This window comes from Neovison vison, chromosome 2 (assembly GCF_020171115.1).
Source record: "Neovison vison isolate M4711 chromosome 2, ASM_NN_V1, whole genome shotgun sequence".
NCBI lineage: Eukaryota > Metazoa > Chordata > Mammalia > Carnivora > Mustelidae > Neogale > Neogale vison.
Window position 1 is genome coordinate 35,912,277 of NC_058092.1, and position 229,643 is coordinate 36,141,919.

The 229,643-nt window shown below is 41.7% G+C and overlaps 6 protein-coding genes and 2 pseudogenes across 10 annotated transcripts; 4 read left to right on the forward strand and 4 right to left on the reverse strand.

Annotated features, from left to right (window-relative positions):
• The first annotated feature begins 940 nt into the window (after positions 1-940).
• AKR1A1 (aldo-keto reductase family 1 member A1) lies at positions 941-13,555 on the forward strand. Its single transcript, XM_044238117.1, has 9 exons — positions 941-1,191; positions 7,839-7,928; positions 9,696-9,815; positions 9,976-10,127; positions 10,761-10,956; positions 12,053-12,252; positions 12,496-12,568; positions 12,709-12,795; positions 13,395-13,555. Exons 2-9 carry the CDS (start codon positions 7,845-7,847, stop codon positions 13,458-13,460), a joined length of 978 nt encoding a protein of 325 aa, XP_044094052.1. The 5' UTR covers positions 941-1,191; positions 7,839-7,844; the 3' UTR covers positions 13,461-13,555.
• Positions 13,556-26,597: 13,042 nt separating this feature from the next.
• Positions 26,598-71,039, forward strand: LOC122899907 (nuclear autoantigenic sperm protein). 2 transcript variants are annotated; one of them, XM_044238118.1, is made up of 15 exons: positions 26,598-26,771; positions 50,762-50,812; positions 53,469-53,579; positions 57,203-57,283; positions 58,392-58,501; positions 59,198-60,211; positions 65,229-65,308; positions 65,941-66,026; positions 66,143-66,216; positions 67,541-67,729; positions 67,847-68,013; positions 68,681-68,737; positions 68,828-68,905; positions 69,567-69,695; positions 70,171-71,039. In XM_044238118.1, exons 1-15 carry the CDS (start codon positions 26,713-26,715, stop codon positions 70,249-70,251), a joined length of 2,367 nt encoding a protein of 788 aa, XP_044094053.1. In that variant the 5' UTR covers positions 26,598-26,712; the 3' UTR covers positions 70,252-71,039. The 2 variants fall into 2 exon arrangements, with proteins under 2 accessions (XP_044094053.1, XP_044094054.1); XM_044238119.1 differs by lacking the exon at positions 59,198-60,211 and having other exon boundaries at positions 26,599-26,771.
• Positions 71,040-72,083: 1,044 nt separating this feature from the next.
• CCDC17 (coiled-coil domain containing 17) lies at positions 72,084-75,770 on the reverse strand. Its single transcript, XM_044238120.1, has 13 exons — positions 75,615-75,770; positions 75,428-75,535; positions 75,128-75,323; positions 74,867-75,029; positions 74,550-74,633; positions 74,341-74,459; positions 73,982-74,098; positions 73,601-73,746; positions 73,397-73,494; positions 73,007-73,210; positions 72,639-72,849; positions 72,455-72,565; positions 72,084-72,225 (listed from the first exon to the last, which is right to left on the reverse strand). Exons 1-13 carry the CDS (start codon positions 75,735-75,737, stop codon positions 72,121-72,123), a joined length of 1,785 nt encoding a protein of 594 aa, XP_044094055.1. The 5' UTR covers positions 75,738-75,770; the 3' UTR covers positions 72,084-72,120.
• A 2,077-nt stretch (positions 75,771-77,847) lies between these two features.
• Positions 77,848-133,437, reverse strand: GPBP1L1 (GC-rich promoter binding protein 1 like 1). 3 transcript variants are annotated; one of them, XM_044238122.1, is made up of 12 exons: positions 133,358-133,437; positions 109,558-110,572; positions 108,873-108,987; positions 105,545-105,674; positions 104,910-105,196; positions 95,356-95,428; positions 93,907-94,100; positions 84,080-84,220; positions 83,019-83,177; positions 82,194-82,318; positions 79,993-80,095; positions 77,848-78,918 (listed from the first exon to the last, which is right to left on the reverse strand). In XM_044238122.1, exons 3-12 carry the CDS (start codon positions 108,930-108,932, stop codon positions 78,766-78,768), a joined length of 1,425 nt encoding a protein of 474 aa, XP_044094057.1. In that variant the 5' UTR covers positions 108,933-108,987; positions 109,558-110,572; positions 133,358-133,437; the 3' UTR covers positions 77,848-78,765. The 3 variants fall into 3 exon arrangements, with proteins under 3 accessions (XP_044094057.1, XP_044094056.1, XP_044094058.1); XM_044238121.1 differs by lacking the exon at positions 133,358-133,437 and adding an exon at positions 132,728-132,862; XM_044238123.1 differs by lacking the exons at positions 84,080-84,220; positions 133,358-133,437 and adding an exon at positions 132,728-132,862.
• LOC122899911 lies at positions 87,513-89,035 on the reverse strand (annotated as a pseudogene).
• A 765-nt stretch (positions 133,438-134,202) lies between the features above and the next one.
• On the forward strand, positions 134,203-142,342 carry TMEM69 (transmembrane protein 69). The gene is made up of 3 exons (XM_044238126.1): positions 134,203-134,754; positions 137,296-137,436; positions 140,791-142,342. Exons 1-3 carry the CDS (start codon positions 134,713-134,715, stop codon positions 141,496-141,498), a joined length of 891 nt encoding a protein of 296 aa, XP_044094061.1. The 5' UTR covers positions 134,203-134,712; the 3' UTR covers positions 141,499-142,342.
• On the forward strand, positions 135,840-135,968 carry LOC122901421 (annotated as a pseudogene).
• Positions 142,343-144,215: 1,873 nt separating the features above from the next.
• LOC122899912 (intracisternal A particle-promoted polypeptide) lies at positions 144,216-187,326 on the reverse strand. 2 transcript variants are annotated; one of them, XM_044238125.1, is made up of 9 exons: positions 187,151-187,326; positions 184,025-184,363; positions 181,211-181,642; positions 172,303-172,458; positions 171,102-171,269; positions 165,330-165,467; positions 164,415-164,537; positions 161,349-161,569; positions 144,216-146,339 (listed from the first exon to the last, which is right to left on the reverse strand). In XM_044238125.1, the coding sequence occupies exons 2-9, from the start codon at positions 184,314-184,316 to the stop codon at positions 146,115-146,117; spliced, it is 1,755 nt and encodes a 584-aa protein (XP_044094060.1). In that variant the 5' UTR covers positions 184,317-184,363; positions 187,151-187,326; the 3' UTR covers positions 144,216-146,114. The 2 variants fall into 2 exon arrangements, with proteins under 2 accessions (XP_044094060.1, XP_044094059.1); XM_044238124.1 differs by having other exon boundaries at positions 172,285-172,458.
• Between the last annotated feature and the right edge of the window lie 42,317 nt (positions 187,327-229,643).

Genomic DNA, 229,643 nt, shown 5'->3' on the forward strand with positions numbered 1-229,643 from the left:
AAAGGCAAGAGCTACTCAGAGTGGAAAACACATATAATGCAAGACACCTCTCAGTCCAAACAGCACAGGGTATTTCAAACATAAAATCTGTAACTTAATAGCTGTGTGACTTTGGGCAAGCTGTTTTACCTGGCTGAGTCTATCTAACCTGTAAAATGCAACAGGAATATCTCCCTCACAGGCGGCTTCCAGTGTGCCGGTAACGTATGTTATCTTCACCTGGATAACAGTTACATTGGGGGAAAAAAAAAACCACAAAAACGCAGAGCTGTACGTTTAATATTTGTGCATTTTTCTCTATTTATGCTCTAAAAGGCTTACAAACAATTTAAAAAGAACATTGCCTTTACAATGGGTTTGTTGTACAAAGGGCTGTTGTGAAGATTCAATAAAAACATGTTTATAAAGTCTAGCACAGTACTGACACATTAATGCGCAGCCAGGGTCCACAGTCCAGACACAGGGACCACGACCTTCCTGCCTCTTGGAGCCCAGGGGCCCGAGGTCTTCCTTGGTACAACTTTTACGCTGCGGCTAGTCTCCCAGCCTGCTTGCTTGACTAAATAACGGGGCCAGTTCAGGTATACGCTGGAAACCCGGCCAACCCAACTCTGTGGGAGAGGAGAGCAAGCTGGTTCCGCGAATCCGCAAACAGAGGAGACACCCGCTGCACCTGCAACGTGTCACCCCGGAGCCTCCCCCGCCGCTGGGGGAAGGATCCCCAGCAGCCTAGAGCGACGTTGCCACGGCGCGCGGTGCACTGTGGGCCAGCAAAGGTACCGCCTCCCCAGCCGCTGAAGCTCCCCACGTGGCCGGCAGCTGACGCTTCACCCGGCGCCGAGTCCTCCAAACCTGCGCAGTGAAGTGTGTCTAAACAGCCAATCCGACTACTAGCAGCCGGAGGAGGAGATGGTGCAGGCTCGCAGCTCTGGCTTCCGCCCTCCCGCTTTTCACGGGGGTCAGGGGTGGGGTCCACCGCTGCGCGTGATGCTGAAAGCCCGGCCCTCTCCCCTCCACCGGGTGGAGCTTCCTCTCTACCGCCAGGCTCAAGCCGGGTCCCTGCCTTCACCATTAGGCCAATTTTCCTTGCAGCACACCGGTTCCAGAAGCTGAGACCTCTTGGGTTGTTGGCAGGACGCAGAACGGAGCAGAGATCACACCGTTTTGTTCACGCTCTGTGCTCCAGCCGAGGTGAGTTTCTCCTGCTGCAGCCCCCAACTCCTCTTCCCTGCCCCGGAATAGACCAGAGAGCGGGGTCTCTGGAGAAAGTCTGACTCGGTTTCGGATGTGAACTCTGTGTGATCTTGGAAAATTCCTCAGTTTCTCTGGATCTCAGTTTTCAGACCGATGAAGTGAGTTTCTACGTCGGAACTGTAGTGAGGATTAAGTAAAATAAAGTTTTTAAAGCGCTCGGCAAGTTTAGTTGGCCTCTTCTTTTTGTTTGCTTACCACCATGATTTTTCAGGAACTCTGGCCTTTCTGTGGGAGGGTAGACTTAGCTTACTTAGGCACCTTCCTTGGGTTTGGGGAAGTTAGGGCATAGTTTTTCTGTTGCCTCAGACCTCTGTTACAGGGAGACCGGATGGAATCTGAACTGTCATCAGATGGAATTACTATTAACTAACTCTTCCCTTCAGCTTACCTATACTCAGACTGCAAGACCCTCTAAAAGAGTCTCGATGTTTCTGATCAAGCCTGTTACCTTCCCCAAGATCTCAGTTTTCTTATTTGTACAGGAGCAATCCCAGTATCATCCTGTATGAAGCAACTGGTTTTTGTTTTGTTTTTCTGAAAATGGTAAAGTGCTTTGATATTTTCTGGAGATGATTCTTTCTAGGTTACCCAAGAAGGAAAGAAAGAAGGTGATGAAGGCAGGACTTCTTCAAATGTATCCCCCTACCTAAGCTGTCACGCTCTCTCCGCTTTGCCATTGTGTGTGTGTTTAGTGTGTTTGTGTGTGTGTGTGTGTGGGTGGGCTCACGTGTGAGTTTTTTTTTTTTTTAAAGATTTTATTTATTTATTTGAGAGAGAGAGAGACAGTGAGAGAGAGCACGAGCAAGGAGAAGGTCAGAGAGCGAAGCAGACTCCCCATGGAGCTGGGAGCCTGATGCGGGACTCGATCCCGGGACTCCAGGATCACGCCCCGAGCCGAAGGCAGTCGTCCAACCAACTGAGCCACCCAGGCGTCCCTCACGTGTGAGTTTCTATGTGTATCCATGGGGCAGGCACTCCAGGAGTGAGGGGCTCAAAAAGATGATATGCTCTGACCTGAAGGAGTACCCTGGTTTGTGAGGGAAAGCAGTATAAACCAACAACGGCATCTCTAGCGCACAGCTATGGGTGCATGAGAGCAGCAAGTGTCCGCTGAAGGGTGAGCTGCCCCTAGCCAGGCCAGGCTGGGACTTTGGGAAGCAAAGTGCTCTGGGACTCAAGTAAGTGGTGGCTGGTTCTGCAAAGTCTGAAATCTGGAGTTCGCAATGAAGAGGTGGAAAAATGAGGAAGGTGGGAGCCAGGTTAAGACAGGTATTACTAAGGAATGTAGACTTGATCCTGAAGGTTGGCAAGGACTGTTGGAAGAGTTTGAGCCTTGGGGTCACATGGTCAGTTAGTGAATGGATTGTGGGGAGAGTGGCCACACTGGAAGCAGAGAAATGGGTGGTTCAGAGCAGTAGCGGTCAGTGGAGGTTGATATGGATGGGCTGGAGAAAGACTTAAGAAATAGGTATTTTGGGCGCCTGGGTGGCTCAGTGGGTTGGGCCGCTGCCTTCGGCTCAGGTCATGATCTCAGGGTCCTGGGATCGAGTCCCGCGTCGGGCTCTCTGCTCAGCAGGGAGCCTGCTTCCCTTCCTCTCTCTCTCTGCCTGCCTCTCCATCTACTTGTGATTTCTCTCTGTCAAATAAATAAATAAAATCTTTAAAAAAAAAAAAAAAAGAAATAGGTATTTTAAAATTCTTTTCACATACATCAAGAAGTACATGAAGTGTTCTGGAAGTCTTAGGTTTGACGATACAGTCCAGAGCAGACTATACCTTTTAAAAAAATATTTACCAATATTAACAGGATTTTTAACCCAGCCAGATAGACTAAATCTTGGCCACAGTTACATATTTAAAGTGGTTTTCCGGGGCGCCTGGGTGGCTCAGTGGTTTAAGCCTCTGCCTTCGGCTCAGCTCAGGTCATGATCTCAGAGTCCTGGGATCAAGCCCTGCATCGGGCTCTCTGCTCAGCGGGGAGCCTGCTTCCCCCTCTCTCTCTGCCTGCCTTCTGCCTACTTGTGATCTCTCTCTGTCTATCAAATAAATAAATAAATAAATAATTTTTTAAAAAGATTTTATTTATTTGACAGAAAGAGATCACAAGTAGGCAGAGAGAGAGGAGGAAACCGGCTCCCTGCCGAGCAGAGAGCCCGATGTGGGACTCGATCCCAGGATCCTGAGATCATGACCTGAGCCAAAGGCAGCAGCTTAACCCACTGAGCCACCCAGGCGCCCAATAAATAAAAAATCTTTAAAGTGGTTTTCCGTGCTAGTTTCTTAGGAGTACAGATAAGGATATATGATCCTACCCATCATCTGTCAAAACCATAATCTGATAGATAATACCATTATCTATTTGGCAGAAATGCCACATGAACTGAAAAACATCATTTATTTATTTATTTTAAATATTTTATTTATTTATTTGACAGAGGGAGATCACAAGTAGGCAGAGAAGCAGGCAGAGAGAGAGGAGGAAGCAGGCTCCCCACCGAGCAGGGAGCCCCATGCGGGGCTCGATCCCAGGACTCTGGGATCACGACCTGAGCCGAAGGCAGAGGCTTAACCCGCTAAGCCACCCAGGCGCCCCGAAAAACATTATTTAAATGGCTTTTCAAGACCCCACAGATTACACCACAAGCATGTTTGCTTTAACAAGTTGTTATCCAGGGCCTTGAGTCCCTGGTAAGAGAGTATACAGAAGAGCATGGGTCAGGCATTGTGCAAAGTGCTTTAGATACAGCATCTCTTTAAAATGAGGGAAGGGTGCTGATTCAAACTTTGGTGTGTGCAACCCCAGGCCTTGAACTGTATTGTGCTTTGCTGCTGTATTTGACAAGTAGAATTTTGGACATGCTGAGTCTTACATACCTATAGGACATACTGGTGGAGATGTCCAGAGGGAGTTGAATATCCAGAACTGGGGTGGGCAGAATCAGTGCTTAATGTGGTAATAGAAGACATGAGCTTAACTAGGGAGTGGGAAGAGGACTGGGGATGGAACTCTACCGACATGTATGGGAAGTAGAAGAAAGGCCCGTGCAGCCAGAGAACACTCATGTACACACTGCTTCCTCTGTTTTTTTTTTTTTTTTTTTTAAAAGATTTATTTATTTATTTATTTATTTGAGAGAGAGAGACAGTGAGAGAGAGCATGAGCGAGGAGAAGGTCAGAGAGCGAAGCAGACTCCCCATGGAGCTGGGAGCCTGACGTGGGACTCGATCCCAGGACTCCAGGATCACGCCCTGAGCCGAAGGCAGTCGTCCAACCAACTGCGCCACCCAGGCGTCCCCACACTGCTTCCTCTTTTTCCTGTGTTTTCGAGTCCTTGCATCCAGGCAGGAGCTATAGAGCCCTCCTCTAGAAGGGAAGATAACCCCAGAAAGAAGGAACATACGTGTAGGTGCTGACTTGGGAATAATAAAACCTGAATCCCCCCGTTTGTTTGGTTTTTTTTAATTTTTAATTTTTTTTTAAAGATTTTTTAAATTTTTTATTTATTTGTCATAGAGAGAGAAGTGAGAGCAAGCACAGGCAGACAGAGTGGCAGGCAGAGGCAGAGGGAGAAGCAGGCTCCCTGCCAAGCAAGGAGCCCGATGTGGGACTCGATCCCAGGACGCTGGGATCATGACCTGAGCCGAAGGCAGCTGCTTAACCAACTGAGCCACCCAGGCGTCCCTAATTTTTAATTTTTTTTAAAGATTTTATTTATTTGACAGAGAGATCACAAGTAGGCAGAGAGGCAGGCAGAGAGAGAGGGGGAAGCAGGCTCCCCGCTGAGCAGAGAGCCTGATGCGGGGCTCCATCCCAGGACCCCGAGATCATGACCTGAGCCAAAGGCAAAGGCTTAACCCACTGAGCCACCCAGCCCCCTCCTTTTTTAAAGAATGTGGAGCTTGAACTTGCAACCCCAAGAGCAAGAATTGCATGCTCTACCGAGTGAGCCAGCTAGGTGCCCCTAAAACCTGAGTCCTTATACCTCCCCTCCCCCCACACAGCCAGGTTTTCTCGTTCATGGGTAAAACCTCTCCCAAGTTAACACGAGGGTTTCTGAGTGCTGCCAGAGGCCAAGCCAGGCAGTTCCTTACAACTTCAGAGCCTGTTCAGGAAGGAGAGGGCTGGAATGCCAATGTGTGAGGCAGAAAATGAGGAGGAAGTCAAGAGCTGGCAGAGTCTGACTTGTTCCTCAGAGAAAAACATTTGTTCTCTCCTGCGGTCCCTCCATTCTCCCCTTTGGAGCTCTTGTTCTTTGAAGCTCTTCATTAGGTGTTCCTTCTATGAGCCCTGCTCCCCCATGCCTCAGCCATTTGGGTTTTCAGTTTCACCATCAAAAGAAGGGAAGAAGCAAGCATCAGGTTTCTTCCTTTTTGCCTCAGACCAGGCTTTTGTTCAGGCTTTCAGCCTTAAGTCCATGTGTAATTTCAGAGTTCTCCAATGTTTGCTGGGAAATCTGGGAGAGGCCAACAGGTCCCCTATTGGGGAACAAGCCCAGGAAACCAGCCACAGACCCTGGGGGCAGCTGGCAGGCCAGTTCCTCCTGTGAAGTCCAGACATGCTTGCCTGATCCCTTGGGAAGTTTGTGTCCCCGGGAAGTTTGGTAACAGCATTGCCTTCAGTGATCTGTGGTTTGCTACTCAGACTGAACATTTTTGCTTTTGTTCTAGCAGAAAAAGGCGGTCTCCATAACCAGGTTATGCTAGGCTATAAAATTCTTCCAGGGTCGGAAATATTAGGAATGACAATTTTGATATGTCAGCTATACTTACAACTTATCTTATTTCCTGTTCTACCATAATATTTTCAGGACTTGGAAACAAAGGTTATATTTATTAAGTTATTGCTGGCAATGAAATCAATCCCAAGGGAGTGATATCTCTAGTACTGATGAGCTCAAGGGAAAAGGTTATTTCTACCTTATTGGCTCTTAGGGCGAGCATTCTTTCTCTTTTCTCTTTTGCTTAGATAATTCCTGTTCATCAAGGCTTGACTTGGGCACCTTGCTGGCTTAGTTGGTAGAGCATGCAACTTTTTTGGGGGGGGAGCAGGTGTGAGAGAGGGAGAGAGAAAATTTTTTCCTTTTTTAATTTTATTTTAGTTTTTTAGATTGGGGGTTTGGGGCAGAGGGAGAGAGAGAATCTTAAGTCCCCACACCCAGTGCAGAGCCGGATCTCACAACCCTGAGATCATGACCTGAGCTGAAATCAAGAGTTGGACACTTTAACTGACAGCCATCCAGGCATCCCGAGTGTGAAACTTGATTGTGGGGTTGTGAGTTTGAGCCCCACATTGGGTATAGAGATTACTTAAAAATAAAACCTTAAAAAAAAAAAAAAAAAAGGCTCAGATAGTATCTCCAGGAAGCCATTCTTGCAGGGTTGCTCTTTTCTTGTAGCCCTTGTACAGATTGTGGTCCTGTCTTACATATTGTGCTGAAACCGACTGTCCTCATCACACCAGCCCGTAAACTCCAAAATGGCAGGGACTGTATTTGAATATGTGTGTCTCTTAGGCCTAGCACAAGGCCCGGAACATTCGGAACATTCGTCATATTCGTCATTTGCTGACTGAATGAGTCTTCTTGGGCCATTTGGAGACTTCTGATCTTCAGAGCTCTCCAAAGAGGGTTGCTTCAGTAATCCACCTGTTTTGTTCAGTTGGAAATTTTCTTGTGTCTGTAACTTACTGCTTTCTGCTGTGTCTAATTCCCCTTCCTGGAAAGCCTTCTCCCCTTGGCTCTTGGGAAAGCCCAACTTACTCTTAAAAGCCAATGTCAACATTTCCTGGTCCTTGCCTTAACAAAAGTCATTTGCTTTTCTGTAGCATGCTGTGATATGTGCCGTGAGGCACAGAACATAAATATTACGACTGTCTGTGTTGACCTGCCCTTTTCTTGCCTTTATCCATTGGTTCCTCCTTGGATCCTTCGCTCTGCCACTTCTCAACTGTTGATTTGGGGGCAAATAACTTCATCTTTCTCTCTCTCTCTCTTTTTAAATTTAACTTCACCTCTCTTGAGTTTTTTGTTTTGTTTTGTTTTGTTTTTCATCTAAAAAATGGTCTGCTTACTGTTAAAGAGCCCACTCAGGCCTACCTGCATGGAAATCAGACCTCTCTGTCAGGGACTAGGAGCATCTGTAGTTTCTGATAGCCTCTTGGGACTGTTCATTTCATCCTCAGAGAAGGGACCTGTCCTGAGTCCTGTCTGTCACCTGGTCTCACTCAGACTAATAATGGCTTTAGCCAGTTTTGCCCCAGCCCGAGACGTTATGTAGTCAAGGCTGGGTACTTCAGGGAGTCACTCACCTTGGTCTCGTGGTATCAGAAGTCTCTAACACAGGCCTTTAGCCTGGCAGAAGGAAGGGCACCCAGGCCGGTGGTCTGGTTAATGTTTGTCCAGAAGCTCCTGGCCTTAGTTGGTTCGGGCTACCCTGTCTTAGCTGCCCTCTGCTCACAAACAACTGTGTTGTTTGTTCTGTCCCCTCTTGCTCCCTTTACCACCCGTGTTTTATAGGAATCTTGACCAGTGAGGATAAAGCAGCAACACTGACCCCACTCCATTCTCTTCCCATCTGTGTTTCAGGGGGCAATGGCGACTTCGTGTGTCCTCCTGCATACTGGGCAGAAGATGCCCCTGATTGGACTGGGCACCTGGAAGAGCGATCCTGGCCAGGTGAGAGAAGGAGGAAGGAGAGGAGGGCTTCTTCTACCTCTGCTAGGGAAAAGGCAGAATTTGGGAGAGGGTCACTGAATTTTCTGTAGCTGCCCCATTGCTATACTCCATTTCATGTAGTATCAGATAAGCCTGCAGGGCAGTGGGAAGAGACAAGGGAAGAAGAGACCAGCAGTGAGCCCTTGGCTTCCTGAGGTGATTCAGAGGAAGGGCTGAGGGGCCCAGAAGGGCCAAGGGAATAGGGAGGAACCCTTTCCCTGATTGGATCTGCACTGAGTGCTGTGGCAGACGTGGGACCTCCCTGTGCCTGGCCCTGTGCTGCCCCCTAATACGGCACTTAATACTCTGTGCTGTTCTCCTTCTCCCTCTCTCACACGGGGCTCCTTAAGGGCGGGACTACTCCCCAGTGCTCAGTCCAAAGGTAGGCACATGGCAGGTGTCGAGGTTTGAAGAATAGCTATGTCAGCTGCTCAGATCAAGGGTTAGCAAACTTTTTCTTAAAGAACCAGATGCTTAATAATTTAAATTTTGCTGGACAAGTGGCAAAATGGGAGCGATTATGTATTTATGTAACCATTTAAAGACGTAAAAATCGTTCATAGGTGGAAAAAAAAAAGGGCAGCTGCTAGCTGAACTTTAATAAACCCTGATACAGACTCTTCCAGCTTAGGGAGTGTGGGAATAGAGACCTGCTTTCCTAGGGTTGTCATAACTAGAGATGCAGCTCCCTCCTGGGGTGGGGCATCTTCCCAGGGCTGCTTCCTTGTTCTTTGGAAATTTGAGTCAGAGTTTAGAGAAGTTTAGGGATTAAGTTTGAGAGGGAAGCTGGCAGGGAGAATATAACCTCTTCTCTCTGGGATTTAGGCTGGTATTTGTGGTGTGCTCTGCCTCTTTTCCCTTTGCTTTCCTTCCTCCCTGGAGCCAGGGTCTTTATGCCCTAGGCAGACACTGACATGGCCTAGGGCAAGTCCAGGAGCTAGGAAAGGGCAGAGGGTGGCGATCAGAACTGGGCAGCCAAGATGGGGGTGGGGGTATGGAATAAGGGAAGTCCATGAGGGGATGAAGGGAGAGCTGAGGAGAGTACATCTGGATAGTAAGAGCTGTACCTAGGTGGGGATCATAAATGGCAAGGCCCTGGCACCCTTGGTTCTGCTTCTGATGCCAGGTGTCTAGTCTGTTTTCTAGCAGATTGACTGACCTGTCCTACTTCTGTCTGCTTTCTTCTCTCCTGACAGAGGGCTCTGGGCCTAGCTTCCATCTCACTTTTCTGACTGCCTTAAATTTTTCCCTCTCTCAGAGTTCTTCTGCTTCACTGAACTCCCAGAGCTCAGTTGGCCTACAGGGCTCCATAAGGGTGTCTCCGTGTGTCCTTAGCCTGCAAATTATTTACCTGTGTATCTTGTTTCTCTAACCAGCTCCTCAGGTCTAGAGAACCAGTCTCTATGACTTATACTTCAGTTCCCTGTCAATGTATCCGTCCATCTTCTGAGCATCTAACTGGGAGTACAATGTTAGTTTTCCTGGGCCACACTGAGATTGCTTGGGTAGGAGGAAATCTTGGGGGTTATTGGGTTGGCACAAAAGGTTTAGAGTCTCTGAAGAGGCTTCTGGTCCCTAGACTAGAACCATCTTTCATCTTCTCACCCCTACTTTCTGATGACTGCAGTGATATATTCCTGCCCCTCCCCCTCCTCCAGCAGTGTGCCTCAGGAGGGCAGTTTCTGGCCTAGGCCAACAGCTGAAATCTCTGCTTCTCTCATCTGGCAGGTGAAAGCAGCTATTAAATACGCCCTGAGTGTAGGCTACCGCCACATTGACTGTGCTGCTATCTACGGCAATGAGACCGAGATCGGGGAGGCCCTGAAGGAGAATGTGGGACCTGGCAAGGTGAGGATAGGGGCTACAGAGGGCTGGGGTGAGAAGGCTGGATACCTGGCTGGAGGGATCTGGCAGCATCTTCCTTCTAAGTCCTCTCTCACAGAGGTGAGGGTGGGTGAGACTGGGTGCCTGTGGCTCCTGTCACTGTGGGCCCTGTCCCGTGGACCAGGCGGTGCCGAGAGAGGAGCTGTTTGTGACTTCGAAGCTGTGGAACACTAAACACCACCCTGAGGATGTGGAGCCTGCCCTCCGGAAGACGCTGGCTGACCTCCAGCTAGAGTATTTGGACCTGTACCTGATGCACTGGCCTTACGCATTTGAGTGAGCCTTGCCAGGGTCTTCATCCGGGCAGTCGGGTGTTGGGGGAGTTGTGTTAGTGACCTGTAAGGCACAGTAGCAGAGCAGGAGGGGATCACGCCTCAGCCCACCACGGGAACCCAACCTTCTGTGTTATTGTGTTATTGTTTAGCTACAGAAAAGGAGCGTAACCTCCCATCGTGGCTATCCCAGGGGTACGTGAGTGGTCCCTGCTGCTCCCTTTGTTCATGCCAGAAACTGCTAGCTTCTGCTGAGCTAATAAGCCTGGGGTTGCAGTGGAGAATCCGCTCCAGCAGAGGCTGTGAAAGGAGCCTCACTGTCAGCTCTGTGCTGTCCTAGAAGACGGTTGCCAGAGCCTGCAAGGAGGAGGAGGAAGAAGGAATTCAGAAAGACTTCTCAGAGGAGAGGAGAGGAGATACAGTCTGGGTCTAGAAAAAAGAGGAGAGGGAATGGGCATTCTATAGAGAGTAAATGCCTGGGTCATGACCTGAATGGACGAAAAACCACGCTTGTTTCTTATTCTTGGCGTTTGGCCCTTTCTGGGTTTAGTATGAGGACACAGAGTAGACTGGATGGTCAGGTAAGGCAGAAGCCTTGCATTTGTGCCCACTTGTTGGGGGGCTGTCTTTCACCTAGGCGGGGAGACAACCCTTTCCCTAAGAATGCCGATGGGACTATCCGCTATGATTCTACCCACTACAAGGAGACCTGGAAGGCTCTGGAGGCACTGGTGGCTAAGGGGCTGGTACGGGCACTGGGCCTATCCAACTTCAGCAGTCGACAGATCGATGATGTGCTTAGTGTGGCCTCTGTGCGCCCAGCTGTCCTGCAGGTGAGCATAGCAGATCAGATCTCTTGGTTTTGGGGGGGGGGTGTGTGAACAAAAACATGAGTGAGCAGATGATGGGTCTCCTCATGGAGATGGTTAACAAGTTTTCAGAAGTGTTGCTGTAGAAATTCTGTACATAGAGTAGGGCATTGGGGCACCTGGGTGGCTCAGTCCATTAAGCGTCTGTGTTCAGCTCAGGTCATGATCCCAAAGTCCTGGGATTAAGTCCTGCATCGGGTTCCTTTCGAGCAGGGAGTGCTGCTCTCTCTCTCAAATAAATAAATAAAATCTTGAAAAGGAAGGGAGGTAGGTAGATAAGTAGATAGATAGATAGATACTGAGTTAACTACACTGGAATTAGAAAAGGGCTAGGGGCGCCTGGGTGGCTCAGTGAGTTAAGCGGCTGTCTTTAGCTCAGGTCATGATCTCAGGGTCCTGGCATCAAGTCCTGCATCAGGCTCCTTGCTCAGCAGGGAGTCTGCTTCCACCTCTCCTTCTGCCTGCTGCTCTGCCTACTTGTGCTCTCTCTTTGTCTCTCTAATAAATAAAATCTTAAAGAAAGGGGGGGGTGCCAAGAAGTCTTTTTGATTTGGGGCGTCTGGGTGGCTCAGTGGGTAAAATTCTGCCTTCGGCTCATGATCTCAGGTCCTGGGACCGAGCCCCACATCGGGCTCTCTGCTCAGCTGGGAGCCTGCTACCAACCCCCACCCCACCCCCGCCTGCCTCTCTGCCTACTTGTGCTCTCTCTCTCAAATAAATAAATAAAATCTTTCAAAGAAAAAAAAGTCTTTTTGATTCAAGCACAGTGGAAATAAATGTGAATAATATACATATAAAGGGTAAGGTTATGTCAGGAAGAACAAGTAGTATGTATTGGTTTATATCAAATACAAGAATATTAGAAAGCTGAAAATAAAGACAGACATTGAAGTGTGGTAAGAGAATGAAATGGACGGTGGAAGATGGAGAATGGGAAAAGTGGGCCAAGCGAAAGTGGGGCGGTCAGCAGTGCAAGATGGGCAGAGATGGTGCACCCCTGGGTGGGACCCTGCAAGCTGGGCGGGGTCAGCCTGTAGTGGTGGATTTTTTCTTGTTTTAGGTGGAATGTCACCCATACTTGGCTCAGAAGGAGCTGATTGCCCACTGCCAAGCACGCGGCCTGGAGGTGACTGCTTATAGCCCCCTGGGCTCCTCTGATCGAGCTTGGCGTGATCCTGATGAACCGGTCCTACTTGAGGAGCCAGTCGTCCTGGCCCTGGCTGAAAAGTATGGCCGGTCTCCAGCTCAGATCCTGCTCAGGTGCGGGCAGTGTTGGGGAAAGGAGGTGGGTGAGGGCCCCTGGGTCGGGAGGCCAGGGTTGAGGCCTTGTCCTGAATGAAGCTGCTAATGCTGCCATGTAATTGGGGGGAAACTAACCTGAGGCATGTCCCCTATTCCCCTGTGGCTCAGGGACTCCAGGGTTTTTGAGAAGGCTGTGTGGTGAGGAGACAGTGCTTTTGAGGACTGACTCCTCTTCCTCATGCGCTTCAATCCCCACCTTAGGTGGCAGGTGCAGCGGAAAGTGATCTGCATTCCCAAGAGCATCACCCCTTCACGTATCCTCCAGAACATTCAGGTACTTGGTGGTGGGTTGTGTCGTCTTTAACCCATGGTGCACAGTCTGGCTCTGATTCTGCCTGGCAAGAAGGCAGCGTTCTGGAATATCAACTTCTGCACTCAAAACTGGCTTTTCTGACCCCAACTTCCCATCCCCAGGTGTTTGACTTTACGTTTAGCCCGGAGGAGATGAAGCAGCTAGATGCCCTGAATAAAAATTGGCGATACATTGTGCCCATGCTCACAGTGAGTATATATCAGCTGTCAGAGTTAGGGAATGTAAGATTTGGGGAGGAATTCTGGCCCCAGTCTGGCCTCAGCCTTGGTGGTCAGAGAAGAGGTTGTTTGTAGGATTGCTGTCCTGGACACAGCGGGCTCCTTTTTATTAAGCTTGGCGAAATAGGATGGTTTGGGGTAAAGCATTATAGCCTGTGAGCCCCAGTCCTGCCTCAATATCTTGTGATTTAGAACAAGTTATTTCACTTTTACAAGCCTGTTTTTTGTCTATAAAATGATCCCAGTTCCTGCCACCATAGCAAGTTCTCAGTAAATGGTATAAATGAGAGGAACCTAGAAGGCCTTCTTAACCTTGGTAGAGGGATTGAGTTTGGGTTGAAGCCTGTTACAGATAAGACCTTAAGCTCTTACGCTCAGGGGCAGGTATATACGAGGCTGTGGTTTGCTGGAGTGCTGTCGACACTGGCATTCTCTGAGGCTCAGGTCCTGCACTACCATCTGGCATAGTGCTCTGTACAGGTGGTGATCAGAAAGATTCAGGGAAAGATGCTAGGTCTTTGGAATGCGAGCTCCTGCTAATAGAGCCATCTGTCTGTCTCTCTTTCCAGGTGGATGGAAAGAAGGTCCCGAGAGATGCAGGGCACCCTTTGTACCCCTTTAATGATCCATACTGAGACCCCCACTTCCTGGTTTCCTTCCCAGCTCTCCAGCTACAAGGTCCTCCCACATGCAGAAAGGAATTAATAAAGCTATTGGAGCATCCACACTATTTGCTTGTCTTACTTGTCTGGTCAGACCTGAGATGGAAATTATTTCCTTTAGGAATGCTGGAATGAGGGACGATGGATGCCACCTGCCCCAACTCAGACTTCCTTTCTTTTTTGTTTCTGGAGAAACGGATGTGTGGCTGAATGCCATTTCTAGTTTCTTGAATTAGGTACCTTGAGGGAGTAGCGCCTTCTAGTGGCAGCTCTCAGTGCTACATGCTGTCCCAGGTTTCTGAAGGTGCGAGATCAAGGTAGTAAGAGTCCTGTGGTTTCCTGGCATTTCTGGGACTGGGTCTTCAGTTCCCACCCAACCTCAGCCCCTTGTTCAGCACCTACTTTTAGGACTAGGAAGAGCCAAAAGCGAAAACTTCTGAACTATTCAGAAGTTCAGGAGTCCCAGGTTGCAAAATCAGGAAAGGTGGCTGTGGATAGAAGCGTTCTCTCAGACACTTAAGTCAGTGTGTGTAGGCTAGCTGAAGGAGGTAGAGTGAGTCTGAAAACTTGTCACTCTGCACCTATCTTAAGGTCCTATCTTAGGTATTTTCTAGTCTGGCCAAAGGCCACTGAGGTTTTAGGAGGGTTTTTGAAAAATTCTTCTGAACCTAAGTCACACAAAACTAATTTTAGATTTCCAGTGGCACCATTGCTCTTTTTTTTTTTTTTTAAAGATTTTATTGATTTATTTGACAGAGAGAGAGAGATCACAAGTAGGCAGAGAGGCAGGCAGAGAGAGAGAGGGAAGCAAGCTCCCTGCTGAGCAGAGAGCCCGACGTGGGGCTCAATCCCAGGACCCTGGGACCATGACCTGAGCCAAAGGCAGAGGCTTTAACCCACTGAGCCACCCAGGTGCCCCCACCATTGCTCTTCATTCAAGTATTTATTGGGTACTTACTTGTGAGTTAGACACGATGCCGCACCCAGGAGACCAAGACACACAGGTCCCTAGTTTAATGGAGCAGACAGACTTTAATTGCATAATTTGCTTAATTACACGTGGAAGAAGTGCTATGAAAAGCTCAGAGTGAGGAGTGTACTGATTTAATCAGCTGAGATATGAAGGATGAATAGGGATTAATTAGTTAAAAGAGGTGAGTGGGAGTAGTCTTCCATGCAAATTAGATAGGTTATGGGGAAAGCCTTGAAACTGGAAGAAGGTGTTGGAAAAACCTAAAAAAGTCCTCTGTGATAGAAACTGAAAGTGAGTGGGGGTAGAATGGCATGAAATAATGCTGAAATTGGGTAGGGAATGGTGATGGAGAGAACAGGAAACAGTTAAGATTTTGCTTTTATTCTGAATATAGCAGGAAGTCAAGGAAGAGTTTAGAGCAAGATTAACTTCGTTTGATTAGTGTCTCAGCAATACAGCACTGGTGCTGTGGAGAGGATGGATCACATGGATTAAGAAGTAGATGGAGGAAAAAAAAAAAAAGTAGGCGGAGGGGGCACCTGGGTGGCTCAGTGGGTTAAAGCCTCTGCCTTAGGCTCATGTCATGATCCCAGAGACCTGGGATCGAGTCCCACATAGGGCTCTCTGCTCGGCAGGGAGCCTGCTTCCTCCTCTCTCTGCCTGCCTCTCTGCCTACCTGTGATCTCTGTCTGTCAAATAAATAAATAAAATCTTTTTTTTTTTTAAGATTTTATTTGTTTATTTGACAGACAGAGATCACAAGTAGACAGAGAGGCAGGCAGAGTGAGAGAGAGGAGAAAGCAGGCTCCCCGCCGAGCAGAGAGCCCGATGTGGGACTCGATCCCAGGACCCTAAGATCATGACCTGAGCCGAAGGCAGCGGCTTAACCCACTGAGCCACCCAGGTGCCCAATAAATAAAATCTTAAAAAAATAAAGTAGATGGGGGTGCCTGGGTGGCTCAGTGGGTTAAGCCTCTGCCTTCAGCTCAGGTCATGATCCCAGGGTCCTGGGATCGAGCCCCGCATCCGGCTCTCTTCTCTGCAGGGAGCCTGCTTCCCCTCCACCCACCACCTGCCTTTCTGCCTACTTGTGATCTCTCTGTCAAATAAATAAATAAAATCTTTAAAAAAAAAGAAAGTAGATGGAGGGAAGCATGCTGGAAGTTAGTCTTTTTCTCTGGTCCTTTCTATCTGGAACAACCCACCACTTAGCCCACTGTGTGGTTAACACCAATTACTGAAATGATGAGTTTAGCTGTCACTTTGTCTTTGACATCTTCCTTGACCTCGTGGCTTGCTATACAATTCCATAGTTCCTTGACATACTTGATCTAAGTTTCTACAGTTATGAGGTAGTTTAAATACGTATTACTTTGCTAGGCCTGCTGTAACAGTACGACAGAATGGGTGACTTAAACAACAGAAACTTGTTTCTCACACTTAAGGAAGCTACAAGTCTAAGGTCAAGGTATCAGCAGGATTGTTTCCTTCTGAAGGTCATGAGGGAGGGATTTGTTCCAAGCCTTTCTCCTTGGCTTATAGGCTATCTTCTGTGCCTTTATATTCTCTTCTCTATGTATGTCCAAATTTCTTCTTTTTTGGGGGGGGCACTGGAAAAAATAACTTTACTATTCTTATTATAAAGGTTGGGTCCTTCTAGGATGAAGGAGGGAATTCTGTTGGGAGAAGAGGCCCCTACTTACTTGCTGGTGATGAGCAGGTTCTATAGGACCATGATGGCCAAGTCCCCACACAGGAACATCTTGGAGATGTAGCAGTCCTTGTTGACCAGCTTGGAATTTTTGCCCTTGCCACTTTTCGAGATCTCAGTCACATTTCTTTCTCATTCTCCAGCACCAGCTTATAGTATCAGTCTCCTAATAGCCACGTTCTAAGGTACTGGGAGTTAGGACTTAAGTATATAAATTTGGAGAGGACATGATTCAGCCCATATCAGGAAGCAGAAGGTATCATAACATAAAATTATTCACTAATAAACTGCTTAAAAATTATTCTTGACTCACATTTCACCTGGCTTAACTTTAGCACTGCTCTATTGACTTCTTTGTCTAATCACTGGGTAACCCAGCACACATCCATGGCAAAGTGAAGTTGCAAGTTTTTTTTTTTTTTTTAAGTTGCAAGTCTTGTAGGGGGTGTATTACTTGAAAGTGATGTTGGAGAACTTCATACAACATAACTGAAGCCATTGAAAAATGAGATCTGCTCCTTGATATGAGGAAGTGGAGATGCAATGTGGGGGATTTGGCGGGTAGGAAAAGAATAAATGAAACAAGATAGGACCAGGAGGGAGACAAACCATAAGAGACTCTTAATCTCACAAAACAAACTGAGGGTTGCTGGGGGAAGGTGGGGTAGGAAGAGGGTGGTGGGGTTATGGACATTGGGGAGGGTATGTGCTATGGTGAGTGCTGTGAAGTGTGTAAACCTGGTGATTCACAAACCTGTACCCCTGGGGCTAATAATATATGTTAATTAAAAAAAAGAAAAATGAGGGGTGCCTGGTTGGCTCAGTGGGTTAAAGCCTCTGCCTTTGGCTCAGGTCATGATCCCAGGGTCCTGGGATCGAGCCCCACATCGGGCTCTCTCCTCAGTGGGGAGCCTGCTTCTCCCTCTCTCTCTGCCTGCTTCTCTGCCTACTTGTGATCTCTGTCTGTCAAATTAATAAATAAAATCTTTTAAAAAAAATGAGATCTGATAGTTAACCAAAAAAGAAAAAGATAAGGATACTAGCCTTCAAGAGGATGTTTGGAGCCCAAAGCAGGACTTGAACTCATAACCCTGAGATCACTACTGGGGCCAAAACCAAGGGCAAATTACTTAACTGGCTGTGCCACCCAGGTGCGTCAGGGATATCCCCCTTTATTTTTTTTTTTAAGATTTTATTTATTTATTTGACAGACAGAGATCACAGGTAGACAGAGAGGCAGGTAGAGAGCAGGGAGCCTGATGCAGGGCTCAATCCCAGCACCCTGGGATCACAATTTGAGCTGAAGGCAGAGGCTTTAACCCACTGAGCCACCCAGGCACCCCAGGGATATCCCTTTTTAACTGACTTTACAGTTGAATAGTTTGTGTTGACAAGAATGCAAACAACACTTTGAGCTATGATCATGAGGTCAAGAGCCACTTGATTATGTCAGAGCAAAAATGAGTTGATACCATTTGTGAAGATCCAGGGTTTCTCTTTTTGCATTGAAACTTTAGTATTCCAGAGACAATAACATGACTTGTTCTGGCATTGAAAAGGAGGCAAAAATGGGGGGCCTGTTTGGCTCAGTAGGTAGAGCATGCAGCTCTTGATCTCAGGCTCATGAGTTCAATCCCATGTGGGGTATAGAGCTTACTGGGGGAAAAAAGAAAAGGGAGAAAAGTGATATGTGTTGGTTCTAGGTGAAAGCTTTTAGAACAAGTATGAGTTTGAGGGCACCTGGGTGCCTTAGTTGGTTAAACATCCGACTCGATTTTGGCTCAGGTCATGATCTCAGGCTGGGGGGATGGAGCTCCTTTATCGGGCTCCGTGCTGAGCACAGAGTGCTTGTCCTTCTCTCTTCCCCTACTCTTACTCTCTCTCAAATAAGTAAATAGATAAATAAAATTAAAAAAAAAAAAGAGCAAGTGTGTGTTCCAACACATTCTCTCTTTCCTTCTGAAACAGTGACAAGCAATGGGCACTGTTCCATCAGTTTGAGGTCAAGTAAGGATGACATAGAGCAGAGCCTCCAGCTGACCTGAAATAGATGATGAGTGGAAACAATCTTAATGTATGAAGCCATTTAAATTTTAGAGTTACTTGTAATTGCAGTAAAACTTACCCCATCATAATTAGCACAGTTAGCTAATATTTTATTTAGGATCTATACAATAACATTCATAAGTGAAAGGGGCTTGTGATTTCATTTTTCATATTTTCTTATTTTGTAATCAAGATTACGTTAGCTCTTTTTTTTGTTTGTTTTCTTCCCCCTATATACAAATGTATGTGTTTGACCCATCATCTTTAATTGGAGGTCTTTCTTAAATCTTGTTAATAAAAATCAAGACTCTATTACTAGTATAGAAAAGTTTTTTGGGGGGCGCCTGGGTGGCTCAGTGGGTTAAAGCCTCTACCTTTAGCTCAGGTCATGATCTCAGGGTTCTGGGATCGAGCCCCGCATCGGGCTCTCTGCTCCGCAGGGAGCCTGCTTCCCCTTCTCTCTCTGCCTGCCTCTCTGCCTTCTTGTGATCTCTGTCTGTCAAATAAATAAATAAAATCTTAAAAAAAAATTTTTTTGGTTTTTATATCTGGAAATATTTATTGAAAATGTGTTCATCCCACCTATAAAACCATCTGGGCATTTTGGGGGGAATGGTGGGAGGTCTTTGACTACGATTTTTAGTATTCTATTATTTCTTGGTCTATTTAAGATCTCTTTCTTCTTGTGCCAATTTTGGCACTTCATGTTTTTCTAGAACCACTCCATTATGCCCCAGGTGCCCCGTGTTTACTGATAAAATTTTTTAAAAGCTAGAATTCAGGGGCGCCTGAGTGGCTCAGTGGGTTAAAGCCTCTGCTTTCTGCTCAGGTCATGATCCCAGGGTCTTGGGATTGAACCCCGCATAGGCCTCTCTGCTCAGCAGAGAGCCTGCTTCCCTTCCTTTCTCTCTGCCTGCCACTGCCTACTTGTGATCTCTCTCTGTCAAATAAATAAAATCTTAAAAAAAAAAAAGCTAGAATTCACATAAATGCAGCTTTATATCCCATGAATTTTGACATATAACACATTCATTATCACTTAATTCTAAGTATTTAATTTGCTTCATGATTTTTTTTAACCCAAGGGATGGATATTTGCACTGTTATTTATACTATATACAGTTGACCCTTGAATAATGTAGAAGTTAGAGGCACTGATTCCTCTTCCCTCCTACCCCCTCCACAAAACCCCACATAATAGCTTATTGACTATACCAAAACTAAATAGCCTACTGTGAACTAGAAATCTTATCGATAACTAGTTAATTAACCTGTATTTTTTATGTTATACGCATTACATGCTGTATTCTTACAATAGAGTAAACTAGAGAGAAGAAAATGTTATTAAGAAAACCATAAGGAGGGGTGCCTGGGTGGCTCAGTGGGTTAAAGCCTCTGCCTTCAGCTCAGGTCATGATCTCAGGGTCCTGGGATGGAACCCCAGAGCCTGCTTCCCCCCTCTCTCTCTGCCTGCCTCTCTGCCTACTTGTGATCTCTCTCTCTGTGTCAAATAAATAAAATCTTAAAAAAAAGAAAAGAAAAGAAAACCAAAAGTAAAGGGGCGCCTGGGTGGCTCAGTGGGTTAAAGCCTCTGCCTGTGGCTGGGGTCCTGATCTCAGGGTCTTGGGATTGACTCCCACATTAAGCCCCACATCGGGCTCTCTCTGCTTGGCAGGGAGCCTGCTTCCCCCTCTCTCTCTGCCTGCCTCTCTGTCTACTTGTGATCTCTCTCTGTCAAATAAATAAATAAAATCTTTATAAAAGGGGTGCCTGAGTGGCTCAGTTGGTTAAGCTACCGCCTTTAGCTCAGGTCATGAGCCTGGCAACCCACGATCGAGTCCCGCATCAGGCTCCCAGCTTTGCGGGGAGTCTGCTTCTCCCTCTCACCTCCTCCCCATTTCATGCTCTCTCTCATTCTCTCAAATAAATAAATAAAATCTTAAAAAAAAATCTTAAAAAGAAAAGAAAAGAAAAGAAAACCATAGGGAAGGACGCTGGGTGGCTCAGTTGTTAAGCACCTGCCTTTGGCTGTGGTTGTGGGATTGAGTCCCACCTCATACCTGCTTGGCAGGAAGCGGGCTTCTCTCATTCCCCCTGCTTGTATTCCCTCTTTTGCTGTCTCTCTCTGTCAAATAAATAAATAAATAAAACTAATCTTTAAAAAAGAAAAAAGAAAACCTTAAGGAAGAGAAAATACATTTACAGTGCTACACTGTAAAAAATCCACGTATAAGTAGACCCACGCAATTCAAACCCATGTTTTTGTTCAAGGGTCAATTGTATAAATGTCAATTTACAATGCAATAAAGCTTAGTGGTTGGAGAAGATAGTCTGTAAAATAATAATAATGACGATTCTTTAGAATTTATTGAGACTTTCTTCGTGGCCTAAAATACGGACCATTTTTGTAAATGATCTATAATGTTTGAATATAATGTGTATTTGCTGTTTTGAGTATAAAATTTTTTTAAAAGATTTTATTTATTTATTTGACAGCGAGAGAGAGTCAGAGAGCATGAGCACAAGTAGGGGGAGAAGCAGGCAAAGGGAGAAGGAGAAGAAGGCTCCCCACTGAGAAAGGAGCTGGATGAAGGGCTTGATCCCAGGAGCTGAAGGAAGATGCTTAACCTACGGAGCCACCTGGGCACCCCGAGTATAGATTTTTTTCGTATAGATTTCTATATATATTTAGTCACCTGAGTGTATTAAGAGTATTAGTCATGGGGCACCTGGGTGGCTCAGTGGTTTAAAGCCTCTGCTTTTGGCTCAAGTCATGGTCCCAGGGTCCTGGGATCGAGCCCGCATGGGGCTCTCTGCTCAGCAGGAAGCCTGCTTCCTCCTCTCTCTGCCTGCCTCTCTGCCTACTTGTGATCTATCTGTCAAATAAATAAATAAAATCTTAAAAAAAAAAAGATTATTAGTCATGTTTCAACTTTTTCTGAGTGACATTTGAACACAATTTTCTATTTATTTTTTCAAAGATTTATTTATTTGAGAGAGAAAGAGAGAGGGAAAGAGAGAGTATGAGCAGGGGAAGAGTGGGGAGGGGCATAGGGAGAGGGAGAAGAGGACTCCTGGCTGAGCAGGAAGCCTGACTTGGGGCTTGATCCCAGGACCCTGAGATCATGAATTGAGCAGAAGGCAGATGCTTAACCAGCTGAACCACTCAGGTGCCTCTCAACTATAATTATTGATTTATCTCTATTTATTTTGCAATTCTAGCAGTTGTTGCTTGATATGTGATAATATACCTAAGAAGTTTATTTCTGTCTTATATAACATTTTAAGAATAAGTAACTCAGAGGTGGTATGGTGGCTCCATGATGCTAGGAACCTAGGTTTGTCCTCTATTACTGCTTTGTCATTCCCGGGGCATTGCCCTGATTAACATGGTCTAAGATGGCTCACCACCAAATCTTGTGAAAGACAAGCCCCTTCCCTTTAATGTGTCTCTCTGGAAGCTGCACACATTTTTCTGTTCACTTTCCATTGACCAAGATGTCATCATGTGAATACTACCTCCATGAGACAGTGATTATTTTAGTTTTTATTCTCAGAGCCTTGCACTGAGAATTAAATAAATACATATACCGGGCGCAGGCGCAAGCCCCGCTTCTGAGCGGCGAGCGGGGCGTGTTGGGACGGCCCGGCTGTGCCCCGTTGTCGCACGCCTTGTCGCATGCCTTGTCGCACGCCGGGACGTCTCTCTGTTGAAGTGCCTACTTCGTCAGCTGACAAGATACTGTTACAGGAAAGTTCTCAAGTTCTAACCATTGTTGTTCACTAACAAAAGTTCTTGTTCTAAAAGCAATAAACTACTTTCCGTGGGAAAAAAAAATAAATACATGAATTAAAATCAGGGTTCTGTTACTACTATAAAAAAAGGGAAAATGCATATGGAGAGACAACTATCACAGGGTCTCAAGATTTTGTATGTAATCATTTAATCCCTTTCTTTTCAATATCCTTCTACTCTCAACTTTCACTCAGTTTTTGTTTTATCCTCTCTGGAAAAATAGACTTCTAATCTTCTATTGCTTTGGGGGAGTAGTTTTAGAGAGTCTAACTGCTTCTTTTTTTTTTTTTTTTTAAAGATTTTATTTATTTATTTGACAGACAGAGATCACAAGCAGGCAGACAGACAGGCAGGCAGAGAGAGGGAGAGGAGGAAGCAGGCTCCCTGCAGAGCAGAAAGCCCGATGCGGGACTCGATCCAAGGACCCCGAGATCATGAACTGAGCCAAAGGCAGCGGCTCAACCCACTGAGCCACCCAGGCGCCCAGTCTAACTGCTTCTTAAAACTCCAACATAACCCTCCCCCTTTTTTTTTTTAAAGATTTTATTTTATTTATTTGAGAGAGAGAGACAGTGAGAGAGAGAATGAGCAAGGAGAAGGTCAGAGAGCGAAGCAGACTCCCCATGGAGCTGGGAGCCTGATGTGGGACTCGATCCCGGGACTCCAGGATCACGCCCTGAGCCGGAGGCAGTCGTCCAACCAACTGAGCCACCCAGGCGTAACCCCCCTTTTTCAGCCTTATCTTCATCTTCTATTCCTAGAGGTACCTGCTGCAACCAATTCCTGAGCATTCATGGTTTCTCTATTGTCAATTTGTTTGCTTCTTGGCTTTTTCCCCATTGGGACCCTCCTTTCTTAGTTGCTAGGTCAATTACTACTTGTCCATCCCTTTTCCAGCTTTTAAAATTTTATTGCTGTTGCTTCCTCTCCCATTCTCTTTGATCTTGTTTTACCTTAAAAACAAGGAAGGAAACAAACAACAAATAAAAGAATTTCCTTTATTGTTATGTAGACAGCTTCAACAGGGAATGGAGGTAAATGTAAGTATTCAGGGTGCCTGGGTGACTCAGTGGGTTAAGCCGCTGCCTTCAGCTCAGGTCATGATCTCAGGGTCCTGGGATTGAGTCCTGCTCGGCAGGGAGCCTGCTTCCCTCTCTCTCTCTGCCTGCCTCTCTGCTTACTTGTGATCTTTGTCTGTCAAGTAAATAAATAAAAGCTTTTAAAAAAATGTAAGTATTCAGCCCAACATTTATAAAATGGAAGTCTTCTCTAAATTTTGTTCAATATAAGATTCCTGCTCCCCGCCGACCCTCCCATAAAGTCCCATTACCTTCATTACTTAGTATGATATATTGGTTCTTTCTTTCTTTATTTTCAAAGATTTTATTTATTTATTTGACAGAGATCACAAGTAGGCAGAGAGGCAGGCAGAGAGAGAGAGGAGGAAACAGGCTCCCTGCTGAGCAGAGAGCCTGATGCAGGGCTGGATCCCAGGACCCTGGAACCATGACCCAAGCTGAAGGCAGAGGCTTTAACCCACTGAGCCGCCCAGGCGCCCCTATTGGTTCTTATTTTAAATAGATATATTCTTTTTTTTTTATTATTTATTTTATTTTTTTTAAATAGATATATTCTGAATGAAATTTCTTCCAGTTCTAATTATGATTATACTATGATTGCTCTATTCATGTAGTCATTCAACCAAAAATTCACATTGGACACTAGTAATAGTCATCCACTATTATATGCGTTGAGGATTTAGCTGTAAACAAAACAGAATAAGTCACATGGAACCTATACTTAGAACTGGGCGAGAGCTAAAACAAGACAAAACAAAACAAAACAAAAACCAAGTAAATAACTTCAGAGTTTGATGAGCACAATCGAATAAATAAACAAGAGGAAGCTAATTTTGATTGAATGGCCTGGGAAGGCCTTTTTTTTGGTGGGGGGGAGTAACATTTAAGATGAGGCCTAAAGGATGAATAAGAGCTAATCATTTCAAACTATTGGGAAAAGAGCTTTCCAGGCAGTCAGGTAGCAAGTACAAAGGCCCCTGCATATGAGAAAGGGTTTGGGCATTCTGAGGAACAGAAAGATCAACATAGTAGGATGATGGTAAAGGGAGGGGAGCAGTATGAGATTAATTTGGAGAGGTGGATTGGAGCCAAATCATGTAGGGCCTTTCTGTTAGAGGAGGAGGGGGAGGGGCAGAGGGAGAGAGAATTTTTTTTTTTAAGATTTTTATTTTCTTATCTGATGGGAGGAGGGGCAGAGGGAGAGCACGGAAAATCCCAAGCTGACTCCGCACTGATTGCAGAGCCCCACAGGGAGCTCTATCTGATACCCCTGAGATCATGACCTGAGCCAAAATCAAGAGTCAGGATGCTCATCCAACTGACCTACAAAGGCACAGCTTAATATCTATTTATTCTATTTTAAGATTTTATTTATTTATTTGACAAAGACCAGAGAGGGAGAGCATAAGCAGGGGGAGCAGAAGAGAAAGGGGCAGGCTCCCTACTGAGGGGGAGCTCTCCTCCAGGCTTGATCCCCGGATCCCAGAATCACAAGCCCAGCCAAAGGCAGATGCCTAACCACTGAGACACTAGGTGCTCCTAATATCTATTTTATTTTATTTTTATTTTAAGATTTTATTTATTTGAGAGAGTATATGCATGAGTGGGGTGGAGGGGGCTGGAAAGGGGCAGAGGGACAGGGAGAAGCAGGCTTCCGGCTGAGCAGGGTGTCCTATTTCAGGCTTAATCCCACGACCCTGGATCATGACCCAAACTGAAGGCAGACACTTAACAGACTAAGATACCCAGGTGCCCCCTAATATCTATTTTGAACTTGATTTTTTGTACAGGAACTTTGAGTTCCTCAAAGCCAGAGTGCATGTGTTTTGTCCTTGAAGCCTAGTGCAAAGCCTTTCATATCATAGTTGCTCTGTGAATATTAGTTTAACATATGAGTGGATCACACAAGGCACTAGACTGGATTTCTCTGGCCCTCGCTCTGCCTGCAAGGACTCTGAAGAGATCTCCCCCTCCCCACAACCCTCCAGTCAATCCCTCCAGTCACCGTGTTCTCAGACAGTTATAGCCATTTAATGACTGCTTCACTTGAGCAAGGTACAGTGCTGATTGTTGAAACAAGCATTTCCTCTAACTCTCACAATATCCTTGATGGGTGAATACTAATATTGTCCTCATTTTACATCAATTTTTTAAAAAAAATTTTTATTTATTTATTTGACAGAGAGAGATCACAAGTAGGCAGAGAGTTGGGGAAGCAGGCTTCCTATTGAGCAGAGAGCCGGATGTGGGGCTGGATCCCAGGAGCCTAGGATCATGATCTGAGCCGAAGGCAGAGCCACCCAGGCGCCCCAATTTTAAAAGATTACATGATTTGGCTGAGGTCACCCAGCTAATAATGGGAACCCCAGGTCTGTTTGCTACCAGAGAATTGGTATTTCCAAGTCCAGCTCTATGCCCCCCAGATTTCAAGTTGTCTGACACTTTACATACTGGAGGTAGATTTCTTTGTAGGGAAGTCTTTCCCAGGGTATCAAACCTGGACAGAAATAAAATCCCCGTTGATCACTGTAGGGAAGGCCAGGCTGGAAGGTGATGGATGATACTCCAGGTGTGAGAAAGTGCAGCCACTCCAGCCAGTCATCCTCCACTCTGCCAGTTGCAGGAAATGAGGCACTCTGCTTTCCATAGCCGACTTGTCTTCCAACTTTCTGAACAAGTTACACCTTCCTGAATCTTGGTTTCTATTTCTACCAAATGGGGCTGATAATCCAGATCTCACAAATAGCGTTGATAATATTAAATAAAACCGCCAACAGTTTTAAAGTGTCTAAGCACGGTACTCCGGCACACAGGGGAAAACGACAAACGGTAGCTCTGAATGGAGGAAAAGAGCTGGGAGCACTAAACCAGCGGGATCTGGAGTCTGGGTAGGGCCTAAGAGGATGGCGTCAGCGGATTGGGCCAGCCGAAGGGGGCGGGCCCAGAGGGGAGGAGCCAGCGTCCCGCCGCACTACTGACTTTGAATCAAGCGCCGTAAGTTTCGGCGGTAGCCAATCCTAGGATAGCATTTTCTTGCGTCAACTGTTGCTGAGGCTCAGAGCCACAAGTCTCTCACCGAAATCAGTTCTAGCCGTTGCTGCTGTACCCGTGCTCGGTTCTTACGTGTCTATCCGTTAGGACTGAGAGGACGGGTAGAAAGTTTTGGTCATCTCCCTGAAAATCAGGGCAGGAAAGAGATCCTCGGCTACACGGTCCAAACATGCAGAGCAGCACCAGCTTCCCCTTATGTGCAAGCCGCTGGCCGACGCCCAGTCAGGAGTTGTAGTACCAAGATTCCAGTTCTTATGCAACTTTTAGAGAAGCAGGAAGTTGCTTTTTGGGGGGAAAGCGGGTCAGGGAGGGAAGGTACCCCGCAGATAGAGACGGCGAGAGCGAGAGTGTCCTTGGACTGGACTGTGGAAGTCCTGGCCCTTTAAACTGATGGGGGAGGATCCGGAAGTGGATGGGCGGGGCAAAGGGCTCTGGTTTATAAAGGGGCCCAGCCGCGCGGGGTCTCCAATCTGCCATTTTCTGTCCCTGAATAGGTCTCTGGCGTCCCAAATTCCCTGTTTTCCTCACAGACTCTATTCCGCCCGTTGGTCCACCACCTCAGGGGAACGATGGCCGCAGAGTCCACAGCCACTGCCGCCATCGCTGCGGAGCTGGTTTCCGCCGACAAGTAAGCGGGACCGTGGAGAGGTTGAGGCACTGGCCAGTCCACGGGGAGGGGGTGGTGGACTGGGGCTCCCCGGGAGGGACGGACCCGTGAGAGGAAGGACTTGCTTCCCACCGAGCAGCCGTCGCAGTTCGGGGAGGCCCGGGCTGTAGAAACCCACCCTTTGCAGAGAATCTCGCGCATTAGCAGTAACACTAGTTGGCTGGCGCCCCCTGCCCCGCTTTTCGCGGCCGCCATCTTGCCGGGGGCAGCGGCGGCTGCTCCATCGTCTGCCCCTCTCCTTCCTCCCCCGGCCCGGGGCTATCGGGGAGGAGGCGGGGCCACAGGGCTCCTGTCTGTCTTCTTTATGTCTGTGCTGTCCCCGCACTCCTGGCTCGCGCATCCAGTAGTGTCCCTAAACAACCCGGGAAAATAACTAACAGATTTGGCGCCAAAAAAAAAAAAAAAAAAAAAACCACCAAAAAAACCACCCCACGGGGGGGGAAAAAACCACCCTTGCACGAGGTGGAAGGCTGGCCTGGTGGGCTCGGGAGGGGGCGGGGTCTTCAGGGGGCGGGGCCACGCGCGCTAGGGTTAGCTTTCCTCCGCTGGCTGGGGAGCAGGGGGCGGGGTCCTGAGGAGGCGGGAAAACTCCATTGTTTGGGGCTGTGCGGTTCGCCCAGATTATCCAACTTCCGCGGTGTGGCGTGGTGAAGCTTGTTTGCTACCGTCTCCTCGCCCATCTCCTGCCCCCCTCCTCTCAGCTATCATCGTTCTTAGGCCTCTGGTGGAGAGCATAGTGACTCTTTAGGCCTAGGGAGTGCTGGCGAGAAACTTGGCTGCTTCGGTGGGATGCTTTGCGTCCCACCTAGATACTAGGTGGGACGCAAAGCATCTTCACCTAGCGCTGCGTGGAACTCCTTACTTCAGTCAGTGTTTGGTTGCTGGGTGAATGGGCGGTTGTATGCACGAAATGTATTAGGTGGTCTGGGTAGAAACGATTGCCTTGAAAGCGTTACAGTGTTTGTCAGACAAGGTATTTCTTGAACAGTGAAAGGGGACACTCGGTTAATTAGAGGAAGCAAGTGCCGTTTCCATCTGGTGGGTCTAAATTCCCAATCATCCCTTGATTTTAAGAGCCTGGTTTTATTTTTTCCCTTACACACCTTAGAAGTTCGCTTCTTCCACTATAGAGAGGTTGCTGTGAGGTTTTATTAGTTTATAGACTTAGACTCTGATGGTGTTGGTACATTCCAAGTTACTAGAGATTTACTTATCTCTACGCTGCCTACCACTTGGTTCGTTTTCCTTCACGTTTAGCAGTGGTCAAACTACCCTCAGGATCACGTGGGAACTTAGAGAAAATACAATTTTAGTTTCAAGCTCCGTTTTTGGCTTCCTCATTCATTGGTTTGATAGGACAGGAGTAGCTTTTGCTTTGTGAGTCATGTGGTATCCCCCCCCCCCCGGCTTTTTTTAAAACAAGGAACTCCTTACTTGAGACTGATGCTCAGGAGACCATTTTATGGTGTGCTGGACAACTCTAGCAGTCGTTCCATTTAGAGATCCTTGCCCTCTCAGCCCTTAAAAGTATTAAGGGTTTGGTTTGGTTTTGAGATAAAATTATGCAGCCAGTATGAATTGCAGATATTCAGATGTTACCTGTGTATAGCTAAAGTTAAGTTAGTGGTGAGCTAGTCTCCAGCTTCCTGGCAGGTCATACACTGAGAAAGTACTCATATGCCTCCAGAAGGGAAAATAAACTATTAAGTTCCAGCCATGAGTTGCAAACTAAAATCTACCAATTGTGTGTATTAAGTGCTTTTTTGAATATTTTTACTTGATCCACATGAGTTTGCTGTGAAGTAGTTAACTTCCTTTTATAGGTAAGAAGAATCAAGATTAGAGTGGTGAAATAATTTCCCAAGTCATAAGTGGCACAGTCTGGGTTAAACCCCAGCATTTAATTTTTATAATTTCATTACCCATGAAAAAGCTTACTTTGAGAGTAAATTACATGAAAACCTAATTAGCTAGTCTGAGGGAATGGTAAAGATGGCATTTCTCATTTTAAATTTAATTCTAGTTAATATGTAAAATGAATTAAAATGAATCTCAAGTAAGTTAATGGGGTATTCAGAGGTAAAGCGTCTAAAATGACTTCTTGGGGCGTCCGGGTGGCTGAGTTCTCAATCGTCTGCCTTGGCTCAGGTCATGATCTCAGGGTCCTGGGATTGAGCCCCGCATGGGGCTCCCTGCTCAGCGGGAGGCCTGCTTCTCCCTCTCCCACTCTCTCTGCTTGTATTCCCTCTTTCGCTGTCTCTCTGTCAAATAAATAAATAAACAAATAAATAAAGTTGGGGAAGGAGAAGACTTTTTTAGGGGCACCTGGGTGGCTCAGTTAATTAGGCATCTGCCTTCGGCTCAGGCCATGGTCCTGGTGTCCTGGGATTGAGTCACTCATAAGGCTGCCCTTTCTGTGGAGAGCCTGTTTCTCACTTTCCCTCTGCCTGTGCTCACTCACTCACGTGCTCTCTCAAATAAGTAAAATCTTAAAAGAAAAGAGAAAATAAATGGCTTGTTTAGGGCACCTGGGTGGCTCAGTCAGTTAAGTATCTGCCTTGAGCACACTTGATGATCCTAGATTCTTGGGGTCAGGTCCATCATCCAGCTCCCTGCTCAATGGGGAGTCTGCCTCTGCCTCTCCGGCTGCTCCTCTCCGGCTGCCCCTCTCCCACTGCTCATGTGTGCACAGTCTCTCAAATAAAATCTTACTATTAGTATTTTCTTTTACAGTTTTTTAAAAAGACATCTTTTTAAAATATATTTTTATTTATTTATTTATTTTTAAAAAAAGATTTTATTTTATTTATTTATTTCTCAGACAGAGATCACAAGCAGGCAGAGAGGCCGGCAGAGAGAGAGAGAGGGAAGCAGGCAGAGAGCCTAATGTGGGGCTTGATCCCAGGACCCTGAGATCACGACCTGAGCCGAAGGCAGAGGCTTTAACCCACTGAGCCACCCAGGCACCCCCAAGACCTCTTTTTTTAAAAGATTTTATTTGACAGACAGCGAGAGAGGGAACACAAGCAGGGGGAGTGGTAGAGGGAGAAGTAAGCTTCCTGCTGAGTAGGGAGCCGGATGCGGGGCTCAACCCCAGGATCCCTGGGATCATGACCTGAGCCGAAGGCAGAGGCTTTAACCCACTGAGCCACCGAGACGCCCCTAGCTCAGTAATCTTTAAGTTCTGGGTTTGTCATTTCTATTTCCACAAGTGGTTTGTTTCCTCTGTGTTGGTGTATAGAGGTTATGTCAGTGCTTAGTATTTTGGTGTTTAAAATAAGATTAGAGAACGTCTTGTGAGTTAGCGCCATGGATTTTTTTTTTTTTTTTAAGATTTTATTTATTTATTTGACAGAGATCACAGGCAGAGAGGCAGGCAGAGAGAGAGGAGGAAGCAGGCTCCCTGCTGAGCAGAGAGCCTGATGCAGGGCTTGATCCTAGGACCCTGAAATCATGACCTGAGCCAAAGGCAGAGGCTTAACCCACTGAACCACCCAGGCGCCCCTGCTCCATGGATTTATGATGAATTAATGTTGTAATTATTTGTTTGAAAGATTTAGTTAGAATACCTGAGTACCTATTTTTCAGTGGGGTGGAGAAGTAAAGATAGGTATTCCAGCTCAGATGTGTAAGTGGGAGAAGAGTCCCTCTGGTGGATCTGGGGGGGAAAGCAATAAAAAAACTATTAGATTGTTTTAGTTGAATTGTTATTTGGTAATGTCAGGGTGCTTTTTTGAGGTCAGAATGAAAAATAAGTGGACTAAATGTTGAAATTATTTCTCAATAAGAGGAGTATGACCTTGTACTTTTTTATTTAGTTGAGAGAGAGTGCACCCACGAGTGGGGAGGAGGGGTAGAGGGAGAAGGAGTGGGAGAAGCAGACTCTGCTGAGTGGACCCCCACAAGGGGCTCCATCCATGAACATGGATATCAGGACCTGAGCTGAAGTCAGATAATTAACTGACTGAGCCACCCAGGCACTCCTGACCTTGTACTCTTAAGACAATTAATTCATCATCATATCCCATTAACCTTGGTAATGCTAATTATATACATGTCCAAGAGCATTCTTCACTACCACTTTAAAGAATGAGGTCCACTCAATTTAAGAAGCAAAACAATTGGACACAGAGAAGGACAAATCAAAACACAGACTCTTAACTATAGAGAACAAGCTAATGGTTACCAGGGGGAAGGTGGGTGGGTTGATGGGTGAAATAGATGAAGAGGATTAAAGGTGCAGTTATCGTGGGCACCTGGCTGGCTCAGTTATAGACCTTGGGACTCTTGGTCTTGGGGTTGTGAGTTCAAACCCCATGCTGGGCCTGGAGCCAACTTAAAAAAAGTACATTTACCATGATGAGGACTAATCTATGTATAGAATTGTTGAGTCAGGGTGCCTGGGTGGCTCATTGAGTCAGGGTGCCTGGGTGGCTCATTCATTAAGTGTCTGCCTTCAGCTCAGGTCATGATCCCAGGGTCCTGGGATGGAACCCCTCATTGGTGGGAAGCCTGCTTCTCCCTCTCCCACTCCCTCTGCTTGTGTTCCCTCTCTCACTGTGTCTCACTCTGTCAAGTAAATAAATAAAATCTTAAAAAAAAAAAAAAGAATTGTTGAATCGCTATTACACACTTGAAACTAATACAACATAGATACATATTAACTAGAATTAAATTTAAAATTTATTTTTATTATTATTATTATTTTTTAGAATTAAGATTTTTAAAAATAAATAAAATATGGGCACCTGGGTAGCTTGGTCAGTTGAGTGTCTGATTCTCGGTTTTGGCTCAGGTCATGATCTCCGGTTCATGAGATGAGCACTGCATGGGGTTCTGTACTAGTGGGGAGTCTGCTTATGTCTTTCTCTCCTGCCTCTCCCCCTGCTGGCATGTCCTCTTTCTCTCTCTGTCTCAGTCTCTTTGTCTCTCTCTTCAATAAATAAATCTTTTTTTTTTTTTTAAGATTTTTTTTCCATTTATTTGACAGAGAGAGAGAGAGAGATCACAAGTAGGCAGAGCAGCAGGCAGAGAAAGAAGGGGAAGTGGGTGCAGAGAGCCTTCTTGGTAGGGCTCGAACCCAGGACCCCAAGCTCATGACCTAAGCCGAAGGTAGATGCTTAACCTACTGAGCCACTTAGGCGCCCCTTCAATAAATAAATCTTAAAAAAAAAAAAGTAAATAAAATTTTAAATGAGGTCCACCCTAAAGACTACACACCCAAAAAGCTGTTAGAACTAATGAATGAATTCTGCAGTTTTGTTTGTTTAAGGTTTTATTTTTTATATAATCTCTACGTGCAACATTGGGCTGGAATGGAAGACCCTGAGGTCAAGAGTTGTATCCTCTAGTCACTGAGCCAGCCAGGTTCCTTACAAAGTTTTAAGTTACTAAAACTTTGCATTTTGGGGAAGGTACCTGGCTCAGTCAGTGGAGCATGTGACTATTGATCTCAGGGTTGAGTTTGAGACCCATGTTGGGTGTATAGATTACTTAAAAATCTTAAAATCAGTTTTTTTTTTTTTATTTTTATTTTTTTAAAGATTTTTATTTATTTATTTGACAGAGAGAGATCACAAGCAGGCATAGAAGCAGGCAGAGAGAGAGAGAGAGAGGAGGAAGCAGGCTCCCTGCCGAGCAGAGAGCCCGATGCGGGACTTGATCCCAGGACCCTGAGATCATGACCTGAGCCGAAGGCAGCGGCTTAACCCACTGAGCCACCCAGGTGCCCGAAATCAGTTCTGTTTTTATACAAGAATAACATTCTGAGAAGGAAACGATGCCATTTAAAATAGAATCAAAGAGTTGTATACTAGGTATAAGCCCAACCAAGGAGTGAAAAACTTCTACAAACTTTTTAAAGACTTATTTGAGAGATAGTTTGAGCCTGGGTGCATGAGAGTAGGGGGAGGGACAGAGGAAGAGAATCCTCAAGCAGACTACCACCAAGCATGGAGCCCAACACAGGGCTCCATCTCATAACCCATGAAATTGTGACCTGAGCCAAAACCAAGAGTCAGAGGCCCAACTGACTGAGCCACTTATGCGCCCCTTGAACGGACTTTTGTAGTAAAAACTATAAAACATGGCTGAAAAATTCAAGAAGATACAAATAAATGGAAAGACTTGCCCTGTTTTGGGTTGGAATGCTTAATATTAAGGTGTCCTGGAGTGCTTGGATGGCTCAGTTGTTTGGGTGTCTGACTCTTGGTTTCTCAGCTCAGGTGATAGTCTCCGGGTACTGAGATTGAACCCTGCATCTGGCTATGCTCTCAGCAAGGAGTTGCCTTGAGAGTCTCCCCCTCTCCTTCCACCCCTCCCCTTGCACAAGCACACTCTAGATCTATCTATATGACAGAGAAGTACAAGCAGGCAGAGGGAGAGGGAGAAGTAGGCTCCCCATGGTGCAGGGAGTCTGATGCAGGATTCTGATCCCAGGACCCTGGGGTCATGAACTGAGTCACCCAGGTGTCTTCCCTCTTTTAAAAGATTTTATTTATTTACAAATTTATTGTTTATATAAATAAAAATCTTTAAAAAATGTTCATATTTATAGATTCCACACAATCTATATCAAAATTTCAATGGTATTTTTGCAGATACAGTAGTTTCATCCTACAATTTATAAGGAATCTCAAGGGATCCCAAAAAGCCATAGCAGTTTTTAAAAAAGAGCAGAGTTGGAGAGCCCACTTCTGATCTCACAACATTACAAAGCTACAATAATGAGAGCTGTGGTAACTGACATAAAGACAGACAAATAGACCAATGAACAGAATAGAAAGTCCTGAAATAAATCCTCACGTAGGGTCAAATGATCTTTGACAAAGATGCCAAGACCACTTTATGAGGAAAGAATAGTCTCTTCAACAAATGGTGTTGGGAAAACTGGATGTGCTGATGCGGAAGAATGAAGTTGGACCCTTATCTTACACCATATACGAAACTGGGCTGAAAATGGATTAAACACCTAAATGTAAGGCCTGAAACCAAAATTCCTGAGGGAAAGCTTAGATAAAAGCTCTGTGATATTGGACTTGGTCTTGGATAGGGTACCAAAAGCACAGACAACAAAAGAAAAATAGACAAGTTTATGACTACATAAAACTTTTAAAAACTTTCATTTTTAAAGGTATATTTATTGAGAGAGTGTGGTGGTGGGGGGTGGAGAGCGGCAGATGGAGAGAGAGATTCTGAAGTAGACTGCCTGCTGAGTGGGGAGTCTGTTGAGGGTCTCAGTCTGGGACCCCAAGATCATGACCTGAGTCAGCCACTCAACAGACTGAGTCACCCACATGCTCCAGAAGTTAGGTCTTAATTATTCAAAAGTATTTAATTGATTGTAATTAATTGATTGCTTTTTAAATTTGATATTTAAAAAAATTTTTTTTTAAGATTTTATTTATTTAACAGAGAGGACTAGTGAGCACTGGCCTGGGAAGTGGCAGGGAGAGGGAGAAGCAGACTCCTTGCTGAGCAGGAAGCCAGATGCGGGGCTTAATCCCAGAATCCTGGGATCAAGACCTGAGCAAAAGGCAGATGCTCAACCAACTCAGCTACCCAGGCACCCCCTAGTTTGTTTGTTTGTTTGTTTGTTTTAAGAATAATTATTTAAAAGTATGAGGCAAGTCATTAAATTAAATTAAATTAATTTTTTTAAAAGATTTTATTTATTTGAAAGACAGAGAAGGAACACAGGGGGAGTAGGAGGGAGAAACAGGCTTTCTGCTGAGCCTGGAGCCTGATGTGGGGCTTGATCTGGGATCATGACCTGAGTCGAAGGCAGATGGTTAACAACTGAGCCACCCCAAGTGCCCCAAGTCATTAAATTTAAAACAAAAATTATCTTTTTTTCAGTACATTTTGTTGAAGTAGAACACACTACAAAAAGTCCACAAATGGAAAACGTATAGCTAAGTGAGATTTCACAAGGGAAAATTTGAAACATAATGCTATGGGGGCGCTTGGATAGCTCAGTGGGTTAAAGCCTCTGCCTTTGGCTCAGGTCAGGATCCCAGGGCCCTTGAATCAAGTCCCGAATCCGGCTCTCTGCTCAGCGGGGAGCCTGCTTCCTGATTGTGCCCCCCACCCCACCTCTCTGCCTACTTGTGATCTCTGTCAAATAAAATCTTAGAAAAAAAACACAACAAACCCACTATGGAACCTGACCCCTCCCCCCCAATCAAATTCCTCCTTTCAAAGGTAGCTCTTCTGACTTCCAACATAATAGGTTAGTTTTGTCAGTTTTTGAACTTTATAAATTGAATTATGCACTGTGTAGTGATATCTAGTTGCTTATACTCAACATTATGAGAATCATACACATTACATACTCTTTTAGTGATTTCTTTGTGCTATATAGTGCTCCACTGTATGAATATACTGTACTTTTTATCCATTCTATCAGGTGGACATTGAGTTTATATTTATTTGTAAGGGTAAATTAAAACTTAGTAGGGAGGATGATAAATGATAAATATAATTAGGTACCTGGAAAACTATTATGTTTCTGGTTGACACTGTGGGCCTTGGTTTCCTGTTCCTTCCTTCCTTTCTTTCTTTTTTTTTTTTTTTTAAGACTTTTATTTATTTGACAGAGAAATCACAAGTAGGCAGAGAGAGAGAGGGAAGCAGGCTCCTGGCTGAGCAGAGGGCCCCATGTGGGGCTTGATCCCAAGATCCTGAGATCGTGACCTAGGCCTAAGGCAGAGGCCCAACCCACTGAGCTACTGGGGATTCTGGTTTCCTGTTTCTTGTGGTGGTGGTAGTAGAGGAGATTCTACAAGTTAATGAAGACTTTTTTTTTTTTAAGATTTTATTTATTTGACAGATCAGAGGTAGGCAGAGAGGCAGGCAGAGAGAGAGGAGGAAGCAGGCTCCCTGCTGAGCGACCCAGGCGCCCCAAGACTTTTTTTTTTTTACGCTTTTATTCATTTGACAGAGAAGAGTGGAGCACAGCAAGGGGAGCTGCACGCAGAGGTGGAGGGAAAGGGAGAAGCAGACTCCCGGCTGATCAGGGATCCCGAAGCCCGGCTTAGTCCCAGGCTCCTGGGATCATGACCTGAGCATAAGGCAGACCTTTAACAGACTGAGCCACCCAGGTGTCCCTGGTCATTTTTTTTTTTTTAAAGATTTTATTTATTTATTTGAGAGAGAGAAATCACAAGTAGATGGAGAGGCAGGCAGAGAGAGAGGGAAGCAGGCTCCCCGCCGAGCAGAGAGCCCGATGCGGGCCTCGATCCCAGGACCCTGAGATCATGACCTGAGCCGAAGGCAGCAGCTTAACCCACTGAGCCACCCAGGCGCCCTCCCTGGTCATTCTTTAAGGAGAATTTTGTGAAGCACTTTTCTTGTCTCCCAGGTCATAAGTGTATTTCCTCTATATTTACTGAACATTTATTTTGGTTACTAGAGGTACCACATTTAAGGAGACAGAGGAGGTCCCTTTTCTCAGATGAAGCTTCCATTACTTGGTATAGACTATAAATACGTAGATTAGAGAATGTTAGTGATAAAATAATGTACAGATGCTTATCTTAATTTACCCATTTTTAAGGTGATAGTAACTGGATGATTAATTTAGTTTGCATGGTCAAGGATTCACTCCATGATATGTGAGTGACAAGGGACCAGCTATATGAAGATTCTATCTAGCATGGAAACTTTATTCATAGAAATAAAGATAACAGAAAATAGGGGTACACATGCAGACAGGTTGGTAGTTTTGGTGTGGTGAAAGAAGGCCTGGGACGCCTGGGTGGCGCAGTTGGTTAAACGACTGCCTCCGGCTCAGGGCGTGATCCTGGAGTCCCGGGATCGAGTCCCACATCGGGCTCCCAGCTCCATGGGGAGTCTGCTTCGCTCTCTGACCTTCTCCTCGCTCATTCTCTCTCTCACTGTCTCTCTCTCTCAAATAAATTAAAAAAAAAAAAAAAAGAAGGCCTAATTGTTTCTGTTCCATGAAGCGTGAAGCAAGGTCTGGTTAGAAGTAAGGGAGAGGACTGTAGTAGGTGTAGGAGATTTGAAGAAGAAATAGTCACTTTGGAGAGATTGAAAAAATATTCATGAAGAAAAAATTCTACAGGATGTGTGGTAGGATTGCCAGTGTTGTCCTTATGTTTGTGGCAAGAATTTAAAGTGAGGGTGCCTGGGGTGGCTCAGCCTCTGCCTTCAGCTCAGGTCATGATCCCAGGGTCTTGGGATTGAGCCCCGCATTGGGCTCTCTGCTCAGCAGGGAGCCTGCTTCCCTTCCTCTCTCTCTCTGCCTGCCTCTCTGCCTACTTGTGATCTCTGTCAAATAAATAAACAAAACCTTAAAAAAAAAATTCCTCATATCAGGGAGATGATAAAACATTAGGATTTTTAAGAATGGGATATAATTGACAGTTTCAGGGTACAATATAATGATCCAATATTTGTATATACTGTTAAATGATAGCAACAATAAGTCTAGATATGACTTTTTTTTTCCAGTTTAAACTAGGTCTTACAAAGTGGACAGTGTGTTTATTTTTTTTTATTTTTTTTTTTTTTAAAGATTTTATTTATTTATTTGTCAGAGAGAGATCACAAGTAGGCAGAGAGGCAGGCAGAGAGAGAGAGGAGGAAGCAGGCTCCCTGCTGAGCAGAGAGCCTGATGCGGGACTCGATCCCAGGACCCTGAGATCATGACCTGAGCCGAAGGCAGCGGCTTAATCCACTGAGCCACCCAGGCGCCCTGGACAGTGTGTTTAAAAGATTCCTGCTTAGGGGGCGCCTGGGTGGCTCAGTGGGTTAAGCCGCTGCCTTCCGCTCAGGTCATGATCTCAGGGTCCTGGGATCGAGTCCCGCATCGGGCTCTCTGCTCGGCAGGGAGCCTGCTTCCCTCTCTCTCTCTCTCTCTCTGCCTGCCTCTCAGTCTACTTGTGATTTCTCTCTGTCAAATAAAAAAAAATAAAATCTTTAAAAAAAAAAAAAAAGATTCCTGCTTAGAAATGGTGAATTGAAGATAATAATGCAAGCATAAACAAATAGCAGGAAAATAGCAGAATTGACACTTCCATTTATAGGTTGTATTCCTAGCTTTGTTAGACACATCAGGTAGTTAAAAACAATGGCTGTCAGTAGTAAACCCACTAGCAGATAACTGAAAATAAAAAATTTGTAAAAGATAATTTTTTTTTTTTTTAAGTAAGCTCTGTGCCCAGCATGGGGCCTGAACTCACCACCAGGAGAGTAGGAGCTGAGCCAGCCAGATGCCCTAAGATAAAAGTTGATATTTTAACAGTGAGAAAGTAACTGCTTTTCAAAAGAAACACGCAGTGGAGAAAACTTTTTAAAAACCAGTTATTTAGAAATGTTTCCATATATGATTTTATTTTATTTTTAAAGATTTTATTTATTTGACAGATCACAAGTAGGCAGAGAGGCAGGCAGAAAGAGAGGGGGAGAAGCAGGCTCCCTGCTGAGCAGAGAGCCCGATGTGGGGCTCAATCCTAGGACCCTGAGATCATGACCTGAGCTGAAGGCAGAGGGTTAGCCCACTGAGCCACCTAGGCGCCCCTCATATGTGATTTTATTGCTAAAATATTTATGTTAATAACTTTGGGAATGCTTGTTTTCCTTTTGAAATCTTTAAAAACTTGATTCAGTTTTCAGTTTGTACTAAAAAGAAATGTGAAGCTGGCCAGCAAACTACATGCACAGAAATGTTCACATCAGTTGTCATAATTGCCAAAAACTAGAAATGAGCCAAATGTTCATTAAAGTTGAAAAAAACAGATTAAAAAATAAAAGAATGTTTTCCATGTGCCCTCGTTTACCATGGTCAGTGCTTCTTATTGACATAGATCCAAATTTCTACCTGGTATAACTTTCTTTGTGCTTGGATTTCCTTTTTTCTTTCCCCTTATTTTTTTTTTTTTAAGAATTTATTTAACAGAGCACAAACAGGGAAGAAGGGGGAACAGCAGGCAGAGGGAGAAGCAGGGTCCCTACTGAGCAGGAAGTCTGGGATCATGACCTGAGTTTAAGTCAGACACTTAACAGACATAAGTGTCTCTTTTCTGCCTAGATTTCCTTTAACATTTTTTCTCATAATTGTGCATGGGTGGTAAGTCCTCTCTTTTGTATGAAAGAGGAGGTTTTATTTATTTATTTGTTTTTTAAAAGAATTTACTTATTTGACAGAGAAAGATCACAATTAGGCAGAGAGGCAGGCAGAGAGAGAGAGAGAGAGGAGGAAGCAGGCTCCCTGTGCCGTGGGGCTTGATCCCAGGACCCCGAGATCATGACCTGAGCCGAAGGCAGAGGCTTTAACCCACTGAGTCACCCAGGCGCCCCCATTCTTATATTTTTTACTATGATTATATAAGTATCATTTTCTTTTGCCTGATTTTATATCTTATTTCTTTTATTTTTTAAAGTAGGATTCATGCCCACCATGGGACTTGAACTCACCACCCTGAGATCAAGTCAGATCCTCTACTGACTGAGCCAGCCAGGCACCTCTGTGGTTGTTCCTCTGTCTCTGGTTTTTAGAACTTGACAAATACTTCAGTGTGTTTTTCATGTTTCTTTTGCTTGGGGTTTGTTGGTTTTTGGGTCTGTGGATTTATATTTCTCCTCAAAATTGGCAAGTTTTCTGCCATTGTTCATTTAAAAAAAATTTATTGTTGGGTGCCTGGGTGGCTCAGTCGGTTAAGCATCGGACTCTTGATTTCAGCTCAGGTCATGATCTCAGGTTTGTGAGATCGAGCCTGGCATTAGGCTCTGTGCTGAGCATGGAGTCTGAGATTCTCTCCTCCCTCTGGCCCTCCTACTCATGCTCTTTATCCGTCTTTCAAATAAATATTAAAATTTATTGTTTATTGTTTTTATGGTATTTGTTTTGTATTTGCCATCATTTCTCTTTTTAAAAGGTTTATATATTTGAGAGATAGTGAAAGAGAGCAAGAGCATGGGCAGGCAGGGAGAGAGAGAGAGGCATGGACTCCATGCTGAGCAGGGAGCCCGATGGCATGGTTCATTCCCAGGACCTTGGGATCATGACCTCAGCTGAAGGCAGACACTTAAGAGACTGATGGACTGAGCCACCCAGGTGCCCAAATTTTTTTTTTTTTTTAAGAGTTTATTTACTTATTTGAGAGAGAAGAGGAGGGAGCATGTGAGCACAAGTGGGGGGGGCAGTGAGGGAGAGAAGCAGACTCCCCACTGAGCAGGAGCCCAGTTTGGGGCCAGATCCCAGGACTTTGGGACCACAACTCGATCCCAGACACTTAAGCAGCTGAGCCACCCTGGTGCCTCTGCCATCATTTCTTTATTTTTTTATTTTTTAAAGATTTTATTTATTTTTTGACAGACAGAGATCACAAGTAGGCAGAGAGGCAGGCAGAGAGAGAGAGAGAGGAGGAAGCAGGCTCCCCGCTGAACAGAGAGCCCGATGTGGGACTCGATCCCGGGACCCCGAGATCATGACCTGAGCTGAAGGCAGCGGCTCAACCCACTGAGCCACCCAGGCGCCCCCATGCCATCATTTCTTTAATTAAACATTTTCTCTATTCCTTTAAATATTTTCTTTCCCCCCTATCCTTTCAGGGACCCCAGTCCACATGTATGTTAGTCTCCTTAGTGTTTAATAGTCATGAAGTTCTGTTTTTAAAAAATTTATTTTAGAGGTGCCTGGGTAGCTCAAGTCTGTAGGCATCTTCGGCTCAGGTCATGGTCCCAGAGTCCTGGGATTGAGCCCAGCATTGGGCTCCCTGCTTGGTGGGGAGCCTGCTTCTCCCTCTCCCTCTGCCTGCCGCTCTGCCTACTTGTGCTATCTCTGTCAAATAAATAAATAAACTTTTTAAAGAAATACTTTTTTTTTTTTTTTAAGATTTTATTTATTTATTTGAGAGAGAGCGAGACAGTGAGACTGCATGAGAGGGGAGGTCAGAGGAAGAAGCATTCTCCCCATGGAGCCAGAAGCCCCATGTGGGACTCCATCCCAGGACTCCAGGACCACGAACCAAGCCGCAGGCAGTTGCCCAACCAACTGAGCTACCCAGGCGCCCCCAAAAATACTTATTTTAGAGAGACAGGAGGGAAAGGACAGGGGGAGAGGGAGAACCTCAAGTAGACTCCACACTGAGTGTGGAGCCCGCTGTGGAGCTCAGTCTCACGACCCTGAGATCCCAACCTGAGTGGAAGTTAGGAGTCGGTTGCATTACTAACTGAGCCACCCACACACCCTGAAATTCAGACTTTTTTAAAAGTCTTTCTGTTTTCATTTTGGATAGTTTCCACTGCTGGCTTTATAAATTTCTAGTGATTGTCTTCTTCAAGTCTGATTGATCCTGTCAAGTGTATTTTTGTCTCCAGAAGTGTGATTTGAATCTTTACTTTTTAAAAAAATACCTTCTATTTTTCTCATACTCCTGCTTCTCTTTACATTCTTGAACATGTGGAGTACATTAAAAATGATTGTCTTAATATCATTGTCTGTCATCTGTGCCTTCCTGGGTGTATGTTTCTATTGATTACCTTTTTTCCCCACTATGGATTTTAATTCCCTGTTTCCTTGTCTGCCTGATCATTTTTTACTTACATAACTTATCAGACATTGTGAGGTTTGTTGCTGAGTGTTTTTTTTTTTTAATTCCTTTAAATATATTTTGATGTTGGGATGCAGTTACTTGGAAATAATTCAGTCCTGGGGGCGCCTGGGTGGCTCAGTGGGTTAAGGGCTCTGCCTTTGGCTCAGGTCATGGTCCCAGAGTCCTGGGATCGAGCCCCGCATTGGGCTTTCTTCTCTGCAGGGAGCCTGCTTCCCCCTCTCTCTCTGCCTGCCTCTCTGCCTACTTGTGATCTCTGTCTGTCGAATAAATAAATAAAATCTTTTTAAAAAAAGGATAATTCAGTCCTGGTGAGGATTGCTTTAAAGTTTTGTTAGGCAGGCCTGGAACTTAATTTTGTTACTAAATGGTATTTGCCTCATGTGGTACAGGTATTTCTACCCTGGCTTTTGGGAACATGAGTTATTCTAGACACTGTGTGATCTCTGAAGATTGTTTCATCTTTTCTAGTAACTCTTACCTAGGCCTCAATAGTTTTCTTATGTAGAAGGTGATCAGTAGTTAGCCAAGGACTGGAGGGAACCTTCTGTGGGTATCTGGAGCTTGCTGTCTTTTCTCCATTCTGTTCTGTAAATTCTAGCTACCTAGGCCTCTCCAAACCCCAGGCTCTCTCTCTTTTTTTTTTTTTTTTTTAAGATTTTATTTATTTATTTGACAGAGAGAGAGAGAGATCACAAGTCCGCAGAGAGGCAGGCAGAGAGAGAGGGAAGCAGGCTCCCGCTGAGCAGAGAGCCCGATGCAGGGCTCGATCCCAGAACCCTGGGATCACGACCTGAGCCGAAGGCAGAGGCTTTAACCCACTGAGCCACCCAGGTGCCCCAACCCCAGACTCTTATCTCAGTTCTGTGAAACAGACTCTTTTTGGGTTCCTCTGTACTGGTTACAAAATTCTCTAAGCAGTAAGTTGGGGACACTTAAACGGGGCTTATCTCATTTGTTTCCCTTTTCTCAGATAGATCAATGTCCTGTGTTACTAGCTGTTCAGTGTTTGAAAACTGGTGTTTCGTGTTCTTGGCCAGTTTTTTTTTTAGTTGTTTGAGGTGGGAGGGTGAATCTGGTACCTGTTAACTTCTGTCATGGCTTAAGTGAAATTTATATAGTATTGCTCCTCACCCCTCATCCATGTGGAGTATAAAACATTTTTGTGTTTTTGTTGCCACTGGAGTGCCTCAGTGTTTGTAGCATGTATATACAGCATTCATGTGTGTGGTTTTAGGGCTTATATTCTATTTAGACGTCTGTTACTACCACATTGCATGGTCCGTGGACTAGTATTGGTGGTAGACCAATACTGGTTTGTGAACTGTTTGTTACTGGTCTACAAAGAGATAAGAATAAAAATTTGGAGTAAGCATTATTTAATAAACTTTCATGGGGCACCTGGGTGTCTCAGTGGGTTAAGCCTTTGCCTTTGGCTCAGGTCATGATTTCGGGGTCCTGGGATCGAGCCCCCTGATCTGGGTCTCTGGTCATTGGGGAACCTGCTTCCCCTCTCTCTCTCTGCCTGCCTCTGCCTACTTGTGATCTCTGTCTGTCCAAAAAAAAAAAAAATCATCTGATGGGGTGCCTGACTGGCTCCATTGGTTGAGCATGTAACTCTTGATCTTAGGGGTTACGAGTTTGAGCCCCATGTTGGGTGTAGGGATTACTTAAAAAAAAAAAAAAAAAAAGCAAGGAGCAAATGATTGGTGGGGAAGAAAAAAAAGGGCACCTGGTTGGCTCAGTTGGTTAAGCAACTGCCTTCGCCTCAGGTCACGATGGCGTGGTTCTGGGATTGAGCCCTTGCTTCTCCCTCTCCCTTTGCCATTCCCCCTGCTTATGTGCTCTTGTTCTCTCTTTCAAATATATACATAAGATCTTTTTTTAAAAAATCAACTAAACTATTGTACGCTGGAAATAAAAAATCTGATCCTTCAATCATAGGTAATTTGAGAAACTTGTGTTAAATCTGACCAAAATAACCCCTTAGTGAAGCTATGTGAACATAACCGGCTATGCCTGAAAGTGTAGATAAGGATCCAAGGCCATCATTCTAGGTTTCTGTAAAGGTTATCTACTTTCTTACCTGCAAGCTAGAAGTATTGCCTTTTAAACTGTGCTTCATCCCTGTGGCTCTAGCTATGAGGTCTCTGGCTTATTTTCAACCCAGTTTTTTCCGCATTCCCCAGGGCTTTTCATCAGACTTGCTGACCAATATAATATTCACAAAAGAATTAGGAGTTGGAAGCAAAGATTTTGGATTCTGCTGAAAGTAAATGACAACTTAAAAAAGTTTTTTTGTCTTTAAACCATGTCCTAAGAATTAGACTCCAATACAGTTAATCCTCACCTGTCATTTAATCTCTCCTGCCTTTCTCTGTGCTTCTAAACAAACTGTTCCCTCTGCTTTTTTTTTTTTTTTCAGGTTTTTTTTCTTTAAGATTTTATTTATTTATTTGATAGGCAGAGATCACAAGTAGGCAGAAAGGCAGGCAGAGAGAGAGGAGGAAGCAGGCTCCCCGCTGAGCAGAGAGCCCGATGTGGGGTTCCGTTCCAGAACCCTGGGATCATGACCTGAGCCGAAGGCAGAGGCTTTAACCCACTGAGCCACCCAGGCACCCCTAAGTTTGTTTATTATTTATTTATTTATTTATTTGACACAGAGAGAGATCACAAGTAGGCAGAGAGGCAGGCAGAGAGAGAGGGGAGGAAGCAGGCTCCCCGCTGAGCAGAGAGCCCGATGCGGGGACTCAATCCCAGGACCCTGAGATCATGACCTGAGCCGAAGGCAGCGGCTTAACCCACTGAGACACCCAGGTGCCCCCTAAGTTTATTTTCTTAAGTGATCTCTACTCTCAAGGTGGGGCTTGAACTCATGAGCCCTGAGATCAAGAGTCCCTTGCTCTACAGACTGAGGCAGCCAGATGCCCACCCCCGTCCCCTCTACTTTTTTAACTGTTTGGTTGGAGACTGTCTCCAGTGTGCACAGTAGGTACTAAAATTAAAATGTCTATTAGATTTAAATATTGAATTGAATTAGCTATTTTTTTTAGAGAATTTTATTTATTTGTCAGAGCACAAGCAGGGGGAGCAGCAGGCAGAGCAGGCAGAGGGAGAAGCAGGCTTCCTGCTGAATGAGGAGCCGGATGTGTGACTCCATCCCAGGACCCCAGGACCCTGGGACCCCTGGGATCATGACCCATGCATCCCAGGAATAAGCTATTTTTTCATTGATCATTTGTTTTCGTCCATATTGCATGTGTTACTCAGCTCTCTTCATAAATTTGTTATAGCTTAATCAACTGAGCACCCAGGTGCCCCTAAATTTGTTAAGAGCTAAACAAGAAGAAAGTCCAGCTGTAGGAAACTAATAGACTCCATTTTTTTTAACCAGATTATTTATTTTATTATTATTTTTATTATTTTTTAAAGATTTTTATTTATTTATTGGTTAGAGACAGAGAGAGAGAGCGAGAGCGAGCATGCACAGGCAGACAAAGAGGCAGGCAGAGGCAGAGGGAGAAGCAGGCTCCCTGCCGAGCAAGGAGTGCGATGCGGGACTCGATCCCAGGACCCCAGGACCACGACCCGAGCCGAAGGCAGCTGTTCAACCAACTGAGCCACCCAGGCATCCCTAACCAGATCATTTAAAAAAACTAACATACAATGTATTATTTGTTCCAGGGGTACAGGTCTGTGATTCATCAGCCTTACACAATTCACTGCTCACCATAGCACATACCCTCCCCAGTGTCCATCACCCAGCCACCCCATCCCTCCCATCCCCCTCCACTCCAGCAACCCTCAGTTTGTTTCCTGAGTTTGTCTCTTATGGTTTGTCTCCCTCTCTGGTTTTGTAATAAATTCCATTCTGTTTGTGTTGTTTTTAACCTTTTGGAGAGTTTTCAATAATTGTCTACTTAGGGGAGCCCTTCTTTCTTCTATAGCTTCTATTCTCATACTTCTAGTTTTCTTGCAGTATGTATTCCAATTCTGAGTAATACTAGGAAGGTTGCCTCTTTTCCCAGTGTACTTTTCTCCATTTCACCAGTTTTGTTTCTTTAAGTAGGCTTTGTGCCCATTGTGGAGCCCATTGCAGAGCTTGAACTCAAAACCCTGAGATCCAGACCTGAGCTGAAATTAAGAGTCAGACACTTAACTAGCTAGGCCACTCAGGTGCCCCTCTCCATTTCATTAGTTAACAGCATTCTCAGCTTCTCAGCTTTCATTTGAGATCTGGCGTGCTTTAGGGGTACATTTTTAAATGATATATGTTCTTATCTGGGTAATACTTTTGTGATATATGTTAAAAGTGATGATAGGGCAGATAAAAATCCCAGGGATTGATTGATTGATTGATTGATTGATTTGTCAGAGAGAGAGAGAGCACGAGCAGGCAGAATGGCAGGCAAAGGCAGCGAGAGAAGCTGGCTCCCCGATGAGTAAGAAGCCCAACTCGGACTTGATCCCAAGAACCTGGATCTGAGCTGAGGGCAGCAGCTTAACTGATTAAGCCATCCCAAGGATTTTTTTTTAATTAACATATTTGTTTCAGGGGTACAGGTGTGTGATTCATCAGTCTTACACAATTCACAACGCTCACCATAGCACATACCTTCCCCAGTGTCCATTGCCGAGCCACCACATCCCTCCGACCCCCTTCCACTCCAGCAACCATCAGTTTGTTTCCTGAGATTGAGTCTCTTATGGTTTGTCTCCCTCTCTGGTTTTGTCTTGTTTCATTTTCCCCTCCCTTCCCCTATGGTCCTCTGTCTTGTTTCTCAAATTCCTCATATCAGTGAGATCATATGATATTTGTCTCTCTCTGATTAAGGATTTTTTTTTAAAGATTTTATTTATTTGCCAGAGATCACAACTAGGGAGAGAGGCAGGCAGAGAGAGAGGGGAAAGCAGGCTCCCTGCTGAGCAGAGAGCCCGATGCAGGCCTTGATCCCAGGACCCTGGGACCCAAGCCGAAGGCAGAGGCTTTAACCCACTGAGCCACCCAGACACTCTGATTAAGGTGTTTTTTTTTTTTTTTTTAAGATTTTACTTACTCATTTGAGAGAGAGTGAGAGGACAAGTGTGAGGCAGAGGGAGAAGCAGACTCCTTGCCAAACAGAGAGCCCCACTGGGTCTCTATTTGAGGACCGTGAGATAATGACCTGAGAGGGAGACAGAGGGAGAGGAAGAAGCAGACTCCCCGCCGAGCGTAGAGCCCCCCAAAACGCCAAGGATTTAAATGAATACTAAGTGCATGGGATCAGTCTATAAAATTCCCAAATAGTAACTGAAATCAACCATGTTGTCTAAACTTGTCTAAAACCTACAGTATAACTGTATTATAAAGAAGTAGCAAATACAAATGTATTGTAAATTTTTCTTATTTACCAGTTTTTTTTTTAAGATTTATTTTTATTTTTATTTATTTATTTGACAGAGAGAAATCACAAGTAGATGGAGAGGCAGGCAGAGAGAGAGAGGGAAGCAGGCTCCCTGCTAAGCAGAGAGCCCGATGCGGGACTCGATCCCAGGACCCTGAGATCATGACCTGAGCTGAAGGCAGCGGCTTAACCCACTGAGCCACCCAGGGGCCTTATTTACCAGTTTTTAAATATTTTTAGAAAAGATGTATTTTAGAGAGGGTGCCACTGGTGGGAGGGACAAAGGCAGAGAGAGAGAGAGCGCGAGAGAATCAGAAGCAGACTCCCTGATGAGCCTGGAGCCTGATTGACCCTGAGATCATGACCCTAGCCAAAATCAAGAGGCCGTTGCTCAACTGACTGAGCCACCCAGGCACCCCTATTTTTTTGTTTTTTTTACAGATTTTATTTATTTGACAGAGATTACAAGTAGGCAGAGAGGCAGGCAGAAAACGAGAAAAGGAAGCAGGGTCCCCGCTGAGCAGAGAGCCCGATGTGGGGCTCAATCCCAAGACCCTGGGATCCTGACCTGAGCCGAAGGCAGAGGCTTTAACCCACTGAGCTACCCAGGCGCCCCCAGGCACCCCTATTTACCAATTTTCAAAATAGTGCAGCGGTTTCCTATCATTCTCCAAAGATAATGAGTTCTTTGTTTTTGTTTATATCATTGAGAACTCATTGATTTAAATATATTTGAAGTTTTCAGTCTATTGTAGCTATTATTTTTGTTGATGCTCAAATTAACACTTTTTAAAAAATTTTATTTATTGGAGAGAGAGAGAGAGAGAGAACACACAGGCAGGGGGAGAGGGAGAAGCAGACTCCCTGTTGAGCTGGGAGCCTGACATGGGGCTTGATCCCAGGACCTGGAGATTGTGATCCGAGCTGTAGGCAGATGCCCAACCATCTGAGCCATCCAGGCACCCCTTAATTGACACTTCTTTTGATTAGTGGGATTTTATTTAGGCTGTCTCTTGAGTGTGCTTTGGTAATGTTTTTGTACATTATTATGAAACATGTTAAATTTATAGAAAAGTTGCAAAAAAGGATACAAATATTCTGCCTTTTCCTGGATTCCTTCTATTTGATTTATAATTCTTTTTTTTTTTTTTGATTTATAATTCTATTTGAATGACAATAAGTATATATGTTTCTAAGTCATATTAGATAGTCCTTGCTTTCTTTTTTTTTTTTTTTTTAAAGATTTTATTTATTTATTTGACAGAGAGAGATCACAAGTAGGCAGAGAGGCAGGCAGAGAGAAAGGAAGGGAAGCAGGCTCACTGCTGAACAGAGAGCCCAATGCGGGACTCGATCCCAGGACCCTGAGATCATGACCTGAGCCAAAGGCAGCGGCCCAACCCACTGAGCCACCCAGGCGCCCCTAGTCCTTGCTTTCTGACATGAAAGCCAAACTCTCCTTTGTACTTCCCCTGCCCAAGCTTAGGATCTATTATTTTTCAATGGAGTCTTGGTTCCTTTAAGTTAGAGATGGATTTTTGGTGCCCCCTAGGTATTCAGGGGTAGGGTACTCATTGCGGCTGATTTAGTCAGTATTTCTAGGTGTTTTCAGTAAACACAACTATGAAAATTTTTTTTTTAAGTTTTTTTTTTTTTTTTTTTTTTTTTTTTTTTTTTTAATTTGAGAGAGAGAGAGAGAGAGAAAGCACAGCCAGGGGAGGGGCAGAGAAATGGACACCCTGCTGAGCAGGGAGCCCAGTATGGGATTCAGTCCCAGGATTCTGGGATCCCGACCTGAGCCAAAGGCAGACGCTTAACCGACTTGAACCACCTAGGTGCCCTTGAAATGTTTTAAAGATATTTATTAAAACTTCATGGGGGCGCTTGGGTGGCTCAGTGGGTTAAAGCCTCTGCCTTCGGCTCACGTCATGATCCCAGTGTCCTGGGATCGAGCCCCACATCGGGCTCTCTACTCTGCAGGGAGCCTGCTTTCTCCTCTTGCTCTCTCTCTGCCTGCCTCTCTGCCTACTTGTGATCTCTGTCTGTCAAATAAATAAATAAAATCTTTAAAACAAAAACAAAAACACTTTTCATGGGTTGCCTGGGTGGCTCAGATGGTGAAGCGTCTGCCTTTGGCTCAGGTCATGATTCCAGGGTCCTAGGATCGAGCCCCTCATCAGGCTCCATCTCAACAGGAAGCCTGCTTCTCCCTCTCCCACTCCCCCTGCTTGTGTTCCTCTCTCACCGTGTCTCTCTTTTGTCAAATAAATAATTAAAATCTTTTTAAAAAACCCCACTTCTTAGGCGCCTGGGTGGCTCAGTGGGTTAAGCCGCTGCCTTCGGCTCAGGTCATGATCTCGGGGTCCTGGGATCGAGTCCCACATCGGGCTCTCTGCTCAGCAGGGAGCCTGCTTCCCTCTATCTCCCTCTCTGCCTGCCTCTCCATCTGCTTGTGATCTCTCTCTATCAAATAAATAAATAAAATCTTTAAAAAAAAAACAAAACCCACTTCTTGGGGCGCCTGGGTGGCTCAGTGGGTTAAGCCGCTGCCTTCGGCTTAGGTCATGATCTCAGGGTCCTGCTATGGAGACCCGCATCGGGCTCTCTGCTCAGCAGGGAGCCTGCTTCCTCCTCTCTCTCTGCCTACTTGTGATCTCTCTCTGTCAAATAAATAAATAAAATCTTTAAAAAAAAATAAAATCTTAAAAAAAACCCCACTTTAAAAAAAACCTTTTTTTAACGATTTTTGAAGATTTTATTTATTTATTTGATAGAGAGATCACAAGTAGGCAGAGAGGAGGGCCCGATGTGGGGCTCAATCCCAGGACCCTGAGATCATGATCTGAGCTGAAGGCAGAGGCTTAACCCACTGAACCACCCAGATGCCCCCCTCACCCCAAAACTTCAAAACTGAATGTTCTTGGAAGTTTTTCTTTTTTAAAAAGATTTTATTTATTTACTTATTTGACAGACAGAGATCACAAGTAGACAGAGAGGCAGGCAGAGAGAGGAAGGGAAGCAGGCTCCCTGCTGAGCAGAGAGCACGATGCGGGGCTCCATCCGAGGACCCTGGTATTGTGACCTGAGCCAAAGGCAGAGGCTTTAACCCACTGAGCCACCCAGACGCCCCTCTTTTTTTCTTTAAGAACAAATATTATTTTTATAAGTCAGAGGATGACAATTATATGATCTCTCTGATATGAGGAATTTGAGAGGCAGGGTGGGAGGTCATGGGGGGTAGGGAGGGAAAAAATGAAACAGGGTGGGATTAGGAGGGAGACAAACCATAAGAGACTCTTTTTTTTTTTTTTTAAGATTTTATTTATTTATTTGACAGTGAGAGATCACAAGTAGGCAGAGAGGCAGGCAGAGAGAGAGAGAGGAGGAAGCAGGCTCCCCGCTGAGCAGAGAGCCCGATGCGGGACTCAATCCCACGACCCTGAGATCATGACCTGAGCCGAAGGCAGCGGCTGAACCCACTGAGCCACCCAGGCGCCCCAAGACTCTTAATCTCATGAAATAAACTGAGGGTTGCTGGGAGGTGGGAGAGGGTGGCTGGGTTATGGACACTGGGGAGGGTATGTGCTATGGTGAGTGCTGTGAAATGTGTAAGCCTGATGATTCACAGACCTGTATCCCTGGGGCAAATAATGCATTATATGTTAATTAAAAAAAGAGAAACGTTATTTTTAATGAGTTTAATGGAATGTGAGGTTTTTAAGGAATGCACATGCTGCATTATAACATACCTCACTCTTTTCCACCTGATCATAAACTCAAAACTAGGATGTAACCGTCTTGTTCACTGTACTATGTATCTTTTGCCTAACAAATAGGCATTTAACAGATATTTGAATGAATGAAGATAACATTTGATTATGTAGGTAAATCAGTATTTTTAAGATCTTAGGGGTTTATATTTTTCTTTATTTAATTCCCAGGCTTAAAATAGCCTTCGTTTTAATTTTTTCCCCTTAATTTTTCATTACAGGATTGAAGAAGATGCTCCTGCTCCTTCTACCTCTGCAAATAAAGTTGAGAGGTAAGATTATTTACAGAGTACAGTTAGATTTTTTTTAAACTTTTTTTTTTTTAAAGATTTATTTATTTATTTGACAGAAATCACAAGGAGGCAGAGAGGCAGGCAGAGAGAGAGGAGGAAGCAGGCTCCCCGCTGAGCAGAGAGCCCGATGTGGGGCTCCATCCCAGGACTCTGGGATCATGACCTGAGCCAAAGGCAGAGGCTTTAACCCACTGAGCCACCCAGGCTTCCCCAGAGTACAGTTAGATTTATGTCTGGAACATAAACTAAGAACTGTATAATTTAAGGGCAATATTACTTTTATTTATTAAAGATCTTATTTGTTTGATAGAGCACAAACAGGGAAGCAGTGGGCAGATGGGAGGAGGAAGCAGACTCCTTGCTGAGCAGGGAGCCTGATGTGGGTCTTGATCCCAGGATCCTGGGATCATGACTTGAGCCAAAGCCAGACACTTGACTAACTTGAGCCACCCAGGTACTCCAAAGGGCAGTATTATTTTTAATAGATAACAGTTAAGACTGAATATTAAGATACTTGTATGTAATTTAAAGTGTGGAATCCTGATAATGATGTCTTTAGGTTTTTCACATTTGATTAAAATACTAGACTTGAAAGTTAGTTCTGCTCCTTACTTATTACATGCCTGGCATATGCTAACCTCTTCTTTCTTTGAATACTTCTACTGACTTCGATCTCTATTTTAGAAGGTTGCCACTTTCAATTTTATGTTATTCTAGTTAAAAAGTTTTAAATTTTATATTGGGCCCACATCTACTTCTACATAAACTTCCTTGTCTTGATATGACTGTGGTTCTTAACCAGAGGTAAGCTTAATAGCTTGGTTGTCCAAACTATTTGGATGCTTATTCAAAAGGTAGATTTATGGGTTGCGTCCCTAGAGATTTTATTTGTTAAGCTTAAGATAGAATTCAGGCTTGTGTGTTTTTAAAAAAAAACTTCCTGATAATTCCTAAGTTCACTTAGGTTGACAATCACTGTTTTTATTTTTATTTTTAAAAAAAGATTTTATTTATTTGACAGAGATCACAAGTAGGCAGAGAGGCAGGCAGAGAGAGAGAGAGAGAGAGGAGGAAGCAGGCTCCCTGCCGAGCAGAGAGCCCTATGTGGGGCTCGATCCCAGGACCCTGAGATCATGACCTGAGCCGAAGGCAGAGGCTTTAATCCACTGAGTCACCCAAGCGCCCCTATGGTTTTCAATCTTACATTTAGAAAGTCTATAATCCAGGAATGCCTGGGTGGCTTAGTTGGTTAAGCGTGTCTTCGGCTCAGGTCACAATCCCAGGGTCCTGGGATGGAGGCCTGTATTGAGCTCCTTTCTCCGTGGGGAGCCTGCTTCACCCTCTCCCTCCTGGATCCCCCTGCTTCCTTGCTTGTGCTCTCTTCCTCCTTTCTCTCTCTCTCTGACAAACACAGAAACATAAATAAATATTAAAGTCTGTAATTCGTTTGAAGTTAATTTTTGTATGTGCCGTGATAATAAGGTTGAGGTTTACTTTTTTGCAAGTGGATATCCAGTTATTCCTGCACCAGTTGTTCAGGAGATCATTCTTTCTCCATTGAATTGTCTTGGTACCTTTGTCAAAATTTCAAGTGGTCATATGTGTGGATCTGTTTTTGTACTCTGTTCCATTTCATCTATTTGTGTTTATGTCAGTTCCACATTGTCTTGATATTGAGATCACTGTCTTTGCTGTCTACCTAAATGTTTCTTTTTTTTTTCCCTTTTTTTTTTTTTAAAGGTTTTATTTATTTATTTGACAGAGAGAAATCACAAGTAGACAGAGAGGCAGGCAGAGAGAGAGAGAGGGAAGCAGGCTCCCTGCTGAGCAGAGAGCCCGATGCGGGACTCGATCCCAGGACTCTGAGATCATGACCTGAGCCGAAGGCAGCGGCTTAACCCACTGAGCCACCCAGGCGCCCCTTTTTCCCTTTTTTTTAAAGACTTTATTTATTTATTTGATAGGGATCACAAGTAGGCAGAAAGGCAGGCAGAGAGAGAGAAGCAGGCCCCCCGCCGAGCAGAGAGCCCGATGTGGGGCTCGATCCCAGGACTCTGGGATCATGACCTGAGCTGAAGGCAGAGGATTTAACCCATTGAGCCACCCAGGCGCCCCTACGTAAATGTTTCTTGATGTATTTTTCTCAGAAGCATTACAACTTGCTGTGTGTAATATATGGTTCTTTCATGATTTTTTTTCTTTTGTTACTTAGCAGATATTTATAGTAGCATACGATATAAGCTCTTGAATGTTGCTTTACGATTTCTTTTGCTTTTATAGTGATAAAGTGAGTTGGCTAAGCCTGCTGGAGAGAGTGTGCTCAAAGGTTTAAAGAATGGGCGCCTGGGTGGCTCAGTGGGTTAAGCCGATGCCTTCGGCTCAGGTCATGATCTCAGGGTCCTGGGATCGAGTCCCGCATCGGGCTCTGTGCTTGGAAGGGAGCCTGCTTCCTCCTCTCTCTCTGCCTGCCTCTCTGCCTACTTGTGATCTCTCTCTGTCAAATAAATAAATAAAATCTTTAAAAAAAAAAAAAAAGGTTTAAAGAAGTTAAAGTACAATGGTTTAAATGTAACAGGTATTCAGAATATGTTGATTTTAAGAAGTATTTGACATTTGAAATAATTTTTTCTTGCAGTCTGGATGTGGATAATGAAGCTAAGAAACTGTTGGGTTTAGGACAGAAACATCTGGTGATGGGGGATATTCCAGCAGCTGTCAATGCATTCCAGGAAGCAGCTAGTCTTTTGTAAGTACTGTGTTTTGCTAGGTTGTGCTATATTGTGTTTGTTAAAAGGTTGTCTTATGGTGGGGGCGGAGTTTTAAAAAATTTGATATTTTTCATGTACATGTGTATTTCTGTCACTAACAATAAGGCTTGAATATCACTGAGCAATCTCTTTCATTTTTTTCCCTGAATAAGGTAGTTTGTTTCCCAGTCACCATTAATTGGAGTTACCAACTATCTTACTTTGTTCTGGGACTTATTTTAGTAGCCCTACGCCCAGCGTGGAGCCCAGCATGGGGCTCAAACTCACAACCAGGAGATCAAGACCTGACCTGAGATCAGTGGTTGTACGCTTGACTGACTGAGCACCCAGGTGCCCAGGTGCCCCTGTTCTGGAACTTTTCTAATTTTAACACTGGAAGCTCTATGTCTGGGGAAACTCCTCAAAGTCCCAAGCAAGCCAAGATGGTTGACCACCCTAGCACTAATGCTGACTGTTAGCACATCTTTTTTTTTTAAGATTTTTATTTATTTATTTGACAGAGATCACAAGTAGGCAAAGAGGCAGGCAGAAGAAGAGGGAGAAGCAGGCTCTCCACTGAGCAGGGAGCCTGATGGGGGACTCGATCCTGGGATCATGACCTGAGCTGAAGGTAGCTGCTTAAGTGACTGAACCACCCAGGTGCCCCTGAAGAAATCCCTTTGATAAGAAATGCTTATTAGTGGGCGCCTGGGTGGCTCAGTGGGTTAAGCATCTGCCTTCAGCTCAGGTCATGGTCCCAGGGTTCTGAGATCGAGCCCCACATTGGGCTCTCTGCTCTGCGGGAAGCCTGCTTCCTCCTCTCTCTCTGCCTGCCTCTCTGCCTACTTGTGATCTCTGTCTGTTAAATAAATAAATAAATAATCTTTAAAAAAGAAATGCTTATTAGTAAAACTAGATTTCAGGTTAACCATGATTAAAAGCCTCTAGCTTCTTCATTCCTTATTCAGTCAGTCAGGGTCCTGTCAATTCTTTCCCAACATGTAGAATAGAATCTTATTCCTGGATGTCTGCGTTAATCTCGTTTAATTCCTGAGCTCTGGCTTCTTAGTTTGTCATCATCTGGGCCAGAGGAACTGAGGCTTTGATATCCTGTGGTATGTTATGAGTAGGATTTGATCTGATGCTAAGTTGGTATTTTTATAATAAAAACGTATGATTAATTTACAGTGTAAACTGCTGAAATTGAAGTTTTAAAAAATAAGCACAAGTAAACATAATTCTTAGCTTATTTGCATACCAGATAATCTAGAGATCAGTATTTTCACTCCTGCCTTTAAGGATATTTAGGGGGAAAATTTGACATGCAGTATTCTAATCTAGTAGATTATACTTTTTTTTTTTTTAAAGACTTTTTTAATTTAACAGACAGAGATCACAAGTAGCCAGAGAAGCAGGCAGAGAGAGGAGGAAGCAGGCTCCCCCACTGAGCAGAGAGCCTGATGCGGTGCTCCTTTCCAGGACCCCGGGATCATGACCTGAGCTGAAGGCAGAGGCTTTAACCTACTGAGCCACTCAGACGTCCCCCCCCAGTAGATTATACTTAAACATGACCCTCATAATACTTTGTGATTAGTTTCTCTAGTTATTCTCACTAGACTGTAAGGGCCATTAGGTGGCCTGACTTTTTTTTTTTTTTTTAAGATTTTATTTATTTGAGAGAGAATTAGAGAGAAAAGCATGAGAAGTGGTAGGGTCTGTGAGAGAAGCAGACTCCCTGCTGAGTGGGGAGCCCGATGCGGGACTCGATCCCGGGACTCTAGGATCATGACCCGAGCTGGAGGCAGTCGCCCAACCAGCTGAGCCACACAGGTGTCCCTGACTTTGAGTGACTTCTGCTAGTCCTTCCTTCATGAAAACTAGTCTCCTTACTCTATGTAAAGTACCTCCTCCTTTTCATTTATCACACTTGTGATTTGTTTTCCTTCCCCTCTTCCCTGTCTAGGTATTAATAGCTAAAACTTACGTATAGTGCTATTTATATTTCAAAGCGTTGTTTTAAATACTTTTATAGGCATTATTAAATCAATTCTTAGATCTTTGAACAGTTCTCAACATTTCTGTTTATAGATGAGAAAACTAAGGCACTGAGTCTAAGGTTTCTACAGCTAGTTAAGGTCTAGAGGTGGGATTTGAACCCAGGCAATCTGACTCCAGAGAATAAGCTCCTATCTCTAATAACATGATGTCTTTCCATATACCTTATTCATTCTTTAAGGCCCTGCCAAAAGTCCTTTAACTGTTCATTCTGTCCCATACTGACACTTAGCTTTTTTTTTTCTTTTTTTAAAAGATATATTTATTTGAGAGAGAGAGAGACAGTGAGAGAGGGAACACAAGCAGGGGAAGTGGGAGAGAGAAGCAGGCTTCCCGCCAAGCAGGGAGCCTGTTGCTGGGAGCACGACAGGGGGAGCAGCAGGCCGAGGAGGCAGAGGGAGAGGCAGAGCCCCTGCTGAGCAGGGAGCCTCATGTAGGGTGATCCTGGGATGCAGGGATCATGACCTGAGCCAAAGGCGGCAGAGGCTTCATGACTGAGCCACCCATGTGTCCTGACACTCATCTTATAGCAAGAGAAATACCTATTAATGTAGTTTGGCTCTCAGATTATATATTATAACTGCAGCAAATTGATGTCACTTGAAACATATATGTAGAGAGAAAGACCAGGCAATATATTAATTTCGTACATGTGTGGATGCACACACGCACTTTTTTTTTAAAGTCGGCTTCGTGTTCAGCTTGGAGCCCAATGTGGCGCTATGTTTGCTTGTTCATTTTTTTAAAAGGTTTTATTTATTGACTGAGAGCATTCAAGTGTAGGCAGAGCCGTAGGGAGAGGGGAGGCAGGCTCCTGCTGAGCAGAGAGCTGGGTGTGGGGCTCCATTCCATCCTCCATGACCCCTGGGATCATGACCTGAGCCATAGGCAGCCACCTAGGTGCCCCTTGTTTTTATTTATTTATTTATTTATTTATTTATTTATTTGAGAGAGAGAGAACACGAGTGGGAGGAGGGGCAGAGGGAGAGGACAAGCAGATTTCCTGCTTAGGGCAGAACCTGATATAGGGCTCAATCCCAGGACCCTGAGATCATGACCTGAGCTGAAGGCAGATGACTCAGCCAACCAGGTACCCCACGCAGTATGGGGCTTTGAACTGATGGCCCTGAGATGAAGACCTGAGCTGAGATCAAGAATTGGAACCTTGGGGCGCCTGGGTGGCTCAGTGGGTTAAGCCGCTGCCTTCGGCTCAGGTCATGATCTCAGGGTCCTAGGATAGAGCCCTGCATCGGGCTCTCTGCTCAGCAGGGAGCCTGCGTCCTCCTCTCTCTCTGCCTGTCTCTCTGCCTACTTGTGATCTCTCTCTGTCAAATAAATAAAATCTTTAAAAAAAAAAAAAAAGAATTGGAACCTTAAGTCACCCACGCGCCCCATACATTGTTTTTTAACATCCCTTTGAATTTGACTTGAAAGGAAGAGGAGGGGGGAGTATTGGTTTCCTAAAATGATGTCACTGAAGAAATGTCATTTTTTAATTTCCAGAACTAGAAATAAGTATTTTAAACTAGGTGTCAGTTCAGATCTTAGATATTTGTTCTCTTTGTAGAGGTAAGAAGTATGGAGAGACAGCTAATGAGTGTGGAGAAGCCTTCTTTTTCTATGGGAAATCACTTCTGGAGTTGGCAAGGTATGTTTTTCAAGCCACAGGTTTTTTGTTTTTTGTTTTTTGGTTAAAGATTATTTATTTGAGAAAGAGTGAGTGGAGGAGGGTTGGTGGAGGAGGGTTGGTGGAGGGAGAGGAGGAGAGTCCTTAGGCAGACACTCCCCATTGAGGTTGGAGCCCATTGTGGGGCTCCATCTCACAACCCTGAGATCAAGCCTGAGCTGAAATCAGTGTCTGCCGTGTAACTGACTGATGTTTTGTATCACGTTATGGTCTATTTGAAAACTTAAGTTTCTTTGTTTGTCAAGGTTATTTACTAGCTTTGGGATTTCATATGAGCTGGGTGAGACTGGTTTTACTAAGAAAGGGGTTTAGAAAGCACATGATGGAAGTTTTGGAAGGCACTTGATACAGAGTAAACTTAGGCTTGGGTTTTGACTTTTGGGGGCTTTAGAAGCAGAGATCTTTTCTGTTAGTGAATAATCATAATTTAATTTTGGACCATAAAGTCCAGTATAGAGAGAGAACATTAAAAGCACTCTAAGCACAAAACAGTCATCCTAAATAAGGACTGAATGAAGGATAATTTGAAAACACTATTATATGAAAATGTCTCATAAATAAAACCAGTAGTCCTCCCTACTAGAAAGTTGTTGCCTATTTTCCACTGGAGTTTATGAACCAGAATAAAATATATTAAGGGTATACAAACTAGCAAATGTTATATGGTTCATTTAATCTCAGTTCTGGTAAGTTTTCTAATTTTGTAGGTCATCCTGATTGGTCACAAGTCTTGCCAGAATGTTTTAAAGCAAACTAAGAAATAGGGGTAGATGTGAAGTTTGGGAGATATTTTGGCCCTATGGTAAAGCAAATACATATTATTGATCTTGTTCTTTTGACAAGTCATTGGTGCTTTTTGGGTGGTGGGATGAAGGGTATGCTTTTTTCTTTCTTGCAGTGCTTTTACTGCCTTAATTATATTAGTTTTGATCACTGCCTTTCTTCCATGAATAAAGTTTGTATTCTCTACACTTGATTGCTTTTCTGTTTCTTTTATAATTTCTGTCTTAGAAAACCTGTTAGGTTCTAACCATCATAGCTTTAGTGCTTTCTCCTTTTGTTCTTCTAGAATGGAGAATGGTGTGTTGGGAAATGCCCTAGAAGGTGTGCATGTGGAAGAGGAGGAAGGAGAAAAAACAGAAGACGAATCTCTGGTAGAAAATAATGATAACATAGATGGTATGTGGAGTTGCATGTGATGTTCAGGAGATGCGACGTATATTTCTTGTGTACAAGTGATGGGACTAGGGCTCTCCCTGTCCTGGATGGTCTCTCCTAAGTTGCCTGGGGTGATACCTGCATCTGGTGGAGACTACAGTGGAGACAGCCAATTACTGAAACTGACAGGATTTTATAAAAGGAAAAGTTAATTTCCCCAATAAATGTGGTTATTTAAATTGATATTTTAAATACATAACAACCTTAAATAATTTTAGATGCAAATTTTTAAAAGTCTGCAGCTCAGTTATTTTAACAGCAGTGCTTTTGGAGTCTTTTTACATTTTTTGTATCTAAGAAAATTAAATTTAAATTCTAAATGGAGTTTGGCTGTTAGTTTTACATATTAGATGGAGGTTTATAATGTTTGGAGGAGAGCATAAAGCTTGGCATCTCTTAACCTAACTGATATTCAGAATGCTCAAGTAAAACAGTATCTCATTTAAGGAGCTTGGGTTTCTTTTGCTGTAAGTTGCTCTGCTATCTGGGACTTTTCCCTTTGCTTTTTCTCAAGGGGGCAGATAATTTTTAGGCCATCTGCTAAAATTTAAGCCAGGCTGTTTGAGGGTTTAAAGGGAATGTATTTTTAGTTTCCATTTATGCCTTAATCACTAAATTCGAAGACATGTTTATGCTTCATGTTCTTTAACCATGTAGAGGAAGCAAGGGAAGAGTTGAGAGAACAGGTTTATGACGCCATGGGAGAAAAAGAAGAAGCAAAAAAACCAGAAGACCAGTCTCTGGTAAAGCCTGAAATTGATAAAGAGCAGGAGACTGAAATGGAGAAGGGTGGAAGAGAAGACATGGATATAAGTGAGCCTGCAGAGGAACTACGGGAAAAAGTTGAATCCACTCCAGATCAGTTAACTGAAACCACTGAGGCAAAAGAAATAGCAGCACCAGAAGGACTGAATGAAGCCAAGGTCACTTCTGGGAAGCCAGAACAGGAAGTACCAGATGCTGGGGAAGGAAAATCAGTTTGTGGAACTGACATCCAAGAAGAATCCAGAGAAAAAGGAGATCAAGAGAAGCAGGGAGAAGTAATTGTGAGCATAGAGGAGAAGCCAAAAGAAGCCTCAGGAGAGCAACCTGTTACGACTCTTGAAAAGCAGGGTACTGCAGTGGAGGCAGAAGCAGAGCCTATAGATTCAGCAGTAAAGCCAGTGGATGTGGGTGGGGAAGAGCCAAAGGAACAGGTAGCTGCCTCTGAAAATGAGCCAGGAAAGGGTGTGCTTGAGCAGCTGGTAGGGCAAGAAGTGCCTCCTACTGGAGAGTCGCCAGAGGTGACAGTAGAGGCTGCAGAGGCCTCAGCTGCAGAAGCTGGGTCCGAAGTGTCTGAGAAGCCTGGGCAGGAGGCCACAGTTCTCCCTAAGGATGGTTCAGTCAATGGACTGTCAGCTGCAGGAGGTGAGACTCCTGTTGAACAACAGACTAATGCAGAAGGACTGACTGAAAGAAAAGATGGCTCAGGACTAGAGGAGAAGGTCAGGGCAGAGTTGGTTCCTAGCCAGGAGGAGACCAAGCTGCCCATAGAAGAGTCTGAGGCAGCTGGAGATGGGGTTGAGACCAAGGTAGCCGGGGGGGCTACTGAGAAGTCCCCTGAAGACAAAGTTAAGATAGCTGCTAATGAAGAAACACAAGACAGAGAAGAACAGATGAAAGAGGGTGAAGGTAACCGGGATATGCAAGAGCTGCAGTGGGTGGAGTACATTTCTGGATTTGACTCACTAATCATGGGTAAAAGTCAGCCTTCCATTCAGGATTTTCCGTCTGCCTTTGGATTAGGAAAGGGCTAAATGAAAGTGGGGGAAGTTTAAGAAGATTGTGATAAGTTGAGCAAGTTAAATCAAAAGCAAGTCTTCAGCTGGCTTATAAACTAACGCTTTTTACTAACTGCAAAATAGGGCTTCTCTGTGGTTTCTGAGACTTGGCTAGCTATCAGTAACTCGTACCATACTAGCCAATAGAGGTGGATGGGGGCTGGTGGGGGAGGTAGGGAAACAGTGGGCCAGGCTGGCAGAGAATGCTGAATGGATGTTCACTTGCATGCCTCTGGATTATTTAATATACTGTTCACATGGTTCCTCTTCTCTGCTTTAGGAAGCAGGATTAGAGCAGTAGAATCCAGTGAATTGGTACACTTAAGCAGGCATGCCATTTAAATGAACCATAGTGAAAGAATTCTGGTGACCCTCTTCTACTTTTAGTCTTCAGGAAGTGTTTTGAGGCTTATTTACATTAGTTTTAAATTAGCCCCCTCCAAAAGATAACAAAAAATCTTAACTATTAGCCCTCTTGCTGCTTTCCCCCCATTTCATGCTCGCTTGGCTGCTAAACTGAAGTTTTTGTTACTTAGAACATTAAAGTGTGGATGCTTTGCATAGTATTATTGGTCTAATTTTGGTTCAATTCCATCAAGATGTATAAGCCTCTAATTAGCAATTACATAATTGGCACGTCTGACTTGAGTTGTACTGTAATTTGAGGATTCTGCTGTCTGTAAGGCTCATCTAATGTTGGTATTAATAACCACAGGTATATTCCAGTTAATGGTTACCACTTCGTGTAATTGACAGACTAAGGGTTCTGTTTAGTTTTAGATTTTCAAAGACCCACTATCAGTATTTGCAGCTCATTCTGGTAAACTACATTCTACCTATGTGCATGTCGTTGCACTCCAGCCAGCACAGGCATGGTAACCAGAAGTGAACTGGTTAAATGGTAGCACCATTGGGCTGCTTGTTGGGTTTTAGGAGTTCTTTATGGAAAAAGCACAGAACTGAATTCTTTAATTTTTAAAAAACTACCATGTCTTAATCTTTAATGATAGTGATTAAAGATAAAAAGTTCTGCTGGCTATTATAAGTTGGACTTTGAATAACAAGCTACAGTAGAGAGGGCCTAGTTCTCCAGTTCAAAAACTATTCAACTGGATCATAAGCAGCATTGTTATAGCTCTCCCACGTACATTATTTTTTATTCTAAAATACTACGTAGTAGGTAGTATTACTCCACTTACAGTCATGAGGAAATAGAGGCTTAGGGGGTTATTACTTGTTCAGGGTCAAACACCATAAGTCATAGTACTAGACTCGGACCAAATCTGATATGAATGTAAGTTCTTCCCAAGCCTACCTCACAGTGAGGAAGGTGACTTTATATCTCCTCCCTTAACCCACCTTTTATCAGTAACTTTCTGGTCACTACTGATTGATTGATTGACTGACTGACTTATTTATTTGAGAGAGAGTGAGTGAGGCCGGGAGAAACTAGCAGCCTCTGCTCAGCACAGAGCCTGACGAGGGGCTTGATCTCATGACCCTGGGATCACAACCTGAGCTGAAATCAAGTCAGACTCTTAAACTGCGCCACCCAGGCGCCCCTCTGGTCACTGTTTTTAAAGTACTTATAAAAGCCTAGGGGTGGGGCACTTGGGTGGTTCAGTTGGTTGGGCAACTGCCTTTCGACTCAGGTCATGATTCTGGAGTCCCAGGATCGAGTCCCACATCAGACACCCTGCTTGGGGAGTCTGCTTCTCCCTCTGACCTCTCCCTTCTCATGGTCTCTCTCTCTCAAATAAATAAATAAAATCTTTAAAAAAAAAAAAAAAAAAGCCCTAGGGATCATCAGTTGCAATTTTTTTAGTTATGTGCCATGGGTACCATGCTACTCAAAAGAAGGTACAGTTTTCCATATTTTACAAATGAAGAAATGGCAGAAAGACCTTAAGTAATTTGCCAATAAGGGGAGGGCTGAGGTAACCCAGACCTCTGGTTCTAAGGCCTAAACTTTCACTCTCTGTGCTCTATTCCTCTCTATGTGGCAGCATTAGCCTGCAAAGCGTATTACATTTGGTTTTCTCTCTCTCTCCTTTTAAAAAAAATTTTTTTTTTTTTTTAAAGATTTTATTTGTTTGACAGAGATCACAAGTAGACAGAGAAGCAGGCAGAGAGAGAGAGAGAGGGAAGCAGGCTCCCTGCTGAGCAGAGAGCCCGATGCGGGACTCGATCCCAGGACCCTGAGATCACAACCTGAGCCGAAGGCAGCGGCTTGACCCACTGAGCCACCCAGGCGCCCCCCCAAAATCTTATTTTTTAAAAAAGATTTTATTTGACAGAGAGGGAATGTAAGCAGGGGGAGAGGGAGATGTAGGCTTCCTGTTGAGCAGGCTTGATCCCAGGAGCCCGGGATCATGACCTGAGCTGAAAGTAGACGCTTACCGACTGAGCCATCCAGGCACGCCTCAATTTTATTTTTAAGAACTCTACACCCAATGCAGGGCTCAAACCCACAATCCCGAGATCAAGAGTCACATGTTCGGGGCACCTGGGTGGCTCAATCTGGGTTAAGCCTCTGCCTTCAGCTCAGGTCATGATCTCAGGGTCCTGGGATCAAGCCTCACATTGGGCTCTCTGGTCGGCGGGGAGCGGGCTTCCCCCTCTCTCTGCCTGCCTCTCTGACTACTTGTGATCTCTTTGTCAAATAAATAAATAAAAAGAAAGTCACATGCTCTACTGACTCAGCCAGTCAGGCACCCCAGAGGTTTTCTCTTACAACACCAGTGCTCTAACCCCTGAGCTATGGAGCCGAGGTTTTCTCTTAAAATCCCATTTCCTACCATCTCTTAGGCCATCCATAGCCCTAATAAAGATAAGTGGTCTGATTGGTAAGTGAACAGAGTTTTTAAATTGTAGGCACAGAGCTTGGCCATGCTTAGACAGACTATACTGGTCAGTCTGTAGTGTTTACCTGACTTAACCCTGTTACGTGCTAGAATACCCAGAGAATCAGCAGAGATTATCTTTTTTTCTTTAGGAGGAGTTTTTCTTCTTTGTGCTATTCTATGCCCTTAACTTTTGAATAGGCAACAAATCAGAGAAATGATATAAAACTGTTCCCCTTTTTCCAAAGAATGGTAATAGGCATGATACAAAGAAGATTCCATTTTCAAAGAAGCTTGGAAAGTATTTTAAAAGATCACTGCACACAGGATATCAGGGCATTCCCATTAATACCTGGGTATAGGTTACTAGGTTGGAAGGTGTTTTAAAGTAATGGCTTCCTCATTAACTTCACTTTTTCTTCACCCTTCCATGAAGGTAGTACAGATTTCTCAAGGGAAACCAGTATTTTCCTCAGATTATCATAAGAATTTTAATTTAAAAATTTGATTTAATAAAACTCAGGTTTTATGGCAAATTAGATGTTACCTGGCATTCTGGTATGCGTAGGAACAGATACCAGATAATTTAAGAATACAGAATAACAATACATGTTTTGTCAATTTTTCCTACAATCAGGAAGGTAAAATGTTTGTTTCATAGATTCACCCGTCTTGAGAATTCTTGAGAATGGGCCTCATTGTCAAAGTTAATAAACCAGCAATTAGTCTGACAGAGTACTAAGTATACAGATAACTTGGAAATTTGGGTACAGAGAGATACTTGTGTATGATGGTGGGTATTTATTTCAGAAGCACTAAATTACATGATTAACGGGAAAAGTGAGTCATTTGATAAAAACCGTTTGCTATAGAGGTCTAATTAACTTCTAACTGATTCTTAGAGGATTTTCTTTTCTTTCTTTTTTTTTTTAAAGTAATGTCTACACAGCAGCTTGGGGCTAGAACTTGCAACACTGAGATGAAGAATTGTGTGCTCCACCAACCGAGCCAGCCAGGCGCCCTTCTTACAGGACTTTAGATTGTCTTAACTCATTTTATAATGTTTAGGAATTTTCTGTCCCTGTGCCTATTCTAAAGCAGTATTGCTGAATATAAACGTCTTAGATTGACTTAATGGCTCTGAGGCCCAATTGCATATTTATGTTCCCATAATAGCTTGTCAGGAGACAGTATTTGAGCTCTTTTGCTTGTGTTAAAAATGTTTAATGAAAGATGGCAGAGGTGGGCACAGTGTACCCAATTCAAGAATTGTTACATGTCCCTAAAAGCCCATTTTAAATTACATGACGTTCTAAACTTTTAACTGGTGCATAGAGCTATTTGTTAGCAGCCTGTCCTTAATGGCAGTTGACTTGTGAACGTATGTCAGTATGGTGAAATAGAGTGTCAGTATGGCTGCAGATTTTAACAATTGGTCATGGTACTGCTCACTCAATTCTGTACATGCTAGAGCTGGCTGGAGTCTGTGGCATGCTCATTGGTGAGAGTTGGTAAGGACTATGCTTTTCTCTCCACAGCTGTGTTGTGGGAAAGCTAGTCTCTTGAGCATTCTTGCTCTGAACGGACTGGGGTAATTGAACTTATTGTACTTTCTCAGCGTGTTAGTGTTATATAACAAATGGCTGCTTAAAGACACCAGGAACACTGAGTTCTCCAACTGCTTCTGGCTAAGTAGATTGGAGCTTCTAGCAAATAAAATACTACAGTAGCTGATCGGTCTTGATCTGAATGATCCAGATTGACTTTTCTTAGAAGAGAAACGGCCTTCTGATCACTGAAGCTGTAAACCACAGACACATTGTAAGATTATATAATCTAAATCTAGGTTACACTTGAAATAGACTGTAATTATTGGCTTAATATTTATATTGCTCAAATATTAACTGACGGCATCTGGCCTGTTCTACCTCAGAATATAGGTTGACAGGCATTTATTGGGATCTTTGACTAGTTAGAAGGAAGATATCCTTAGTATTCTCAGTACTGAGGAATTTTTGCTTGCAGAAACTGAAGGCTCAGAAGAGGAGGATAAAGAAAATGACAAGGCTGAAGAAACGCCAAATGAATCACTTCTTGAAAATAAGGTAAATTATTATTTGTTCAGTATCATCATCTGCTTTCTTATTGTAGGACTGTAGCTTACTAGGGTAGGCATGATTATCATGGTCATTTCTTGGTTAGGGACTGGGGACTCCCTATTCATGCCTAGAATACACAGATCCATTTAATCCGAGGATGTTAGAATGGGACCCACCATGTCACTGTTAGATTTCTATCACTGACATAAGGTGATGACTTGGGATAGGAGGATTATAGGGACCCATTCTGTAGATTTTAGGGAGGAAGTCCAAATTTTAAGAGTCTTTCTTTCTTTCTTTTTTTTTTTTTAAGATTTTATTTATTTGACAGAAGGAGATCACAAGTAGGCAGAGCGGCAGACAGAGAGAGATGAGGAAGCAGGTTCCCCACTGAGCAGAGAGCCCGATGTGGGCCTCTATCCCAGGACCCTAGGATCATGACCTGAGCCGAAGGCAGAGGCTTTAACCCACTGAGCTACCCAGGTGCCCCAGAGGAAGTCCAAATTTTAAGTCATATATCACGTGGTGGTTTTTTTTTTTTTTTAAGCTGTGTTATATTATACATTTAGATTTGTGATCTGAAGATGTGCCTTTCTTATACTTCTGCCTAATATCAATGATTTGGATATACTTTTTAGTCTCCTCAAGAAAATGAAGAGGAGGAGATCGGGAATCTAGAGCTTGCCTGGGATATGTTGGATTTAGCAAAGATAATTTTTAAAAGGTAACACTTTTTGATGTTTCTAGGCTCAGGTTGGGAGTTTGGACCTTGGAAGTAGAGTATCGGTTAGGTTTGGACAAACGCTATTAAGGTTTCTGATCATCTTTTCCTTCTTTCAGGCAAGAAACAAAGGAAGCTCAGCTGTATGCTGCACAGGCCCATCTTAAACTTGGAGAAGTTAGTGTTGAATCTGGTAATAACATTTTCCATTCTACTCTTTAATGTGTGTCTTTCCCCACCAGGTCTTCCTCTAATTCCTTAAAATTCTGCTTGATCGATTTTCAGTGGTGGGCAGTTGGCTTTAAAAAAAGATTTACTGGGGGGTGCCTGGGTGGCTCAGTGGGTTAAAGCCTCTGCCTTCGGCTCAGGTCATGATCCCAGGGTCCTGGGATCGAGCCCCACTGCCAGGCTCCCTGCTCAGCAGGGAGCCTGCTTCCCTTCCTCTCTCTCTCTGCCTGTGATCTCTGTCAAATAAATAAATAAAATCTTTTTAAAATAAATAAAGATTTACTGGGGCGCCTGGGTGGCTCAGTAGGTTAAGCCTCTGCCTTCTTCTCTGGTCATGATCTCTCTGCTCAGCGGGGAGCCTACTTCCCTTCCTCTCTCTCTCTGCCTGTGATCTCTGTCAAATAAATAAATAAAATCTTTTTAAAATAAATAAAGATTTACTGGGGCGCCTGGGTGGCTCAGTAGGTTAAGCCTCTGCCTTCTTCTCTGGTCATGATCTCTCTGCTCAGCGGGGAGCCTACTTCCCTTCCTCTCTCTCTGCCTGTCTCTCTGCCCACTGTCTGTCAAATAAATAAAATCTTAAAAAATAAAAAAAGATTTATTAGATAAATAATAATTATTATTTTAAATTAACTTTATTTATTATAAAGCATGAGTAGGGGTAGTAGGGGCTGAGGGAGAGGGAGAAGCAGGCTCTCTGCTGAACAAGGAGTGTGATGTGGAGCTCTGTCCCGGGACTCTGAGATCATGACCTGAGCTGAAGGCAGATGCTTAACTGACTGAGCCACCCCAGCACCCCAGCAGTTGGCTTTAAAAGGAGAGTGGGTTTGGGTTCCTATAGTTCCTACAATAGTAAAGAATTTCTTCTGAAATTTCTTCAGTAGGGATTCCCCACAATCCGCACCCCCCCGCCCTGCACCCCTCTCCCCCTCGCCATTAGGTACTTGTATAGTTCAGCATCCTGGAGAGGCTACAAAGAAAATGTAAATTAAAACAGGAGAGCAGGGCACCTCGGTGGCTCAGTCATTAAGTGGCTGCCTTTGGCTCAGGTCATGGTACCAGAGTCCTGGGATCGAGCCCCACATCCGGCTCCCTGCTAGGCAGGAAGCCTGCTTCTCCCTCTCCTGCTTCCCTTGCTTGTCTTCGCTCTCTTGGTATGTCTCTGTCAAATAAAATCTTTAAAAAATAAAAACAAAACAGGAGAGCATTCCTATAGAGTGGTCTGGAATTTAGAAGTATTATATATTAAGTGCTGTCCATTTGCTTGCTGTTCTTTTTCCCTTCATTAGAGAATTATGTCCAAGCTGTGGAGGAGTTCCAGGCTTGCTTAAACCTGCAGGAGCAGTACCTGGAAGCCCATGATCGGCTCCTTGCAGAGACCCACTACCAGCTGGGCTTGGCCTATGGGTACAACTCTCAGTATGACGAGGCAGTGGCACAGTTCAGCAAATCTATTGAAGTCATTGAGAAAAGAATGGGTGAGTGAGCATCAGCTACTTGACGATAAGCTTGACTGGCTCCAGTTCGACAGTATTAGAACAAAATGGATCCTTTGGTGGTAACCGTTACTGATCACTTCAGCCTGTTCTTTGTAGCTGTACTAAGTGAGCAGATGAAGGAGGCTGAAGGATCATCTACTGAATATGAGAAGGAAATTGAGGAGCTGAAGGAACTGCTACCTGAAATTAGAGAGAAGATAGAAGATGCAAAGGAGTCCCAGCGTAGTGGGAATGTAGCTGAATTGGCTCTGAAAGCAACTCTGGTTGGTTTGGTTTCTTTTAAAGTTTGATAATAGCATGTTTGATACTGTTGGAAGGCATCATGGTATTGTGTTCTAGTAGTCTAGGAACCGTGATACGGTTTCCAGGGAGTTGGTGGTTAGAAGGAATGTGAGAATTTATCTAGTTTCCCTATCAAGTAGTATAATGCTTAAGAGAATACACTCTGGAGCCAGACTGGGTTTAAGTTCTGTATCTGCTACTTGTTACGTGTGACCATGGGCATGTTACTTAATGTTTCTTTGCCTTAGTGGACTCATCTGTAAAACAGGGATAGTATTTGTATGTTAAAATACTTCTGACAGTACACATGGTATTTGCTTAACAAATATAAGCTATTACTATCCCCTCTGAGAACTCCTCTGTATAGATAGCAAGATACTGAGCGACTGCTGGAATGTCAGGGAGCTTTCTACGCCACAGGTGATATGATATGGATGGGTTAATTTAATATTTACACTGTGCCTAAGTCCCCGGTTTGGGGGTGGCAGGTGCAGGTAGAGGGGGTGGATGATACTGCTGGTATGTGGAGGCCTACTAGTACTTGAGGTCTTGGTCAGCTGTTTGGATGGTGGGCACCTGTTGTAGGTGTGTAGGTGACCTGGTATGTTCTGTCTTGGGACCCACTTGGGTCTGTCACCTCCCGAACAGGTGGAGAGCTCTACTTCAGGTTTCACTCCTAGTGGAGGAGGCACTTCAGTCTCCATGGTGAGTATTCAGGAGATTTTTGTCACTTAGTATTAGGCCTGTGTGTGTCCTGCGTAGTCATACATTGCTAACAGAGTCCTTTTTGTCAAGGTTGCCAGTAGAAAACCAGCAGATGGTGCTTCCTCATCAAATTGTGTGACTGATATCTCTCACCTTGTCAGAAAGAAGGTAAATCTGCATGTGGTCATTTCTATTTTCTTTCTAGTCTGCTTTTTGTTGTTTTTTTTTGTTGTTGTTGTTTTCCCTCAAATGACACACCAGGAATACATTCCCTAATATTTGGTGAATAAGACATTCACTTGGCAAAGTTGGTGAGGATTTGAATGAAGGTAGTTTTCACTTGAGTATATTTTCTAACCGTTTTTCCAGGCCTCTTTTGGCCCAGGACTGTCAGGAAAGCTTCTGAGAATTGGTTAGATCAGCTCTTCTTGGGAAGCTGGCAGGTTTTCCTTGATCGTAGTCGTTCAGCAGCAGACCTGCTGATACTTAAAATCCTGTGGCATCCCATCTTCTGCCTATAATTACAGTCGTTTTTTCCTCTTGTGGGAGACTGTTTCCTGATTCACAAACTTGGGGTTTGGTTACTATTCAGATCTACTCCTCACCCTTCCCCTAGAGAGGCTTGACTGGTATGTTGTGGCTGACCAATTTATTGTACCGTCTGCTTCCTGTGGCCAAGGGCGAGACCTTGAGAGGCATGGATCCTGATGTCGGGATCTTCGCACCATGGGGTGGCAGCAGTGGGGGAGGAGAAGAGGGGCTTTTTAAGTTTTGCGGTACTTTGGAAAATCTCGGCACATTTGTGAAGCCTTCCCAATTCTATCTTCAGAGGAAACCAGAGGAAGACAGTCCCCGAAAAGATGATGCAAAGAAAGCCAAACAAGAGCTGGAGGTGAATGGAGGCAGTGGGGATGCCGTCTCCAGTGGAAATGAAGTTTCAGAAAACATGGAGGAGGAGGTGGGCAATTAAGAGAGCTTGGACTCTTGGATTATTTCCCCTTGTTCTCAGGGCCTGGGAAAACTAGTCGTCCTAAGTGCATGTTCTCACCTTGAGCCTGTTTGGATTACTCGAATGCAGCTCTCATAGAAGCTGTGCAGGAAACTGGTTTTGGAATGTGGGATGTCTCACTGACGGAAGCTATATACATACCACAGGTCCTGTTCTAACGAATGTATGAGAAGGCACTTAATTGGGAAGACCATTGGGTTATTTCTGCTTGCTCCCTTTCCAAGTGATGTGTGAACATTGGCTCTGTCAGCCCTGTTAGACTTTCGGAAATGGCCTTACATTTTGTGGTAATCATCCTGTTAGGAGTGTAGGGAGCAAAGCAGGCTTTAGGAGACCTGTTCACTTTCTCTGCCTACTCGATTGTGTAAGACGGAAGGGCTGAAACTAGGCTCGTTTATGCCCAGGCTCCCTATTTATCTTCCAGGCTGAGAATCAGGCTGAAAGCCGGGCAGCAGTGGAGGGCACAGTGGAGGCCGGAGCTACAGTTGAAAGCACTGCATGTTAAAGAGAGGGCGTAGAGCCTTCCTCCTGAGGGAAAGTTTTTGTATATAATGTATTTTTTCACTTTGGGGGGATTCTTTTTGTATAACTTCAATAAAGATTGTAAGCAAAGGTTGAGGCTTTGATGATTTTTTTTCTTAAATACTGGCTGACTCTGTGCCTTGGAGCATTCTGGGTCAAAGGTACTCACCCTGCCCCTTTCTGTACTGATTGGTCTCTGTTGGGAGTTTCCATCCAAGCTCCTGTCTAATATGGAGGTGATCAAACCAAGCGCAGCCATCGGCCCTTTGTTTTCTAGTGGTGCTACATTTTTCCCATTTTAAATACTGAACTCCACTGTCTTGCAAGCCTTCAGTGGTGCTGTCTCTTGGTGGGGGCTACAAAAACAAGACTTGGTAAAGATCTTGCTGTTTGGTGTTGATACTGTTCGGTGGACTTCATGAGCTGATAACTGCCTGAGCCAGACCTTAAGTGATAACTGTTCCCACCTAGTCTTCAGTTGAGGGTCAATCATTCTGGAAAAGAACTCTGAAGAAAACTTGTGCAGGAGGGGTGGGAGGGGGGAGTGATTGTTGAGGAAAACTAGTGTGCTAACTGTAGGGAATTGAGTATTCTGGTTTGAAAGTGGCTTAAGAGACTGGACACTTTGCATGTGGTTGGAAGAATTTGTGGGGAGGCTGGCTGGTGGAGTTTTGTTTTCTGTACAGAAAGGCTGAAATATATCTTATAACTTGAATCCAAATTGTTACCCATCTGCAGTTTTGACTTCTCAAATAAAGATGCTAAAAAATGCTCCTGGTCTGGACTTGTGCTTAAAGATCTTTCAGTGGGATCCTGAACTACCTGAAGCATTTCAGTGTGGGATGTGGGGTTGAAAGGCAGAAATGCCCACCAGTTCTGTCTGCGTAGTCGGTGCTGGTGCTCAGGGTACGTGTACTAAAGCCATCCCACTGGGACCTCACTGATGTACAGAGTGCAATGCTAAGTGCTGCCTTTGAGCTACCTCAGCCTTGACCCTTAGTTTAAGAACCTCTTAATGCACAAGTTACTGTTTGGATCTAAATTCCAAACTGTATCTGCCCTACATGACCTAAGGGATTTGGACCACCCAGAGGGCTACTTCACTGCACTAGACGGTAGGTCAGAATCTGCCGTTTTGAATAGCCAATGTCAGGCCGTTTTCCAGTTATATATTGTTTCCTAAAAGATAGCAGAGAAAATGGTTGGAATTTTTCTGGGCTGGTTATGGTAACTCATGGCTTTGAACTTCCTTTGAACTTCCTGAAGATAGATGCCCTAGATGCTAAAGTCCTAAGGATTTTAGGCCTTTTGACTAAAAGGTTGGCACTGGGTTCTGGCACTGGGACCCAATATCAAATTTCAACCAGATTTTACATGTGACCCTCTATAAGTGTGGAAGGTATGGGAGCTCCTAGTTCAATGGGGACCTTTATAGTCTGGAAGGCTTCCCAGAGGATGTCCTGAACGAAGTGTGGCAACAAGATGGGCTTTAGCCCCCCTCCCCCAAAAAAGAAATTGATGACATTCCTTTAACAAATTAAAGAATGCCCCCTGCTTTCAAAGAATTTATATTCCAGGCAATACTGAAAATACCCAATATCCATTTAATCCTCACATCCATTTTATAAGAGGAAAACTGATGAAGGCCAAGTATTTGTGGAAGGTGGTTGGATCTCCTATCTTGAGCTTGTATCTGGTGTTTGCTTCTAGACCCCCTGAGAACGTGGAGTAGTAAAGCAACAACAAGTCCTAGTTCTGAGCCTCTACAGCTACTCATGCCCACCCACATTCTCCTAGATTCAGGAAGCCGGCGGTGGCGGTCAGAAAGAACCGTGATGAGGGCCCAAACCATCTATCCTTGACTCTGCTGCTGAGGGGGCTCTTCAGGAGGAGGGGGGTCAACAAAGCCAGCTTTTGGGGCAAGGAAGCTTGCTTCCAGTGAAGGTGAGCTGGACATCTGTGGAACAGGGAGAAGTGTATCTTTAGCAAGTGGTTTATATCTTAACTACCTAAGGTAAAACAAGTCAGCCTCACTGTGCAGCTCTGATTTCCTCATCTGTTTACATAGTCTGCCTAACACATGTATGATAGTTAAAGGAGTTAATTCACAGAAATAGTTTGGAACATGCTGGCAACTAACCACACCAATCACACTGCGGTATCCCTAGTGCTAGGTGAGCCCTCACCGGAGGTGGGTACTGGTACTCCTGGGCACTCGCGGGATTGATCTCTGCCAGTGTCTGGACACTTGCGTCTCTTGCGTTAACCAGTCGCAGAAAGAGCTCAGCCTGACCTACCTGGAGAGAGATGACATGGTACTGCGTCTGTACCTGGAGGGGAGGAGATCCAGTCCTTGTCCTCCACACTTACCTGGGGAATCCCATTCAGCTGCCCAAGGCTAAGGCTAGGGTCCACGGGAAGGGCCCGAAGTGGAAGACGCCAACGGCCACTTAACACCCTTTGCTTCCGGTCAAATAGCACTAGTGAGGCCCAAGCCTTTGGCTGTGGTTCCCTAGTCCATGCCAGCCCCTGCCAGGCCTGTAGCTCACAGACCAGGGATACTGATGCTGAAGGTGGCAGCCTAGAACAACCAACACAAGATGTCAGAAGCCAGAACTGTTCTTTCCTTGGACAGCTCTCAGCCAGTGGCCCTGTATATACATGGGGAAACTTAGCAGGATGAGGGAAAAGACTCAGTTGTGACAAAAAGCATCAAAAGTCAATCTTCATCTACTGACCTGGGTACAGGCTGCCTGCTGGCAAGGATGGCACAATTGCCCATGGGCCCAGGAGCTGGAGGTGGAGGCAAGCAAAGGGCTGGGGGCAATGCCGTGGCTGCTCCTGTGCCCTGTCCATCTCGGGTCAAGCCAGTCGTTAGTTGCACCCAAATCCACGAGGCCTCAAGGCCCCGAAGGAAGTCATAGAAAATGACCAGCCCAGCCCTGAAGAACACAGGTTTCAGCTGCCATCTATACAACCCCCAAGTCCTCTGAACCCTATCCCCTCATCCTTGTCCCTCACCCCATCAGTTCCCCAACCCTAGCTCTTCCTAGTGGGTCTGCTTAATCAGAAGATGGCCCAGTGAGGACCAAGTCACAGAGAATGTCAAAGGAGGGAGCAGGCCTCACCCAGGGTCATAGGGTGCAGGGCCCAGAACGTCAGAGGCCGGCAGAACGAAGTATGGATCCAGACCTAGGTTCTTGGTCATGGTTCCAGGAACCTGCAGCTGTAGGTGGGGGAAGAGTTGACTACTGCGGAATGCCTCCTTGGTGCCCATGCTTCCCCAACTACACAAAACAGAGCGGCCCTGGCCCCAGCCCCTGGGTCCTCACGGCCTCTTCTGTGCCACTCAATAGGATGCCTGTGGAGTGTGGAAGGGGCGGCAGGGGAGGAGCCACCGGCGGCGGGAGGCGCGGGGGATCTTCCCTCCTTCTCAGGCATGGGCCGGGATTCACCAAAGTTCGAGGCTCCGTAGGCCCTGGGACCAGAGTTAAGAGTAGGGCATGCCTGAGCAGGATGCGGCAAGAACAGGGCTGAGACAAACTTTCCCTGAGAGCCAGACCCACATGCACGGACACCTGGCGATGCACAAGGGCAGGAACAGACAGGGCACAAACGCGCCTCATTCCCCATGCACGGCCCCTCTAACCCCTTCCTCTGCACTCAGCCCGCTGGGGAGAGCTAGGTGGTGTAGGACAAGGGTGCTCGCTGACCCCAGGACGCAGGGCCTGCACCCCTCTGCATCTGTAAGGCCAGGACTTCTGCCTCCAAGCGCCGGTTTTCGGTTTCCACTACTAGAAGCTCCTCCAGGGCGGCGCCTGCCCCCTTTCCTGCAATGAAAAAGTCCGACCTGCCACCTCCAACCTCTGGTAACCAGCTGTGCAATTCTGAGAATTCCAGCTTTAGGTCTCTATGGACAAGGCCGGACTTGTCAGGTAACATTCTAGCCATTTCCACAAAGACCACCCAGGTGTTCCACCTTCAGGTGGTCCCCATGCCAAAGACGCCCCCCGCACCCCCCCAGTTCAACCGTTCTTTTCTCCTCCGAGAATTAAGAGGCCCTTCTGTTCACCTCTGCGGGTCCGCAACCGCCGCAGCTCCAGTGCTGATGCCTCCGCCTGCAACTGACAGATCTGGCCCAGAACGCCGGGGTTCCGGCCCCCGCCTCGAACGTAGGCCTCTCGCAGGGCCCTAGGGAGGGAGCAGGGGACAAAAATGCAGCACCGTCTTTCCAGGACTGATCAGCGCTTCGCCCTTGCCGACCCGGGTCCGGGACCTCACCCGATCTCGGCAGCCAGAGTCCCTGGGTTGGCCCGCAGCACCGGACAACAGAGTTCTGCCTCTCGCAAGGCGCTGAGCCGGGCCCTGGCGCAAGGGGGAACACGCGCGCTGAGGTGTTGCGGTTTCGAGACCCGGCCTCCAAGACCCGGCCTCCGGAAGCTCCGCCCCTTCCCTACCTAATGCCTGCGACCTTCCAGCTGCGTGGGCGCCTGCGCCTCCCGCGTCCCGCCGCGGCTCCGCCCTCAGGTCAGGCCCCGCCCCTTCCCCCGGCCCCGGGCGGGTTCAGCCGGGCTTCGAATTCGCCCGCGCCGTCTCACCCGGACTCCGGTTGTAGCTGCTGAACTTGCGCCCCTAGCACTTCTAGAGCTCCCCGCGTTCGCCCGGCTTCTGCCCGGAGTTCTCGAAGCTCCCGTTCCAGACCGAAAAGGCGTGATATTCCGCCCCGGGTCTGGGTCAAACCTTGGAGGCGTTGGCTCAGTTCTGAGGCGTTAAGGGACGGAGTCGCAATGGGTCGGACAAACTCAAAGCCAAGGGGTTGGGGCAGGGAGGGCCCGTTATCCCCCGTCTCTTTCCCTCACCCTCACTGCGTCTCTTCAGGGCCCGGTTCTGTGACTCCGTCTCCGCCACTCGCTTTGCGTGAGTCCCCTGCAGCGCCCGAAGCCGCTCGCTGGGGCTTCCAGCAGCTTCGTGAGCGCGGCCCCCAGTCTGCGCCTCGGTCTGGCTTCGGGGCCCTTCTAATCCCCTGGGGACCTCTGTTATCCAAGGTCGCATTTCCTGTAGGTACAGCCGCAGTGTTCGGGGTAATCTGACCCGTGATCTGCGTGATCTGTAGATTTAGGGAGGATGCTAAATTTCCAAATGGGGAAAGTCCGGAGTACCTCTTCTGTTAGCTTCTTAAGAGGCAATTTGCTGGCCTCCCGATCTGGGAGGCCCTGGTGTTCTTGTGGCACTACCTGGCGACAGGACAGGGCGTGGGGTGAAGAAAACTGAGGCGCAGAGTTGCTTGAATACCCACCCATGTGGCCATGGAGGCGGCCCTTTTGAGAGGTGGTCTCTGGGTGTTACCTCTCGGGTCAGACGGCCAATGCAGAAACGCTGAGTGTGAGTGGCCAACAGCGTCCCGGAGCGGAAAACCATGTCACAGGACCCACAGGACAGGAGCCCCGGCTCCCCAGAATAGGAGGCCATGGGATGGGACCCCTTTCCTGACACACCAGCCAAGACCTGCAAGAGAGAGGACAGAGAGCAGGGGAAAGGGAGAGAAGGATGAAACAAACCCAGAGGCAGAGAGAGGAAAGGCCAAATTTGCTGAGTTTACATGATTCAGTTTATGTTTGGGGAGGAGACTTAGCTCCCTGGGCAGCAACCACAGGTCTAGGCAGGTCCAGAGCATGGGTGGGGAAAGGCTGATCACCTTTGGGAGGAGCCCCTGGCTTGAAAAAGTGTCACAAAGTCGCTCCACTGCATTACATGAGCATGTGCGAGTCCTTTGACCACATCTTGGTTTCTCTGCTGATATAAAGGGGAACAAACAGCTGCATCCCAGACTAGCTGGGTCCCTCTCACATACTCCCCCTCCCCATCACTGGTTATTCAACAGTGTCTGGCAGGGAAGTATCATTTTGTTCATTCTTGTTCTGCCCAAGTGAATATTACCCAAGTTAGTGTTCTCCGTTCGAGGGAACACCTGGGAGAGGAAGCCTTCTGCCCTTTTAGGCTTTGTTAGGAAACTTGTCTTCCCCCAAGCTGAAAAGCCTTCCCTTGTACTTCGGCCCTTGGGAAGCAACCACAGCTTTTGCGTAACCAAAGTCACACCAAGGCTGACAGTTTTTCCCTCATCCCATTCCTGTTTGTTTTGGGTTTTGTCCAGAGAGGGAAGATAATTAGCACAGCCCAAGGAATGGAAGTTCTGGGAGAACACAATGAATCTATCAGATGAGAGAATCAAATATAGAAAGGTAGCCCTTCATTCAAGACAGGGCAGGGGACTTTTGTGCTGATCGGATCTCTGCCACCTCCCCAAATACATGCATCCACCAGCAGGAGCTCTGAGCCCCGTGTTTCTCCCTTAAGGGAGAAACAAACTCCCTTTTCTAAACAAGACAGGGACTTACAGTAGCAGCCCTCTCACCATGTTAAGGCCAAGGTGTGATCAGCAACAGGTTACAAGTGTTTCAAAGCATGTGATCTCAGCCAGTTTAATTCCAAGCAAGAAAAAGGGCACATTTTTAGAAATTTGTTCTGTGAAAGCTAGTAAGTGGCAAAGCTCAACCCCAAACAGGCAAGGTATCTCTATCTCAACCAACTTCTTATTTTCAGTTTAATACTTTTGCAACTTATTTCATTTTATAGTATTTCACGGATTCTAAGATGTACTCCCCCCACCCCATTTTAACACTGAAATCGAAACGGACAATTAATAGAGTATCATACCTGGCAAGTTTTTTTTTTTTTTTTTAAGATTTATTTATGAGAGAAAGAGAGATCGAGAGAGATTGGAAAGCGGACTCCTTGCTGCATAAGGAGCTGGACTAAGGCTTGATCCCACAACCCTGAGATCATGACCTGAGTCAAAATCAAGAGTCGGAAGCTTAACCAACTGAACCACCCAGGGACCCGGCAAGTTTTCTTATTAGTACATAATGCTTCAAAAGATATATCCAATGAAATATGATACAGTTCTTATTGCTCTGTTTCGATCACCATTTCTACATGGACTGCTTGTAACCCCAGCAGAAGAGACTGTAATTCAGTGTGGTAGATAGGGTCTCTGCCCTCCTAGCCTTTAGAATCTAGCCAATGTCATGTTGGTTTCTCTGCCTCTAGCCTCTATCCTTTCTGGAGACTCAAGTTAGTTCTCTTTCCGACAAGCAGTCAGGGCTGTTACTCTGCTGGCTGTCTCCCACTAAAGGACAATCCTAGACCACTATATCCACCAGGGACCATGCACTGTAGGGATGGCCAGAGTGCCAGTGTCACTGCATGCTTGCTTTAGCTTGCTTTAACTTCTACCTGTCCGTGAGATTTTGGCCCAAGGCTTCATTTTGAATATAATGGTTTATTCTCTTCCCTACTGGGCTGGGCATTCCCTGCACCCCCAGAGCCTTGCAAAATGCCTGGCTGTACGGGGAGAGGTGGGAAGTGTATGTTGAATGAAAAACTGTGCCTCTTCCACTGGTCAAACCCTTTCCCATGTTCCTGTTTAGCAGGAAAACTGAGGCACAGAACCTTCCTTGTAAATATGCAAACTGGTAAATACCCAGGCAAATGAAAATCAGTTTCAGGAAGGAAACTTGGGTTTCTGATTTTATTACTGATAATTTATTGCACAAATTTTTCTGCATCAAAAAAGTATCCGCTAAAAGGAGAAACAGTGGTGTCTGAATTGAGATTTCCCTCAGACTTCTAGTATTTCCCTCAAAGAATCCACTCCTCTAACTTTAAAGGAAATATACTTCTTACACAAGACAATCCAAACTGATGCAAAATATTTATTCCAAGTTAGTTATTTTATGCAGTAGTTTTCCCCTTCAACAGACTTGTGATAACCACATCTTTTAAATCTGTAAATAATGTTATCAAAATAATCTTAATCTTTGAAATCTCACAAAAATTTATATTTTACAATCCACCCTGAATATCAAGGCTGCAAGAATAACACAACATTTCCTATATCCAAATATTTTACAGCTGTACCCAAAAAAAGGAAAAAAAAAAAAGAAAAAAAGAAAAAAGAAAACCATGTATGCTTGGTTAAGGGCTAACGTTACCCGAGCAGCCAAAAATAAAATAAAATATCCAAATTATTAGCATTAATTTAATACAATTATAACTTCAATAGTCACTTTGTCATTGACAATGATTGCTTGAGCACAGGGGTGAGTGCCCCAAGGGCTGGTAGTAGAAGCTGTTGCTGCAGACTGGCGTCTCCTCTCTGCATTGCCAGCTCCCACCTGTGCGTCGCCCCATAGATACTGTGTCTGTGTGTGTGTGTGTATTTAAAAAATCTTTCCCATCACACAAACTTCTATTAAGCAGATAACAGGGAAGAACAACAAAAGCTAAACAAGCCAATTGCTCTCTTTGGGATATGATTATTTTCCCTTGTGCATGAAGTATTCAACAACATAAGAAAAGGAAAAGAACGATTTCTTCTGTATACTCCCTAAACACACAAGCTGAGTTTACTGGGTCAGATTTGTGAGCACTTATATGCCTACTTCCAGGCATCGTCATCTGATGTTTCACTGCTACTGGTTTCCGTGTCCGAATCCTCAAACTCTGCTTTACGAGTGCTTCTCCAAGGGGAGAACAGGCTGGAACCACGGCTCTGCAAAAAGCCGTTCTTCCCAAAGCCATTTCTTCTCAGCTGTGGTTAGCAGGAAAAGAAAAAAGAAAACCGTCAAAAACTACACTGGCAGTGGGACCTGGAAAAGGCCGGGTCTGAATTCGAGGCAAAATGTAGAAGGGGAGAGCCAGGATTTCTTTTTTCTTTTCTTTTCTTTTTTTTTTTTTTTAAAGACTTTATTTATTTGACAGAGAGAGACACAGCGAGAGAGGGAACATAAGCAGGGGGAGTGGGAGAGGGAGAAGCAGGCTCGGGTCCAGGACCTGAGCTGAAGACAGACGCATAATGACTGAGCCAGCCAGGCGCCCCCTACCCCAAGATTTGTTATAGCTGTGCTTTTCAAACATACAGTGCGAATCAGTCATTTACAGATCTTTTTAAATAATGCAGATTCTGATTCAGGAGGTAGGGTTTCAGATTCTCTATTTCTGCAAGTTCTCAGGTGATAACAATTGAGAAAATAGTTTTGAGTAGCAGTGTCTTTATGTCAGCTGTAATTTCTCTTTACAGGCCTTAATCCTATTGTTATTTGTGCTTTAAATAAAAATCGGAGAAAAAAAATGTAAAGAAAATATACCACCAGAATGTAAGCCTCATGAAGTTTGTAACTCCATTTATCTTGTTCATTGCTATAAATCTCAAGGTCTGACAGTGTTTCAGAGAAAGAAGCCAACCATTTGTTGGATAATTCAGAGAGGCTGTTTCTTGGTTCTGGCCAGAGTATCAGAGAGAAACCACAGGGCGGGAGGTGGGGGGATAAACCTGCTTCTGCTTCCCTAGAGACCCAGGGCTCAGCCCATTACTCTGGAACACAGCCTTGTGGTTCTGATAAGGGGGTAGAGCTGCCAGGATGAAAGAACATACTACTTTCTGGAATGTGCTAACTACTGACCTAGTTTTTATATCCACTACCGGAAATCCCTGTTGCCTAAGCAGTGATTCGCTCCTCTGTATTTCTACTATGGCAACTTACTTTATATTTTCTTTTCCAAGGTCTTTCTCTCACACTAAACTGAGGCTCTCTAAGGGCAATGACTGCCCTGTTCCTTTCTCTCCTAATCATTAACATGTCTCCAGGAAAGGTTTATGACATACCTGTTCCGTCTTCATGTGGAACTCTCTGAGCTCATCCTCTGTGAGGGGGAGGCAATTCTCATCATTTTCAGGATATTCCTGCCATCCCATTGCTTTCAATAATCTAGTAGAGGGAAGTCAGGCAAAAAAAAAAAAAATAGAAGACCTTTAAGTGTTAAGTGGAAAGACCACAACTTTCCAGAGAAAACTTAACTTGCCTAGGGGCAATCGTACCTCACTTGGGATTTTTCTTTTCTTCCCAGTGGGATAAGTTTTTTTTTTTTTTTTTAAAAGATTTTATTTATTTATTTGACAGACAGAGATCACAAGTAGGCAGAGAGGCAGACAGAGAGAGAGGAGGAAGCAGGCTCCCTGCTGAGCAGAGAGCCCGATGCGAGGCTCGATCCTAAGACTCTGGGATTATGACCTGAGCCGAAGGCAGAGGCTTTAACCCACTGAGCCACCCAGGCGCCCCAGGATAAGTTTTTTTAAAAATTAAATTTATTTACTTCAGAGAGAGAAAGAGAGCATGTGCACGCAGAGTAGGGAGACAGGAGGAGAGGGAGAGAATCCTCAAGCAGACTCTTTGCTGAGTGTGGAGCCTGACACAGCTCTACTCCAGGACCCCCACCCGTGCCAGGTGGGATAAGCTTTAATTATGGCTCCTTAGGTATTTGAATTAAATGAGGGATCTCCACAGTTGTTCTTTATAGGGTATAAGAGCTACAGAGAGGAGAGAAAAGCAGCAGAAATTAAGGCTGCACGAGAGCCAAAATGTAAAGGGCTCTTTCCGACAAAACAAGAGGAAGAAATCTCATTCTTTTTTTTTTTTAAAGATTTATTCATTTGGGGCGCCTGGGTGTCTCAGTGGGTTAAGCCTCTGCCTTCGGCTTAAATCATAATCTCAGGGTCCTGGGATCAAGCCCCGCATCGGGCTTTCTGTTCAGTGGAGAGGCAGAGCCTCTCTCTGCATTCTTGTGATCTCTGTCTGTCAAATAAATAAATAAATCTTAAAAAAAAAAAAAAAAGATTTATTCATTTGACCGAGAGCAAGCACAAGCAAGGGGAATGGCAGGCAGAGGGGAAGGAAGAAGCAGACTCTCTGCTCAGCAGGGAGCCAGATGGGGGACTCCCAGGACCCTGCCATCATTACCTGAATTGAAGGCAGATGCTTAACCAAATGAGCCACACAGGTGCTCCAAAATCTCGGTTTGGGGGCACCTAGGTGGCTTAGTCAGTTGAGCGGCCAACTCTTGATTTTAGCTCAGGTCATGATCTCAGGGTCATGTGATCGAGGCCTGCATGGGGTCCAACACTCAGTGGGGTGTCTGCTTGAGATTCTCTCCCCCTTCCTCTGGTCCTCCCCCAACTCTCGCTCTCTCTCTTTCTCAAATAAATCTTAAAACAACTCACTTTTGTCTCTTGTAAGCGAATCAGCACATCTCCACATGTACCTAATTTCCCTTTCAACTTCATGGCACTGTGGTCTCTTTCATACTCATGATCCTGCTGACTTCTAAAGTTCTTCAGGACAGGAACTCCCTTTCAGAAGGTACTGCCACACATGGCAGGCCCCATCTGCCACCCAGGTGTCCAAACAGCTGGGGGCTCTGTGTTAAAGGCCCTCATTTAAAGAACAAGCTCCACCCATGGAGGGGGTCTCATGCCTTATTTTTAAATTTCTTAAAAGATTTTATTTAATTATTTGACAGAGAGAGAGAGACACAGCAAGAGCGGGAACACAAGCAGAGACAGTTGGAGAAGGAGAAGCAGGCTTCCTGCCGAGCAGGGAGCCGGACGTGGGGCTTGATTGCAGGACTCTAGGATCACGACCTGAGCTGAAGGCAGATCCTTAACCACTGAACCACCCAGGTGCCCCTCCCAAGGCCTTTTAAAGGGGGCTGATAAAGGCTCACTTGGGTTAGGAGGGTTGAAGGGCCAGTACAATAGTCCTAGGAACTAGGTTCCCCTCTCCAAATGGAGTTATAAACTGAATCTGAAACTAAACTACGTGAAAGCCTCGCAGAGGAAAGTTGTGAAAAAGCTAACCCGTAAAGGAATGCCCAGTAGGCAACAGGCAAGCTGAGGCATAAAGAGAGGACAGGTTATGGTGCCCAAGAACACTTCTCTCTGTAGGTCAGACTCCACCTGAGACGTCTTAAGGATGTTCAAGCTCCTTACAGGCCATACACAGCATGCCCCGTGATCTGATCTTCACTTACCGATGCTCGGCTTCCAGAGAGTGTGAGAGGACCTCCCCTTCCTCCTCTGCAGGGAGAGTAAGACCATTCTGATGACAGCCTTCCTCTCCGTTTTCCTTTGGTTCAGGTGTGCTGTTGTCCTCCAACTGAAAGAAGGAAAGGACACACTTGGTTCAATGATCCTTTGTGGCAAGATACACAATCTGCAAGATTAAAGAGTCAGAACCGAGTGACGTGCTCTCCTGGGAACTTCAGCGCACAGGTAGTCCCCATTCAAAAATGAGGCCTTGCTCACCGTCCTAGGGCTTCTCAAGCACACCACCTCCTCAGGGAGCCTAACTTCAGGCTGTCAACGGTGGTAAGTGCTACTGGATACGGATTCGGTATCAGTGCTCTTGTCTTCTTCACAATTTGGACTCAAGAACTACTGGGCTCAGCTTTAGAAAGTTCCCCTTTCTAGAGTCCCTTGCAGCTAAGAGTTGCCACTTGACAGCTGGCCAATGTTGGGACTCCTGGAAATTACAGGGTGTGGCTTTTAAGAAAGCATTTTAAGGAGGGACATTTAAAAAAAAATTTTTTTTTGAAGATTTTATTTGACACAGAGAAAGAGAAACAGTGAGAGGGAACACAAGCAGGGGGAGTGGGAGAGGGAGAAGCAGACTCCTCACTAAGCAGGGAGCCCGATGCGGGACATGATCCCAGAACCCTGGGATCATGACCTGAGCCAAGGGCAGATGCTTAATAACTGAGCCACCCAGGTGCCCCCAATTACAGACTTTTTTAAAAAAGTACATATGCAACACAGGAAAACCCTTATGTCGCCCCAGAAAAACCTTATGCTCTTACATCCTCCAGCTTGTCACAGTCTCTGTTCTCTGAGAAGTCTCCATTCCGGTCGTCCTTTAGAGTCTTCAGGAACTCACTCTTCCTGTCGGTAGTTCGGCGGGTGAGCTTGGTCAGGCGAGAGGAGCTGATCTCAATCGGAGGAGTAGTGCTGGAGGGACTCTGGGCAAATACCACAAATAGATTGCTCCTGACAGCAAACAGCAAGAACTGGGCCTCTCTGGGTCACTTCTACATGGTACTGATCTCTAGAATCTGGAAGCCTAATTATCACTCTTTTACCAAAAATAAACTCTCCTTTTCATTTAAAAAACAGACTCTAGCTTTCCATTTTTTTTCCCCCTTAAAGGTTTTATTTATTTGAGAGAGAGAGAGAGAGAACAAGCAGGAGGGAAGAGCCGAGGGAGAGGGAGAAGCAGGCTCCCTGCTGAGCAGGAAGCCCCATGTGGGGCTTGATCCCAGGACCTTGGGAGCACAGCCTGAGCCCAAGGTGCGTGCTTAACCATCTGAGCCACCCAGACGCCCACAGATTTGCAGGACTCCTGCAGGAGACTGTATGGCTCCTATAGTACCTCTTTGATCTTTCATGCCAGTCTACCATAGGCTGACCCCAGTCTACCACAGAGCAATCACTCCACTCAGCTATGGCCCATCTTCAGAGGCAAATGGGAATCACCAGTAAAGAAAATGACTGAGCTGGGGCACCTGGGTGGCTCAGTGGGTTAAGCTACTGCCTTCGGCTCAGGTCATGGTCTCAGGGTCCTGGGATCAAGTCCCGCATCGGGCTCTCTGCTCACCGGGGAGCCTGCCTCCCCTTCTCTCTCTGCCTGCCTCTCTGCCTACCTGTGACCTCTCTCTGTGATCTCTGTCAAATAAATAAATAAAATCTTAATAAATAAATAATTAAATAAATAATCAAAATCTTAAAAAAGAAAAAAAGAAACGACTGAGCTAAACACAGCTACTAAGGAAATGGAATTAGAGCTTTACATGTCACACCATGTACCTTAGTAAATGGGAAATAACAATTTTAGAAAAGGCTGCTTGGCCTTATCTTCACTCACCTCTTTAGGAGAGCTTAAAACTGTGCCACCAGCCAGTACTACTGGTTTGGTAACAGAGACTGGACTGGAAAAAGCAGACTCCCGGCTAGAGGAAAGGGATCCTGATTTGTGTTCCATTCTGTTAGCTTTCCATGCACTGGGCTACATGGGAAGAAAGAACAAATCAGTCAGCAGAAGTATGGAGACAGAAACTCAGCCTGGAAGATCACATAAAGCAAAGAATAAAATGTCATGCAGTAACACGAGTTCCTAGAGCTTACCCATTTTAACATGTCTGGGAGGTATGCAACCTCTTTCTGAGGTTAAGCAATTGAAGGAAAAAAGCAGACAGGAACCAGAAGTGTCATGGGATATTAACAGGAATTCTCAAAAAGAGAGCTCTAGTTCAGCTAAGTGTGGGAGATGCTGAGGTGAGTAAACTTCAATGGGTTTCTTTCCTATACATTTATAATATTTGTGAATGTGAACACATGTGAATTTGAGAGGCAGCATTTCCCAAACTTACTGGACCCTAAAATGCTCCCCTTTTATGGCATATTTGTTAACCACGGATGTAATCCTGATTCTTTAAAGAAAAAAGAAAAAAAAAAAAGGCTATTTTCCAAGAACTTCAATGACAGGAAGCTACTTCTAGGCCAGGATGGGCAATATAAATGGCTAGACAATTCTGGTTTGGTCCCTTCTTTGCTTGGCTTTGTGTAGTCTAGGCCCATTCTGTCATTCTGGCCCTAATCCCAATTATGACTGGGCACTGTAGTATGACTGGAATGTTCTTTTTTTTTTTTTAACTTTATTTTAAGATTATTTATTTATTTATTTGAGAGAGAGAGAGATCACAAGTAGACGGAGAGGCAGGCAGAGAGAGAGAGAGAGAGAGAGAGAGGGAAGCAGGCCGCCTGCCGAGCAGAGAGCCCGATATGGGACTCGATCCCAGGACCCTGAGATCATGACCTGAGCCGAAGGCAGCGGCTTAACCCACTGAGCCACCCAGGCACCCCCACTTTTTAAAAAGATTTAATTTATTTATTTGAGATACAGAGAGAGTGAGAGAATGAGCACACACAGCCGAAGTGGGAGGGGTAGAGGGAAAGGGAGAGAGAATCTCAAGCAGACGCTGTACTCAGCATGGAGCCTGATTCAGGGCTCACTCCCATGACCCTGAGATCACAATCTGAGCAGAAACCAAGAGCTGGATGGTTAATCGACTGTGCCACCCAGGCATGCCCCACTCTCTGAGTCAATCACATTATCTGAGGAGAACAGGAAAGATAAAGTACATCAATGGAGTGAGGGTGAAGTGAAAAATGTACATTTTTCCAGAATGAAACAATTAAAACTGAGAAATTGCCAAGACAACAGAAGGATCTGAATGAAAAGAATTTTTTTGTTGTATTAAAGAGGATACTATAAGCTTCAGGAAAGGAATTAATATAATTGGGGCTTACCAGATGATTGTCATACCGTTTTCATTCTTAACCCAATCAGGTATAATTATTAGGTCAACTTTTTTTTTTTTTTAAGATTTTATTTATTTATTTGACAGAGATCACAAGTAGGTAGAGGTAGGTAGGCAGAGGCTTTAACCCACTTAGCCACCCAGGTGCCCCTAGGTCAACTTTTTACAAAAAATGACACTAAGGTTAAGGAGGTTACATAATTTGTCTAAGGTTACTCAAGTAATATGTAGTATTGTTTTTTTGTAGTGTCTCCAAAAAGAATATGCAAGCAGATAAGAGAGACAACAACCCAAATGGAATGGAGATTAATTTTTTTCTCGCACTGATGCAAGAAATCTAAAATGATGGCTGATTATGTAAGGCTCATTATCAAAGATGAGAATTCCCCTAGCTTTCCCAGAGTTGTAGAGGATTATCAGATGCTTTGTCTTTCTTTAACACTGGCACCTCACAGCACTCCAAAACTTGCGTTTTTGCCATAGTGGTATGGAAAGTTTGTACCAGAGTGTTACATGCAACAGGATATCTACATTTCTGCCCAACTTTATTCCAATTCAATCTTAATTTTCAATAACTCAAACAACACTATGCTATATAGCTGGCTGCTCAATAGAGAACACCTATGCCTCATGTCTTCTTTTTTTTTTTCCTCCGGAAAATTGTTTTTTTTTTCCAATTTATTTATTTTCAGAAAAACAGTATTCATTATTTTTTCACCACACCCAGTGCTCCATGCAAGCCGTGCCCTCTATAATACCCACCACCTGGTACCCCAACCTCCCACCCCTCCACCACTTCACTCCCCTCAGATTGTTTTTCAGAGTCCATAGTCTTCATGTCTTCTTTTATTAGAGGAATTTTATACATACAAATCCACCAAAGTGAACCACCTATCAACCACAGGTTTTTATTTTTTTTATTTTTTATTTTTTTAAAAATAAATTTGTTTATTTGACAGACAGAGATTACAAGTAGGCACAGAAGCAGACAGAGAGAGGAAGGGAAGCAGGCCCCTCGCTGAGCAGAGAGCCCAATGTGGGACTCAATCACAGGACCCTGAGATCATGACGTGAGCCGAAGGCAGAGGCTTAACCCACTGAGCCACCCAGGCGCTCCAACCAACCACAGGTTTTTAAATGTCCTCTCCTTTCCTTCAAATTCCAAATCAATCCCACCTCCCTCCACCTCAAATGATCTTGCCTTCTCATACTGGACTAAGAAATCAGAAGTCACCAGATCCAAACTTTCCCTAACTCTCTCCTTTTGCACCTTAAGTTCAATAGCTTCCTACCCCCTTTCCACCATTCTACATGTGTTCATTCTCTTTCCTTTCAGAATTATGAATTATTTCTTCCTTCCTTCCAATAAGTTCCTCCCCTTTATCTATAAACATGCTAAGCCACCTTATTGAAGCTAGGGAAAAAAAAACCCAATCATTTATTTTCTTTTACACATTATCATCCTCTTATTGCCAAGTTTTTATGCATAAGTCAGTATCTGCTGTCTTACACTTGCTCATTATTACTTACTATTCAATTCTCTGCAATACTCATCTCTATCCCTATTTTTTTTTTTAAGATTTTATTTATTTATTTGTCAGAGATAGAGGGAGAGAGAGCGAGTGAGCACAGGCAGAGAGAGGCAGGCAGAGGCAGAGGGAGAAGCAGGCTCCCTGCCGAACAAGGAGCCCGATATGGGAGTCAATCCCAGGACGCTGGGATCATGACCTGAGCCGAAGGCAGCTGCTTAAACAACTGAGCCACCCAGGCGTCCCTCTATCCCTATTTTTTAAAAAAAATTTTATTTATTTGACAGAGATCACAAGTAGGCAGAGAAGCAGACAGAGAGAGAGGAGGAAGCAGGCTCCCTGCTGAGCAGAAAGCCCGATTCGGGGCTTGATCCCAGGACCCTGGGATCATGACCTGAGCCGAAGGCAGAGGCTTTAACCCACTGAGCCACCCAGGCGCCCCATCATCTCTATCCTTATTTTAATAAAATAGCTCTTTTAATAAATAACCAAATATCTTGTTGTATTATATTCCAAAGCTAGCTATTTAAAAAAAAAAAAAAATTTCTGGAGAATGAGAGATTGCTATTACCCATTTTCAGGGAAGTTCACCTTAAATTCAATGATTAGGTGACCCTTCTCATATGGTCTATGATAAATTGGCATGCCTTCGTTTAGCACACACTTGTTATCTCCATGCTTGACATTGTGACCTAAATAAGAGGTGATGACAGTGGCTTGATTGTCAAGAGTAGATACTGGCTTTTGAAAGCCACACAGTGCTTCAACCAGCTGTATGTCCACACATGAAAAGGTCCTCTCCTCACCAAGTAAAAATAGCATGGTCCTTCTGATCTAAAACAACGATATTATCTCTTGGTTCCAGTCCTGGTTCTTGGTCTCCTTCACCATGGAATGTATCTTCTGGCCATCTTTCATGTCTTTGTCAGTATTATCTTCTAGAATCTTCTCTCAAACTATCTGCCTTCCATTGCAGCTTTTACATCTTTAGAACTGATACATTCCCCATGGCCCTGGCACTCCATGCACACAGACTGAATTTGGTGAACCATTCCAGGTCCTATCTGAATTCTAATTTGCATTCCAATACCTTAGCAATTGGGACATTCGACTGCTCCTTTCTTACCACCTCAGTCTTCACATTTATCGCAAATCACGTCCTTTTGCAGAGCTAGCTGTCTTGTTGCACTGTTATATATCTTCTAAGGTTACTGAGAGCTGATGCACATTTTTACCTTTCCTTTCTCTTGGCATCCTTCCTCCTCCTCCAAAAAAAAAAAAATCAAAGAGGTCTATGGGAGACCCCAAACCACCACCAGCTTCACCTTCTTTAACTGCCTGTTTGCCTCCTTTGTCATGTAATTCCCTTTTCTTTGGATCAGAGACTACTTTGTACGCTTGAGAAATCTGTTTAAACATCTCTCCTTCATTTGGATTGTTATCAGGGTGGTACTTCAAGGCCAGTTTCCTCTAAGGCTTTTTCAACTGGTCCTGGGTGGCACTGGGTTTGACCCCCAAAACATCATAGTAAGTGGTTTATCATTTTCTACAGATGGTGAGAGGGCAAAGGCCAGTGTGGGGGAGCACCACTCCTCCCATCCCCCACTGCTTGTGCTCTCTCACTCTCACTGCTCTCAAATCAATAAATAAAATCTTGAAAGAAAAAAAGAAAAACCTCCATGACTGGACTGTCTTAACTAATACTCCCCCCTGCAACCAGTTCCCAACTACCAGCATTTGTCTTTTCAGAAACATGGCACATTTTATCTTTCTTTCTTTTTTAGGTAACACGGGTTCCTCTGCTGGAAAACCCCATCTACTTGCTCCCTAACAAACTCCGACTGTTTTTTTAAAGTAATCCCTATGCCATGTGGCTCGAACTCACGACCCCAAAATCAAGAGTCACATGCACTGTGGACTGAGTCAGGCAGGTACCCTGTACTCTAATTGTTTTTATTATTTATTTATTTATTTTAAGATTTTAAAATTTACTTAGTTGAGAGAGAGGGAGGGAGGGAGGACATACGTGGAGAAAGAAAGGGCAGAGGGCAAGAGAGAAACAGATTCCCCAAAGAGCAGGGAGCCTGACACAGGAATCGATTCCAGGACCGAGACCACGACTGGAGCCAAAGGCAGATGCTCATCTAACGGAGTTGCCCCTATTGTTTTTAAACTATTTACGTCTGACTACTTAGGATGTGCCAATATTATATTCCAAGTGCTTTTGAAACTTTTAATTTTATTCTTTTACCACAATATGTGACCGATATAATTAGCTCCAGTTTATTTTTAAGGAAACAAGTTTAGCAAAATCAAGTAACTTGCTGAAAATCACAGCCTTAAAGAGTGGCATGAAGTCTGACTCTAAAACCTGAATTCTCAACTTCCTCCCTCCTTTTTAGTCCTTCAGGATGGGAGGCAATTTGAAGCACCCGAAAGAGCCCCAGACTGAGGTCAGACAAGCCTGGTTTAAGAGTCCTGACTCCATCACTTCACTAGCTATGGAACCTTATATTACATAATTTTCTGCATCCTAGGATTAGAGGAGTAAATGTTATAGAATACATGTAAAAGGATACAAATAAATGGCCATTCTTTCCTTTTCCACTTCAAAACCCAGTTCAAATATGACCTTATCTATGAAGGGTCTGAGGACCCTCTCCAGGCAGAGAACATTTATTTTTTGTATCTGTCTCTTTCCTAGATAACAAACTCTTTAAGATTATTTTATGCCTCTAGTGACACAGTTTTTAGTACACAGATACTCAATGTGTAGTAACCACTGAATGCCTGGAGAAAATGAATGGATAAATCCACGTCTGCTTCCCAGTCATCTCACCTCTTCCCTCCTCTAATACCTCACATTTCACACACCCAGAACCTCTCATCAACTTTTCCTGAAAACTGATCTATCTCTCTTAACTCCAATGAATGGCTCCGTAGTTATCCTGGTTTTCCAGAGAAGAATGCACAGTGTCCTATTTCCTTCCCACTGTGTGCCACCTCCCATCTCTGCCCACTTTCATCACCCCTGTTCAGGCTTTATGACCTTCTGCAAGGACATTAATAGCCTTTAGCTTAGTTTTCTGATTTTCATTCTATCCTTGACTTATGATAGTCCTATACAACAGTGCTAAACTAATCTTAAGCTCTGTGTCCTGACTTTTGTCCTTGCCATTTTTTCACACTCAAAAGCTTTCTTAAGTGTTAGAGGATATGATATTGTTTTAACTCATTTTTATACTCTCTCTAGTTTAACAGAAGGCTTGCAGACATTTCAAATGAAGTAACACTTATAAAACCTCTTAAGGAATGGAACAAAGTGTGTTGATAATAATAGCTATAATTTGTTAGCACTTAATATATGACAGTTTTAAATACCTAACAAAACCTCATTTACATCTCACAAAAACCTTAAAAGATAGGTACTACTACCCCATTTTATAGATGATAAAACTGAGACTTGAAACTTAAGAAACTTGCCCATGGTCATATCACAAAGAAGGCACAAAGTGGACTCTATCTACTCCAAAGCCCTGATGTTAATTTCCACGCTATACTGTTTCCTACGTAGTAGTTGCTCTCTTGACTTAAATTACATTCTTTCCCTTCTTCATCAGACAAACAAGTATCTTCAACCCTTTCAAAGAGAATTCCACTTGCCAATCAGTTTTATTTCTACTCATTTCTTCCTAGACCATGATTCTTCTTTTAATTTCATTTTTTAAAAAATATTTTTAATTTATTTACTTGACAGACAGGCAGAGAGGCAGGCAGAGAGGCCGGCAGAAAGAGAGGGAGAAACAGACTCCCCGCCAAGCAGAGTCAGATGTGGGGCTTGATCCCAGGACCCTGAGATGACGACCCAAGCCAAAGGCAGAGGCTTTAACCCACTGAGCCACCTAGGTGCCCCTGATTCTTTTTTAAATAAAGATTTTACTTATTTGACAGAGAGAGAGTGAGAGCAGGAAAACAAGCAGGGCAAGTGGGTGAGGGGAGAAGCAGGCTTCCTACTGAGCAGGGAGACGCATGTAGGGCTCGATCCCAGGACTCGGGGATAATGACCTGAGCCGAAGGTAGACGCCTAATGACCGAGCCATCCAGGTACCCCTCGACCATGATTCTTTAATGACCTCTTTCAAGTATATTCCAAGGGCTTTTTCCTACATATTTTCTTCATCCTTTCACTTAACTTCACCACCACCTATATTCTATTTCCTTTTATTATCAAGTCTCAAAGTTGCCACTACCTCTACTTCTACCCACATTAATTTCAGAGGCCCTGAAATCTTACACTACTCTCCTAAACCTCAACTCAAAGGTGACCTAAACCTTTCCAACTGCTAAGGTCAAAACCCCTTTTTCTTTATTTTCCTCAACTTGTCAGCAGCAATTGTCAAGCGTTGACAACCCCAGTTTCTAACTTAAAAAAGTCATCTAACCAGATTTTTGTGACAGTATATTATTTTTTTCATGTCTGAATTATAGTTTCTTAATCTTACTGACCATATCGTTATTTTCCTAATAGTTATAAATTATTAAATACTCCTCTAAGTTTTAATTTCTCATTCTTTACTCTTCTACTCTTTTTCCTTAGAGATGTTATCTACCCTGAAAGCTTCATTCATTACCACTAGGATAAGGACCCCTAGTCTGGTTATTTTCCTAGAGCTCCCAGGAGTATTTACAATCATTTGCTATCCCTCAACTATTGCAGTGTCTTCTGGTTTCAGAACTTGTATTTAACCACTACTTCTCTTATGATGTGCAAAACTCTCTAGACCTTTTTCTGCCTATCCAAATCTGGCCCATCCTTCAAAGATCAGTTCAAATGACAAGTTTTCAGCAAAATTTTCCTTGATGGTCATAATCTAAACTGATCTTGCTCCTCTGAATTTAACACTAGTGTTTAATTCATTTAGTTACTCCAAGTCTGTTTAAAATGTTATCAGCATCTGTTACTATTTTATTTCATACATATCACATAACCGTTCATACTGTTTTATCTTATTATCCCAATTAGACTTTCAGCTCATGGATAGTCACAACCAGTGTTGGTACTTCTCTGTATTGCTCAGAACCAACAACACAGTGCTTACACACAAAGGAAAATGAATAAATGCTTACTGGTTTTCCTCTCAATAATGAAGTCAATTCTAATTACTTCTGTATAGTGGCTAGAATTCATTAAAGCAATTATTATGTGCTTTTGTGAGGAAATAAAGTGATGTGATTAAGTGTGATAGATATTGTGATAAAAGACAGAGTGCTATTCATCAATCAGAGATATAAAGACTAATGAGATCTTTAGATATGTGTGATAGAAAAGGATTCCCAGGGGCACCTGGGTGGCCCAGTGGGTTGGGCCTCTGCCTTTGGCTCAGGTCATGGTCTCGGGGTCCTGGGATCGAGCCCTGCATTGGGCTCTCTGCTCGGCATGGAGCCTGCTTCACCCCCTCTCTCTGCCTGCTTGTGATCTCTCTGTCAAATAAATAAATAAAATCTTAAAAAAAAAAAAAAAAAGGATTCCCACAGCAGATGACATCAATTTGAAGGATGAATAATTTTCCAGGTAAGAGAAAGAAAGGGTAGTGAAATGTAAAAGATGGATTAGGCTTAGGCTATAAAGAATTATACATGCCACTGCTAAGGAGTTTGGACACTGTATTATAAGATTGGGGTTGGTAAGGAACACCCATGGGCCAGAGGCCTGTTTCTTTATGGCCCATGAGCTATTAATATAATTTTTATACTTTTCAGGCATTGTAAAACAAACAAGAAACAGAAAGAAAGAAGTAAAAGAAAAGAAAGGTGATGTATCAAAGACTGCATGTCACAGGTGACCAGCAAAGCCTGAATTATTTATTATCTGACTCTTTAGAGAAGTTTACCAAACCCAGGGCGCCTGGGTGGCTCAGTGGGTTAAAGCCTCTGCCTTCGGCTCAGGTCATGATCCCAGAATCCTGGGATCAAGCCCCGCATTGGGCTCTCTGCTCCGTGGGGAGGCTGCTTCCTCCCGTCTCTCTCTCTCTCTGCCTGCCCCTCTGCCTACCTGTGATCTCTGTCTGTTGAATAAATAAATAAAATCTTTAAAAAAAAAGAAGTTTACCAAATCCTGCTATATAGATGGTTTGGGACTGTCGAAGTGACTGAGGAAAGGATGTCATATATTCAAACTGTTTTAGGATGATCATTCTGACAGTTTTGTGCAAGATGAATACAGAGATGAGAAAACAGAAGGGTGCACTACAATAGTACATGGGAGTTGACAAGGGCATAGGACATCATAGAGGGAATAAGTGACAGGGAATTTTAATTGCTTGGTACACGAGAATGAGTGATGAGGAGGAGTAGGAAAGAAAAGCCAATGTGATAATCAGTCAAGTGATCAGATGGATGTTGATGCTATTAAACAGCAAATCAGAAGGTTTATGAGATGAGCAAATAGTATGAGAAGCCTACTAAAAATCCAGTTAGAGGGGCGCCTGGGTGGCTCAGTGGGTTAAAGTCTCTGCCTTCAGCTCAGGTCGTGATCCTGGGGTCCTGGGACTGAGCCCCGCATCCGGCTCTCTGCTCAGCGGGGAGCCTGCTTCCTCCTCTCTCTCTGCCTACTTGTGATCTCTGCCTGTCAAATGTCAAATAAATAAATAAAATTAAATTTAAAAAAATCCAGTTAGAAGAAGTAGAGTTTGGAGACAGAGTAAAATACTATACATTTATTAGGTACTGAATGAGTATCCGATGAATGATTCAATGGGAAAAAAATAAATTTACTAATTTTTTCCCTGATTTATTCCCAAACCTATGCTATATAGGGTTCCTACACTGATTCCAAATCATACCTTGGAAGGAGGTGGTGCAGGCTTAGGAACCAGGTTCTTATAGACACTTGGAACCATGGTTGATGATTTGTTCCCATTTGCATGGTGAGATCCTGGTGAGGTGAATGCAGCAGAGAAGGCAGCAGAAGGATCTTCTTTGGAAACTTTTTTGATGACTAGCATTTTGGAGGGTTGCTTGGCACTAGGTGGGTTTTCTGTGAAATACAATAGTGAAGAGACAAAAGAATGTCAAATAATGGTTAAGCACAGTATAGATGAAGTCCTCACTTTCAACAAAGAACTGCTGAAACTGAGGGACAAACATTTCCTGGTTTGCACTTAACAGATATTCTCAAAAATGACACTACTTGGGGATTATAGGAAAAAGGCATCATATGAAGCTAAATAATTCATAAATCAACATAACAACCAAAGGTGTTAGTAGTCCTTCAGGGGCATAACTTGTCTTATGTGATTACTCAGGCACACACCAAACAAGAATATATCCAAGTGTGGCAGTTCCTGTCAGCATGGGAATGGAGAGAAATGCCAAAATCGGGGGGAAAGGAGGCTACCCTGGGATCTTCTGATGAGGCGAAGTGGAGCAAACCTTTACGCTATTAACAAAGGGGAAACAGCACAATAAGCGTCTTTAATCCTATAATTCAAGATCCAAAACCAGTATTCAGATATACTAAAGCCATCCCAATAAGATGCCTAACTACTAAACAGCTCTAAATAGGTCTAAGGTAGGGATGAGGAGAGTCTCATTTGTAAATGCCAACGATTCCAAAACTACAGATCAGGTTTGGTATGAAATACACTGATTTGTCTCTTCATTTTTTATAAGCCTAGTTATTCTCAACATTTACACATAATCGTATGTATTTGTTTTCACCTTGCTCTCTACAACAAGCCACATTCATTAAGCCAAACCTACCCCTCAATCTCCTTAAACAACAAAAAAATAACCCTCAACAAATGGAACCTAACCGAACAAAACCGTCTATAGAATGTGGTATTATACAGCCTTTTCAGACAAGACTTTAGAAGACTATCTACTAATATGAAAGAATGCTTAGAAAATACCACTATATTTGCCTGACAAATATTTAGGAAACAATTATAACACAAAAAATTCACTTTAGTGGTTATAAATGAATTAGCAATGTTAATTAAACATTACTTCTCATAAGCTTTAGATAATTCTCCCTCTGCTTAAAATCTGTTTTCAAATTTAGGGCTTTACAGGCTCTCAATCATCTGTATCCTGACACTTAAGACCATTACATTTCAATGTTATTTTGGGTGGGCACAGTAAGAGATAACAAGTGTTAGTTACCATGTGCAAATGGATGAGATGAGAAAAAAAGAGAAAGAAACAAACAAAAAAGAGATAAAGAATTGTTGCTCCTCTCCATGCTAAGAAAAATGTAAAGTTGTGCCTTTAAAATGGCAAAATCTACCTACCCCACACTCCAGAAGGGGTCCCAATAGGTCTGCATGGCTGATTCTGTTTGCCAGCTTCTGGATTCAAAGAAGGCTAGGAAAAAAGGGATATTAATGGTTGATAAAGAAAGCTAATATTCTGGCACTTTTCACAAAGTAGCCATCACCATGGAACCTGTCCGATAATTATGTATCAGCAGCACTTACTTAACCCTGTATTCAGAATCGACAAGTAAGCAGAAGATCCTGAAATGCTAAATCCACAGATCTTATATTAGTCTTAGGCTATCTTGGGTTTCATTTCCTTTAACATAAGAGGACTAAAAAAATATTTTTAACTAAACAGACTAAATGTGCAAGTTCTTATCTTCCAACAGGGTATGCACGGCATATAAGGAGGCACAGAAAACTGAATGGACAAGAATATGGATCACTTTTCTCAGATTTAAGGACAATCTGGTCAGTGAAATGTATAGTATATGTAGCTTTCCTAAGACTGCTTTATAGGGCAGAGGCAGACCATGTGCCAGGGATTTTGCTAGGAATATAAAGGCAATTAAGACAATTAAGATGAACCCCCTCCATGCCCACAAGGGTCACAGTCCCACTATAAAGACATATACTTGTAGACAAATAAGCACAACAAAAGGTTACCAGGTCTGATAAAAATTTATATTAGGGAAGAAGGAATAGTCAGTTCCACTTGAAAGAGAAGTGCTATCAGAAAAGGTTTCATTAGAGGTTCAATGACTAATAAGAATCCTTAAAGATGAATTCCAAAGCTGGAAAATGGGTGATTCCAGGAATAGGATGCTCAATGAACACCCAGACAGGAAAGCACGAAAAATAACAGAATATTCAGAGATCTGCAAATAGTTTAGAATGATTGCACTAGGGAAGGAGGGGAACTTTCTGCGGTGAAAGAGGTATCTGGCAAAGTAGGCAAAGTAGCCAGATTTTTTAGGGAAACTTAATTGTATTCTGTAGGTATTGAAGATCCATCTCTCACGCAATAAACATATCCATAATCATTAAGTTTACAACAGTCTGGTAGCATCTTGAACGATGTATTTGAAGGCTTAAGCATCAACTAGGAGACCATTAGAGGAGACCAATTCCACAGTTCAGGAGAATAACGAAGGTAACAGAATAGAGAAAGAGATAAGGGGAAGGATGGAAGTGTTAAGAGCAGTAACACTTAACAACTAACTACAACTAACTAACAACTACGTACAGGAGGTATGAGTATGACACTGGTATCCAAGCCTAAACTTTACAATATGCTAATAGAGTAGGAAAATGGCTTTTTGGCAAAATTACCCATAGAACATTAAACAACAGAAAGATGCCCAGGTTCCTCTGAGCTTCTGAAACAAAATGTCTAGGGATGGGGCCCCAGCACGTATGTATTTTCAATCCATCAAGGTGAGAACCACAAGCATAGAACAAGCACAGAAACATAGTGAAGAACCAACTCACCATATAAATGGAAAAAATTAATGACAAAATATGAAGGGCAGATTACACTCCTCTGGATGGAAAAGTACAAGTAGAGGAAGTCCCATGGATAAAAGCTGTATTTTCCCATTTTAATAGGTTTGTGTTCTTAGTCACATTCTATTCAGGGTTTTCAAAGATACTGCCCCTGTTTATATGGTATCTTTTATTTCTTTCCACTGATTTTTTTTTTTTTTAAAGATTTCATTTATTTATTTGACAGACAGAGATCACAGGTAGGCAGAGAGGCAGGCAGAGAGTAAGGGAAACAGGCTCCCTGTTGAGCAGAGAGCCTAACGTGGGGCTCAATCCCAAGACCCCGGGATCATGACCCGAGTCGAAGGGAAAGGCTTTAACCCACTGAGCCACCCAGGCGCCCCTCCACTGATTTTTAAAAGTAGTAAAATATACAGATACAAAAAAACTGCATAAAACAAATGGGCAAAAAGTTCTTGTAATCACCACTGAATTCATTCAGTTTAATCAACAGAACATTACCAGACAAACCAGAAACATTTTATAAGCTTCATTCAAAAAAACGAAGAGAAAAAAACAACAAAAACTCAAACAACAAACCTCTCCCCCTCTAAAAATAACTATTATCCTAAGTTATGGTGATAACCTCTTTGCTTTTACCACCCAAGTATATGTCCCTCAAAATGATAGTTTTGTTTCCAAAAAAACATCTCTCACTTCTCTTAACCTACAGGTTACTTAAATAAATGTTATACCTCTAGATTTCCTATAAACTGGAAGCTGGTTGGAGAGACTACAGAACCCCTCTATACACGTTTATTTTGACGGTATAAAACTATTGGCTAACATTTTGACTCCGGTAATTGTTATTCCATTGACTTTTTTTTTTTAAGATTTTATTTATTTATCTGACAGACAGAGATGACAAGTAGGCAGAGAGAGAGGGGGAAGCAGGCTCCCTGCTGAGCAGAGAGCCCGATGCAGGGTTCGATCCCAGGACCCTAAGACCATGACCTGAGGAGAAAGTAGAGGCTTAACCCACTGAGAATAATGAAGCCACCCCACTGACTTCTATTATAAAACTTTGTCAAAGTCTGATTTTTCTTTCTAAGTCACTGGGACTTGATGTTTAAGGGGTATTTTTCTTTTTCACTGGAGTCTAGCATTTTATAAGCCTACTAGGTGCTGGCTGTTCTGTCCTTTCAGTTCATAGCTCAAATTTTACTGTATTTCAAGAAATTATTCTTGAGTTATAATTTTTAGCCTTTAAGTGGTTTTTTTTTCCTCTTGGTATGTGTGTGTACAGGATCTTTATACACACACACACACGTATGTATATATACATACACATATAAAGATGATCTTTTTTGACCAAATCCGTATCATTTCTCATTCTTTTATTATTTTTAAAAATAATGAAGCATTAAAAAATTCAGTAAACTCTACCCTCAATGTGGGGCTTGTAACTCACGACCCTGAGACTGAGTCATGAGACCTCCGTGAGCCCCTCAATTCTAACTCCAAAAAAACAAGCAAAAAAAAAAAAAGATTTGAGAAAAAAAAGAAAAAAAGAAAGAGAACACACACATGCACAGGGTGGAGAGGGGTAGGAGGGGAGGGAGACAGAATCCCAAACAGATTCCCTGCCAGAGTGTAGAGCCTCACTTGGGGCTTAATCCCAGGACTCTTAAGACCATGAACTGAGCTGAAACAAAGTTGATCACTTAACTGGCTGTGCCTCCCTCACTAAAAAATTTCCTCTTCTGGGGTGCCGGGGTAGCTCAATTGGTCAAATGCCCAACTCTTGATTTTGGCTCAGGTCATGGGACTGAGCCCCACACTGGGCTCTGCGCTCAGCAGAGTCTGTTGTCCCTCTCCCTCCATTCTCCCCAAATCCCCCTTATTCTCTCCCTAATAAATAAAATCTTTAATAAATTTTGTCCTCTTGTAATTCTTCTTGTTTTCCTCTTGTAATCCTTGAAAAACACTGATTATTCTCTTGTGTTCCTTGTTTAGTCTCCCTTTGCCTCAAAATTTTCATTATTTTAAAGAAAGATTTCACTTATTTGAGAGAGAGAGAGAAAAGGTTGGAGGAAGCAGCAGACTCCCCGCCAAGCAGGGAGCCCAATGTGGGACTCTAGGATCATAACCTGAGCTGAAGGCAGATGCTAAGCCAACTGAGCCACCCAGGCACCCCATCAAATTTTTCATTACTTCTTTCCTGATTTCTAGCACTTTTTTCTGGTTTAGGTTGTTCTTATGCCATTTTCTTAGTATCATTTAAATTTTAAAACAGCATGGTAACACTGTAGTAAGAGTAAATTTTAAAAGGTTTCTTATCTGTTTTGTGGACATGCTGTACAGGTGTACTCTGCACTGTTAAGGATGTTACTCTGCTCCTTATTCTCTTGATCCTTTATGTTCATTTACATATGATTAGTTTTTGTAAATGTCAAGACAGCTTTTCTGACATGAAGCTTTAGAGCTCTCTGTTGTGTTGTTTTCATAAAGTGTTAAAAAATATGGTGGCTTAGTTTCTTTCATGTCCTGGCTACATTCCTCCCTCCCTTTTATCTCAACCTTCACTTTCCTTAGTCTCTACTGTTTCCACCTCCTCAGCTCAATCTGGATCCTATTTCCAACTGTTTTGTGTTCAGTGAGGGGCTACATTCTAGAAGGGGAATACACTGGCTGGTTAATATAAACAATGATAGTATTCAGTGCCATTTACCAACTTACTGTTTCTTAGTTCCAAAGTCATCCTTTTTGCCTGCTCAGTATAAATGTGTCTGGGCACTTAACACTTTTCCCTTGCCAGGTGGAAAGTTAACTTTTTTGTCAGTATAGAGCAAGAAAAAGATTTCTGCTTCTTGTTCCAGTGTGCTTCCTCAGAAGGCTCCTGCGGCACCCAGCTTCTGCTAAGCCAGGTTCTAAAGTCCATGTGAGCTTTGACTTGAGTGGTTTTGTAGCAGAGTGGTATCTGAAAAGCTCTACCAGGTACTCAAGAGGGCAGATTTCAGCATGTTCCCTGAAAGCACCTGAGCAACTGTTCTGTCACTCAGTAAGCACCAACTAAGTCCTTTTTAACAAGGTCTGGTGGTGATGGGGGAAGAGGGAGACTCCCTTGGGCACTCTAGCTTAGCCCTAGGGTTATTAGCTGTCCCTTATATTGGCCTTCATATTATTTAGTGTTCTCTTTATTACTAGCCAACCGCTCATTACCCCAATCCTGTACTTTCCCTGTTCAAATTATTGTGTGGTTTCTCTCTTCATTGATCCAGCCAGACCCTCCTGAGCCACCCAGGTGCCCCAGAAATAATTTCACTTTTGGGTGCCTGGCTGGCTCAGTCAGTTAAACATCTTACCTTCGGCTCAGGTCATGATCCCAGGGTCCTGGGATCAAGTCCTGCATCTGGCACCCTGCTTAGAGGGAAGCCTGCTTCTCCCTCTCCTTCTGTCCCTCCCCCTGCTTGTGCCCTCTCATGTTCTGTCAAATAAATAAATAAAATCTAAACAAACAAACAAACAAACAAAAAACAAACAAAAAAAACCTTTTGTACATCCTGCACAGATGTCTAGATTCTCATGTCAACATTTTACACCATTTACTCCAACATTCTCTCTAAATATATTTTTTCCAGAACCATTTGCAACCTAAACCACTCATCCTTAAATATGTATTTCTTTAAAAACACATTAACGTAATCACAGTATAATTGTAAAAATTAGGCAATTAAGATCAACAAATACTATCTAATCTGTCACACTTATTCAAATTATAACACTGATTAGTTTTATAGCAAAACAGAATTTTTAAAATGTACACTGTTTTCCCCTCATCCAGTGTCCAAAGGATCGTATGCTGCCTTTTTTTTTTTTTGGGAGTAGGCTCCATGCCCAACACGGGGCTTGAACTCATGATCTTGAGGTCAAGAGTCCCACCAACTGAGCCTGCAAGGTCCTCCTCACAGGATTCCTTCAGTTGTCTTTTATCTCTTTAGTTTTCTTTAATCTGGAATTTTTTCTTTCATGATAAAATTTTTATTTTTTAAAAGATTTTATTTGAGAGAGACAGACAGAGCACAAGCAGGAGAGGCAGAAGCAGACTTTCTAACAAGTTTGGAGCCCAATGCAGTGCCTCAATTCCAGGACCTGGAGATCATGACCTGAATCAAAGGCAGACGCTTAACCATCTTTGCCACCCAGGCACCCCCATGACAATATTTTCAAAAAGTAGAGGCTAGTTCTTTTGAAGAATCTTTTGTAATTCTTTATAGTAGAACTCCAACTTGAGTTTGTGTGATATTTTCTCATGGTTAGATTCAGGCTATGCATTCCTGAGGATTTAAAGAGGTGAGGTTGCATCCTCAGTGCATCACATCATGAGGTTTATTTTACCTATTTCTACCATGCTTGCTGATGTAATCTGTTTTTAAATAAAATTTACATACAATGGTACACACATATACTAAGTATACAATTCCATGAGTTTTGAAAAATGTTTATAACTCCTCAACCTCTCTAAAAACAAAATTACCTACTGCAACAGTAAAGTTCCCTCATGCCCTTTCCCAGACAATCCCCATTCCACACAGGCAACCACTGTTGTGACTTTTTTTTTTTTTTAAAAGATTTTATTTATTCACTTGACAGATATCACAAGTAGGCAGAAAGGCAGGCAGAGAGAGAGGAAGGGAAGCAGGCTCCCTGCCACACAGAGATACGGGGCTCGATCCCAGAACCCTGGGACCATGACCTGAGCCAAAGGCAGAGGCTTTAACCCACTAAGCCACCCAGGAGCCCCTGCTTTGACTTTCTTTTCCACCATAAATTATTTGCTTATTCTAGGACAGCACATAAACAAAATCAGGCAGTATGTACCATTCTGCAATTCTTTATGTTTTATTAGTCACTCCTTACTAATGAATACATGTAGTCCATTTCATGATTATACCACAAGTTTTCTATTTTTTTTTAAAGATTTTATTTATATATTTGACAGAGAGAGAGAGAGAGATCACAAGCAGGCAGAGAGAGGGGGGGAAGCGGGCTCCCCACTGAGCAAGAGCCTGAAGCGAGGCTTGATCCCAGGACCCCAGGATTATGACCTGAGCTGAAGGCAGAGGCTTAACCCACTGAGCCACCCAGACGCCCCACAAGTTTTCTATTTTTGTGTCAAAGACATTTAAACTGTTTTCAGGTTGGGGCTTTTATGAATAAAATTATAATAAATGCCCAAATACCTTTGTTTCTCTTGATAAATATCTGTAAGTGCTGGGTCACAGGATAGGCTTATGTTTAGTTTTACAAAAATCTGCCACACCCTTTCCCAAAATGGTTTCTACTTCATGGTCCTACTATGTATGAGTTCCAAACACTTGAAAATGTCACCAAATTTAATGTTTTCAGACTTACACATTTTAGCCATTGTGGTGAATGGGTAGCAGTATCTCATAATCTGAATTTACACACTTCCCTTGTGACTAATGACACTCATCATTTTGTTCATGTGACTACTGGCCATTTGTGTATCTTCCATTGTGAAGAATCTGTTCAAATCCTCTTGTTTTTTTAAAATATTGAGTTGTCGGGGTACCTGGGTGGCTCAGCTGGAAGAGCATGCAACTTGATCTGAGGGTTGTTTGAGCCCCACATCAGGTGTAGAAATTACTTAAATTAACTTTAAGATTTTTTTTTTTTTAAGAGAACAGCTCGTGTGCAGGAGACCTACAATGGGGTTAGAGTGGTAGGGGCCCAAAGCGAGAGGGAGAGACAGTTCAAAGCAGACTCCTCACTCAGCAAAGAGCCCAATGCAGGGCTCAATCTCAAAACCCTTAGGTCACAACCCAAGCTATAACCAAGAGTCCCATGCTCAAGCGACTAGGCCACCCAGGCACCCCTAAATAAATGAACTTTTAAAAAAAAGAGAAAAGAAAAGAAAAGAAGAAAGACGGGTGCCTGGGTGGCGCAGTTGGTTAAGTGTCTGACTCTTGATTTCAGCTCAGGTCCTGATCTCAGGGATGTGAGATCGAGCCCCAAGTTCCATCCGCTCACCACGGGTCTGAAGTCTGCCCAAAATTCTCTCTCACTCTCCCTCTGCAGGTCCCCACTTGCTCACTGTCTCAAAGAGAGAAAGAAAAATATATATTGATTTGTCTTTTTATTATTGAGTTATAAGAGTTATTTATATTACGGATACAAGTCCCTTTTCATAGATATGCTTTATAAATATTTTCTGTATTTTCTTTAAGTCTGTGAGGTAAGCAGATGTTCTAAATTTTGATGAAATCAAATTTACCAATGCTTTCCTGTAAGGTTATTGCTCTCTTTGTCCAAAGAAATCTTCTCCTACCCTTTAAGGCATAAAGAAATTCCTCCAAATTTTCTTCTAGAAGCTTTATAGTTTTAGGCCTTACATTTGGGTCTATAATTCCTCTCGAATTCATTTTTTTTTTTTGTATGCTATGAGGTAGGGGATATCTATCTATCTATCTATCCTCTCACTCTCTATATATACACACAGTTATTCTAGTACCATTTGTTTAACACATTTCTTTCTCTATTGGTCTGTTTTAGTATCTGTTGAAAATCAAATGATGATATAAATGTAGGTTTATTTCTGAGCTCTTTATTCTGCTCCACTATTAGTCTATTCTCATAATAATGTAACATCTTGATTATTATAGCTTTGTACTAAGTCTTCAAGTTAGAGTAAGTCCTCCAATTCCATTCTTTCTCAAGATCACTTTGGGTATTCTAGGGTCTTTCAATAAAAAATTTTATTTCAATAAAAATTTTAGGGGTGCCTGGGTGGCTCAGTGTGGTTAAAGCTTCTGCCTTTGGCTCCGGTCATGATCCCAGGGATTGAGCTCAATCCTGGGATCGAGCCCCACATCAGGCTCTCTGCTTGGCAGGGAGCCTGCTCCCTCCTCTCTCTCTCTCTGCCTTCCTTTCTGCCTACTTGTGATCTTTATGTACACTTAAGATATTTTAAAGGGGCACTTGGGTGGCTCAGTGGGTTAAGCAGCTGCCTTCGGCTCAGGTCATGACCTCAGGGTCTTGGGATCAAATCCTGCATCGGGCTCTCTGCTCAGCAGGGAGTCGGCTTCCCTCTCTCTCTCTGTCTGCCTCTCTGCCTACTTGTGATCTCTGTAAAATAAATAAATAAAATCTTAAAAAAAAAGATATTTTAAAACATAAATGCAGTATTAATTTGCCCTTACTGACCTGGCTCAGGTTTGACAGCAAACTTCCACTTAAATCACTCAGCAGGCATAGATAGTGCTACTTTCACAGTTTTTTTTCTGTTCTCGATTTATTTCCCACTGGGAATGCCACAGAACTGATAATGGGCGTTCTAATTAAATTCTGCCAATCAAAGGTGCCTGGGTGGCTCAGTGGGTTAAAGCCTCTGCCTTCAGCTCAGGTCATGATCTCAGGGTCCTGGGATTGGGCCCCACATCGGGGTCCCTGCTCAGTGGAAAGCCTGCTCCCCCCTCTCCCACTCCCCCGCTTCTGTTCCCTCTCTCGCTGTGTCTTTTTCTGTCAAATAAATAAGTAAAATCTTAAAAATAAATAAATACAATACAGAAAACTTTCTTTAAGGTGCACTAAAAACTCTACTTTGAGAAGCCAAAAGTCATATAATCCAATACACAATGGCAAAGTTTTACTGTATACATCGGCACTCCCAACTGCCTATTTGTAACATCACAACTATTTTATGTAAGAGGAAAAAGTCAAGAGTTAAAAACCTCTTATGGTAGTTAGAGAAAGACAAGTCAACATGAAGACCACATTTTTACATAACCTGAACATTGAATTTTGAATGTTGAACCTTATAAAACTTAAAGGAAATGGATTTTTTAAAGTTTCAAAAGCATAAAGATGAAAAATGGAGATTTGCTAAATAAAAGTTAATTAAGAACTTTGGTCATCACCTTTACACTAATCAACTTCTTTCCCTTAAAAGCAATAAAAATCTAAACTTAGGGACTTCCTTTTTAGTAATTTCTTCAACACTTTCTCATTATTAACAAGATCTTCTATTTATGGCATTATTTGTTTAGGTTTTAACCACACATTTAAACCTTGATACTTACAAAATCTTCCTCTTCAAATTGTAATTTTTCCACCTTGTCTTCTTTCTTTTCTTCCCTAATCTCTGTAGGTGGCTTTTCTTGAAAGGCACAGCCTTTCCGGGAATGGAAGCTGCCATTCCAGTGGCGATGGTTCCCTGTGCCACCCCCACTACGCTGGCTCATGCCATCATGACCTCGGGAAGAGCCATGCCAACCAGATAGGTTCCCTGTGATTCCAGCATATGCTCCCTTAGAGACACCAGAGTCCACAGAGTCGTGGCGAAACAGGGAGGGCTGGTGCCAGGAATCTAGAATAGTAAGGACAAATAACACATTAGATTTTTGCTTCCTGATTTGATTTGCAGTACTCCAAAAGCCCTTCAGGAGACCCCCCCTTTTTTTTTAAATAAAAGATTAAGTCCACAGAATTATCTTTTCCTTTTAATGTAATTTCTATATGAGATCTTCAATTGAATAAATGACACACGAGAACACAAGAACATTAGAAAGCCAATGTAACTGAATAACGACAACTGAAGATCTAACTGGGAAACGTGTTTTAAAAACAGCCTATCAAGGTCATGGACATGTAACCTCTATGTGGGCTTGTCTTAACTGTAGCTTAAATATAGTCATGGAAGCTGGGCATGGCTCACCTCCTGCAGTTCGCAGAGGTCCATTGTTAAAAAAGCCATCAGAGGAATTATGTCGACGACGGCTTACTCCAAACCTACGATCTCCTCGGGGTAGGTGCTCTCCGTGTTTTTCGAAGGTGGCTGTAGGTGACTAAGATGATCAAATATAGAGAAGCAAACAGATTAAGAAGATAACAATTTCTTCAATTATTTGCATCAGAGAGGATAAAAAAAAAAAGCTCTGTCAATATCCATTAAAATAAGCTCTCAAATTTTACATGTAAGATATTAGGTTAACCTTGTAACAGGAAAGGAAAAGCAACATGCTTGGTTAAAAAAAAAAAAAATTCTAAACAACTTTATTATTCTGCAACTGGAGAGAGAAAAATGGTTTAAATACCACAGCACTTTCGTGAGTAACAACTACATGGTTTTTATAGTTTTATAAAACACTTATTTCTATGGGGCGCCTGGGTGGCTCAGTGGGTTAAGCCTCTGCCTTCGGCTCAGGTCATGATCTTGGGGTCCTGGGATGGAGCTGCGCACTGGGCTCTCTGCTCAGCAGGGAGTTTGCTTCCCCCCTCCCCATGACTATTGCTCTGCCTACTTGTGCTCTCACTCTACCCAATAAATAAATAAAATCTTAAAAAAACCCCAAACACTTCTAAAAATTACTTAATATTCATAACAGTATTATAATTTGGCATCAGCTTCATTTTACTCATTTACACATGAGGAAAGAAGTCAGGGAAAATAAGTCTTTAAGGTTATACAATGAAAAGGAAGCAGTTCTAGATGAACTTTCATTTACCTCCCTATTCCAAATAATTTTATTCTAGAACATTCTTTTTACTAAATTTTAAAATTTTATTACTATTTTTAGAGCATTCTTTAATTTCAAAAGAGAGACCGAAAGTCTTAAAAGGTATGAAAAATATGGATGTAACTGACAAAGGCGTAGAAGAAAACTACAGGTGAGGCACAGACATCTTTGCATCTATTTTCTTAGTTTTATAGTTTTTAGCTCTTTAATTTAGGTTATGATCCGCTTCAGGTTTATTTGCGTGTGGTATGAAGTAAAGGCTGAAGTCAAGGTTCTCATTTCATATCTATCTCCAGTTCTAGAACCATTTGCTAAAAAAGAGTATCACTTCCACATTAAATTACCTTGGCACTTTAGTAAAAATATCTATGTACAGAAGTATTTCTGAATTCTCTATTCTATTCCATTGCTTTCTGTCTATCCTTATCCCAACACTGCAGAACTTTGTTCACTGCAGCTTTACTGGAAATAGTGAAATCTCATTTCCCAATTCTTTTTACTCTACTTCACTGTGCTAGATTATTATTTGTAAATAATAATGCCTTCCTGGGTCCCACAACTAATCCCTCAGGCCCACCATCCCCCAAGCTTTGGGTCAGATTATGTCAATTAAGAGATCTTGGGAATCTCCAAAGGACGACTCGAAATAAAGTTTAGAGCAAAATGTTGTGGGTCTAAATAGATCAGGAACATCTGCCCCAAAGTTCCCATTTAAAAACAATGAAAGGGGGGCGCCTGGGTGGCTCAGTGGGTTAAGCCGCTGCCTTCAGCTCAGGTCATGATCTCAGGGTCCTGGGATCGAGTCCCGCATCGGGCTCTCTGCTCAGCAGGGAGCCTGCTTCCCCCTCTCTCTCTCTGCCTGCCTCTCCGTCTACTTGTGATTTCTCTCTGTCAAATAAATAAATAAAATCTTTAAAAACAAAAACAAAACAAAACAAAACAAAAACAAAACAAAACAAACAAAACAAGGAAAGGGCAAGGGTCTCAGTCACTTGGGAGTCTGACTCCTGATTTTGGCTTGGGTGGTAATCTCGGAGTCATGAGATAGAGGCCTGTGTTTGAGATTCATTCCCTCTCCCTTTGCCCCAACCCCCACTCTGAAGTGGGGGCACTCTCTTTCTTTCTATGAAATAAATTCTTAAAAATTAAACAAATAAACAAAAAACAGGGGAGGGCGCCTGGGTGGCTTCGGCGGTTAAGTGTCTAACTCTTGATTTCAGCTTGGGTCATGAACTCAAGGCTCTGGGATTGAGTCCTGTGTCTGGCTCCATGCTCAGTGTAGGGTCTGTTTGGGATTCTCTCTCCCCCCTCTCACTCTGCCCCTCCCCCACTTGTGTTCTTTCTCTAAAATAAATAAAATTTTTAAAAAATAAGGGAAGATAGGCCTTTTTTTTTTTTTTTTTGGAGATTACACAGTATGTGTCCCTCCTCTATTAGTTGGCAAAATGGGAAGCATTTTTAAGCTTATTAGCTTCCCAAAGGTTTCTTTACCAATAATTGAGGCTATTTCTTTTTTTTTTTTTTTTAATTTAAGATTCTATTTATTTATTTGAGAGAGAGCACACAAGCAGGGGGAGAAGAAGAGGGAGAGGGAGAAGCAGGCTCCCCGCGATCACGACTCAAGCCAAAGGCAGACACTTAACCAACTGAACCACCCAGGTGCCCCAATATTTGAGGCCGTTCTTCTGTGCACTGTGAGTACAACTGATCCACTCTGGGCTAGTTCACTCTATATGAACTGGCTGTTTTTACTTGTCTTTATTCCTAATGTAACATACAGTTTCCCCTGAAATCATTAAGTAGATTATCACCCCTAAAACAGAATTTCTAGGATTTAATCTGAGATCCATGTTAATAGTCAATGTCTCTTCCTTTTCATCCTCCTCATCTACTACTACAATGTGCATTTACACCAAAGGTCCATTTCCCCAAAAAACCATTTTGTGTTTACCTCTGCCCCCTATACCTAAATAATAGATCAGCAGATATGTTTTGGTTCCAAAGTGTAGTGCAGTTAATCCAGGAAACCTTTTTTAAAATAAAGATTTTATTTATTTATTTGAGAGAGAGAGAGAGAGAGAGAGAGAACAGCATGAGTAAGGTGGGGGGAGGGGGGAGGAAGAGGCAGAGGGAGAAGCAAACTCCCCACTGAGCAGGGAGTCCTACACAGGCCTCGATCCCAGGACCCTAAGATCATGACCTGAGATGAATGCAGACACTTTACCAACTAAGCCACCTAGGCGCTTCTAATCCAGGAAGTCTTAAGTGTGCCACGTGAGGAAAGCTTAGCATATAACGAAATAAGGGGATGAGGAGATACCTGGCAATGGTGGGGTCCACAATAACTTAAACTGTCTATTTATATCCTATGAAAACATATATAATATGTCTATGAAAACATACTTTAAACCCTCAGGCAAGATTGAATACACAAAAACACCTAGACTGTAAAACAGAGGCCATCAATAAGTTGGGGATAAAAAGACCTGGTATTTGGAAGGTTACTATAGTAATGAAGAACAGTACCTTAGCTGACTGTGGTGTTGAGAAATTTAGCCAAGCAGGAACAAAGTCATGCTGCGCCATTTAGGTCCAGTGTCTCTTTTCAGCAAGGTGAGGCATCCAACCTCATGGCCAGGATCTGAAAATGAGAAAACTCAAATCAGTTATACTTGCAGGGACCTGATACCAATATACAAGAGTCTGTGATTACTCTAAGATTCCCTCTTTACAGAAAGACCTGCTGTCTCTGAGCCTAAGACTACTTATCTGGCTCTATAACCTCAAAGAAGTTCTAAACAAAAGCAACAGTCCATGAATAATGACTATGAAAAACACATAAACAGAAAAATATGACACATACCTGGAAGGTTATATGAAGACTAACAAATTCTTGAGTTTTAACAGAAGAACTTTAAGAATAAACACCTACTTAAAACTACTGATACTTATGAAGAGATTAATATGCTTCTGGTACTCTGGTAATTCGTGGCAAAAGCAGAAAAGATCTTAGAGGAGATACAATCCCTCAAGATTTATTCTTTTAATTCCCTCAAATACCCACTAGCACCAGTTTTCCCAGGAGATCCACTGGTGTCTCCCACTACCCCACTAAAGCTCTTCAAAATTAAATACACCAGAAAACAGTAGCTATTTCCCAAGATACACATACATAGTCTTCTTCTGAAGTTAGACATAGGAGAATATTTACCCCAGAGTGTAACCTCTGTGGTCCTGTTTCCCGAACTCCTTGAGTCTGCCAGCTGGATTTCCTACGAGGTTCTCTTGTTAAAAGGGTGCTTAAATAGGCTGGCCAGCAGCACGCCTTGTGATAAAGCACAAGGAAGCCAGGCTCTGTCTGTATCACTCTTTCAAGTCTCCTCAATTGCTCATCTTAAACTATCTAGTTCCTGACACGTTTCCAAAAAGGGGAAGGGGAAAGGGGAAGGGGAAGGGGAACATAAAAAGTATTTGTTACATTTAAAAAATGGGGGGAAGGGGAAAGAGCTATGTCTATGTTCACCTCATTCAACTTCCTTGAGTGATGGCACTATGATGCTGCTTAAATAGATAATACATGGACATTTGCACATTGAGTGCAAACACTGTTCATAACAAGGTCATAACTGGAAAGAGATAAACTCATGTGTGGGCGAATAATGCCATCAAAGCCACAGATCAAAAATATAGCATTAAAGAGCAATAAAAGATCTTCTGAGCAGTCAATTCCAGTGGCAAAACATCCACATAACAAAGCCCTTAATTTATAAATTTCATTATTCCTACAGAGCTGCTAAAAAGTGTGCGGATATGTATTTATATCTGTTTTATTCTTCAGAATCTAAGGGACATAGGAAATCTTGTTTGTTTTTAATCAGACAGGAACTTAGTATGTTTTCCTCCAAAGAATAGCAGCTTTCAAGGCAAATTTCTTGGGTTATATAAAGCTCCCAAATGTATCTTCTATTTCTTTGGTTTTCACTATTTAAATTCACAGCGAAATTAAAACAAGTAGAAATAAAGAAGTCAAGGAGTAAACAGTTCCAAAGCGAGGTCTTCTTCTCTTCAGTCTTCTCTATTTCACTTGTTCCGCCTCTTCCTAAAGACTGAATTGAGCTGGAAGGTGATACGAGGAGTCTTCTACTGCTTTAGTAGAGTAGTCATTTATTATTTTGGATCCATTTCCATCATTATTCAATCACTTAGAAGGTCACAGGAATCTATCACTATAAATAAAAAAGCAAAATAGCACAGTATCACAAGAAGCACAATCACTGTTACATAGAATTGCTAAAATAGGATACAAATTATCAGTCAATAAAAGGTACTACTAATCAAAATTTTAAGACCAATTTAGACATCAATTTAATGTGTCACCATCTATAATGACAACATAATTAGCTATAATTATTTTAAGAATTTTTAATGGGTTTTAGACAAGTCACCTGAACTGTGTTTGTTTTACATAACCTCATCCGTTATTAGCTGCCAAAGGTAATTCAGAAATGCAAATTAATGAATGTGTTAGATCTACATTTTCTCTCATACATGGGAATAACTCACTCTAAGTAACCATACAGCCATATAACTTGCTTATTACCGTAGTCATCAACTAATACCACCACAGCTGGATCTATCTATTTATTTATTTATTTAGACACAGAGAAGGAGAGAGAGAGAAAGCAGCTCCCTGCTGAGCAAGGAGCCCAATGCAGTACCTGATCCCAGGACCTTGGGATCATGGCCTGGGCCAAAGGCAGATGCTTGATCAACTAAGCCACTCAGGCGTCCCACAACTAGATCTTTAAAAACAAGTAATTTGTTATAGCATTCCTTCCTCTTCAGATACCTAGCTATCAATGGAGAGACTTAAGCTCTTAGGCTCTGACTTAAGATATGCTGTAAGAGATGACATAAATATTTCTCTGGCAAATTCCCAACATTCTTCTATGAGCTACAAAGTTTTTTGATATAAGAAGAGGCTTGCATCTGTAGGCAATCCTGGTCTACACTGGTAAAGTCTAGTTTGGAGGATATTTCTCAAGTTTATAAGAATAAGAAATACCCAATTTGGACAGTAAATACCTCTGTGGGGAAATGAAAGGAAAAGAATAAAAAACAGGTATTGGGTTGCTTCAACTGCAATGTCTTCTTTCTTTTGTTTTATTTTGGTTTTTAGATTTTGTTTGTCAGAGAGAATGAGAGAGAGTGAGCATACGTGCACAAGAAGAGGGAGCAGCAGAGGGAGGGGAAGAAGCAGGCTCCCCACTGAGCAAGAAGCCCAATGCCTTACTCAATCCCAGGACCCTGGAACCATGACCTGAACCAAAGGCAGACGTTTAACCAACTGAGCCATCCAGGCATCCTTGTAATGCATTACTTCTGAAGGTAAGTGATAAATACATGGCTATTCACTTGCTGTCTACACCTTTTTAAACATTTACCAGTTTATTAAAAGAATATGATAAAGGATATCAATCAACAGCCAGATTTAAGAGATACATCGGGGGAGGTGAGAAAAGTGTGCATAGCTTCTGAGCTCTCTCCAGGTACCATCACTCCCCCCAGTCTCCACAAGTTCACTGGTCTCTACACTTCCTCTATGCTTATAATACTTAAAAGAGTAATTAACAGAACAAGCACAAAAAAGTTAAGTAAAAGAGGGGCGCCTGGGTGGCTCAGTAGATTAAAGCCTCTGGCTTTGGCTCAGGTCATGATCCCAGGGTGCTGGGATCGAGTCCTGCATCGGGTTCTCTGCTTGGCGGGGAGCCTGCTTCTATACCACCACCCCCGTCTCCCTCTCTGCATACTTGTGATCTCTCTCTCAAATAAATAAATAAAATCTTAAAAAAAAAAAAAAAAGTTAAGTAAAAGATTTGCAATTTATACGGTGAATACATATACATACACATAAATACCTATCGATCATCCAGAGTACATATATTCCTTCAGCATATATAAAAGTCATAAAAGCTGATTTTATACTAGCTAAAAGTCTCTGTTCCAAAGAGTAAAATAGTCTAGTTCTGTAACCATACTGTATTAAACTTAGAAAATGACTTTTCTCTTGCAGTACCCACTCTCCTTCTTCCCCCAAGAGATCCTGTCCAAAGCCATTAGGTGGGGCCAAACAAGGGTAAGATCTATGGGCAGCAGAGGCACAGAGCAGGGTGCTGGGGCCTAATCAGGATGTGAAGTGTGTTCACGCAGTATGAAAGATAGGGAAATGTGTGTATGGCAGGAGACCACTGCAGATGTCAGAGCCCATTAAGAAACATAAGGTGAATGTCCTATTAGAAGGGCAGCCCAATTCAGAGTGCAGGAGCCAGAGTAGAATGAGGAAGACTCCTGGCAGAGGGATAAGGCCAAGCAAGAAGTTGAGGGCGTCCATGTAGCAAGATGGTTTATACAGGTATTGCAACCTGGGTGCAGTGAAGAAGGAATTCATGTAAGGGAAGAAGAGGTAATTGGAATTTAGCTACATACTGGGTATTGATCAAAACTTACTGTGGAAGAAACAATGTTCTGATAAAGCAAATTTACACTTAAGCAGAATTACAAAAAACTACTACAAATAAATCTGCAATATAATAGGGTGGAACAGTACTTAATGGAAAATAAGCTTTAAGACTACTTTAAAAAAAAAAAAAAAAGACCAAAAGGGACAGCTGAGTGGCTGAATCAGTGAAGCTTTCCACTCTTGATTTTGGCTCAGGTCATCTCTTTCCCTCTCTCAAAAAACAAAGACCCCCCCCCCCCCAAAAAAAAAAAAAAAAAAATCAAAACCCAAACCAAACCAAACAATCCCCCTAGAAAACCTCAAAAGCCAGAAAGAAGCTGAAAAAAAAAAAAAAAAGGTCAGAAATAATGGAGATAATTTTAAAAATTTATAATTAATTAAAAGATTAGTAAGAGACGGGACGCCTGAGTGGCTCAGTTGGTTAAGCAGCTGCCTTCGGCTCGGGTCATGATCCCAGCATCCTGGGATCGAGTCCCATATCGGGCTCCTTGCTCCGCAGGGAGCCTGCTTCTCCCTCTGATTCTGCCTTCCACTCTGTCTGCCTGTGCTTGCTCTCGCTCGCGCTCTCTCTCTCTCTGACAAATAAATAAATAAAATCTTTAAAAAAAAAAAAAGATTAGTAAGAGACAAACTGGTAAAACTGCTTAGGGGAAAAGATACAAATAAAAAAGACATCATGAAGAAGAGGACATAAACAACAGATTAAGAAATATTATGAGCAAAACAATAACATTAGCAATTTACATGCTAATAAATTTGAAAATCTTAAATTAGATAACTTCTATTACTTGGCAAAACTGTCACAGCAGAAAACTTGAATAAACCTGTATATATTATTATATAGCAAAGACACTTAAATGTGAATCAGAAAACTCTCCTTTTCAAAAAGGTTCCAGGTGAAGAAGAGAAGCTGAATCTCTGCCTATAATTTGCTCTTGGTTAGCAAAGAAGTGCTTCGTTAGTTAACTGGGACGGGGCGGTTAGCACTTTGGCCCAGACTTAAAAAAAAAAAAAAGTGTGCACAAAAGAACAGCTAATTCAAGTATGACCTCTTGAAACTGGTTCAGTGGCCCCGACTAGAGATTTTTAAAATCAGGAGTGACTACAAGACACACTCTAGGAAAGACCAGCTTTTAATATAAACAAAAGAAACCAATTCACAGGATATTTAAGAAGAAGAAAAATAAATAGAACTTCATAACTGATGGGATATGGATATAAAGGAGAAATATAGGCTCATTTCTAGCTTATGCAACTACGTAAATGACCATCATATCATTCGCTAATATAAGGAGTAAAAGCTGACTGGTTGCTGTTCCTTCAGTGTAATCTGAGTTGTTTGTGTTTTTGTTTTTTAAATATTTTATTTTTAAGTAATCCCTACACCCCATGTGGGGCTCAAACCCACAACACTGAGACCAAGAGTCACATGTTCCACCAACCAAGTCAGCCAGAAACCCCTAGAATTTTTTTTTTTAATGTATGTCTATACTTCTAATTCCCAGTAATAAATACATGATAACAATATCCACATAATAGAGGTTTTTATAAACAAAACATAACTGCTGGATGACTTTTGTCTTAAGAATCTTGGTTTGGGGGCACCTGGGTGGCTCAGGTCTTGATACCAGAGTCTAGGATTGAGTCTCACATGGGGCTCCTTGCTCAGCAGGCAGTGTGCTTCTCCCTCTGACGTTCTCTCTCTCAAATAAATAAAATCAATCATTAAAAAAAAAAAAAAAAAAGGGACGCCTGGGTGGCGCAGTTGGTTGGACGACTGCCTCCGGCTCAGGGCGTGATCCTGGAGTCCCGGGATCGAGTCCCACATCAGGCTCCCAGCTCCATGGGGAGTCTGCTTCGCTCTCTGACCTTCTCCTCGCTCATTCTCTCTCACTCTCTCTCTCTCTCAAATAAATAAAAAAAAAAAAAAAAAGAATCTTGGTTTAGGGGCACCTGGGTGGCTCAGTTGAGTGTTGGACTTGATTCCAGTTCAGGTCATGATCTCCAGGTCCTGGAATTGAGCCCTTTGTCAGGCTCCGTGCTCAGCACAGAGTCTGCTTGTTCCTCTCTCTACGCCCCCTCCTTGCCCCTCCCAGCACACTGCTTGCTTCTCTCTCTCCAATTAAGTTAAAAAAAAGGGGGGGGCCGTCTGGTTGGCTCAGTGGGTTAAGCCTCTGCCTTCGGCTCCGGTCGTGGTCCCAGGGTCCTGGGATCGAGCCCCGCATCCTGCTCTCTGCTCAGCGGGGAGCCTGCCTCCTCCCCTTTCTCTGCCTGCCTCTCTGCCTACTTGTGATCTCTGTCAAATAAATAAATAAATAAATAAAATCTTAAAACAAAACAAAACCACAAAAAACCACACACCTGAGCTGAGATCAAGTCACATCCTTAACCAACTTAACCAGGCACCCCTTTAAAACAAAACAAAACAAAACACAAAACACACACACATATATATAAATTTACATACATCTATTTTAAACACTTCATCTGAGAGAGTGTGTGCATGCATGCACCCATGAGTGAGGAGGAGGGGCAGAGGGAGAAACAACTTCCCACTTAGCCAGGAGGACCCTGAGATCATGACCTGAGCTGAAGGCAGATGCTTAACTAACCAGTCACCCAGGTACCCCTAAAATATGTAATTTTATTAATTAATTTTTTAAAGATTTTATTCATTTACCTGACAGGGAGAGAGAGAGCATGAGTGGAGAAAGGTCAGTGGGAGAAGCAAACTCCTCGCCAAGCAGTGAGCCCAATGTGGAACCTGATCCTGGGACTCCAGGACTGCGACCCAAGCTGAAGGCAGTCGCTCAACCAACTGAGCCACCCAGGTGCCCCTCAAGTATGTAATTTTAATATGAGACCTCAAGTACATGTTCTGAAGCTCAGAAAGGTCTGTCCTGGAGACAGAATTGTGGGAATTGTCAGTCTCTGGTAGACAATGTTTAAATGTCAGAAGAGAGGAGATCTAGGGAGGCTATAAACAAACGAGTTTCTTGAGTTTCTAAGTCCTGTCTATTCCATCCCTAAGTTTCCATTTCTATTTATCACTCCAGGTTCCAATCACCAATAAGAAAACTGGTTTCATAGGGACTACTAGTCTCTTCCACCCTCTGCATCAGCCTCTACTCTTCGCTGCTAGATCTCTCTTCCTAAACCCAGGCTCAAATTATATTACAACCCTGGCTCAGAAATTTTGTCTTCCTACTAACTACAGAACAGGATTTAAGGTCCTCTGTCTGAGCGTCAAGAAATAAATGTTTCCCCACAAGGAATTCCCCTTCTGAAATCTTCAAGGCACTTTGTGCCTTCTAGTGCACTTAACGTTTGTTCCTTCCAGAACAGTTATAAACGCTGATCTTAACTCCCAAGCAGGCCAAAAACTTACTGGCTTCTAGGATCCTGCCTTGCCCTTCTTTGAAACTCATCTAACATGGTACCCAGCAGGTGGTAAGGATTCAAAGGTTTAAGGAATTAATTTTTACAAATTAATAAAGAGGGGCACCTTCAGTCGTTAAGCATCTGCCTCTGGCTCAGGTCATGATCCTGGGGTCCTGTGATCAAGTCCCGCATTAGGTTCCCTGCATAGTGGGAAGCCTGCTTCTCCCTTTCCTGCTCCCTCTGCTTGCGTTCCCTGCCCCTGTCAAATAAATAAATCTTAAAAACAAACAAGAAAACAAACAATTACAATAGGGGTGCCTGGGTGGCTCAGATGTTTAAGCATCTGCCTGTGGGTCAGGTCATGACCTCAGGGTCCTGAGATGGGAGTCCCACATAGGGCTCCCTGCTCAGTAGGGAGCCTGCTTCTCCCTCTGCCTCTACCTCTCATGAATAAGTAAATAAAATCTTTTAAAAATTACAATACAGCAAGGATGCAGAAAACTGGAACCCTCAGAAACTGCTGGCAGAAACAGAAAATTGTCTAACTGCTGAAAACAACTGGCAGTTCTTCAAATAGTTAAACATGGGAGTTACCATATAAATGAACACTTCCACTCCTTGGTATATATCCAAGAGAAATGAAAGCATACATCTACACAACAACTTGTAAGTGAATGTTCACAGCAGCTTTACTCATAACAGCGACAAAGAAGAAAGAAACCAAATGTCCAAACAGATGATGAATAGAGAAACAATAAGTGGTATATTCATGTAATAGACTATTACCCAGCTATAAAAAGAATGAAGTACTGATACATGCTACCACTTGGAGGAACCTTGAAAACATTAAGCTAAGTGAAAGAACCAAATACACAAAATGACACATATTATGATTCCATTTGTATGAAATACCCAACCCACAGAGACAGAACACAGATTAGTGGTTACCAGAGCCTGGGAGGAAGGAATTGTGACTGCTTAATGAATGAGAGATTTATGTTTGGGATAATGAAAAAGTTCTGTAACTGGACAGGGGTGACAGATGCAAAAAACTGTGAATGTATTTACTGCCACCAAATTTTATACTTTAAAATGGTTACAAGAGGGACACCTGGGTGGCTCAGTCAGTTAAGCATCTGCCTTTGGCTCAGGTCATGACCTCAGAGTCCTGGGCTTCAGACCTGCCATCAGGCTCTTTGCTCAGCAGGGAGCCTGCTTCTCCCTCTGCCTGCTGCTCCCCTTGTTTGTATTCTGACAAATAAATAAAATCTTAAATAAAAAATTTTAAAAATGGTTACAATAGTAAATCTTAAGTATATTTTGCCACGATTTAAAAAAGTATAATAAAGCAGTTTAAGTCAAGAGAAATAGTCAATATTAAATATAAACAATGCTCAGGACACTTCAGTGGGTTAGGCATCTGCCTTCGACTCAGGTCATAATGAGTCCCACATCAGGCTCCCTGCTTGGTGAGGAGCCTGCTTCTCCCTCTGCTGGCCGCTCTCCCTGCTTGTGATCGCTCACTCTCACTCTTTATTTGACAAATAAATAAATATTAAAAAATATATATAATATATATATAGTATGAATGTATATATATATTATATATATATAAAAATAAACAATGCTCTACCTCATCAATTTTTATTCAGGTTTTAGTAACTGCTTTTGCTCTCTCCCTGCAACATATGTATCAGGATTATCTGTATCTGAATACTGGATCCAAGCACACATTCATAAACATTTGCTCAATATCTTACCTTTTCCAAACCCATGACTTATCAGGCACTTAGACATGTCTGGAAATCTACAAAGTACTTCACAACATGATCTCATTATCCTTTAATTATAAGCTTGTAATGCAAGGAGAGAATGTCCCTGCCAAGGACCTTCCTTCAATCTCTTCTACCTTAGGCTTCCTTTACTATTCTGTGTTCTTGATTTCAATCTATCATTTTCTTCACAGTCCAGCAGCGTCACCATCTACTACTTCTGGTAATTTCAACCTCCATCTACACTGGTTTCACCTGAATTAACAGCAGCAACAACAACAACAACAAAAACCACTTCTCCCTGAACTTTAAAGCAAAACCCCTTCCTAGAGTCTATTTCTCTTTAGTTATTTATGTTTACTTCCCTTCGGTCTTAATAAGCTTCTGTCAAGAGCAATGTATCCTTAGTGTCTTCATTTTCTCACTTCCCCATTTTTTTTTTAAAGATTTTATTTATTTATTTGACAGTCAGAGATCACAAGTAGGCAGAGAGGCAGGCCGAGAGAGGGGAAGCAGGCTCCCCACTGAGCAGAGAGCCTGCTGTGGGGCTTGATCCCAGGACCCTGAGATCATGACCTGAGCCAAAGGCAGAGGCTCAACCCACTGAACCACCCAGGTGCCTCTCACTTCCCCATTTATTCCTTGGTCCATAGCAAATTACTTTTCTCTTATAACTCCAAGGAACACAGATATGTCCTAGTTCCAAAATCTGATGGGTAGCTCCCAGTTTCTTTACCTCTAAAATGAAAGTGATACTATTTCACATGTTGATCTGAAGATTAATAAACCAAATATTTAAAAAATGAGAAACATCACATTTTAACCAAAGGATGGATAAAACTAAATACAAAGCCAGAAGAATTATTTAGTACTATTCTGGGAGAATTCTTTTTCTTTCTTTCTTTCTTTTTTTAAAAAAGATTTTACTTATTAAAAAAAAAAAAAATTTTACTTATTTCAGAGAATGAGAGAGAGAAAATGAGAAGGGGAGAATCAGAGGGAGAAGCAGACTCCTGCTGAGCAGAGAGCCTGATGTGGGACTTGATCCTAGGACTCCAGGATCATAACCTGAGCCGAAGGCAGTTGCTTACCCAGCTGAGCCATCCAGGTGCCCCTATTCTGAGAGAATTCTTAAAACTAATCTGTATAACTCTTAACACACTTTATCCTTTCTTCCTTCCTCCTACTGACACCAGGTTAGCCGTCCATTCCAGAGGTTAACAACAACAAAAAAAATGAGGCAGGGGCGCCTGGCTGGCTTAATTAGTAGAGCATGTGACTCTTGATTTTGGGGCCATGAGTTCAAGCCCCATATTTGGTGTAGAGCTTAAACAAATGAAGGTAGGGTCTAAAATGGTAAGGGACTTATCTGAGGTAACACATCTAATAATCAGTTAGGTCAGGCCTAGAATCAAGTCTTCTAACTTCACTGCCTTCTGAATTACACTGTGGTTCATATTCTCCAGTTATAAAGTACGCTTCCTAAAATTAGAAAATTAGGAAAAAAAATTAGAAAATTAGAACAAACTCCTTAAAGTCTTATGGAACAAGCGTACTAAATAGGGAATTTAATTAATTTAAATACAGGGTGTTTTTTTTTCCTTTCTTCTTATACTCCTCTTATTATTTTTGTTAACCAAATCTGGCTTCCAGGCAAAACTCAAAGACTTGAAAATAATACCTTTTTGTGATAAGAAAAAAACACATACTGAAATGTGGCTGGTAAGCACATGGCTCCTCATCTTTTTTTTTTTTTTTTAAGATTTTATTTATTTATTTGTCAGAGAGAGACGGAGAGAGAGCGAGCACAGGCGGACAGAATGGCAGGCAGAGGCAGAGGGAGAAGCAGGCTCCCCGCCGAGCAAGGAGCCCGATGTGAGACTCGATCCCAGGACGCTGGGATCATGACCTGAGCCGAAGGCAGCGGCCCAACCCGCTGAGCCACCCAGGCGCCCCTGGCTCCTCATCTTAATAAAACTTCAATCTCGGGCGCTTGAGTGGCTCAGTGGGTTAAGCCGCTGCCTTCGGCTCAGGTCATGATCTCAGGGTCCTAGGATCGAGTCCCGCATCGGGCTCTCTGCTCAGCAGGGAGCCTGCTTCCCTCTCTCTCTCTGCCTGCCTCTCCATCTACTTGTGATTTCTCTCTGTAAATAAATAAATAAAATCTTTAAAGAAAAAAAAAATAAAACTTCAATCTCATGTCCTTAGCCATGAGAATACCTAAAAGAACAGGACCCATAAATCTAACTCCATTATAGGAAAAATAATTCAAAACATGTACTACTGAGCCATGAAGCTCCAACGACCTGCCATATCCACATCTAGCTGAGAAAAAGAAAGCAAAGAACCCACAAGATGTTCTTTCTGCAAAAGATTATCAGGCTCATGCCAAATGACCAGCTAAAAGGGGTAAGTGGACTTGAAGAGTTTGAAAGGAACTTCCCTACCTTCTAGTTCCAAGCTCACTTCTTTAAAATTAACCTGAGGCCTGGTAGTTGAGTGGGTTGAGTGTCCAAATCTTGGTTTCAGCTAGGATCATGGGCTCAGGGTCATGGGATGCGGCCCCACATTTGGCTCCACGCTCGGCGGGAAGTCTGCTAGAGAACACTGCACCTGCAGTCAAGGTATCATGTTGGGTCTTTTTTCCCAACTCCCCAGTTCAAAAGCGTCCTTCCCCTTCTCACCCATCTTACTGTGATGTACTACCTTAAGTGTATTAAAAAGAAAAAGAGTCTTTTGATTCATCTTGGAATATTTTTAAGATTTTATTCATTTATTTGGCAGACAGAGATCACAAGTAGGCAGAGTGGCAGGCAGAGAGAGGGAGAGAGAAGGAAGCAGGCTCCCTGCTGAGCACAGACTCTGATGCGGGGCTCGATCCCAGGACCCCAGGACCATGACCTGGGCCAAAGGCAGAGGCTTTAACCCACTGAGCCACCCAGGCGCCCCTTGGAGTATTTTTTTTTTTTTAAGATTTTGTTTGTGGGGCACCTGGGTGGCTCAGTCTGGAGTCTGCTTAAGTGCCCATTAAATAATAAATGCTTCGGGACGCCTGGGTGGCTCAGTTGGTTGGACGACTGCCTTCGGCTCAGGGCGTGATCCTGGAGTCCCGGGATCGAGTCCCGCATCAGGCTTCCAGCTCCATGGGGAGTCTGCTTCGCTCTCTGACCTTCTCCTCGCTCGTGCTCTCTCTCACTGTCTCTCTCTCTCAAATAAATAAATAAAATCTTTAAAAAAAAAAATAAATAAATGGTTCAATGCCCATTAAATAATAACTTAAAGAGATGTCAACAGGGGCACCTGGGTGGCTCAGTGGGTTGAGCCACTGCCTCCAGCTCAGGTCATGACCTCAGGGGCCTGGGATCCAGCCCCACATCAGGCTTTCTGCTCAGCGGGGAGCCTTCTTCCTCCTCTCTCTCTGCCTACTTGTGATCTCTCTCCTGTCAAATGAATAAATAAAATCTAAAAAAAAAACCAACAACAACAACAACAAAAAAACACCCAACCAACTAGAATGTGGACTCACATCTTAAACCACACATAAAAATTAACTTTAAGGGCATCTGGTGGCACAGTCAGTTAAGCAGCTGGCTCTTGATTCTGGCTCAGGTCATGATCTCAGGATCCTGGGATTGAGTTCTGCATTGGCTTGTGCTCAACTCAAAATCTGCTTCAGGATTCTCTGTCTCCCTTTTCACACCCCCCAGCTTGCTTGTGCTCATTAAAATAAATAAATAATGCTTTTAAAAAATTAACTTTAAGTGGATCAAAAGGTCTGAATTTAAGAGCTAAAAGTAAACAGGAGCAAATTTTTGTGATCTTAGGTTAGGTAATGATCAATTAGATATTATCAAAATTATAAATGTTTATGCTTCGGGGTACCTGGCTGACTCACTCAGAAGGGTGTGCAATTTTTGATCTCTGGGTCGTGAGTTTGAGCCCCATGTTGTATGTAGCTATTACTTAAATAAATGAAACTTAAAAAGTGTGCTTCAAAAGATGGACACCCTCAAGAAAGTGAAAAGACAACCCAAAGACTTAGACAAGATACGAGAACAACCCAAGTGCCCACCATGGATGATGGCTAAAGAGGGGAGCCTGGGTGGCACAGCTGGTTAAGCATCCAATTCTTGGTTTCAGCTCAGGTCATCATCTCAGGTGATGGATGGAGCCCGGCATGTAGTTCAGCACTTACCCTAGAGTCTGCTTAAGTTTCTCTCTCCCTTTCCTTCTGACCCTCCCCACTGCTTGCTCTCCCTCTCTCTAAAGTAAATAAATCTCAAAAAAGAAAAGAAAATGTATCATCCTTACCACACACAGAATATTATTTAGTTATAAAAAAGAATGAAATCAGGGCCCATGTGTGGCTCAGCTGGTTAAGTGTTTGCCTTCGACTCAAGTCATGATCCCAGAGTCCTGGGATTGAGCCCTGTGTCGGGCTCCTTGCTCAGCCAGAAGCCCTGCCCCTCTCCCTCTGCCCTGCTCATGCTCTCTCTCATTTAAAAAAAAAAAAAAAAAGAAAGAAAGAAAAGAAAAGAAATGAAATAGAAATCTTCCCATTGGTGGCAACATAAATGGACCTCAAAGGCATTATGCTAAATGAAGTTAAGCAGAAAAAGACAAATACCCTGATCTCTCTTATCTGTGGAATCTACAAAAACACCAAAAGGTATAAACTTCCAGTTATAAATTTCAGTTATGGGGATGTAACATACAACATGGTGATTATAACTATACTGCAATGCAGTATTTGAAAGTGGCTGAGTGATCTTAAAAGTTCTCATAACTGGAAAAAAATTTTCTGGCAAAAATATATATAGCGATAGATATTATCTAGACTTACTGTGATCATTCTACAACATATACAAATATCTTATCATTATGTTGTACACATGAAATAAATATAACGTTGCATGTCGGTTATGTATCAATAAAATAAAGAACTCTTACAAACAACAATAAAAAGACAAATAACCCAATTAAAAAAGTGGACAAGGGCAGCTGGGTGGCTCAGATGGTTAAATGTCCAACTCTTTACTTCCACTCAGGTCATGATCTCAGGGTTGTAAGACTGAGCCCTAAATCTGGCTCCACTTTCTGCAGGGAGTCTGTCTGAAACTCTCTCCCTCTGCCCCTCCCCCCAATTTATGTGTGTGCACTCTCTGTCAAATAAAATCTCCAAAAAATAAAGCAAAGGATTTGAATAAACATTTCTCCAAAAAAGATATTCAAGGGACGCCTGGGTGGCTCAGTTGGTTGGACGACTGCCTTTGGCTCAGGGCGTGATCCTGGAGTCCCCGGATCGAGTCCCACATCGGGCTCCCAGCTCCATGGGGAGTCTGCTTCGCTCTCTGACCTTCTCCTCGCTCATGCTCTCTCTCACTGTCTCTCTCTCTCTCAAATAAATAAATAAAATTAAAAAAAAAAAAAGATATTCAAATAACTACTAAACATAGGAAAAGATGCTTAACATCATTAGCCACAAGGGAAATGCAAATCAAAACCACAATGAAGATACAATTTCACACCTACTAAGATGGTTGTAATTAATGACGTAATAACAAGTGTTAGGATGCAGAGAAACTGAAACCACCATATACTGCTTGTGGGAGTGTAAAATGCTGCAGGCTCCCTGAAAACAGATTCTCAAAAAGCTAAACAGAGTTACCATATGCACACCATATGCAGAGTTACCAAGTGCACTCCAAAAAGATCCAAGGAAGATGTAAAAATCTGTTCACACGAAAGCTTGTATGCTCATAGCAGCAGTATTCATAATAAAGAGCCACAGAGAGGCGACAATTCAACAATTCAAATGCCCATCAATTCTGATGACTGGACACACAAAAAGCAGTATATTCATATAACAGAATAGGATACATAAATAAACACAAACAAAACACTGATACACAGTACAATGTAGATGGAACCTTAAAAACATTGTTAAGTGAGGAAAGTCAGACATAAGAGATCACTTACTGTATAATTCTATATGAAAAGTCCATAATAGGCAACCATGTAGAGACAGAAGATTAGCAGTAGCCTACTGCTAATGGTTATGGAGTTTCTTTTTGGGGTGATAAAAGTATTTTACAATTTGACAGTGGCTGTGGTTGTATAACTCTGTGAACATACTTTAAAAAAAAAATCACTGAATTGTAGATACTCATTTTTTTAAAATGATTTTATTTATTTGACACAGAGAGAGAGAGAGACAGACAGACAGACAGAACAAACACACAAGTAGGCAGAGGGAGAGGAAGAAGCAGGCTCCCTGCTGAGCAGAGAGCTTGATACAGGGCTCAATACTGGACCCCAGGATCATGACCCGAGTCAAAGGCAGATACTTAACTGACTGAGCCACCCAAGCACTTGTGAATTGTACATTTAAAATGTGTGAATTTGAGGTGTCTGGGTGGTTCGGTTGGTTAACTAATCCCATGATCTCAGAGTTCTGGGATTGAGCCCCCCATCGGATTCCTCGCTCAGTGAGGAGTTGGCTTCTTCCTCTCCCTCTGCCTCTCCCCCCCACTGCTCATGCTTGCTCTCCCGGTCTCTCTCTCAAATAAAATCTTATTTATTTATTTAATGTAAACTTTAGATTATGTAAATCTCAATAAAGCTGTCTTTAAAAAATCAGGACAATGACTGATAAGGGACTGAGAAGTTTTAGTGCAAAGTAACACCATGCAAATTATTTTCTTGTTGCAAGAAGACTCACTGTTTAATATATGGATCAGACTTTTTTTTTTAAGATTTATTTTTTTATTTGAGAGAGAAAGAATGAGAGAGAGCGAGCGAGCACATGAGAGAGAGGTCAGCTGGAGAAGCAGACTCCCTGCTGAGCAGGGAACCCGATGTGGTAGAACTCCATCCCCAGACTCCAGGATCATGACCTGAGTTGAAGGCAGTCACTTTACCAACTGAGCCACCCAGGTGCCCTGGATCAGACTACTATTATCTTAATCTAAGGCTCAATCTTAGCATTATGAAATTAGGTCAAGGAGGTATTATGTATTTAATAAATACAATGCAGAATGATATAGCTACAATGTATTCTGGCCAAAAATGTTTTGATGTGAATCTATCAAATTTTTAGATGTACACTTTTGGAGAAAAAAATAGAAGAATTAAAGGGACAAACTAAAAGACAACACAGAATGCAATTGTACAGAACAATTTTCATGACAGAGTAGTCTCAAACTCAAGTCTCACTGAAAAGTAAGGACTATGCTAGATTAAAGAGATCTAAGGAAATTAAAGTGTTAGATGTAACAAGGTCTTGGATCAGATAATAGTACTGAATAGCTAGCTGTATGGTTCTATTTTAGATCAGCTGGGGGAATTGATTTTTTTTTTTTTTAAGATTATTTAAGGGCAGGGAGAAGGGGCAAAGAGAGAGAATGTTCATTCACATAGTCTCCCTGCTGAACGTGGCGCATGATTCCATGACCTAAGAGATCATGACCTGAGTTGAAACCAAGAGTCAAATGCTTAACCAACTGCACCACCCAAGTGCCCCAGGAATTAAAATCGTACCTGGATATTAGAAGAAATGAACATTTACTCACACTGAAGAATGGGTATCACCAATTAAAAAAGTAAGTTGCAAGTTAATTTCATTTTAGTAAAATAAAAACCTACATACATGTGCTTATACAAAGAACTGGGAAAAGTATACCAAAAGTTACAGTAGTGATTTCTAGATGAGGAGAATATTTTTATTTTTGCACATATATATTTCCTAATATTCTATCCAGCATAACTCTGCTTTTATAGTAATAATCTTTAAAAGACAGAAAATTACATGAGGAGCTTTACTACACTAACAGTGCACAGGCCTTACTCCAGCTAAATTTTAAAAGGTTTAAACTTTTAAACTTTAAAAATTTGGGAGTGGATAAAACGGAAAATTCTTGTTCTGTATTTAAAAAAGTCATTCATATAAGTTTTTCACTTCTTGAGATAGGAGACTACCCTAAACAGAGGAAATCACAAACAAAATCTTCTAGAAGGTGCAAATTATATTAGCCAATTTTATAAATCAGGGTCTTTGGTTGAAAAAAAGAAACTATACTTAAGTAGACTAAATAGAAAAGGAATTTACCAGAAATATATTGGGAGTTCAGAGAATGACTGAGAGCCTCCTTGACTTTGCAAACACACAGAAATCATGTAAAGCTAAGCAGTCAAAAAATCACCAGCCGGGGCACCTGGGTGGCTCAGTGGGTTAAGCCGCTGCCTTCGGCTCAGGTCATGATCTCAGGGTCCTGGGATCGAGTCCCGCATCGGGCTCTCTGCTCAGCAGGGAGCCTGCTTCTTCCTCTCTCTCTGCCTGCCTCTCTGCCTGCTTGTGATCTCTGTCAAATAAATACACAAAATCTTAAAAAAAAAAAAAAAAAAAAATCACCAGCCAAGGTCACACATCACCAGAAGAGCTGCTTAAGAAACTGCCCAGCTAGTACTGCCACTGCTACTGCCACAAGCCAATGGAATAGATTCTAAACTGTTTTTGCTTCTCTGCATCTCTTCCTTCAGATCCAAGTCTCCAGACAAGTGTCTGTGACTGGCACAACTTGGGTCACAACTGCCAGGTGTTCAGGTCAGAAAGTGTATATATAAGGTACGTATATGTATGTACACACTGTTACATACACACAGCCTTTCCGGCTTCCTCTCCTACTAAGATTCACAAAAAGGCAATATACGAAGGGGGTTAAAAAGGTAAAAGGCCAAAAAGAAACACTAAAGATTACTTTAAGACCCAATTAGAATGTCCAACACAACAATCTTGCCAGTCTTACCATCAATAATAAATTTTAATCACTGTGTCACTTCTGCTTCATTGTTACAAAAAACATTTCCTAAAGATAATTTCACAAAATGCAAAATTTTTCAAGAGTAAAATTTATTAACCTTTTCAGGTAACCTCTTTTCCAATACTGTTCATTCAACAGTCATGAGCACTTTCTGCAATCATAACTAAACACTCAACTATCCCACTGACAGAAACGGAATTTACAGGACGCCTGGGTGGCTCAGTCAGTTAAGGGTCTGCCTCTGGCTCAGGTCTAGTCCTACAGTCCTGTGGTCCTGGAATGGAGTCCCTCAATGCATCAGGCTCCTTGCTCTGCAGGGAGCCTGCTTCTCCCTCTCCTGCTGCTCCCCCTGCTTGTATGCTGGTTCTCTCTGACAAACAAATACAATCTTTAAAAAAAATAAAGAAAGAAAAAAGAAAAAAGAAAAAGAAAAAAAAAGAGAGAGAGAGAAAGAAAAGAAATGGAATTTACTTAAATCACAGAAGTTCCAAGTAAGAATAGTATGTTACAGAAGCTTATTTATTAACTAACGCACTAGATTTATTCAAGTACCTGAAACTCTTAAGGTTTTAAAACCAGCAAAAATGTTTATTTAGCATTTGCTCCAAAAGTCACTATATCAACTACACAAAAACAAGCCATTTAGTTGTGATAACTTTTATCAAATATTTGCAGCTACACTGACCCTGAAAGGAACCAGTTTCCTTATGGGGAACAGACTATTTGTCACATCTAAAAAACTATATATAGTTTTTATAACTGAGGGGAGTAATAGTAGTGAACACTTTATCACCAGACATATATTTTTACTTTAAGCTCACTTTATTTACAAGCATTTCTACAAATTTCTTCTCAAGAGTAAACTCTGCTTTCAATCCAAACATTACTTTTAAGGTAGAAGAGCAGACTGGATCTAGCTAGTTTTGCCAGGTACTAGCTGTATAACTTTGGGCAAGTCACTCCACCCCTTTTTGCTTCAAATCTTTACCTATGATTTGGAGACTGTTGTAAAGTTGATGATTAAATGGTGAATAAAGGTAGTGTTAAGAATATGCCTGGATGTTTTCCCCTGGGGTGTGAGGGGGAGAAGTGCCTGGCCAACAGCGAAAGTTCAATAGGTGTTAAGAATAAGGAGGTTGGGAGGGGGGCATAAGCAATAGGGGAAAAAGAGTTTTTAGATGTATTTATTTAATTGAGCGATAAAGTGCAGAGGGGAGGGGCCGAGGGACAGGAAGAGAGTTTTAAGCAGACTCCTCACAGAGGGCAGAGCCTGAGGTGGAGTGTAATCTCAGGACCCAGGGATCACGACTGAGCTGAAACCAAGAGTCTGATGTTCAACCAACTGCGCCACCCAGGTGCCCTGGGGAAGTTTTGAGAAGATAAATTTTCAAACCAAACAGGCTAAGAAAACTACTCACTAGTAAACAAAACCAGAAAACAAAACCATTGCAAACCCAGCATACTCAGCTCAATTTTATATACAAAAATACATACTATGAAGAAAGAGAGGACAGGGAAAACAGTGCCTGGGAAAAGATAACATTAAGTTGGCAAACCAAACGTTCCATTTTTACATACATACTCTTCTAATTATTCTGTACTGCTCAATAGAGAAATTTTAAGGAAATTATATATATGAGAACCACTGAACAAACCATGATAAAAAAAAAAAAAAATCAACCCCAAATACACAGTCACCTATGAAGTTAGTCTTCTCCTCCCCGCCCCCCAACAAATCTCAATGTAAGCCTCAGATCCAACTACCAATTTATAAGAATTCAGGAAAATCTCAATCTCAATTGTGCAGGATAAATAATCCAGTTTCTTCAATAAGCGCAAGGAAAAAACACAGAAGAAATGTACAAATTAAGAGGTTTGAAAGAATGCCAGTTATAGTATATGGGAACTGGATTCTGATTCAAATAAACTAGAAAAATCAACACAAAAATACCCAAGAAAGAAAAATAAGAACACCCACGTGCAACAATCTGTTCAGATTTTAATGAATTTCATTTGATTGGTAAAAGGGCATTCATGTAGACCCTTTTATACAGTTTAACAATTATGAAGTGCATGGTTTTAAGAACTCTACAAACAGTATTTTATTTATTTGCCACAATCACACTGAGAAGTTACTATTATACCCCATTTTACAAAGGAAGAAAGAGGCACAAAAATTTCACTTTAAACTCTCCCAAGATCACCAAGCAGTAAGTGGCAATGTGGCAATTCAAATCCAGGCTGTACAGCTGAGGCCCTTAATTACCATACCATCTCTCTATATGATGTGGCAGAAACTGAGCTTTAGAATCAGAGAAAGCTGCCTGAATCCAGATCTCTCATTGTATTATGTAAATTACTTAACTTCTTGGAACCTGTGTACACTCACTGTAGAAGGGTTAATATTATCTATTTCTAAAAAGTATTTTGAAGAATGAGATTATATACGATGGACTCTATTACAGCCTCTAGCTTATGAAGCCCACAATAAACTACCCTTCCCATCAGACCTCATAAGACTAATTAAAAAGTAGAGCTAATAATTCATAAACATACAGCAGGAACACTGGAATGGCTCTACCTTTTAATTAAATAGCCAAAGAGCCCCCCCAAACAACTTTTCAATATACTTCAAAGGCAGCAATAATTCAGAAGAGAATTTTTTATATAATGAAATTTAAACTTACAACCAGAAGAAACAAGAGTCTGAAATCTGAAGTATAGCTAAACTTAAATGAATTTATTTTTCTGAAAACAAAATATATTTCCACACCAACAGACCTACTGCTCAGAAAAGTGTACTAAAACTTTGCTCATTCTGGTAATTCGTTAGCCTGACATCTGGTTAACGTAAGGCAACACAGTTTTATCATAGAAAAGGAAGGTAAACATAATAAGTATGTTAAAAGCCAACTTTTTGAGAAAGTTTTCTATGTTGTCATCCTGTAACATATTCCACTTATCTGTTAAACTACTAAGTTCTTTGTTGACAAAATGTTTTATGATTATTTAGGTATTGCTTGCCTTTAGCACACCAAAACCGGCACCACAGTAGAGCGAGCCTGTAGCATTTCTTGAAATGAAAAGGAAAAAAAGCTGATTGCTTTCATAAAGGAAAAGAACTATTTGACTTCTTGAAATATTTGCCCAGTATATTTGAAATCACCTATCAAAATTCATATTCCATAACATTAGCAATATTTTACCTTAGTTAAGACTGACTACCTGTGGACGAAAGAAGTTCAGCTATTCTTACACAACTACTTTTCAAGTTTGATTGTAGCTGGTTTTGTTTTTGGGCAGACTTCAATGGGAAATAAAAATCAGACTCTGATTTAGAAATGACTAGGACAACGAAGTCTCAGCATACCAAATATTAAAATATTAAAATTCCAGACAATGGCAACTATAGTCATATGTGAGGTAACATGATATCAATGTGCCACCTAGATTTTTCCTCCCATCTATTTGAAAAACTATAAACATGGTTTTTCCATGAAGTAGTTTTTAAATTGGGATCCTTTAAAATTGCTGTGCCTCTCACCTTTCCAACAGTCTTAAAGAAAGCACCCATAGGGGCGCCTGGGTGGCTCAGTGGGTTAAGGCCTCTGCCTTCAGCTGAGGTCATGATCCCAGAGTCCTGGGATCGAGCCCCGCATCGGGCTCTCTGCTCAGCAGGGAGCCTGCTTCCTCTTCTCTCTCTGCCTGCCTCTCTGCCTACTTGTGATCTCTGCCTATCAAATAAATAAATAAAATCTTTAAAAAAAAAAAAAGAAAGAAAGAAAGCACCCATAATGGTTAATGACTTATAAACAGACTGCTTAGGTCCCTGCACATTACTTATCACCGTTACTAAGTACATACAATTTAACCATATAACAAAGATATGCAATCTGCTGAAGTATGATTCATAATTGTGTATTATATCTTTAACGAAGAATTTAAAAATGTATTATAAGCAGAAATGTGTTCCAGATTCCTTATCATTCCAAAGTTATTAAAATGGTTGCATGTGCCCGCTTCAGCCAAGCTTTTAAGCAGCTACTGATGAGAAAATTGGTGAGCTGCATTTACTCAAAATAAAAAAGCTTACTAATATCGACTCCCCATTTCAAGAACTGGTAAGATACCATCCAGAATCAAATGAAAAAATATTTATATCAACATGTACAAACCATTTTGAGTACCCAAGTTTACAGGTTCAGTAGGCAAATGGCAAAACATAAAGCAAAGGACCTGTAATTCCTATAGAGCACTTCAAATGTTTTTCTTATAAAATCACCAAAATAATTTAAGAACAAAAAAAATCCCAAGGGAACTAACAAAGGTAAACTTTTGTGTTGAAAGAATGGAGGAAGGTAAAGTGAAACTGACTCCCTAGGGAAGATGACAGCTTATTTTACTATTAATTCTCAAGTTCTCATTCACAACTATTTCTATCTCTTAGACAGACAGCAACCTGAAACTGAAGCACCTTTCCAAACACTGAAGTTATCTGTTCTTGGTTTCCATAGTATGCCTTTGTGTTCTCAGTTAAACTTCTGGATCTAATGGCTTAAAAAAATAATAATAAAAGGCTAACAAAAAGACAGCCTTTTGTTTGAAAGGGTACAACAATCAGGAGCTACATTATCTAAAGTTCGTTTTCTCTCGTCTCACCACCGCAATAACTGTCCTCAACTTAAGAGCACTCTTGACTCCCTTTCAAATACTACATGCCAAAAGTCCACGAAAATACAAATCTAAGTCTCTTGAAGACTACCAGTCACTCTACATTTGGAAGGAATTTACAAAGAAACGTGTGCCTTCTGTTACTAAACTCAAACATGAACCACCATTAACTTTTTTTCCCCCCGGTAGGCAATAAGTATCAACGTTAAGAGCGTATTTCGACAAATAATGCAAACCAACCTCGGAGCACAAAGTTAGCTGATAAAATTACCATCATAGCACAATTTCAAAACTATAAGCAACCACAAAAAAAAAAGGGGGGGGGAGCCAAACAAAACCGCACCCACTCTTACGTAAACTTTCGGAGTAAGCAAACTTCTTTAGCTTCACCTTTGTTTTTACCTAAAAGGACTCTTCAAGACAAGACAGCAATTCCAAGAAGACCAAAATATCAAAGGATTCAGCTGCTATCCTCGTGGGAGAAACCACCAAAAATTTAAGACATGGTAACGTATTTAAGTTACCGAAGCTTAGGGCACTTCCCCAAGCTACAGCCATTTTAGATTCAGCCTTTCTTCTGAATTTCACGGGAGTGGAGAGAGGTAGATTTAAAACAGAAAAAAATCCTCCTTAAAACTTTCCAGGATCGACTAGTTTTTCGGGGTAGGGAGGCAATCCGTAGGTGCTGAATACCGACTTAATCTAAATCAAAGAAAACGCTGGACTCGGTATCAAGAACTGAAACGCTGGTGGTTAAAGCTCTTCTTTTCCCATCAGATGCCCCACGGCTGACTTAGCACGATTTTTTCCTCCTTAAATTTTCCTTCGTTGGAAAACAAAAGCCCTTGACTCTAAAGAAAGAAAAATAAACCCGTAAACCAAGCCACTCAACCATCGACAAGCCGGAACGCCTGGAGAGGAGCCAGAGAGCCGCAGGTGAGCGGTCCCACCCGAAGACCAAAGTTGAAGTAGGAGCGCTCGGGCAAAGCCGCGGCGACACTCGACTGCAAAGCTCCTCGTGCGGGGGGAGGTGGCCCATCCGAACCACAGGACCGCTGGCCCCTCGGCTTCTCTCCCCCACCCCGACCTACACCAACCACCTGTGTGAGAGCCTCCTTCAACTAGTTCCAACAGCCCGTCGTTTGAGCACCGGGCGGAGCCCCGCGCCGGAACGACTCAAGATCCCCTGCCGCCCCGTTGTATGGAACCCCCACTTACCCGGCAGCAGTGGGGCTACAGCTAGGGGCCAGAGGCAGCGTCCAAGGGCGCGTCCCCAGCTTCCTGATCCCGCAGAGGTGGAAAGCCCACAACCATAACAAAGCTCTTCCCAAAATGGCTGCCCGGCCCACACGGCCCTGGAGGGGCGGGGGGGAGGAGCGACGACCAGGCTGGCCCTCCCCCACTCCGACCCCGCCTCACACACGCCCACCCGCTCGCACCGCCCACAGGAGCGCAAGCGCAGGAGCCCTGTTCCGGTGACCCTGCGGGCGCCCCACGCCTTCAACGTTCCGCCGCGTGAACGGCAGTTATTCCCTGCGCCGTCCCCAACCCCCCCTTACCGCGGCTCCGGAGTGTGCATGGTTATCCCCACCCCTCTGCAGACTTGGATGCTCTGCCTTTCCTCGCGGCGCCTCAGAGAGGGCGACCAGCCGAGTTTGGGACCCCTCTTCTTATTACCCGGCCCCGCACAGGGCCTGGATGCCTGTGAATGAGTGGGTGGGTGTGTGTGTACCGTTTTCCCCGCCCCTTCACCCTCCGGTACCCCACTTCTGGGCATGCTCGCGTCCCCAGACTACCCATGTACTAGCAAACCGGTTTCGTAGGATCGTGCTTTCCGACCCTTCCCACCTTCCGCTCCTTCCTTCCTTCACGTGCGCCCGTCGTTTGGACTCCAGCCCCCAGCGGACCACACCGTACTGCTCCCGAGGCCTGCGCCGCTGGGTGCGTCGCGCTACCCGCTGGGAGTGGTAGTTCCGGCCGACGGCTGGCGTCACGCCCCTCGCCCAGCGCAGGGCGGATTTGTGTCTGGAGCCGGCTCCCTGGCTGGGGCGGAGAAGCTGTTTCTCTGACCCAAAGTCTCATTGGATATCGCACTACTAGAAGGGGCGGTGCTGCCATGATAGAGAAGGAAACAAAAGTGAAAGCCTATCGCGGTTAGAAGCGGTTACTATTACGAAGAATTCGCAATGGGCGCATTCTGCACGGGACATTAAGCCATATGATGGCCGACAACCACGAAGCTCCATTACCCAGGATCCGGAGGAATGGAGCAACTGGCCAGCGTGTTTTCAGAAGGCCGCTCAAATTGTCTGGTGCTGTGTCCTTTGACAGTATGAAATGGAGGCCCAGGGAAGACAAGAGAGTTGTCCAAGGTCACGGAGCCAACAAATAAGTTAAAGCAGAGGGTGACAGAAGGAATGATCTAACTTTTCAGATCAACCCTAAACCCAAAACTGTTATTACCACACTTACGGAAGCGAAAATCCTGCCCTTTGTGCTTTTTATTTTTTTAAGATTGTATTTATTTATTCGACAGACAGATCACAAGCAGGCAGAGAGAGGAGGAAGCAGCCTCCCGCTGAGCAGAGAGCCCGATGGGGGGCTCGATCCCAGGATCCTGGGATCATGACCTGAGCTGAAGGCAGAGGCTTTAACCCACTGAGCCACCCAAGCGCCCCGTGTTTTTTTTGTTTTTTGTTTTTTGTTTTTTTTCTTAACGGAGTCTCCAGTTCCAAGCAAAGAGAATGGAAGTAAAAAGTTTTTTCTTAGTGTTAGTAGTTCAGGACCCAAACACAGATGTGCCCCATCCATCCTAGAAAACCCTGTTATGAGTTCCAGAAATGGTGAACAATTTGGCCAAGTTGTACTTGGCCTAAACTCCAAATCTTTCCTACCTTCCTACAACACCATCACTTTGGGATTATTTTAGTAGTTGTGCTCTACCTGTCCGAACTCTGAGGGTCAGATTCTGATGCCTGAGAAACCTGGAGGGGGGAGGCAAGGACCATTCAAGTACCCTACGGACTTTAAAAGCTGGCTTCCAGAATTAAGATTTTTTTAAAAGAAAGACCCAAAATGAACACCCGGCATGGGAACCAGTCAGCACTGGTCAAGTCCCCACCCGGACTCTTTTTTCTGTTCCCAGGAAGTGGAGGGGACTGCCAAACCCCATCTACCGGAAGTGCCTTTTCGTGAGTACCTGGATGTTCTTGCTGCTCTGCGTTCCAATTCCCGGTTCGACACTGGCAAGTATACTTACATATTTAACAGCAGGGCTGCTGCCACAATGTGCAAATTGGCCGGGGGGGGGGGGGAGTGGGGGAAGGCACCGAGGGTCGAGATTAAATCAAAGCCGCTGGGAATGTCAGGCAGTTTCCCGACGATCCTTGGGTTCTCACAGCGCGCCCTTTTCTCAGGAGTCCGCTCTGAGGCTTGCAGTTTGCAACTCTTTCCTCCGGGACGGTGGCAGTATGGGGCGTTTTCACCTAAATTGAGTGGATTGACCCTTAGGTCTTTGCCTTCCTCAGCAGTTTCCTACCCCGGGATATAGGCTATCGGTCTCCATATAACACCCATGAGTTGGAAAGCGCATGGTCTCAGTGCAGAGTTCCAACTGTGGAGAGAGCGTTGAGATTTTTAACTGGGGTGGTCAGGAAAGCCCTTATGCTTTTGACCAACAATGAGTGTGTGGGTCCTGCAGATATGTGTGTTTGGAAGTCAGGAAGTGGATGTAAAGTGCCATCTAAGATGTACTCAGAGGCCCGGGATAACTTACCTCCCTACGTCTTTGTTACAGAGTGAAAACATGGGCTGGTATGCAGGATTTCTCTATCTATCCCTAAGAGTTGCGACCTAGAAATAGTTAATTAAAATATTTAACTAGGTAGCAACTGTGGTTTTTGAATCGTTTAGACAGTTCATTCTCTTGGTTAACAATGAAACTCGTGGGACGCCTGGGTGGCTCAGTTGGTTAAGCTGCTGCCTTCAGCTCTGGTCATGATCCCAGCGTCCTGGGATCGGGTCCCGCATCGGGCTCCTTGCTTGGCGGGGAGCCTGCTTCTCCCTCTGCCTCTGCCTGCCACTCTGTCTGCCTGTGCTTGCTCTCGCTTCTCTCTCTATGACAAATAAATAAATAAGTAATCTTAATAAAAAAAAAATGAAACTCGTGTAAACAGATCTAGATTCATATTCACAACCACTTACTGACTGCTCACTTTAGAGTTCTTAACCATTTCCTCTTGTGTAGGGTGGGAATATAACTTTTATTTTTTGAATGCTTACTTGGTTTCAGGGACCGTTTGCAGCTCTTTACATATATCAATTCTTCCCTAGCTTTGCGCAGTGGCAGTATCGTAGCGAATGAGGTTTATCCGAGGCGCGATTATTGCTAATTGAAACATATATCAATTCTTTTTTTTTTTTTTTTTTTTTTAAGATTTTATTTATTTAGGGACGCCTGGGTGGCTCAGTGGGTTAAAGCCTCTGCCTTCCGCTGGGGTCATGATTTCAGGGTCGAAATCAGGGATCAAGCCCCCATCAGCCTCTGCTCAGCGGGGAGCCTGCTTCCCTCCTCTTTCTACCTGCCTCTCTGCCTACTTGTGATTTCTCTGTCAAATAAATAAATAAATTCTTAAAAAAAAAAAGAGTTTATTTATTTATTTGACAGAAAGAGATCACAAAGATCACAAGTAGGCAGAGAAGCAGACAGAGAGAGAGGAGGAAGCAGGCTCCGTCGATCCCAGGATCCTGGGATCAGGACCTGAGCCGAAGGCAGAGGCTTTAAACCATTGAGCCACCCAGGCGCCCCTACATATATCAATTTTTATTTCGAAAGTGAGTGAACTGCAACATGACAAAATTTAGTATGTTTGCAAAATCACATACCATATAAGTGGTGAAATCAGGATCCCAACACAAATTGTTGATTCCAGAATCTTCACTCTAACCTAACAGGCTATATTGTCTCTCAGAATCAAGGTGATGAGGGTATTGTTTTAAATGAGTAAATGCAGGGGTGCCTGGCTGGCTCAGTGGGGGCATGTGGGTGTAGAGATAACTTAAAAATACTTTTTTTAAAGAAGATTTTATTTATTTGACAGAGGGAGATCACAAGTAGGCAGAGAGGCAGATAGAGAGCAGTGGTGGGGGAGCCAGGCTCCCTGCTGAGCAGAGAGCCCAATGCAGGGCTTGATCTCAGGACCTTGAGATCATGACCTGAGCTGAAGGCAGCAGCTTAACCCGCTGAGCCACCCAGGCACCCTTAAAAATACTTCCTTTAAAAAAAAAAAAAATCAATGAGTTAATGCATATAAAACACATAGTTACAGTTCTTGGTTCACAGCTAAATTGTATTAATTGCTACCATCATTATTTTGAGCTGTAAACACCTAAGGTGATAAAAGAGAACAGAGAAGGTATAACCTTTGGTTTTAAAGATGAGAAAACTACACTTCAAGGAAGCAATTTACACAAGGTCACACAGCTGGGGAATTATAGAAGTGTTTGTAAAATACAGATCTGTCTCTGTGCAATACTTTTTCTGTTACACCAAATAGCAAAAGCTTGGGGGTATAGCTCAGGGGTAGAGCATTTGACTGCAAATAGCAAAAGCTAAAAGAATGGTTCTGAGAAGAAAAGGATTATTTACTTAATGTATTACTGATTTCCAGAAAGCATTAATGATTGTTTTCAAAGGCAAATGTGTTATATGGAAAAAATTCTCAGGTTCCTACTTATACAAAATTATGCATAAAATAAAATTTAGTAACATTTTGTTTTCTATACAGCAACATGCTTCTGATTCAGCTCCTCCGCTTAGTTGTAAAAATGCGTTAATCACAACTGCCTGGTATCTTCCTGAGCAAGACTTTATGGTGGGACCCAGTATGCTTCATTTTATCCAGAAGTTTTCTCAAGCATCTTCAAAGGTTGGCTTATTCAGCAAATACTTGAAGGCACTGCTTTGCTGGGGCAATAGCAATGGAAAAAAAAAGACAAATCCTTATATGTTTAGGTGATGGGGTAAAGAGTGGGTAAAATACAAATAAGTAAAATATTTGATATTGCAAGTGGTAAGTCTTCTGCAGAACTATAAAGCAGGGAAGGGGAATAGGGAATATCTACAATAGGCTTAGGATTGCACTTAAAAATAGGGGGGTCATGGGGGCCTGGGCTCAGTCAGTCAAGCAGGTGCCTTTGGCTGGGGCCCTGATTCTCAGGATCCTGGGATCCAGCCTAATGTGGGGCTCCCTGCTCAGAAGGGAGTCTGGTTTTCCCTCTCTCTCTGTCCCTCCCCCACTGCTCATGCTTTCTCTCTTGCTGTCGCTCAAATAACTAATATCTTAAAAAAAAATAGAGGGGGGGCACCTGGGTGGCTGAGTGGGTTAAAGCCTCTGCCTTCAGCTCAGGTCATGATCCCAGGGTCATGGGATCGAGCCCCACATCAGGTTCTCTGCTCAGCAGGGAGCCTGCTTCCTTCTCTCTCTCTGCCTGCCTCTCTGCCTACTTGTGATCTGTCTGTCAAATAAATAAATAAATAAATATTTAAAAAAAAAAAAAATAGAGGGGCCAGAGATGCTGACTTGTGATCTCAGGGTAGTAAGTTCAAGCCCCATGTTGGGTGTAGAGATCACTTAAAAATAAAAAAATCTTTAAAAAAATAGGGGTGCTTGGTAGCTCAGTTGGTTAAGCATCCGACTCTTGATTTCGGCTCAGGTCATGATCTCAAGGTCCTGGAATTGAGCCCCGCATTGGACTCCATACTTGGGGGGAGTCTGCTTAAAGATTCTCTCCCTCTGCCCCTCCCCAAACTCATGTTGTCTTGCCCTCCCCGCAATAAACAAATCTTTTTAAAAAAATAGAGAGGTAAAAAGAGAGGGAATCGGCCATGCAAGTAGCTCAGGGAAGAACATTTCAAAAAAAAGGAAAAGACCCCAGGATGGAATCATTCCTGGCATTTTAAGGAGTCACCAAGGTTCTTAAATAACTTTCATTTCTTCTTTCATCCAGTGCTTTTTGAGTTACTGTTCATCTGTTAACTAGTTGAAGTCTGGAATCTGCTCACTAAAGCAAAGAATCAGCAGTAAAGGTTACTACTTTGGGCATGTACCATGAAAGGCACTGGGGAAGTTTGTTTTGTTTTGTTTTAAAGATTTTATTTATTTGACAGAGATCAAGGGAGGGAGCACAAGCAGGAGGAGTGGGAGGAGAAGCAGGCTGACTCCCAGGATTCAGATCATGACCTGGGCCTAAGGCAGATAAATTTAAGGATGGAGCCACCCAGGGGTGCCCCTGGGTTGTTTTTTTTTTTTTTTTTAAAGGCAAAGAAAAAATTACTGGCCTGGTTCTCAAGTATATTTAGATAGACAAACACATGTTGTTGTTGATGTTTTTAAGATTTTATTTGTTTGAGAGAGAGTGAGAATACAAGCAGGAAGAGTAGGAGAGGGAGAAGCAGACCCCTTGCAATGTGCAGCTCAATCCCAGGATCCTGGGATCATGACCTGAGCCAAAGGCAGACACTTAACCCATAGAGCCACCAGGCACCCTGATAAACATAGGATTTAAATTCCCTGTGAAAATTACGATGGGAGTGTGCATAAAGTATTTATAGGAGTATTAATTCAGATTGGGAAAGCTTCATGCTGAATTTTAAAAGATAGATTCCCCAGACAAAAAAGTAGTTGTTAGGGGGCACTTGGGTGGCCAGTTGGTTAAGTGTCTGACTCATGATTTCAGCTCAGGTGTTGTGGGATCAGGCTCCACAATGAGCTTGAAGCCTGCTTGAGATTCTCTCCCCTTCTTCCTTTGCCCCACCCCATTCCCCATCTCAAAAAAAAAAAAAGAAAAAGAAAAAAAAAATGTAGTATGTTAGAATTCTAGGCAAAGACATACAGGAAGGCAGTTAACAAGTCAGAAAATGACAGATGCTTGCAAGGATGCAGAGAAAGGGGAATGCAAGCTGGTGCAACCACTCTGGAAAACAGCATGGAGGTTCCTCAAAAAGTTGAAAATAGAGCTACCTTACGACCCAGCAATTGCACTACTGGGTATTTACCCTAAAGATACAAACGTAGTAATCTGAAGGGGCATATGCACCCCAATGTTTATAGCAGCAATGTCCACAATAGCCAAACTATGGAAAGAACCTAGATGTCCATCAACAGATGAATGGATAAAGAAGATGTAGTGTATATATATATATACAATGGAATACTATGCAACCATCAAAAGAAATGAAATCTTGCCATTTGCGATGATGTGGATGGAACTAGAGGGTATTATGCTTAGCGAAATAAGTTAATCAGAGAAAGACAATTATTACATGATCTCCCTGATATGAGGAAGTGGAGATGCAATGTGGGGGGTTTGAGGGGTAGGAAAAGAATAAATGAAACAAGATGGGATTGGGAGGGAGACAAACCGTAAGAGACTCTTCATGTCACAAAAGAAACTCAGGGGGGCCAGGGGGAGGGGAGGAAGGGAGAAGGTAGTGGGGTCATGGACATTGGGGAACATGTGCTATGGTGAGTGCTGTGGAGTATGTAAACCTAGTGATTCACAGACCTGTACCCCTGGGGCTAATAATACATTATATGTTTATAAAAAAAATTTAAAAATTAGAAAAAAAAAGACATTTAGGAAGGCATGGAGCTATGGAAAGTATTCAGTGTTTCTTTTTTTTTTTTTTTTTTAAGATTTTATTTATTTATTTGACAGACAGAGATCACAAGTAGGCAGAGAGAGGAGGAAGCAGGCTCCCCGCTGAGCAGAGAACCCTATGCGGGGCTCCATCCCAGGACCCTGGGATCATGACCTGAGCCAAAGGCAGAGGCTTTAACCTACTGAGCCACCCAGGCACCCCAGTATTCAGTGTTTCTAAAGCTAAATTGGAAGCTGGATTACTTTTTCTATATAAAACAGCATTCCAACAGTAATTAATGCTGCTGCTTTGCAAGTTATAAAGAGACAGTTTAAAATGCCAGATAATAAAGATATAGTCTTTACCTGTTCTTTCAGATATTCCTCTCATGGGACAAAATTAGTGGTAGGCAGAATTACATCACTCGGTTTCTTTTCAGTAGTTTCTTTTGCATGTTGTATAACTGCTAGTCTTAGCTAGCATTAACAGCACCCTGTAATTCAACCTTTACATCTGTAAAGTTTGATGTTCTAATACAAAGCAGATGGTTTGTTTTTATATTGTTTCAGTTTGGGATTAACTAAGACACTGCAGTTATCTAAAAATCTGTTTTTGTCTGTTTGTTTTGTTTTCTCTGTAGATGTTTAAGTACCCTTTTCCAGTCCGACTAGGAGCCAGCAGAATAGAAACATTTTCTCTCAAGACATGTCACCAACAGAACTTTTCCCCTTTGTTTCCAAGGCCTTGGTTTTTCTCTTCATTTCCAGTGTATATGAGGAAGACACAATACTATCATACTTCCCCATGCAGCTTTAAGAAGCAGAAGCAAGAAGTACTTCCAGCCAAGCCATCAAGCACCATCACTTACCTATTTGACAGCCCAAAGCCAGCATTATACATAACTCTGGGTGGATTAATCCCCTTTATTACTCCACCACTGGTCATGGTGATGACAAAGACTTATATTCCTGTGTTAGCTTTTACTCAGATGGCTTATGGAGCCAGTTTCCTAGCTTTCTTGGGAGGGATCAGATGGGGTTTTGCTCTACCAGAAGGTAGTACAGCGAAACCAGACTATCTCAATTTAGCTAATAGTACAGCTCCTCTTGTGTTTTCATGGTTTGCTTTTCTTATTTCTGAAAGACTCAGTGAAGCTATAGTCACAGTAATAATAGGTTTGGGGATAGCATTACACATTGAACTTTTTCTTTTGCCACATTATCCCAATTGGTTCAAAGCCCTTAAGATAGTAGTTACTTTAGTTGCCTTTTTTTCATTTATAATCACTTTACTAGTTGAAGATATTTATCCAGAGAAAGGACCCAAGAGACCTGGACAAGTAGAATAAATACAAAACTACTTTGTAGATGACGTTAGCATGTTGGCTATAAGCCTTAGAAGGCTGTGTTTTGGCATCATCTTTTTCTACTTATCCTGTTTAACAACCTTTTCCTCTATCGGTGGTTATTTATTCTTCCAGATTTTTTGTTTCTAAAATCTTTATTTCATAGAAATTATTTGACAACAGTTTGAAAATCCCTAACAAGTCATTTTCACTTTAGATTACAGTTTTTAGTCTTTATGAATTACACATTTTAATGTTTTGTTTTGAATGTAAAATAGTAAAAATGGAAACCCCTTTCTTAGAGCTTTATGATCATTGAAAAAAGAGGCACATTCTCCCACAAGAGGAAAACTTTGTATCCATTAGTGTCTGAGAATAATAGGTGGTTCCAGTGTGGAGTTTTCATTGCAATGGCCCTGGGAATTGCATTTCCAACCCCATTTCATCGGTATAATCTATTTATATGAGCTGAAAAGGATCTGTGTCTGCTCTAAAGTCAGTAGGGAGCAGTGTCATGAGGGGAAGCCATGTTCAAAGGAAAGCTGAACATACTTTCCAGTTTTTATAGACAAAACTTAACTCCGTATCCAAATAATACCAGCTAGTCAAAAAATTTTAAAAGAATAAAGTCACTAGTATATATAAATTAGGAAAAGTCAAGTTGAAGCCATCTTGATGTTCTTACAGCGGGGCTATCTAGTTTTACAAATTAACTCATAGAGAAGCTTTTTTAAACAAGCAAAAGCAACACCTTAGAATCTAACTTGAAAATTTGGTCTCTTAAATAAATAAATAAATAAATAATTTTTAAAACTTAAAGGGGCGCCTGGGTGGCTCAGTGGTTTAAGGCCTCTGCCTTCGGCTCGGGTCATGATCCCGGGGTCCTGGGATCGAGCCCCGCATCGGGCTCTCTGCTCAGCGGGGAGCCTGCTTCCTCCTCTCTCTGCCCGCCTCTCTACCTACTTGTTATCTCTGTCAAATAAAATCTTAAAAAAAAATAATTTAAATAAGAAAATTTGTTCTCTTGTTTATTCTTAGTCTTATAAAAATGGAAAAACATTGGGTCCTGGGTGGCTGAGTCGTTAAGTGTCTGCCTTCAGCTCAGGTCGTGATCCCGAGGTCCTGGGATTGAGCGAAGCTTCCTGCTTTGGCAGGAAGCCTGCTTTGCCCTCTCCCACTCCCCATGCTTGTGTTCCCATTCTCACTGTCTCTCTCTGTGAAATACAATCTTTAATTAAGAAAAAAAAAAAAAGAAAAACATTTTAAATGGCATTAAGGATACAAATCAGTAAACGTTATCACCTGGTATATGTTATCTTTGTATAATACAGGTATGAAATACCAGTTAACTTGACTGTAAGTTCAATTGTATGTTGAAGTCCTCGTCCCAGTATCTCAGAATGTGACCTTATTTAGAGACCGGTCTTTACAGAGGTTACAGTGCTAAAATGAGATCCTAAGGGTAGGCTATAATGTAATATTACTGATATTCTTATAACAAGGGAAAACTTCTAAGCATGCATACAAGGAAAATGCCACGTGTACATAAAGGTAGCCATCTACATTACAAGGAGAGAAGTCTGGAATAGATGCCTTTTAGCACTCAAGGAACCAACTACCAACACCTTGATTTAGATTTCCAGCTTTCAAAACTATAAAACAATAAATTCCATTTAAACTTCTGTGTAGTACTTGGTTAGAGGAGCCCTAGCAAACAAGTACACCACCACAGAGATAGACCTTATTCTGAGCATTGAGAAGCTTACCAATGAAAGACCATAGCTGAAACCACCACATAATCCTTCTTTATTAATCCAAAGAATAGTTTACAAGATCTTGATTTTGAAGGAGGGAAAGCTGATTCTTTTCAGATCTTTCCCAATTCCACTCCAGTGTTTTGGTAAGGAAACTTGTTTGCTTTTAAATTGCATGAGGACTATACAAAGTTAAAATTTATCTCAAATTCATCATCTTTCAGAATAGGGGCAAGTAACTTTTAATTAATTGCTCAATTTCACTACACAAATGCAGATAAATGTACTTTGCAAGTGAATTACAGTGTATGTTTTTAAAAAGATTTTATTTATTCATTTGACAGATCATAAGTAGGCAGAGCAGCAGGCAGAGAAAGGGGGAAGCAGGCTCCGTGCAGAGCAGAGCCCAACGCGGGGCTCTATCCCAGGACCCTGAGACCATGACCTGAACCGAAGGCAGAGGCTTAACCCACTGAGCCACCCAGGCGCCCCACAGTGTTATGATTCTTAAAAAAAAAACCCAAAACCAAAACACCTGATTTTAGGGGCACCTGGGTGATTCAGTGGGTTAAGCTTCTGCCCTTGGCTCAGGTCTTGATCTCAGGGCCCTGGGATCGAGCCCACATCGGGCTCTCTGCTGAGCAGAGAGCCCACTTCACCCTCTCTCTCTGCCTGCCTTTCTACCTACTTGTGATCTCTGTCAAATAAATAAAATCTTTGGGGAAAAAAACTGACTTTAAAGTACATCTGACTTTACATTGGACAGGATGTTTAGAAGTATATTAGATTGTCAAATATTTTGGAGGAAGATCACAATAGCTTCTCAGTAAACATTTAAATGTAAGAACTAAATGTGCAAGTCCCTACAGGTAAAACAAACAGTAAAAATCTTGGGGAATCCTATTACATTTGGGTAATCTAGGAACACTGCTAATAAACTAAGTTAATAAGTTATACAAGGAAAAGTAAAAAGCAAAAATCAACATACTTTATTAGTACATTATTTTTAAAATCATCACCTAGAAAATAATATAATAAGTATTTTTACAATTATCTATTTACAGGGATTGTCTGGACCCATTAAGCCCAAACACAGATTGTCTTGACATGTTTCTGCCACAGCACTACAAAATGCCTTACTTCACAGTGCCATTTCAGGTTGGCACCAGGCAATAATGAGAAATTATAGGAGTATTTTGTAAATCTCTTTTGAACCAGAAAGCAAATTCTCTGTAGAGAAATATTAAAGGCACATGAATTGGAGTTTAAATAATCTACAAATCATCTGTCATTCCTTGACATTTTATAGATCACACCAGGCACCTATGACCCTTGAGACTTTTAGGATACCCCAAACAAAGGGACACAGGTACACACTACACTACATAAGCTTTTCTTAATAAATGCATATGGTTAAATTATAAAAGAAAGTACTCTTGTGGGCCAATCCAAATATTTTGGATATGAGTGCCACCTGAGTCTTTAATGGTTACCAACAAAGATTTTCTATCTAAATAAGCTGTGATGCCTGTAATAATACACTGAACGACTTTAAGAAAAAAAAGGGGGGAAATCAGGGGTGCCTCGCTGGCTCTTGGTCTCAGGGTTGTGGCTTCAAGCCCTACAATGGGTGTAGAGATTGTTTAAAAATCTTAAAAAAAAAGAGAGGGGAAATCAGGAATATACAAATCAAATCCTGGAATCACTAGATTAACCTAAATGTATGTAAGATTTTTAATATATATGGCTCCAAGCAACTGGTAGAAATAACTAAAAGTGATGATCATGTACACAAAAGAATGTTCCTCTCAGAAATAGAGAACAATTCTTTAGACTATTTCTCAGGGGGGGAAAAAATGGAAAGTTTTGAAAAGCAGTTTTGGATCAGAGGACTTTCAACTTAACACTATTGTCAATGTCTGTAAAAAGCTTCATAGGTACCTACAATTTCACCTTCTCCAAACCAGGCAGTAGGTTTTGTACTAAGTTCATACTTAGGATTGCCCAAGTACAAGTAAGCTTCACAAAGCTTGATAGTCTAATAAAACTCCCTCTTCCCCAAACCAAGCAGATAATTTTTGATAACTATTTAGAAAATAGGAAAGAAATTGAATAGGTACCTATCTCTCACTGGGCTCTGTCACTCATTATATCATCGAATTGCACTAAAGGACTTTAATGAAGAACGTCCTAGTAATTCCTCACTTGCATTTTCAGCACTAAGACAACATAAGTGAGCAAAAGCTTTTTTAATCCTGTTATCAACAGGCAAAAACTTGTCTTTCTATATAAACATCTATAGAGATAGCTAGATATTTCCTACATGTCCCTCCCAGTGTATCTGTTGCCAATAAAAAATTTGGTATCAAATAAAAGTAGGGAGTTGTGTCACTGGCTTTTCTCTGTAGGTTCAACTGTGGTCATGGAAAATTGTGCCATAGACTGAATGTACAGACATCTTCAAACTGTCTCACTGATATTCTTACATCACACATGGGTCATGTTACCCACACATGGGTCATGGCTTATACTGGAGAAGCAGCTAATGGGGCTATTTGCCAAGAAGCTTCTAGCAAATCATTTTGACAAACAGGACTCTACCCCTAAGAGAATTCTAGAGCATAAACAGCATTCCTATTGGTAAACATGGCAAATTTGAGTGAGTTCTTTATTAGTTTAGGATAATATTCCGTGTCTCTCCTTACTCAAATTCTTAGAAAAATAATTCTTTAGTCATTTATCTACGATATACATGGAAAACTCAATAGAATCAGAGGGTCCTATCACCAAATACATGTGTGATTTGCAAAAAGATCAGATCCTATATTTTTAAAATGTTTCTTGTGCTCCCTTATACTTTATATTTCATAGTACAGCAACACCTCCTTCACAACGACTGGTGATCATGTTACCGATTTCTGTCCATGTATCTGAATGAGGGTTATAAACTTCGACAGAGTCCAAGGTACCTGGGGCCAAGAAATCATGGCTCGAAGATCGACCTCCAGAAACATACAGAAGCCCATTCACTGCCACAACACACATGCCTGCTCTAGGCACTTTCATTGAAGCAACTTCAACCCACTTTTCCTGGTTAAGAGGAAAAAAAAAAAAAGTTAACAGAATCATAAGATGACAATAGAGAAAACTGCTGAGAAATCAAATACTCTAGTTCTTTTTAAATATTTACATTTCAAACTCAGAGTCCAGTCATATATGTAGGACATTGTCAAATAAGCTTTTTTATTTTAAGGATTTTATTTATTTATTTGACAGACAGGGCACAAGCAGGCAGAGAGTGGGAGGAAGCAGGCTCCCCGCTGAGCAGAGAGCCTGATGTGCGGCTTGATCCCAGGACCCTGAGGATCATGACCTGAGCCGAAGGCAGAGGTTTAACCCACTGAGCCATCCAGGCACCCCTCATATGAACTTTGAGCAGGTACAAAGTAGTGAATTTAGAGGAAAACAACTGAAAAACATGTCTGTGATTAACTATAAATCATGATCAGAAGACAATCTAGAAATCTTACATAGGAAGGCATTCTGTGAAACTAGTTCAAAGGAATACACATAGGTAATGCACACACACACAACACAAACCCACAAAGCTCCAAGGAGAAAAAAGCTTATATACAGAAGGGCTTTTAAAAGGCATTAATATGCTAATGACCCTTATATTGCTATCACACTTGCCGAGTTATTGACCACGGAATCCTTTTCCTCAATCATCTAGTGGAGTTAATAATTTGTGAAACATATTTTCAGTAGAAAGCTATTTTTGTAAGAATTATCTTTCCAGGTTAAAAGGTTATTTTATGGGATGCCTGGGTCGCTCAGTTGGTTGAGCAGCTGCCTTCGGCTCAGGTCATGATCCCAGTGTCCTGGGATCGAGTCCCACATCTGGCTCCTTTCTCGGCAGGGAGCCTGCTTCTCCCTCTGCCTCTGCCTGCCATTTTGTCTGCCTGTGCTCGCTTGCTCTCCCTCTCTCTCTCTGATAAATAAAATCTTTAAAAAAAAAAAAAAGGTTATTTTATAAAACAAGAATATTTCAACAAACGGTGTTGGGAAAACTGGACAGCTATACATGCAAAAGAATGAAACTGGACTATTTTCTTACACATATACTAAAATAAGTTAAAAATGGATCAAGGATCTAAATGTGAGACCTGATATCATAAAAATCCTAGAAGAGGGGCGCCTGGGTGGCTCAGTGGGTTAAAGCCTCTGCCTTCGGCTCAGGTCATGGTCCCAGGGTCCTGGGATCGAGCCCTGCGTCGGGCTCTCTGCTCAACAGGGAGCCTGCTTCCTCCTCTCTCTCTGCCTGCCTCTCTGCCTAATTGTGATCTCTGTCTGTCAAATAAATAAATAATCTAAAAAAAAAAATAAATCCTATAAGAGAGTACAGGCAGCAATTTCTCTGACACTGGCTGTCGCAACATTTTTCTAGATATGTCTCCTGAAGCAAGAAAAAAATAAAAGCAAGAATAAACTATTGGCATTACATCAAAATAAAAAACTTCTTTCTGCACAGCAATGAAAACAAGAAAACTAAAAGACAACCTATTGATTGGGAGAAGATATTACAAATGACATATCTGATAAAAAGATTTATATTCAAAATCTATAAAGTACTGACTGTTACAATTCAATCCCAAAATAATCATCATCATCACCACATAATTTAAAAAATGGATGGAAGACATGAGCAGAAATGTCTTCAAGGAAAATATACAGATGGCCAACAGACACATGAAAAGATGCTCAACATCACTCATCATCAGAGAAATGCAAATGAAAACTACAATGAGCTATCACCTCACACCTGTCAGATGGCCAAAATCAGCAACCTAAGATGGGGCACCTGACTAGCTCAGTTGGTCAAGCATATGACCTGGATCTTGGAGTTATGAGTATGAGCCCCATATAGGGCATAGAGATTACTTAAAAAATAAAAATAAAACACAATAAATAAGAGTTGGTGAGGATATGGAGAAAAGGGACCCCTCATGCACTATTAGTGGGAATGCAAACTGGTGCAGCCCCTGGAAAAAATAATACAAAGTTTCCTCAAAAAGTTAAAAATAGAACTATCCTACAATGGAATGGCACTACTGAGTATTTATGTCCAAAATACAAAAACACTAATTCAAAGGGATACATGCACCTATGTTTATTGGAGTATTATTTACAATAGCCAAATTATGGAAGCAATTCCCATGTCCATGGACTGATGAATGGATAAAGAACAGTGTGCGTCTGTGTGTGTGTGTGTATACACAATGGAATATAATTCACCCATAAAAAATAATGAAACCTTGCCATTTGCAACAACGTGGATGGAGTAAGTATAATTCTAAGCGAAATAAGTCAGAGAAAGAAAAATACTTTATGATTTCACTCACATGTGGAATTTTTAAAAAAGATTTTATTTATTTATATGACCCTATAAATAAAATTTATATAAATAAATTTATAAATTTATATAAATAAAATTTATATAAATAAAATTGAAAAATAAAAAATATAAATTTATATGACAGAGTCATATAAATAAATAAAATCTTTTTAAAAAATTCCACATGTGAGTGAAATCATAAAGTATTTTTGACATTATATGACACTCATATAAATAAATAAAAATAAATAATAAATAATAAATAAATAAATAAATGACAAGTAGACAGAGAGACAGGCAGAGAGAGAGGGGGAAACAGGCTCCCCGCTGAGCAGAGAACCTGACATGGGACTCCATCCCAAGACCCTGAAATCGTGACCTGAGCCAGAGACAGAGGCTTAACCCACTGAGCCACCCAGGCTCCCCTCACATGTGGAATTTTAAAAAACAAAACAAACAAGAAAATGAATTAAAAAATAGAGACAAACCAGGAAACAGACTCTTAACTATAGAGAACAAACTGATGGTTACTAAAGGGGAGGTGGGAGGGAGGATGGGTGAACCAGGAGATGGGGATTAAAGAGTACATTTATTATGAAGAGTACTGTGTAAAGTATAGAATTGGTGAATCACTGTATCACTATATTGTACATCTGAAACTAATATAACACTGTATGTTAATAACACTGGAATTAAAATAAAGAAATTAGGGGTGCCTGGGTGGCTCAGTGGGTTGAGCCTCTGCCTTCGGCTGAGGTCATGATCTTGGGGTCCTGGGATCGGGCCCCGCATCAGTCTCTCTGCTCAGTGGGGAGCCTGCCTCACCCCTCTCTCTGCCTGCCTCTATGCCTACTTGTGATCTCTCTGTGTCTCTGTCAAGTGAATAAATAAAATCTTAAAAAAAATTTTTTTTAATTTTAAAAACTTAATAAAAATAAAAATGAGGGCACCTGGGTGGTTCAGTGGGTTAAGCCCCTGCCTTCGGCTCAGGGCATGATCTTGGGGTCCTGGGATCGAGTCCCGCATCGGGCTCTCTGCTCAGCAGGGAGCCTGCTTCCCTCTCTCTCTCTCTCTCTGCCTGTCTCTAATCTACTTGTGATCTCTCGCTGTCAAATAAATAAATAAAATCTTTTAAAAAATAAAATAAAATAAAATAAAAATGAATTGAAAAATAACAAAACAAGAATGTGCCAAAAGAAGAGATTGTATGTAGCTTGCAGGCCTAAAATACTCTCTTTTTTTAAAAAAGCATTTTATTTACTTGAGAGAAAGAGGGTGAATGGGAGGAGTAGCAGAGGGGGGGAGAGAAGGAAGGGTAAGAATCTTAAGCAGACTTGGTACTGACCGTGGAGCCCACTGTGGGCTCTGCACCCTGAGATCATGACGAGCTGAAACTAAGAGTCAGATGTTCAGTTGGCTGAGTCACCCATGTGCCTTATCTGTCTAATAAAAAGTTTGCTAACTCCTGGTATACACTGTTCCCTGAAGAAATTTCAATTACCTGCTACAACCAAAATTATTCATAATGACCTTCTCCAGAGAAAATGTCTATACCCAGAAAACAGGAAAGCTAATAAAGGTCCCAAAAAATAATCAAGAGAAAAAAGAGCAAGTTATTTGGAAATAAAGTATATGATGAACAAAGTTTACAGAAACAAAGGATGAACACCAACTATTCATCAATGCTAGAAAGTGAATTTTTGAGGACAGGAACTTAAAAAGCTTCACATCCTAGGACTCAGCCTAGCACTAGTACATTATAGACACTCAATGTATGTCTGCTGATCTGAATTTAATGATTGACTGCCATTTTATTTTAGATTTATTTATTTATTTTAGAAGGAGGGAGCAGAAGGAGAGGGAGGAAGAATCTCAAGCAGACTCCCACTGAGTGGGAAGCCTGACAAGCTTGAGCCCATGACCCCGGGATCATGACCTAAGCCAAAAGCAGACACTTAACCGACTGAGCCACCCAGGTGCCCCTGTTTGCTGATCTGAATTTAAATTAAATTCTGAGGGCACCTGGGTGGCTCAGTGGGTTAAAGCCTCTGCCTTCCGCTCAGGTCATGATCCCAGGGAATCCTGGGATCCTCCTCCTCTCCCTCTCTCTCTCTCTCTCTCTCTCTCTGCCTGCCTCTCTGCCTACTTGTGATGTCTCTCCATCAAATAAATAAATAAAATCTTTTTTAAAAAATTAATTAATTAATTAAATTCTGAAATACCAAAACCGGAGACAATCCTTTGAAACCGAAGGACCTCTATTAAAAATTGAAGGCTATTAGATGATCTTAAATTACAGAATGTATGACAAAGTTGGTATTGCTGAAAAAAATTCATGTTTTATTTATTTATTTACCTAGAAAGAAAGAGAGAGAGAGTGTGCACATAAGCAGGGGGATGGGCAGAGGGCGAGAGAGAATCCCAAGCAGGCTCCACGCCCGGCACGGTGCCCAACGCAGGGCTAGATCTCATGACTCTAAGATCATGACCTGAGCTGAAATCAAGAGTCAGACATTTATCTGAGCCACTCAGGCGCTCCCAAATGCTCATATTTTAAAACACAAAGATAGGGGCGCCTGGGTGGCTCAGTGGGTTAAACCTTTGCCTTCAGCTCAGGTCATGATCTCAGGGTCCTGGGATCGAGCCCCCCATCAGGCTCTCTGATCAGCAAGAGCCTGCTTCCCCCACCCTCTCTCTCTATCTGCCTCTCTGCCTACTTGTTATCTCTGTCTGTCAAATAAATAAAATAAAAATCTTTAAAAAAAAGAGAAAAAAACACAGATATTCACAAAAATATCTATAGCTGATTTAATCTTTAAAAAAAGAAGAAGGAAGCTGTATCTATAGACAAAAGAATACTACTTAGCCATCAAAAAAATGAAATATTGCCATTTTCAACAATGTGGATAGAACTAGAAGGTGTTATGCTAAGCAAAATAAATAAATCAGAGAAATTCAATTATCATATGATCTCACTGACATGTGGAATTTAGGTTTAACCTACTGAACCACCCAGGCACCCCAACATGTGGAATTTAGGAAACAAAACAGAGGATCATAGGGGAAGAGAGGAAAAAATAAAACAAGACCAAATTAAAGAGGGAGACAAACCATAAGAGACTCTTAAGTGTAGGAAACAAACTGAGGGGCGCCTGGGTGGCTTAGTTGGTTGAGTGTCTGCCTTCAGCTTGGGTCATGGTCCCGGAGTCCCAAGCTCGAGTCCCACATGGGGCTCCCTGCTTAGTGGGGAGTCTGCTTCTCCTTCTGCCTCTCACCCCGCTCTTGTGCTCTCTTTCCCATTCTCTCTCAAATAAAAATTTAAAAAAAAAAAGGAAAAAGAGGGTTGCTGGACGGGGGAGGGGAAAGGGGTAACTGGGTAATGGACATTAAGGAGGGCATGTGATATGATGAGCACTGGGTATTATATAAGACTGATGAATCACTGAGCTCTATCTCTGAAACCAATAATTATTGTATATTAATTGAATTTAAATAAAAAGTAAATTTGGGGTGCCTGGGTGGCTCAGTGGGTTGAGCCTCTGCCTGCAGCTCAGGTCATGATCTTGGGGTCCTGGGATCCAGCCCCACATCGGGCTCTCTGCTCGGTGCCTGCTTCCCCCTCTCTCTCTGCCTGCTGCTCTGCCTGCTTGTGAGCTCTCTCTCTGTCAAATAAATAAATAAAATCATTTTAAAAAATAAGTAAATTCTAAAACTTTTAAAAAATCCATGTAAAACTTTTGACTCCCCAAAACTTGACTACTAATAGCTTACTGGGTTTGTTTTGTTTTGTTTCTTTGTTTTAGAGACGGGAAAAAAGGAAGAGAAGGGGAGAGGGAGAGAGAGAATCTTAAGTAGGCTCCACATGCAGCATGAAATCAAGAGTCAGACACTTATGAGTCAGACACTTATCAGCATGGAGCCTGATGCGGGGGCTCAGTCTCACAACCCGGAGATCATGACCTGAACCAAAATCAAGAGTTGGATGCATACCTGAATGAGCCACCCAGGTAACCCATTAATACCCTACTGTTGACCAAAACCCTTACCAATAACACAGCAAACACATATTTTGTGTATGTATTATGTACTAAATTCTTATAATAAAGTAAGCTAGAGAAAAGAAAATGTTATAAAGAAAATCAGAATAGAGCTACCCTATGACCCTTCAATTGCACTACTGGGTATTTACCCCAAAGATACAGATATAATGAAAAGAAGGGCATATGTACTCTAATGTTCATAGCAGCAATGGCCACATTGCTGTGGAAAGAGCCAAGATGCCCTTCAACAGATCAATGGCTAAAGAAGATATGGTATGTGTGTGTACACACACACACACACACACACACAATGGAGTATAGAACCTCTCAGAACTACCCACACAGCCATCAGAAAGGATGAATACCCAACTTTTGTATCAACGTGGACGGGACTGGAGGAGATTATGCTGAGTGAAATATGTCAAGCAGAGAAAGTCAATTATCATATGGTTTCACCTTGTGGAACATAAGGAATAACATAGAGGATATTAGGAGAAGAAAAGAGAATTGGGGTAAATTCGGGGGCGGGGAGAGATGAAGCATGAGAGACTGTGGACTCTGAGAAACAAACTGAGGGTTTGGGAGGGAAGGGAGGTGGGGGGATGGGTGAGCCTGGTGGTGGATATTAAGGAGGGCATGTACTGCATGGAGCACTGGGTGTGGTGCATAAACAATGAATCTTAGAACACTGAAAAAATAAAATAAAATGTAATAAAAGAAAAGAAAAAGAAAATCGGAAGAAGAGATACATTTACAGTACTATATTGTATTTATTGAAAAAAATCCATGTATAAGTGGACCCACACAGTTCAAAACCATGTTGTTCAAGGGTAGACTATAGGGAGAATAATAAGAACCAAGTAGTTTTTAACTAACAGAGAAGGTATTTACAGACATGGAAATGGGGAAGGCCTGAAAGAATCTGAGATATTGCACTGGAACTGGAGTTATCATCATAAACTCACAATTTTACAACATATGACTTACATGTTACAGAAATGCTTATAAATGAATATGTGAGTGAATACACAATGTATATAGGTACATGTATTCCTAGCTCTGTTTACTGAGAGTGCCTAGAAGCAGCAGTATCCCATTAGCCATGAGTAGTCTGAGTGCCTAGACCTTGGTTTCTAAATACTATCCTTCACTAAAAGGAACTGGAGCTTCTTAAAAAAATGGCTGATTCCAGAGCTAAAGCAGAGAAAGTACAAAATGAGCTTGAAATATTTTATTATGCTAGAAAGTAAAGGCATGCTCAATGAATGATGGGAGCACTGCAAAATGACAGGAAGGATTTCCACTTACAGCCACAATAGAATAATTGTTACCAAAGCTGTCCTCTTGCCACAAAGACCTAGAAAAGTGAACAAACCTAAAAAACTAAAGTTCCCAGACAACAGACAAAGAAAAATTGTGATCAGTCAGAAATAGAAACAAAGAAGGTGAACTTCATGGTCATCTAGGCTTTCTGTCTGGTGGGGCTTTCTGCACACCACAAGGAAGGGGATTTCCCAGCACAGAATGACAATAATCTGATTTAAGAGGCAGAAATCAGAGTTTTTAGAGAGGTTGAAGTAGCCAAGATTTGCCAGCAAGACTGCCAGAGGTCCCCTTGTGTCTTCAGCTGAATGCCATTAATCTATGCAATGCATAAAGTAAAACTCCATGAGAAATAGGCACAGAACAACTCATAGGAAGATATGACATAATAAGAAGTATACCTTTGGCCTCTGGCCCCAGTTCCTGACACAGAACTCCTAAATCCCTGGGAATTCCCTGGATGATATTAGTGTCTTCTGTTCTAATGAGGCAACTCTTGGTGGACTCCTTAAATAGCTTCAGAAATGGGGGCTGGAGGTGCCTGGGTGGCTCAGTGGGTTAAAGCCTCTGCCTTCAGCTCAGGTCATGATCCCAGGGTCCTGGGATGGAGCCCGGCATTGGGCTCTCTGCTCAGCAGGGAGCCTGCTTCCCCTCCCCTCCCCCGCCTGCCTCTCTGCCTACTTGTGATCTCTGTCAAATAAATAAATAAAATCTTTACCAAAAAAAAAAAAAGAAGAAGAAGAAATCGGGGCTGGTTGCCAGAAAGACCAAGCCAGAATTAGAAGCTTGCAACTTTTATCCCCACCCCCATTATTTGGGGAGGGGAGGAGGGTTGGGGATTGAATTAATAATCAATTATGCCTTAATGATGAAGTCTCCATAAAAATCTTGGTGCTCCTGGGTGGCTCAGTGGGTTAAAGCCTCTGCCTTCGGCTCAGGTCATGATCCCAGGATCCTGGGATCGAGCCCCATATCAGGCCCTCTGCTCAGCGGGGAGCCTGCTTCCCCTCCTCTCTCTCTGCCTGCTTCTCTGCTTGCTTGTACTCTCTCTCTCTGTCAAATAAATAAATAAAATCTTAAAAAAAAAAAATCTCTATACTATGGTGTTCAGAGAGCATCCAGGTTGGTGAACACATTCAAGTGTCAGAAGGGTGTCACACCCAAATTCTACAGAGACTCCTACACTCAAGACCTTCTGGACCTTGCCTTATATACCTCTTTATCTGGCTATCCATTTGAATCCTTTACAATAGACCACTTACACAGTGTTTGCCCGAGTTCTGTAAACCATTAGAGCAAATTACTGAACCCGAGGAAAGGATTATGGGAACTCCCAACTTGTAGCCAAGTCAGACAAGTATAAATAAGTTAGTGGTTAACCTGAGGACCCACTACTTGAAACTGGTGTGTAAAGTGAGGAGTAATCTTTGAAACTGAGCTCTTAGCCTGTGGAGTTTTTAGGGTCAGAAATGAATGGACTTGAGGGTACCTAGTTGGTGAACATAAGAGAACTGGGAAACAGCTTGGTATGGAAAACACACACACATCTGGTGTCGAAAGTATTGTGAGTAGAAAAACTGTTTTCCATTACTGGAGTTATAAACTGAACAATTCCCAGAGCTCGCGCAAAGCTGGATGACATTTTAGTTTTGACTAGCCAAAATAAAGACACCTTGCTGAACAGCTAGGACATTCAATAGAGACATAAGAAGGGTCATTCTTTATTTAGTAGGAGACCTAAAGGAAACATTACTCTAGACCTTACCTACAAAGCTTAACAATATGTCTCAAAAGAATCAGTCTGATTGGCAAATAATTTAGCTGCTTACCAAAAGTAAACTCAATACTTCCTAAAAGAAGATATAAAATCTAAACACTCAGCAATATAACATTCACTGTGTCCACCATCCAATCAGAAGTTACTAGAAATGTGGAAAAGCAGGAATAAGATGACTCAAACAGGAAGAATAAGTTCAACAGATACAGGTCCAAAAGTGATGGTGATAATGAGAACAACAGACAAGGACTTAAAGACAGATATTATAAATGTGTTCAAGGATCTAAAGGAAAAGATGAACACAATGAGGGGAGAAATGGAAGACATTAAAAACAACAATCAAAAAGATCTTTTAGTGCTAAAAAATATATCTGAAATGAAAAATTCCCTAAATGTCATTAGATACTGCATATTAGAAGTGAGACAATGTAGATTAATGAACTTGAAAACACAGCAAAAGAAACCATCCAAACTGAAGCACAGAGAACAGAACTTCAGTTATGCAGGATGAATAAGTCCTAGAGATCTAATATAAAACATGGTGACTATAGTTCATAATACTATATCGTATACTTGAAATTTGGTAAGAAAGCAACTCTTACCACACATGAGAAAAGGAAAAGAGAACCTGAAACTAATACAATAGTGTATGTTTAACTACACTGGAATTTTTTTAAAAATTAGAATGGCTGGGGCGCCTGGGTGGCTCAGTGGGTTAAGCCTCTGCCTTCAGCTCAGGCCATGATCTCAGGGTCCTGGGATCGAGCCCCACATCAGGCTCTCTGCTCAGCGGGGAGCCTGCTTCCCCCCATCTCTCTGCCTACTTGTGGTCTCTGTCTGTCAAATAAATAAATAAAATCTTTAAAAAAAATTAGAATGGCTAATAAAGACTTCAGTTAAAAAGTTAAAAAAGGGGCACCTGGGTGGCTCAGTGGGTTAAAGCCTCTGCCTTCGGCTCAGGTCATGATCCCAGGGTCCTGGGATTGAGCCCCACATCAGGCTCTCTGCTCAGCAGGGAGCCTGCTTTCCTCCTCTCTCTCTGCCTGCCTCTCTGCCTACTTGTGATCTCTGTCTGTCAAATAAATAAATAAAATCTTGAAAAAAAAAAGTAAAAAAAAAGGAACAGGAAAATATAAGGTGATAAGTATGTTAATTAGGTTGATTTGGTAGTCATTTCACAACATATATCAAAACATCACATTATACACCTTAAATCTACACAATTTTTACCAAGTATACCTCAATGAAGCTGTAAAACAAAAATGAACTTAACCACAGAGAGAAAAAAGATGGGAGTAAAAATTAACAGAGCCTCAGTGACCTGTGGGACAATATTAAAGTGGTCTTACATGCATGTTATTGGAGTCTCAGAAAAAGAGCAGGAGAATATCTGAGGAAATATGGCTGAAAACATTCATTTTGATGAAAGCTGTAATCCCACAGATTCAAGGAGTTCAATGAATTCCAAACAAACACAAAACTCCAAAAAGATACACAATAATAAAATTACTGGAATCCCATGATGAACAGAAAATTGTAAAAGCCTCCAAGGAAAAAAAGACACATTATGGAACAAGGATGAGAATGACTACTGACTTCCCATCAGTAATAGAGCAAGCAGATAATTAAACAGCACCTTTTAGATGGTAGAGAAAAAATTCTATATTCAATAAAGTATCTTTCAAAAATGAAGGTGAAAAAATAGTTTCAAAAAATGAACACTAAGAGAATAAATGCCAGCAGACCAGCACTAAGAGAACTATTAAAGGAAGTTCTTCATGCAAAGAGAAAACATTATAAGGTAGAAACTTAGTTCTACACAAAAGAATAGTAGGACTAGGAATTATTAATATATGCATAATTATCAAAGACTTTCACATTAACATTTAATTTTAAATATAACTGACTGTTGGGGTGCCTGGGTGGCTCAGTCAGTTAAGTGTCTGCCTTTGGCTCAGGACATGATTCCAAGGTCCCAGGATCCAGCCCCACATCAGGCTCCCTGCTCATTGGGGAGCCTGCTTCTCCCTCGCCTCTGCCATTCCCCCTGTTTGTATTCTCTCTCTTGCTCACTGTCTCTAATAAATAAATAAGTAATCTAAAAAGAGAGAGAGAGAGAAAGCTAAAAATAAATTAAAATGGTTTAAAATTTAAAAAAAGAATAAGAAAGTAAATATGATATTATTCAAAGATTTCCTTGATACAGTATATATATAGCATAAATACATGTAACGCACAATGTAAACCCTACAGTAACCACTAAGAAAAAGGCAAAGTTATAGTTAATTGGATAATAAAAGAGAGAAAATGGAATACTAAAACAGTCAATGTTGGGGGCGCCTGGGTGGCTCAGTGGGTTAAGCTGCTGCCTTCGGCTCAGGTCATGATCTCAGGGTCCTGGGATCGAGTCCCGCATCGGGCTCTCTGCTCAGCAGGGAGCTTGCTTCCTCCTCTCTCTCTCTGCCTGCCTCTCTGCCTACTTGGAATCTCTCTCTGTCAAATAAATAAAAAATAAAATCTTTAAAAAAAACAAAAAAAAAAAAACAGTCAATGTAAAGACAGAAAAGAGAGAAAAAAGGATCAAAGAGTGAATTATACAAAGAGTAAAAGTGTAAAACAGGAGTCTAAAAACCAACCATATCTCCAATTACATTACATATAAATAGGAAAAACTCTATAAAGGTTCCTTTTGAAAGTTGAGATTGTCAACCTGGATAAAAAAAGAGATTACAACTCTATGTTATCTTACCAGAGATGCACTTGTAAAGATGTAGATAGATTTAAAGTGGGAGGAAAGAAAAAGATGCACCATGCAAATAATCATCAAAAAATAGCTTGGCTACATCAGTTAGTCAAATTAATATCAGACAAAGTAGACTTAGGAACAAAGAATATTACCAAAGATAAAGACAAATATTTCATGACTATGAAAGGATCAATTCATCAAGAAGACAATAATCTCAACTTGTACACACTTTGTGCAGGGGGTGCCTGGGTGGCTCAGTGGGTTAGGCCTCTGTCTTCAGCTCAGGTCATGATCTCAGGGTCCTGGGATTGAGTCCCGCATTGGACACTGCTCAGTGGGAGCCTGCTTCCCCACTTCTCTCTCTCTGCCTGCCTCTCTTCCTACTTGTGATCTCTCTGTGTCAAATAAATAAATAAAATCTTTAAAAAAAAATTTACAGGGAAGGAAAAATTCTTCCTTTACTCTTAAGGCCTTCTAGCTGGACTAAGAATTAAATTCGCATCAAACAGATTAACAAGAGAAAAAAAAAGTTTTATTACTTACACATACAGGCCCAATAATGTAATTGAGACCTAAAGAAGTGAACAAAGCAGTTTTTATGCTTTTTAGACAGAGACAATAAATCTGTGGGGTTTTGATAGGACAAAGGAAAAGTAACTTTAGGAGCTTCAACTAGTAAGGAATTCTAAAGAGAATTTGGGCTCTGATAATAACTTAGTAAACCAGTAACAAGGATCATTTATACATTCTTCTTGGGTCTAAATTTCCTATCTGGGTAACACAGATGTCTTTTTTTGTTTTTTAAATTTTATTTATTTATTTGACAGACAGAGATCATAAGTAGGCAGAGAGGCAGGCAGAGAGAGAGGAGGAAGCAGGCTCCCTGCTGAGCAGAGAGCCCGATTCGGGGCTCGATCCCAGAACCCTGGGATCATGACCCGAGCCAAAAGCAGAGGCTTTAACCCACTGAGCCACCCAGGCGCCCCACACAGATGTCTTTTTACCTCCTGGTTCAAGGAGGGTACCTTTCAAATAAGAGATTTATTTCCTGCTTTTAGGGGGACAGAGGAGGGCCAGAAAAGTCTTTCTTGTATAGCCTGTCTCTTAAGTAACTTTTATTTAAAATCATCAATATGCCAGGGGCGCATGGGTGGCTCAGTCAGTTAAGCATCTGAATCTTGGTTTCAGCTTGGGTCATGATCTCAGGTTCCTGCAATTGAGCCCTGTGATGGGATCCCGGCTCAGAGGGGAGTCTGTTTCTCTCCCACCAACCCTCCTCCTTCTTGAGTGCCTCTCTCTAAAATCAATAAATAAGTCTTTAAAAAATAATAAAATAATCAAGATGCGAAAGTGGTACATTTTGGGGCAGGCTGCCCTTGGCTCCTACATTCCTATACTTGAATATTTCAACAAGCTTTCTTAATAACTGACAAAGCAATTGCACAAGTTAAAAAGAGTAGAGAAGACTTGAACAACACTAACCAATTTAACCTAACTGACATTAATAGAACACTACACTCAACAACAGCAGAATAGAAATTCCTTTCAGGTGGATAAGGAACATTTACCGACAGAAATCATATAAAGTATGCTCTCTGATCACAATGGAACTAAATTAGAAATGAGTAATACAAAGATCTGGAAAGTCCCCAAATAGTTGGAAATTAAATAACGTACTTAAAAAAATAAAATTTATTTATTTGACAGAGAGAGAGAGACAGCGAGACCAGGAACACAAGCAGGGAAAGTGGGAGAGGGAGAAGCAGGCTTCCCACCTAGCAGGGAGCCTGATGCAGGGCTCGATCCCAGGACCCTGGGATCATGACCCAAGCTGAAGGCAGACACTTAACAACTGAGCCACCCAGGCACCCTAAATAACATACTTCTAACAACTCACTGGTCAAAAAAGAAATTACCAGGGAAATTAGAAGATATTTAAAGATAAATGCTAATTAATATATAACAAAATACATGAGTAAATAAATAAAATACAATATATTAAAATGTGGAGGATGCACTTAAAGCAAAGCTTGAAAATAATTTTTAGTTTCAAATACATCAACTTTAGACCTTTCTTTTTTATAATGTATTTAAAGGTCTTAAATCAATCATTTAAGCATCTACTTTAAGAATTTAGAAAAAAGGGGTGCCTGTGTGGCTCAGTGGGTTAAAGCCTCTGCCTTCTACTCGGGTCATGATCTTAGGGTCCTGGGATCGAGCCCCACATTGGGCTCTCTGCTCAGCAGGGAGCCTGCTTCTCCCCCTCCCCTCTCTCTGCCTGCCTCTCTGCCTACTTGTGATCTCTGTCAAGTAAATAAATAAAATCTTAAAAAAAAAAAGAAAAAGAATTTAGAAAAGAAGTACAAAAATTTTTTTAAACATTTTATTTATTTATTTGACAGAGAGAAAGAGATCACAAGTAGGCAGAGAGGCAGGCAGAGAGAGAGGAGGAAGCAGGCTCCCCCTGAGCAGAGAGCCCGATGCGGGGCTCGATCCCATGACTCTGGGATCATGACCTGAGCCAAAGGCAAAGACTTTAACCCACTGAGCCACCCAGGTGCCCCGAAAAAGGTGTAAATTAAACAAAGCAAAACAAAACAAAACAAAAAAAAAAACCAGAAGAAAAAAGATAGAGAAATCAATGAAACCGAAGATAGGCAATGAATAGAAAAAAACCTGTAACAAACAAACCTGTAAAAACCAACAAAGTTGGTTCTCTGATAAGAAAAGAAAAACTACAAATTATCAATATCATGAATAAAAAGAATGCACATCACAACAGAACAGGTTATCAAAGCATTTGAAATTTCCAACCTACCTCTTCAAAGGAATATTTTTCCACAGTATGAAGAGCATCCTGTGTTTCATTCCACCCTCCAACAGAATAGATACAGTCATTGAGTGCAGCCACACCAAGATAGGCTCTCCTGGTTCCCATCGGAGGAAGTGGAGACCAACGCTTAGAAAGTGGATCATACACTTCAAAAGAACGAAGCTCTATTCCTTCATTGCTGATGCCCCCAATTACATAAATTAAACCTGGAAACAGAATATTTTTATTCAGATGCTACAGAAAATAGAATGTAAATAATTATAAAACATAAGACTTATGATTTATGTCTGCTATGCTGAGACCATATTTAATGTAGGGCTCACATTATCCTTTAAGAGAGAAATTTGACTTCTGTCTGGTATATCATAGCTCATATTTAAGCATGTTACAAAGAATTAGAGGTATAATTTAAAGTGGCATTTAAAGGGTATCTATGTAGTTCATTTGGTTAAGCGTCCAACTCTTGATTTTGGCTCAGGTCATGATCCCTGGGTCATGGGATCCAGACCCATGTGGGGCTCCCTGGTCAACCGGAGTCTACTTCTTCCTCTCCCTTTGCCCCTCCTCCTGCTCATGCTATCTACCCCCCTCAAATAAATAAATAAAATAAAATAATGAAAAAAAGGAATATATAGTTGGTCGTTCAGATGACCAAAATACATTTCTCATCTATATATGGTTTTCATCCCCAATTCTTTGCTCACAGCAAGCTAAATCCTTGGAATTTCCAAGGTGTCCAGAATGAGAAGGGTGTCTTTTGTTATGTTAATGAGGCGACTTAGGGAAAGCACTTAAGGAATGGAGGGTAGTTGCCAAAGAAGTCAAACTTATGATTTGAGTGTGAGAACTTTCAGTCTCAGCCCCTGACCTCTGAGGAGAGGAGGTGTAGAGGTTGAATCAATCACCAATGGCCAATGATTTAACCACTTGTGTCTATGTATATAGTGAACCTGCATAAAAATCCGAAAGGACAGGTTTTGGGTGCCTGGGTGTCTCAGTAGTTAAGCATCTGCCTTCGGCTAAGGTCAGAATCCCAGTGTCCTGGGATCCAGCCCTGCACTGGGCTCCATGCTCAGTGGGAAGCCTGCTTTTCCCTCTCCCATTCCCCCTGCTTGTGTTTCCTCGCTCGTTGTGTCTATCTATGTCAAATAAATAAATAAAACTAAAAGGAAAAAAAAAGAGGGTGCCTGGGGTGGCTCAGTGGGTTAAGCCACTGCCTTCGGCTCAGGTCATGATCTCTGGGTCCTGGGATCGAGTCCCACATCGGGCTCTCTGCTCAGCAGGGGGCCTGCTTCCCTTCCCCTCTCTCTGCCTGCCTCTCTGCCTACTTGTGATCTCTGTCAAATAAATAAATAAAATCTTTGAAAAAAAATAAAAGGAAAAAAAAGACAACTCATTAAAAAAAAAGGACAGGGTTTGGAGAGCTTCTGAACTGGTGAGTATGTGGAGATGTGGGAACAGTGGTGTATCTGGAGAGGGAGGGCATGAAAACTCTGTGCTCCTTTTGCATAACTTGACTTTGCATCTCTTCCATCTAGCTGCTCCTATGTTATGTCATTTTAGTAGTAACATTTTCTCTGAGTTCTGTGAGCTACCCTAGCAAATTAATTGAACCTGAAGAGGAGGGACCACTGGAATCTCTGATCTATAGAGATCTATCTCTGTCACTCCAAAAGCACAGGTAATAGCCTGGGGAGGATGAGTGTTGTAGGACTGAGCTTCTACCTGTGGAATTTGATGCTATCTCCAGGTATGGGTACACAATATTAGAGTTGAACTGAATTCTCCAACACCTAGGTGGTATTCTGAGAACCTCTTCTTGCTAGTAGAAGAGAAACCAGCCCCTACCACCATGCTGAAAACTCTCAGAACACTTAATTTATATGAGAAGATAAAAATCATAAATATAAAACAATTAGAGAACACTATAGTATTACACAACAGGATATAGTCTGTACCATGTAACTTGAACACGTAAATTCTAGTGGAAATCTGAGAAGGTACTCACAAAGCAGAAAGAACTTGAGCTGGGAATAGCAGGTCAAGTTGTTTTAAGGAGCACACTGCTCACTACTCCACAGGTATATAAATCTGCTCTCCAATCTGGACCAAGAATCCAGTTCTACTTGACAATGCTTACCAACTACTTCTCAGGGTATAGTAGACAATTAAAATAATGTTTGTACACCGTTTTAATGTGTGGTACAACATTTTTTAAAAAAGATTTTATTTGACAGAGAGAGAGAGATCACAAGTTGTCAGAGAGGCAGGAAGAGAGAGGGGGGAAGCAGGCTCCCCGTCAAGCAGAGAGCCTGATGTGGGCTCAATCCCAGGACCCTTAGATCACGACCCGAGCCGAAGGTAGAGGCTCAACCCACTGAGCCACCCAGGCACACTATGGTACAACATTTTTCAAATCTGTCATGGCATTATATTCTATGTGGACTGAATCACAATGTGCCCTGTAAGAAAACACTGAAAATGCCAAAAGAAGAGACAGTAAAGATTGTTTTTTATATTCTCATCCTACTTAGAAATACTTACTAAGGACTGTATGGGAGAGAAAGTGACAAAGATGGATGAAGGTTCAAATGCTTATTTTCCTAGTCAGGTTTTCGGCTCATTTTTAATAATTTTTAATTCTTCTTTTGTTTATTTTGGAAAAAATGATTATTTTGGCAATACAGATATAAAGATATAAGAGATTAAAACATATAAAATGTTAAAAACAATACTTCCATACTGTTAGCGTCAATTAGTTAGCTCTAATAGACATAAAACATAGTTTTGTGAAAATAAAGGCTCAAGCTTAGTTTTTCAAAAAATATATTTTTAGGGGAAAAAGAGGATGGCCCCTGGGTGGCTCAGTCAGTTAAGCATCTGACTCTTGCTTCAGTTCAGGTCATGATTTCAGGGTTGTGAGACTGAGCCCTATACTGGGCTCCGTGCTGGGCATGGAGCCTGCTTCGGATTCTCTTCTCTCCCTCTCCCCTTTCTGCTCCCCCCAAAAATAAAATACATTTTCAGAAAAAAATTTTTAGAAAGCAATACCTTGCATTTCACAACACCCGAAGTAGTAGCGTGACATAGCCATGTTGCCAACTACTTCCCACTTATTTTCATCAGGATCAAATCGTTCAATGGTGTTACCTATCTCTGCTCCAACCCATCCACCTGTAACCAAAAAGAAAAATGTCACTTCTGGATAAAGAAGTCTTATCTATGAAAAATGCATTAGAAAGCCTCTAATCTGGCACCTTTATAATGTGAATGATAATCATATGTACCAGAGGGGTTATTTGTCTAAGATCATACAAAAAGTTGGAATCTGACTATAAAACTTGAATCTTAACTCTCTGACTAGTTTTCATCAGAGATTTATTATTTTTTTTTAAAGATTTTATTTATTTATTTGACAGGCAGAGATTACAAGCAGGCAGAGAGGCAGTCAGAGAGAGAGGAGGAAGCAGGCTCCCCGTTGAGCAGAGAGCCCGATGCGGGGCTCGATCCCAGGACCCTGGGATCATGACCTGAGCCGAAAGCAGAAGCTTTAACCCACTGAGCCACCCAGGCGCCCCTCATCAGAGATTTAAAAAAACAAAACAAAAGCTCATCACGTTGCTTAGGAAATAAGGTATTTTGCAAAACTACCTTTTGAAACAGGTATTTTGAAAAACAGGTATTTTGAAACAACTTCTGCACATTCAGAATGGCTATCCTAATCATGAGATTTATAATTAGTTAGCTGAAGTGCTTCACTGGACATCTTACTACACTTTATCTCTATCTCCCTCTTAGAGCTCCACACTTGACAATATTCCCCAAGTAGCTCAAACTTGAAAATTAAAATTTATAAAGCTGAAAAGACAGAAGTTTCTTGTGGGAGGGAAGAAAAATGTCTAAAGTTAACTAGAATCTAAGAATTTAAATAATACCAGATATCCTTAAACCAAAAAGCATAATTACCCAAAGCATAGATAGCCCCATAACACACACACACTCCCAAACCACAGCGGGGGTGATTCATTGATGCTACAGTTGTCCACTGTTTAGTAACTGGATCATAGCATTCAGTACAGTCAAAAATCATTGAATCCTTTTCACCTGAGTTAAATAAAAGAAACACATATCAGAAGGTTTAATAATAATGCTAATAACCTAGAACCATAATACAATCAATATTCAGTAGCATTCCGCGTTATCAGAAATTCAACTATTAAGTCTGATTTTATGCTATTCATTAAAATTAGTTTCCCCAGTATTATTATAAATCAATAGCACTATCATTTATTAAAGCCCATTTAATGAAGCAAGGCATCATTTTCCTATTATTTCTAATTTTGCCACCCAAATAATCCATGTAATTTTTGAGGATAAAATTTGTACTTTAACACTTCTATGTTTTTTCATGTATTAGTTTGGATACCTGGCTCTGGTATAATTTGAATTTTAATCCAATCCTTAACTAGTAACGAAGAGAAAATAAAAATTTCTAAAAAGGTACCACTTAAAATAGAATTTTAAAATAGACTATACCTAGAAGTTAGTCTAATCAAAGACTGTACAAAACCTCTGGCATATAGAATTTATAAACTTCATTTAGGTAAAATTTTAAATTAAGGAAAAGCTAAATAAATGGAGAGCTATATCATGTTCATGAATTAGAAGAGTGAATGTATAGATGGTTATCCCCAATCTGATTTATAGATTTAACATAATCACAATTTGAAACACACTTCTTTTTATTGTGTTAAAATACAAGTAACATAAGATTTACCATCTTAACCATTTTTAAGTGTAGAGTTCAGTGATGTTAAACACATTCATATTTTTGTGTAGCCATGCCACTATCCACTCCCCAAATTCTCTACATCTTATAAAACTGCAATACTATCCTGATTCAAACGATAAGTCCCTATTCTCCCCTCCCCAGCCCCAGACAGCCACCACTATACTTTCTGTCTTTTATGATTTTGACTAACGTACCTCATATAAGTGAAATCATACTTTATTGTTATTTATTTTTTCCAACTAACATTTTTTAATTTAAATTCAATTAATTAACATATGTTATTGGTTTCAGAGGTAGAGGTCAGTGATTTGTCAGTCTTATATAATACCCAGTGCTCATTACATCACGTGCCCCCCTTAATGTCCATCACCCAGTTACCCTAACACCTCACCCCTCTCCCTTCCAGCAACCCTCAGTTTGTTTCCTATGCTTCAGAGTCTCTTATGGTTTGTCTCCCTCTCTGATTTCATCTTGTTTTATTTTTTCCTCTCTTCCCCTATGACCCTCTGTTTTGTTTCCCAAATTCCACATATGAATGAGATCATATGATAATTGTCTTTCTCTGATTGACTGATTTCACTTAGCATAATACTCTCTGGGTTCCATCCACATCATTGCGAACAGCAAGATTTTTTTATGGCTGAGTAGTAGTCCATCGTCACACATTATTTTTAACAACAGATTTGACAGAAGAAAACAGATTTGATGAACTAGCTCTAAAATTTACATGGAAGTACATAGGGCCCAGAATAGCCATGCACTCTCACACAATAGTAATAGTAAGGGAAGAAACTGTCCTATCAGATAAGCTTATCAGAATTAAAACAGAGCTATAGTGGGGTCCCTGGATGGCTCAGATGGTTTAGAGTCTCCTTCAGATCAGGTCATGATCTCCAGGTCCTGGGATGGAGACTTACGTCGGGCTCCCAGCTCAGCAGGGAGTCTGTTTCTCCCTCTCCCTTTGCCTCTCCTTCTTTCTGTCTCTGTCTCTCTCTCAAATGAATAAAAAACAAACAAAACAGAGCTATAGTAATTGAGATAGCAATACACAGAGAGACCAAAACAGAAAAGAAATTCTAGAAGCAGATACCCACATATATGATTACCTGATATATGACGAAGTTTGCTCTGCACAGCAATAGGCAAATAAAAGCTTTTTATGCTGAGATAATTGGTTACATATACAAGGAAAAGATGAAACTGTTCCCTACTCCTATTATCTCAATTCCAGGCAGATTATAGACATACATTTAGTTCTAAAACTAAAATTTTAGAGAACAATAAAGGTATATACCATCATGACTTTGTAGTCTTTCTTTCTTTATTTTTTTTTAAAAGATTTTATTTATTTATTTGACAGACAGAGATCACAAGCAGGCAGAGAAGCAGGCAGAGGGAGAGGAGGAAGCAGGCTCCCCGCTGAGCAGAGAGCCCGATGCGGGGCTCGATCCCAGGACCCTGGGATCATGACCCGAGCTGAAGGCAGAGGCTTTAACCCACTGAGCCACCCAGGCGCCCCAGGGATAGATTTCTTTAAAAGGATACAAGAAACACTAACCATAAAGGGAAAATAAATAGCAGAGTTAGCCCCATTAACATGAAAAATATGTTTATCAAAAGATATAATAAAGGAAAAAAAGATACTTCTTAAAAAAAAAAAAAAGAAAAGAAAAGTAAAGTCCTTAAGCCTCTGCCTTCAGCTCAGGTCATGATCCCAGGGTCCTGGGATCAAGCCCCATATTAGGCTCCCTGCTCAGCGGAAGGGAGCCTGCTTCTCCCTCTCCCACTCCCCCTGCTTGAGTTCCGTCTCTCACTGTCTCTCTCTCCATCAAATAAGTAAATAAAATCTTAAAAAAAAATACCATAAAGAGAGTGAAAGATGAAGCAGCAGAGTTGCAAAAAGTATTTGCAACATATATAATTTTATGAGGGCCTAGAATCCTGAACATATAAAACTACGGTACAGAAAAGAATCAGCACAGCTGGGCGCCTGGGTGGCTCAGTGGGTTAAGCCGCTGCCTTCAGCTCAGGTCATGATCTCGGGATCCTGGGATCGAGTCCCACATCAGGCTCTCTACTCAGCAGGGAGCCTGCTTCCCTCTATCTCCCTCTCTGCCTGCCTCTCCATCTGCTTGTGATCTCTCTGTCAAATAAATAAATAAAATCTTAAAAAAAAAAAAAAAGAATCAGCACAGCAGGCCTGAGAATTCCTAACCTTAGAAAGGCCTGCTTGCAAAATTGACCCTTGGCTGGAGTCTGGAAACAGACCTCGTTAACAATTCCCTATACTGATATAAAAATTTCTCTAAATAATAAGAGTGGCTTTTGGCAGTGATAAAAATGTTCTGGAATTAAACAGTGGTAATAGTTGTACAATTTTGTAAATATGCTAAAAATCACTGAACCATATACTTCAAATGGTGAATTTTATGGTATGTGAATTATATCTTAATTTTTAAAAATAGTAATTAGAATATTAACCCAGATATGTATGTGTGTAGAAGGAAATAAACCAAGTATTGTGATTATCTCTGGGCGATATGATCGGAGTATGGGTGATTATTACTTCTTTATATGCTTCAATTTCAGCAAAATTTTCTACCACAAACCTGAATTACTTTGATAATAAAAATCATCTTAACATTATACATTATAAAATATCTTAGGATAGCAATGTTGATAGTATTAATAATAGTAGGCCGAGTTGGGGCACCTAGCTGACTCAGTTGATAGATCATGTGGCCCTGCATCTCAGTCATGAATTTAAGCCATACACTGAATGTGGAGCCTACTTAGAATAATAAATAAATAAATAAATAAATAAATAAAAGTTAGTAAAGTCATAGCATTTTTGAAGGGTGCTCCTAAGTATTTCTGTGGCATCAGGAAAGGAGACACATATATATGAAAATGTCACACAGGACACTGTGACCCTATATTAAACAGGAGCGTTCATGCACTGAAACTATCCATAACTGCCAAAATGTATATAAAAAGAGCTATTAGTGTTCTAGTCAAAGATTATATAGAATTATGGTCTTTATGCTGACAGGAAATTTTTCTTAAACTCTCATTTCTTTGTTGGGACTTTTAGATTCAACAGGGCATTTATTGATTTAATAAAGAGGGAGAGGGAGAGGGACGGGTAGACTCTGCACTGAGCAGAGACCAATGTGGGACTCAACCTCACGACCCTGAGATCATGACCTAAGCCAAAATCAAGAGTTGGCTGCTTAACCATCTGAGCCACTCAGCTGCCTCTTAATGAACTGTTTTTAGCAACAATTATGTTCTCTCCAAAAGAGAAATAAAAACCAAATATTCTCCATCTCTCTCTCTCATTTTAAACTGATAATATCATAGTCGAAAAATAATAATAACATTTTCAAGAGGTATCTGGGTAGCTCAGCCGGTTAAGGGACCAAATTTGGTTTCGGCTCAGGTTGGTGATCTCAGGGTAGTGAGATCATGCCCTACCCTGGGCTCAGCACTGAGTCTACCTAAGATTCTCCCTATCCTTCTGCTCCCCCCACCCCACCTGCTAGTGCTCTCTCTCTCAAATAATAAATAAATATTTTTAAATATATATATATATATATTTTTTAAAGATTTTATTTATTTGTTTGACAGACAGAAATCACAAGTAGGCAGAGGCAGGCAGAGAGAGAGGAGGAAGCAGGCTCCCCGCCAAGCAGAGAGCCCGATTCGGGGCTCGATCCCAGGACCCTGAGATCATGACCCGAGCCGAAGGCAGCGGGTGGAGGCAGTGGGTTGAGCCGCTGCCTTCGGCTCGGGTCATGATCTCAGGGTCCTGGGATCGAGTCCCACAACGGACTCTCTGTTCAGCGGGGAGCCTGCTTCCCTTCCTCTCTCTCTGCGTGCCTCTCTGCCTACTTGTGATCTCTCTCTCTCTCCCTCTCGCTGTCAAATAAATAAATAAATAAATCTCGAGAAGTAAATATTGATATAAAAGTGTTAACCACTGGGGCGCCTAGGTGGCTCAGTGGGTTAAGCCTCTGCCTTTGGCCCAGGTCATGGTCTCAGGGTCCTGGGATTGAGCCCCACATCAGGCTCTGTGCTCAGCAAGGAGCCTTCTTCCCCCTCTCTCTCTCTGCCTGCCTCTCTGCCTACTTGTGATCTCTCTCTCTCTCTGTCAAATAAATAAATAAAATCTTAAAAAAAAAAAAAGTGGGGGCGCCTGGGTGGCTCAGTGGGTTAAAGCCTCCGCCTTTGGCTCAGGTCATGATCCCAGGGTCCTGAGATGGAGCCCCACATCGAAACCCACATCAGGCTCTCTGCTCTGCAGGGAGCCTGCTTCCTCCTCTTTCTCTCTGCCTGCCTCTCTGCCTACTTGTGTGTCAGGTAAATAAATAAAATCTTAAAAAAAAAAGTGTTAGCATTTATTTCTCTTTAGATCCTCCTCTGATATTTAGTTCCCTCCAACATCCAAAACTCCTTTTATTTAATTTTATTAATCATTTTATAATTCATAATAATAGTTTCAGAAAACATAGTGATTTCAATTAAGAAATATGTCCCAAAGTCTAGCTGACTTAGTTTTTATAGATCTCACTGTCCAAGTAACTATGTTAATTAAAAATTATTTGTAATACAACTTCTAGTATGTGAAATTAAATTTCAAAATTAAAATAATTTTTATCACAAACATTGACCTAAATTTTGGTTCCACATTTTATAAACAACTTTTCAACAAAACCAAATGTAAATATTCTGCCTTGGGATAAATCATAGTATCCCCCTGGTCTGAAACATTCAAGATCTTCTGTTTCCTTTTTCTTCTTTTCATTAATTCATTCATTAAATATTTATTGAGGACAACCATATATATGCATACCCCATAGTACCTAGAAATATATATGTCATATAAGAATGCAGCCAATTTACAGCGAGCAACTAATGAGAGAAAAAAGACATTTCATTATTACCTCCAATAGCGTAAACCATCCCTCCCAGAACTGCTACTCCTAGCCCACATCGAGCCTGATGAAGTGAAGACACAGTGGTCCAGTACTGGCTAAAGGTGTCAAAACGCTCTACACAGCTGAGGGCTCTGCTATCACTCCAACGACCCCCCTGCAACCGAGTATATCCGCCTGAATGAAGGAAAGGAGATACATAGCGAATCACTTACTGCTAAATATGTAAATGAAAGTAATGAGAAAAATCTAACCGTCTACATCTAGACATTTAATCCATAATTATTTCATAGCAAAGAAAAAGTACTTTAGAGCCTGCCATGTATACAAATATTCTTATATGCTCCAAGTCCTGAAAGATGATGGCTTAAATGCAATGAAGTCAACCAGCATTCTACCACCTGGTTTTGGTCATAAAATGTTAGATAAAACATAAAAGGAGCTGGTTATCTGTCTAGTTTGGAAGTCTCATTATGACTTCTATTAGTACATTTTTCGATTAAAAATAGTGAGTTGAACAGCACATACCATCAGTAAAAAAACCGCAGCATGCACTAAAAAATCACATATTTATATATATGTAAAATATAAAATTATAAAAATATAAAATATAAAAAATAAAATTACATATTTTATATACATAAACTTATACATATAATTATATACAGATGATAAATTATGTTATGAATATATGAATGTATGCATATAAATTTGGATAATCTGTCTATATATACTTCACATGTTAATAAGACTTAATGCTTTTTAAAATAAAAAAGATGTTTTAATATGTTCACCTGATACTTCTGTGGATTATCCTATCCACCTACACTTTAGTGACCACTGGTTCCTATTACCCCTAATCATCTAAGATGCCATGAATAGTTAAAAATGTTGAGACTTTCCCTATTTTTCACTATAATTCACATTTTTAACTTTTAAAGCAGTATTTCGTAAGTCAGTTATTTGGCAATAATTGGACAATCTAAGAACCCAACAATTTGGATCACAGAATAATAGATGTCAAATAAATAGCTATTTATTCTTAAATGTATCCACTGTATAAAACATAATTAATTTGTAGCTTATATGTGAAATTAAATATGCCTATTTGACACACTTGCATATTCTGATGTGTAAAATAATAACAAAATATTAAAGGTTTTAATCCTAAAAAAAAGATTATTTGCATCACCTTTTAAAAGATTCTCACCTACTGCATACAGGTACTTTCTTGCTTTCTTCCGAGGCCGAACCTTGGATGTCTGCAGAAAACTACAAAACTTGTTTTCTTTGGGAGATTTGCACACCTCACAGTACTCTTTCAAAAGTGTTTGCAATGCAATGCGAAGATTAAAATCAGATACTCCTAAAGCAAGTTTGACAAGATACTGTTTTAATCAACTTTTAAATAAATATTGAAAAGACATGTTCCCATAAAGATAGAACATATTTATCAAAAAATATAAAAACTCATCATCAAGCAATGGTGATTGTTTCCCACAATACCAAATATTATTTTTCTCATTGTTACTAAAGAATAAACTTTCCTTAAATCAGATTGTTTTTAACAATATGCTTCATAATACCTAATTTAAAAACACATGTGTGAGGATTTCTAAACAAAGATGGCAAGGTAAAACAGGATCATGATTATCCAACAAAACAGAAAAATAAAATAGCCCCATATTCTATACTTATGGCTTAACAACAGAAAGATATAAAATTATGTCACAAAATTTTAAAAATGATAGTCAAATCAAGAAACAAAAGATTCCAGTGGGATGAGGTCCATCTCCCGAAAAGACTTTGAGCATGATTGGGTAGACTCTTCCTGCTCAAGGATGATTAGCTGATGTGAAGTGGGGATGAAAGCCAATCTACGTCCCACTTGCCAATCCATAAGACCTGGCCCCTTGAGAGGGACTATTTTCTAATTGACACAAAGGCACCATACATGCTGGCAAGGGACTGTCTCCAAGCTTTCTTCCTATATCCCAGAAGCAATATTGAGGAAAAAAGGTCAATTAACCAAATCTTGAGAATTCTCACTAATGACTAAGAATTTGGAAAGGTAGAAGGAGCAGATAAGAAGCAGAACTGAGAAGTCAAAGGAAAAACCATTACAGGAAATCCTTTACAGGACCATCGAGGTAAAGACAGAATCACCATGCCTTGCCATATAACAGGGTACAGTTAGATGTCCACACTAATGAGACATATCCTTAGCTGGGTTAAGTAAGCCCTGACACAAAATCAATAATAGGATCTTAGGGAGCGCTCAGAGTCCAGGTCACTAAGCAAATATCTAAGCCTTAGCAGATCTCTGTTCTGCCACCACCTTCATACCTCAGTCTAGAAAGAAGTGGCAAGAACACAACACAGTCCTCAAATTCTAGCTGGAAGTTACACTAAAGTAAAAAGGGTGTCAAGGAGAATTAGCTCTTCCATTATCAGAGTAAACTGGTTTGAAGAGAGTCACCCATGTTATACATGAGCAATATACCAATAAGTAACAATAGCACTATTAAAATATACCCCAGGAAAAAGAGAAGAAATAACTCATTCTGGAATAAAACATTAGCTACAAACACAAACAGACTTCCCACACATGCTTCACAGCATGTGAAGAATTACTTAAAATTTTAGAATTACTTAATCAATTATTTAGAATTAATTAATTATTTAGAATTACTTAAAAATACAGATCTGGGGTGCCTGGCTGGCTCAGGTGGTAGAGCATGTGACTCTCAACCTCAGGGTTATGAGTTTAAGCCTCACACTGGACGTTGAGCCTATTTAAAATAAAAATTGAAAAAAAAATAGAGATCCTATTAAAAAAAAAAACTCAAAGGGGGGTTCCTGGGTGGTTCAGTGGCTTGAGGCCTCTGCCTTCAGCTCAGGTCATGATCCCGGGTCCTGGGATTGAGTCCCGCACCGGGCTCTCTGCTCAGTGGGGAGCCTACTTCCTCCTCTCTCTCTCTCTCTGCCTGCCTCTCTGCCTACTTGTGATCTCTGTCTGTCAAATAAATAAAATCTAAAAAAAGAAACCCAAAAACCAAAAAAACTCAAAGGCAGAATTAGATGCTTTGCTAAAGAAACAAAGTGAGAACTTGAAATGATAGTATTACAGACTTAATAAATTAGAAACAAGAAACACAATAGACATGATAAAAAATCAAACCATCAATTTAAAGACTTGAGAAAACAGCTGTGAATACAGAGCAAAGGAAAGTATTTTAACATTAGAGGATGATAAATATAAGAGACAAAGAAGTTCCAATAAAATGATGAAGACCGGGGGCGCCTGGGTGGCTCAGTGGGTTAAGCCGCTGCCTTCAGCTCAGGTCATGATCTCAGAGTCCTGGGATCGAGCCCCGCATCGGGCTCTCTGCTCAGCGGGGAGCCTGCTTCCTCCCATCTCTCTGCCTGTTTCTCTGCCTGCTTGTAATCTCTGTCTGTCACATAAATAAATAAAATCTTTAAAAAAAAAAAAAATTATGAAGACCGGAGCTCCTGGGTGGCTTAGTCAGTAAAGCATCTGACTCTTCAGAGTTCAGATCAGTTCAGAGTTCAAACTCTTCAGAGTTTCAGTTCAGGTCGTGATATCAGGGTCTTGGGATCAAGTCCTGTGTTGGGCTCCAAGCTCAGCAGGGAGTCTGCTTGAGATCCTCTCTCCTCTTCCTCTCCCTGGGCCCCTCCCACCGACCTGCTACTTGAGTGCATACATGTGTGTGCACTCTCTCTCAGTAAATAAATAAATGTATACATATATATATATATATATATATATATATATATTAGATCTTATTTATTTGAGAGGGAGACAAATAGAACGCAAATGAGAGCACAACAGCAGGGGGAGGGAGAAGCAGGTTCCCTGCTGAGCAGGGAGCCAGACGAGGGACTCAATCCCAGGACCCTGGGATCATGACCTGAGACGAAGGCAGACATTTAACCAACTGAACCACCCAGGCATCCCTAAATAAATATATCTTAAGAAAAAAAAGAATATTATGCCCAGGGCACCTAGGTGGCTCAGTCAATTAAGCAATTGACTCTGGATTTCAGCTTAGGTCATGATCTCAGGCTCATGAAATCCAGCCCTCCATCAGGGGTATGAGATTCACTCTTCTTTCTTGGGTCTTCTCTTCATATGCACAGGTGTCCAGCACCTAGATGGCCAAACTGAGGGTTGATGGTTTCACCAAACTGCTGTATCTCTCTGGTAGAAGAGTCAGAGAGATTCCAATTGTTATGATTTAAAGCTGAAACTATGACACTTCTGCTGAAATAGCACCTATAGGTAATGCCCACATTCGTGTTTCTTAATGCCAATGGAAGGGTGGAGGTGGGAGGGCTGGAGGTGGAGGGTTAAGGAGTATCAGGTTAAGCTGCAGAATGAGAGAAATCTGGGTTCAAGTTCAGGCCTTACCATTTACTAAATATGTGATAGGGTCAAACTACATAATCTCTCGGACTTCAGTTTCTTTATCTGTAAAATGGAAATGACGAATAGTGAAACCTACTTTCTATACTGTGAGAAATGGTGGTAAGTGGGTGGCTCAGTCATTTAAGCCTTGCACTCCTGATTTCAGCTCAGGTCATGATTCCGTGGGTTGTGAGACTGAGCATTGTGTTGGGCTCCTCGCCCAGCGAGGATTCTGTTTGTGATCCTCTCTCCCTCTGCTCCACCCCCTGCTAGTAGGCACATGCACATGCTTATTTTTTTTCTCTCTCTCAAATAAATAAATAAAAATCTTAAGGAAAAAAAAAAAAGATGGGTTGCCTGGGTGGCTCAGTTGTTAAGCATCTGCCTTCAGCTCAGGTCATGATTCCAGGGTCCTGGGATGGAGCCCCACATCAGGCTCCCTGCTCAGCAGTAAGCCTGCTTCTCCTTCTCCCTCTCCCTCTCCCCCTGCTTGTGTTCCCTCTCTTGTTCTGTCTCTCTCTCTGTCAAATAAATAAACTTAAAAAAATATTATGCCCATCTATGGGGTATCTGGCTGGCTCATTTGATAGAGCATACAACTCTTGATCTCAGGTTGGTTAAGTTTGAGACTCATGTTGGGTGTAGAGATTACTTTTTTTCCCCCCAAGATTTTACTGTTTTTTATTTGATAGAGAGAGCACAAGCAGGGTGACTGTCAGAGGTAGAGGGAGAAGCAGGCTCCCCAGTGAGCAGGGAACCCAATGCAGGGCTCAATTCCAGGACCCTGGGATCATGACCTGAGCTAAAGGTAGGTGCTTACCTGACAGAGCCACCAAAATTTTTAAAATCTTAAAAAATATATATATGCCCATCTAAATTGCTGTTAACTTAAAAAAGCAACAGGCAGAAATTCTCAATATAAAAAAATTCAGGAAATACAGTAATCATGAACTTTTCTTTAAAAAAGTACTTGAGGGGCGCCTGGGTGGCTCAGTGGGTTAAAGCCTCTGCCTTCAGCTCAGGTCATGATCCCAGGGTCCTGGCATCAAGCCCCACATCGGGCTCTCTGCTCAGCGGGGAGCCTGCTTCCCCCCCGCCTCTCTGCCTGCCTCTCTGCCTAATTGTGATCTCTCTCTGTCAAATAAATAAATAAAATCTTTAAAAATAATAATAAAATAAATAAAATAAAAAAGTACTTGATGATGAAATCCAGCCAACCGAAACACAAGTCGAAAAAGAAAATTTGGGAATAAAAAGACTGAAAAACTGGTAGACAGCATCAAATTCATTTAAATATAGAACAAAAGCACAGAGCTAGGGAAATCATGATTGAAAAAAAAAAATCTATATAAAGGTATAAACCTTGGACCACCTGGGTAGCTCAGTCGTTAAGCATCTGCCTTCAGCTCAGGTCATGATCCCGGGGTCCTGGAATTGAGCCCTGCATTGGGCTCCAGCGCTGCACTGGGTTCCCTGCTCACTGGGGAGCCTGCTTCTCCCTCTCCTATCCCCCCCTGCTGTGTTCCCTCTCTTGCTGTGTCTCTTCTCTGTCAAATAAATAAAATCTTTAAAAATAAATAAATAGGGGCACCTGGGTGGCTCAGTGGGTTAAGCCGCTGCCTTCGGCTCAGGTCATGATCTCAGGATCCTGGGATCGAGTCCCGCATCGGGCTCTCTGCTTAGCAGGAAGCCTGCTTCCCTCTCTCTTTCTCTGCCTGCCTCTCCATCTACTTGTGATTTCTCTCTGTCAAATAAATAAATAAAATCTTTAAATAAATAAATAAATAAATAAATAAAGGTGTAAACCTTGAATGGTGACATAGGAAGAAAAATAACAATGCTAATTACCTTATTTTTCTTAATGAGCCTATACTGTTTAAAATTTAATTTTTTTAAAAAAGATTTTATTTATTTATTTGACAGAGAGAGATCACAAGCAGGCAGAGAGGCAGGCAGAGAGAGAGAGAAGGAAGCAGGCTCCCGGCTGAGCAGAGAGCCTGATGTGGGGCTCGATCCCAGGACCCTGGGATCATGACCTGAGCCGAAGGCAGCAGCTTAACCCACTGAGCCACCCAGGCGCCCTAAAATTTAATTTTTTTAAAAAATTTATTTATTTGACAGGGAGAGAGACACAAGCAGGGGAAGTGGGAGAGGTAGAAGCAGGCTTCCTGCTGAGCAGAGAGCCTGAAGGGGGGCTTGATCCCAGGATCCTGGGATCATGACCTGAGCCCAAGGCAGATGCTTGATGACTGAGCCACCCAGGCGCCCCTATACTGTTAAAAATTTAAACACAAAACACTATATGTTTAAATATACTGGAATTAAAATTTAAAATAATAAATAAATAAAAATAAAACTGAAACACAAATGAAACTTTTATTTTATCTTTTAATGATTTTCATCTTTTGTCCTGAACTTTTTTTTTTTTTAAGATTTTATTTATTTATTTGACAGACAGAGATCACAAGAAGGCAGAGAAGCAGGCAGAGGGAGAGGAGGAAGCAGGCTCCCTGCCGAGCAGAGAACCCGATGTGGGGCTCGATCCCAGGACCCTGGGATCCTGGGATCGTGACCTGAGCTGAAGGCAGAGGCTTTAAACCACTGAGCCACCCAGGCGCCCCTGTCCTGAACTTTTTAAAATGAGTGTTTCTTGAGATAAAGACACATTCATCAGAATTAGTTACTACTTCAGTTTCTTCATTAATTTTTAATGAGAGTTAAGCACACTTTTTGTATTATAAATAGTATTGATTCTTACATTTTTTTCTGTTTATCCATCCAACCATACATCCACCCATCATCCATCCTCCTATATAGATACCTAGAATGATGTTTAATAATGTTAATTATAACTGGTTATTTCTGGGTAGTGGACTTTGGGGGAATTTGTTGTTTTATTACACTTTATTACCTAAACATTTATAAGAGGATATACAATTTTTAGAAAGTAGTCATTCTCTAAAATGGCAAGAAAGAGATGTTATCATATAGTTAGTACTACTGAATTGCCTCAATTATTCCAGTGATAAATGCAAAAAACATACACCGGGGGGAAATCTACCTATTTCACATAACATAATTTAACCATTTCTTTCTTTTTTTTTTTTTAAGATTTTATTTATTTATTTGATAGAGAGAGAGATCCCAAGTAGGCAGAGAGGCAGGCAGAGAGAGAAGGGGAAGCAGGCTTCCCGCTGAGCAGAGAGCCCAATGTGGGGCTTGATCCCAGGACCCTGAGACCACGACCTGAGCTGAAGGCAGAGGCTTAACCAACTGAGCCACCCAGGTGCCCTCTTTTTTTTTTTTTTTTTTTTTTTTTTTTAAGATTTAATTTATTTGACAGAGAGTGAGAAAGCACAAGTAGGGGGAGCCACAGATAGAGGGAGAGGGAGAAGCAGGCTTCCCGCCAAGCAGGGAGCCCAATGCAGGGCTTGATCCCAGGATCCTGGGACCATGACCTGGGCCGAAGGCAGAAACTTAACAACTGAGCCACCCAGGAGCCCCAATTTAACCATTTCTATTAAGTCTTTTACTCTCTGAATTTTGTGGTAGAGTCTCATTCTTTTTCTACATAAATCACCAGCTTTTTCTCTAATATGATCAAAAAGAAAAAGTTTCAAAGTTGAAATATTTTAAAATCTTTAAAAAAAATCCTCCATTTCCATCTCTCTGACTCTTTGCAGCTTTACTCCAAGAAATACTGGGCATGCTTAATAAAGCAGTACAAGATTTGAATATTATAAGACAAAAAGCTATAGGAAAAGAAGCCCCAATTCTAGGTAACTTTCTCTTGCTCCTAGCAAAGGAACTTTCCTATAACACTGTATCTACAGAACTTGGGAAAAGACAACTCAACCATGAAAGCTTTTGTCCCACTCCTAAATTCTCATATGATTCAAACAAAAATGTATTTGGATAATTTCTCTCTTCTTATTTTAGCATTTAAATATAGTCAGTCTTGGGGCACCTGTGTGGCCCAGTAGGTTAAGCCTCTGCCTCTGGCTTAGGTCATGATCTCAGGGTCCTGGGATTGAGCCCTTCATCAGGCTTTCTGCTCAGCAGGGAGGCTGCTTCCCTTCTTTCTCTGCCTACTTGTGATCTCTGTCAAATTAATAAATAAAATCTTTAAAAAAAAAAAAAAAAAGCCTCTGCTTTTGGGTCTGGTTCTGAGTTCAGATTCCTGGGATTGAGCCCGCATCAGGCTCTCTGTTCAATGGGGAGCCTGCTTCCCCCACCTCCACCTCTGCCTCTCTGCCTACTTGTGATCTCTGTCTGTCAAATAAATAAATAAAAATCTAAATCTAAATAAATAAATAAATAAAATCAGTCTTCATTGTTTGTGGATTCCTTATTTATGAATACATCTACTCATTAAAATGCATTTGTAACCCAAATTAACACTCATGGTGCTTTCCTAGTCATTCACAGACATGCTACAGAGTAGAAAAAAATTTGAATCACCTGACATGCATGTTTCTAGCTAGGAACTGAACAAGATGACACTTTGTCTCATATTTCAACGCTCATATTATAAATAAGTGTCCTTTTCACAGTCTCTTTAGTGCTGTGGTTTTCACATTTTTGGGCTTTTTCTTGGTGATATTCTTGAAAATGACCCCACCCATACTGTTGAAGTAAGTACTATCTAGTGTTCCCGATTGCAAGAAGCCTGTGATGTGCTTTATGGAGTAAATGCATGTATTAGGTTTCATTAAGGCATGAGTTATAGTGCTATTGGCTAGGAGTTCAATGTTATGAGTATATATATTAAATTAAGTATATATATATTAAGTATATATATTAAATAAGGTGTTTTAAACAAGGAGCACCTGGGTGGCTCAGTGGGTTAAAGCCTCTGCCTTCGGCTCAGGTCATGGTCTCAGGGTCCTGGGGTAGAGCCCCACATCAGGCTCTCTGCTTGGCGGGGAGCCTGCTTCCCCCTCTCTCTCTGCCTGCTTCTCTGCCTACTTGTAATCTCTGTCAAATAAATAAATAAAATCTTTGGGAAAAGAAAAAAGAAGTTATGATATTATATCAATATAAAATTAAGTTTATAATGAGAAGATGTACTGAATTTATTGAGTTTGGGTTTTGTTTTTAGCATATGAATTTTCCTCACGTGTCAGGTTTTGCTATAATTTTTAGAGGAATAAGAAAAAATCTTACACTGAAATAATCAGTTCTACCAAAAACAGCAGTGGTATTGTAGGTCTGTCAATAATTTTATCTATAATTCTAATCTCCCTTAGTATTTAAACTCAAGAAAGGTATGTCAGGGGACGCCTGGGTGGCTCAGTTGGTCAAGCAGCTGCCTTCAGCTCAGGTCATGATCCCAGCGTCCTGGGATCGAGTCCCACATCAGGCTCCTTGCTTGGCGGGGAGCCTGCTTCTCCCTCTGCCTCTGCCTGCCACTCTGTCTGCCTATGCTTGCTCTCACTTCTCTCTCTATGACAAATAAATAAAATAAAATCTTTAAAAAAAAAAAGAAAGGTATGTCAGAATTTGATTAAAATAATGGGTAGAAATACTGAAATACTACTATCTGCAAAACACAAAAGTTGTATCTTACATATAGAAATAATTCAATAAATGTCCATTATTGAACTGAAAAACGAAAACATTATCACATTTCAAACAGAGAGAAAGCCACTGGATATTCAAGCATTTGATATACGCAAAAAAAATTTACCTTCTATGTACTTTAAAAGCCTCTGAGGAGGTAATAAAGGGAATCGAATTGGTTCTAGCACTTCCACCACATGTTTTCTTCTTTTTCCCAGGTCCTTCAGAATCCATTGCATAGCAGCTAAGAAGACCTGGTATTCATCCTCAATACTGAGCTCTTCGCTTCGCAAAATTTTGATCAGTTGATCTTTTGTAAGCGCTAGGAACTCCTCCCCACTGTGAACCTCCAAGAAATGGACATGAATGTAGTTTTCTGTGAATTCCAAAAGATCATGGCATGCAATTTGCTCAGAGAACTGAAAGATTCCAATGCAGTTCAATGGATCAATTTGTCCTTTTAGAAATTCACAGCACAGATTAACAACTTCAGTCAACTGTAGCATGTCTGCTGCTACAATCAGCTCCTGGACATTATTCACACCTATGTTCACTATACCTAGGGAAGTAGGGAGACAAAATAACCAACAAAGTAAAAACAAACATTTGACTTATATTAAAAAAGTGTTATATTTAATTCCACGGCTAAAGCTTAGTGTTTGGTGAGTAGATAGATCCTAAGTAAAAAGGCAACAAAGGATTTGTAGAAAGAGCACAAAACTTAAATGATGATACCTAACATTTATGGAACACTTACAATGGACAGAAACATTAACTGTTTCATACATTCATTTAACTGTCACTACAACCCATATAATATGTGTTATTATTTTTCCTTTTTCTATCAGTTATTATTTTTCCTTTTTCTATCAATTAAACAGAAATAGAAAGTTTATTTACTTTATTATACACTTAAAAAATGTTTTTTAGGGGCACCTGGGTGGCTCAGTGGGTTAAAGCCTCTGCCCAGGTCATAATCCTGGGGTACTGGCATCGAGCCCTGTGTCCGGCTCTCTGCTCAGCAGGGAGCCTGCTTCCTCCTCTCTCTCTGCCTGCCTCTCTGCCTACTTGTAATTTCTGTCAAATAAATAAATAAAATCTTTTAAAAAAATGTTTTTTAAGTAGGCTCCACACCTAACATGGAGCCCAATGTGGGTCTTGAACTCAAGACCCTGAGATCAAGACCCAAGCTGAAATCAAGAGACAGATGCTTAACCAGCCGAGCCACCCAGGTGCCCTCAAGAATCAGAAAGTTTAAATAATTTGTCTCAAAGTGACATGGTCAAGTGATTGAGGGTAGAGACTGACATCAAAGTCCATGCTTTTAACGTAAGGTTATATGCATCTAACATTTACTGAGGCACTGGGGTGAATAAGACAGGGTCCCCATCTTCAATTTGATAAAGTGCCATACAAACATTATTCTTTAATGCTAGGTATAACCAAGAGTCCATGACATATGAGACGTTATTAAATACTTTATTTTTAAGATTTTATTTGTTTGACAGAGAGAGATCACAAGTAGGCAGAGAGGCAGGCAGAGAGAGAGAGAGGAAGGAAGCAGGCTCCCTGCCTGCTGAGCAGAGAGCCCGACATGGGGCTCGATCCCAGGACCCTGGGACCATGACCGGAGCCGAAGTCAGAGGCTTTAACCGACTGAGTCACCCAGGCGCTCCTTAAATATTTAACATTTAAGTAACTACGTACACCACTTTCTTTCTAGATGTCTTTACTTTTATATTAACATATATGACTTTGGGAGAACACTAAATAGTTAATTATATTTAGAATGGAAGAAAAACCCTGTAATTCTCCTACCTGATAAGGATAAACTCTCCATTCAATCTTATATTTCCCTTAATCCCTTTTAGGATATTCACCTCACTAAATTATTTGGCTGAAGTTTGTATTTCCAACAAGATTTATCAAGTCTGTTGGGGGAAGGCTTTTCCCTTTTATATTCTCAATGCCTACTGCCCACTAGGTACTCAAAAATTTGTTTTAAATAGGGGCACCTGAGTGGCTCAGTAGTTTAAAGCCTCTGCCTTTGGCTCAGGTCATGATCCCAGGGTCCTGGGATCCAGGCCCTCATCGGGGTCCCTGATCTGTGGGAAGCCTGCCTCTCCCTCTCCCACTCCCTCTACTTATATTCCTTCTCTCGCTGTCTGTCTGTCTGTCAAATAAATAAATAAAATCTTAAAAAAAAACAAACAAACAGATCTTCCATATTCTGTCATCCAGAGATAGACACTTATCAACATTCTGGTCTTTTTCCTGTGCACCAAGACAAATGATTCTTTTTTTTCTTTACAAAATTAGAGCGGTACTGGGGCGCCTGAGTGGCTCAGTGGGTTAGGGCCTCTGCCTTCGGCTCAGGTCATGATCCCAGGTCCTGGGATCGAGCCCCGAATTAGGCTCTCTGCTCAGCCGGAGGCCTGCTTCCTCCTCTCTCTCTGCCTGCTTCTCTGCCTATTTGTGATCTCTGTCTGTCAAATAAACAAATAAAATCTTTTAAAAAAAAAAATTAGAGCGGTACTTATATTCAATTTTTTTCATTTGAAATATTGTAAACACTCTACCATAGTATATATTTAAATAATTTGAGAGATCTAAAAAAAATTCCATGATACATATGCCATAATTTATTTAATTATATAATCTACTGAGGGATAATTAGATTCTATTCAATTATGTAGTTATAAATAATGTTACAGTAAACATCCTGGTATATAAATATTTGTCTGTATCACTAAGTAATTCCTTATGAATAATTCCTTCCTAGAAAAGGAATACTGGGTCAAAAGATATGAAACTTTCAAACACTCATAATAACATATTGTCAAATTACTTTCCATAGAAGTTGTATCAATTTATATTCCCATTGCAATGCATGAGTGATTATATCATTCTTCACTCAAAACTTTAGGCTCATGTAACATACCTGTATAAATGAAATCTAGAAGTATTTGAAAGATTCCAGCTTCAATTCCTAGAATCTGTACAACATCTTTTGAGGACTCTTTCATTCCTCCGGTGAATAAAGCTGCAAAGTAAGGACTACTGGCAGCCAAAACCAGCCGATGAACTTTAAAAGTCTCCTTCCCAACTTGCAGCTGCACATCACAGAAATGCTCTCCATTCCTCATTTTATTGATCTGGGCCAAGATGAGTTGGGCATGTTTATCAGATGAAAATGGACTATTACCAGCCTTGGGACAGTCCTCATTAGCCATGTTGACAGATTAATTAAAAGGACTGTTGCCCATAATCTGATCCTATCCTGAAAAACAAAATAGGAGACCAGAAAACATATTTTTGTCTTTAACATGTCTTCTATTGACACACATTCCCTATCCTTTAGCTTAAAATCTACTTAGGGACATAAAATACACACAAAACAAATATGGGTTTCAGGGAAGGGAATAAGCAATGGGGCCTAAAATAAATGGAGAATGATTCACTGTAGAAATGGGACCTGACTTGATGTTGCAAGATAAAGATTAACATATGAGGAGAGGGCATAAGCCCTTCTGGGTGAAATAAAGAAAGAAAAGGCACAGGGGCACCTCGGTGGCTCAGTTGGTTAAGAAAAGGCACAAAGGGGGGCGCCTGGGTGGCTCAGTGAGTTAAGCTGCTGCCTTCGGCTCAGGTCATGATCTCAGGGTCCTGGGATCGAGTCCCACATCGGGCTCTCTGCTCAGCAGGGAGCCTGCTTCCATCTCTCTCTCTCTCTGCCTGCCTCTCCATCTACTTGTGATCTCTCTCTATCAAATAAATAAAATCTTTAAAAAAAAAAAAAGGCACAAAGGCAGAAGTTTTTGTACACTGTAGTTAAGAAAGCACATACTCTAACCAAAATGAATTTTCAAAAACCAACTGTGATTGGGCCAACTGTCTATTACAAACCTTCACTTGGCACACTTCTCTTAGTACACAAAGTCCTTCAAATCTCACCTCTGTCTACCTGTCCAGTCCTATCTCCCATACTCCTCTTTGAACTTAATACTCCAACAAAACCTAACAATTTGCAGTTCTCTAAAAGTGTCTCTTTCAAGGCATCCTTCCCCACCTTTTCCTTTTGGGTCTTTGTTATAATTCAAGACTCTGTTCAAACATAATTTCCTGCAGAACCTTCCCTGTTCCTCTCTCCCTGGATTTGGTGGCCATCCTAAACTCACCTATTTTTTTTTTAAACTTACATATTTTTTGGCTACATCACACTATACCTTGTCAGACACTACCAAACCTATTTTCTACAGACACATATATTCTCTGAAATCTTCCTGAGAGTCTTTTAAGGGCAGGGACTATCTTTCATAGTAGTAGCACCGGTACCTCACATATATTAACTTTTCAAATATTTGTGAAATGAACGAGTACAATGAGAAATAACAATAGCTTATGTTGTTTTTGTCTAACTATGATAGCTTTTCCACACATTCTGCCAATTGCAATCCTCACAATAATTAAGAGGTGGGAAGAAAAGATATTGTTATTTGAAATGAGAGAGAAGGAAACTGAAGCTCAAAGTTTCCCAAAGACACGGTGTCAGTATAATGACAGTCTCAGTATTGGAATACAAGTCTAATTACTCTAAATCTTGGGCTATTCCCACCATATCACATGCATAGGAATTATTAGGGCAGGTTATAGAGAAAAGGCTTTGAAACCCAAGGACAGAAATTTAGCCATTATAGACTCAAGAGTAACAAGACAACAGTCATGTTTCAGAACTGTTATATGAACCTTCCAGGGAATGAACTGAGAGGTAGCAAAGTCCTTGAAAACAGCCTTATACAGCCTCAACAATGAAAATGGATCGAATGAATTCAACTTACTTTTTAAATAAAGAAATCATGAGATCCAGTAATATATTTGGGGATGAAGCACAAGGGAAATCCAAGATGACTATGGTTTTGTAACCCAGGCATCAAAGGGAACTAGTAGTAAGACTGACAGAAGGGTGTGGGCTGATGTTAGAAAAAAGTGGTTAATTTTATAGCATTCAATCAAACTCATCAAAGTAAAACTAATCATCATGATTATCTAGGAATTGAGAAATTTGATTGAGAAGTTCCAAGACAGCTGCTAAAACTTCACATTAGCATTTACATAATGTCAACATACTACATTTAACTGGCATATAAAAGCAAACAGGGCATTTATCTCTATACTGAAATTTGACCTGCAGAATATTATCAAACATCACATGGCTGTTAGGCTTTTTTTGTTTCAGATTTCTTCCCGTCAGCAGATTTTGGACCCCTGCGGCTTGATAACAAGGTACCTCCTCTGCCCCCAGCTTCAAGGCATCAAGCACAGCCACTGAGCTAAAATGCTGCCTCCTGCTGAGTTCAGTCAAAACCCATCCACTCCGGTAGCAGACAGCAGAAATCCTAACGTGTTCCCGTGCTTCTTAGCAGTTGCTGACACTATCCCACTACCAGTGAAGAAACTTCATTCCAAAAGGCGGCACATGTGTGACCGTGTTTCCAAAATGAAAGAGCATAACTCCGGGACACTGCATATGGATGTGAGGGACGTGCCTCAAGAGACCCAAACTTGAAAGGGAGAGATTATCAGGAAATGGTGGAGATGCCCAGAAGAATTAAAGAGGACCTATGTTTGACTTTACTCTTCAGAGCATCGGGAAGCTGTTTCAGCAAAGGGTGGCAGAAAAAACAAGCGTCAAGAAACGGAGGTTCTTTGTGCCTGAGTCGGGGACCTGGAGAGTTACCCCTAAGCTGCTACGACACTACAAGACGATAAACATTCGGCGCCACCTAAATGGCGGAGAAGGCATCTCCCACTGGTCCGGGGATAGCTGACAGGCTGGGGGCTCAGCCCTCGGAATCCCTGGTGGGGGCGGGGGAAGGAGAGGCAGGAGCCGACCAGACCAGACCAAGCGAAAGCTGAGGGCGAAAACACTTGACTAACAGAGGCACGCCTGAGCGGCCAGAGCAAACGGTTCCAGAGGCTCCTCTCCTCAGGGGTCCCAAGAGCCGTAAGAGCGAAGAGGTCATTCCCAACCCCGTCACAGTCACACCCGGACGCAGGCCCTTCTTACCCGCCGCTTCCCCTTCCCGCCGGCGCCCGCTAAAGCCCTGCGCGCGCAGTTGATACCAGCGCCGGCGCCGAGAGGGCGGGGGGAGCCCGGTTGGGCGGACGAGGCGGAGGAGACTGGGTACTGTGGCCCACGGAGGGCTGGAGGTGAGGCCGGGCCTGTGGACAAGTGCCTCTAGCGTGGCGCCATTCCTAGTCGGATTGCGCGTGCGCAGTTTTATTCCGCTGGCGGCTAGAGGCGACACCCCGAGCGGGATGGCTGTGACCCGCGGCTGGTGTTGGATTCGCCGCAGGCGATCTGCACAGCCACGAGTCCAAGCTCTTGCCTTTTGGGGCTGGCCTACTCGACCGTTCCCCTCAACCTACGTTCTCTCCATTCTTGTGGCGTCCCAGATAGCCAGCGAACGTTAGTGTTTGTTTGTTTGTTTGTTTGTTTTAGATTTTATTTATTTGACACAGAGCGATCACAAGTAGGCAGAGAGGCAGGCAGAGAGAGAGAGGGAAACAGGCTCCCTGCTGAGCAGACACACACACACAAACACACACACACCCCACCCCACCCCAGCCACGGGGGGCTCGATTCCAGGACCCGGAGACCACGACCCAAACGGAAGGCAGAGACCTAACCGATTGAGCCACCCAGATGCCCCGAACTTTAGTGTTGAGGAAAGACAGAGACGAATTCCTGGCGCTGCGCATATATATATTTATTTATTTATTTATTTATTTTATTTTTTTTAACTTGAAATGTTATTTGACGTGTAACTTTAGCTTCATGTGTACAACATGATTCGATATTTCTATCTTCTCTTATTTTAAAAAATCTTATTTATCAGAGAGAGAGAGAGTACACGCACACAAGCAGGCAGAGTAGCAGGCAGAGGTGGAGAGAGAAGCTCCCCGCTGAGCAAGTAGCGGGATGCGGGACTCGATTCCAGGAGCCTAGGATCAAGACCTGAGCGGTAGACAGGGACTTAACCGGCTGAGCCACCTAGGCTTTCCAATCTCTTTATTCTTTACCATTCACTCAGATCATTTTCTAGGTTTGCCTAAGCCTGGCGTTTGAATGGATGCCTACTTTGAGGAAAGGGAGAACTCCAAACATCTAGTTCTTTTCACTGTTGAACCTCGTAATATGTCATGTTCATGATTTTCAAACATTTTGACCCCGGCCAACAGTGAACAAAAACATTCTACTTCAAACCCAATAATACCACATATGCCTATAGATGTATATATCTGAAACAAAAATTTCACAGAACCATATACTTACTGCCAGCAATTCACTGAATTTCTATTTCTTCTTTTCGATTCATTACCGAGAAGTGCTAAAAGAGACCCATTGTCTGAAAAAATTATTATCCAGGACTTGGAAATGAGCAAAAGCAATTATCTGGGTGCACTTTTACTGTAAGGCTGGGCATTGCCTAGCAGACTTTGGAAGGATTTGAGTCCATCGGGATCTCTGACTTTCTATTTGACTAAACTATTTTGCAAGAAATGGGTATTTAGGGCGCCTGGGTGGCTCAGTGGGTTAAGCCGCTGCCTTCGGCTCAGGTCATGATCTCAGGGTCCTGGGATCGAGTCCCGCATCAGGCTCTCTGCTCAGCAGGGAGCCTGCTTCCCTCTCTCTCTCTCTGCCTGTTTCTCTGTCTACTTGTGATCTCTGTCTGTCAAATAAACAAATAAAATCTTTAAAAAAAAAAGAAATGGGTATTTAAAATCTTGCCCACTCTATAGAAAAGATAACACAAAAATATTAAGTTATATTAATCGGTGGCATATTAAACCATTTTTCCTCTCAGCAAATTCAACATTCCTGATTCTTAGCAATTCATACAGCATTTCTGTAACATTCTATTGGCTCTCATTAATTAATATAAATAATATTTTGGCATGTGTTAATTTTATATTTTTATGACAGCCATAATTTTACCTTTTGGAAAATTATACTTCAGCACCACTAAAATTAATTTCCCAATTTATTATTGGATTGCACCCAGCAAATTTGAAAACCAGTGTAGGGGAGCCTGGGTGGCTCAGTGGGTTAAAGCCTCTGCCTTCTGCTCAGGTCATGATCCCAGGGTCCTGGAATCGAGCCCCACATAGAGCCCACATACAGCTCTATGCTCAGCAGGGATCCTGCTTCCCCCTCTCTCTCTCTCTGCCTGTCTCTCTCAACTACTTGCAATCTCTGTCAAATAAATAAATAAAATCTTTAAAAAAAGGAAACCAGTGTATATACATGGGAGCAGAACTGCTGGAGTATATGGCATGTACATCTTCAATTGCACTAGAAAATACCTCTTTTCAAAACTCCAACCTATTTACATTCCCACCAGTAGTGAATGAGGTCCCTTCCTCCACAGCTGTGCCAACCCTTAATATCATTAGATGCTTAAATTTTGTATAACCTGGTGAGTGTAAAATGTTTCATTTTGTTATAATTTACATTACATGATCACTTATGAGATCAGGCATTAAAATGATGTTTATAAGATGCTACAGACTAAATTGTGTCTGTGCCCCGCCCCCCCAAATTCATGTTGAAGTTCTAACTTACAATGTGATGGTGTTTGGAGATGAGGCCTTTGGGAGGTAATTAGGGTAAGATGAGGTCAGGGGAATGGGTCCCCCATGATGGGATTAGTGATTTTATTAAAAGAAATACCAGAAAACTTGTTTCCTTCCTCTCTCCCTTTCTCTTTCCACCTCTCTTTCTCCCCTTAAACCCACGAACTCACTGTGCACGCGAAGAAGAGGTCAAGTGAGCACCCAGAGGTGGTAGCTAACTGTAAACCAAGAGAGAAGCCTCAGAATGAAACCTACCTTGTTGACACTTTCATCTTGGACTTCCAAGCCTCCAAAATTACGAGAAATAAATTTATGTTGTTTAAGCAACTGAGTCTGTGATAGCTTGTTACGTTAGTCTAAGCAGGCTAATATGTAGCCAACTGAGTTTCTTTTCCCATGAAATGGCTATTTATGTCTTTTGTCCATTTTTTCTAGTTAAGCTTTTTAAAATTGATTTTTAGGAGGTTTTTTTTTAATTATAGGTGCAATCATTTTATTGCTATTCACTTTACTGTGCTTCACAGGTACTGCATTTTTTACAAATTGAAAGTCTGTGGCAACCCTCATCAAGCAATTCTCTCGGCACCATTTTTCCAAAAGCATTTGCTCACTTTGTGTCTCTGTGTCACATTTTAGGGATATTTTTGGGATATCTCAAAATTTTCATGTTATTATTGTATTTGTTATGGAGATCTATTGTCAGTGATTATGATTCATTAAAAGTTCAGATGATGATTGGCATTTTTTAGCAATAAAATATTTTTAAATTAAGATATGTGTTTTTTTAAGACATAATGCTATTACACACTTAATAAATGACCATGTAGTCTATTTAGTTAGTTAGTTTATTTTTTTTAAGATTTGATTTATTTATTTGACAGAGAGAGAGAGAGAGCACAAGCAGGGGGAGTGGCAGAGGGAGAGGGAGAAGCAGCCTCCCTGCTGAGTAGGGAGCCTGCTGTGGATCAGATCTAAGCCAAACGCAGATGTTTAACCAACTGAGCCACCCAGGTGCCCTAAATGTGTAAATGTGTATATATATGTATATATGCTTATATGCATATACATGTACAGTTTAAACATAACTTGTGTATGCACTGGGAAGCCAAAAATTTCATTTAATTCATATTAGTACAATATTCGCACTGAACCCATGATATCCTCAAGGTATGGGTATATATGTGTTTCCAGTATTTTCTTTCTATTTGTGGTTTGTCTAGATCTTTCATTTCTTGTCTTCTTGTCTCTTTTGATAAATGAAAGTTCATAATTTTATCAATTTATCAGCCTATTTATGTTTTGCACTTTTGAGGTGTTGCTTAAGAAATTTCTCCTCTCTCCAGTTGTTATTTTATAGTTCCTTCTAAAAGTGTTAGAATTTTGAGCACCTGAGTGGCTGAGTTGGTTAAGCGTTTGCCTTTGGCTCAGGTCATGATCTCAGGGTCCTGGGATCGAGCCCCACATCAGGCTTTCTGCTCAGTGGGGGCCTGCTTCCCACTCTCTCTCTCTGCCTGCCTCTCTGTGATCTCTTGTGATCTCTCTCCATGTCAAATAAATAAATAAAATCTTTACAAAAATTTAAAACTTTTCTGAAAAATAAAAATAAACAAGTGTTATAATTTTATTTTTCACATTTAAGTCACTAGGAATCGATTTTTTTAAAGATCTTATTTATTTATTTGACAGAGAGAGTGAGAGAGAACCAGACTCCCTGCTAAGAAGAGAGCCCTGTGCGGGCCTCGATCCCAGGACCCTGAGATCATGACCTGAGCCAAAAGCAGGCACTTGATGGACTGAGCCACCCAGGCACTCCAGGAAACAATTTTTCCAAGTAGATTAAGATAGGTGTTCAATTTCTTTTTTTGTTAATATGCATAAGCAGTTATCACAACAGTACTTACTGAATAGTTCATATTTCCCCACTAATCTGAAATGCCAGATCTCTCTTTTTACATTTCCTTTAGGCCTGGGATCAATTCTCTGTTCAATTTCTTGGTCTATTCACCCATGCCCTACTTTTTTAATTACTATAGTTTTGTAATAAGTCTGGTAGGACAAGTTTCCACTGTGTTCTTCTTCAGCAGTGTCTTGGCTGTTCCTGGGACTCTTGGTTCTTCTACATGGATTTTAGAACAACCTTGTCAAGTTGTACACACACATATATGCAAGGTGGGGGTTCTATTAGAATTTCAGTAACTCTTGAGGACAATTTGGAGAGAATTAACATCTTTATAACATAGAGTATTCTTATCCATTAACAAAATTAAATTTTATATTTTTTTATATTTTTAAGTTTTTATTTATGTAATCTCTACACCCAACATGGGGCTCGAAATCACAACCCTGAAATCAGGAGTTGCATGCTCTTCCCTTGAACCAGTCAGACTTCCTTAAATTTCAGAAATTTTAGAAGTTTTATAACTTTATCCATAAGGGTCTTATATATCTTTTATTAAATTTGTTCCTACGTACTTTTATCTTTGTGTTACCATACATTATATCTTTTTAAGAATTACACTTTATGTTTGTTGGGTAAAGAAACTAAATTCATGCCTGTACACTAATTTTATAGACAACAAGCTTAAGTCCCTTATTAATTAAAAAAACTATAGTTTTGTGGAGTGCCTGGGTGGCTCAGTTAAATGTCCGACTCTTGATTTCGGCTCGGGTCATGATCTCAGGGTTGTGAGACTGAGCCCTGCATGTGGCTCTGCACTAGGCAAGGAGCCTGCTTCAGATTCTCTCTCTCTCCCTCTCCCTCTGCTCCTCACCCCCTAAAAGAAATAAAGAAAAAAAGAATATGCGCATTTGTATTTATAAGTGAGGCTGACCTTTACTTTTTCTTTATTACACTATTCTGTTCTGATTTGAGTATCAACATGATACTAACTAACCTTCTAACGCAGATTTAAGACTGTTTCCTTTTTTCCTTTTCTTTCTCTGCATGAGTTTAAGTAAGGTTGAAATTGGGTAAGATTGGAAGAGGTTGAACTTGCCTATAAAATTATGTGGTTCCATTGTTTTCTTTATGCAAGAATTTCTACATGTTGATTCAATCTTCTTTTTTTTTTTTAAAGATTTTATTTATTTTATTTGACAGAGATCACAAGTAGGCAGAGAGGCAGGCAGAGAGAGAGGAGGAAGCAGGCCCCCCGCCGAGCAGAGAGCCCGACGCGGGGCTCGATCCCAGGACCCTGGGATCATGACCTGAGCCGAAGGCAGAGGCTTTAACCCACTGAGCCACCCAGGTGCCCCTGATTCAATCTTCTTAATGGTTATGAAACTATCATGTTTTCTCTTTATTCTTGAGTCCGGTTTGCTAATTTATATTTTTCTAGAAATTTTTCTTTTTAATAAAATTTTCAAATTCATTAGCACACAATAAAAAGTACTATTGTTAATAATATTCTGAAATTTTGGGGCGCCTGGGTGGCTCAGTGGGTTAAAGCCTCTGCCTTTGGCTCGGGTCATGATCCCAGGGTCCTGGGATCCAGCCCCGCATCAGGCTGTCTGCTCTGCGGAGAGCCTGCTTCCTCTTCTCTCTCTCTCTGCCTGCCTCTCTGCCTACTTGTGATCTCTGTCTGTCAAATAAATAAATAAAATCTTTAAAAAAATAATAATATTCTGAAATTTTAATCTCTGTTGTACCTATAGTTATAGCTTCTTTTTAATTCCTTTTTTTTCTTTAAGTAGGCTCCATGCCTGGCATGGAGTCCAACACAGGGCTTGAACTCAAACTGTGAAATCAACACTGGAGCTGGAGAGCAAGTTAGATGCTTAACCATTAAGCCTCCCGGGTACCCCTCCTTTTTAATTCCTAATATTTATTAATGGCATTTTCCCTTTTATCTTCATCAGTCTCACTATAGATTTCTCAATCATCTTCTTTTCAAAGAACGAATTTTGGCTTTGCTGATCCTCTCAATTATATCTTTGTTTCCTACTTCATTAATTTCTGCTTTTATGTTGATTATTTACTTATTTTAGTTTTCATTGAAATTACTGTTTTCTTATTTTTAGTTTAAGTTTTTGAGTTGCTTAGTTCCTGATTTTCAGTCTTTTTTCTTTTAGAATCTAAGTTTAAGGTTATAAATTTTCCTCTCAGTATTGCTTATAACATAAACATGAATAGTACCCCTCTGGAAGCTGGGCAGCCAAGAAGCCCTGTTGGTTATAGTTGGTGGTAGAGACAGAGTTGTTTAGGGAAACATAATGAAATTTTCTGGCTGTAAGGGTTAAAAGCTTAAGTGCTAGAATCACAATGCCTGAGTTGAAAATTAAGACTCTGTCCTTGGGTGCCTGGGTGGCTCAGTGTGTTGGGCCTCTGCCTTCAGCTCGGGTCATGATCTCAGGGTTCTGGGATTGAGTCCTGCATCGGGCTCTCTGCTCAGCAGGGAGCCTGCTTCCCCTCTCACTCTGCCTGACTCTCTGCCTGCTTGTGATCTCGCTCTCTGTCAAATAAATAAATAAAATCTTAAAAAAAAAAAGACTCTGTCCTTTACTAGCTGTGTTACTTTTGGCTAGTTATTTACATTTCTGTTTATTCAACAATAAAATGCAATGAATATTTACTTTATGGTGGTTTATAAGTATTAAACGCATTCATGCATATAAAGTATTTTATATCATTTTTAGGAATAAACATTTAGCTATTATTTTTCTTTTTTTTTAAAGATTTTATTTATTGGGGCGCCTGGGTGGCTCAGTGGGTTAAGCCGCTGCCTTCAGCTCAGGTCATGATCTCAGGATTCTGGGATCGAGCCCCGCATCGGGCTCTCTGCTCAGCAGGGAGCCTGCTTCCTCCTCTCTCTCTGCCTGCCTCTCTGCCTACTTGTGATCTCTGTCTGTCAAATAAATAAATAAAATCTTAAAAAAAAAAGATTTTATTTATTTATTTGACAGACAGAGATCACAAGTAGGCAGGGAGGCAGGCAGAGAGAGGGGAGGAAACAGGCTCCCCTTTGAGGAGAGAGCCCGATGGGGAGCTCGATCCCAGGACCCTAGGATCATGACCTGAGCTGAAGGCAGCGGCTTTAACCCACTGAGCCACCCAGGTGCCCCAGCTATTATTTTTCTTATTTATCTCATTTTCACTGCTTGAAATAAGTAACCATGAATTTATAGTGGCATGGATTTACCCAGCTGAATGATTTTCCTTCATTAGTGCTTTGCTGCCTGCCTGGATACAGAAAAGCAACCATTTTGATTGATCCAGGATTAAGGTTTTGCCGCACAGATAGAATGAAAAGAAAAAATGGGTCAAGGACCTTGAGGATTTTATGACAGTGGTTGAATGAGCTGAAAGATTCATTCTTAAAAGCCCCAGCAAAGTTGTTCAGTAGGGTATGTCCCAGAAAAGTCTGTGGCGGAAGTCCACTGTTGGCTGAGATTCTTGCTAACTTTTTTTCCCGTTTTTACAGAGAGGGACTAAAGGAAAAAGGGAAAGCAGACATGAGAGTGAGCTTCATTTATCCATTCATTCAACCAGTACTTAATGAGGGCCAACAATGTAGCAAACACTTTAAGTTGCGGTGATACAGTAGTGAACAAAAAATGTTCCAGGAGCACCTGGGTGGCTCAGTCGTTAAGCGTCTGCCTTCCGCTCAGGTCATGATCCTAGGGTCCTAGGATCAAGCCCTGCATCAGGCTCCCTGCTTCTTGGGAAGCCTGCTTCTCTCTCTCCCCTCCCCCTGTTTGTGTTCCCTCTCTCACTGTCTCTCTCTCTGTGTCAAATATATAAATAAAACCTTTTAAAAAAAAAAAAAGGAGAGGGTTCCTATTCTTGTGGGATTACATTCTAAACAAGAAGGCAGAAATCAACAAATAAGTGAATAAATATGTATCAGGAGATGATAAGTGTTATGAAGAGGATAAAGAAGGATAAAGAGATAAAGTGACATATTAGGGAAGGGGTACTATTCTAGACAACATCGTCAAAGAAAGCCTTTCTAAGAAGATGACACTTGATCAGAGGACTGAATGGAGAGAGCCATGTAAAGGAGAATTCTAGACAGAAAAGTAAATGCAGGGGTGCCTGTGTGGCTTAGTCGGTTAAGCATCCAACTCTTGATTTCAACCCAGGTCATGGTCTCAGGGTTGTGAGATCAAACCCTGCACTGGGCTCTGCACTGGGCATGGAACCTGCTTAAGATTCTCTCCCTCTTCACTTGCCCCTTCCTGCCTCTGCTCATGTGCGGTCTCTCTCTCTCTAAAAAAAGAAAGAAAGAAGAGAAAAGAAAAGAAAAAAAAAAGAAAAGAAAAAAGAAAAATAAATTCAGGGGCACCTGGCTGGCTCAATCAGTAGAGCATGCAGCTCTTTTTTTTTTTTTTTTTTTTATTTTATTTATTTATTTGAGAGAGAGACAGTGAGAGAGATCATGAGCAAGGAGAAGGTCAGAGGGAGAAGCAGACTCCGCATGGAGCTGGGAGCCCGATGCAGGACTTGATCCCAGGACTCCGGGATCACGACCCAAGCCGAAGGCAGTCATCCAACCAACTGAGCCACCCAGGCGTCCCGAGCATGCAACTCTTGATCTCAGGGTCATGCGTTCCAGTTCCATGTTGGGAAAAGAGTTTACTTAATAAAAATAAAGAAAAGAAAAGTAAATGCAAAGGTCCTATAGTGAGAGTATGCTTTAGGATATTTAAGAAATAATAAGGAATCCATTGTTACTGGAGAAATATTAGCAAGGGGAAGAAGAGTCTTAGGATATGAAAGTAAACAGGTAGCTAAGAGCAATATCACCTAGTGTCTTGTATACAGGAAGGGCTTTGACTTTCTTTCTGGGTAAAATAGCTATACTGTATAATGTATATAATAAGTTTTGTTTTCTGAATGACAAAAGACAAATGGCTTTCACACATTTCTGCTTATAAAAACCTGAATTTCCAAAGAATTAAAAACATTAATATGAAAAGATATATATGCACCCCTATGTTTATTGCAGCATTATTTACAATAGCCAAATTATGGAAGCAACCCAAGTGTCTATCCATAGATGAATGGATAAAGAAGATGTGGTATATATATATATATATATATATATATATATATGAATATGAATATTATTTAGCTATAAAAATGAAATCTTGCCATTTGCAACAGCATGGATGGATCTAGAGTGTATAATGCTAAATGAAATAAGTCAGAGAAAGACAAATACCATATGATTGCACTTATATATGGAATTTAAGAAATGAAACAAACGAGCAAAGGAAAAAAAAGGGACAAACCAGAAAACAGACTCTTAACTATAGAGAACAGAAGTTCACCAGAGGGGAGGCAGACAAGAGGAAGGATTGAATAGGGGATGGGGATTAAGGAGTGCACTTGTTGTGATGAGCCACACAGTGATGTATGGAAGTGTTGAATCACTATATTGTACACCTGAAACTAAGATTAACTACCTGGATTTAAAACAAAACAAAAACAAAAACAACCCATCCAGTTAAACTGTCTGAGTTCAGTTATTTGAGTTCTTAAAGAACTACGTGTGTTTCAGAAATCTGATTGTTGAGCAGAAAATGGAGGGACTTGGGACGCCTGGGTGGCTCAGTTGGTTGGACGACTGCCTTCGGCTCAGGTCATGATCCTGGAGTCCCGGGATCGAGTCCCGCATCGGGCTCCCAGCTCCACGGGGAGCCTGCTTCTCTCTCTGACCTTCTCCTCGTTCATGCTCTCTCTCGCTGTCTCTCTCTCAAATAAATAAATAAAATCTTTAAAAAAAAAAAAAAAGAAAAGAAAATGGAGGGACTCTAGGGCCAGTTTTTTTTTTTTATCTAGCCTAGGCACTCTTCTCTCATGCCCTGATTTCTCACCTTTTCCTTGTATATTGGTTGTAAACATTGTGTCTCTGGCTAACCTTGAGACCAGGACGGACAGACTGAGGGAGCAACTGAGCAAGGGAGTTGTAAGATTGGGTGCCCCTATTTTTCTCTATTTTGTATTCCTATATTTTCAGTATCTAAGACAGTGGTTGACACATGGGATTTGTTCAATATTTATTAAGTGAGGGGCGCCTGGGTGGCTCAGTCAGTTAAGCATCTGCCTTCTGCTCATGTCATGATCCTGGGACCTGGGATTGAGAGCTGCATCAGGCTCCCTGCTTGGTTGGAAGTCCCCTTCTGACTCTGACCCTAAGCCCTGCTCATGCTCTCTCTCTCTCTTTCATAAACAAATAAAATTTTTAAAAAATATTCATTAAATGAACGAATGAATAAATAACACTTCACTCTTTCTGCTTCAAGTTTATTCATCAATTCATCTCCACCTACAAATAAGACATAGGATTATATCACACGTGAGATTGTATCTTCCTACACATGGGAAGATATATCTTCCACCCTTGCTTATATTCCTTCAGTAGTTTCCAATTACGTTCAAGAAGAAATATCATGAAATATTTAAGAGTACAAACCAGAGTCAGTGTGCCTAGGTTTGGGGCAATTTGCCTTTGGGCAAGTTATTTAACTTTATTGGTAAATAGGAATAGAGAGCCTTTCTCTTAGAGTTGTGGTAGTGATTAGATAATCTTATATGTGTAATGTTGCCTAGATAATTGCCAAATCCATTATTTCATTAGAGGTGGCAAAACATTGGCTTTTAAATTCTGTCACTTCTTTGTCGTTCATTTACTAGCAATGATACTTCTATAAAGAAATTTCCCACATCATACTCAAAGTATAGTCTATATAGTAAAGACAGGATAGAGTTGGATGCTTACTATTATTTATCAGTTTTTCAGAGTAATGATTCAGGGACCTAAAAACTACCAAAGGTGACCAAAGAATAAATGTTAGTGTCATTGTGAAATAATAGATCTTTATTTATTTGATTTGGTTCAATTCCTTGCAGTCATTATTTTCATTGATATTCAGGTTTTCCCATTTTTGGTAAGTAGGAATCCCTTTCTTGTTGGCTCCTGTATCATTTTGACATACCACCAGTAGTCTTTGATAAGTTCTTTGCTTTCAGGCACAAGATATTTTAGACTCATCTTAAAGTTTCTTGTCCCTGGCCTGAAACTGGCCATTTATCCAAAGATCTATCTCTAGGTCATTTTTAATGGGAAATGGTATTTAGAGACTAAAATATGGACACCAGGGACGCCTGGGTGGCGCAGTTGGTTAAACGACTGCCTCGGGCTCAGGGCGTGATCCTGGAGTCCCGGGATCGAGTCCCACATCAGGCTCCCAGCTCCATGGGGAGTCTGCTTCTCCCTCTGACCTTCTCCTCGCTCATGCTCTCTCTCACTGTCTCTCTCTCTCAAATAAATAAAATAAAATCTTAAAAAAAAAAAAATAAATAAAATAAAATATGGACACCAGAGGGAGCTAATTGCTACTGGGTTAGAGTATACTTTTTTTTTTTTAAGATTTTATTTATTTATATGACAGAGGGAGACACAGTGAGAGAGGGAACACAAACAGGGGGCATGGGAGAGGGAGATGCAGGCTTCCCGTGGAGCAGGGAGCCCCATGTGGGGCTTGATCCCGGGACCCTGGGATTATGACCTATTATGACCTGAGCCGAAGGCAGACACTTAACCATCTGAGCCATGCAGGTGCCCTAGAGTATACATTATTTTAAAAAGATTCTGAGTTGTTAGTACACAGTTTGGCTAATACCATTATTTTCCTTAGAAAGTTATGTTAAAGACTAGAGAATGGAGACTTTCCAACTTAGTAAACTACTTCACAATGAAGTAGAGTAAATTTATTAATCAGAAGTTCAATACTATTTGTATTTTTCTTTTCTCTCTTTTTATTTTTTCCATTTCTCCTGAGAAATAATAGTGTGGTTGGAAATGAGGAGTAGGAAAGAAAAATGGTTGATAAGAGAACCTGCTTTAAGGTTTGAGCAGAACATGGGCTGTAGAATTACCAGAGGCAGAGACAAACAGAATTTCTCATATTAACCAAGGAAATACAGAACTCTGGAATGCAGAGAAGACAGAAAATATAGTGGTTTCTTCAGGAGAGGGTCATGGAAGGAAAGTATATGATTCTTTTTGGTGCACAGCCCAGAAGTGCTCAATAATTCCACAGCCATTATACATACTAATTTGGTAAGCAAATCAACAGAATATCAAAGAACAAGTAAAGTAGCTTCTTTACACATGCGAAGAGAACTGACCTCAAAGTTCACACTCCACCCTGTCCTTACTTCCCTTTAATCTTGAATCTTGGTTGAGGAACACTCTACATCTAAAACATATGTTGGTTTATGGGGTGCCTGGGTGGCTCAGTGGGTTAAAGCCTCTGCCTTCGGTTCAGGTTGTGATCCCAGGGTCCTGGGATCGAGCCCCACTTTGGGCTTTCTGCTTAGCAGGGAGCCTGCTTCCCTTCCTCTCTCTCTGCCTGCCTCTCTGCCTACTTGTTAAATAAATAGATAAAATCTTTAAAAAAAAATATGTTGGTTTTGACATCTATTTAATGCCCATGATTTTATTTTGGCTAAGAAAAGAGAGACAATCTGGCTAGACCTCTTGTGATCTGGATTATATTTCCTCTACAGGTCAGTTTCAGGGCTTCTAGGAGTTGGGTTTAGCCAGAGAATCACACCCCTCACAGGACTTTTTTTCAAATAGGTCTTTTTTCACAAAGTACTTTTCAGACAATTGCCTGTTTCGAAGGCAATAGTTCTCAGCCCTGGTTGCCCATTAGAATAACCTGAAGAGCTTTTAAAAATAATACTATGCTGGGTGGCTTAGTTGGTTGAGAGACTGACTCTTGATTTTGGCTCAGGTTATGAGCTCAGGGTCGTGGGTTCACAACACGGCAGCTCACAACATGACAGCTTATTCCTTCCAATCTAGCAATTAGAGATAGTCTCCTAGTGAAACAGTTACAATCTTATGCAATATAATCACAAACAGATAATTACGTACAAATACAGTCACCTTTGCCATATTCTATTGGTTAGAAACAATTTACTGGTCCCATTCACATTCAAAAGGAAGGTACCACATAAGGCAGAGAGAACACCAGGGATCATGGGAACCACCTCAGAGTCTGTCCACCGCTTGAACTAAGTAACTAAATAAAGAGTGAAGGAGGTAAAAGAGAAAGCTTTTGTTTCTGGTAACAAATCAACTAATAAATGTAGAAAAATGATAGGTAGTCACTATTTTCAACAATCACAACAATAAATGATATAAATAAAAATAGTTAATGGATGCTGAAACTATTGAGTAAAAAGATGTCAGAGAACAGGATATTTACATACTCTCAAAGTATCTCCTCCTAAACTTTCACTTCCAACCATAATTTACACTCAAGCATAAAACAGGTAATAATTTGGACAAAATATTTAGAAGAATATTTTTCAGATATTGAAAAACAGGTAGAACAAGAGAGTGATTCTTCAGAGAAGGGAATCAGATGAAATGAGCCCTATAATTACCCCAGCTTACTGCATGAAGAGAATTTCCTGCGACAGTTCAAGGAAGGAGAACACACAGTGAAGCATTCTTACTGAGTTGAGGAGACAAAGTTGTTTCCTACTAGTGTAATTTACCCTGATCTGTCCCTTATTTTTCTGTAACTAGAAGTTAGGACTAAAAGTTTGCTTAAATTCAATTAAATATTGAGATTAGAATATTTAGTAGGTTTTACTGGGTCCTTTATACTGTATAACAATATGATGCCCATAATGTTAGGTTGTTTAATTAATAGTGATGCTAGATTTGATCACTTGGTTAATGACCCCCAGATCTCTAAGTTGTAAGGATACATTTTTCTTTTGCAATTAGCAGCAAAATAATCTGTTGGTAATGGTTTGGCATGGTGCAAATATCTTGTCCCCCAAAGGCTTTAACTCGTGATTTCAGCATCCCCCGGGTTTTCTTGCCTTAAACAAGTATTTTACAGGGAGTAGAAAAATGGCAATTTCTTAATTCGATTATTCCTTTTGCATTTAATAGCTGATTTCCCATAAAGAGAAACTTTCCTTACCTGCTTAAAAGGTAAGGTGAGAGGGGCACCTGGGTGGCTCAGTGGATTAAAGCCTCTGCCCTCGGGGCGCCTGGGTGGCTCAGTGGGTTAAGCCGCCGCCTTCGGCTCAGGTCATGATCTCAGGGTTCTGGGATCGAGTCCCACATCGGGCTCTCTGCTCAGCAGGGGGACTGCTTCCCTTCCTCTCTCTCTGCCTGCCTCTCTGCCTGCTTGTGATCTCTCTCTGTCAAATAAATAAATAAAATCTTTAAAAAAAAAAAAAAAAAAGCCTCTGCCCTCTGCTCAGGTCATGATCCCAGGGTCCTGGGATTGAGCCCCACATCGGGCTCTCTGCCCGGCGGGGAGCCTGCTTCCTCCTCTCTCTCTGCCTGCCTCTCTGCCTACATGTGATCTCTATCTGTCCAATAAATAAATAAAATCTTTAAAAAAAAAAAAAAGGTAAGGTGAGGAAAAAAAGAAAAGGTAAGGTGAGTGCTTAATCTCTTATAGTTGCTAATTTTCAGAATAGTGTGGATTGGAGCCTGGTTGGCTCAGTTGTTAAACGTCTGTCTTTGGCTCAGGTCATGATCCCAGGATCTTCAGATCTAGCCCTGAATCTGGCTCCCTGCTCTGCAGAAAGTCTGTTCTCCCTCTCCCACTACCCCTGCTTGCGTTACCTCTCTTGCTATGTCTCTCTCTGAAAAAAAAAATAAAATAATAAAGTTTATTTTCAGTTAATTCCGTCTCTTTTTCTGTCTCTAAACAGTGCTATGGACTTGCTAATTATTATGTATTCAGTATTTTAAAATCACAGCCATTATTCTTTTTGATTCTAAAGTTATCCCAAATTTGGCCAATGAGAATTCCTTCAATCTGTTTCCTTGTGCTTATGATATGTTTCCATTAGACTTTGAGAGATTCCTTGTTTTCTGGCACAACAAGATAACCCAGGTTTACCTTATACTTTCCCTGTCCCAGACCTCTCATAAGCTACTTCTTTAAGAAATTGTGGCTCAGGGTGTCTGGGAAGCTCGATCAGTTAAGCATCTGCCTTCAGCTCAGGTCATGAACCCAGAGACCTGGGATCCAGTCCTATATTGTGTTCCCAGCTTGGTGGGAAGTCTGCTTCTCCCTCTACCCCTCCTCCCTACTCATGTGCTCTCTCGCTCTCTCTCTCAAATAAATAAGTAAAATCTTTGAAGAAGATAGAAATTGTGGCTCATTTTAACGAAAGATAATAATTAAAGATCACAATGTCAGTACTAGATATACTGATTACTATTGGAGTATGTCCTCATTGGATTCCCCTGAAAGCAAACCCTGAGACAAGAATTTGAATGCAAGTATTTTCTTTGGAAGGTGATACCAGTAAGTATAAATCAGGAAGTGGGAAAATGAAGCAGGAAAGGGGAAAAAAAAAACCATAAAGGGTGTATTAATGAAAACATTACTGTTGTGAGCAAATTGGGCTCAATCCTGCTGGGAATCCTTTGAGGAACAGCCTAAAATATGCCCCAGAACTATCCAACACAGGGACAAAAATGCTGGGATATTTATCCACTAACTTCCATCCTCACTGTTTGAAGGGCTGTCGAGATTGTTAAATCCCAGCACTTCTTTCAGAGGTTTGAATGCATAAGCATGACTGGAACTATTTACTGTAGCTTCAGCTGAACTCAGGGCAGGCAGAAGGGAATATAGTATAGACCATCCATATAATCTATTACAAATTAGCCTCTAGGTGTTTTCAGAAGACAAAGCTGAATCCATAATAATTTCCAACTCAAAATGAACATTATAGGATTTTTTCTTTATTTTTAAATTTTATATTGTATCTCCCTTCTCGTTTACTGCAAATCCTGGTTTTTAATACTGATAAAATTTACTCATTTGCTTTATCCTACAACTACATAATTTTTTACACTTGTTTTTTATTTAAATTCAATTAATTAACATATAATGTATTTTTAGTTTCCGATGTAGAGTTCAGTGATTCATCAGTCTTATATAATACCCAGTGCTCATTACATCCTGTGCCCTCCTTAAAGTCTATCACCCAGTTACCCCATCCCCTGAACCCCTCCCTTCCAGCAACCCTGTTTTCTTCCTATGATTAGAGTCTATCTTATGGTTTATCTCCCTCTCTGATTCCATCTTGTTTTATTTTTTCCCTCTCTTTCTCTATGATCCTCTGTTTTGTTTCCTGAATTCCACATATGAATGAGATCATATGATAATTGTTTTTCCCTGATTGACTTATTTTGCTCAGCATGATACCCTCTAGATCCATCCACATCATTGCAAATGACAAGATTTCATTTTTTTGATGGCTGAGTAGTATTCCTTTGTGTATATATACCACATCTTTATCGATTCATCTGTTGATGGACATCTGGGCTCTTTCCATAGTTTTGCCATATAATACACATCATTAAATTCAAACTACATTACCAATATTACTACTAACAATAGTAACATTATTGGGGCACTGGGTAGCTCATTCAGTTGAGTGTTCAGCTCTGGATTTTGGCTCAGGTCATGATCAGGTTTTGAGATAGAGCTTCCCCTCGCTGGGGTCTGCACCCAGCAGAGAGACTGTTTGGTATTCTCTCTCTTCTCTTCCCTTTCTCCTTCCACGCTTCCCGCTCTTAACAACAACAACAACAACAATAACAATAATAACAACAATAAGAAGATTATTGAATAACATTGAAGATTTCTTCAAAATTTTTGTATCCTTAAGATACATCTTCTGACTGTATCTGGAATGTATAAAAAACCCTTACAACTCAATAATAGACAAATAATCCAGCTTAAAAATGAGAAAGGATTAAAAACATGGGCAAAACATATGTATGAATAGACATTTCCTCATAGAAGGTATACAAATGGCCAATAGTACATGAAAAATCATTAAGGAAATGCAAATCAAAAGCACAATGGTGGGACACCTGGCTGGCTCAGTTGGTAGAACATGTGACTCTTGATCTCAGGGTTGGGAGTTTAAGCCCCGCATTGGGTGCAGATATTACTGAAATAAATAAACTTTAAAAAACAAAAACAAAAACCCCACAATGAGATATCATTTCACATCCATAGGGTGACTGAAACAAAAAGATAGCCAATAGCAAGTGTTGGTGGAGATGTAGAAAAATTAGAACCTTCATTAGAACCTTCAATTAGAACAGCCACTGTTCTGCAGTTCATCAAAACATTAAAAGCAGGGGTGCCTGGGGGTGCCTGGCTGGCTCAGTTGGTAGAGCACATGACTCTTTGGATCTTAGGGTCCTGAGTTCAAATCCCATGTTGGGCCTAGAGTTTACTTTAAAAAAGTAAAGGGTAAATTTTTTAAAAATGTTAAAAACGGGGCGCCTAGGTGGTTCAGTGGGTTAAGCTGCTGCCTTTGGCTCAAGTCATAATCTCAGGGTCCTGGGATCGAGTCCCACATTGGGCTCTCTGCTCAGCAGGGAGCCTGCTTCCCTCCCTCTCTCTCTCTCTGCCTGCCTCTCTGTCTACTTGTGATCTCTATCTGTCAAATAAACAAATAAAATCTTTAAATAAATAAAATGTTAAAAACAGTTACCATATAATCAAACAATTTTGCTCCAGAAGAAATGAAAATATATGTCTGCACAAAACTTGTATATGATGGTTCACAGTGACATTATTCATAATAGCCACAGAGAGAAAACAACACAAACGTCTACCAACTAATGCATAAATAAACAAAATGTGGTATCTGTATTCGATAGACTATTACTTAACTATAAAAAAGAATGAAGTACTGATATATGCCACAACATGGGTGACCCTTGAAAAAATTATGCTCAGTGAGAGAAACCAGTCACAAAAGACCATGTATTACATGAAATCTCCAGAATAGGCAAATTTGTCATAAGTACATTTCGTCAGTCAAGTCCAGGATCAACTCCTCCTCCACCCTCCTCACTTCTCCTCAATTCTCCCTCACTTCAACATAGCCCAAGAGGTACTTGCACCCTGATTTTTTAAAAAGATCTTATTTATTTATTTGTGAGAGGGAGAGAGTAATAGTGAGGGAGAGCACAAGCGGAGGAGAGAGGAAGAAGCAGGCTCCCCGTTTAGGAGGGAGCCTGATGCTCGGGGCTCGATCCCAGGGCCCCGAAGTCATGACCTGAGCTGAAGACAGATGCTTAACCAACTGAGCCACCCAGGAGCCCCTGCACCCTGATTCTGATGGAAGAGTCCTAGAGGGGTTTCTGCCTTCCTTCTCTCTGTCTGAGCTGAACAAGCCCAGGTGCATTACATTGGGCAAGGTTTCTAATACATCTGGACACCTCCTGAGATATTCTGCTCCTGGGTTCCCTCTATTCCAGCTCATACAAGGATCCCTGGATGAACTGTCGGGAAGAGCATTATGTGGCTGTGCTGAGGACCCAATCTATTTGAGGAAAATTAAGTTCTTGGGCTTTATAGGGTCCAATGAAGTGGATCCTTATTTTTCCAGGAACCCTTTTTTTGGGTTTGGTTTGTTTTTTAAATATTTTATTTATTTATTTGAGAAAGAGAAAGAAAGAGGGAGAGAGAGTGGGCACAAGCAGTGGGAGTGGCAGGCAGAGGGAGAAGGAGAAGCAGACTTCTTGCTGAGCAGGGAGCCTGATGCGGGGACTTGATTCCAGGACCCTGAGATCATGATTTTTTTTTTTTTTAAAGATTTTATTTTATTTATTTGAGAGAGAGAGACAGTGAGAGAGAGAATGAGCGAGGAGAAGGTCAGAGAGCAAAGCAGACTCCCCATGGAGCTGGGAGCCTGATGTGGGACTCGATCCCGGGACTCCAGGATCACGCCCTGAGCCAGAGGCAGTCGTCCAACCAACTGCGCCACCCAGGCATCCCTGAGATCATGATTTTAACCAAAGGCAGATGCTTAACTGATTGAGCCAACCAGACACTCTTCCAGGAGCTAAACTTTCCAGTTTAGGAAAGGAACTAGAAGAGACAGAATTTTCTGGTTTTGGAGACAGACAAACAAAGGATTCTAGTCCTAGCTGTGTCACTAACCAGTTATACAACCACAGGAATATCACTTAACTTCTAAGCTTACATCACTTTAACTGTGCAATGGATATGACACTGCCCCCAAGAGACCAAATGAGACCCAAATGAGATCATACAGTTAAAGGGCCTCATAAACTGTTTGTCCCTATGCAAGCATATGCCATTGTTATCGCAAGGACTATTGCTTCCTGTATGGCCAAAGTGGCTAGTGGATTTCCTGTATGTGCAGTGTGCATCTGGTCATACTCTGGCTGTTATACTGGATCCCAGGGAAGCCACGCTGAGTTTTTGCCTTCAACCAAGGAGTTTATTTTGTAACTTGGCCCTGTTCACCTTGGGCTGGCATCAAACAGGACCATCCAGAAAGTTCTGCCTGGCTAATCTCAGCCTCCTAAGATAAAGGGTTGGAAAATCATTATCTGGATCCTGTATATTATAGAAAAGGGCTTCTCAATTCAGTTCTTGGCTTCAGTTTCTTTTTAATATGTAGAAAAACGTGTATAATTGACACAAATGTGATATTGATTTCAGGTGTACAGCATAGTGATTTGACCCTGTACATTATACTCTGCTCAACACAAGGATAGCTACCATCTGTCACCATATAACACTACTGCAATATCACTGACTATATTTCCTATGCTATACTTTTCATCTCTGTGACTTATTCATTCTATAACTGGAAGCCCATAGCTCCCATTCCCCTTCATCCATTTTGCCCAACTTCCAGCTCCCTTCCATCTGACAGCCACCAGTTTGTTCTCTGTATTTATGGGCCTGTTTCTCCTTTGTTTGTGTGTTTGTTTTTGGCTTCAGTTTTTGAGCTGTCCACATCTGCTTCACCTCCTTCCACTTTCTCTGTTTCCTGTCCCTGCTTCCCCTGCTCTTGTTCATATATATGCTTTTTAGGCTCTGGTCTTGGCTCTGCCTGGCTGGACAATCAATCATTTATTTGATGATTGAACCACACCAGTCTCTATACATCTGGCTCCAAGAGAAAGGGCTGCCTGGATAATTTGTCCCTGTAATTTCTCTCAGATCCAAAATCACAGGGTAGCTTTAAAGAAGAGACCTCTGGGCTTAATGAAAGTTGCGAAGGAGAACAAGGCAGCCCCACTCCTCCATCCCCATAGACTGACACTCTTGTCCACAGACATGCACACACGAACACATACACATAGTATACACACATCATGGACAGACAGAAACATGCACAATGATGTGATCCCACACATACATACATAAATATACACTGACACTAATACCTTAAGTTGGAAGGTCTAGATGGGGGAGGGAAAGTGATCGGCTCTGATTCCCTTTTATTCTCAAAGTCTGAGACAGACACGTAAGAACCTTACACAAAGAACGACTTGGCTTTTTTTTTTTTTGAGTAATCTGCACACCCAGTTTGGGGCCCCAACTCACAACTGTGAGATTAAGAGTTGCACCTCCACCAAATGAGCCAGTCAGGTGCCCCAGGACTTGGCATTCTGAAAGATGTGCCTTCTGTCTTTTTTTTTTTTTTTTTTTAATCTGAGAAAGAGAATGAGCACAAGCAAGGGGAGGGCAGAAGGAAAGAGAGGAGCAGTCTCCCTCCTGAGCAGGGAGCCCAGTGCAGGGGAGGGAGACTGGATACAGGGCTCAATTCCAGGACCCCTGGGATTATGAGCTGAGCCAAAAGCAGCAGCTTAACCGACTGAGTCACCCAGATGCTCCTGTAGATACATTTTTTTGCCTGAAGGTCACTCAACTTTGTATCAGGCAGGCTGCAAGTACACTGACAGGAGTGGTAAGGAAGGGAATGAGCTCCCCCCACCTCCCCAGCAGTCCTCAACCAATGACCAATGGGAGTTGGTGTATATATATCCCAGTTCCTCACCCTTGACATGCAGTAACTTTGAGGCTTATATTCTACACAGTTTCTCCAAGAAATTAAGCTCTAGTAACTACTATGATAGTTCGTTTGACAGTTTGTTCTTTTTTTTTTAATATTTTATTTATTTATTTTTCAGACAGAGATCACAAGGAAGCAGAGAGGCAGGCAGAAAGAGAGGAAGGGAAGCAGGCTCCCTGCCAAGCAGAGAGCCCGATGCGGGGCTCGATCCCAGGACCCTGGGATCATGACCTGAGCCTGAGCCGAAGGCAGAGGCTTTAATCCACTGAGCCACCCAGACGCCCTGACAGTTTGTTCTTTATTGACCTTTCCTTCCCTTTCTCACTCCTCACTTTCCTGCTGGTGTTTCCTAATAAACTGCTTGTTGTTGAATCCTTGTTTCAGGGTCTGTTTCAAGGGGAATTCAGATTAAGACACCCACTCTCCAAGGAGACATCAGTCCCTCTGGTGTATGCGTCCTTGGTGTTTCCTCCTTCCAGCTCTCATCTCTCCCGGGGAAACTTTCCTGTGTTAACTCATACTCAGAGCACACACTAACCCACTAGCTCCATCACAGTCCAGACTCTGAGTGCAGTTTGGGCTAAACTGGGGACATCGCACTATACCTGTAAGTAGATGGAACTGAGGGTCAGAGAAGGAAAGTGATGTTTCCTTCTGGTTGTATCTGTGCTGAGACTTGGCACACCTGGTCTTGGTGTAGATCTAAGAGGCTATTTTGAACTGCTCCTGGGTGGGAGCTTTGAATGTGGAAATGTAGATCACAATGCTGTCCTTAATCCCAGCAGCATGGTGACACATGAGGCTGCCACTTTCAAAACGGCTTTGCCAAAGCCTTGAAGGTGACACAGGAAGTAAATGCAGAGAGTCGCATGATATTAGACCATCTGTCTCACAAATAATAGTCTGTTTTCTTCACCCAGAGACATTCATTTCCATTCTAACTCTGAGCTACCTCCATGCAGTGTACTGGGCATAATCTGCCCTCTTTTGACCTGCCTAGGGGCTAGGCTGCAGACTTTTCACTGTCTGGACACTGGAGTGATTATGATTTTCCAGACTTCTCACTATCAAAATATCTATTGACTGGATACAGCACATAATCCCAATTCATTTACAAGCAACATAGACTTTCTTACACAAGATGAGACCTCAATCAGCTTTTCTTTTCTTGATCCAGCCTCTGCCTGCTCTGTGTACAATGGCCACTGGGTATCTAAGAGGCAGCTTTGGCTGCTCCCTTTGCTTTGCCTGCAGTTTTGTCTCAGTTTCCCCTCACTGTCACTCACCAAATGTCTGGATTTTCTAAGCAACGCTGTAATTGGCTCTGCATTCCCACCCATTCTGTTTTTCATTTGTCCTAATGCTTTGGGGGAAGATTTTGCCTTATGTCGTAAGAAGATCACAGAATAATCTTTTCTATCCTTATAAGGCTTTGACAGGTTGAAGTTTCATGCTAGAAGACACAGCTGTATGGTTGATCAAACAGTGCCATTTGTATTCCTGCCTCATACAGAGCAAGGGCATGTTTAAGAGTCCACACCGAGTTCTGGGTAGGTGCAAGTGCTATAAGCTCCATTTACAAGCACCTGAGACCTCTTAACTCTCATCCGGTAGTTTTCAGAAAAATTGTGGCTGAGGGTTGGCTTACGTTAGCCTAAGGAAATGGTGTTTATAACTTTCTGTGACAACAGAACAGAGCAGAGATGAGGAAACCCAGGGGGACTTTTTCTTTGGCATTACTAAGAAGCATAGTTCTCAGAGATACCCTTGAACAGTTGACCTTGCTATTGGGCTCACCTTGCTATTACTGTTGCTGCTAAGTTACAGAGAAAGAACATTGCCAACTGCATGAATATAGGCGGTGGGGTTAGAACCACCCACCCTTGGGCCAAAATGCAAATTGAGCATATACATGCACATGTGCAAAGTCAGTTACATTCCACTCCCAGAGAAAAAAATGCAACTGTATCTTTTCCAAGTCTCCAGTTGTTTAGACAGTCCCATTTACTTATTTGATTGAAAAAATTGTCCTGTCATTTTGTGTGTGTGACTGAATCAGAAAGAGGATGGGTCAGGGGACCTGGAAACCACACATAGTAAGTCAGTCTTGCCTTGTTCAATGTTCTGCAGACCTGAGAGTCAGGTCTGGTCTGGAAAGACTCAACAGAAGGCTTCATGCGGTCAGGTCGACATCTGCAGATTCAATCCTCTACAGGCTTTCTACTCTTAAGGTTTTTTAAGGTGCCCAGCATAGGGGCGCCTGGGTGGCTCAGTGGGTTAAGCCGCTGCCTTTGGCTCAGGTCATGATCTCAGGGTCCTGGGATCGAGTCCCGCATCGGGCTCTCTGCTCAGCAGGGAGCCTGCTTCCTCCTCTCTCTCTCTGCCTGCCTCTCTGCCTACTTGTAATCTCTCTCTGTCAAATAAATAAATAAAATTTAAAAAAAAAAAAAAAGGTGCCCAGCATAGTCCTAGTACATAGCAGGTATCTACTTTTTTAAAGATTTTATTTATTTATGTTAGAGAGAGAAAGAGAGAGAGAAAGCCAGCACATAAAAACAGAAGGCGGGTGGGGGACAAGAAGAGTCCTCGCAGAGCGTGTATCTAGAAGCAGGGCTCTATCTCACGACACTGAGATCACGACCTGAACCGAAATCAGGAGTCAGACACTCAATTGACTGAGCCACTCAGGCATCCCCATGGAGGATATTTAATAAATTATTTTTGAGGAAATGGATGAATGAATTTCTATAGCAAATCTCTCTTAAAAGCCAAATGGAGAAAATGGCTAGAGGAGAATGAATTTCAAGGTCACATTATCATTTAGTGAAAGAGGACTGGGAATGAAGGTGGTCAGATAAATGGGGGTGTGACTGTGTTTTGGTGTCAAAACAACCGAAACTGCTTGGGGACTTACAAGAATTCTATTTAAACGCCAAATTTCCTATCTGCAAACTTACTAATGGGAGTAGATCTAACCAGAGATGCTATCTAGTTTTCTTGATTATTTCAGACCAGGCCCAATATTCAAGGCTTGATTAAAAAAGCATCTTCTCTTTCAACCATAAAGCTGAAAAGGTCCCTTAAGATTTTTAAATCCATCCCCTCGGGGTACAAGAAGGCAGTCTTTAGAGTTTGGCACCCCAGGCTGTCCAGGACTTAGAGTGTTGAAGGACTGGCTCCCAGGCAACAAATTTTAGCTCTGGTAGCTAATGCTCTTGGCTGTTTAGCAAAGTTTTACGTTCACCCATGTGGATAACAAAACTTGCTCCTCTTTTTATAGGAAACATAACTCAGCCATAGCCCATTGTAGAAATCCATTTTCCTGGCTCAGTGATTGGTCCGCAAGGGACATGTGACTAAGAAGAGCTAATAGGAGTTCCTCCTTGGCTTAAGCTCCACACTGTAGGTGAGAAGCCCTCTCCTTTTTCGTGGCAGGTTCTTTTTTTCTGAGTTACTGTTAAGTCTGGGGCTGCAGGCTACCATCTTTCCTATGGCGCAGAAAGCCCAAGAACTGTAGGAGAGAAACCAAGGGAACAAAAGTGTACCGAATAATACAATTGCCCAGCATTTAGAAAATGTTGGCTTCCCTTCACTATCAGCCTTGTAAGTTCAGTCTTCAGTCAAAAATCTTTCAGTTCTTTAGTTTTTTGAATAACAAATGATCCATCTTGTGCCTTTACCTATGGTCTGTATTTTTTATTCTCCCTAGCCGGGGAGCTCTGAGGAAACGTTGGCAGAGCAAGTCTAGCAGAGGAGTTTCATAGAACTAAGGACACAGATAAACAAGATAGATATTGTCTCTATCTTCAAGGAGTTAATACTTCAGGGAGGAAAAAGACATTAGCACAGAAAATGACAACACAATATGTCAAATGCAATGACAGAATTTTGCACTAGAGGCTGTAGTGGGATGGGTCCAACTTCACGGACAAATGCAGTGCAGGGGAATGAAACTTTGGTCTTCATAGTTGCATGTTCCATCCATAAGGTCAGCACAGTTAAAAATCTCCAGGTAGCTATTTCTGGTGCCACATATAAGTGTCCAGCGTCTATGCTGCAGTACCGACTACTAGAGTGTTGGCTCCTGTTAGTGGGGACTTAACTTCTGAACTGAATTCCCAGAAGACAGAGCTGTCCAGACAGACCAGGACTTCTTAAATTTCTTTCTTTTCTTTTCTAAGACAGGGTCGGGGGGAGAGGCAGAGGGAGAAGGAGAGAATCTTAATTAAGCAGGCTCCACACCCAACACAGATGTCAATGCCAGCTCCATCTCACGACCTTGAGATGATGAACTGAGCCAAAATCAAGAGTCAGATGCTTAACTGTCTGAACCATCCAGGCGCCCCAGACAGCACAGACTTCTATCCAAACTCAGCTATTGCTCCTAGAGAGGAGGGCAGGACTTGGGAGAACTGGTGGTACAGGCAGGGAGTGGAATCAGGCAGGAGACAGCAGTTGCTGGAGAGCAGGTGTGGGTAGCCCAGAAGACTCTTCAGCCCGGTAGCAGAAATCTTCACTTTCTTTACCAAGCAGATGGGAAGAAACCACACAAAGTTCTGCCCTGGACAGAGGAAGCACTAGTCCATAAGTACCTGGAAAAATACTCAGGCTTACTAGTGATTAAAAAAAAAAACCCACAAATTAAAACAACAACAAGATACCACTTTTCCCCTTTCAAATTAACCACTGTTTCCTTAAAGTTAACAGGTATAAGCAAACAGGAATTCCTAGTTACTGCAGATGAAAGAGCAGGTTGATACTCTTTCTGGAAAGCAATTGGCTTTAAAATGCTTATATCATTTGATCTTATGTTTTCACTTACCTATCTATTCTAAGAAGGGAAGTTGACATATGGAGACCATGGTAGACATCTTCTGACTTATATTCTCAGCTCATGATGTTTCACCTGTCTTTGAGAATGGAGGGTCCTGTTCATGTCATCACCCTCCTTACTCCAGCCTCATTGATCCATTGACCTTGATCCATTGGCTACTGTTGACTGGACCAGGGTAGACCCTTGACCAAGCTAGGTTAATTATCTTTCTCACCTAGGAATTCTGAGCTGATATCTTGGATGGATGGAGTGTGAAAAATCAGGAATTATGTCAAGGCTATTATCCTCCAGAGAGACTGAAGAGCAGAGAACACCAGTTTGTAGAGAGAGGAGAACGAGGCAGGGATGTGGAGAGAAGCAGGGAAAAAAAACAGAGATAAAACATTCTCCGGAGCATTCCATTGCACATTCTAGTTACTTTATGCATTCCTGCCTCTTCATTCTATAAAACACAGGATCCTTTTAACAGCTTATAATTTTTCCTTTGAGACAACTTAGTTTTAATTACTTGGAGCCAAACACTAATAATAGCTTTATAGCTAAGGGAATGGTTGAATAAATAATTGTACATTCTTCTTTTTTTAATAATTGTACATTCTTTGTATATAGATTATCTGCCATTAAAAATATTTTAGAAGACTATTTTATGACATGAAAAATGCTCATCCTACAACAATTAGTAAAAGTACCAGGATATATAATTTCCTGTGCCCTGAAAAAGTTTGAAAACACACTAAACTTTTGGCAGTAGTTACCCTGGGGTAAAATTTCACTTTTACTTCATAAACCTTGTTTTTATTTGAATTTGTACTTGGAGCATTGCTAATATTATTAAGGTTATGTTAGAAACATTTTCTCTATATATACTTTTTAATTGCCATCATTTTAGTGGTTACATAATATTACATCATAAGAGAATATCATAATTAAACCAGTCCTTACTATTCATTAAGTTTTTAATAATTTTCACTATTGTTTTTTGAAGTTTTACTTATTTAAGAGAGAGAAAGAAGCATGAGCTGGGGGGTAGGGGGCCGTGGGAGAGGGAGAAGCAGACTCTCAGCTGAGCATACACAGGGCTCTATCCCAGGAGCTCAAGATCTTGACCTGAGCAGAAGGCAGACACTTAACCCACTGAGCCACCCAGGCACCCCATTACTGTCAATATTTAATGTAAAACATAAAAGCTGTTGTTGGCCATGTTTTCTGCTGTATGGACTGAGGAGTAAAGAAAGCCAGATTAGATAAGAAAAGAGTATTAATTCAATATGCGAGAATAATAATGAGATAAAGAAGGAAGATCTATAGCATTCCAGCTTCTTCCAAGAACAGTTTATTTATTTATTTATTTATTTTAAAGATTTTATTTATTTATTTGACAGAGAGAGATCACAAGTAGGCAGAGAGTCAGGCAGAGAGAGAAGGGGAAGCAGGCTCCCTGCCCAGCAGAAAGCCTGACGCAGGGCTCGATCCCAGGACACCGAGATCATGACCTGAGCCGAAGGCAGCGGCCCAATCCACTGAGCCACCCAGGCACCCCCCAAAAACAGTTTATTGAGCTCCAGTTTAGTTTATACAATCTGTGAGTTACTTTAGGATCCCTCCAATATATTCTCTTCATCAGTTAGGGATGTATTCAGTTTTAGGTAATTAACATAGCCTAACCATTTAGGAATTTATTTTTCTCTTTAAAAAAAAAATGCATGGAGGGGCACCTGGGTGGCTCAGTTGCTTGGACGACTGCCTTTGGCTCAGGTCATGATCCTGGAGTCCCAGGATCGAGCCCCACATCAGGCTCCCAGCTCCATGGGGAGTCTGCTTCTCCCTCTGACCTTCTCCTCGCTCATGCTCTCTCTCACTGTCTCTCTCTCAAATAAATAAATAAAATCTTAAGAAAAAAGCATGGAGGGCGCCTGGGTGGCTCAGTGGGTTAAGCCGCTGCCTTCGGCTCAGGTCATGATCTCAGGGTCCTGGGATCGAGTCCCGCATCGGGCTCTCTGCTCAGCAGGGAGCCTGCTTCCCTCTCTCTCTCTCTCTCTGCCTGCCTCTCCATCTACTTGTGATTTCTCTCTGTCAAATAAATAAATAAAATCTTTAAAAAAAAAAAAAAAAAGAAAAAAGCATGGAAACAGGCATCCAGGGTAAGAGCAGCTGTTTCAGATTACAGAATGTCATAAAAGACCAGGCTTCTCTGTCTTCCTGTTCCACTATCCTTAGTGTGAGAAAAAATAGAGGCTGTACCTCCCAAGTAGAGTCTGCTGCTGCCTTATCAAGAAGAGAAGGAAAGGATAAAGAACAGAGGACTAAAGGAGTAAGCATATTATTATTATTATTTTTTAAGATTTTATTTATTTATTTGAGAGAGAGACAGTGAGAGAGAACATGAGAGGCGAGAAGGTCAGAGGGAGAAGCAGACTCCCGATGGAGCTGGGAGCCCAATGTGGGGCTCGATCCCGGGACTCCAGGATCATGACCTGAGCCGAAGGCAGTCATCCAACCAACTGAGTCACCCAGGCGCCCAGGAGTAAGCATATTATCCACATACCTCTGGAAACCTAACTCTGAAACTTTCTTTTATTCTCTCAATGGTCAGAGTTGGGTCATATGGTCACTCCTAAGTACAGATTACCCACATTTTCACTCTAGAAAGGTAAGAATTTTTAGCTGCTATAAGCACTGCTGTCCTGTATAAAATTGGTATTCCTTCACATGGAAGACTGAAGAATGGATATTGGATAGGAAATTAGCAGTGTGTTCTGTGCTTACCTCATTGAATTAGGTTTTGAACACTTGAAATCAGATACATTTTGACTAATAACAGCCTTCATCATCTCTTTACTAGATTTTTGTATTGAGGCCCCTTCAAGTCTCCCTGCCACTGATTCTTGAAATGGTGAAGCAAATGCAACCAGCCTTCCCAAAGCACTTCTCTGTCTGACTATTCCATTGCCTAATACAGAGGTCAGCAAACCTTTTCTGTAAATTCTAGGCTTTGGGGGGAGCCTGGGTGACTCAGTGGGTTAAGCCTCTGCCTTCCCTCAGGTCATGATCTCAGGTGAAAGGGCAGGTTGATACTCTTTCTGGAAAGCAATTGGCTTTAAAATGCTTATATCATTTGATCTGATGTTTTCACTCACCTATCTATTCTAAGGTCTTAAAAAAAATTAAAAAAATTAAGAAAAAAAATTCTAGGCTTTGTAGGCCAAGTGGAAAAATTGAGGATATTACACAGGTGTTCATATAGCAACAGAGAAAACAGATTTCCACAGACTTCTAAAAAATTTTTATTATTTATTTATTTATTTTTAAAAAAGATTTTATTTACTTATTTGACAAACAGAGATCACAAGTAGGCAGAGAGGCAGGCAGAGAGAGAGGGGGAATCAGGTTCCCTGCTGAGCAGAGAGCCCAATGTGGGGCTCGATCCCAGGATGCTGAGATTATGACCTGAGCCGAAGGCAGAGTCTTTAACTCACTGAGCCACCCAGGCGCCCTTATTTATTTATTTTAAAGATTTTATTTACTTGACAGAGAGAGACAACGAGAGAGGGAACACAAGCAGGGGGAAGTGGGAGAGGGAGAAGCAGAACTTCTGTCTAGCACAGAAGCCAATGCAGGGCTCAATCCCAGGATTCTGGGATCATGACCTGAGCTGAAGGCAAACACTTAACCAGCTGAGCAACCCAGGTGCCCCAAATTTCCACAAACTTTTATTGAAAATATATTAACTGGGTTGTTTGGCTTTTCTGTGTGTTTTTGTTATTGTTGTTGTTTCTATTTTTGTTTTTTTGTAATACAGTTCTACTCATAAAGAGAATGGAGTTCTTTTTTGAGGGGAGCTAACATTTCATTTAACTAGGGTTCAAAATTAGGGTTTTTTATCATTAAATAGATTACAAATGTTGATCTGTCACATGGGCCTAGCAAAAATTGGCAGCAAGCTAGGTTTTTAGTTTGCCAACCCATGGCCCAGTGCCTAAAGCTTCTACATTCTGAAGTTTGGTATTCAAAGAGTTTCCAAGATTTGGCTATTTATTGCCTTCCCATCTTATTTCTCATGACTTCTATTCAAATACTTTACTAGTCAAACTAAAATATTTACCATTCACTATAGACCACCTACATATCCCCAAGTCCACTCCTTTGTTCATGTTGTTCCATCCAATGCCAATAGGCATTGCCTATTTCTCATGACTTGTACATGTTTTAGTTTTTATGGTAGACTCTGAGATCCTTCAGTGCAAGTATTATGTCTAAATCATTTTGTGACTCCTTCAGGATACAGCACGAACAGACATTCAATAGAGAGTTGTAGAATTTAGGACTGGATACTGGGAGAGAATGATTCATATTGGGGAAATGTCCTCTGGAATTCTATAATCAACAATAATAACAACTGTGTGGTAAAGCTCTTATCTAACTCACTGCTATGGGAACTCTTTAGTTTCAGTGCTCACTTCCTTGTCCTTTGATGGATGATTGAGTAACATTAATTCTCATGGTATATATACACTACACAGATTATTTATATTTGCTAGGGTCTGGTCAGAGAAACAGAGCCCATTCCAGTAGATAAATAGAAGGAATTTACTATAGGGAGCTAATTAAAAAGAGATTAGTGTAACAGGGGATGGGGAAGCAAGTCAGAAATTAGGCACAACAGGAAACCTCTACCACCCCCAGGGCTGGAGAATGAGAGGAGGAGGAGTTGTTAACAGATCCCATGACCTGAGACAAACTCAGTGGGAACTGAAACCGTAGACTCAAGAATTGCCCTATAGGAGCTGAGAGAGGGAGAAAGGGAGGCTGGTGAGACCTGGAATCATGGAAAAGACATAGCCTATGTTGGAGATTCTGTCTGTAACAGAGAGCCTCCAACATCTTCCCCACTAAATAAGAGTAACCATGTTAGGAAACTTTAGATATTTAATTTGCATGAGCCAATCCTCTGCAAGATAGAGCAAAGCAGTAGAAGGCCAAGAAATCAATCTGAGATTAGCACAGTTAATTACGGATGAAGTTTACAAAGATGTCCCCAAGTGTGTAAGATTTTAATTTTATTTTTATTTTTGAAAAATTTTATGTATATATTTGAGAGGGAGAGGGATAGAGAGAGAGAGAGAGAGAGAGTGAGTGAGCACGCCATTGAGAACAGAAGAGCGGGGAAGGGAGAAGCAGACTCCCTGCTGAGGAGGGACCCTGAAGCAGCGCTCAATCCCAGGACCCTGGGATCATGACCTGAGCCAAAGGCAGGTGTTTAACCAACTGAGCCGCCCAGACATCCCTGCATTAGGATTTTTAAAAAATCTAACCTAAAAATTATAAAACATTAATAATAAAAATAGAAATGTCAGGGCTAAATGGACTTTCCTATTCTATTTGCTATTGATTTCTTTTTTTTTTTTTAAGATTTTATTTATTTATTTATTTGACACAGAGAGAGAGAGAGATCCCAAGTAGGCAGAGAGGCAGACAGAGAGAGAGAAGAAAGCAGGCACCCCGCTGAGCAGAGAGCCCAAGGTGGGGCTCCATCCCAGGACCCTGAGATCATGATCTGAGCTGAAGGCAGAGGCTTAACCCACTGAGTCACCCAGGTGCCCCACTATTGGTTCTTCAATATAGGTCATATTTTAAATCGCTTCATCTTTGGTCTATGACTTTTTGTTTTTCTGGAGATTCTAATAGCCTTTCTGTTTTCCTTATTAAGAAACTTGTATTTTCTCTTTAAAAAAGATATTGTTTATTTATTTGAGAGAAAGAGTATGAGGTGGGCGGGAGCAGAGGGAGAGGGAGAAGGAAACTTCCCACTGAGTGCAGATCCTCATGCAGGGCTCGATTCCAAGACCCTGAGATCATCACCTGTTAGCTGTCTTCCATGTGATAACTCAACAATTCCAAGCTTCCAGTGAGTCTCTGCAGTCATCTACAGGGAAGGGAGAACATGAAAAATTTATACTCCCTCTTTTTACATTTTCGTTTGAAACTTACATATCTTAGTTCCTTTCATAGCTCACTGGTCAGTTCTGGTCAAATGATCTCATCTAACTGCGAAGAATGATGGGAAATGTAAGGAATCATATGGATATTTAGTGATCAATAAATGTGTCTTGCACATATCCAAGCAAAATAAATGTGTGTAACATGTATGTAAGTTTAAAGCATAATAAAATAGACACTAGGAAATTTATCACCTCACCAAATAACTACAACATTACCAGGACAATTGACCCTGTCAGCTTTTGGTCTTCTAGGAATTTGTCACAAACTGGAATTTTAATTATTTATTTATTTATCTATTTCTTTATCAAATTCGATGAAATTTTTAGAAAGGGAAATTGTCAAAACATGTGTTGTAGTAAACACAGCCTCTTGACTTATACTTTCAAAAAGACAATGCTGGTTGAAGAATAGATTAGAAGGGGCAAATAGAAATGGGTAATCTAATCAGAAAGCTATTACAGTTGTACAGATGAAAGATGATAATGGCCTGGACTAGAGAGGTAGCAGTAGAAATAAGAAATGAAGAAGTTGAGGTCTTTCTTTCTTTCTTTCTTTCTTTCTTTTTTTAAAAAGATTTTATTTATTTATTTGAGAGAGGGAGAGAGAGCATGAGAAGGGAGAAGCAGACTCCCCAAGGAGCTGGGAGCCTGATATGGGACTCCATCCCAGAACTCCAGGATCATGACCTGAGCTAAAGGCAGGGGCTTAACCAACTGAGCCACCCAGGCATCCCAGTTGAGGGCTTTCTATAGATAGACCTAAGAGAATTTGGTGATTGGCTGCATGTAATGGATAAGGAAGTCAGTGGCATAAAAGATGACTTCCAAGTTTTTCGCTTAAACAAATAGCTAGATAAAAGTGTCATTTTTCAAATGTTAGGTGAAAAAATATAACAGGAAGGAGGGAATGGACTGATTCCAGGTTTGATGCAGGAAATATGCAAGATTATTGTGTGATGTCCTCTTTTCCAGAAAGCAAGGAAACTACCAAAGACTCCTGCGGTTTGTCAAAAGGATGAAAAGATACAGGAGGCAACCCAAAGGATGTCCCACTGGCCAAAAATGGGGCATTCAAACACTGAAGAGTAAAACCAACAAGGATTGAAACCAAGTGCCCATAACTAACCATGAAAATCCTCTAACATCCACTGGTCTCCTTTGGAGATAGCAGGGCAGTCACTATTATGAAAATTGTTAAACAAAGAGAATCAGGGACTATCTTGGCTTTTCCATTAAATGAAATATTAGACTTAGATTCCTTCATGAAATAATAGATTTAGGCAACAATTCTCATTGTCTCCAAAACCATTAGGATAGTTGTTGGGAAAATCTTGTATAATGGATAGAATCAAGTTCACTATTTGAATTTGAATGTACTCATCAGCCTTATTGTCATTGCAAGTAGAACCACAAATTATTATGTGTCTCCTCATAGAATGTAGGGAGAATTACACAGCACCACTTATGAAGTACTTTTTCCAAGAAAAATGAACCTGAATTTCATCAAGCTTCCAGATATAACTACCAATTTACAGAGAAATACTAGGGATAGAGGAATATAAGAATGACACCACGAGGATCCCAGTCAACTAAATGTGGAATGTGGAAAATTCTATATGACAAATTACCTGGTTTCTTCAGCAAATAAATGGCATAAAAAGGAGGGAGGGAAAACTGTTTTATATTAAAGGAAACTTAAGAGATATATCAACCACATCAATGTATGAATGGTGCTTGAGAAGAATTTTCCAAACAACTGCAAAAAGATATTTTTGTGGCAAAAGGAGGAAATTGAAAACAGACTGGGTATTAGATGATATTAAGAAATTATTATTAGTTCTGTTAGATGTGAAATATAATATGGTTATGTTATAAAAGTTCTTATCTGTACAGATATATGTTAAAATTATATATTATCTCAGATTTCCTTTAGCTACTCCAATTGTCCTGGTAATGTTGTAGTTATTTGGTGAGGTGATAAATTTTATTTATGTGGAGCATAAATAAAACAAGAATGACAAAATGTTGATAATTATACAAGTTGGGTGGTAATGGTGCTTGGGGTTTGTTTTACAATTTTCTGTAAAAATAGAAGAAGTAGGGAGGGAGCAAATATATAAAATGCAACAGAGAGATGTCAAACAAGATGAAAATTGATCATTAGGTTTAACAGCATTGTAGATACTGATGATATTGACCAGAGAAGTTTGGGTGGAGTGGTGTAGGGGGAAGCTTAATTGGGGTGCATTTAAGAGAATGGGTAAACCAACTGTATAAAGACATTTTGAAGACAATTTGAACAATTTGGATGTGGCCCAGTTATCAGTTAATTTTATGGAGCTATTTTTAATTTTGTAAGAGGTGATAGTGATACTGTGTTATGTAAGAAAATTTTCTGGTTTTTTAGAAATACGTATGAGTATTTAGAATTGAAATGACATACTGTCAGGGATTTGCTCTAAAATACTACAGCAACAGGGGCACCTGGGTGGCTCAGTGGGTTAAAGCCTCTGCCTTCGGCTCAGGTCATGATTCCAAGGTCCTGGGATTGAGCCCCGCGTTGGGCTCTCTGCTCAGCGGGGAGCCTGCTTCCTTCTCTCTCTCTCTCTGCCTGTCTCTCTGCCTACTTGTGATCTCTCTCTCAGTCAAATAAATAAATAAATTTAAAATAAATAAATAAATAAAATACTACAGCAACAAAAAGAAATAAAAAAAGATAAGATGAGGTAAATATGACAAATGTTCATAATTGAACATTTGGGATGTGTGCATAGAGATTCACTGTACTATTTTTAATTTTTATTTTTTTAATTTTTTTTTAAGATTTTTTTGACAGACAGAGATCACAAGTAGGCAGAGAAGCAGGCAGAGAGAGACGGGGAAAAGCAGGCTCCCCCCTGAGCAAAGACTCCCCCGATGTGGGACTCAATCCCAGGACCCTGGGATCATGACCTGAGCCGAAGGCAGTGGCTTAGCCCACTGAGCCACCCAGACGCCCTTTTTTTTTTTTAAAGATTCACTGTATGTTATGTTTTTTTTAAAGATTTTATTTATTTTATTTGACAGAGAGAGATCACAAGTAGGCAGAGAGGCAGGCAGAGAGAGAGAGGAGGAAGCAGGCTCCCTGCTGAGCAGAGAGCCCGATGAGGGACTCCATCCCAGGATCCTGAGATCATGACCTGAGCCGAAGGCAGAGGCTTTAACCCACTGAGCCACCCAGGCGCCCTCACTGTACTATTTTTAAAAAAGATTTTATTTATTTATCTGACAGAGGGAGAGGTCACAAGTAGGCAAAGGGGCAGGCAGAGAGAAAGGGGGAAGCAGGCTCCCTTCTGAGCAGAGAGACTGAGGTGGGGCTCAATCCTAGGACCCCAAGATCATGACCTGAGCCAAAGGCAGAGGCTTAACCCACTGAGCCACCCAGGAGGCCCTATTCTCTTAATTATTGTATTATGTTTGCAAATTTAGTAATAAAAAACTTTAAAAAATAAGATGGAGGAGTGGGATTAGATATAGCACAGATAGACAAATATTTTTAAGAAGTTTTGCTGCACAGAGGAGCAAAAAATATTGGGAGTAGCTGGTGGTAGAAGTGAGGACAAGGGGAACGTTAAAGTGCACTGATAGAATGATCCAGAAGAGAGATGGAAAATTATGATATTAGAGAGAGAGGGCAGCATTTCTGGAGTGATATTCTTCAGTAAATGACAGAAAATGAAATTATTGAAAATAATAAATAATGATAATTAAGAAATTTGAACTAAAGTTATAAATTTGAGAATCAGCAGTATATAGAAGGTATTTTGTCATAAGGATGTCTGGTACTACATTATAATGGAAGAATAGAAAGTAGAACTTAATAGAATTTCAAGACATAGAATTAAACCCCTATAAAAATTGAAGTTCCCCTTAGAGTATAAATTCAGTGGGGCCAAGGACCATGTTCATCTTAGTTTACTAAACAGAAATAAGGCCTGACCTGTAGTAGGCACTCTTTGAATGTTTGCTAAATGAATGAATGAAGGAATAAATGGAGGTAACATAGTAAAATATAAAGAGCATGATCTCTGGAGATATTTATCAGGCTAACATCTACTCAATCATCAGGTTAGCTTAGTTTTGATTTCCTCAGAGGGTTCTGAACAGCACAGTGTCTAAAATAAGAGAAATTCAAGAAATTTGCATTTCTAACAAATTTTCAGGTGATGTTGCTGCTGCTCTAGATCTGTGCTTCTCAGCTACCTGAGACTTAAAATAATTTTTTTGATTGCATAGACTGATATTTTTGTAAAATTCAATAAAAACAACTTGAGAAAACTTGAGATACAAGTATGGAGCTTTCTCAGAAAGTTAAAAAAAATAGAATTACCATGTAATCTGTAATCTGGTAATCCCACTTCTAGGTTTTTTTTTTTCTCACTTATGAGTATTTATCTGAAGAAAATAGAAATACTGATATGAAAAGATACTGGCACCACCATGTCCATTGCAGCATTATTTACAATAGCCAAGATATGGAAACCACCTAAATGTCCACTGACAATAAATGAATGGATAAAGAAGATGTGGTGTATATGTATTGTAGAATATTATTCACTCACACGTCATAATTTTTTAATTTTTATTTTATTAATTTTTAAATTAAATAAAATATTTAAATGTTTTAAATTTTTCACTTTTTAAAGATTTTATTTATTTATTTTAGAGAGAAAGAAAAGAAGCAGAAGGGGGGGCAGAGGAAGAAGGAGAAGGAGAAACAGACTCCCCACTGAGCAGGGCACCTAACACGGGACTCACAACTCTGAGATCATGACTCGAGCTGAAACCATGAGTCCCATGCCCAACCGAATGAGCTACCCAGGTGCCCCTTAAGGATTTTGTTTTATTTTATTTTTTATTTTAAATTTTATTTATTTATTTATTTGACAGAGAGAAACCTATCGAGAGAGGGAACACAAGCAGAGGGGGTGGGAGAGGGAGATGCAGGCTTCCCACTGAGCTGGAAGCCCGAAGTGGGCCTGGATCCCAGGATACTGGGATCATGACCCGAACTGAAGGCAGATGCTTAACGACCGAGCCACCAGGTGCCCCAAGGATTTTATTTTAAGTAATCTGGATAGCCAACGTGGGGCTTGAATTCATGACCCTGGGATCAATAATCACCCACTCCACCAACCGAACCAGCCAGGTGCCCGCAAGTCATACTTTAAAAAGAATGAAATCCTGGGCCATCTGGGTGGCTTAGTTGGCTAAACATCTGTCTTCAGCGTGGGTCATGATCCCAGTGTCCTGGGATCGAGTCCTACCCTGGGCTCCTTGCTTAGTGGGGAGATTGTTTCTCCCTTTCCCTTTGCTACTCCCCTTGCTTGTACTCTCTTGCTCTCTGTCAAATAAATAAATAAAATCTTAAAAAAAGAAAAGAATGAAATTCTGCTATTTGCAACAACATGGATGGACCTTGAGGGCATTATGCTAAATAAAATGAGTCAGACAAAGAGAGGCAACTACCATGTGATCTCACTTATATGTGGAAGCTAAAAACAAACCAACTAAAAAAACAAAAAAAAAAAACCGAGCTCATAGACTGGTAGTTGCCAGAAGCAGGGCATGGGCAAAATTAGTGAAGTGAATCAAAAGGCATAAATTTCTAGTTATAAAATAAGTAAGTCATGGGGATGTAATGTATAGCATGGTCATGGTAGTTATTAATACCATACTGCATATTTGAAAGTTGCTAAGCAAGTAGATTTTAAAAGTTCTCACCACAAGAAAAAAAATTTTGTAACTATGAATGGAGATGGATGGAGACTGAGAGATCATTTTGAAATAGATACAAATATTAAAATATTGCCTTGTACATCTGAAGCTAATGTAATATAGTGTGTCAATTATACCTCAGTAAAAAAAAGAATAAAGAAAAAACTAGAAAAAATGAAATAAGACCAAGACATAGAAAATTTCTTACAAGTAGATTCACAGACATAAAATTACTCTGCCAAACTGTTATAAATATTTTGTGAGAGCTTGCTCTCAGTTTCTTTACTTTTCACTTTTTGGATCAATAACAAACAGTTTGCCAACTGGTTCAAGTCTTGAGGATAACACTTGGAGTAGCTCTGCTCCCCATGATATCCAGATTCCTTTTTGCTCTGACCAGTCAAGAATTTTTTTTTTAAGATGATAAACTTCTAATTTTTATCTTTATTATATAACTTCCTTTCTTTTAAAAAGATTTTATTTTAGTTTCAGTTTTTAAATTTTTATTTTATTTATTTTTAAAGATTTTATTTATTTGTTTGACAGACAGGGAGACAGTGAGAGAGGGAACACAAGCAGTGGGGAGCAGCAGAGGGAGAGGGAGAAGCAGGGTCCCCGCTGAGCAAGGAGTACTATGCAGGTCTCAGTCCCAGGACCCCTGGGATTATGACATGAGCCGAAGGTAGATGCTTAGGGACTAAAACAGGTACCCCTAGTTTTAGTTTTTTTTAGAGAGAGAGGAATGCATGTGCATATGAGAAGCAGGGAGACTGCTTCTCCCCATCTGTTTGCTGTTCCCCCTGCTTGTAGTTCCCTGTCTTTCTGTCTGTCAAATAAATAAATAAAATCTTTAAAATAAGTAAAACAAAAATTTAAAAACTGAAAATAAAATCTTTTTTAAAAGAAAATAAGTTATATAATAAATATAAAAACTAAAAGGTCTCTTTAATTGTCTCTGACAATTAAATAAAATCTTAAGAAAACCTAAAACGTGTAATTTAATCTTTTCAATATTTATTTATTTATTTTTTAAAGATTTTAAAATTTATTTGACAGAGAGTTACAGAACACAAGTAGGCAGAGAGGCAGGCAGAAGGAGAGGGAGAAGCAGTCTCTCCTCTGAGCAGGGAACCCGATGTGGGGCTCGATCCCAGAACCCTGGGATCACGACCCGAGCTGAAGGCAGACGTTTAACCAACTGAGCTATCCAGGCACCCCCAAACCTTTAACTTATAAATAAAATTTTATCTCTATTATTTATTGGCTTTAAATAATACCTTTTTCCCTCTCCAAAGTGAAAGACGAGGAAATCATGTTTTAAAAATTTCTCTATTTCTTAATCTTTATTAGTTATATTATTATTTCACATTGCATTAATTCTGTGCATTAATAGCATTAATTTTGTGCTCCAAAATTATAATGCTCATGGTTATTTTAGTCTCAAGCTGCCATTCGTTTACAATGATGGAGCATCTGAATGTTAAAGATGTTTTAGAAGTTGTAGACTTCCTCACTTTTCTTAAACAACTGTTCATCCATCATCCCTACCTTAAATGTTGGACCTTAATCTTTCTACCTCAGCTATGTACCCTGAATGACATACATATACACAGAGCAACGACTTCAATTTCCATGTGCTCCCAAATTTATATATAGCCCTTAATGAATGAGAGAGGGTAACATAGCACAACATTTGCATGGAATCATATTTAGAGAAGTACATAGTTCAGCAGCTAAAAGTAACTTCAAAATGATGCAAATCAAAAAAAAATGATGCAAATCATTACAGCATTGCTTGGGAACAGAGAAGAGGGTTTGTAGCAATACTTATTACAGCTCCTCTTCCTCTCCTACCCACTTCCTCCACAGACCACAAAACAAGTACTCCCAGCCACCCATATAGTTTTCTTCTCTTTGCTTCCTTACCTCCAGCTGTCTACTTTCCTTCCTTTCCTCCCCTCTTATAGCTCGTTTTAAGTAATTCAGCTTAGTCTCTCGAACTAAGTTCTACTTCTTTTATCCCTTAAATTCTTCTTCTTCGTTCTCTTTCTCATTATTCTGCATTCCCAAAGTCCAAAGAAGCAGCCTTGCATCCATAGAACTCTCTTGGCCAGGGGAAGACTCAGGGTGGGGGAGAGAAGGTTGGGAGCATTTGCTTGATAGCATTCTCATTCTGTCACATATATGTCTGACTGAGAGTGTTCCCTGAATTTTAGACCCATTCATTCATCTGGTAGATCTCAGAGAGGCTGCACAATCAACATGTTTCAAAATTATGCCTCTTTTTAACATCCAGTGAGTGTATTTGTTCAATATTTCCCTCCCTGCAAGATGAAAAAATACTTGTTGAATGTGTGAATAAATCAGTGAATGAAATTATGAAATTTTTTCTTCCTTCAGTATTCTCAAGGATATGAAAAACATCACCATTGACCAGATTATTTAAGCCAGAATCCTGAAAATCATCCACGACTCATCCCGTTTGCTTATTTCCCCTTTCTGACTATTCATTAAGTCCAGCAATTCTACATCTTTAATATTTTTTCAGTCTCTCCCTTCCCCTTTAGCTCTACCTATAAAACTCTGACAAGAGTCTGAATACTTTTATTTATCCATATAGACTCCAAAGTAGTTTTTTTTTTTAAAGATTTTATTTATTTATTTGACAGAGAGAGATCAAATATAGGCAGAGAGAGAGGAGGAAGCAGGATCCCCACTGAGCAGGAAGGCTGATTCGGGGCTCAATCCCAGGACCCTGGGATCATGACCTAAGCCGAAGGCAGAGGCTTTAACCTACTGAGCCACCCAGGTGCCCCTCCAAAGTGGTTTTTGGTCTCACTTTTATTCTCCTCCAATTTATCTGTCCAAGACATTTTACTCATAATCCCAGAATTTTATTCATAATTTGAGATAAGAATACCATTCCCCTTTATGGAAAATTATCCCTTCCATATCTCTGTCTAGGGATGGTTTTAGGCAGTCATATTCTGTACCACATAACATCAACTTCCCAATTCCTAGACATTGCTGATTGGACCACGAAGATATCCCTGAATAATGTGTTAAGATATCCAGCAACTATAAAGTAACTTGACAGGTAGAGTTTGGTTAATTAGTTTCTCAATCTTAAGCAAATGAATTAGGAAGAAGGGAATGGATAAGGCATTAGAAGCAAGAAATGATTTTTTAAAAGTTGCATAAAGAGACCAATCAATTGAGAAAAGGCCATGATCAAGACAAAATTTTGGCTAAGGAGAGAATATTGGTAGGCAGAAGTGATGATATAAAGCAATGATAGGTTACAGAGGACTAAAAAAAAAATAATTCTGGGAGGAAAATAAAAAACATGCATGAATTAAAGCAGAGCTCAAGAGGGAAACTTAGTCATGGTAATAAATAAATAAATAAATAAATAAATAAATAAATAAAATGCCCTAAACTCCTACTGCTGAGGAACCTGGAGATGCTTCCACATCCAAATTCACTGAGGTCAGATTATACTTTTATTCTTGGATTTCCCCGAGACTCCTGTCTTTTTTATTGACAAGTGTATCCTGCTATATTGAATATGACTTCAATTTCCATCTGTAGCTGGTGCCCTGCCCAAGATTATGTTTGTGAACCACCAGCTTCTCTAACACAACAGGTATTAGAAATCATCATATTAAGTAATAACAGTGGAGGTTGGGTTACATGTAACACACATCCAAATTTACAGTGACTGAAACAAGATAGAAGTGTATTTGCCCATTGCATAGTAGTACAGAGGACAAGGATGCTGGCTGTGCTTCATGAGTTCATCTCGGAACTTTCTTCGCTTTTTATGAAAAAATTAAAAACATTAAAAAATTTTATTTATTGTTTGTTTGAGAGGAGAGCACGCTCACTTGAGCATGCAGCAGGGGAGGGGCAGAGGGGAAGGGAGAGAATCTCAAGCAGACTCCCCACTGAGCACAGAGCTGGCGAAGTTTCGGGCTTGATCCCATGACCCTGAGAGCATGACCTGAGCTGAAATCAAGAGTTGAATGGTCAACTGATTGAGCCACCAAGGCACCCCTCATCTTGGAACTTTCTACACTGTTGCACTGTCATCCATCCTAGGATGTTTTCTCATCCCTGTGGTCCAAGATAGAGTTCTACTATGACTGCTTTCTAAACAATAGGCTGGAAGAAGAGAAAAAAGAAGAAAGGTAATACCTTTAATAGCATAATTCAAAAGTTGCATTCAACTTTTATGCTCACATCTCATTGGTCAGAGCAGAACTTAGTCACAGAGCTACATGAATCACAAAGAAGGTTGAAGAAACTTGTCTTTATTCTAGGTGGCCATTTGTCCAATAATCAAAAAAGGGGAAAATGAATATTGGGGAACAAGATCTGGTTTTGCTATTATTATAATAAAGAATCCTTGAAGCTGACTCTTAGAAGGATAATACGGGCCCCTTTGAATTACCTAGGGAGTCTTTCT

Excerpts from the sequence above, each read along its gene's own strand:
- AKR1A1 (XM_044238117.1), top strand. The coding sequence starts at position 7,845 with ATGGCGACTTCGTGTGTCCTCCTGCATACTGGGCAGAAGATGCCCCTG. Across the intron at positions 7,929-9,695 it reads GGAAGAGCGATCCTGGCCAG|GTGAAAGCAGCTATTAAATA; the intron begins GTGAGAGAAGGA and ends CTCATCTGGCAG. Across the intron at positions 12,569-12,708 it reads GTATCCTCCAGAACATTCAG|GTGTTTGACTTTACGTTTAG; the intron begins GTACTTGGTGGT and ends TCCCATCCCCAG.
- LOC122899907 (XM_044238118.1), top strand. The coding sequence starts at position 26,713 with ATGGCCGCAGAGTCCACAGCCACTGCCGCCATCGCTGCGGAGCTGGTT. Across the intron at positions 50,813-53,468 it reads TCTGCAAATAAAGTTGAGAG|TCTGGATGTGGATAATGAAG; the intron begins GTAAGATTATTT and ends TTTTTCTTGCAG. Across the intron at positions 58,502-59,197 it reads AAATAATGATAACATAGATG|AGGAAGCAAGGGAAGAGTTG; the intron begins GTATGTGGAGTT and ends TTAACCATGTAG.
- CCDC17 (XM_044238120.1), bottom strand. The coding sequence starts at position 75,737 with ATGGCCTCCTATTCTGGGGAGCCGGGGCTCCTGTCCTGTGGGTCCTGT. Across the intron at positions 74,460-74,549 it reads ACTCTGGCTGCCGAGATCGG|GGCCCTGCGAGAGGCCTACG; the intron begins GTGAGGTCCCGG and ends CTCCCTCCCTAG. Across the intron at positions 73,747-73,981 it reads TGCAGGCCCTGCGTCCTGGG|GGCCTACGGAGCCTCGAACT; the intron begins GTCAGCGAGCAC and ends CTCTGGTCCCAG.
- GPBP1L1 (XM_044238122.1), bottom strand. The coding sequence starts at position 108,932 with ATGGCGCAGCATGACTTTGTTCCTGCTTGGCTAAATTTCTCAACACCA. Across the intron at positions 105,675-108,872 it reads CAACACCACAGTCAGCTAAG|TCACCTACAGCCACCTTCGA; the intron begins GTACTGTTCTTC and ends TGATCATCTTAG. Across the intron at positions 105,197-105,544 it reads ACCTCTGCGAACTGCAGGAG|ATTCCTGGCACCAGCCCTCC; the intron begins GTGAGCCATGCC and ends TTACTATTCTAG.
- TMEM69 (XM_044238126.1), top strand. The coding sequence starts at position 134,713 with ATGTTCTTGCTGCTCTGCGTTCCAATTCCCGGTTCGACACTG. Across the intron at positions 134,755-137,295 it reads CAATTCCCGGTTCGACACTG|CAACATGCTTCTGATTCAGC; the intron begins GCAAGTATACTT and ends TTTTCTATACAG. Across the intron at positions 137,437-140,790 it reads TTTCTCAAGCATCTTCAAAG|ATGTTTAAGTACCCTTTTCC; the intron begins GTTGGCTTATTC and ends TTTTCTCTGTAG.
- LOC122899912 (XM_044238124.1), bottom strand. The coding sequence starts at position 184,316 with ATGGCTAATGAGGACTGTCCCAAGGCTGGTAATAGTCCATTTTCATCT. Across the intron at positions 172,459-181,210 it reads GCTTTTAAAGTACATAGAAG|GAGTATCTGATTTTAATCTT; the intron begins GTAAATTTTTTT and ends AACTTGCTTTAG. Across the intron at positions 164,538-165,329 it reads TGGGGCTATCTATGCTTTGG|GTGGATGGGTTGGAGCAGAG; the intron begins GTAATTATGCTT and ends TTTTGGTTACAG.